Genomic DNA, 243,793 nt, shown 5'->3' with positions numbered 1-243,793 from the left:
TCAGGTGCCCATTAGCGTTCGTACCAGAGATGGGCACACCATCCCGAGAGTCGACTCTATCAAAATACTAGGGCTTTCAATAAACTCAAAGGGATGCAACGCTAAGACTATAGCCCAACTCGCCACGAAAACTGAAAACATTATTAGATTAATTATGAGAGTGTCCAACAAGAAAGGTGGCATAGGCGAGGATATACTCCTTAGGGCTCACCATGCTTTCCTCATCAGCCATGTCATTTACATAGTCGCGGCCCTCAATTGGACGAAAACAGAAATGGATAAATTAGACACGCTTATGCGCAAAAGTATCAAAAGGGTGATCGGCGTGCCAATCACGGCTAGCACAGAGAAACTCATGACATTGGGAGTACACAACGCAACTTCGGAATTAATAGAAGCACAAAGATCAGCACAAATTATTAGATTATCAAACTCCAAAGCAGGCAGAAGACTTCTGGATGCGGCAGGCCTCCGTCCTAGCTTCAATCAGGGAAATATCACGCAACTTGATATTCAGACAAGGAACTCCTTTATTGTAGACCCTTTTCCAAGAAATGTCCACCCCCAACACAATAAAGGTCGAAGGTTAGCGAGGGCTAGAGCTTTCCTAAAGAACATATCCGGAACGGAGACCTTTGTTGACGCGGCGCGACACGCCAGTTCCAACAGGTTCTCCGTAGCCGTAGTCGATGACAGGGGAGAACTCCTCTCGGCAGCCTCGCTGAAAACCTCCTCGGTCGATGTTGCAGAACAGGCTGCTATAGCTCTCGGATTACTGGACTCAAAACGCACTACGGTGTACACGGACTCCCGAGCAGCTGTTAGAGCGTTCGCATCGGGATTGATAGCCAAAGAAGCAGCCAGGATTCTAAACGGCAAACACCCCTCCGACATCGTTCACCACATAGTCTGGTTCCCAGCTCACATGGGACCAGATGTATTACCGGGTCACCTGAACCCCAATGAGATAGCCCACGACCGTGCGCGAGGTTTTGTATGCCGCGACGGGATGGTGTCTCGGGAGAGTTCGGGAGAGCTCGTCCACAGTGATCCACTGGTTACTTTTCATGAAATCACCTCTCATTACAGAGGGAATAGGCAGAGTTTTCCTTTCCCCCATCATAAACTCAACAGGCCACAAGCTAGCACGCTTCGCATGCTCCAGACAGGGTCCTACCCCTCTAGGGGCTTTTTGAACATCCTCCACCCGGACATCAATCCACTCTGCTCAGATTGTGGCACTGAATTTAGCTCATTAAATCACATGCTCTGGCAGTGCCCTGTGTTACAGGATTTTAATACAGAAGAAGACTGGACGAAGGCCATCACAGACCCGAGGCAGGACGTCCAGCTCCTGGCTGTCCAGAGGGCCCGTGAACGAGCGGAGAGGCATGGCCTCTCTGTTCCGACATGGGGCTAGCCAACGGCTGGGTAGGGACCTGCAGGCCCCCGCTTAGCTCCTCAGGACCCCAATAAAGTCGTTTGCTGCTGCTGCTGCTGCATACAGAAGTAAATATTTTCGAATACGAGCTATTTCTATGAAGTGATAGCAAGCTCATCGGTATGAGGCCTGAACTTTGTCTTAACCAAGATTCTTTCTCAGCAGCTGGAAAGTCAACCTTAACTGTCCTGACATACTCTCAGCCCGTGCACATCATCTCAGTGCTGGGTTTCACTGCTTTAAAAAGTTATTTTTTGTCCCACCTGACCACAGCAACATCCGGTAGAGCACGGTCCAGATAACACAACGCAACAAAACACGGAGACCAACGCAAACCTGCCCGCACGGCGCCTTTGACACGGTACGAAACCTACGGAGCAACACGTGTGAGCGCACAGAACCATAACAAAGCCGCAATTTAGCCCGAAAGGCGTGGCCGCTACATCAAAGAAATAAAAGAACAGCAAGAAAGGAGAACCTTCTACGTCATTTCCTCCACACTTTTCTGCTAGCGCGCGGAGGGAGTAGGGACTCTCCTCAGTTTCCTTCCTTCATGTGGCTTATTAACGCCATTTTAGTACTGCAGCCAGGGCACTATACATTGAGTATGTGGTGGTGCCGTGAAGCCGTGCAAATTATTGGGCACGTCTGAAAAATCGGGAGTGTGGAAAATCGGTCGTTTACTCTGGCAATACTTCCTGCCGATGACACTGCGTCAGTGACGATTCGTTGCGATTCCTCTATTACGGAGCCAGCATTAACAAGACTTTCGTTCCCTTTCAATAAAATTACAGCTAATCTTCCCTGATAGAAGCACAAAGTCCCCGAGTTTTCTCGGAGTATTTCCAGACTATTCAAATTCCCCGAGAATCCCCGGTTGGTAAGACACCCTGAAAAAAAAAAATGGTATTCGACCAAAGCGGCACCCTTCTAGCAAGGACAATTTAAGTGCCTTTAAACGTAATATTTCGGTCTCAAAGACTTGTGCGCGGCTAGTGCTAAAATTATGGGGTTTTACGTGCCAAAACCACTTTCCGATTATGAGGCACGCCGTAGTGAAGGACTCCGGAAATTTCGACCACCTGGGGTTCTTTAACGTGCACCTATATCTAAGCACACGGGTGTTTTCGCATTTCGCCCCAACCGAAATGCGGCCGCCGTGCGGCTAGTGTTCTTCGCAAGCGACGCGCGAAGCCAATCGGATTTACATTTGACGCGTACACTCAGTCGTGCCGCCGAAAGCGATGAAACCGCACACAAATAAAATGAACACATTGAATGAGTATTAAGTTACCATATGTGTAAAGTAGTTCAAGGAAACTAACGAGTCTCCCGACGCTCTGCGTTTTGGAGCATTTTAGGAGCAATGCGAGGCGTTCTTTGAGGCGTTCTTTTGCGCAGCAAGGTGCAAATGTACAGCAATTTGGCGCAAGTGACGCAGCTGTACCAGCCGTTATAGCTTTTATATCGAATTTCATAAAAAATAATGCAGCCACCATTGTCCTGTTTAAAGATGTGTAAAAATGTCGCACAGGAAATGGAGAGCCCCTCATAAAAATATTAGGTAGGGCTCTGGCCCCCCTCTGCCTCCCCGGTTCCAGCGATGCAAATACTAATAACACAGATTATGAAAAGGTTTTTGTGGCCCCAAACTACAGGGAAAATGCGTCAATACGCATTCTTCACTGCAGCCATTGCATATGGGCACTCATTAGCTTAATTCGCGCAGCTGGTCGCACCACAAATTGTGGCGAAAAATATCTGCAATGGCGACCCAGCGCACCGCCAAGTTATATCAACGAAACAGCCCTTCCGGCGACGCTCCTCTCGGGATACTCCTTGAGCCAATCAGCAAGCCGACACGCTAGCTCCCATGGACCACCACCACATATTTGCGAAATTGCAGACGCATTGCACGGGCTTCTACACGCTACCGCTCACTTTCCTTTTAAAGCGCTAAACTTGCAGTACAGCTGTCAATGACGAAAAAAAGTATTATTCGACAAAACTTGCACCGCCACGTCATCGTTCGTTATCTTGATGAAAATGCAAAACTGCATTTCGCTGAACTTCCACGTCCCGGCACAGATTTCAAAACACGTGTCCTCTCGACATCCAATCAGTCAACATGGCGAATAATGGCACCTGTGCAGCCGACATGCGTGTCGAGAATACAGCCCAGGAGTACTGCTTGGGATACCACGCCTCGAACGTCAGCCAGTCGCACCACGCTTCTTTAAAAACCCCAGCGCAGACAGAAGGCACCTGAAAACATTTTTTTTGCAAACTTCATACAGCTCCTGGTGAAAATGGGAAAAGCTGGTGAAAGACTTTTCTCGCAAAAAGTATTTAGCAAAATGGTGTTTCGTGGTCTACTGAAGCGCCTAAAAATTTTGAATGAAAAAAATAGCGGATGGTTACTGCACCAAGGTTGAGACAGTCGGCTGGAATGACCAAAAGACACTGGTATGGATCGAATTAAGTTATATAGCAATTATTTTTAACTGCTTCACGACCATTTTCGCTTCACATAACATGTGCCATGCTAAGAGGTTGCATGTCCACAGCTGTGCAATTGGTCCAGCAGAAACGACTGTGAGCGATGCCTTTCCCCTGGAAGTGAACAACAAACAGCTCCCGGATTCTTTAGGTGGCTGCATTGTGCTCACAATGCCTTCACTCATGCAATGAAAAGGCACAAACCAAACAATGCATGCAGAAACAATCTTGGACTGACTGCCAATCGCGCATGCAAAAATGAAACCATGCCATAACATGGCGGCAGTGACAAGCATATGGCTCCTGCACTGGCTTCCGGCACTTGCAGTACACAAAAACAACTTTTGAGATTGATTTCTGTTATATCGAAGGAGCCGTCGCTGGGAACACCACCTGGACAACACACAGAACAGACTTCCTTTCGTCACCTGTTACTATGGCAGACTCCTGTACAGTTTACCTGCAATACAAAAAAATGTTCAGAAATTTCTTGCAACAGCACCAAGTGCACTCGAATTTTGCCAGCTTAACATGCAATGTATAATTCAAACTTGTGAAAATTTGTTATCATGCCCCTTAAATAATCCAGAACAATTCCAGGACTTTTCAGGTGTTCAGAAATCCCAAGCATCTTTTGGTTGCTACACACCCTGCTGGAATGGACAGGTGTATTTTGTGGTCGAGGCATGGCATATCAGTAATAGTGAGCGCAAGTCAGCCCACTGTTACCTTGCAAAAAGGGTGTTCACATATAAACTTACCATTCAGGATAGTTATTGTTGCAATTTGTCGTCAAAATTGCTGAACAGGACACTGTCACCTACAAACCAAAGCTTGACGATTCACCGTTGATGCTCCACTCCTAATTCTTGAATGTTTCTTCCAAGCATGCAGTGAATAGCATTGGAGAGGTTGTGTCTCCTTGCCTGAACACTTTTCTGATATGCATTTTCCCACTTGTGGAGAATTAAGGTAGCTGCGGAGTACCTGTAGATATGCCATGGGATGCGGTGGCACACTGTGGTCACAATAACCAATCTCTCACCCAAATAAAGGTATGCATGCTTCCACTGTTCTACAATAAGTTAGTGCACTACAGATGCACAACTTGGATGGCCATCGTGGAAAAAAAACTTTTTTTTTTATTTCGCTCGGAGATGGGGGAAAAGAGGGGAAAGCAGGCATCATAAAAAAGGGGGACGACGCCCAGCCGGGGCTTGCAAAAAAGAGGCCACTTGATGGGCCAAGGTGAGCGGCTGGCGGCGCCACCGATCGCGACGTTCAAGCTGTCCGTCACGCGAGGAAAGAGGAGCAGTTCGGCGAGTCCGTCTCTCTCACGCACACACACGCACACACAACAAGCACGCACGGGACGACGGACCGCAAATGCCGGAAGTCCCGTCAGAGGAAGACGGCCGCGAATAGGGTCCCCGTGGAATGTCAACGACCGCGCTGTTGTTGCATAGGGGGCCACTTGTTCCACTGCTGCTGCTGCTGCCAACACCCGCGGCCGTGAGAGGTCATGAAGAAAACGAGGGGGCGGGTGGTAGAAAAGGGGGGAGGAAAAGAAAAAGGGCAAGGGAAGGAAAGTGGGTGAGCGGAATGTGTGACGAGAGTAGGGGAAGCCTCCTTCAAAATGGGTTCCAAAAACTGCTTTTGAAAAAGTGCACTGCAATGTTCTCTCTATTTTCCAAAACAGTACATCATGTAATATTTAAAAGAAAAGGAAAGAAAGCGAGCCCTGGCGGCGTCCTTTATAAGTAGACGTGCAACTAACGTGTGGAAGGCACTGCGACAACGGTGTGTCCGCTCCAGGTGCGCCACACTGCGACGGCGGCAAGGAGAGAAACAAAACACCCCTCGGCGGGGGCGACTCTAACATCGTCGCACGAGAGAAGGCGGGCGGTCGCCATCCCCTGAGAAGCGCCTTACTGTAGTCTCCTCCGCGCCCAGCACCCATTGGCGCAGGCACTTCGTTGTGTGCGCTGCTGCTTTCCAAAGTGTGTGTGTGTTCCACCTGCTTTTTGGCACAGCGTTGTGTGTAACAGTCAATACTCATCACGGGGCGCCTTCGAAGGAAAGGGTGCCTTGTACAAAAACCTTAGAAAAATATGCCCTCTTTGGTTTTGCACCTTCGCGAGGACCAAATGGAATGAGAGCAAAGAAACGCCGCCAGGGTGGGAGTAAGAGCACCGGCGAAGGGCCATCTCGCGACCACCCCGCTTCCCTCTCTGCTACTGCTGCCAGCGGGTGTGTGTGTGTGTGTGTGTGTATGTCTGTGTGTGTGTGTATCAAAAAGGAGAGGGGTTTGGTAAGGGAGCCTCTCTCTCTCGCGCACGCACACTATGTACAGCCCCGACTGCTGCTGCACTATGTGCAACACCTAGGCAGACGGGGAAGAAAAAAAAGAAGCTACCGAGCACACTACGCATCGCCATCACATCGGGGCCCCCTCCATCTCGCCACATCAGCGCACTGCTAGGAGGAAAGGGGGAGTCATCGGTTGCTGAAGAATGAGGATAAAAAACGGGACAGGAAAGGGAAAGAAAGGGTGCGAGTCCTGCATTTGTTTCATTTTTTTGATTGGCCAAGGGCGAAAAAGAAAAAAAAAATTGGCGTTCTCCTCCCCAGATAGGCGCCCGCCGCGGGTAACTGGCCGCACAACGCACCACCACCCCCTCTGCAGGCTGGGACACACTTCAGTCAGATCTCTGCAGAGTGAGAGAGAGAGGGGAGAGAGGTGAGCCACTGGTATGTGCATCAACACAGAATGCTCACCTGCCTGTCACACACCGCGCTCACTTAGGGTATCCCTGATAGGGGGCCGCATCCTCTCCATTGCCCAGGCCCCCATTTGACGGGTCCTGCGCAAAGCCAGTCACTTGAAGTGTTTCACAATCGTGTCTTCATCAAGTGCACAAAAGCTCAGTAGCAATTACACCGCTGGTGCCAAAATATACAAGAGGTGACCTAAACTACACACTGCAAAATAATAGAACAGCTATGTACACGAAGAACAATTTCACTGTTCAAGGCACTGAAACCGGGTGAAAAACTGAAAAGACTAACATGTGCACACAACCCAGTTACCTCCTCAAGCCCCTGCAAATGCCGCTTCACTCTGCTGCACAGCTTCGATGGAACACCAAAGAATACAAAACATACCCATTACAACGGATCTGCATGCAACATACTTTCAGATATACAGTTAAACCTCAATATACAGTTGGCAAAACCGGCAATTTGATTCATTATATTTTAATTCGACCTTTCATGAAAATGAGTACAGTTGCTGATCGACTTTTCTAACAAGGGGCCGCAGAATTTTCTGAAATATCGGGCAATCGAAAAAGCCAGCTTCAATGGGAAAACAATTCATTTTGATGAATTTGAGTGTCGGCGACGAATGATACGGTTTCATGCCAAGTCGACGATATCTTCCCATCGGCAGTATGAACAAAGCGAATAACACTTCCGCGTGCACTCCGTCCCCGCAGCTGATAGTATCGCCCGTACTGGGACTACGCTATCAATGGGGGAGCGGGGAGCTGATTATTCATCTGCCTCTCGCTCCAACGGGTCCCCAAAACTCGAGATTACGCAACCTTCAATACTAAATGCGTGGGAAGACAGCTTACATGATGCCATGCCCTCTCAGCATGCCACTTATTGCACATGCGGCGGATTACCTCTAAAGTAGGGTGCGCAGCTACGTATGCGCTCAGCCGTGCTTACAGCCATGTGCAGAAACAGTCAAGAGGCGCGCCCAACTTACCCCTGCCTCACCCTTCGCGCAGGCTTGATCGCGTTATCGGTAGCAAGCTCGATCCTTTCCCCTCTTGCCCTTTACATGCATGGGGAGGCGGCACTTGTGCATGAAGCCACTATACTTTATCACCCTTGCACACTTTCACTCACACCTAAAGCACAAAGTGTACAGAGCGCAATAGGATCTTAACGCACTTGGATTTTACACAGAACATGATGCGGCTCCACTTCAACGGTCGCTCCTGTTGCGCCCCATGCGATTGCAGAGGTGCGTTTGCAAGCAGCCGCTTGTAATTAAATCATTTGACCATCTGCATCCACGGAAGCTGCAATTTATTGTCTTGGCATTCTTTTGCAGTGGCAGTGAAATTTCGTTATACTGAAATCGCATACACACTTTGTTATATTGAAGTTCTAAATATAGTCTGCCCTCGTTACAACACACCCACGTACAACAGACTCTTGGATATAATGGATATTTCAGCTGTAGTTTGCTCTATTTATTTATAATGCAATGAAGCTCGCTTTTAATGGACCACGCTACAACGGACTATCGCCTACAGAGCACAAAATTTGCAGCAATTTTTTTTGAAATTGGGCATATAAAATGGACTTATGGCGTGTCGACACAGGTTGACAACTGTCTCGCATGAGTCAGCGACGAATATTGCCTGTGCAAAGAAGGAAGGCAGGGTGGAAATGCGCCGTCTTCTTTCGCACGTGAGGCATGGGTTGGGGGGGAGGGGGAGAGGGGGTCTACTTCAGCTGCGGCTGCTTATGGAGCAGCCGCGGTATCTTGAAAGCCATCTGTGATGTGGACAAAGTGTGCCCAATGCCAGTAGCTTTGTATGCGCTGTGCTTTCGACATTCACACTGAAGCGAGAGACAGCACAAAGGTCAATTCGTTCACTGCAGATGCCGTGCTTATCTTGCGCAATTTGCTATAGCAATCGATACTTCGCCTTTGGGGCAAAACTGCGACTTTCTTTTTGTTTTGTGTTTTGGACATTCGTCACTCACCCTTGGCAATAAAGTTGTTAGACATCGCGACGAAAGTGTTGGAAATTAGGCATTTCGGATCTTACGGACTTTGGACAACACGGATGTTTTTTGTCGGATTATCAAGGTCCGTTGTAACGAGAGTCGACTGTACGTGGTGCTCTATGGACCAAATTTTATGAAAAATAAAATACTTCGTTATATTGAAGTTATTTATATCGAGGTTGAACTGTAACAGACCATTCTTCTCAGTTTAGTCTGCCTATATTATCGATACAGCAAGTTTTGCTTTTACAGGACCCAGCCATAACAGACTATTGCATACGAAGGACAAGCTTTTGGCCAAATTTTGTTTAGATGGTGCAAATACAATATACTTTGCCATGGTGATTAGTGTGTGCGGCAGTGCACCAGCATGCAACTATTTCCGGGCACTTGCAGATTGTATGAAAAGGCATTTTTTATTAAATACAGTGAAAGCTCGTTAATTCGACTTCCGTTAATTCGGAAAATCCGATAATTCTACCTTCGAGCCTGGTTCCTACAATTATATATAGGAGTCTATGGGACGAAACTCTCGTTAATTCGGACGGATTCCAGCCCACCTCGTATAATTCGGACGATTTCGGGCAGCCACCGAGGCTCAAAAACGAAAATACGGCAAACGCAGCACAAAAGTAATACCCAAACCAACGCCTCGTTGCCCAAACGCAGCATCGCCATTGACATCAAGTGGCTGAAACTTGGCCAACCCAATCCAATTGGCTCGACTTGTGGCTGGATGGGTGCTTTTCCTTGTTTTTGCATGTGTCGGCGTTATCGACGGGGCCATTTTGTCGCTTTGTTGCTGTTGGTGCGCTACATCCTTGCACGCTGTTTTGCCGAGGACCGCTGGATTTAGCGCAGCTCAGTTATTGAACTTTTGTGGTGCTTTTCAGTTATGCGCCCGTGTCACTGCATTCTCCGCTGATGGCAACGCCGGCGGAGCGGCCAAAATACGAGGCGAAGGACTCGGCTACCAAGGTGGAAATTTTGCGGGCCCTGAAGGACGGACAAGAAGCCAAGAAGAAGTACGACGTGAAAAGAAGTACCTTGAGCACGTATGTGAAAAATGAAGAACAGATTCTTCAGGCGTTCGAAAGCGAGAAGTTTCGAGCGTCATGAAAGCGTCTGCGAACAGCAGCTCATCTAGAGTTGGAAGAGGCTTTGCTTCGGTGGGTGGTCGACTCGCGCAATGCGAATCTGCCATTGAGTGGACCCCTCATCATGGCGCAAGCCGAGAGGTTTGCACTGACGTATATCGATGCATTCAAGGCACCGGAAGAGTGGTGTGCATGCTTCAGAGAGCGACATGGCCTCGTTTTAAAGACTGTGCGGCGAAAGAGGCGCTGTCAATGAAGACGTTGCCAACAACTGGAAGAACGCTCAGCTGCTCGAGCACATCGCCGCCCACGATCCAAATGACATATTTAATGCTGATGAAACAGCACTTTTCTTTAAGGCTTTGCCAGACAAGACTGTGACCATGAAAGGAGATCTGTGCATTGGTGGCAAAAGATCCAAGGAACGCGTCACCATTCTTTTAGCCGCCAACATGACAGGAACAGAGCGCTTGCCGCTTGTCGTCATTGGAAAGGCACAACATCCACGGTGCTTTAAGAACATGCCTGCTCTTCAGGTGGAATACCGAGCGAATAAAAAGGCCTGGATGACGTTGGAAATTTTTCGTGGCTGGATGCAGAAGTTAGACCGACAGTTTTCCGCAAAGTGTTAATGGTGCTGGACAATTGTAGTGTGCATAACAGTGTCACCGGACTGGACAACATAGAAGTTGTTTTCTTGCCGCCGAACACAACATCGGCCCTCCAACCGATGGACCAAGGCATAATTCAGTATGTCAAGACCAAATATCGCAGGCGCGTGCTGGAACGGATGGTCCTGTGCCACGAAGTCGGCAAGCAGTACGACGTGAATCTTTTGAGCGCGGTCAACATTCTTGCCTATGTTTGGCACAACACGCCCGCGCACGTCGTCAACTGTTTTAGACACAGTGGCTTCGTTGTGCGTGAGCCTGGCGATGATGCAGTGGCCGAAGTGTCGCTAGATGACAATGGAGATGACTGCGAGGATTTTAGAGGAGTTCTGCCAGATGCGGTGACACTCGCTGATTACGTCAGCATTGATGACGGCGTTGTTACAGCCGGCTCGCTTACCGAAGAAGAAATTGTCAGGGACGTGCTGCACGGCGAAGATTCTGAGGAGGAAGAGGAGCCGCGAGAGGAGCAGCCTCGGCCCCCTCGCACTGTGAAGGAAGCCGCGGAGGCTCTCGCTGTGCTGGAAGAATTTTGTTGGGACACTCCGGACAGCATGCGAGCTTCTAAGCACCTGGAAGGACTTCGCAAAATAGTATCCGCGCGGGTTTCTGCTCGAAAGCAGACGAGCATCCTCGATTACTTTGCGCAGTAAAGGTTTGTTGATGAAAGTCGTGCATTTATTGTTTTTGTTGTCCGCTCGATAATTCGGACATTCGGTTAATTGGGACATAATTTAAGGTCCCTAGAAGTCCGAATTAACGAGCTTTTACTGTACAAACACACTAGCGACAGGCTTCCCCCAACGGTGTGCCACGCTGGCTAACGAAGAGTTTCCGTGTCGACCACACAAGTGGCCCAATGTTGCACCCAAGTGCCGAAGGTGCCGCCAGGCCTAATTTGCTTCCCTTCATGTAGCAAACAATAGTTCGGAAACAAGTGCTGTTGATCACAAGATAAATAGTTTTGAGAATGCTTTAATTCTCATTGCATCATTTCACACACAAAAAAATGGATATGCTGCTATTCGCAGTGTCGTGACTGTGAAGTGCGTGATGTGGTAAAGCTGTCTTGGCATGCATGCAGTGGCAGTCGGACGTGGGCTACGAGATCAACTTGCCTTGTATTGTAGCTTTTGTTAGTGCTACAGGGGTCATCGTTTGTTGCAAAATATAATATTAACGCATCATTTTATTCTACCAACTGCTGGTTTGTGCGAAAAACGAACTGTAGTCCATGCTTGTGCCATTGGAGGCATTGATGTGCTTGGGCTGGGTGGCTGGCCAGCACCTTGCCGTTGTGCTGGCTGCTAAGCTATTTGCTACTGACCGGCGCTAAGCCAGCCAGGCCAGAAGAGGCCAAAGTGCACGTGGCCAGCACTGCACCAGCCACCTTTAGAGCAGGCCTATTGGCAAGCTTTTCATAGATGGCAGCATACTGCAGGCCATTTTCTAATTGTTTTGGGGGTTTCGCACACTAGATGAGTATACTTTCCACACTTAAGCAGAAGTTGATAGGAAAACAAGTGGGTCTGGAAGAGTGGGCATAGAAGAACAACAACGATGCAGGCCCCTGACAAGCCTTCCCACTTTTTGGTGAAGATACTGATTATCACTGCCGCATAGAATGAATCATCCGGTGCTGCCTCTGTAGAGCTGTTCCAGTCCGCACCGATGGAGACCGCCAGCACTAGTTGCCAGCGTTGCAACTTCATTTCCACACATCACATTGTTTCGTGGAGCACCACTTCGCGCTCACTTGGACATGGCCACTGGCAACGACAGATGCCTCCCCGGCGTGCTTGATAAGCAGCTGGCAGTGTTCGCGCCCATGCAGTGGGCGTGGAAAAACAGCAACGATGCAGTTCCCTGGCACGTCCTTTCGCTTTTTGGTGCAGGTACCGATTATCATTGCTACATGAAATGAATCATCTGGTGCTGCTTCTGTACAGCTGTTCTAGTCCGCACCGACAAGTTGCCAGGCGTCACTAATGGATGCCCAACTTCAGTTCCATGCATCACATTGTTTCTTAGAGCACCACCTCGAGCTCACTTGGACATGGCCATCAGCATCGCAAGATGCATCCCCAGCGTGCTTTATAAGCACCTGGCAGTATTCGTGCCTGTTTAGTGGGCATGGAAGAACAGCAACGATGCAGGTCCCTGGCACGTCCTTTTGCTTTTTGGTGCAGGTACCGATTATCATTGCTACATGGAATGAATCATCTGGTGCTGCCTCTGTACAGCTGTTCTAGTCCGCACCGACAAGTTGCCAGGCGTCACTACTGGATGCCCAACCTCAGTTCCATGCATCACATTGTTTCCTGGAGCACCACCTCGAGCTCACTTGGACATGGCCATCAGCATCGCAAGATGCATCCCCAGCATGCTTTATAAGCACCTGGCAGTATTCGTGCCCGTTTAGTGGGCATGGAAGAACAGCAACGATGCAGGCCCCTGACACGCCTTTTTGCTTTTTGGTGCAGATGGGTTCAGCTACTCAGTTTTTCCTGTAAAAAAAAAAATTAATAATGCTTTTTTGCTGTCATTTCCATGCCCACAAGTGTTATTTTGCCTTGCTTGCGAATGTATTCGTGTGTCTAAAATGTTGCTACTATCTGGTGATGTAGAGCTCAATCCCAGCCCTAATCCCACCAAGGACGACAATGGGAGACAATATAACTAGCTGTTATTGCTGCTAGGACTGCATGCCAAGATTGATGCGAAACATGAGGAAGTCACACGACTTCTCTTAATGAGGTCAGGGATGCCCAAACTGCGCTCGAGCAACAGATTGCTGAACTTGACAATAAAAAGAAATTATGGGGTTTTACATGCCAAAACCACGTTCTGATTATGAGGCACGCCGTAGTGGAGGACTCCGGAAATTTCGACCACCTGGGGATCTTTAATGTGCACCTAAATCTAAGTACACGGATGTTTTCGCATTTCAGTGGAAGCGAAATGCGAACTTGACAATAGGCTATTCGCAATTGAAAGCACTATCAGGCCATCTGAAGGCAAAATATACGATAGCCTCATCCCTCAGGTTACCAATCTGAACCACCGTCTCGACGATATTGAAGACCAATCACGCAGAAAAAACCTAATCTTTTCCAGTATTGCTGACAGACCTTCAGAAATATGGGCGCAATCTGAGCAGAAGATATGCACAGCCCTTAAAGGGGTTGGGACACCAAATTTTCAGGATATAGAAAGCATGTTGTAGGCTGCTTCCGTATGCAAGGACACCAAGAACGAGGTATTGGACGCTGCAAACATTTCAAAATAATTTTAATTCAGCTCCAAAAAGTCATTAAAAACTCCTTCTCGTAGTCGAGACCCATCGCTAGCACGGCAGTTACTACATCACAGAGGAGGAACGAAAATATTGACGTCATAGCACACTAGCACAAAAACGTGACGTTTGATGAGTAGCGATGAAATGCCGATTACGGAGCCTGCTGAGGTGAGCGACCGAGCATAGCCTCCACTATGACCGAGCTACAGGCATATAGAAATCCTTTCTTGATGCAAAAAGGCGTGCAGACACGGACACAAGAGGAGAGAAGTGGACAACAGGAACGCTGCACAGTGGCCCGCGAAAGGCAAACTGCGTGCGGCAAGTCGCTGTGCGGACGGGCCTTTGCACGTTGAGTGTAACACTCGCCGCACGCCGTTTGCGGGCCTCTGGGCGACGGCGGTTTTGCTCGCAAACGGAGAGATTTCCTTGCTGTAGAGAGGACGGGCCTGGGAACCATTTGTGCGGCAGCCTTACGGCGAAGCGGCCAATCAGCGACCGAGGAGTGGTCACTCTGGCACCGACGGCAGCTTAACCGCCTCTGATCGTTCGGTGCCGCCGATATCGTCACTAGGCCTTTTCCGGTTCACTTCAAAGCTAAAGCTTACGGCGCTTCGGAATGAATCACCGACTCTCACAAGCCGCAATATTTTCTTACCGTTGTTGTTGCTCTTCGCAATAATTATAATAATCGCGACATGCACTTCGAATCGCCAGTTGTTGACCTCTGCTGGCAGAGCACGCGTATGCGCGAGCAGACGACGCGGCATAGTTTTACGTCACTATTTTTTGTGGCCCACGTGACCAAGCCATGTTGCGTTTCCTCCTCTGTGACGTCATAGCATCCCCCGGAGCCCAGAAACCGAAACCGAAATCGCTCGGTATAATAATGCTATTAAATTATTTATCGGATATATATGAATCCCGCTGTGTGTATCGGGCTCCCTGAAGCATGATGCAACGTTTGAATCAACAAACACATGAACGAAAATTTTGATGTCCCCACCCCTTTAATAATGCACTAAACCTAAATCTGAACAGTAGTGATGACCGCATATCTCGTGCGCATCGATTGGGAAAATCTGTTCCTGGAAAATGTCGGCCAGTTATTGTGAAGTTTCTATCTTCCGAATTAGAGATAGTATACTTTCATCACGCAGCAATCTGAAAGCTTCTATAATATTCATGAATGAAGAGTTCTACCGGACAACCAGAAACCTGGGCAAAAAGCTTTCTGATTAAGGTAAAGTCGGTGGTCAGCAGCTCTTCGTACGATACAATAAACTGTACATAAGAAATGCTACGTTTACTCTCCACCTGCTGACAGTGTCTGTGAACTATGTCAAAACCATGACCTAAGTATAGATGAGAGCGCGTCAAGCTTTTCGTTTGCCGGTAGTGGCACATTGGTATCCTAGTAAACAATGTGCAGTACAATACACCTTACACAGGTTTGCCTTTGTTATTCACTAACATTAGGAGTGTGCTAAGAAAACGTGATGCTTTATTTTCTGTTGTTGACACACGGTTGGCTGGCGTTGTTCTGCTCATGGAAACCTGGCTGTCCGCAAAAATTAGGGATGATGAACTGTTTAACTGTGACAAAAGATATGCCATATACTGCTATAATCGAGGTGTCAGATCTGGTGGCAGGGTTCTGACTGTTGTGGGGGACAATCTAGTTTCCAGTTTGGTTGTGCTCAATACACCACCGGAGTTTATTTGTGTCAGCATCTGGGTGAGCCATCAGAATATGACACTTCGTGCTTGTTACCGCCGCCCAAGTGCAATTTCAGGTTTTTGCGAACAGCTGCACAACAGACTAAACAACCTACTATTTCGTTTTCCCCACACTTCCTTACTACCGTATTTACTCGCATAATAGGCGCACTATTTTTTCAGAAAATCCGGCGCGAAGTTCGGGGTGCGCCTATTACGCGGGGTAAAATTTACGAAATTTTTTCAACTCTCATTCCCGCGCTTTTAATTTTAACATATGTCAGGAATATGGCTACTCTCACATAATTCACCAATAAATCCAGCATAAAAGGGAAAATAAAAGCTACCTACTTACCTTTTAATGAACAGGCGAGAGACGTTGACTGAACACACACGTAAAATTTATTAAGACTATTCAGAGTCCGAGTCCGAGAGAACATCCTCATCACCGCCGGGTGGAGACTCGTCTTCCTTGTCTGAGCTCCACAGCATGTCGTCTTCGCTTGCATCCAGTGCATTGGAGATCCCAGTCTTCTTGAAACTTTTCCTGACGACGTCATCCGAGATCTCCCGCCAAGCTTCCACGATCCATTCGCACAGCATTTCCATAGGCGGCCTCTTAATTTTGCCACCGGGGGTTAGTTGACGCTGTCCTCCAGCCATCCAATTGGTGTAAAGCCTTCGAATGTTGTCCTTAAAAGGCTTATTTAGGGAAACGTCCAAAGGTTGCAGCACGGAAGTGAGGCCTCCCGGAATCACGGCAATATCCGTACGCACCTCTGACAACTTCTCTCGGACACGTTCCACAAGGTGCCCGCGAAAACTGTCTAAAACGAGCATGGCCGGATACAACAGGCCGCCCGGCCGCCGGCCCCAGACGGTCTTGACCCAGTCCACCATCAATTCCGCGGACATCCAACCTTTCTCTTGGACCCTCACGTGTATGTCTCGAGGGAAATTTCCCTTTGGGAGCGTCTTTCTTTTAAAAATAACATAAGGCGGCAGTTTGCGTCCATCCGCAGTCACTGCCAACATGACAGTACACCTTTGTTTTTCAGCGCCAGATGTTCGAATAAGCACACTCCGTGCACCTTTTTCCTCTACTGTTGTATTTCTTGGCATGTCGAAACAGAGAGGAGTCTGATCTGCATTACCTATTTGTGACAAAATGAAGTTTTTTTGCTGCCGGAGCCGTATGACGAAACGGTGGAAATCGAGTACCTTGTCCTCGTATGCTGAGGGCAAGCGCTGGCACAACGTTGTGCGCCTCCTCAAGGTAAGTCCGTGGCGTCGCATGAAGCGCGTTGTCCATCCGGAGCTTGCTTTGAAGTCTTTCGCTTCGATGCCCTGCGCTCGGGCAATTCTGCGTGCCTCCGTCTGCACTATGTCGAGAGACACTGCACAACCGTCCTGTCGAAGGCCCCGTATGTGTTGAACTAGTTGATCTTCCACTTGCGGATACTTCCCCGACTTTGCACCGCGGAAGGCCCGTCGCGACTTCTTTGTGGCCTGAAGTTTTTCTTGCTGACCTCGCCAGTAGCGAATGCTTGTCTCTCCGACACTGAAATGCCTGCTTGCAGCACGGTTCCCATGCTCGAGTGCATACTGCACAGCTTTCAGTTTGAATGCAGCCGTGTAGCTGCCGTACTTGCCCATAGCGGAACACGCGACCACACGAACAGCACGCCGTTTGCAAAATGGCGAGATGCGGCGATTGGTCTTTTCTTTGCCTGTGTTGGCATGTGTAGAGCATTGATGGCGATGGCACTGTCGCTTGTGTCGAGTCGCCCGGCCTCCGAGAGTCGCCCAGCTTTCCGAGCTGCCTAAGCGAAGGTAGCGAAAAGCTTATGTCCGCGCGGCGGTTTGGAGAGGAGGGGGATGTTATCGATAGTTGATGGAAGAATTATTTTTCGCTCGTTGATGCGTTTTTTTTTTCTTTTTTTCTTTTTACGGACGCGTTAAGTCCTCGTGCTCGCTGGCTACGCGGCGGTTCGGGGAGGGGGGTGTCGGTAGTTAATGGAAGAGCTAGTTTTCGCGATGTTCCATGTGCTGTGGGCCCTCAGCAGCTGCGACGGCAGCAACACTAATGAGACTAGTAGTCCAGCAAATGCGTTGATAAGCTTGGGTTGTGAAATGTGCTTGCGTTTCTTTTTTTCACCCGAGATGGAGGGGGCAGGAGGGCGTCGGCTTGCAATAGTGTAAATGCGGTACTGACCACAGTGCCAAGTTCGGGGTGCGCCTATTATGCGCGGAAATAAAAAAATCAAATTTTCCGCGACCAAACTGGGGGTGCGCCTATTATGCGAGTGCGCCTATTATGCGAGTAAATACGGTACTCTTAGGCGATTCCAACTTCCCTAAAATAAATTGGTCGAACTCTTGCCCTGTTGTAACTGAATCACCATCCAAAAGCGCAGCCTTCTTAAGATTATGCCTAGATTGTAATTTCACACAGCTCGTTTCACAACCAACTAGAATCGGCCCGACATCAGCTAACACACCTGATTTAGTTCTTACAACTGTCCCAGATATTGTTGAGTCACTCAGTCTGTTTCCTGGTCTAAGCGACCACTCTTTTATTCATTTTTTTATAACAGCCCATCACACAGAAAGAAAAGCGCCCCTAAAACAATACGCGACTACACGAAAGCAGATTATACCTCATTATAGAGGACATGAACTGTTTTTGGACGATTGCATGCCTAGTTTTTTTTTTTATCGTACTATTGAACATAACTGGAAGCTCTTCAAGAACAAATTAGTATAAATGATTAATAAATATGTACCAACACGTATAACTTCCGAAATACAGCGCTCACTTTGGTTTACTACAACATTAAAAAGACTGCTAAACAAGAAGAAAAGACAGTTTAGTTTAGCAAAACACGCAAACAGCCCTGCATGTTGGTGCGCCTATAGTAATAGCCTTAAAACTTATCGCGCTGCTATCAGAAAAGCCAGACAGGTTTTCTTTAATGACACACTCCCCTCCCTCTTGAACACCAACCCATCAAGGTTTTGGAATAGCGTTAAACCGAGAAAAAAGAATGTGATATATATTACAAATTTCAATGATGAAGCCATACACAAAGTAGACTGTTGCCATGTATTAAATGAAGTGTTCGCGAAATCATTTTCAGAGTGCCCTGCTGCTGTACCACCACCACTTGACGATAGCGAATTTGTTCCCATGGATCCTGTATCACTGATTTTTCAGGTATTGCCAATTCATAGATTTAAATTGTCATCCGGCTGTAGTGTTGATAACACCAATTCAAAGATTTAAAAAAATAGTGAAGCACACTCCTTCCTGTATCTTTCTGTTGCAGCTTTTCACACAGTATCTACAGTACCCTGAATTCCAGACGATTGGAAAGTGGGGAAGGTGGTTCCCGTTTTTAAATGTGGTAACCCCCAGTCACCTCTCATTTACAGACCTATTTTTTAACAAGCATCCCTTGTAAGCTTCTCAAACACTTCATATATTCCTGTTCTACGTCATTTTTAGAAAACAACTCTTTTTTTTAAGGAATCTCAGCACTGCTTTCGCGAGTACTATTCTTGCGATACGCAGCTTTTATCATTTACCAATTGCATAGCATCAGTTTTACACAAAGGCTCAGTTGTTGACAGTGTTTTTCTAGACTTTGCCAAAGCGTTTGATAAAGTAACCCACCACTTACTTCTTTACAAATTGAGCATTCTAAATACTGATCGTAATTCTTAAAATGGGTTGACAGTTTTTTTACTAATCGCTCAAAATATGTAACCACCAACGACTGTGACTTGAATTTTTGCAAAGTAAGTTCAGGCGTTCCGCAAGGGTCCGTTTTGGGGCCTCTGCTTTTCCTAATACAGTCGAACCTCGATATAATGAACCTCAATTTAACGAAATTCTCGAAATAACGCACTTTTTTGTTTTTCCCAATCACTGCCCCATTGAAAACCATGTATTTTTTTTTGCGATTTAACTGTACTTCCGATTTAACGAAGTCCTCGCGCATCGCACGCACGTACCAGGAGCCTCCTTCATAGGCAGACGAAAACTTTAGCCGGGCATACAGCGATTTGCATGTGCCCTTTAATGCTCAAATTTTCCCGGCGCGCTTCAATACGTGGAGCAGAACGTGCCGCTGCGCCATCTATTTTGTACGTATGAAACCCGCAGCGGACGCACTCCTGTAGTGCTAGCCGGAGTGCTTCAGAAGTTCCGGAACGCGTCACGCTATGACGTCACCGGCCTGTTGGAACGGGAAAGCGCCAACCGGAAGTAAGTTTACGAAGAGCGCTCGTTGGGCACGTTTTCTAAGCTGGTTACCGTGTTTACACGATTGTAAGTCGACCACTTATGTTAAATCTGAAAGTCTGAAGTTGGGGGGGGGGGGTCGACTTACAATCGAAACCAAAACGCCAAAAAAGCGAGACCAACGGGAGCTACAACGTAGTTACAATTTTATGTTTGCTCTATGGCCCTACCCGTATCTTTTCGCTATCCCGCATGTTTGTTCGCTTTTCGGAAGGGTTTTTCAACATTTTTGAGAGTTTTACAGTGCATGCAACACTCACGGGGGGGGAGTGTCGAAAGTTGATGGGAGCGCCGCTGTTCCCATTTGCGGCAGCACCCTCAGAACGGCGGCGCTTGCGGGGAGTATCAGTAGTAAATGGAAGAGCAGATACCGCTCGCGGGTTTCTCTTTCTCTGTTGAAAGGCATTGGCATTGGTTTGACGCGTTCCACTTGACTGCCGGATAAGTGCTACTTCTATGTTTCCCCAGTCGTCATGAGTGCTCCAGGCCCACTAACCGTTCGGCACTTGTTCACAGCAGCGTTCAAGAGCGCTGCCATCCTTTACGCCAAAGAAACAAATCACAAACGGGTGGTGCGAGAGTGGCAACTGCAGCGAAGCGAAATTTTCATTTGTGACGGCAAGTGAGAAATTATCCACGTGCCGAAGTCTGGACGCTTTCCGGAGCTCTAGGCTAAGCTTGCGGCGTACGTCGCTGAAATGCGTGATCGGTCCCTGCCAGTGAAGTGCGACATGGTCATGAAACAAGCCCGGACGTTCGCCTTAATTTTAAGGCCCTGCTCCGCCATAAGTACAATGACGGTAAAGAAAGTATGGCATGCACAACAGATGTCGTTGACTCGTGGCAGCTGCTCTGTGATCAGGGAGGTGCTCCAAGCGACGCGACACTCGAGGACTTTTTCTTCAGCGATGCTTGCACTGTGACAACTGAAGAGCTGGACGATGACACAATAATCCAGAGCGTCACAGATACAGAAATGCAGGACGACGACTCGGACAAAGAACTCCAGGCGGCAAGCAGCATAGCTACACCGAAGCAAGTCATGGATGCACTGGATCTCTTACGCACATATGCGGACACGCACTCGCAAGAGCAAGCCTTAGCAGCCCTGTCAACCTACGAGCGCCTTATAACCCCGACGCTTATTAAAACGCGGCAGATGAAGCTGACGGAGATCTTCGCTTCCACCCGAGTTGCATAAATTGCTGTGCGGGAAGTTAAATAAAATATTCCAGTGTACATGAATCAACGTCGTCATTGCTTTACTGAGCGCGGTATCATCCGATGGCTGCGAGCGTTAAGCGCGCTAATGGTGAGTGGTGGCCTCGTGGATCCACCAATACTACTTCCAATTTTCTTCAAAAGAATATTCAAGTTGATAGCTCTGGCATGTGCATAATTTTTTGCCACGGGTTGCCATGTCTTCGTGAACGGATTTTTTCTATTTTTTTTTAGTGATGACAAATCATGATGATGATGGCACTGATGGCCACATCTAGTGGCAGCTACGAGCACTAGGTGCGGCGCTTGCTGCAGACCTGCTCTTCACCATACGCGTAATGGAGAAAAATGCGTTCGTACCTGCTGGCTATCGGGCATCACACTCTTGGTTGTGTTATTAGTTCCGGGGTTCATTGGTTATCTTTGTAATTTTGCTATCTACAAGGTGCCATATGCCAGGAGTGTTCCAAGAACCTGCATCTTTATTTGGACTGCTGAAACATGCAAACCTCGACTTAAGGGGGGACGTGGGTCCTAAAAATGTTTTCTTATTTTTGGGTGAATCTTTAATAAGCTCCACTGTCTGGGGTAATTTTTCGTGCTGATTTCAGATCTGTAATTAGATTTTTGATAGCTGTAGCAGTTCAAAAAATATTGAGGTCTGAAGTCAAATTAATTTCAAACTCGTTACGGAGCTTTTTGATGATTCCGTCCTGCTAAACCAAAAACTAAATGCATGGCACCATTGCTAAAGACCTACTGTAGGGGGTGATGCTAATTTTATTCATTTGGAAGCATTTTGCGGACAAGAAAACAATCTTGCATTTATTATGAACCTTCTTTTCTAATTAGCAGCGATTACTATACCTGAATGTAATTTTCATGACGGTACAAGAGTAATAAAAATAGCATCACCCCCATGATCATTTCAATACGAATAAAATGATACCACCCTTGTCATTTTTGGCCAAAGACAACCCAGGAAAAACACCCGTAAGGCGGAGTACAGTGTGCAAAAACATCGAACTGAAATAAATGCATTTGAACTTTCAAACAAATGTAGCTTTTGCTGAAGTGAATCTACAGCAATACAAATGGCACCATTTTGAAGCGCTATGTTTTGTAAGAATGGCCATACTAAATGTGTGACTGCACACTCTCAAAATAATAGCACACTGGCCACTGAACTAGCACAAGAAACTTTATTAGGCACCATGCTCTACAAAGAGCATGGTGCCTGGGTTTCAAACCGAAGTGTAGAACTCTGTGTGGGCATGAATATAGTTCCAGTGTTGTACATGCAGGCTGCCTGATTGATAGCAGTCTCCATTACAATCAGTGAGGCATTTTTTTTTTCATTTGGTAGAATTCACCATGTTACTGAATGAAGGCTCTGAGTGTAAGTAGCCTTCCCAAGTCATCTTCACCTGACAGTGGCTGTGGAACTTAGGATCAGAGAGCCAGTGATAGATATGCAGCTGCTAGGTGCTTTCCAGAATTTTACTTTTGTATGATGCCTCGATCACTTCTGCAGCCAGGTGTGTGCCAGCCCAAGGAGCCTAGTGAACAGAGCTCATGATGCGGTTCTCCTTATGAAGGGGTGGTATGATAGATATTGTTACGAGCTATCGTGACAATATGATAATAGAGTGAACGCGCAATGTGCTTGGTTGCGAGTCCAAAGTGCCGATGTGGGAAATGCATAGCTGCAGATACAAGGAGCCGACGCGCGATGTGCTTATATATAGTCACGCAGTTCAAGGTGCCGACGCGCGAAATGCCTAGTCGCGGGCTCGAGGAGTCGACCCTCGATGCGCGTATTCGTGCAGTTTGAGGTGCCGACGCGCGAAATTCCTAGCCGCGGGCTCAACGAGTCGACACTCGATGCGCTTGTTCGTGCAGTCGGAGGCGCCGATGCACAAAATGATTAGGTGACGGTCCGAGAAGTCCGCGCGCTATGTGCATGATCACCGAGTCGGAGACTCCCAATGCGCGAAATGTTTAGCCGCGTTTCCGAGGATTGCATGCGCGATACGAATTTATCACGAATTCGAAACACAGAGTTAATTAAAAATTAAATTATGGGGTTTTACGTGCCAAAACCACTTTCTGATTATGAGGCACGCCGTAGTGGAGAACTCTGGAAATTTCGACCACCTGGGGTTCTTTAACGTGCACCTAAATCTAAGTACACGGATGTTTTCGCATTTCGCCCCCATCGAAATGCGGCCGCCGTGGCCGGGATTCGATCCCGCGACCTCGTGCTCAGCAGCCCAACACCATAGCCACTGAGCAACCACGGCGGGTGAAACACAGAGTTCTGAAAGGCTTAGCCGCATGTCCGAGGATTCCGCACGTGAATCTTGGTTGCGAAGTCCGCGTCGCCGATGCTCGGAATGCTTATCCGCGAGTCTGAACGTCCACAAGCGTAGGGATCGGCCACGCTACTGTGGTGTCCGTGTAGCGCCCGTTTTGACACTACGAGATTACGGCGAGTGGAGACATCAAACTCGCGAGGTGCAAAGAGCCGAGCCAATGCCTCGCCGAGTAGACGACGCGAGCGCCGGACTGTTGGCCGGACCAATGGCGAACCGCGCTGGAGTCACGTGGCGGGCGCGGCCAATCGCAGACTCCGGCACGACCTTCAATCATTTGCTTTTTGTGCGCTTGTTTCTGTATGGAGGAGATCGGTGAAGCGGCAAACTTGAAGACGGAGAAATGCGCTTTCCAGCGAGACCAAGATGGCAGCGCTCGGTCGCGCCGTTCCGGAGATATTGTGGCGTGAAAAACGCTGTTCTTTCTTGATTTCCGCGAGATTTTTCGCCACCTTGGCTAATAAAACGAATTTTTTTAGAGCACTTCTAGGTGGTTTACAGGGATGATATTTGTGTATCATATAGAAAAAGGGTTATAGAAACTGAAAATGTGATTTTCAAAAAATCGATTTTTTGGCCATTTTTCGCTATGTAAGACCCGCGTCCCCCCTTAACGAAACTCTCGATTTAACGAAATTTTCGGCTGCAAGTTGGACTTCATTATATCGAGGTTTGACTGTATGTATAAATAACCTTCCCACCACTGTTACTTCCAATATAAAGTTGTTTGCTGACGACTGTGTTGTTTTCGTGAAATAACTAACAAATCTAACTACTCTGTCCAACAGTGTGACTTAGACAATATTTCTAACAGGTGTAGCAAATGGTTCATGACTCAAGACTAATAAATGCAAGAGTATGACCTTCTCTTGCCGTTTGACCAACTGAATTCCTTGCTCATAAAATTGACGGCACATTACTAGAGTACGTAACCTCCTATAAGTATCTTGGTGTGCACATAACAAATGACCTCTCATGGCATACTCAGGTTAACTATATCATTAACAATGCTAATTGTGCACTCGAATACCTACACCACAATTTTTCTGAAGCCCCAAGCCATTTAAAATTATTACTATATCAAACACAGATTAGATCCGAATTCGAGTATGTGTCTGCTGTCTGGGATCCGGGCTTACATTGCAGATACAAGAGAATCTGTTCATAATCGTTCAGCTCACTTTATTTTATCAAACTATTCTCGCACTGCCAGTGTTTCACTGATGAAATCTAATGTTGGCCTTCCTAACTCACTCTTAAGAAGAAAAATGTCACGTCTTTGTCTCTTTCATGAAATGTTTTTTCTTGAACCAGTCACTGAAACGCGAATCGAATACGCTTGCCAGGTATGGGACCCTCAAAGCTCTAAACTTATAGAAAAGCTTCAACCCGTCAAAAACCACAATGCAAGATTTGTTTCTAGTAATTGTAACTTCCGTAGCAGTATTACATTAGTTAACCCTTTCGCTGTCACGGACGTACCGGTACGTCATCGCGCTTCCCCCCCACGGTGTCACTGACGTACCGGTACGTTCTCTATCGTGCGTTCAAAATTTCGCGCCTGAGCGCAACGCTGGCGCTCCTGAATTGGCCACGCCATCTGTTGACTCTTTCTGCAAGTTCGTATATTCTCCCCGACCTGTGTTAACCCATGTATTGAAGAGTACGGTGCGACTGCCACTCCCCACTTTCTCTTTGCTGAGTGGCGCCACCGTCGCGCGCGTGTGGTTATGGGTTCAAGGGTTGTTCGGCTATCTCCGCTGGTTTGAAGGTTTTTATTTTTCTTCTGTTGGTGTGTCTGCTACGCCGCGTCAAGTTCAGGCGCACATGCCGTTGCCTCTCCGAAAAGAGTGACTCGATTGCTGCTTTCGCTCTCTCGCCGAACCCTCGCTTCCGACTTGCAGCAGTAAACGTAAAGCCCTTCGAACTTAAGTTTAGCCTTTTTCCATCTCCCTCTCTCTTCTTGATCACGCAACGTCCCATTTCTCTCCGTTGGGCGACTGAAAGCGCATCCTCCCAGCGCGCGGTTACTTTCGGATGGCTGAGCGCGCGGGACCTTCGTCTGCTCATTGGGGCGGTGGCTCAATTCCGATTTAGAATACGAGCCGAGCTCGGATTCGGTCTCGGACAGAGTCGCATGCGAGGAAGAGGGTTCCGCATCGTCAGATTCGGATGTTGAACGGATTTTATAGTCAGGCTGATAATGATGTTTACTAACAGCAACTGCAGAACACTGAAATGTGCATATAGCATTGACTACGTTATTTGTATACCAATCATAATCAAAAATAAATTGGTGTGTTCATTCCCTGTTATGCTCGTTCCCTGAAACCAAGCCGACACTGGGGGTGCGTCACGGCCAGAAAGGTCCAACAGCGAAAGGGTTAAAGAGGACCTTGCTTGGAAAACACTAGCTCACCGCCGACTAACTGCAAAATTCGAACTTTGTTTTCCGAATTTACTCTGATCTCACCGGAATAAATAATAACTTGTACATTTTCCCTCCCCACTTCATCTCTAAACGATGTGATCACGAGCTGAAAGTTCTTGAAATGCGCTGTCGTACTGATGTCTACCGTAATTCATTTTTTCCGCATGCTTCCACACACTGGAATAGCCTTCCCAAGAGCATTGGTGAATGTAAAACATGTCCAGAGTTTCTGTTTTTATTGTCACGCAGTCTGCCGTAGTATAATATCATCCCGTTTACCTTGTATCATTTACTGGAATTGCGCTTCATGCGATAGTGTACCCATTCCATTTCTGTATTGCAATTTTGTACCGCAGTTCATTGAAGACCGTTTTGCCATTGAGGTGACTCATCGATGTTACATATTTTGTTGCTTTTACCACCTGTGCTTAGCTGTCTTAAGTTTTTGTCACATGTTCATTTTCCTCCAATTGTCCCCCCCTGCAATAATGCCCTTGTGGTGCGGCAGGTCTTGTATAAATAAATGTATAAATAAAATACTAAGACTCCCCCGTATCACACAAGCACCAATGGAGCAGCCGAGCGTCTAGTGCAGACGACAAAGAAGGCTTTTAAAGGAATGTTGTGTCTTGCCGAACATGGAAAGCAACAACCCTTGCAGGAAGGATTAGACAGTTTTTTTATGTCTTACAGGCATACGTCTCATCCTGTGACTGGGAAGAGCCCAGCCGAGCTGTGTCTGAGATGCCAGCCGTGAGTTAAGTTGTCATTTCTCAAACAGAGTTTCGTGCAAGACATGTGATAAACAACGATGCATAAAGCAGCAAAGAGACAAGGACAGGGGCTGTAAATGTGTGTTCGCCGTAGGTGAAAGTGTTTGTGAAATGCGTGCGTGGTGAGGGCACCACTTGGGAAGATGGCATAGTAGTGCGAATTGTGAGCCCAGCGACCTATCTCGTGCGCGTGTCGGATCAAGTTCAATTTGTGCACGCCAATCACCTCCGCCCCTCTTTTGCACGACCAGCCTCGCTTTCGCAGCTTGCATCTCCGTCAAGTGAGCAGTCTCGAGAGACACCGGCAGGGCGAGAAATGGAGACCGTATGCCAAGAACAGACATCTGCCGGCACAAATGCACTGGTTTCGCCACCTCCTTCGACAGCCGATGCGACTGTGCCACTCGATGCTTCAGAAGATTCGCGGGAGTCCTTACTGCCAGTCGACGACGACACTGTGGTGCCTCCCCGCCGTAGCCAGCGTACACGTTGGCAACCCGATTGGTTCAGACCATCAGACTTCAAGAAATGACTGCATAATGTTGTCTAAAGGTGGATGAGACGTGATAGCGCGAGCGCCTAGCGAGTCGCTGTTGTGATAGTCATTCTGCACTCCTGATAAGCTGCACAAGGCACGCCAGCAGTGGGCTATAAGAACACGATGCTCTGTGAAATAAACAGCTCATTTTCTGCTGGACCTTCGTTGTTGCTCGTTGCAGTTATCACACTATCAAGAATTGCACTTTTGCATGATGCCTCAATCACTTCTGCAGCCAGGTGTCTGTGCCAGCCCAAGGGGCCTGGTGAACAGAGCTCATGATGAGGTTCTCTGCATGAAGGGGTGGTATGATAGACATCGTTATAAGCTATTGTACCAATATGATAATAGAGTAAATGCGCAATATGCTTGGTTGCAGGTCCGAGGTGCCGACGCGTGAAATGCCTAGACACGAGCTCGAGGAGTCGACACTTGATGCGCATAGCGGCGCAGTCCGAGGTGTAGACGCGTGAAGTACCTAGCCGCATAGTCCAAGGTGCTGATGTGCGAAATGCCTAGTCGCGGGCTCGAGGAGTCAACACTTGATGTGCTTAGTAGTGCAGTACAAGGTGTCGAAGCACGAAGTGCCTAGCCGCGCTGTCCAAGGTGCTGATGTGTGAAATGCCTAGTCGTGGGCTCGAGGAGTCAACACTTGATGTGCTTAGTAGCACAGTCCAAGGTGTAGACGCCTGAAGTACCTAGCCGCGCAGTCGAAGGTGCTGACGTGCGAAATGCCTAGTCGCGGGCTCGAGGAGTCAACACTTGATGTGCATAGTCGCGCCGTCCAAGGTGCTGATGTGCGAAATGCCTAGTCGCGGGCTCGAGGAGTCAACACTTGATGTGCATAGCCGCGCAGTCCGAGGTGTAGACGCGTGAAGTACCTAGCCGCGCAGTCCAAGGTGCTGATGTGCGAAATGCCTAGTCGCGGGCTCGAGGAGTCAATACTTGATGTGCATAGCCGCGCAGTCTGAGGTGTAGGCGCGTGAAGTACCTAGCTGCACAGTCCAATGTGCTGATGTGTGAAATGCCTAGTCGTGGGCTCGAGGAGTCAACACTTGATGCGCTTAGTAGCACAGTCCAAGGTGTAGACGCGTGAAGTACCTAGCCGCGCAGTCGAAGGTGCTGACGTGCGAAATGCCTAGTCGCGGGCTCGAGGAGTCAACACTTGATGTGCATAGTCGCGCAGTCCGAGCTGCCGAAGCACGAAGCACCTAGCCGTGCCGTCCAAGGTGCTGATGCGCGAAATGCCTAGTCGCGGGCTCGAGGAGTCGACACTCCAATACGCTTAGTCGCACAGTCCGAGGTGCCGACGTGCGTAATGCCTAGACGCTGCACACCACTGCATAACATGTTATCCAGTGGTATCCAGAAACCTGCATCAAGTGACTCGGGAGATTATCAAGGCATTCGAAATGATTAGAAGCAATCACTTATATCATCAAAAAAAAATAATTGTTCCTATCTCGGCAGCAGCCTGTGGTGGATGATTATGCGAAACGTAATCAATGCTGCGACGGTGGCTTTCTGTTCCTGTTGTACGATGGTGTATCATCATCATCATCATCATCATCAGCCTGGTTACGCCCACTGCAGGGCAAAGGCCTCTCCCATACTTCTCCAACTACCCTGGTCATGTACTATTTGTGGCCATGTTGTCCCTGCAAACTTCTTAATCTCATCCACCCACCTAACTTTCTGCCGCCCCCTGCTACATTTCCCTTCCCTTGGAATCCAGTCCGTAACCCTTAAGGACCATCGATTATCTTCCCTCCTCATTACGTGTCCTGCCCATGCCCATTTCTTTTTCTTGATTTCAACTAAGATGTCATTAACTCGCGTTTGTTCCCTCACCCAATCTGCTCTTTTCTTATCCCTTAACATTACATCTATCATTCTTCTTTCCATAGCACGTTGCGTCGTCCTCATTTTAAGTAGAACCCTTTTCGTAAGCCTTCAGGTTTCTGCCCCGTAGGTGAGTACTGGTAAGACACAGCTGTTATACACTTTTCTCTAGAGGGATAATGGCAACCTTCTGTTCATGATCTGAGAATGCATGCCAAACGCACCCCAGCCCATTCTTATCCTTCTGATTATTTCAGTCTCATTATCCGGATCCGTGGTCACTACCTGTCCTAAGTAAATGTAGTCCCTTACCACTTCCAGTGCCTCGCTACTTATCGTAAACTGCTGTTCTTTTCCGAGACTGTTAAACATTACTTTAGTTTTCTGCAGATTGATTTTTAGACCCACCCTTCTGCTTTGCCTCTCCTGGTCAGTGAGCATGCATTGCAGTTGGTCCCCTGAGTTACTAAGCAAGGCAATATCATCAGCGAATCGCAAGTTACTAAGGTATTCTCCATTAACTCTCATCCCCAATTCTTCCCAATTCAGGTCTCGAATACCTCCTGTAAACATGCTGTGAATAGCATTGGAGAGATCGTATCTCCCTGCCTGACACCTTTCTTTATTGGGATTTTGTTGCTTTCTTTATGGAGGACTACGGTGGCTGTGGAGCCGCTATAGATATCTTTCAGTATTTTTACATACAGCTCGTCTACACCCTGATTCCGTATGCCTGCATCACTGCTGAGGTTTCGACTGAATCAAACGCTTTCTCGTAATCGATGAAAGCTATACATAAGGGTTGGTTATATTCCGCACATTTTTCTATCACTTGATTGATAGTGTGAATATGGTCTATTGTTGAGTGGCCTTTACGGAATCCTGCCTGGTCCTTTGGTTGACAGAAGTCTAAGGTGTTGTTGATTCTATTTGCGATTACCTTAGTAAATACTTTGTAGGCAACTGACAGTAAGCTGATCGGTCTATAATTTTTCAAGTCCTTGGCGTCCCCTTTCTTATGGATTAGGATTATGTTGGCGTTCTTCCAAGATTCCGGTACGCTCGAGGTCATGAGGCATTGCGTATAAAGGGTGGCCAGTTTTTCTAGAACAATCTGCCCACCATCCTTCAACAAATCTGCTGTTACCTGATCCTCCCCACCTGCCTTCCCCCTTTGCATAGCTCCCAAGGCTTTCTTTACTTCTTCCGGCGTTACTTGTGGGATTTCGAATTCCTCTAGACCATTCTGTTTTCCATTATCGTCGTGGGTGCCACTGGTACTGTGTAAATCTCTATAGAACTCCTCAGCCACTTGAACTATCTCATCCATATTAGAAATGATATTGCCAGCTTTGTCTCTTAACGCATACATCTGATTCTTGCCTATTTCTAGTTTCTTCTTCACTGCTTTTAGGCTTCCTCCGTTCCTGAGAGCATGTTCAATGCTTTCCATATTATACGTCCTTATGTCAGCTGTCTTACGCTTGTTGATTAACTTCGAAAGTTCTGCCAGTTCTATTCTAGCTGTAGGGTTAGAGGCTTTCATACATTGGCGTTTCTTGATCAGATCTTTCTTCTTTCTTCTCCTGCGATAGCTTACTGGAATAGCAACGATGGTGTGTGTGTGTGTATGTATATATATGTATATATATATACCGTATTTACTCGCATAATGATCGCACCTTTTTGTCGGAAGAATTGACGCAAAATCAGGGGTGTGATCATTACACAGGTTAAATTTCTCGCGAAAAGAAAACAATAATGGCGGCCGGCAGAGCAAGCCGAACGCTCCAAACGCAATATTTTTTCTTCTCGTGAGTACATTACGTGCATTGAAACAGTTTCTTCCGTATCAGTAATGAATAAGATCGTTAATATTGGCAAGTTTGCGGCAATAACGTAACCATGTCCACTTTGAGGAGACAGAAACAGATGGCCGTGCTTAGCTGCCAGTGACAAAGAAACACACGGCCGGCATGCTGCGGAAACTGCGGCCTCTGTCTTCACTACTATCCTAATACGGCACGTTTCCGCTAAAGGGGGCAATACACTCCGACGTAACGCGTGTGCGTTCGTCATGGCGACGTTACGTTGGGGAAAACACGACCCTCTACAGTCTGGCGGCATCTGGCGCCGACGCGACCGGCGGCATTGAGCGCGCTCGGACGTCGTCCGGCGCCAAATGCAACCGACTGCATTTTGCGCCGACCAAGTTAGCGCCTAGCGCCCTCTCTCGTCGAGGTAGAGACTCACTACTCGGCAGGCTGAGCCAGAACGAGATGGCCTCTTCGCAAGAAAGCGTGCCCAACCTGTGTGGCCCCGAAATCGAAAAGTTTCTGGACGCCGTCCAGCAACACCCTTGTGTCTACAACACCAAAAGAATGGACTACTGGGATGCGGAGCAGGAAAACAATGCATGGGAGCAGATACGCATGTACTCCGGCCTTTCAACAGGAGCGTCAATGCTACGCACGTGTGTGTATACTTCTCCGGACATGCTATGCACTCAGCGACTGTTTGTTTGTCTTGTTTTCCCTGTTTCAGTCGAAGAGTGCCTGCAACTATGGAAGCGGCTGAGGAACCGCTATACTCGTGAACTGAAAGCTATTGAAGCGACGAAAAGGAGCGGCAGCGGCTACGTGTCTGTGTTATGTAGAGAGACCTGGGAGACACAAGGTCCGATTCGGTGTCCGATCCTGCGTCCGACGCGCCGGAACGGCAGCCGGAATCGAGGTGTTTTGCCGTGCCGAAGCACCGGATCGGACGCCCGGTGCGGCAAGCCGGGCAGATTTTCATCATCCGACACGTCCGGCAACCGCACCATCGTCTGGCCGCAGCCAACGACAGCGCGGCTGGCATGTGAGGTTCTCCGACGTTTCCTCCACGGAGGCGGCGCTGGCTGGCCGGTTTCTCGCAGTGTTATTTTTTTTTTCTTTGCCTGCTGCAGTTCGTTTCCGACAAGAAATAGTTACCAGTTCAGTAAAATTATCTCGAACATGTGCCTGTTATGCAAAGCAGCGCCTAGAACACTAGCACTAAGCTACTGGCGAGATCGGGAGCCCCGATGCGTGAGCATTTCGCGGGCAGACATCCCACACCGACCGTCTGAGCGAGGCTGCTCGCTTCGCTTTCACGTTTGCCCTTTGCAGCAACTGCGTCGAGTAAACCAATTGTATTTATTTACGGGCAACCTAAGTGTGCAGTGTTAATTGTTTTGGCAAACATAAGCGCTCTTCGACGAGCTCGGGTAGGATCGTAAGCACCGTCTGCCTAGCTAGGCCTACCGGCCCTATCGCTGGCTGTTAGCGGAGTCGTCAGTGGACAACGGGTCGTCGTGAAGTGTTCTGTCACTTGCAGGGGCATGATTTTATTCACAGTGTTCGTGTAAAGCGAAGCAGTGTTGTGCGGATTTGTTTATACAGTCAAACCCGGCTATATCGAACTCGCAAAAAACGCCTATCAGTTCGATACAGAGCATAATTCGACACAAGCCTGCTAAATAATTGGATGTCATAAAAGCACATACCATTTATAAAATCACTTTATTGAAGAAACTAGCTTAGTTTGGCATAAATTAGTCCTGCATTTTCTTCTGCTTGGGCAATTTCGCTGCCTGCGACGCACGCACTTCCCCACGTTGTCTAAGGAGTCGGAGCAGCTGAGGCCGCAACCTTCCGCATTCGCGCAGAAGCACCGGACTAATGCGAGTGCACCAATCACTTCGGAGGATGTGGGCAAAGGACCGTCGTTGCTTTCCTCAATGTGCCTACTTTCATTTGTGCCCGGTACGATGTCGGCGATGTAGTCTTCGTTTCCGGGCTCTCCCGTGGTCGCGACACCATTATCTGCACTCACAAACTCGTCCACCAATTCGAATGTCCCGGAAATTTTGACAGCTCGCTCCAAACTTCGGCAACACCGCCAACGGCTTCGTCGCATTCATTAAAATTTACAGTCATCACCGAGCACGCGGAAACCGGAACGTATGAAGAACCCCTCGTACGCGGCCGTGCGTACGCGTCGGGCGCCATGGGCACCGGGTTGCGAGTCTGGCCTCTTTAGCCCTAATCGTGCCGAGAGTGCTCCTCGGAATCTTGCAGGCTGCGGGGACATCCAACTTCTCATCGCGTTCGACGCAATTTATAATTTCGAGCTTCACGACGAAAGGCAAATTCTGCCACTTCATCACGGCAACACTGCGGGAGACGGCCCACAAGGTGCAAACACGATAAACCAGAAAAGCAGCCAGACAACTCGCACTTTCACCATCTTGCACGAAGAGGGCACAAGAACCTCTGATTGGCTGTTTGAGCAAGCGCTGTAGGCAGGCCAGGATAATTTTTTGCTGGGGAGTGTCGATAGATAGTGATCTAAAAAAAGGAAGGACGCTTGATTCTGCTACCCGTGAGGGAGCACGGCAAAGAGTCGTCAGAGGAGAGGGAATGGGAAGTGAAAGATGATAGAGAAAGAGGGAGGCTGTAGCCTAATATACTCCACTATGCGCGACAGGGGGAGTGTCGACGGCTCGCCTGAACAGCCCGAGGCAGCACGGTCACGGTAGGGAGAGCGGTTGGATGGAGCCGCGCCGCCGGGTTTCCCCGCTACCGCGTGGGAAAGCCAACTTCTGGGGGCACTTTTCCGCCGCTTGACGTTCGATATATCGGGAGTCACTGCAATATTTGTTCGATGTAACCGTAATTTTTGCTATATATACTCATTGTAACCATACCGTGACCAGAAATTGTTCAATATATAGAATAATTCGATGTAAACGGGTTCGATATAGTCGGGTTCGACTGTATTGCGTTTCTCGACGTGGCTATGAAGTCAAGCTGGGGGGCTGGATCTGGGCGGAGCTTACGCACCGCTCAATCTTTCGGATGCACGCACCGTGTGCCCCGAATCGTCGTATGCCGCATGCCGGAGCATGCGGTGCCGAACGTCGGATCGGACGCCGAATCGTACCTTGTGTCTCGTGCTTAATGTTTCGTCTTGCGGAATGTGTCTGCGTCCGTGCCATCGCCGAGCAACAGACTGGTCTGCGATCTGTTGCTCGGCGACAGAGAAAGCGCGCGAAAAGATTTGTTTCGATGTTCCACGACAGGCGGCATGGAGCGGCGCGGTGTTCTGCGCATGCGCTACTCCAGCTGCGGCAGGTGCGCGGCGTTGTACTGTAGGGGGACGGATTTACGCCTGACACGGCGTAGCCGACCTGGCGTGATGTAGCGCAACCACCGCGCGCGCACACGCGCCAGGTCACGTCGAAGTGTATTGGCGCCTTAAGGGTGGGTGAATATCTTAGCTGTGTTACAAGCGTCGGCGTATGAATAGGGTACACTTTTAACGTATCAGTGTAAACGTGGCTACTATCGTTGCTGCTTGCAATTTGTTGCGCGCCCACGAGTGCAGATGAGAAGAATCGAAAGGCGCCTTTTTTTGTTGTTGACGACAACCATTATAAAGCCTACACATAATAAAGGAAAGTTTGGTTGCAGCTTTTTTTAGTCATGGAAGTGCGGAAAGTGAGGAACGTAATGAAATGAGGCATCTACTTAAGGATGTTTGGTGCGTGGAGACCGCTTGGTTTGTCTTGAAGAGTCATTCGCGTAGCACTCGACAGATGGTAAGCTCGATCAATATTAGCTAGGCTTGGCACACGGTATACCGCTGCGGCAAGTTCGGGGTGCGATCATTACACGGGAAATAATCATTACGCAAGTGCGATCATTATGCGATTAAATATGGTATATACACATATACAGTCAACGACCGATTTTTCGGACCCTCTAGGGGCAAGTAAAAATGTCCGAAAATTCAGGCAGTCCGAAAAAAAAATGAATGCATGCAAAAAACGCACTTCTTTTTCTTTTTTTTTCTCGGATATAGAGGTAAAGGGTGAAGTATCAGGTTTCCGAAACCCTGGTAAAGCATCAGTGAAGTGGCTATAAAAAAATCATTCAAAAACTCTGTATGAAGCCGACTGCTGGTTTATTATGTACATGTGCATCATCGGGCAGCCGGTTTTATTGCTGCAGTGGCTTGAAGAACTTGGTGGTTCTTGTTTGGACGGCTTTCCCGTTGCATGCGATCATATTCACCTCGATCTGAGCAAGGGTCATGTCAGCACTGTACACCGATGAAAGAGTCCACAGTGCTCGCGTCAACTCGGTGCTTGTAGGCGGCGCAGGCATTGGCTCCTCATTTTCAACATCGGAGTCTTCTGAATCCCCCACAACCTGACTCCTTGCTCCATGCCGAACTCCTTGCTCACGTCAGCCTGCGATGGGCCGCTCACGACTTGCTTAATAATGGCGGCTTTCTTCTCCATCGTTAACCGACGGTACTGCCTTCCGCGCTTCGATGCCATCGGCGAGGACGACGAAGACGGAGTGGGGGCCATCGAAGGGAAGCGAAATCCTCAAGTTTGCGAACTCCACTGTTCGCAGACAAGCGTCGAAGCACCTAGGCCTAGCGTAGCAGGCACACTTGACACAACAGCACAACCACACACCACGCTAGCCAAAACGGCCTACGCAAACCATAGAATAAAGAACGCAAACAAATGAAATGGCGCCGCTCCGGAAACGCGGAAACTCCGCCGGAGGCGGAAGCGGAAGTGTGGCTGGCGATCAAGAGAGCCAGCCGCAGAGCCAGCGTGGCCAGACCAAATCGGCGTGCGACGGCTAGATTTGGCTAGTTGTGGTTCAAAGCGGTGATATGCTTCGGCTGCAAGTTGATTTCCTGCGTAAGGGCGCTGCGCGAGGAGCCAAAGGACCTTCCGTCGCGTCAAAAAGTCCGGAAAATTGGAGGGTTCGAGCGTCCGAAACTTCAGATGTCCTTATACATTGATTCTATGGGGCTCGTGGCGGTGCCGCGAAGACGTCCGAAATAACAGGCATGTCCGAAAATTTGGGCGTCCGAAAATTCAGTCGTTGACTGTATATGTGTGTGTGTGATAACCATGTGCAATAAAAATTCAGTCAGCAGTGCTGTGCCTTCGTCCCCTTCTGTTGCCCTACATGTTCTCTTGCACTTAAGGGGGGACATGGGTTGTGGAGATTATTACCTGCATCTTATGGCCAAATCTGATGAAAATATACAAGCTTACTTAGTTTTTCGTGCTGATTTCAAATATGCAATAATCTTTCTTGTAGGTTCATTAGTTCAGGAGATTGACGGTGCTGCCACTCTATTGTTTCCGGAGACAATGGAAAAAAAACTGCTGAGCAGAAATTGAATATTATTGCATAGCTAGATACTATAATGTGCAATAACTGCAATGCTGCAAAAAAGTTTTCAAATGAAATTTTAATTAGCCATTCTGCAGGTGATCAAAATTCTTTCCTTGACCTAAGGCTACCACACCAAAAGAAAATTCATAAAATGGAAATATACATACGCACAAATTTGAAATTCTGCTCTCAGCACTTTGTAATATGTAGATTAGGCTTTCTGCTAAAGAAAGAATTAGTGCTCTAGCTGTTCTAGATCATGAGATATCACTTCGACAGTCTAGTGAAGTGACCCAAAAACATGTTTTGAGAAAAGTGAGAAAACGTGCAAAACCCTACTTTATTTACAAATTTACAGCTGTAACAGCTCAGTAGGCACCAGGCATGTAGTCCTGCTGACTCCCAGCTCCGGTGTGCCGCTTTTTGAGGGACTGGCGCAATTCAAATATGCAATAATCTTTCTTGTAGGTTCATTAGTTCAGGAGATTGACGGTGCTGCCACTCTATTGTTTCCGGAGACAATGGAAACAAAACTGCTGAGCAGAAATTGAATATTATTGCATAGCTAGATACTATAATGTGCAATAACTGCAATGCTGCAAAAAGTTTTCAAATGAAATTTTAATTAGCCATTCTGCAGGTGATCAAAATTCTTTCCTTGACCTAAGGCTACCACACCAAAAGAAAATTCATAAAATGGAAATATACATACGCACAAATTTGAAATTCTGCTCTCAGCACTTTGTAATATGTAGATTAGGCTTTCTGCTAAAGAAAGAATTAGTGCTCTAGCTGTTCTAGATCATGAGATACAGTCGAACCCGACTATATCGAACCCGTTTACATCGAATTATTCTATATATCGAACAATTTCTGGTCACGGTACAGTTACAATGAGTATATATAGCAAAAATTACGCTTACATCGAACAAATATTGCAGTGAATCCCGATATATCGAACGTCAAGCGGCGGAAAAGTGCCCCCAGAAGTTGGCTTTTCCTAGCGGTAGCGGGGAAACCCGGCGGCGCGGCTCCATCCAACCGCTCTCCCTACCGTGACCGCGCTGCCTCGGGCTGTTCGGGCGAGCCGTCGACACTCCCCCCTGTCGCGCATAGTGAAGTCTATTATCCTCCCTCTTTATCATCTTTCACTTCCCACTCCCTCTCCCCTGACGACGCTTCGCCGTGCTCCCTCACGGGTTGCAGAATCAAGCGTCCTTCCTTTCTTTAGATCACTAACTATCGACACTCCCCAGCAAAAAATGATCCTGGCCCGCCTACAGCGCTTGCTCAGACAGCCAATCAGAGGCTCTTGTGCGCTCTTCGTGCAAGATGGCGAAAGTGCGAGTTGTCTGGCTGCTTCTCTGGTTCATCGTGTTTGCGCTTTGTGGGCCTTCTCCAGCAGTGTTGCCGTGATGAAGCGGCAGAATTCGCCTTTCGTCGTGAAGATCGAAATCATAAATCGCGTCGAACGCGATGTCCCCGCAGCGTGCAAGATTCCGAGGAGCACTCTCGGCACGATTAGGGCTAAAGTGGCCAGACTCGTAACCCGGTGCCCATGGCGCCCGACGCGTACGCACGGCCGTGTACGAGGCGTTCTTCATACGTGCCGGTTTCCGCGTGCTCGGTGATGACTGCAAATTCTGATGAATGTGATGAAGCCGTTGCCGGTGTTGCCGAAGTTTGGAGCGAGCTGTCAAAATTTCCGGGACATTCGAATCAACGGCGGACGAGTTTGTGAGTGCAGATGATGGTGTCGCAACGACGGTAGATCCCGAAACGAAGACTACATCGCCGACATCGTACTACCGAGCACAAATGAAAGTGGGCACGTTGAGGAAAGCAACTACGGTCCTTTGCCCACATCCTCCGAAGTGATTGGTGCACTCGCGTTAGTCCGGTGCTTCTGCGCGAATGCAGAAGGTTGCGGCCTCAGCTGCTCGGACTCTAGACAACGTGGGGAAGTGCGTGCGTCGCAGGCAGCGAAATTGCCCAAGCAGAAGAAAATGCAGGACTAATTTATGCGAAACTAAGCTAGTTTCGCCAATAAAGTGATTTTATAAATGGTATGTGCTTTTATGACATCCAATTATTTAGCAGGCTTATATCGAATTATGCTCTATATCGAACTGATAGGCGTTTTTTTGCGAGTTCGATATAGCCGGGTTTGACTGTATCACTTCGACAGTCTAGTGAAGTGACCCAAAAACATGTTTTGAGAAAAGTGAGAAAACGTGCAAAACCCTACTTTATTTACAAATTTACAGCTGTAACAGCTCAGTAGGCACCAGGCATGTAGTCCTGCTGACTCCCAGCTCCGGTGTGCCGCTTTTTGAGGGACTGGCGCAAATTTTGTGATGCTTTGCATTTCTTGGCTGATGCTGTCATTTGACGCCTATATTTCTCGGCCATGAGGGTGCGACTTTGCTCGCTCGGATTTAGACATAGTTCTTTCATTATGTCCTTTGAGGCCCTTGCCCTTGCACACAGCGATGTTCCCAGTATGACCCACGTTCAGTTCGGCGTAAAGTTCGCGAACCGACCGCGCGCAGTCGCTCGTCAGATTACGCGACGCGCGATCGGCCGCTGGCGTCAACTTCGTCTTCACGTAGCTCTGGCACGTTTTCGTGTGAAGAGCCCGACGGCTGATGCCCATCAACGAGACAAACGTCATTGAGCGCGGTCTGTCGGTTCTCCGCTGCCTGCATGGCACGCGTAGCCAAAACGTTCACAGCAAAGGGTTTCATTCGTTCAGCACTGTGAACGCGCGGCGAGCTCCACACCGACGCAATCTCTCCACAATTTGCGCACATAAAACGCAGCTTCACAGCGAGTCCATATTCCCGCTCGTCTCGGACGATTTATAAGGCACCACTGCAGATGTTGCAGTTCGCAAATGTTAATAATGTGTTCACGGCACTCAAATCCACAATCGTAAACGTAGTCCCATCAGGCGGGCGAAGTGCATCGTCGGTGCTGTCACCCACACTCGCGTTTCCTCTCCGTCGCTGGAGCGGAAGACAACTCCGATAGCTTTGCTTTGGCTTTCGCTTCCTCCTCCTCCCGCTTGGAGGGTTGCCGGTAGATCGTATCTTGCCGTACGCGAGCGCTGGGTCGAAGGGTCAACGGCTGGCGGACTTGTCACAGTATCCGCAGCAGCCGATGCGGTCGTTAGGCCTGCCGTTGCTGCATCGACGATTTCGGCATCGGTCGCTGAGGTTGTGGCGTCCTGAGCGTTTTGCAGTGTTGAGCAGCGTTTTTTGAAGTTTTCGATGAGTGTCCGTCCCACTTTTTGCGCACCAAACTTGTGCCGCGTTCGAAATTTGCGTTCCGTTGCAGATATCGCGTTGACACTGGGGCAAGATGGCGCATCTCAGTGCGCGGCTCCAAGCGCGGAGCAGACGATGGCCATGCAGTTCCGCCAATCGGGAGGCAAGCTCAAGTCACGTGCACCGAGTGACGAATAGGAGGGCGTTCTAGTACCTTTCTTTGCCGCGCATTTTATAAGTGGCCAATGGCTGAATGGGGCCCGTTCTGGCGGGAATTTGAAGGGAAAAGTCGGCTCTTTCAAATGAGACCAAGATGTCCGCGCTAGCACACGTGGAAGAGCAGGCGCGCGTTTCGGAAAATATGCCGTTTCAGCGCAAGTTCCGCCTGAAATTCAGCTAGTACATGTCGTATAAGGCGTCACTGCGGCTAAAATACTGATGTTATCGGTATGAAATTAACAATATAGATGCAATAATAGCTGTACATTCCAAAAATGCAAGAAAAAAAATCGAGTTTTTTTCGCGATTTTTGGTCGCCACAACCCGTGTCCCCCCTTAAGGGGGGACGCGGGGATCAGATCGCGAAAATCGCAAAAAAGATAGATTTTTGGCAACGACGCGTTTCAGTATCTGCAATGCCTAATCTACATTGTATCAATATGGTTTGACTGAAAACGCACTAAAAGTGCCCGAAAAAAATTAATTTATCAGTGCGTAGGGCGAGAAAACAGCTTTAAATCGCGTAAAATCACCGCAGTTCGGGGAGCCCTAACTCGTCTTTCCCGCCACCGAACGCCGCCACCTTGGTATCGTTCGAACGCTCGAAGTTTCGCCATTCCGTTTCTGAATTCTTCGGTCATCGCCATCTTGTAACAAACGCACAAACACAAAAGAAGCGCGGGTCTGCTAAAGGCGGTCACACGGGCCCTGCGATGAAAGCGGGCCTCCGATTGGTTGCCGTACTGAAAGGCGTCTCGCCATTGGTTGCTGCTGCAGCAGCGGGCAAGCTGGCAACCACAGCGGACGGCAGTTGTCTGCTTTGAAAACCACGCCGGCGTCGTTCTTCGCTTGACACTCGCAGAATTCGGATTTATGAAAGCTCCCAGGTCAGTGATGGATCGTCGCTCGTTCGAAAAGAACTTTTAAATGAAGCATGCCTTCGGAAAACGGAAGCGCAAGCCTCCTATGGTGAGAAAAAGACGGCGGCCAGCGGGAGAAGCGGAGAGCCCGACTGAACACGCGGATAACGTGCCGTGTTATCTTGCACTGTGCTATTCGAGCAGCGAAGCCGACAATCGCCCTGTGACATCGATACTGATAACTAAGCCACCGGAAGACGTGCCAATGGAGGCTCTCGCACCTGTGCGTACGGCCGCGCGAGTCAGCAACCGAGATCGCGTTGTTGGAGGCGACGCGGGTCGAAGGTCTCCATCGCCGGCAGAGACGGTGTGCGTTTCCGATGCATCGTGCGACAGGGACACGCAGCCTGCGAGTGAGCCCCAACCGTCGACGAGCTACATACTGTATGGTGACTCAAAGCTCACCAGACGAATCGTCGCACGATTCAGACGCACCTCGAGCCGCGTTTTGTGTCAGCGGTGACTGCAGAAGCGCAGGCATGCAGCGTTCGCGGCTCCCTTCGAGCAGTGTCAGCGACTGAGCGGAAGCAGCAATGCCAAGAACAAATTTAGGCCCCTTGTGACTGCGAGTTCATTATTATGCCTGTTTCCGCGATGAACTCTTTGATCGCTAAAGCTCTGTGCCCAAGATGCCAACAGCGTTCTGTGGGTGTACACTGCGATACCAGGCTCGGCCTGGCAGTGAAAATGGTGGTCATGCACTACTCCAAACGGCGCAAGAAAAGGATAAAGAACGCCTGAAGAAGGCATCCAAAGCCCACCAAATAAAGAGGCAAAGGTGTAAGAAGATGCCTGACAGCAATGATTAAAAATATTACAGCCCTGGTGCTTTTTAATAAATTTGCAGTGCTTTTAAAACTTTGCAAACTTTGCAGCCAGTTTTCTCAATTGCATTTTTTTTGTCAATCACCTCGCTCGTGGAAAGCGTAGCACAACAATGGCTTGACTGATTTTGGTCCAGTTTGTTTTGCTGTGATCCACAAGCTGTGCTGTACTTAAAGACAGTCTTGAAATGTTTCTTTATCTTTCCATTATTTAATTATTTCACAATTACTACATGGCTCCATGCAGTGAAGGACAGTCATGTGCATGTTATGTTGAGCAAAAAATTATTAGCGCACTAAAAAAAAAAATCAAACACTGTCTTGATGTAGATTAGACATCTGGGCAAACATGCAAAGTATTTCCAGCTCCCTATCATGTTTCGTTACTGTGCCAGGCTTTCCACAAGCAAGGAACTTATAAATTCTTATAAAACAAAAACTAATTAAGATATCCTAATGAAATTTTAGAATTGTCTCTTTATTGCAATGTGCAGTGTGTGTGCCAAATTTCAGCCCTTTCTGTCAAGAAACAAAAAAGTTAATTCTGATCCCCTCCTCCCCCCTTAACCTTTAGTGAAAGCATCAAGTTGTTGCAAGTGTGAACCGAGTGGTGTCGAGAAGCGAGTGGTGTCGAGAAGCAGATCGGCACAGCGTCCACCTGTGAGCAAATGACGAGCTGCTCGCAAGTCAAAACATAAGTCTCACCTCAGAGAGGGGAATCTGTTGCACAAGCTGCGGTGCCTGCTGGTACAAGGTGGGCGCTGGGCTTCCATACGGATGTGCACCCGCCGCTGCTGCCGCTGCCATGTACTGCACAAGAGGGCACACTTCACCAAACACGACACTTCGGAATTTCTAGCAAATGAGGCGTAAATGAAAGACTTTCAGTCTCACTCATTCCCACTCGCAAAGGTGGAAATTTCAGGGGCATACAGTTCAAAGCAATGCACCGCCTAATATCAGGCTCTACATTCTAGCCGTTTTATACTGAATGTCTGGCAATGTCTGACGGCACGCTTTTAACAGCTATGCCAGTGAGGAGTTACTGTATTTACACAATTGTAAGTCGTCATATTTTTTTTTTCATTTGAAAACCTGAAGTGGGGGGTGGGGTCGACTTACAATGAAAACCAAAACCTGGCGCCGCCAAAAAGGCGAGACCAACGGGAGCTACAACGTAGTTACAAATTTATGTTTGCTCTATGGGCCTACCTGTAGCTTTTCGCTATCCCGCGTGTTTGTTTGCTTTTCAGAAGGGTGTTTCAACATTTTTGAGAGTTTTACAGCGCACACACCACTCATTGTAGGGGGTCGATAGTTGATGGAAGTGCCGCTGTTCCATTCACGGCGGCACCCTCAGAACAGTGGCGCTTGCAGGAAGTATCGGTAGTTCATGGAAGAGCAGACTCCGCTCGCGGGTTTCTCTTTCCCTGTCGTGCTTAGCTTTCTCTATAGTTAGACGAAAGGCATTGGTTTGACGCATTCCACTTGACTGCCGGCTATGTGCTACTTCCATGCTTGCTCAGTTGTCATGAGTGTTCCACGCCCACTAATCATTCGGCACTCGTTCACAGCAGCGTTCAAGAGGGCTGCCATTCTTTACGCCGAAGAAACAAATCACTGCGCAGCGGGCTGCAAGTTCGATGTTTCTGAACAGGTGGTGCGAGAGTGGCGACTGTGGCGAAGTGAAATTAATTTCCCACGTGGCGAAGTCTGGACGCTTTTCGGAGCTGTAGGCCAAGGTGGCGGCATACGTCACTGAAATGCGCGATCGGTCCCTGCCAGTGAAGTGCGATATGGTCATGAAACAAGCCCGGATCTTCGCCTTTTAAGGACCTCTTCTGCTGCGAGTACGGTTGGCTGGCGGCAGAAGACCGCGAACTTACGCCAACCGGACCTGTCAAAACAGCCTCCCTGACGGCTGCATGTGGGTGGGTGCATTCGGTGTGGGCGGCTGTTCCACAATATGTCGTGGTGCGGTCGTTTGCCAAATGTGGAATTTCGTTGGACGACGACGCGCTGTGGGACCATTGCAGCGATGACGATGGCAGCACTAGTGAAGACCAGTAGTCCAGTGACCATGTCAGCTACCAACAAATTTTCATTATCGAATGCGCCCTCCGGTATGCTCTTCTTATTTTCCTGTCACGCAATATGGGGGGGGGGGGGGGGTCGACTTACATTCGAGTCTACTTACAATCGTGTAAATACGGTAGTCTAGCAATCACGCAACACTGGCACGAGCATGTGCAACCACTGAAGCAATAAGACACTATGGAAGCATTAGCAAGGCCTGTGCCAATATTACTTAAACCCAAGTTTCACTCGGTTCACCTTGAAAGGCGAGTTTGCAACTCGTGTGGACTGCAGTCAGTCTAGGTACCTAGGTGGAAAGTGATGGCAGGTTGCTATGCGATAGCATTGATTGTGTTTCTTAGGGAGGACACGACCTCTGAAAGCCAAAAAATCACAAGAAACTATTTGTAGAAAACTGCATATTTGGGCTGCACACATCATAAACTGTGATTATCGACACCTAATTCACCATAACGCTGCTTCAAATCAAATCTAAAACGAGGTGTATCAGTGGCGAGCAAGCGCTGGAACAACCCGAACTTCGAGTGAGTGCAGTTCTTGCGCTGTCTAACCTACCGGTGCCACTCTGTCGCTTCGATTGTGAATTCCAGTGTTTTTTTGGTGCCCTTGGCAACAGCGACAGCAGCGGCATCAAAGAATGATTCACTTGTGATTTGGGGCTTTCGCATTTCCCACGTCTCGGAGGCAAATGGACAAAGAGCACGCTTCTTCAGCAAGCGAATGGGGGGGGGGACGGGGGGGTGTGAGCGACTGCTGCGTGCAATGGCGCGATGGTCTCCTCCGACGGTGCATCATCTGTCACGGATGTTTACTTGCTATGTTGCTACCTGTCTTTGTGTGCTCTGCTCCACATCTCACTGTCTTTGCGATCGCTCGCCACACTTTCTCCCCACAGGGGGAGGGAGGGGGTTCTACTCCGGCGACTGCTGCGTATGGCACAGCTACACGGACCTATCTTGAAAGTGATCTGCAATGGGGAAAGAGGTCATACGCCGAGTGCTTAGAACTAGTTCACGTTGAAGCGAGAGGCAGCATGAAAGTTGATTCGACCGCTGCTGCTGCCCGCACTTCCTTACTCCAGCGTTTTGACAGCTAGTGTGCGTGAAGGTCGAGTGAGATGTGTTTACGTTTGCTTATGTGCACGTGACACCACGCTTGTTTAGTTAGTAAGCGAATGATTACAAGTTTATTCAACCGACAAACCTACTATCCTTACTTTGTCTACTACAACTAAGCATGTTCACTTGCAAGCGCTCTCAGCCTACTTTGCACCTCAGCTAGGAAGCCCCGCGCTGCTCTTCCCGCTCAACCACACTACAGTGAAACCTCGTTAAACCGTAGTCGGCCGGAGCTCGGAAAAAGTACGTACTAAACGGTAGTACTGTTTAACCGAAAGAGCATGAGATCGCCCACTTACCTGTAGAAAACGGAACTCAGAGAGAGTGCGATGAAAGGGGAAAAAACATGCAGTATTTATTCACTTCGCGCGACATAAAGTGTTATTTTCGTTTGATGCCGCGGCGGCCTAGCACGACGACAGCAGCCTCAAACTTACTCAAGCTGCGTGCCAGCTTCTCAGCCAGCCCCCCTCCTCTCGGCAAACACTCGCAAGGCAGATTCCTCGTTGGCGTTACGTATTCTCCGTGCACGCGCGCACTAGTGCTGCATAAGTTCCGGGGCGCCTTTTTCATTGCCGGGTGCCGGAGTTCGGAAAACTTTTCGTTTGGAATAGTTACGTTATCGCGCCCCTGTTCTCGTTGCGACGATTGCATTCACGAGGCTGACGTAACGCGCAGCTTCTGCCACTGTCGGGCCTGAATCGCCCGTGCTGTCGCTTTCCGTGTCGTCCTCATCACTGTCGCTAGTCGACACTTCGGCAACAACAGAGGCAACGATGGCGAAAAGTCGAACCTCGTAGCCGACATCTCTTTGCGGTCGCAGCAGCGCTGCCGAGCAACTTCGCATTCCAAATGCCACACACTGTAGTCAACAGCAGATCCATGTCGCGGGCCAGCGCCGACTTCTTCATGTCACGTTCGATAGCACGGACGGTGTCTAATTTTTCTTCTATGCTGAGCACCCGGCGTCTTTTTTATCCGAGCTTCGGCATGACGCGAGTCCTCGCTTGCACGACGCCATGACGCTCTCTCGCTCTCTGGAACGGCGTCGAAATGATGTTGATGTTGATGCGGCTTCACGTGCAAACGCACAGGGCGCTTGGAGGCCGTTGTACCGATCTCTGAGGCTTGTTGTTCTGCCGGACCGCCCGGTGGAGACGACACACCGCCGTGTTTGTGCGATGAAAAGTGGAAACGCTACGTTTTAACCGATGCGTACGCAATAAGCTGGTACGGTTTATGCGGATACTAAATACATTATGTTCAATGGCCGCTGAGTCGGGGAATTGACTTTACTACTTTTAAACCGAAACTACTGTTTAAGCGGGTACGGTTTAACGAGGTTTTACTGTATTACACAGCCACCTTGGCCCCTGCCGGAGCACACATGCCAAAGCCGTTCTGGTGCAGCATGGCGCAATTTCGGTCAATCTTCTGGGTTTGGCGCAGTTTGGCACAGGAATTTGCGTTTCTATTGAAATGATGCAACTGGCGCAGGAGTCCCACCACTGGGAATGTTGGGTATTAGTCTGGGCATGATGTGCCCCTTAAGACGTTCATGGCAATGTCTACCGGGCTTGGCACTGGCCGAGCAGGCACCCTGTGGAATGGACCTGATCTACAATTTCAGCTTTGCCCACTTGGGTGTAACAAACTCGACACCCACCATGAGACAAAAAATAAATAAAGAAAAACCTACAAGGAGAACGATGGACAAGAAGAACTCACCGAGGCCCCAGGGATGGAGAGCTGATTCATCTGCGCTGTCAGCTGAGGCAACATGGGGCTGTAGGCATGTGCCAAGGGCTCCAGTGATGACTGAAGCATCTGGGCAAGACACACAAAACAATTACTTCATGATAGTTCACAAAACGGCAATTTTGGTACTGGTGGAGAAATTCTCAAGGAAAGAGGGTCATCGCTTGAGGTTATGGGCATCCCAATGCTGTGCAGTCACCAATCAATAAACTAGTAAACAATAATTCGGCCACGCGCATTTACTGTACTTACACGACTCTAATGTGCCCCTTGTGTTTTCCAAGAAAATGAGACAGAATTGCCTACATGTTACAAGTGGACACAAAACAGCAACAGCGTTTGTGATGTGGCGACAGCCTACCATAACCCTCTGCATCGTCACCATTGTTATCACAAAATGGTGACAGTGCAAGTTTGTCATAGAGCTTCCTGCAAGGAACTCTGGCGCTGCGATCACTCAGTGACCATAGTGAGCAGTACGTAGATTTGTCCAAGCTTCGTGCTTGTGATTCGAGACTATCTTTGTTTACTAGGCTGTACCTGCCTTCATTGGCCTAAATTTCAAAGCAGTTTATGCTTTTCTAAATGCAGAAGGCAATAAGATTCTGAGAATATGCATAATATGCATATGCATAATCATAATAATATGCATAATGGATTCCACCTGTTGAGGTGGCCAAATTGAAATGCAGCAAGCGTCCCAATGCACTGGCTTGCCCGTAGGACATTGTTCAAGGAGCCTTGCGACCATTAAACTTAAACTTAAAGATACAGATGGCTGACCCGGACAATGTTATGTGCTTCAAAAGCATACTTGGAGGTAGCGGTATTATCAATATTGGCGATTCTTCGAACAATTTTTTTTTTTGCAGTACGAGAACCTTATTTATGTTTGTTTTGGTCCTTGTGGCCCATACTAAATTGCAGTAGTTAAGGTGAGAAAAAAAAAATTGTGCGCAATAAACTTGTAATTTACATTTCAAAGGTAAAGTTTCACGACATCGCGACAGAACCCCTTAGACGGAAGAAAGTTTTGTGCAGACAAGGACAGTATGGGCATCCCAGTTTAAATAACAGGAAAAATATGCTCCAAGTATATTGTGCACTTCAACTATTTCTATTTGGTGATCTTCAAAGTGAAGCATGCAATGCGGTATTATCGGTTTATTTTTTGCGCGAAATATTATAGCCTTGGACTTTGTAGAATTAATTCTTAACTTATTCATCTTTGAAAACCCAGACAATTTAATTAGTAAATAAATTCCGGGGTCTTACGTGCCAAAACCACTTTCTGATTATGAGGCACATAGGGCACGTACGGCATTATGGCATGTACGTTTCGAGTGGAAAGAGCTTGGAATAGAAACGAAGGAAACGGTGAAGAAGAAAGGTCGTATGCATCATTGACATCAGTTATCTGCAGCACACAGGACCAGTCGAAGTTCCTAATGCCGTGCTTAAAGGCTTCCAACGAGGCATCAGTTATGCGCTGCACAGTAATAGACTCACACTGTTTCGCTTGGCATGCTCATGCCCAAAGACGACAAACACCGGACAGCGATCACTCACATCAGAAGTGATTGTACCAGAAGGGAGCACACTCGTTTCAATGTTCGTAATTATTAGATCTAGTGCCGACGCAGTAGAGCATGTGACACGTGTTGCTGTTTCTATTAAGTTGACAAAACCACAGAAGAGAATCTTCATGTTGAAATCATGTACAGTAGCGTCATGGTCTAGAATATTATTATTAAAATCACAGCTACACAAAAACGAACATTTGTTTAGTGACGCATATTTTAGAATGTGGTCGAAATAATCCGTAAAATTTTTCATGTTACCATTTGGGAGGCGGTATACCACTGAAATAATTTGATTTCGACATTGTAATGTTAGAATTTCATAATCATCGGTAACGTCACTAAGATTAGGCAGAATGTGGCACCTTTTGCACGCTAGAGTATAGATAGCGACACCGCCACCGCGTTTGTTAGATCTATTAAGGAAAAACATTTCGTAACCAGGCAGCTGTAGCATCTTGCTATCAGATTGATACCACGTTTCAGTGAGCATAAAAACCGTAAATTCGAAAGAGAATTGTTTTAAAAGCAGAACGATTTCGTCTTGCTTGTTACCTACAGAGCGGGCATTAAGGTGCAAAGCGGTTTCACAGTTTGGGTCTATTAGCTTCACCTGTTGGGGTAGGGGTAATTCGGGATAGGTCATTTTTGTTTAGTTTTGTGATCACAGAGCAAAATGACAGATTTCAATTGCCAGGTGAGCTATGATTATCGCCTATTACTGGCTCTGCACGACTGCTTTCCAGCCAGAATAGCCTAATAAGGTCTCTCTCGCTAGTTATCGGCACAGCCGCCAAGCCATCGGATTGCCTCATGAAAATCTTGCTATTCTGTGACCACACAGACCTCCAGTGATGCTCATACTTTTTTTTCAACAGCGAAAGCAAGCAGTTTCTTTTGTGCCGGGCAGAGGTGCTCATTGACATCTACAGGATCAGAATTTTCCAGTCCAATGTCAGCGTTTTTCAGCCTCATCTTCTTGGCTTTCTGCAGGACAGTATCACGTTTGGCTCGAGACCGGAACTGAACTATACTATTTGACTTATCTGCCTTCCGTGTTGGTACCCGATGACAGGATTCAATGTCACATTCTTGAATTGACTCACTGATTGCATTTCCTATCTTCGAGACTATGTCAACCACAGAGTCGCTGTCACTTTTGACGACTCCTTGTATTACTAGGTTGGCCCTTTTTGAGTATTGTTCGGACAGAACAAGTCGCTTGCCCAAATCGAGCACCTTTCTTTCCAGACTGGTGTGCATTGATCGAAGCATCTCATTTTCAGCAGCAAGGTTATTGCTATTAACGATTTCCGCATTTAGTTTTCCCTCAAGCTCTTCAATAGAGTCATGTGCAAACTCGTGGCTTTTAACTAAGCCCTTGCTCTTCATTGTTTAGTTCTCGAATTTCATCCCGCTCTATCATCTCACGAAATAGCTTGATTTCAGCTTTGTTTTCTTCTCTCAACTTTGCGACATCAGCTTTCAGATCCTCTTTCATTTTTGCCACTTCCTTGCCAGTCATTTTTAGACTTGTGTCCCCTCCCCCTTCAGCCAAAGAACACACTCAATAGGTTAGCAAACAAAACAGGTGGACAAGGATATGCCAAAAATTGCCCGAAGAATATGAAAAGAAATTGCACAGTTTTCAGTGTTACGTTTCGAAGTTGCACCATACAAACGGCTACCACTTCAGACAGATTGGAAGTGCCGATCAGATGCCGATCTATCTTATCTTCAGACGGAAGATGCTCCCGAAAGGAATTGTGTTTCCGACTGGTGTGGTTGTGCGCGCAAATGAAAAAGGTTTAAATCACCACGGACTTGGTCGCTGACTGGATGATAATATTTGGCGCAAGAGACCCGGCGGCAGTTTGGGCCTGCGTGGGATGCTTGTGCTCGATGCGTTGAGGTGCCACCTTGACTAGCGCATCAAGGACAAGCTGGCTGCATGCAACACCGACCTTGTCGTGATACCCGGCGGCATGACATCGCAGCTTTAGCCTCTCGATGTTTGTTTGAACAAACCTGTGAAAGAATTCGAGCGGTCTACACCGAATGGCTTGTCAGTGGCTGCCACGAATTCACACCCACCAATAAAATGAAGCATGCCTCGTGGCATGACTTTGCTGGATGGGTGAAAGATGCATGGTGCACGATTCCGTCTCCTATGGTCAACAAGGCCTTTAAAAAGTGCGGGATTTTTAATGCCATGGACGGCACCGAGGATGAAATGCTTTGGTCTGTTGATAGCGATAAAGAGTTGTCTGATAGCGACGACGAGTGATATCTATTGCCGCATGCGACCTGTACCAGCACAGTGAAAAATCTTGGTGGAAAGGTACTCTGCTTCCACTTGTGTTTTTTATTCATCGCAACTTTAGTGTATTGGGAATAAATCTATTTTTTTTTCCAAATGAGAGAAAATAGTATTTCTATATGAAAGCACAAGGCGCACGGTACTGCACCATATTTACACGAATGTAAGTTGACTCGAATGTAAGTCAACCCCCCCATACCGCATGTGACAGGAAAAAAAAAGAAAAAGAAATAGAGAGCATACCCGAGGGCGCATTCGATAACGAAAATGTATTAGTTGCTGACATGGTCACTGGACTACTCGTCTTCACTAGTGCTGCCATCGTCATCGCTGCAACGGTCCCACAGCGCGTCGTCGTCCAGCAAAATTCCACATTTGGCAAACGACCGCACCACAACATCGTGTGGAACAGCAGCCCACACCGAATGCACCCACCCACATGCAGCCGTCAGGGAGGCTGGTTTGACAGGTCCGGTTGGCGTAAGTTCGCGGTCTTCTGCCGCCAACCATCCGTACTCGCAGCAGAAGCGGTCCTTAAAAGGCGAAGATCCGGGCTTGTTTCATGACCATGTCGCACTTCGCTGGCAGGGACCGATCGCGCATTTCAGTGACGTATGCCGCCACCTTGGCCTACAGCTCCGGAAAGCGTCCAGACTTCAGCACATGGGAAATTCCTCACTTGCTGTCACAGGTGAAAATTTCACTTTGCCGAAATCGCCACTCTCGCACCACCTGTTCAGAAACATCGAACTTGCGGCCTGCTGCGCAGTGATTTGTTTCTTCGGCATAAAGGATGGCAGCCCTCTTGAACGCTGCTGTGAACGAGTGCCGAATGATTAGTGGGCCTGGAACACTCATGACAACTGAGCAAGCATGGAAGTAGCACATAGCCGGCAGTCAAGTGGAATGCGTCAAACCAATGCCTTTCGTCTAACTATAGAGAAAGCTAAGCGTGACAGGGAAAGAGAAACCCGCGAGCGGAGTCTGCTCTTCCATGAACTACCGATACTTCCTGCAAGCGCCGCTGTTCTGAGGGTGCCGCCGCGAATGGAATGGTGGCACTTCCATCAACTATCGACCCCCCCCAATGAGTGGTGTGTGCACTGTAAAACTCTCAAAAATGTTGAAACACCTTTCTGAAAAGCGACCAAACACGTGGCATAGCGAAAAGCTACGGGTAGGGCCATAGAGCAAACATAAAATTGTAACTACGTTGTAGCTCCCGTTGGTCTCGCTTTTTTGCTGGCGACAGGTTTTGGTTTCGATATTAAGTTGAGCCCCCCCCCCCCCCCTCCCACTTCAAATTTTCATATGAAAAAAAAAAAAATAATAAGGTCGACTTACAATCATGTAAATAAGGCACCGTTTTATTTTTTCAATTTTTTGGTCACGGGAAACGGGTGCGTTAGAATCGAGTAACTATGGCATTTCGCCCTATAGAGACGAGGCTAGCAGCAATGATGACGTAGAGTGAGCTCGTCATGTTCATATTGAATAAATGCCGTTTTCATTTTGTGAACACGGTCCTCACTTCTTTCTTCGGCCTACATTCAAGGTAAATTTTGAAAAAAATCTTCTGCCTTCGGACATTTGGGGGTCAGCTTAGAATCGGGGCCGGCCTAGATTCGAATAAGTACGGTAACAACATTTAGATACAGTGAAACCTCGTTAAGCCGTAGTTGGCCGGAGCTCGGAAAAAGTATGTACTAAACAGTAGTACTGCTTAACCGAAATAGCATGAGATCGCTCACTAACCTATCAAAAACAGAACTCGGAGAGAGTGCGATGAAAGGGGAGAAGGACATCAGTATTTATTCACTTTGCAAGACAGAGGTGTTATTTTCGTTTGATGCTGCGGTGGCCTAGCAGCAACAACAGCGGCCTCAAACTTGCTGAAACTATGAGCCACCTTTTCAGCCAGCCCCCTCTTCTCGGCTAACACTCGCATGGCAGATTTCTCGTTGGCATTGCATGTTCTCCGTACACGCGGGTGGTAGCACTCCAGAAGTCGCGGGGCGCCTTTTTCATTGGGAGATGCTGTTCTCGTCACGACGATTGCATTCATGAGGTTGACTTGACGCACAGCTTCTGCCACTGTCGGGCCTGAATCGCCCATGCTGTCGCTTTCGTGTCATGCTCATCACTGTCGCTAGTCGACACTTCGGCAACAACAGAGGCAACGATGGTGAAAAGTCGAACCTCGTAGCCAATATCTCTTCGCGATCGCAGAAGCACTGCCGAGCAACTTCTTCGCATTCCAAATGTCACACATCGTAGTCAACAGTAGATCCCTGTCGCGTGCCAGCGCCGACTTCATGTCACATCGATAGCACGAACGATGTCTAATTTTCTTCTACGCTGAGCACCCGCCGTCTTTTTTATCCGAGCTTCGGCATGACGCAAGTCCTTGTTTGCACGACGTCACAACGCTCTCTGGCATGGTGGCAAAATATGTTGATGTGTATGTGGCTTCACGTGAAAACGCACAGGGCTGTTCTGATCGCTGAGGCTTGTTGTTCTGCCGGGCTGCCCGATGGAGACGACGCACCGCTGTGTTTGCGCAACAAAAAGTGGAAAGACTACGTGTTAACCGATACGTAGGCAAGAAGCTGGTACGGTTTATGCGGATACCAAACACATTATATTCAATGGCCGCTGAGTCGGGGATTTGACTTAAGGGGGGATGCTGCATCAAAATACAACTCGCCTATTCCTTTATGAAACTTGGTGAAACTTGGCAAACTTGTTCAGTTTCTTTTGCAGATTCCAAAAATGCAATTACATTCCTTCTAGCTTGCTTAGTTCGTCAGATAATTAAAAATCAGTTGGCATTATGCGTGAAAGTAAATAAAAAATAATCACTCATTAAAAATTTTCTATATACGTGTTTGTGGACTCGGTAAACCATAAGGGACACACTAATGCAAGCAGATTTTAGTTTGTGAAATTATGTCCCATATTAAAGCCCATTGAATACGAGTGTCTCATAACAAATAATTACCCACTGAGAAAATGCACCACATAAAATATTTGTCAAAAGGAAATTAAAAAAAGGGTTTGCATCAATGTCTGCTCCATTCATTCAGCTATGCACTTCAAAAAGAATTATTACGATATCTGCAACTGGAGCTGAGATATCGCATTTATGGATGCACTGAGAGGCCAAAATTTGCATTTTGAGTAAAGTGAGAAAAACGAACAAAAAAAGCTTTATTTAGACAAAATGGAGAAATGTAAACACATTTGCACTCGCAAGGCACTAATATGCTCCCGGGGCATAATCACTTTGATCACTGCCACCTTTATGGCGCTTCTTCAGTGTTTGTTGCACAGTGTCTGCAGATGCACGTTTGTGTGCAGATGAGACTGATCGCTGCCGATCCTTTTCTCTCATGCGTTTAGTGCTTCGCTGGCCAGGATTCATGCTAAGCTCATGTAAAATTCCAGCTGAGGTTCTTTCACGGCCTGCATTGAAGTTCATTACAGCTTCTGCCACAGCTGCTTCAATGGCGAATAAAGATGCATGCTTCTCTTTTGGGGCGAGTGCCCATATTAGTGAGTGCAGGCTCTCATTACTATTCTGAGTTTTGCCACGCACACACCGCTCAAGAAGCTTCTGATCAGATAGCCACTCGTAGATAGGCAGCAGAGCTTTGGCCACATGATCGGGAAGGCTATAACGATGTTTTGGTGCTGGCTCTTCTTTAGCTTTCGCAGCATTTTGCTGGCACCAAGAATTGGGACCAGTGGGACAAAGGCTGTGATTGGCGAGACGATCATTTGATGTTACGTGGTGATATGTCGCCATCACAGCCTTTTGCATAGCATCAATGTCATCACTGTGCGACTTGATTGCCCAGCCATAGTACGAGCTGAGTTTGTTCACAAGGTCACCAGTCAACCTCCCTTTTCCACCTAGTGGTTTCGAGCCCTTGTGTTTTGCCAGCAGATTGCGGAGGGCTGTCCCCATGCGCTTCTGCACATGGTTTACACATTCCTCTTTTTGGATATCTATATACCCATAGACTTCAGCCTCCTTTAGGGCAAGGAATGTCCTGCTATCCCCATCTGACAAAACAGTCGTATATCTGAGCTGGTGCTTCTCCCAAGACCTCTTGAATAGAATAAGGCCAGCCTCAACCTCCATTTCGCCAGATTTCTTGTCCGTATATTTTTGGCATACGTCACTGGCCTTCCATTCTTCATAGAGAGGGTCATGAGCTTGTGGTCCGCGTTCGCAACCAGCACAAAAGTTGCTTAGTACGACGTGGTCCAAGACGAGCCCCGAAAAAAGTTCAATAACCGCGCCAACTCCGATGTGGGACGAATGCCCGCAGGTCATCCAAGACCCGTCGTAGGATACGGCGATGTTCCCGGGATTGTCCAGCCTAAGCTCGCTGTACAATTTCCGTACGGCTTCTGCGCTCTCCTTTTCTTGTCGCTCGGCTGCACGAGCCGCGGCGGGCGTCAACTTTGTCTTTTGGTAGGCTTGCCACGTTTTCGTGTGCAGTCCGCGGTGAGAAATGTTCATGATGGCGAAAATATCGTTGAGGGCCGTTTGTCTGTTGCCAGTAGCTTGCATGGCACGCGCAGCCAGAATGTTTATTGTAAACGGATTCACTTTTTTATCACCGTTCACGAGCGGCGAGCTCCAAACCGTAGCTTTGTCACCGCAGTTGGCGCAAACAAGTGACAGTTTCACGGCGAGGCCGTATTCTCGCTCCTCTTGGCATATTTTCGCGTTTCCGCCACATATCTTGCACTGTAGGTGTTCAAGAAGCGTGTTCACCAATTCCAAACACACCACGGTGAAACTGGTCTCGTCAGGTGGGCAGCCACCGGAATCGCTCGCGGCCAACAAGTCCGATTTTCTTTGCGTTGCTGCAGTCGATGCAAGCTCTCGAACTTTGGCATTGGCTCTTTTCCTACCTTCATCAATATCTGAAGGCGTCCGGATCGCTGTATCACGACGAACGCGGCCGACGTCAGGGTCACTCGTTGACGGGACCGCTAAGCCTAATCCTGGTGTACGCAGCACGGCGGCTCCGTCGCTCGATGCCTGCAGTCGCTCATCTTCGATTTGCAGTTCGCCCTCGGTGCCTCTCGATCTTTCAGCCACTCTTCTGATGTTCTGAATCAGTGACGACCTACTTTTCTTGCCGTACTTATGTCGGCACACAAACTTTCTCGTTGACATCGCGGCAAGTTGCTTTCGCGTCCGACGACAGGACAAAATGGCGTCCGTGTAAGCGATCGAGACGAGCTGCAGACAATGCTCTCAGCCAATCGCGTAGCCGCTTTTCATCACGTGCCCTGAGCAGCCAATAGCGACTGGCATTTCATCATTTTTTCGCGGCGTTTCTCTACTGTTACCGGTGGTTGAAGAGAAGCGCTGGCGCGCCAAAATTGAAGACGCAATACTGCTTTTTCAAATGATACCAACATGGCCGCGAGCGGAGCTATAGCGCGGAAGCTGCGCGTCGTTGAAATTGCACAGTTTTCGGTTCTACAGCTACACAAATTGAGCTACCTTTAACGCAAAAAAATGATATTGCGGTTGAAATAGATCTGTTTCAGATATGAAACTTTGCAGATTAGTAGAATAATGAACGTAGATTCCGAATATAACATTTTCCAAAATTCGATTTTTTCACGATTTTTCAGTGCCAAAGACCCGTGTCCCCCCTTAACTACTTTTAAAACAAAACTACTGTTTAAGCGGGTACGGTTTCACGAGGTTTTACTGTATAATGAAGTAATTTGCTGATCTTAGCGACTTCATTATTTGTATTTATTTCCCACTAAAATGTATGGAGATTGTACCAATTCTGACGAGAAGGCAAGAAAAAAAGCTGCATGGCCCCCTTCCCCTCGCACTCGGCAGCACAGTTTGTGCGTACAAATGGTGTACATGCCAACATTGACTATGTCTGGTGTTGCCAACGCATATTTATCAAGGTTTGACTGTAATACCAAAGGTTTCAGATGGGGGAAAATGCAGCACACAAATTCAGAGCATTGTTAAAGCAACAAAACAAATCACAGTGTACAATGAAATTTGCCAGACACTTGAGTCCAACGACAGTGCTGCCCTGCACACACTTCCCTGGGACAAATTGGGCAGGTCACTACTTGGCAAGCGGCTGCTCTGCAATCTATCACATTTTTATGAAACAGCCTGTTCTGCATTTTCACAGCCTGGCTAGGATTAACATGACAACTGTAGCTTACTGATCTGGATAGAGTATTCCCCCTCAAGGAGGTCTGGCACTCGAGATCACCCTCTCACCTGGATACAAGGAGCTCCTCCGTGCCACTGCCGGATTCATGTGGTAAAACAAAAAGCTCAGGCTGGCAGAAAATAGAACATGCGACTCAAGTGTCAGGACACATTGTTTCAGTTTAGTGCCGTCTTCTGTTTCATTTCATTCCTGTTTTGCAGAAGCTGCCTGCCATACTCTTTTACTATTTTGCTAGGCTACACTTGACAGCATCCAAGGTTTCTCAGATTGTTCAGGACCAGCCTTTACATGGCACATTTTCTCACTAAAAGTAGGGGCTTTAGAATAAGGGGCGTCGACCCTTGAACCTTCGCAGAAGCCGGAACACACAGACTCGCCATGCATACCCCAGTAGACCCACAACCAGCAGTGCTGCCCGACCCAGGGTCGGCAGGATCAGCTCACCTGTGGGGTGGTGGCTAGGTGGGGTGCCTGCATTATGTACTGGGCCGGCTGCATCCATGCACCTCCATGCAGGGCGTAGGCAGTGGGTGTCGCGGCTGTCGAGTAGCCTCGCTGCTGCGCTGGCTGGTAGCCACCGAGTGCCGCTGCAGCCGCAGCTGGCACCAACTGCTGGCCCACCCTGCACGTGTTGCCACACGGACACAGCCCACATGCTTGAACCGCGCAGCACATGCCTGAACGGTGCCTCCAGCCCACATTACCGTAATGACCCGACTGTATCGCGTCCCGTTTTCATTCTGTGTAACTTATTTCACCTTAAGGGCCCGAACGCATTATGTAATTACGTAACGGGGAGGGGTTCAGGGGTTAAAATCAACTGTTTCCACAACGCTAAAAGTATATATATATATATATATATATATATATATATATATATATATATATATATATATATATATATATATATATATATATATATATATTGCAACTTCGCAATTTTTGCAATCATGAAAACAAAAATCCCAGAATTTATCCCTTCTCTAAATGGTAAGTTATGCAACTTGTGTGGTCCAAATGTGGTCCCGCCAAAGTTATATATATTCCAATGGGAAAAAACACCTGGGTAATTCGAACATGCAAGCATTAGCAATGATTAATTTGACCATACTGCACCCTGATAGTGCTCTCAGCAGCACGCCATATCACACGGCGCTGCCTCTGACCAACAGATCTGCTGGCAGCCATGGCAACACTGCAGCAATGGCAACACCTAGCTACTTTGACGTTCGTTACCAAACTTCTTGCTGTTCGTTGCCATGTTTCTTTTTTTTTTTCATTAGAACAATTAGCCACTGTTACTAATTGCAGCAACTCCTTCTTTGTAATCCTCGCCAAAGGCTTCTAAGCGTGGAGAGCATGACATGTTATATAACGCGTTTCCCGAGAGTCAGCTTCGCCTCAATACAGTAGCTTTAAGAGGTGAAGCATACTAAAAGTTAGAAGGGGCAATTGTCAACGGTCATGGTATGTTTTCTTTAATTATATGCATGTGCACCCGCAGTCTCCTATCATAGTAAGAGCACCAATACGGCTAATAAGTGTGCTGGCAGGCCTTTAGAGCTATTTCGGATGTGCCTGTGGCAATTTTAGCCCTTGGGAGCAGTAAAAGGCATGCGTTCATTTTTTCGGACCGCCTGATTTTTGAAACATTTTTGTGGCCTTAGGGAGTCTGAAAAATCAGACATTCACTACAATTCGTAAATACGTGTGAATAAATCTTGTGGAACTTCCAACTCATGTGTCAGATCAGTGCACATACACCACTGCAGGTAAGTCCTTCATTTAATTAGCTTCCTTTAATTTGAACTTGTTTTAAGCCGAAGAAATCTTTTGGGCCCCTTCAAGTTTGAATTATAGAGATTCGACTGAATTTTTTGTGACCCCATGCACATCCGGAAAAACCAGCTGGCAACTTTATTTCCATGGGAAAACTGAAGAGCTGAAGAACAACATTACGCGCACATTCGATGCGGAGCGCGAGCCACTGACAAGCAGCTAGAGACCTAGGCCACATCTGCACGCACAGCTGCCGCCATGGCTTCTCTCTTTTTTTTTCTCTGTTCCTTGCTCATTTTCTCGTTCACTCCACGTCTCCTCAATTCTCCTCCATATTGCTCTAGTTGTTCTTTCCTCAGCCAGGGCAAATCGTTGAGGATTGTGCTTGTTACCAGCCTGCCTGAAGGATTTCCTGGCAGCCACATCATAACCAGTACAGTCGACTCTCATTACAACGAACCCTGATAATCTGCCAAAAGATGCCAGTTTTATCTGAAGTCTGTAATACCTTAAACACCTCACTTCCGAAACTTTGGTCACAACGTAACAACGTTACTGCAAAGAGTGACGAACGTGCAAAATAAAAAAAACAAAGAAGTCGCAGTTTCTTTGGAAAGGCAAAGCATCGCTTGCAATAGCAAATTAGTAGACAGCTATGTGAAGTACGGATAGCAGTTTTATTACGCTCGATGACTGCGGAAAGTCTATCAAAACGTTGGAGCGAGGAAGCGGGCCAGCAGCTGTGAGTAATTTGACCTTCGTGCTCTCTCGCTTCAACACGGACTAAACGAAAGCAGAGTGCATACGAAGCTACCGGCACTGGGCAGTACACTTTGTCCACATTGCAGATTGCTTTCAAGATGCGCCGGCCGCGCCATAAGCAGCAGCCCCCCCTCTCCCTTGCCTCCCCCGGTGGTTTTCACGTGAAAGAAGACGCCCCACCTTCATCTCTTGTGCACACGATATTGCGCCGCGATTGTCGGCTGACTCTCGGAAGTCAGTTGTCGGCCTGTGTCGACACAGCAAAAGCACATTTTATGCAGCCGATTTTTAAAAAAAATTCCTACTAATTTCGTCCACTGTAGCCGATGGCCCATTGTAGCGCGGTCCGTGAAAAGTGAACTTTACTTTATTGCATTAATAAAACAGGTTGAACAAACTAAGGTTGAAATATGGCCCATTATATCCGAGTCTGTTGTACGCGGGTCCGTTGTAATGAGCGTAGACTGCATTTCGCCTTGCACAGTTGCAGTATAAGTGGTATGCATATACAGTCGAACCCGACCATACCGAACCCGTATACATAGAATTATTCTGTATATCGAACAATTTCTGAACACGGTATAGTTACAACAAGTATACATAGCGAAAATTACACTTACATCAAACAAAAATAGCAGCGACTCCCGATATGTCGAACGACGAGCAGCGCAAAAGTGCTCCTAGAAGTTTGCTTTCTCTCATCACGGCAAGGAAACCCAGCGGCGGGGCTCCATCCAACCGCTCTCCCTACTGTGACCGTGCTGCGTCAGGCGAACCGTCAACACCCCCCCTGCAAAAATGATCCTGGACCGCCCGCCGCCCTTGCTCAGACAGCCAATCTAGCATGACGATGGCTCTTGGGCCATCCGTGTACAAGTGGTTCATCCGAAATTGCTTCACACGTGCCAGCTTCCGTGTGCCCGGTGATGACTAAATTCTGGTGAGTGCGACGAAGCCAATACCGGTGTTGCCGAAGTTTTGAGCGAGCTGTCGGAATTTCCAGAAGCCGTTGACGAGTCAACGGTCGACGAGTTTGTGAGTGCAGATGATGGTGTGCGACCACAGAAGATCCCGAAAACGAAGACTACATTGCCGACATCGTACAGAGCACAAGTGAAAGTGGGCACAATTAGGAAAGCAACGGTGGTCCTTTGCCTACATCCTCCGAGGTAATTGGTGCACTCGCACTAGTTCGGTGCTTCTGCACGAATGTGGAAGGTTGCGGCCACAGCTGCTCCGACTCCCTAGACAATGTGGAGAAGTGTGTGCGTCGCAGGCAGCGAAATTGCCCAAACAGAAGTACATACAGGACTATTTCATGCAAAACTAAGCTAGTTTCATCAATACAGTGATTTTATAAATGGTATGTGCTTCTATGATGTCCAATTCTTTAGCAGGCTTATATCGAATTATCGCCTATATCAAACTGATGGGAGCTTTTCTTTTTTGCAAGTATGATATACAGTTGAACCTCGCTACAACGAAACTGACGGGGCGCGCGAAAAATTTCGTTAAAGCGAAATTTCGTTGAGGCGAAAACAGCCCAAAAACACTGTCAGGTTGGACCACATAGTCCCAAAACATCATTTATTTCCAAAGAAGTCGGTCAGCTTCTTCTGCTTCTTTTTTTTTGCCACGAGTGCAGTGGCGCGGCTTTCGCACTCGGTGAACAGTTGCATCGCGACGTCGTCATCGTGAGCACCGAAAAATCTGCGGATCACATCAAAAGCATCCATCACTTTTATTGCAGGTGGTGGCGCTAAGTCCTCCGCGTCGCTGTCATCATCCGATGATGCGTCGTTGTGGCGAACGCCCTCAATTATAGCTTCGTCACTCAGCTCCTCGTGAGCTAGCACTTCACTGTCAACAGCGATGTAGTCGCCGATGTGAACATCGGCCGGCACATCTCCGGAGTCCTGAAGGGCTGCCCATGCCGCATTGGCCTCTGTGGAGGGTGGAGCAATTGTACTGCAGCCTTCCTCGTCCGACGTGGAGTTCGCTGCCAGTTGAGCATCGGAGTGAAAGCCGGCGTGCACAAAACAGTTGTAGATGATACTGCGACTGGTTGCCGTCCACGCTGCTGAGACCATCTGTACAGCCATGTACAAATCCACTTCGATTGCCCGACCGGTGTCGATGTTTAACACCAGCCGCTGAATCAGTCGCTGTCGATAAGCGCTTTTAACGCTATTGATGATACCTTGATCCAGCGGCTGGATTAAAGCCGTGCAATTCGGCGGGAAGAATCTTACTTCCACGCTTTGAAGCTGAACGTCTTCAACGTTATGCGCTGAGCAATTGTCGATGAGCAAACAAACCTTACGTTTCTTTGCCGTCATGTCACGGTCGAAAGCGGTTAGCCACTCTTTGAAAACGGCCCGTGTCATCCAAGACTTCTTATTGGCAACATATTTGACGGGCAGGCTCTTGCCACCTTTGAAGCACCGCGGCTTCGCACTTTTGCCTATCACCAGTGGGCAGCGCTTGTCAGACCCGTCCATGTTGCAGCACAGGAGCACAGTCACACGCTTTTTGCTATGCTTCCCTCCGCTGCATGGCTGGCCCTTCATGTGAAGCGTCTTGGAGGGGAGGAGCTCGAAGAAAAGTCCCGTTTCATCGGCATTGTATATGTCTGATGTGGCATATTTCTCCATTAATTCCGGCACAGTAGCTGATGCCCAAGCAGATGCAGCGTCGGCGTCTGATGAGGCCGACTCCCCACACAGCACTTTAGCGACGATTTCATGCCTGGCCTTAAAACGGGTCAGCCACCCTGAGCTGGCTTTGAAATCATTGATGCCCAGCATACAGGCATAGCCAAGTGCCTTTTGCTGCAACATGTTTCCGCTGACCGGCATCTTCTTTGCGCGCACGTCGAGGAACCACGTGTACAGAGCCTTCTCAAGGTCCTCATGAGCCGCTTGCGTCAGCTTTTTCCGCTTCGCGGATGTCCCCGAAGAAAGAGCTTGCGCTATCGCGTCTTTCGACTTCAAGATCGTTGACAGCGTGCTCTGTGAGATGCCGAAGTCCGCTGCAACATCTCCCTTTTTCCTGCCACTGGATGCCGCGCTGATAATCCGTGCCTTCTCTTCAAGCGAGAGGAACTTCCGCTTTCTAGATGAAGTCGCCATGCTCGCATTCATTACAGCGCACTAGCAGCACAAGCACGAGTGAAAAAAACTAGGGCAAACGCGCTGCTGTTGCCAGGCTGCTGCGTCCTTTGGCAACGGATTGGTTGCGGCTCTGAATTGGATTGGAAGAAAACGGGAGCTTGCCCCCGCGCCTTGTCGCAAGGCAGCCAGCCCGATAGTCATCAACACCAAGCTATGGCGGTGATCATGTGCGTTTCAGTGAGTGGATTAGTTTGGTCCAGCGAATGTTTAGCGAAACAAAGCAGCGTGGGCCTATGGAAGTACATAGATGGGCGGCGATATGCTTGTTTTATTGTAAGATATATTTTTAAATCGAGCTTCGCATAGCAAAAATTTCGTTGAAGCGGAAACGCGCCCCAAAAATGGTTCGTTGTGATGAGAAATTTGTTCCATTACTTTGTATAGCGAGCTGACGGGGAATTGGAAATATTTCGTTGAAGCGAAAATTTCGTTGAAGCGACGTTCGTTGTAGCGGGGTTCGACTGTACTGTACACCAAGTTCCATGGGAAGGTAAATGAGGGGAAGAAAAGACTGTTATATCCAGTCCTGTTTTATAAGCAGTTAGGTTATAAAGGGTCTGCACTGTACTGAGCCAACCGAAACACGTGAATGTGTACTGAAGCATATGAAAGTGCAAATAGTAAATAATATGCACTCCCCAGTACTTACTGTATACAGTCAAACCTCGATATATCGAACATGGATATATAGAATCATTGCATATATCGTACACTTTCTATATCACCTGGAAAATCCCATGCATTTCTAATTTTTCATTTCGAACGGGGTCACACGTAATATGGATATATCACAACTCCGCCAGGCCACGTGTGCTCTGTTGACAGACGGTGAGCTTTCCCGCAACACCCTTGAAGATAACGGTGACGCGATGGCGTTCCCGACTGCTGCACACTATAGCTGCACACATCGATCACGCCAAGGGTGCCATTTGAACGTAGTGGCGTACACATGTGGCGACTTGGCTAGTTCAACAACGTCAACGACGCATTGCATTTGCCGCACTGACTCCTCCTCGGTGCCGCGCTCTGCGTCTGCCATGCCTTGCGAGAACTGGTGGTTTGCATCCGCAAAAACGAGCAACAGCGCGTGCTCACTGGGCTCATTCACAGAGGCCTTGGAAGACGCCACCCAATACCTTGTTATTGACAGTGTTTAAAAATGCTTGAACTGACAGACATGGAGATCGCAGCAAAAGAAGCGGCCAAATGAAAACGCTGCCGAGGTTGGTCCTGCAAATGCTGATGTTGCCCTACTCCCGACTTCAACTGAGGCTGTAGCTGCTTTGTACCTTCTACATTGGCACCGGCCTATCAGTTGTGGACCGTATAGACTATGTTGTGGACTCCTTGTTTAAGGGGGGACGCGGGTCTTTGGGATCGAGAAATCGCGAAAAAAAATTTTTTTTTTCTTTTTTCAATTTCATCATATTCATAATTATCAGGGTCCCTTCCACCCATAGTCGAAGTTTTGGGCCTTTGAGATGCGTAGCTTTAAAGAAATTATCAAATAAACGAGCAAACTCGCATGGTTTTTCGCAAAAACCTAGCAAAAAACGCCAACATTTGGCGGCGATGCATCTCCTAGCCGTCTGCCATTATGTAGCTATCTTTGCCTCGTTTGAAAGAGCGATCCTTCAGCTCTTTTTCCTGCCGTAGATGAGCCTCATGCGTCGCGTCATTGCAGACAAAAGCACAAAAAAAGTAAAAAACGAATGCAAGCCCGTCATTGGCTGCTTGTGATCATGTGACGATCATGTGGCTTCTCATTGCTTCTCAGTGGCCCATGCGGCGCATGCGAAGTTAGTAAGGCATTCCTGCCTGTCTATGAACGACTTGCTGACAAAAAACTCTTGCAGAGCTGTTGCAGAGGGAAGACACAAAATGCAAACGAATCACTGCATTCTGTGATCTGGTCCCTCATGACAAAAACCAAACATGCCTCCCTATTTGCAGTAGAAACTGTGGTTGCAGAAGCAGTAATAAGGTACAATGCAGGGATGAAAGAAGCCTCGTCTCGCATTCTATGAGAAATGAAAGTACAACAATGCAACAAGGGCATTCAAAGAGCAGAAGAGAAAGATGGTCACCGTCTCAATAGTGCAGAGCGAAAGCGGGCAGCTTCAGCCGCCTTCCTTCACACAGCAAAGCAGCGACACCATGAAAAACCATGCACCAATTATTCACCTGGGGCATATTAATGTGTTAGCTGTTAAATATAGCTATTTTATTGGCTGCAGAACTCTTGAAAACAATGCGTAGCGTTTTTTGAGATTTTCTCAGTTTCTATTTTTCAGCCTGTGCACAATCTTCAGATAAGTTTTCTCAGCTTCCACAAGCACAATTTTAAACATTCTTCTTTCATTTGAAACCTTAGGGCCCAGTAAGTGCCGCAGAACTACCAAATAATGCAAGGTAAAGCTATAAATTAAAATAAGTGACAATGTTGATCTAAGCAATTATGCCTGTACTGCTAACATGAAGTTCAAATGCTTACAACTTTTGTTCTGGAGAAGCTAGAATGACAAAACTTGTCTTACAGCACTCCTTGATTAGTGTAGCTTGTAATGGTAAAGAGTACAACAAAAGATATGCAGTACATTTTTTTAGAAACATGACAAACATTTTTAACAAAATGTGTCTTAAGAAAGAATGGTATGAAATACATTAAAATAAGCTTTATATTTAAGACCTGTACATGAAACTACATAAACCTAGAAATTTTCATCATTCTAGCTCAAATATTAAACTAGATAATTAAAAACCCCGCATATCCCTTTAAGAACGTAGCTGCCAATAAGAAGCAGACTACACTGCTGCAGTACTGAAACTTTAAGTGAGTATTTACTTCGCCACGATTGGGGGACGATCGGGGATGGTTGTTCGGAGTGTGCATTCGGTTGCGCCACATGCGATTGGCCTAGGCCATGCCGACTTCAAGCAGCCAACGAAGTCGATGCAGCCTACGCTAATTGTGTGCAAAGCCAACTCAGTCTAGGCCAGCTGAGCCAGCCTAGACTGCGCCGGCTTCGCGCAGCCTAGGCAGCGCAACCAAACGTGCACAACAAACAATGATCCCCGATCGCGCCCTTGGTTCATTGATTGATTTCTTATGTGATTTTGTGTATTGAATTCTGGTTACATGGAACTATTTCGCGATCACTGCACTGTTCAATATACTGAGGTTCGACTGTATTCTCGTGTTGGGGCCACAATATTTTTTGTTTCTAATTTACAGAAGAATTCCTGGTTGTGTTAGGGACATAAAGGAAAACAAACAAAAATAAGTTTGCCTGTGCTTTGAGAAACTGATCGAGCACGCCAATGTATGCGACAAACTGCAAAGGTCTTATTTTAGGTTCATCGGCTTCCCCATTCATCAAAGCTGACATTTAACCACAGAGCTGGTGGAATCTGGTCCACTGTAAGTGCACTCTGTTGCAAGACAATGTCTTCAGACACCAAACCTCATGTAAGGTTGTGCAATGAAGAAATTACTGTGGTTTTTATACAAACATGAATGGAGTGTTAAAAAGCACCTGCTTAGATTTCAGGTGGTACGGTAGTGACAAAGGTTGACTGCATAAACGTACACGCTCGCAAATTAGCGCTACATTTAGGTGCAGCATATATCAAAGTTATGTGCTTTAGGTCTCCCAATGGATGCAGTTTACAGAATTGTAACATTTGTCTTCATTGCTGAACTACATAGTTGTCAATGTGATGTTTCTTTTTTTTGTGTGTGTCTGTATTTCCAACTTTTCTTTTTATGGCCAGAATAAAAAATCTACTGACAGTGCATAATTTTACTTTTTCTTTTAACTGCAACAAGGCTCCTCCTAACAGGTTCAGTGCGTACCAAGAAAAATGAGTCCTCTGTTCCTACATGTTTAGATGGGTGCTCCGATGGCTAACGCAACACAAATCAAGTTAAAGTTATACACAAGCCTGCCACCAGCCACTGCATGAGGTGGCTGGAACACGAGGGGCCCACTTGGAAACATCAAAGAGATAAACCAGCACCACTACTCACCCATTCTGCGAGAGCGTCCCTTGCTCGTACGGAAGTCCCTGCACGAAGAAAAAGCACTCTGCAAACACATGTGTCTGGGACACTCTGGCATCATGGTTGCCTCCTCAGGCAGTGCTAGTGCTGGCCCTGCCCTGCTCATAGCCCTGCCTGTAACCAACCACCCAGCTAGCCAACCAACCAAGTTCTATATTGACATCAGCACACTGCCCTCCATGCAGCATCAGAACCTTTTGGACACTGCAAGGAAAGCTTCACTTTCAATCGCATAGAAGCAAGGCGACAATTACAAGCAGCAGCATTTTATCACCAGTGGCACTCCGCATGTTTTTGTTTTTTTCCCGTGAGACCCTGCTTTGACATGGCCACAGCTCCTATGAGGTCAGATTCCTTTAGGATGTCTCCCACTCCATATGTTCACAAGTACCTGTGTGTCACAGGTATTAGTCTTCTGCTAAATGTTTCCAGTCATTCGTTACACATGCAACATTTTTTCGTTCACACTCCACTTACACTCTTCCCCGTGCCTCACACATTTCACCAGTAGCGTGTCCTCACCCTAAGCATATTCATCCCACAAGTATACGACGTTACATCACTCATGTGTACCACATATGTGCACACTTCGGCTCATCCCTGTACAACATTTTGTTATCTAATGGTCAAAAAACAACGGGTTCCTCAACAACTCAGAGGTATCCAATAACAGCCACTGCTTCCAGCACAAAACAAGCGCTCACCTCTCCGTCACGCCACATGCGATGTTCATGGTTCTTGTACAGTGTGCGCTTTTTGTTCCCACCATCTGCGAATTTCACCAGTAGCGGCTCCTTGGACCCTGCACAGAACACAGACACAATACTAGTCAGCTGTGCCTAAACCAAACATCCAGTGGAAAGTAAGGTCAAATGAGTTTCACAAGTGTATTGAGCAGTACTTCTCAAGAGAGCTTTTTTTCAAGATTTAGTGCAAAAAGAAGAAACAGACAGGAAACCTGCCCATGGATCTGCTCTAAAATGCGCCAGCAACCAGTGGTGTACGGCAGCAACAATGTTGGTAGCAACATCTTGAGACGTGAAGTTTAACCGGAAAGCACACAAAGCTGACACTGCAGTGACCTACCATATTCTACTGATGTGCTGGTACTAAGGGGGGATGCGGGGTCAATTCACTCATTAGAAAGTTTGTTTTTTACACTTTTTAGTAATGAGAGGTATTCAAAAACATCCAAGAAATAAAAAGAAAACAAAGGCACACCTTTGGCCCCGGTGAGTCTAGATGGCCTGTGAAATCAAAACTCAAGTTTGGATTGGTGGAGACATAAATTGTGACATTCAATTTTTTCTAGCCCGTGGGGTTTCTGTGCCCAGCCTTGTTTTCGTTATGGTCGAAGCTGGTCAGCTCCAGATTTCTGTGCTAGCTAGTTCACTGTGATAGGGCAGATGGTGGTGGTCTATAAGTCTCTTGACACGACATAACTTTGAGATGCAAAAGAAAAAGCACCGCAAAATAGAAAATATAGGCAATATGCAAAACCTGCAGGTTTGCTTCTCCACACATCTTCTTTGATGCAACCAAGACAGCACACCTTGGGCTCAAATCGTAGTTGAAGTATCAACATGTGGGTCAGTGACATCCCTCTTGCCATCGTCCACTCCTCACACCATCCCAAGGTTTCAAAACATGTCTCAGCTTTAACAGCACCGCTAGCAGGAACGAGGCCATCTTGATTAGGGAAAGTTAGCCCTGTGGGCAAGCCTGCTTACAGACTTTCACATATTGTCTATTGCCACTCAGCAACATGGAGTTGAAGGAGAGAGCCTAAACTATGCAGCAGGGGCATTCGTTTGAGCACCGTTGCCCAAAGATTAAAATGGCATGTTTTGAAATCTTTTGAATTGATTTTTTTTTTAAGTTTGCCCTTTTCAATTAATTCGCCCTTTCTGGAAAACTATAGCTTCAAAACTGCAATGATGAAAACTGTTTGCAAGATTGTTATTAGCTTGAAAATTTGTGAGGGACAAGACAAATGGACATCTTGAATTTCTAAACTGATTCTATCAAGAAAAAAATATATAGGTCTGTGGATCACAGTAACAACAAAATAAAGTTTTTAAGTGATGGGGTTTCTATGAAAATAGGTATAAAATTGCAAGCGGCTGCCGCCATCCTGTAATGTGCACAAGATTTTTATTCAGGCAAATTTTGTCTATATAATATGTCCAATCATAGTTTTCTTAAGGTGGCACACTGAAGAGCTCGATGGAACATTCATAACTTTTTCTATTTGTGCTAGAGCAATGAAGTTTCCTACATGTTCTAATGACAACAAAGCAAAGCATCCTGCCAAATTTTCGTTAAATGACTGCATTCTTGCACCCCCCCCCCCTAATGCCCCTCACCAGGTCCTACTGCAAATTTTATAAAAATTGTTTTATTATTGGAGGAGATGAAGGGAACTGAACTGCCTGTTATAACACCAACACGAGGCGAGCACGACTGCCCACAGAGATGCCCTTGTCCCTCTGCCTACGTAAGCGACATTCCTTCCTCGCCCGCTCTTTTGCTGGAGCCGAGGGACTGCACTAGGTCTACATGGCGAGCACCGCCTCCTTTTTGCTTTGCTCTCTTCCTTTTTTTGCTGTGTGGTGCATTTTCAGTGGTGGCACGGCGCTTGCTGCATTAGACAATTCAACAAAGTAATGTGTCATGGTGGGTGGGGTCGCTAGGACTGCATTTTATGTCACGGCGTTTCTATGTGTTACTTCAACTCTGGCTGGGAGCAGCATATTGCAGTGATGCTACTGGCCCATGCTATTTCAGGGCAGCTTTTGGAGCAGCGAAAAATGCATTTCAGAGCAGTAAAATGGCCTTTCGGAGCAGGTTTATTAAAGTGAGTGCAAGCTATTGTATGCAGCACTTTTACAGTGGGCAATGCATGTGAAAGCAGTGACTAGCTACTGGTTCATAAATTCAATCTAAACACTGAATATAACCACCATCACCATCACCCCCCCCCCCCTATCACAGTCCTTACTTTTGACTGCAGTGAAGCGGTGGTGTCCCAAAATATGCTTAAAATGCACATCACTGGCTTAAAAAGGCACGGAAACACTAGGACATGCCACATGTAGAATTCGGAATCATTCTGAAAACCTTCAGTGTGATCCTGCACCTATAAATGTATCGTTTAAGATGAGCATTCTTTTAAAAAAGGTACCACCAGCAGTATGAAAAATTTACTCAATGTCCTAGTGCTGTGATTCACTGATAACTATCTACATGATATACAACGATCGTCGACACTGCCGGAGCAGTTCGGTAGCGCTCCTCGCACAGCTCGTCGTGAGCGTCGCACACCATTGCGAAGTGCAGATACACGTGCGTTACCTTTGACTGTGCAAATGTAACCCTGTCAGACCAGGCTGTGATCAGCAAATTTAGTTTCGACCTTTCTGCCTACACGTTAGCTTTCGCCATTCCGTCCAGTAAGAGCAAAAACAAACTTTGTGAAAGCATTTGCGGTAGTTTCCGGCATGTCACTTGCGGATTCAATTTCGACTTCCGGCCACCAGTCTAGCCCGTGATCTCATGCCCAATCACTGAGGCGGTTTACTGGTCTGAACATACTGGAGGCCATCTTGCCGCGATGACCTGCCCACAACCACCGTGCCAGCTGGCAGTGAATTTTTATCACGGTTGTACGACACAGCAAGGCTTAACGAGCAGCACTTAGTATTTAATGATGAAAGCTGTTTCGTGCCGAGTGGACCAATATTTTCATAGTGACTGTACACCATTCTTACACCATGAAATCGCCCCGACAACAAAAGTGGGGGATAGGCAACAAATTGAATAGTGGAAAAATTGTTCACGGCCACCATTTCTGCACCAATGTGCGCATTCTGATTGAAAAATAGAGCAAGACGCCATACCGTGTCCAAAACATTGGTCACCATTCTACATTGGTCATACAGGAGAGGAGCGCAGGGTCTGATGAGGTGCTAGCGCAATCGCTCGCTGCTGCCTCAAAAGCGAGGTGGTCCTGTCGCCTAAGCAACCCGCATGCGTCAGCGTGGAAGGTATGGAATACAGACAGCAACCCATGAATAAAAACAGCAGCACGATTTAGGCTTAGTTGGAGAGGCTTGATTATGTCCACAGTGGAGCTAATGCAGCTGCTGGTCCAGGCCACGCCACTTCAAACTGTGCAGTAACACGACACTTGAGGGCTTAGTTACATTTTTGAAAGCTCGAGTAACCCTTATGGTGTAGAGTCGCCACACATTTCTCATATTTTGCCAAAATGTAGCAGGAAGTAGAACAGTTTGCCTCTCGGCAGAGTTCGGTGCAAATGGTGCAGCAGTAGCATCACTTGCTTCAAGAGGGGAGGACACACAATGCTTGATTTGAAATTTCAGCTGTTATCCCGGTACGCAGCGCAGTACTAATTTGCAGGTACAGTCGTCAGCACGTGAAGCATGCGCTGCACTTGTCGGCTCAAACTGGCCGAACCTGGTGAGGGGCCCTTGAAAGGGACACCGAGGGCAAACATTGAGTCAAGCCGTGAAGTGATAGATTAACCGTTTAATACTTGAAAACGTCTGAGGCGTAAATATTATCAAGTGCTGAACTTTAGCAAGCAAGATATTGAGGAAATGTAGGACATTATTTGAGACTCTATTGGAACATTAAAAGTACTACTAGCGTTATATTGACACGTGTACTTATCTTTATCGGGCGACCATGTTTCGCCGCCTAACAAATGGTATCGCACAGCGCGGGACGCGCCTGCATGTATCCGAAGTTTCTGGAAAGTTATCGATGCTTCTACTCGCTGTCTGTTGTCGCCGAACCTTATGTTATCTGATTTCATCGCCTGATGCGAATGGTGTAGAACTTTGTGGAAGGCACGCGGGTCCCAACGATTAGTCTGGAACATTCGACGATTGATGTATAAAAGCCAACGCGCTTGACCCATTGATCAGATTTCGCCGATCGCCGACAGTGTTCGCCGCTATCGTTGTGCTATAAGTGTAGCCTGTTTTGTGGGCACAGGTTTGTCGTTCACAGTATTGCTACTGTGTTCTTCAACGTCACCACCACGTGACAATATGTTTAACTCCTCATTATAAATGTGTTTCTAGTACTTGACCAGTATATGTATTTAACCGTATCTAACTAGTCAATCTAGTTTTAATATGCCATCACTGCCAGTAAAGATGCTGTAGTGCCATCTCATAGCTAGAAGTCAAAACACATTCGCGACCTCCGAGATGGTGTGTGTGGGCCCAAAATCTGTGTCTTTCTACTGCTTTATGCTTAGTGTTAAATCAGACAAAGCGAAGGCTCGTTACAGCATTTATTTCTTGCTGTCGCAGAGCAGAGCAAGCAGCAAATTCAAACTGAAACGAGAAGCGAGCACACAATGGTGGCTGTCCCGTTCTTTTGCAATTACATGTTAACAGGCAGGCGACTGCATATACTTTCAGGTCAGATGCGAGATTTCTGCAAGTAGCAGAAAATGTAACCTCCATGGGATGCTGTCCGCTGCGTCTTCACATGGTCTCTGGCTATGCCGCCACATTTTATGCAAAACAACAGTAGCGCCAGCTGCCAGGTGCCATTTTACTTAGCGAAAGCAGTAAAGGGCAGTGATGGCATACCTTCTCGTTCGTGGTGGGCAATTTGAATAGCACTGGAAGAATGTTTACCCTTCAGACGCAATATTCACTTAGTGTTTTTTTGTCACAATACATGCACTGCAGGGTTTCTGGAATGATGCTTAAAGATTCCCTACATTCACATACTATTTGCCTTTACTATCCCTTTAAATGTTGATATTAGTGACATAATTGTTAACATGCAGCTCTTTTATGATTTTCCCTCGACAAGAACATTCGCACAATAGAAAACTTTTTCAAACACATTGTGGTTCGACAAAACATCAGAAGGCGATGCTACCAGCTTTTCTATTTCCATCCATGGCTTCTGGTAAACTGGTAAACAGCCAACGATAACAAGTTTGCGGATAAGCTACAACTCTCCAACGACAACTGCACTGTTTGTAAATGGCGCGAGAGAACACGAAAAACAAAATGTAGACACCGAGAGCCTTGTGATACCTTGCCTCCTCTTTGTCCTTTGGCATCACTTGGAAGACAAGACAGACCAACTAGACCAACAAAGTTTTTGTCAACAGCATATGCACATGTCAGCGCCTTTGATGCCACAAAGTATCGGCCAAGTTTTTAGCCGTTTTTCATTATTACATGCTTCCCAAGACCATGTTATTCATCAGGTCCGGTATAGGAGTATTCGAAAAAAAAAAAAATTATGTTGCTGGAACAGTGAATGAAATTTGAAATGTAACAAAGTTCTTCACTGCACATACAACTTTGCTAAGTGGAGGCTTGACTATACTAGTGTGTACTATCTGTTTTTCATTATTTTTCACTTCGTATCACGAGGGAGCCCCTGCGGATGGGCTAGATGCCAGCCAGAAGAGCTATACCCAAAATTAAAAGAAAGATAAATGTAGTTCTTGGTTACAAAAATTAAAGTGTTTTATGGACTTCAGAGGCCCTGACAAGGCATTTTCAAGGACTAAACGTAACACTGTTTGAGAGTTTAAAACAACACTGCCCTCCACAATACGAAAGTTTTTCGTTACTGCACACAAATAAAAAAGGCTTAGCAACCAGATGACCACCAACGCCTACAATATACTAAGCAGATTGAACTTGCTTTGACTTGTGAACTGCACAAAATTTGTGACCAAATGTCTAAAAAATTCAATGATATCAGCCATTAATTACAATAGTATTTCTAAGCATTGCATGAAATTTGAGTTTTCAAATCTTTGAAAGTGGTGTTTCTCTTTTCAAGAACCTACGGTAGCTCAACAGGCCTTTGAAGCCACAACTAAATATGGGATGTACACCACGGCTAAGCTCGGTCTGGTACACAGGGGCCACATTTGCAATCTTTAAGGGACCACTGAGGAGAAGCACCAAATACATCTAGACTGCTAAGTATTTATTGAAAACTTTATCTTTGTTAATTTTTCAATAGGTTGGTTATTGAAACAGAAAACAAAAGTCAAAGTTACATTCCTCCCCCCCCCCTTTCTTTTTCTAATTTCGTGCAAAAACCCCAATGTCGGCATATCAGTGCGACATCAAATTTCAATATATTTGGTATTAGCGGCTCGCTAGCTTAGTACAAGTTATCAAAACTAGCCATGTTGAGCCGGTGGCTCCTTTAGAACACACCACAGTATATTTTTACTGATAAATATTACGCAGGCATTACCTAGTCACCCTACATCTGTTGTTGTGTGCTTGTTTCATTCACCTTCTGCATGATCTACCCTCGCCTAGCCAGTTCTCTCACAATTGCTCACCTACACTCAAAATAAATATCCTACTGTATGTAGCACAAAACTGTCCAAGCATCTTGGTTAAGTATTATTTATTTATTTGTTTATTTACTAGTTAGGTTCAACAACACAAATCAACACAGGTGCTGTGAGGAACACTTCAGTGGAAGGATTAAAGGCAGACGCTCTTCTGGTAATCACTTTCATTATTGATAAGGCTAACTGGCCGAAATTTATACTGAATATAGAATTTAATCCCATATTTATCCCCTATTTTCTTATATGTTCTAACTTTCTCAATATGTGGCAAATTGGGTGTGTTCATACACAACTGAAAAGGCAAAAAATAAAAGGACACGGACGGAGCACTCAGCAGCCTTGTCACCTCCATCCCTGTGTTTTTCTCGCCGCTAACTTTTCTCAATATCTTGTGTGCATATTTTTTTGTGCTCCCCGAAAGGGGAAACAGTAGGGTCTCTTGTGCATGGCATACTCTTCATACCAGGCCTAGCAGTTATGAAAAGCCAATATTGCTACTTACAGACAATAAAATGCAAATAAAGTCAAGAAATTATTTCATTTTAACTTTCCTTATTTATGTAAAAGAATTATTCTTAGCTATTATTATCAAGAGCTATGATAACAGTGGTATTCGGCAGTGCACATGACCAAAATTGTTGCAAATCAAAACATGATCTAGATAATTGCATCTTACAGATACTTGCGCATGCAAAACTTTGGCTCAGATTTAGTCACATTGGGCATAAAAATGTCTTTGCTGGAGCAGTAAAAACAGCCCAGAATTGAATAAAAGATAAAAAACGAAACAGAAAGTGACCACATGACCAATTTCCACTAACTTTGGCAAGAATCCACAGCAGTCTTCCCTGAAGAGGTATAAGGCTTTCCTGCTGCACAAGTGGCGCCACCCTCGGAACCCTTGCAGGCTTTCTTTGCTGCACTGTGGCCACAGGGTTCAGCTCGAGCTGTCTGGTAGAGCTCAGTGCGGTCAACTTTGAAGTTGCAGGCATGCCCCGTAAACCTTCTTAGAGCGATTGTGGCCTTTGTCGAGTTAAATTTTGCTGTTCAGAGACTCAGCCATGTTTTGGCGTTTGCCCCACATATAGCCAGACGGCTTTTTGTCTGTCAGCCTCTTATACACTATAGGAAGCATGGCCTTTGCCAATGCACTAGTGAAAATTGGCAAATGCACTCAAATGAGCTCAGCAAGGGCTAAAGATTGCTTGCACTTACACCTGAAAAACTCACCATCAGTAAAAGTTGCAATTGCAAACTTCATCAGCAGAGCGAGAATGAAAAAGTGAAGCCCCTACAGCTAGAGTGCAGTCCACTTATAAAACTATCAAAAAGAGCGAAACATCCAATCGTTATGACAGGTCATCAATAACCGTTGTGAAGTTGGAGGCCTGAGGTTCCACGGCTAGGGACGTGTCAGTCCAGAACAACGTCCGAGCAATGAGAAAATCAAGCTTGATGTTCAAATACACATTTTGAGGTTCACAAGGAGGGCTCCATGACAGTTGGAGCACCCTAACTATGTGTCGGAGTCTCTACATGTATGACACCCTCACACAACCCTCAAGCTCCCCTTTTGAAGAAGTTCATTTCCCTCTTTCGCTCAACGAGAAATTCAATGTCCTTCTCTCACTCAGCCAATTGGAACTGTCGCACAGTCCACAAGATCCCACCCACGGGCACAGCTCCGCTGTACTCTGCCTCTGGTGTCCAACCTTCGACCCGCCCTCGATGCAATAAAGAGGTAATTGCATGTGAAACAGGGGTCGACAATGTTGCCACAGAAGTCATCGGTGTTGGCTCTTTGCAGCAATTAGTAGGCTCTCCGTAATCGCCAGCTTGTAGCGACTTCAGGATTCTACAGTCGCTACTACTTCCAAAGAATGTGATGGAAGGTTCTTTTTCTGTCCATCAATAGTCGGTGCCGGGCCGTCATTGTGCGCACAGGCGCTGGTGCTTTGCAAGAACAAAAAAATATGTATATACAAATATCCATGCAATTTAGATACGCACATGGCCAATCTGGCCACATGGCTGCGGTTACTGGCACAACTCTGGCTGAATATTTCACTGCATACTTTGTGAATACTGGCGTACCTAATTGTGACAGAAAGCTTTGTAACGAATCACATACGCCATTCTTGGAACATAGCATTAGTGCCAGCTTGTTTTTAGCGGCAACAGATGAAGCGGAAATCTTCAGAACCTTCATGATGCATTGTGTACAATGGGCTAAAATTCGGATGTTCCGAACACTTCTCCGCATCTCGCCGGGTGATACGAACTTCGGTACCGCGACCGTTGAGCCGCCACCAGCGCAGCGTGCACCACTGCCGGTTTGGGATTCCGCAGCAGCAGGGGGGCTGACGAGGCAAGCGAAGCTTTTTCTCTCTCTCTTTCTAGTTTTTGGGGGCAGCCTCCTTGCCTTTTTCTTTTTACTTTGTTGTTGCCCGAGGCTAGCGCCACTGCTTATTGGTCCGTTCGTCCTGCGAACCAGCCAACCCAACCAGTCGGGCGCGATTTGTATGCTCCACATTTCTCGCGGCCCTGCACACCCGTTCCGCTGGTCTTTCCGCTACAGCCAGCGCGCAGCCGAAACTATGCATGCTCTCAATATTCTGCGGTGTGCTGCGACATGAGACTGTGCGTGAGAACGCTACAGCCAGGTTCTTCAGCTTCGAAAATTTTCTGCTGGCCGACCTCGCGGAAAACAAGACTCAGAAGGACATACGCAACTTCTTTCCAAGTAAATAAATTTTTTTTTTTTTTCTGCGTGTCTCATGGTTTCAGGACGGATTTCACTCGTTTTTTGGTGATACGAAATTTCGGGCGATACGAATATTTTCGCCTCCCCTTGAGATTCGTATCACCTAGATTCTATTGTACATCCATTACTTTTGTGCTAAAGTATATATTCAATCTTGCGCTAGAAACTGCCCTTTTCATGAAGAAATGAAAGCAAAGATTTCTATAATAAATAAAGGGGTGACAAGCAGATCATGAAAAACTGCAGACCTATTTCTGTTTTCCCGGTTTCTTCAAAAGGCGTAGAAAAAATAATTTGCACTTGTATAACAAGTTTTTTTTTTTTATAGCAAGCATATCTTGTCAGATGCGCAATTCGGCTTCCGAAAAAGAAAATCGACAGAAACAGTTTAACTTTGAAAGAAAACATAGCACATAATATAGATAACAAACTTTACACGCTAGGCCTTTTCTTTGACTTCTCAAAGGAGTTTCGACTCCCTCATACCAGTGTCCCACGGGCACTCATGAAACACGGATAAGGAAGCACGAGACTTCCTAAGGGAGTTCAACCTCAAGGAAGTTGTGGTCGTGTCATACGACCAATAAGGACTTTTTAAAAGTAGCCGCCAGAGGCACACTCAGCAGTGTTTGAGTTTTGTACAAGTACAAGAATGTTACTTCTAATTACGCTCATAGCTATTATAACAGCGCTTTTCATAAAAATCTTATTCAATATACAGTATAACCCCGCTGTTACGTTCCTCACTGCTGCGTTTTCCCGGCTGCTACGTCGTTTTCATCCGGTCCCGGCATAGCTTCCATAGGATCCAATGTATAAGGAACCCCGCTGTTACATAGTAGCTGTGAAAACGTTCCCACATGATGCGTCGCAACCCATGACATTCTTGCAGATAAATTGTTTGTGTACACTGTTCACAGGAATCCTTTAGATTTGCTGAAATCTTAATTTACACAACCGCCAGCAGTACGTATGTTTGCAAGGTTCGCAATCATCATTTCTTCCTGTTTAAAGAGGTGTACCCCAAGGGAGCATTCTGGGTCCCCTTCTATTTAATGTATATATAAATGATCTCGTAAATATTGATAAAACAGCGAAATTTATTACATATGCCGACGACAGAGTTGTACTATCTTCTGGCCCAGACATCAATGATTTGGCATTTAAATGTAATAACGCACTTTCAGCTTCAATGAAATAAGTACTAATCCTCTAAAAACAAAAGTAATTGTATTCCATGCAAGAAATAGAGCACCCGAACTGCTAAAACTTATTTTATAAGGCCAGAGCATCACTGCAGTAAGTGAAGACAAGATACTCAATATTACATTTTCCACTCACCTAATTGGAATTCACATGTAGAACAGCTGTGCAAAAAATTTTTGGTCCCTACTGCAGCATTATCACAAGGTAAACACTTGCTCCTCTCGAAGATAAAACTCCAGGTGTATTACGCGCTATTTGCATTGCATTTTAATCACTGTAGCCTAGTATGGACTACAACTAAACAGAACCTGATTTTGCTTTTGCAAAAGGAGGTTGTGGGGATGCGTGACTCTCACGCGCCCCCTGATATGTTGTTTTTCCCGCATAGCTCCCGTCTCCTGCAAATCGGCTTCGCCGCGGGGCCTGGGGCCTGCAGCGGTCGGTGGGGTTGAAGCGCAGTACGAGAGATGGCATGAGTGTTGTGCTGCTAACGCCGCCTACCGGCAGGGTTACTTGGGCGTGAAAAGGAGGAAGCTCTTCCTCTTTGGTTCGAGGTCGTCAAGCGGCGCGGTCGTTCCGCGCACGCGCTAATCCATGGTCTGCGAGACCGTCTCGTGAGGCCTCATTCGAATGCGCCACCGTTAGCGTGACCGTACGCGTGAACGACCAGGCGTTGGGATCCAGCATAAGGGCAAACATATTCGCTCACTATCCGGTCGCGGTGAGTCGGACTTCCTAGATTTGTCGCGCGCCCATCTGCATGTTTTGGGGATAGCAACTCGGCTAGCAGGCATTTATCTATGAAAGGTGCAATAAATGCCCTTGTGATTGTTTGCACTACCAGGGTGTCTACCAAGTTGACATTTCTAAATTCCCAGAGTTTTCCAGGTTTTTCCTAAGTGCCTTTGCAAAATTCCCTGAGTGATGCAGAACTATGTTTTATGTCAAGACGGGCTGAAACCATATCGCCCGATGCTGTCACTCTCTAGTAAACATATAAAAAAATTTAAGAAAGAAATAATTTAATCCAATTTGAATACTAAGGAGAAGTGTTTATGTTATTCAAAAAGAGAATAGAAGGGAGAGGTTAGTAAAATGCTCAGCAAATAAAAGGTCTTAGAAAAAAATTGCAAATCAAGTCGGACATTCTCAAATACGAATGAAAAGGAGAGTTATACAGAAGCTAATATTTTCGAATATGAGCCATTTCTATCAACTGATAGAGAGCTCAGTAGTATGAGGCCCGAACTTTGTCACAATTGAGATTCTCTCTGAACAGCTCGTAAGCCAACCTCAACTGCCCTGACATACTTTCAGCCCGTGCATGATGCCTCAGTGTTGTCTTTCACTGCTTTAAAGAGTATGTTAGTTGTGATGAGTGCCACCTGCATCTCGGCATCAGCCAACATTGTTTTTTGAGCTCCAGCTCCTTCAAAACGGCGGCAGCATGCTTCCTTTCCCGTTCATTCCTCAATGCGTAGGTCCTTTCTGTTCTTGTCCTCCACTCGCCACTCGTTCACCCCACGGACAATTTGAAGCATCTTGTTGGTCAGTTGCATAGCCTACGTCCGATTTTTCTAACTCCCTAGGGGTTGCAAAAATGTCCGAAAAATCGGCCAGTTGGAAAAAATAAATGCATGTCATTTACTGCCCTTAAGGGCTCAAACCACCACAGGCACATTCGAAAACGCTTTGAAGGCCTGTCGGTACATGTGTTCGGAATATCGGTGCTCGTACTGTGAAAGGAAATACTGGATGAACGCATGTACATTTCAGGAATACATACTGTGTCCCGTGGCAATAGCCCCTTCCTACGCTTGTTATGCTTCACTGCAATACTTTTCCGTATACTTTACCGAGTATCATTTATGTACAGAGGCGAAGCTGACTTTCGGGAACCGGTAGTATGCAACGCACCGTGCCTTGTAAGCTTCTAAGCCAATCGCGAAGACCACAAGGGCGGAGTCTGTGCCATTGCTGACAGCAGCGAATTCTTCCAATAAAAAACACGGCAACCAACGGCAAGAAGCTTCGTAGCGAACGGTGAAGAAGCTAGGCCTAGCGTTGCCGCAGTGGTGGCTACGGCTGCCAGCGGATCTGCGTGCCAGAGCACCGGTTCGAGGCGGCGAGGTAATCAAAATGGCAGCGGTGGTGGCTTCGATTAATGCCGTTTCGGACCTGCGGTCACGGCAAAACGTCCGGAAAATCGGACGGTGAAGAGTTCTTGCGTTTACATTTACATGACTCACCGGTGAAAGATCTTACATTTTAGACATTCTAATACACTGACTCTATGGGGTACGTGGTGGTGCCGCGAAGCTGTCCAAATTATCAGGAATCCAGAAAGTCGGCCGTTGACTGTACTCTGGCAACTCCTCCAGCCGATGACAGGGCGACAACGATGATTCATTACGATTCCTGTCTGTTACTCGAGGCAGCATTACTGCGACTTTCGACCCTTTCAATAAAATAACAACTAATTTTCCCTGATAGAGGCACAAATTCCCCGAGTTTTCCCTGAGTTTTTCCAGACTACTCAAAATCCCTGAGAATTCCCGGTTTTCCCAGTTGGTAGACACCCTGGAGATGCATACAGAAGTAAATATTTTCGAATATGAGCTATTTCTATCAATTGATAGCAAGCTCATCGGTATGAGGCCTGAACTTTGTCACAACTAAGATTCTCTCTCAGCAGCTGGGAAGTCAACCTCAACTGTCCTGACATACTCTTAGCCCATACACATTATCTGTGTTGAGTTTCACTGCTTTAAAGAGTTTATTTTGGTTTGAATGAGGGACACCTGCATCTCGGCGTCACCAACACTTTGTTTCTTTTTGAGCTCAAGCTCCTTCAAAGAGGCGGCAGCACGCTTCTTGTTAATTCCTCAGTGCGTCGGTCCTTTCTGTTCTCATCCTCCTTCCGCCACACGTTCACCCCATGGATCATTTGAAATATCTTCTTGGTCAGTTGTACAGTCAACGTCCGATTTTTCGGACTCCCTAGGGGCCGCAAGAACATCCGAAAAATCTAGCAGTAAAAAAAATGAATGCATGACTTTACCTGCCCTTAAGGACTCAAATTGCCACAGGCACGTCCGAAAAAGCTCTTAAAGCCTGCCAGTACACTTATTAAGCATATCGGTGCTCCTACTGTGACACGAGATGGGGGTGCACGCGTGTATAATTAAGGAATACATAATGTGCCCCTTCCCATGCTTGTGCTTCACTGCGTGCCACTGCTGTGCCGAGGCGAAGCTAACTTTCAGAGACTGGCATTGCGCAACGCGTTGTGCTTTGCGAGTTTCGAAGCCAACCACGAGGAATACAAAGACGAAGTCGGTGCCATTGTTTACAGTGGCGAATTCTTTCAATGAAAAAAGCGGCACAGCACGGCATGAAGCTAGCGAATGTAGAAGCAGCTAGGCCTAACATTGCGTGGTGGTGGCTACGGCTGCCAGAGGATTTGCGTGCGAGAGCACCAGTTCAATGCAGCGAGATAATCAAAATGGCGGCACTGGTGGCTTACTAATGCCATTTCAGAACTGCAGTCAAGGCAATATACATTGACTCTATGGAGTACGTGGTGGTGCCGTGAAGCCGTGCAAATTATTGGGCATGTCTGAAAAATTGGGTGTGGAAAATCGGTCGTTAACTACTCTGGCAATACCTTGTGCCGATGACACGGCGTCAATAATGATTAGTTGCGATTCCTCTATTATGAAGCTTAGTAATAGAGAAACGAGAAATGCAGGATTAGAGACCCCCCAGGGACATTCAAGTACTTGCCCAATGACGAAGGCACTACTCATTTAAATTCTGTGAATAGTACTCAACCATTCGTTATAAAAACATCATTGTATCACACTAAAAAACGAAAGAAAATGCTACTTGTCTACTTCTATTATATTTTTAGAAGAAACTCATTGATTACCCTTGATGACGACGCGGGCGGTCGAAAGGTTTCGTTTTCGCTCAACTCTGCCACCCGAGCTTACGAGTTTCTGTAGCTTCATTATCACGTAGTGTTGCGCTAGTTTAGCTGGCTCACAAAACTCACACAAACTGCAAGTAGCAGAGAATTCCACTCCCTTGCGATATCGCCGCATGCCCACATTGTCCACACAGCTTGACCAAAAGCAGCTGCAGCGACCAATCCACCACTCTGTCACGGCTCAGTTTTTCCACAGCTGCACGTTCACATTTTATGCAAAAAACCATACTGCCATCTGTCGGGTGCCCTTATACTCACTGACGGCAGCAAAGGGCAACAATGGCGTATGCAATGCCATTACTCCCCTGTTGGGTGGCGAGAGATTTGAATTGCGATAAACTTACTCAGACCCTTCAGATGCAATTTTCTCGTAAACTAAGTCTTTGCATGAAACAAGCGTTCCGAAACTTCTGGAATGGTATTTAAACAGTCCACCTTGACTTAGTATTTGCCTTTAGTGTCCCTTTAATGTGCACTGAAAACAATTGCTTTTAAATTCCACCCCAGCGTCAGAATGCAGCCAGTGTGTGTGCAGACATTCAGAGGTGACTTGCCCCAATCGACACCAGGGCTTTATGCACATTCCATGCCAAAGCAACACCAACAGAGCCAAAGAGAACCTTTCAATAAGTGCCTGAAAAGAAACGAAGTTAGATCCGTGTTGAACCACTCTGTCTGCTACATGATGCAAGGCAAGACATGAGAGTAGCAGATGTGTTATCTGCTCATGTGTGCTTCACTTTTACCCGGAAGACCGATTTCATTAGCAGTTTCACAATTCTACCACTGCTGCAAAGAATGCCAGTAATGGTAGCCCTTAGTGGGCTGAAGAGCAACTATGGTAAGTGTGTTGTGTTTGTACCATGACAGCACCCCTTCAGATCAATAGGCAGGGAGCAAAGAATAAAGAGATTCTACAAAAGAAGAGGGGTTGAGGAGACACACCCACTACTGCCCCCTAAAATTCACTGGCAAGGTCCACAATGGTAATGATTCCCCAGAAAGCACCAAGTACCACCATCATCATGGGGCTGATGGGGCAGCTGTGCTCCAATCATTGCGATATTGTTGAACTGAATTCCAACAGTCATTACCAATTGTAGAAGGATGGTGAAGCAAGCGAGTTGCAAGCTATTCATCGTAAGCAGCATGCAAACAAACAATGGCTTAGGAGAATATAAGACGAGCACTGAAAGATTATTCAGAAAAGCATGCCACATAAAAAAAAGATCCTGCCTTGGAACAAAGGCAAATGCATCAGGCAGGCTTAGATAATGAAAAGCAAAAATCTCTACGGCTTTTGATCTTTTTTGTTCATGTGACTTAAAAGGGGGGACATGGGTTGTGGAGATTATTACCTGCATCTTATGGCCAAATCTGATAAAAATATACAAGCTTACTTAGTTTTTCGTGCTGATTTCAAATATGCAATAATCTTTCTTGTAGGTTCATTAGTTCAGGAGATTGACGGTGCTGCCACTCTATTGTTTCCGGAGACAATGGAAAAAAAACTGCTGAGCAGAAATTGAATATTATTGCATAGCTAGATACTATAATGTGCAATAACTGCAATGCTGCAAAAAAGTTTTCAAATGAAATTTTAATTAGCCATTCTGCAGGTGATCAAAATTCTTTCCTTGACCTAAGGCTACCACACCAAAAGAAAATTCATAAAATGGAAATATACATACGCACAAATTTGAAATTCTGCTCTCAGCACTTTGTAATATGTAGATTAGGCTTTCTGCTAAAGAAAGAATTAGTGGCTCTAGCTGTTCTAGATCATGAGATATCACTTCGACAGTCTAGTGAAGTGACCCAAAAACATGTTTTGAGAAAAGTGAGAAAACGTGCAAAACCCTACTTTATTTACAAATTTACAGCTGTAACAGCTCAGTAGGCACCAGGCATGTAGTCCTGCTGACTCCCAGCTCCGGTGTGCCGCTTTTTGAGGGACTGGCGCAATTCAAATATGCAATAATCTTTCTTGTAGGTTCATTAGTTCAGGAGATTGACGGTGCTGCCACTCTATTGTTTCCGGAGACAATGGAAACAAAACTGCTGAGCAGAAATTGAATATTATTGCATAGCTAGATACTATAATGTGCAATAACTGCAATGCTGCAAAAAGTTTTCAAATGAAATTTTAATTAGCCATTCTGCAGGTGATCAAAATTCTTTCCTTGACCTAAGGCTACCACACCAAAAGAAAATTCATAAAATGGAAATATACATACGCACAAATTTGAAATTCTGCTCTCAGCACTTTGTAATACGTAGATTAGGCTTTCTGCTAAAGAAAGAATTAGTGCTCTAGCTGTTCTAGATCATGAGATATCACTTCGACAGTCTAGTGAAGTGACCCAAAAACATGTTTTGAGAAAAGTGAGAAAACGTGCAAAACCCTACTTTATTTACAAATTTACAGCTGTAACAGCTCAGTAGGCACCAGGCATGTAGTCCTGCTGACTCCCAGCTCCGGTGTGCCGCTTTTTGAGGGACTGGCGCAAATTTTGTGATGCTTTGCATTTCTTGGCTGATGCTGTCATTTGACGCCTATATTTCTCGGCCATGAGGGTGCGACTTTGCTCGCTCGGATTTAGACATAGTTCTTTCATTATGTCCTTTGAGGCCCTTGCCCTTGCACACAGCGATGTTCCCAGTATGACCCACGTTCAGTTCGGCGTAAAGTTCGCGAACCGACCGCGCGCAGTCGCTCGTCAGATTACGCGACGCGCGATCGGCCGCTGGCGTCAACTTCGTCTTCACGTAGCTCTGGCACGTTTTCGTGTGAAGAGCCCGACGGCTGATGCCCATCAACGAGACAAACGTCATTGAGCGCGGTCTGTCGGTTCTCCGCTGCCTGCATGGCACGCGTAGCCAAAACGTTCACAGCAAAGGGTTTCATTCGTTCAGCACTGTGAACGCGCGGCGAGCTCCACACCGACGCAATCTCTCCACAATTTGCGCACATAAAACGCAGCTTCACAGCGAGTCCATATTCCCGCTCGTCTCGGACGATTTATAAGGCACCACTGCAGATGTTGCAGTTCGCAAATGTTAATAATGTGTTCACGGCACTCAAATCCACAATCGTAAACGTAGTCCCATCAGGCGGGCGAAGTGCATCGTCGGTGCTGTCACCCACACTCGCGTTTCCTCTCCGTCGCTGGAGCGGAAGACAACTCCGATAGCTTTGCTTTGGCTTTCGCTTCCTCCTCCTCCCGCTTGGAGGGTTGCCGGTAGATCGTATCTTGCCGTACGCGAGCGCTGGGTCGAAGGGTCAACGGCTGGCGGACTTGTCACAGTATCCGCAGCAGCCGATGCGGTCGTTAGGCCTGCCGTTGCTGCATCGACGATTTCGGCATCGGTCGCTGAGGTTGTGGCGTCCTGAGCGTTTTGCAGTGTTGAGCAGCGTTTTTTGAAGTTTTCGATGAGTGTCCGTCCCACTTTTTGCGCACCAAACTTGTGCCGCGTTCGAAATTTGCGTTCCGTTGCAGATATCGCGTTGACACTGGGGCAAGATGGCGCATCTCAGTGCGCGGCTCCAAGCGCGGAGCAGACGATGGCCATGCAGTTCCGCCAATCGGGAGGCAAGCTCAAGTCACGTGCACCGAGTGACGAATAGGAGGGCGTTCTAGTACCTTTCTTTGCCGCGCATTTTATAAGTGGCCAATGGCTGAATGGGGCCCGTTCTGGCGGGAATTTGAAGGGAAAAGTCGGCTCTTTCAAATGAGACCAAGATGTCCGCGCTAGCACACGTGGAAGAGCAGGCGCGCGTTTCGGAAAATATGCCGTTTCAGCGCAAGTTCCGCCTGAAATTCAGCTAGTACATGTCGTATAAGGCGTCACTGCGGCTAAAATACTGATGTTATCGGTATGAAATTAACAATATAGATGCAATAATAGCGGTACATTCCAAAAATGCAAGAAAAAAAATCGAGTTTTTTTCGCGATTTTTGGTCGCCACAACCCGTGTCCCCCCTTAAGGGGTTCGTTTTAAGTTCCAAGTTTGTTGTTTGCCTACAACACATATGTTGGTCCAGCTCTTGCATATTACGGAGTGGGTTCAATATATGTCAGATACTAAAAACTTCGTATTAAGTGGTGCTAACTGCGTTTGGAATTGGTAGCCAAGACCCATTAGTAAGAGTTTTAGTCAGTAACGTTACTAACTCTACTGTCACCAACTGCAGCTATACTAAGGTACCATATTTACTCAATTGTAACACAAGCTTTTTTTCATTTTAGCTGCTTGGACTCTACCCTCGTGTCACATTGGAATAAAGGCAAAATTTACAATTTTAGAACAAACATTCTAAATTCCGCAGTTTTTAACATTGTGTTGGCAACCTGGGGCCCTATAACGTAAAACTATTCCACTCTGTCTTTATTCCAATTTTCTGAGGTCAAATTTATGAAACCACCGATACAAGCATTGGACGGTAACCCGCAGCATTGTTGGAAAAGCCCAAACGTACTCTTCGTTTATAGGAGGCGACTTTTTTTCTTTCAAAGCGAATAGCGTTGCCTACATAGAGTAGATTTTCTTATAGAATTGGCTGAAAAGAGGCGAGGAGCATGCTCAAGTGGAAAGGGGTTTAATAGCGCCGAGCCAGTACAGCGAGAGTAGATAACCGGATGAAGAAGGTGGTGCCGGCATCTACGATTGATCTGCTTCCCCATAGCTTGTGTTGGCTTGTTGAAAATTAAGGCAACGGGTAGTTTACTTCTCACCTTGTGCTATGATGAGAGGTCCGCTCAAAGGCAGATGTGCATTACGACAGTCAGTAACCCACTGGAGCAAAGCTTCTTCGAGCTGGCGATGAGCCGCGCTTCGCAACCGCTTCCTTGATGCATAAAACTTCACGGTTTTGAAGGCTTGAAGAATCTTTTCATTTTTCATGTATATTCCCAAGATGCTCCGCTTCACGTTGTGCTTGGTCATAACGTGCTGTCGTGATTCGCCGTTTTTCAAAGCCTGCAATATTTCCACCTTAGTCGCCAAGTTCTTGGCTTTGTGCTTCTGCCACTTTGCCGGCGTTTCCATCACTGTAGCGCACGATGGTAATGGCATGCAAAACATGGTCACAACAAAAAAAGAAAACTCTGCAAGAAGAGATGATGCCGACTCAACAACAAAAGGGAAAATGGCGTCGAAGGCGCAGTGGAGCGAAGCAAGAAGACACCGACGTTCGGTGATGCTACTATCGCCCCCACTAATTGATGACGATGTTTTCTCTGTCAGTTTTCTCTGCCAAGACTGGCAAGTCTACTAGGAAGTGTCCTTCTGCCATGGTCGTCATACATCGCATACTGTCTGACCGTTTGGGTTTCGTTGGAAGTGTACTACACACATTTATTAGGCAATAGCCCAAATGTACTACCTTTCCCTGCTGCAGGCAGCGCAAAGTGAGCATCAGGTCTTGCTAAGGTGGGATCGTATTCAGTTGTCACCCACCAGCTCAATTTTGTTTCGGTCTACCATCGCCATCCTAAAATGCAACACAATAGGAAAACAAAGAATGTCTCGCGTCCCTCGGGCCCTACTTTTCTCATTGTGCATCGATGTCTCTACCACGACGATTCTTACAAAATGGGCATGTCAAAACTTCAGCCAGAAGGCTCTACCCCAAGAAGTTGCCGACCTCGACTGAATTAGAGGAGTGCAAACGTAACCTTGCCAAAGTTGCGAAAACGACAATGCACGTTTTGGGGTGGCACGGCGCCCCACTAGCTTGATGTGCCTGTGCAATATTTTGCCATGGCGTAGATGTCAACTACAGTAGAGTCTGTTGAATGGGTCATACATTTTCCCTGTTAGTACAGATCTTTTTTTCTCTTCCCCTTCCGCCCAATACATATGAATGAGATTCTACTGTACTACCGTACTTACTTGAATGTTACCGTAACTGCGATTGTAATGTGCGGGCCAACTTTTCAGTTTATGAAATTAAAAAAAAGAAAAATTAAACTGATAATGTAACATAAGATTAACGAAAAGAGAAATAGTATGTTTATTTAAAGAATCAGTTCGGAAATGGGTTCTCTTCACTTATCATTGTTGTCTTAATGTTGGCGGTATTCTCGGGTGATCACTTGGGCAGATTGTTTCACTTTCGCAAAATTGCATGGGACTCTGCACTGAAAGGGTCCCCGACAAATGTTTCTGGTGCTGTGCCAAGCTTGTGGTTAAAAATGCCACTAGAACGGATCCTTAGCAAAGAAGAGTTGGCAAAGTGATGTTGTATACATGCGGAAAGGGCTCAATAACATTATACTGACACGGAAATTTTTTTTTTATTATATGGAAATAAATCCATGCTCCCCGGCTGCTCCAAGTAGTTAGTGCCAGAGCAATCGGTGGGCAGCCATCGTCTATTCCTTTTGGAACGGGGCAGTCTCCAGCTATTTAGAAAAAAAATTCAAGTTAGTTCGGCATATTAATGCGTATTTAACGCGTAGACATCCCTTTGACGCTGTGAGTTTTTGCGGTTTTGTGGCATCGCGTGACAGACAGGGGAAGTGGGCGCAGCTTGAAAACTTTCAATCAATGACATGAGAATGAGAAGTAAACTGCAATGATGAACATTGAATCGTTCAGAGCTTCAGAAGGATGGTTCGCGAGGTTTCGGGAGAGACACGAACTCGTCTTCAGAAGTGTGTGCAGCGAAAAAGCCAGCATTGACAGAAGCGTGACCACCCAGTGAAAAAATGTGAAGCTGCTTGAGCACATCGTGGCATATGAACCAAGTGATGTGTTCATATGCAGACGAAACTGCTCTATTTTTCAGAGCTCTGCCCCACAAGACGGTGACTTTCAAAGGGGATACGTGCATTGGTGGCAAGAAGCGCAAGCAAAGGATAACTGTGCTTCTTGCCGCAAATATGACTGGCACGGAGCGCTTGTCACTTGTTGTCATCAGGAAGGCGCATAGGCCACGTTGTTTTAAAAACATCAAAAGCCTTCCTGTCGAGTACAGAGCGAACAGGAAGGCTTGGATGACCTCGGACATTTTTCGAGGCTGGCTGCAGCAGTTATACCGGCACTTCACGTCTAAGGACCGCAAGATAATTACAGTTGTTGACAACTGCAGTGCACATAACTGTACAATCGAACTGAAGAGTGTCAAGGTAGTTTTTTGCCACCCAACACTACATGTGCCCTTCAGCCGATGGACCAGGGAATCATTGACTACGTGAAGCCGAAGTACCGAAAGCACCTGCTACAGCGAATGAGCTCATGCTCAGAAGTTGGAAAGCTGTAGGAAGTGGACTTACTCGACGTAGTGCACATCATTGCCCACGCGTGGAAATATACATCTCCGCAGTTATCGCCAACTGTTTTCGGCACATCGGTTTAGTGAGGCCCAAGTAGGCGGCAGTAGCCGACGAAGTGTCCGTGGAGTCCACCGATGATGACAGCCCGGCCTTCGATACTGTCCTTCCCACAGATGTGACCCTTCAGGACTACATCGCGATTGATGATTGTGCTGCCACGACTGGTCTCCTGACTAATGAAAAATTATTAATGATGTCACGGGTGCCCGGGAAGACCACGATTCAGATGAAGAGTCATGCGAGGAGGTGCACCCCTGACCTCATCACACCTCACGAGAAGTCACGGAGGCGCTTTTGATATTGGAGGTCGTTTGCCTGAGCATTTCTGACAGTTTGCGGGCTGTTGGCCACTTGGAAGAGTTGGGAATCTGCACGAAAAAGTAGACGACTATAGCAAAATACTTCATTAAATAAAGATATGCTTCTTCAAGTTGATTTTAATGATGGTTTTCCTGTTCATTTTTTAATTCGGCATTCGGATAATTCGGACATTTTTCCCGGTCCCGTGAGATCCAAATTAACGAGCTTTTACTGTAGTGAAAGATTGTTTTCTGGGACCATATTAAAGGGAAATTAAAGGGAAATACTAAGTCAAACTAAAGTGATAGATAAGTGCTCGAGAATCTCTAAGGCTATTATATATTATCGCTATATTATCGCAAAACAGGGCCTTAATAATCATGAAATCTAGTTAAATGCAGGACGTGATTGGACTCCCCCAGGACACTCAAGCACTTGCCCGATGACAAAAGCACTCCTCAGTTAAATTTTGTCGCCAGTACCGAACTACTTGTTGCAAAAAACATCCTCGTATTGTATTATAATATGAAATAAAATGCTACTTGTCCAGTTCCATTTCATGTTTAGAAGAAAAGTACTCATTAAAATTACCATTGACAACGACGCGGCCGGTCGAAAGGTTTTGTTTTTGCTCGACTCTGTGCCACCCACGCTTTCGCGTTTGTGTACTTTCCTGATCACGTAGTGCTGCGCTGGTTTTGCTGGCTCGCAAAACTCAGACAAACTGCAAGTAGCACAGAAATCAACTTCCATGTGATGTCACGGGATGCCCGAATGGTCTACGGCACTTGACCAAAAAGAAGCTGCAGCGGCGAATCCACCACTCTGTTTGGTGGTGATGGCATACATGTCACCACTCCACCAGTTGGATGGCGGGAGATATGAATTTTGAAAAAGGTGTTCAGACCCTTCAGATGCAATTTTCTCGTAAGCTTAGTCTTTTCTTAGCATGAAACAAGCGTTGCAAGGTTTTTGGAATGGTATTTAAACAGTCCACAGCAACTTAGTATTTGCCTTTAGTGTACCTTTAAGGGGGAATGCGGCTCTTGCTTTCAATATCCCATTTTCAGTTTCTATCTCTTTTTCTATCCGATTCTGAAACATACCTAAAAACGTAGAAGTGCTCTAAAAGAAATGTAATTGCTAAAGAAGAGAGTTTTTCAAGTCACAATATCTCCAGAACAGCACAACCTAAAGCCCCTCTATGTTTCAAAAGTAGCAAAAGGGTTTGATCAAGCCACCACGCCCTGTGATAGGCCAGTTGGTGACACGTGACCTTTTTGCATTCACACCCCGCCCAAAGGGCCCAGCAGTGGTCGCAGTGCCTGCGGAATGTACGGATGTCTGTGTTTCTGAGCATATAGTTCGATGATTTCGGTAAACAGAAAGCACTTCACGTGCCTCTGTTGCATTGTTATTGTACAGTAGCAGTGCCTATGTACCTGATGCTTGAGCAGACACAGTAATTATGTGCTTGAATTAAACGTTTGCAGCATGACATGCTAGTATGCTGAGCTGCTGAGCCTTCGGTTGCCGTAACCACACTGAGAATGGGAGAAAAAAAAAATTTTTTTCTTTGCATTCCTCGCGGTGACAATAATATCAGCAGAAGGAAGAAGGTATGGGACCAATGAATCGGGCGCAAGGAGTTTGTGCCCACTGAAAACACCCCATGATGCGAAGTCGGTGATTTTGTAATATTCACACAATGTAAACACCGTCACCGTCACCAACTTCAGGCAGCCTTTCATCTGGCCGGCGTGCTTTTGTTTGTGCACATGCTGTTGCATGAGCATTATCTCAGTAACGCTATTATCGTATGGGGATTCTTTACGCTGTAGATTTGTATGTACAAGTCATTGTCGTTTCACGACCTGCATTCCTCACAAATAGCTCGGGATTCCAATACAAATGGGTTTGTTTATCTCACTGTCACACGAGGTTCGTCAGTGATAAAATAGCTGGCATGTTGGCTGAGCATCGAATAATTAGAAAATCAGGAGACCTAGAGCAATGTTACAGAGTGCCCCTTGCCATGATCAGTCAGTTTAAAACAGCTATACAAGTGAATCATTTATTTCGTGCGCAACGCTTCAGGGTGTGCTACACAATGCAATTTTCAGGTGTCTGCACCCTTTTATAAAGTTCAAATGCGATAGTGCCTATAGGTGAATTTCCTGAAGTTATGTTGCACATGCAATCTATCCCAGATCATGTGTGATTGTGTCAAATGTGCCAGAAACTTATTTTATGCATTAAAGGCATTCATGGTACTACAGTCCATCCCGGATATATCGAACTCGAAGGGGATTGCGAAATAGTTCGATACAGTGCAGTCCACTTATAACGATACCACATATAACGATATATCGGTTATAACGATGGGTCGACATGACAGCGTCATTTTATGCATTAGGTCTATGGGGAAAAAAAACATTTATAACGATAGGTTATTCCCCGCATATCGGATATAACGATCAAAATTTTGCAGTCTGGACGGCGTTTTCCGTGCCTAATAATCGTAACATTTGCGTTGCTTAGTTCCCTGAAACGAACGATGACGAGGCGATGTTTACCTCCGTAAGTTCGTATCTGCCGCCATTACCGCGCAGCGCGTCTCGCCCCGCCCGCGCACGAGTAGGCGCAGCCAACGTTGGCGCCGCGCGCCACAAGATGGCGCCAGCTGCTTCATGCGCGTCGGCCACAGTCGCTCCGAAAGAGAGAGAAAGAAAAAAAGAAGCGACAAGCAAAGCGGCGCGGTGGCGCCCGTCCCGCGTCTCTCTCGCGATAGCATAGGCTGACGCCACCGAAGCAGCGTGCAACCAACGGTTCAACTCAGTTCGAAGATGGCGCCGACAAAGCGCAAAGCTGTGTCGCTTGACACGAAGATGGATATTTTGCAGGACTCTCGATGCGGCTTCAAGGTGAGCGCCCTCGTGAAGAAGTATGAGCTCGTCCAGTTAACGATATCAACCATCTTGAAAACCGGGAGCACCGCGATTGTGAAGGCAGGAGCTATCGGCGGCCATTCCGATCAGCGGAAAAGGGGTTATAGAGACCCTTTGAACGCCGATGTTGAAGAGGCGCTTTACCAGTGGTTCATCACCAATTGCTTCAAGAAGGCGGGCTTTGTGCGTAAGGACGAACTTCCCCAACCTGCTGAGACCGACCCGGTGGAAGTCGCTGACATAACCGAGCTCTGGGAGCTCGTTCCTACTGGTGACACAGGTGGTGTGTCGAAGGAGGAGTTTTTGACTGCAGACAGTGCTGCCTCGTTCTGCGATGAGGTCACCGACGAGGCGATCGCCGAAGATGTGCTGTCTCGACAGACGCGAAGTTGTGCGACGGTGGCGACGGCATCAGCGACAGTGACAACGAGATCGACAGTGGCTCCTTGACCCCGATGTCCACGCAAAGTGCACTATCGTCGATCGACTCCTTAATTGATTTTATGCATGCTAAAGGATTGCCGCCAGTGTTCGCGCAGCAGCTGGAATCCATGCACACCGCGGTTGTGAAGCTGAAGCTGCCGCAAAAGCAAGTGCAGATTTCGGACTATTTCGGCGCGCCTAATCCTTGACACGGTCATTGGCGCTAGAAATAAAGTTTGTTTTTCACGGCCTACTGTCTACAACATCTATTCTTTAGAGCAAGTAGCGAATTCGAGTTCAGAGCTGCAAAGGTAAAGAGCGCAAACGCGTTTATTTATTATTTTTTTTTTGATAACTGCAGTCCAGATATAGCGATCATCGGTTATAACGATCATATTTTTCGTCTTTCTCGATATCGTTATAAGTGGACTGCACTGTATATCGATAATTCGAAATATAAAATATGCATGTCAAAAGCTTCTCTAACAACTGCACACATCTCAAGGCAGTTCCCCGATGTCGTGACTAACGGGAACTTACCAATCTGTGCCTCCAACGCGAAAAAAAAAAAAATAATAATAATAATAATAATAATAACACAGCGTGATGACCAGAGCACTTTATTTCGGAAGAAAAAGATATGTCACCATTGCTTGCTTTTTCTTCTGCACCATCAAGTTCATTAAGCTGTCCTCAAGCTTGTTGACAGTGTCCAAATGACAAAGGCTAGCTCCTTCCATTGTGCCACAACAGCGGCGAATGACGCTGAAAGCTGACGCAAGTTCAGCTGCAGTGCATGGTGCTTGGTACTCTTCGTCGGAACCTTTGCCGCTGCTTGAGTCTGCGTCCTCGTCACCCATAATGTCAGCCCCAATCTCCGCATCAGCGCGATCTGCTACAGCTTGCACGCCATCGTCAGCGCTGACGAAATCACGTGCTGTAACGCCGCATGGGAATGCCAAGAGCTAGCGAAATTCACTGTCCAGGCATCCAGCGTCATCGTCTTCACTGTCAAGACATCCATCGTCTGCAGCTACCACAAAGCCTGCTTTGCAGAAGCAGTTCATAATTGCACTTTTCTTCCAACGTTCCAAGCACCAGCCAGCATTTGAATGGCTCCGAGGAGGTCCACCTTAAGTTTGATTCCTAATCGAAGATTGATTAGGAGCCTCTGCACCAGTCGTCGTCTGTACCCTATTTTAAGGGGGGACGTGGCTTTCGCATCGCAAAAAATTGCCAAAAAAATAGATTTTTTGAAAATCGCATTTTCAGTTTCTATAACCCTTTTTCTATCTGATAACCATATTTCATCACTGTAAACCACTTGGAAGAGCTCTAAAAAATTCGTATTATCAGCCAAGGTTGCGAAAAATATCGCGGAAATCAAGAAAGAACAGAGTTTTTCAAGCCACAATATCTCCAGAACGGCGCGACCGAGCGCCGCCATCTTGGTGTCGCTGGAAAGCGCATTTCTCCGTCTTCAAATTTGCCACTTCAGCGATCTCCTCCATACAGAAACAAGCGCACAAAAAGCAAATCATTGAAGGTTGTGCCGGAGTCTGCGATTGGCCGCGCCCGCCACGTGACTCCAGCGCGGTTCGCCATTGGTCCGGCGCTCGCGTCGTCTGCTCGGCTCTTTGCACCTCGCGAGTTTGGTGTCTCCACTCGCCGTAATCTCGACGTGTCAAAACGGGCGCTACGCGGACATCGCAGTAGCGTGGCCGATCCCTACGCTTGTGGACGTTTCAGACTCGCGGCTAAGCATTCTGAGCGTCGGCGACGCGGACTTCGCGACCAAGATTCACGCGCGGAATCCTCGGACATGCGGCTAAGCCTTTCAGCACTCGGTGTTTCAGCACATCGCGTGCGGACTTCTCGGACCGTCACCTAATCATTTTGTGCATCGGCGCCTCCGACTGCGCGAACCAGCGCATCGAGTGTCGACTCCTCGAGCCCGCGGCTAGGAATTTCACGCGTCGGCACATAGGACTGCGCGAATGAGCGCGTCGAGTGTCGACTCCTCGAGCCCGCGACTAGGCATTTCGCGCGTCGGCAATTCGGACTGCGCGAATAAGCGCATCGAGGGTCGAGTCCTCGAGCCTGCGACTAGGTATTATTTCGCGCGTCGGCACCTTGAACTGCGCGACTATATATAAGCACATCGCGCGTCGGCTCCTTGTATCTGCAGCTATGCATTTCGCACATCGGCACTTCGGACTCGCAACCAAGCACATTGCGCGTTCACTCTATTATCATATTGTCACGATAGCTCGTAACAATACCTATCATACCACCCCTTCATAAAGAGAACCTCATCATGAGCTCTGTTCACTAGGCCCCTTGGGCTGGTACACACCTGGCTGCAGAAGTGATCGAGGCATCATACAAAAGTAAAATTCTGGAAAGCACCTAGCAGCTGCATATCTATCACTGACTCTCTCATCCTAAGTTCCACTGCCACTGTCAGGTGAAGATGACTTGGAAGGCTACTTACACTCGGAGCCTTCATTCAGTAACATGGTCAATTCTACCGAATGAAAAAAGAAAAATGCCTCACTGATTGTAATGGAGACTGCTATCAATCAGGCAGCCTGCATGTACAACACTGGAACTATATTCATGCCCACACAGAGTTCTACACTTCGGTTTGAAACCCAGGCACCATGCTCTTTGTAGAGCATGGTGCCTAATAAAGTTTCTTGTGCTAGTTCAGTGGCCAGTGTGCTATTATTTTGAGAGTGTGCAGTCACATATTTAGTATGGCCATTCTTACAAAACACAGCTTCAAAATGGTGCCATTTGTATTGCTGTAGATTCACTTCAGCAAAAGCTACATTTGTTTGAAACTTCAAAGGCGTTTATTTCAGTTGGATGTTTTTGCACACTGTACTCTGCCTTACGGGTGTTTTTTCTGGGTTGTTTTTGGCCAAAAATGACAAGGGTGGTATCATTTTATTCGTATTGAAATGATCTGGGGGGTGATGCTATTTTTATTACTCTTGCGCCGTCATGAAAATTACATTCAGGTATAGTAATCGCTGCTAATTAGAAAAAAATTTTCATAATAATTGCAAGATTGTTTTCTTGTCCGCAAAATGCTTCCAAATGAATAAAAATAGCATCACCCCCTACAGTAGGTCTTTAGCAATGGTGTCATCCATTTAGTTTTTGGTTTAGCAAGATGGAATCATCAAAAAGCCCCGTAACGAGTTTGAAATTAATTTGACTCCAGACCTCAATATTTTTTGAACTGCTACAGCTATCAGAAATCTAATTACAGATCTGAAATCAGCACGAAAAATTACCCCAGACAGTGGTGTTTATTAAAGATTCACCCAAAAATAAGAAAAAAATTTTTAGGACCCACCTCCCCCCTTAAATAAATGCTGCTGTCATTTTGTGAACACTGTCCTCACTTTTCTTGTTCGGCCTACATTCGAGGTATGTTTTTTACATTTTTTCTGGTTTCGGACATTCAGGGGTCGGCTTAGAATCGGAGCCGGCCTAGATTCGAGTAAATATGGTATTTTAATGCATTTGCATTGTTACCTCTGTCCATTTTTGGAATGCTGAAATTTGTGACAATGAAACACATGACAGTGGTGTATCACTACTAGACAGATTTGCAGGACCTAAAGCAAAACAAATGTGGCTTACCAGCAAGTACCTTTCCATTGAAGGTAGCAATAATTTGTTCACATTTTTCCTTAGACTCCATCCTGCACAAAGAAAGACAAAGCAGCATTATACATCACATCCTTTACATGAGCTCTTGTGCATGTAATCACTCCTGCCTAGGCTGAGAAAAGGCACTACCAAATAAGCAAAAGTACGTAATTAGAAAGGTCAGCGATTTCTTACGGTGAAGAGCAACTGCAGTATGAGATGCCAGCTCATAAGTCGCATTCACACCAGGGATCAACAAAGTTAGCACGACAAAACACAAGCAATCGTTCGTAGTGGCAAGCACATGACCTGGCTATCGTCACACTGAAATGCCTGAGAAGTGGAGTTTACATCTGCTCGCACTGCCATTGCCGCATAAAGTAGTGTCCGCATGCACCACTCTCCTGAGTCACTGACCGGTCCTGCAGCTGTGCGAGTACTCCCTTTGAAGAGCTGAAAAGTGGCCACAGGCTGTTGCTTTTCGACTGAGGCCACCATCTGTGGCCAACTTAAGCTCTGCGACACACCCAGGGGTGCCAGAATGCCACCACAGAGAATGCACAATGCGGCAGTGGCAGGCATGGTTGTGACCTTGCGTGGTACATCTCCGGTACCAGGCTAGTACAATGCAGCGGCAACACAAAGCAACATCCGCCAGGCACTATATGCCTGTCAAGACTGACTTGAATCAAAATGGCGCTAAAGGCACGGGCACCACGAAAGCACAACTGGAGGGTCCTCAACAGTTCGCCAACACCATGCGCCCTTAAAGTGAGCCAAGACAGTGTTTGACTTGCTTTATTGAGCATCAAAGCTAAGCCAACAGCAACAGTTATTTATTTTATTTTGTTTCTTTACCTACATAGCCACAAGGAATAGCGTAGGGTAGGAAGTGGCCCATATCATAACACAAATAACATAACATGGTTATACAAGAAAAAGATCTTTAAAAAAACATTATATATGTGAACATTATGCAAAATACCATATTTACATAATTGTATATTGACCTATTTTTTTTTGAAATTTGAATATCTAAAGTTTAACTTATAATTAACTTATAATCAAAATCAAAACATGGCACCACCAAAAAAGCGATACCAACGAGATATCAGGGGAGCTTCAATGTAGTTACCATTTTATGTTTGCTCTACAGCCCTACCCGTAGCTTTTCGCTATCCTGCGTGTTTGTTCGCTTCCCGGAAGGGTTTTTCAAGATTTTTGAGAGTTTTACAGTGCACACAACACTCATGGGGGGGGCTCTATAGTTGATGGAAGAGCCGCTGCTCCATTCTCAGCGGCACCCTCACAACGGCGGTGCTTGCGGGGAGCATAGATAGTTCATGGAAGAGCAGACACCGCTCACATTTTCCTCTTTCCCTGTAGCTCTTAGTTTGACGTGTTCAACTGACTGCCGGCTACGTGCTACTTCCATGCTTCCTCAATCGTCATGAGTGCTCCAGGCCCACTAAACATTCAGTGCTTCTTCACAACAGCGCTCAAGAGGGCTGCCATCCTTTACGTAGAAGAAACAAATGACTCCGCAGCGGGCCGCAAGTTCGATGTTTCTGAACGGGTGGTGCGAGTGGAGACTGCAGCGAAACAAAATTTTCACCTGTGACGGCAAGCGAAAATTTCCCACGGGCCGATGTCAGGACGCTTTCCGGAGCTGTAGACCAAGCTTGTGGGGTACGTCGCTGAAATGTGCGATCGGTCCCTGCCAGCAAAGTGTGACATGGTCATGAAACAAGCCCAGATCTTCGCCTTTTAAGGACCGCTTCTGCTGCGAGTACGGATGGTTGGCGGCAGAAGACCGCGAACTTACGCCAACCGGACCTGTCAAAACAGCCTCCCTGACGGCTGCATGTGGGTGGGTGCATTCGGTGCGGGCGGCTGTTCCACAAGATGTTGTGGTGCGGTCGTTTGCCAAATGTGGAATTTTGCTGGACGACGACGCGCTGTGGGACCGTTGCAGCGATGACGATGGCAGCACTAGTGAAGACGAGTAGTCCAGTGACCATGTAAGCTACCAGTAAATTTTCGTTATTGAATGCGCCCGCGGGTATGCTTTTCTTTTTTTTTTTTCCGTCACACGCAATATGGGGGGAGGGGGTGTCGACTTACGTTCGACTTACATTCGTGTAAACACGGTATACAGTAAAACCTTGTTAATTAAGATTTCACTGGATAGAAAAAAGAATGTCCGAATTAACTGAACATGAATTATCTAGGGTATCAAAAAGAACCAACAAAGGCAGCCTACATCAACACGCTTTTATTTATTGAATGAATCAACAAATCCTATTTCTATTTTGCACAATAGCAGTGTAGAAGATGCGATTCTTGTCATCTTGTGACTGATTAGTGCTTGCAGGCAGCGAAGGCCTCACAACTTCCTTTGCAGAGCGGCCACGGCACGTGCCTTCATTAGAAACACGCTTTTCGCTACCGCATGCATATTTTTTTTTGCCGTGGTTGGCAGCACTTTTCGTCCTTGACAGCTTCCGCCATGTTTGTGACATTGTTCGAGCATCCATTGCGCCCGAGTCAAAAGCAAACTACTGTTTGCTATAGCCACTGTGGACGAAACAGCGGTTGCAATTGACGCAATCGCGGGTGGCAACTACAGTCATGAAGGCACACAGTCTATGTGGTGTAAACATAAACGAAAGACTGTTTCTGTAGTTCTCATCGCTTAGTTCGCGTTGATGCGAGAGGTCGCGCAAAGGTCAATTCCCTCGCTCCTGCTACCACACTTCCTAACTCCAGCGTTATGATAAAGAGTTTCCGCGGTCACTGAGTGAGACACGTTTATGTTTGCTTGTGCACGCATGACCCCGTGTTTGTTAATTGAGTTAGTAAGCGAATGTTTACAAGCTTATACGGCCGATGAAACTACTATCCTTACTTTTTGTATAGCTGTCCACTAATTTGCTATCGCAATTGATGCTTTGCCTTTTGGGCGAAACTGCCAGTTTTTTTATATATCGCAACTTTAGTGCATTGGGAGTAAGTCTGTTTTTTCCAAATGAGAGAAGGTTGTATTTCTGTATGAAAGAATGAGGTGCGTGGTACTGTAAAGGAATTTTCTTTCTTTAGGCTGCGGCAAATGGGTGCATGTTACAATCGAGGGCGCGTTGGAATCAAGTAAATATGGTGCACACCAAGCTACTTGAAGTCCAACTAGTTGTGAATCATTGTATTGTTGATCCTGTAACTTGTTTCTAATCTATGGACACGGTTGGTGAATGCAATGCAGCAGCATTTTCGGATATTTAGGGTCATCTTACATTTTTTGGCACTACCGCACAAATGCCTCTGCAACATTTCAGTATCTCTCCCATGATTTTATTTTCCTATACACTATGCAGTCACCTGCAAACAATTTAATGGAAGACGTGACATTTTGAACAATATTATTATTATAATTTCAGAACAGCAGCTACCCAAACACTTTCCCTTGTGGCACACCAGAGCTCACAGTTATTGGTGATAGTCAGCCAATAGGAACTACATTTTGTTGGCAACCAGTTAAATAACTTATCCAACAAACTAGAGCCAAACCCTGTTAACTAAAAAAATGTAAAAACAAGGAAACGTTCCTAAATAAACAGTTTTGAGACAGGCGAATTCACGAAAATGTGAGTGCATGGCTGCGCATAGACTACACAGAGCCTTTTGACACTGGTACCAGTAGCCACTAACTTTCTTATGAGAACTCAATGTACCACGAGTGGTATATTCGCTATATATCACTTTTGCAATATGTTGTGCGACTTGGCAACCAACACGTTGGGCATCTATGGACCACAGTGTCTGTTCAGCGCCTGTTCCGAGCAACCAAAAGCACTGCCAAACGCTGGTGGACTACTTGCCGCCGTAACACATGTGCAGCAGCCCCGCGCCTGGAGCTTCATGCCACAGAAAGTTGTCTGCGAGTATAGTCACGTGAAATATTGCGAAAGCGCCAGCATCCCAAAAAGTAATCAACTGGGAATACCACCCCAGTTCCCGCAAATTTGTAGCCATGCCTTCCGATAGATTGAATACCACTCCTTTTCTACCGTTCTTGGCTGGCTTGTCTCACTGATAACGAGAGTGAAGCGTCACTGCGAACACTGATGAAGTGTGGTAAGAAACCGCATAGTTTTTGAAAAAGCACTGCTACAATACTGCAGCCCTGTGTTTGTTACTTAAGGGGGGACACGGCTCTTTGCGGCGAAAACGTGAAAAAACCATTTTTTGAAAACCAAATTTTCGATATCTACAGCTAATATTCCTTTTATTCACCAAGTTTCGAATCTCAGGGAAGAGTATTTCGTCCGCAATATCAATTTATAACATCACTGTGAGCTGAATTCCGCGCGAAAACAGCCCTTTTTATCGCGGCGCGTAGCTCTCTTTCTATGCGCGCGATCGCAGCCATCTTGGCCTCGTTGGAAAGAGGAGCTTTCCTCCTTGAATTTCCCGCCAAAAGTGACTCCCTCGGTGCGCCAGTGACGTTGAAATCCGGGGAAGAAAAAAAGCCCGAACGCGCGATTCGATTCGTTGACTAGCGCACGTGACCAAAAGCGCATGCTGTGGTTGGCTGCGCGAGGTTCCCATCGTCTGCTACACTCCGCAGGCGACGCGACGGCGCGTCTCGTAGGTTTGTTGGCACATGCCGAACGATGTCCGATCTACCGGGGAAGTTCGCCACGAGGCACAAGTTCGGCAAAACGAAGAAGCGATCAGCTTATAACTTTCAAAAGCGCTCCATTCCTTCTGAAAGCATCGAGAGTAGCTCGCCGCGAACCGCAAATGATACCGAAGCTGCGGACGATGCCGAAGTAGGCCTAGCCAGCTCACAAATGAGTGAAATCGTTACGGACAGCGGCCGCGTTCCGCGTGACACTGCAATGTTGCAGCTTGCGGATTTGTTGCAGAGGGAGATGAATGCTCAAAAAAACTTCAAGTTCTTGCGTCAACGCCAGCAACAAAGCGGGTGTTGGATTTGCTCACTCGCGCCGACGGCGTTGCAGCCGCGCCAGTCGACGCCGAGGCAGGCTTCGCTTTCCTCAGTAGGACTCAGTGAAGGCACTGTCGTTTGTCAAGTGCAAGGTGTACGGCGGCAGTGTCGCAGGAGGCAAAAGCGATCGGTAATCTGGCGTTGCCATAAAGATCGTTATCACGTGCGCGTGTTACGGCGATATCGCGTCAGCGTGAAGCTCGACCAGCGTGAACGACAAGCTTGCCGCGCGCGCGGTGCAAGCCACCGGGAATCGGCGAAAGGTGCTAAACGATGTTTTTGCCGCATTTGGGTGGCCGTGGTCAGAGCGACTACATTCCTGGTGGCTTTTAGCCACTCTCACTGCAATATAATGCAAAATTATTTCTGTACTTTTGATTAAAAGTGAATGTATTCCTTTTTTCTCGTTTTCTCAAAACACCGACTTTTGACTTGTTGCTGATTTGCAGCGGCGATATCTCTGCCTTCAAAGCAGATAGAGCCATAATTTTTGTTGTGGCTTGTAGCTGAGTGTGCAAAGTACACAGTGGTAGGGTCAGATTTTCGAATTTATGCTTTAAAAATTTTCAATTCTGCTTTAGATCAGACAGTAGGGTAGCCACAATTCGAACAGTAAAGATTGAATTGCTATAAAATTAGTAATATTTGATGTATCAAAATAGTATTCCTACGATTGCGTTCCTTGTGTTTTCTAGTACCCAGGCATGTGCCAATATGAATTTCGTAGTGCGTTTTTTCCTCCTATTGTTTCTGCAAATTATGAACAATGAATTTCATTCATCTTCAGAACTAAATGGCCTATTGTAAAAATAATTACATATTTGAAATCAGCACAAAAGTCTTGACAAGAATGGACGGTTTCATGAATATTGATGGAAAACATCATGCACATTATTTGAAAAAGTGTCCCCCCTTAAGGGGGGATGCGGCATCAGAATACAACTTGCTTATTTCTTTATTAAACTTAGTGAAACTTGGCGAACTTGTTCAGTTTCTTTTGCAGATTCCAAAAATGCAATTAAATTCATTCTAGCTTGCTTAGTTCGTCAGATAATTAAATATCACTTGACATTATGCGTAAAAGTAATTAAAATATAATCGTTCGTTAAAAAATTTCTATATACGTATTTGTGGACTCAGTAAACCATAAGGGACACAATAATGCAAGCAGATAATGCAAGCAGATTTAGACAAAATGGAGAAATGTAAAATGTTTGCACTCGCAAGGCACTAATATGCTCCCGGGGCATAATCACTTTGATCACTGCCACCTCTATGGCGCTTCTTCAGTGTTTGTTGCACAGTGTCTGCAGATGCACGTTTTTGTGCAGATGAGACTGATCGCTGCCGATCCTTTTCTCTCATGCGTTTGGTGCTTCGCTGGCCAGGATTCATGCTAAGCTCATGTAAAATTACAGCTGAGGTTCTTTCACGGCATGCATTAAAGTTCCTTACAGCTTCTGCCACAGCTGCTTCAATGGCGAATAAAGATGCAGGCTTCTCTTTTGGGGCGAGTGCCCATATCAGTGAGTGCAGGCTCTCATTACTATTCTGAGTTTTGCCACGCACACACCGCTCAAGAAGCTTCTGATCAGATAGCCACTCGTAGATAGGCAGCAGAGCTTTGGCCACATGATCGGGAAGGCTATAACGATGTTTTGGTGCTGGCTCTTCTTTAGCTTTCGCAGCATTTTGCTGGCACCAAGAATTGGGACCAGTGGGAAAGAGCTGTGATTGGAGAGACTATCATTTGATGTTACATGGTGACATGTCGCCATCAAAGCCTTTTGCATAACCTCAATGTCATCACTGTGCGATTTGGTTGCCTAGCCATAGTACGAGCTGAGTTTGTTCACAAGGTCACCAGTCAACCTCCTTTTTCCACCTCACGGCGTGCAACGGCGGCGTAGGTCATCGCTTCTGGCTGGGGCTGTGGTAATTGAGGTTGCACCTCAGGAGCTCCCAGCGATCGCTGAACCTCATCTTTCATGATGTCAGTGATCGAGGCTACTTGAGGCTGCGACGAAGGCACGACATTGCGCAGTTCTTCGTGCACAATGGCCCTTATGGTCTCTTGGAGATCAACGGAGCCCAGCGCTTGGATGGCGCACTGAGGCATGAGCACTTGGCGGCTATATCGCCTAGTGCGCATTTCTAACGTTTTCTCAATCGTCATAGCCTCTGTCTGAAACTCAGCTATGGTCTTCGGTGGGTTTCAGATTAGTCCAACGAAAAGTTCTTGCTTTACGCATCACATCAAGAAACGAACTTTTTTCTCTTCGGACATTTCCGGGTCGGCGTGCCGGAAGAGACGGGTCATCTCTTCTGTGAAGATGGCAATGGTCTCATTGGGTAGTTGGCCTTGGGTTTCCAGCAGAACTTCGGCCTTTTCTTTTCGGACAACGCTAGTGAACGTCCCCAGGAAGTTACTGCGGAACAGGTCCCATGTTGCTAGGGTGGACTCCCGGTTCTCGAACGAAGTCCTCGCGGCATCTTCCAAGGAGAAGTACACGTGTCGTAGCTTATCCTCAGAGGTCCAGTTATTGAAGGTCGAGATCCTTTCGAAGGTTTCGAGCCAGGTTTCAGGATCCTCCGACGTAGCTCCACAGAAGGTAGGGTGCTCTCTGGGTTGTTGAAGTATGATGCCCGACACTGGGGCAGCCATTGTGGTTGTCTTGGTCACAATCTTCTTGGTCTTCTCAGGTAGAAGTCCGTGCTCCGGGGGCAGCTGTTGTAGACGACTGCTTGCTCGATCGTCCGTGACTACGTTGGTGCTCTCTTTACGGTCTGGGCTTGGATCACGGCTTGTCGGGGGCGTCCAGTACACGGACGAAAAGCACCTCCACCAGATGTCACGTGGTGGTGACGTTGAAGAACACAGTAGCAATATTGCAAAAGACAAAACTAACTTTTATTGGGTGAACCTGTGCCCACAAAAACAGGCTACACTTATAGCTCAACGATAGCAGCGAACACAGTCGGCGATCGTCGAAAATCTGACCAGCGGGTCAAGCGCATAGGCTTTTATACATCAGTCGTCGAATGGTCCAGAGTAATCGCTGGAACCCGCGTGCCTTCCACAAAGTTCTACATTATTCGCGTCGCGCACACATGCGATCAGATTACACAAGGTTTGGTCAGAGACAGCGGATAGAAGCATTGATAACATCCCAGAAACTTCCGATACATGCAGGCGCGTCCTGCGCTGTGCGATAACATTTGTTAGGCGGTAAAAGTTGTCGCACGATTAAGACAAACAAGTACACGTGTCAATATTTTCGCGTTTCCGCCACATATCTTACACTGTAGGTGTTCAAGAAGCGTGTTCACCAATTCCAAACACACCACGGTGAAACTGGTCTCGTCAGGCGGGCAGTCACCAGAACCGCTCGGGGCCAACAAGTCCGATTTTCGCTGCGTTGCTGCAGTCGATGCAAGCTCTCGAACTTTGGCATCGGCTCTTTTCCTACCTTCATCAATATCTGAAGGCGTCCGGATCATTGTATCACGATGAACGCGGCCGACGTCAGGGTCACTCGTGGACGAGACTGCTAAGCCTAATCCTGGTGTATGCAGCTCGGCAGCTCCGTCGCTCGATGCTTGCAGTCGCTCAGCTTCGATTTGCAGTTCGCCCTTGGTGCCTCTCGATCTTTCAGCCACTCTTCTGATGTTTAGAATCAGTGACGACCTTCTTTTCTTGCCGTACTTATGTCGGCACACAAACTTTCTCGTTGACATCGCGGCAAGTTGCTTTCGCGTCCGACAACAGGACAAAATGGCATCCGCGTAAGCGGCCGAGACGCGCTGCAGACGATGCTCTCAACCAATCGTGTAGCCACTTTTCATCACGTGCCCTGAGCAGCCAATAGTGACTGGCATTTCATCATTTTCTCGCGGCGTTTCTCTACTGTTACCGGTGACTGGAGAGAAGCGCTGGCGCGCGATAATTGAAGACTAAAAACTGCTCTTTCAAATGATACCAACATGGCCACGAGCGGAGCTATAGCGCGGAAGCTGCGCGTCGTTGAAATTGCACCGTTTTCGGTTCTACATTTACACAAATTGTGCTACCTTTAATGCAATAAAATGATATTGTGGTTGAAATAGATATATTTCAGATATGAAACTTTGCAGATTAGTAGAATAATGAACGTAGATTCCGAATATAGCATTTTCCAAAATTCGATTTTTTCACGATTTTTTTAGTGGCAAAGACCCGTGTGTACCCCCTTAACAGAACATGTGTTTTAACCAGCCAAATCCGGTTGTGGTCAGTCAGAAACACTGGCCAAGAAGTCCAACTCGGAATCATCATCACAGCCGCTGTCACTGGCCTCCCAAAGTGCATTGTGCTCGGTTTTGTCGATCAGATTCGACAGCCCCATTTTCTTGAAGCTGCTCTCGACAGTGTTGGCCATGTTCCACACGGCCACTTGTTCTGTTTGTTCTCCCAGTGGGAGTGGGCCCATGCTCTCCAACTGGCCAACCATTTGACGTACATCTTGCGCACATAGGGGGGACACTGGTTTTAAAAACTGAAAAATTTCGATGAGATCGAGATTTTGGACGTGTTATTTTTGAAATCTACAGCTATTTTTCTGCCTATCTGCCAAGTTTCTTGTTTCTAGAATCAGTATTTTCGCCAAAATAATCATTTGCACAATAAGTTCCTGCTGAAGTCGATCTAAAGGTAACTCCAAAACGGCCTTTTCTTCCCATCGTGCAACTGCCGTTTCACTCTGCGTATTGCCAGCCTCTTGGTCTCGTTTGAAAGAGCCACCTTCTTGTTTAAGTTTCCTGCCACTGCCTCTCAGTTTCGACCATTGGATGTCGCAAAAAAAAATCAATAAAGAAGAGCACAATATTTGTTTCCTATTGGCTGAACGAACACACGTGAAAAGACCACGCCACCCGATTGGCGGAGCTGGCTGGTGACGTCTGGCAGGCGAGCCGGCCCGCGTGCGATGGCGGTGCTGAGGCGACATTTTGAAAAACCGAATGCGGAGACTGATAAGCACGCAACAATTCCCAGGTCAGCGCGGGAGTTTCATACGTGGAACAAATTCAGCAAAAGGCTAAAGAAATCTATCATTGATAATTTTAAAGGTCGTTGCGCTTCATCAGGATGCAGTGCGGGAGATCAAGAGACTCCATAGAGTGAACAAGTCATTGAAGTTGGCGACAGCGGCATGGGTCCAGCGGGTGTGCCAACTCTCGAAGCTGACAGCTGCCACGCCCGCCGTGACACGGTGATGCTGCAGCCTTCCGATGTGGAGAACATGATCCGAACCTAGGAAAAACTCTAGGAACTCCCGTCAACGGCAGCGACGAAGCGAAAATCGTATTGTTTTCATCGCAACAGCAGCATGGTCAACAGTGCACTTGACGAGACGGCCTTCACAATCGTCAATTTGAATTTGCAAAACTATATCTTGAAGTCTGTAAAGTGCACAGCATGTGGCAGCGGCTACATTGTGACGTCATGAAACGTGAGCAAGAATACAGCCTCGGTGTGAAACAAACTCTCATATTTCAATTGCGGAGACACCGTGTCCACGTGGAGCTCACCACGGATAAGCGGTGATCAGACTGTGACCCGTTCATTGTAAATATTTTGGCAGCGCGAACCATGCAGAGAGCATTGGGAACCAGAAGACAGCACTTGATGAAATTTTTTCGGCGTTGAACATTTCCAACCGCAGTCTCCACAACAAGACATGGCACAACTACAACAAGAAAAAAAAGACCCCTGCAGCAATTCGCGCGGCCAAGAAGTGATGAACAAAAAAGCACAGTTGGTTCGGGAACTATACAGCGTACTGAACTTGGGAAACATTAAGATCACTTATCTTTTAAGGGGGGGACGCGGCTTTCGCATTGCGAGATACTGCCAAAAAAATCTACTTTTTTAAAATCACATTTTCAGTTTCTATAACCCTTTTTCTATCTGATACCGAAATATCATCACTGTAAACAACCTAGAAGTGCTCTAAAAAATTCGTTTTGCCAGCCAAGGCGGCAAAAAATATTGCGGAAATCAAGAAAGAACTGTTTTTCAAGCCACAATATCTCCGGAACGACGCGACTGAGCGCCTCCATCTTGGTCTCGTTGGAAAGCGCGTTTCTCCGTCTTCAAATCTACAAATCTTCAGCTATCTCCTCCATAAAGAAACAAGCGCACAAAAAGCAAATGATTAAAGGTCGTGCCGGAGTCTGCAATTGGCCGTGCCCGTGACGTGACTCCAACGCAGTTCGCCATTGGTCCAGCACTCGCGTCGTCTGCTCGGCTCTTTGCACCTCGCGAGTCTGGACGTCTCCACTCGCTGTAATCTCGACGTGTCAAAACGGGCGCTATGCGGACATCGCAGTAGCGTGGCCGATCCCTATGCTTGTGGACGTTTCAGACTCGTGGCTAAGCATTCCGAGCATCGGCGATGCGGACTTCGCGACCAAGATTTACGCGCGGAATCCTTGGACATGCGGCTAAGCCTTTCAGCACTCGGTGTTTTGGAATTCGTGACGAACAACATCGCACACGCGATCCTCAGACACGCGGCTAAGCATTTCGCGCCTAGAGAGTCTCCGACTCGGCGATGAAGCACATCACGCGTGAACTTCTCGGACCCTCGCCTAAGCATTTTGTGCATCGGCACCTCGGACTTGCGAGTAAGCGCGTCGAGTGTCGACTCCCCGAGCCCACCGCTAGGAATTTCGCGCGTCAGCACCGCGGACTGTGTGAATAAGCGCATTGAGTGTCGACTCCTCGAGCCCACCGCTAGGTACTTCGCGCGTTGGCACCTTGAACTGCGCGACTAAGCACAGCGCGCGTTGGCTCCTTGTATCTGTGGCTAGGCATTTCTTACATCGGCACCTCGAACCCGCGACTAGGCATACTGCGCATTCGCTCTGTTATAATATTTTCATGATAGCTCGTAACAATATCTATCATACCACCCCTTCATAAAGAGAACCTCATCATGACCTCTGTACACTAGGCCCCTTTGGCTGGAACAGACACCTGGCTGCAGAAGTGATTGAGGCATCATACAAAAGTACAATTCTGGAAAGCACCTAGCAGCTGCAAATCTATCACTGGCTCTCTGATCCTAAGTTCTATAGTCATTGTCAAGTAAAGATGATTGTTGTGTTCATATAGGAGGTTGTGGCCAAGTACTGCACCAGGGTGGCCAATCCTGCTCTGGTGAGGGAGTGCGTTACCGGTTCTGGTCACCGGGATCAGGCCACACTCCAGGCCTGTTTATGCAATTTTATCAACACACAGATTTTTTTTTTTTTTAATCCGGTGGAAAACTGAGCGGCACCGGGATTCGAATCACGATCCTCTTGCATGCGAGGTGGATGTTAGCCTGGTTACGCCCACTGCAGGGCAAAGGCCTCTCCCATACTTCTCCAACTACCCTGGTCATGTACTAATTGTGGCCATGTTGTCCCTACAAACTTCTTAATCTCAACCGCCCACCTAACTATCTGCCGCCCCCTGCTACGCTTCTCTTCCCTTGGAATCCAGTCCGTAACCCCTAATGACTATCGGTTATATTCCCTCCTCATTACGTGTCCTGCCCATGCCCATTTCATTTTCTTGATTTCAACCAAGATGTCATTAACTCGCGTTTCTTCCTTCACCCAATCTGCTCTTTTCTTATCCCTTAACGTTACACCTATCATTCTTCTTTCCATAGCTCGTTGCATCGCCCTCAATTTAAGTAGAACCTTTTCGTAAGCCTTCAGGTTTCTGCCCCGTAGGTGAGTACTGGTAAGACACAGCTGTTATACACTTTTCTCTTGAGGGATAATGGCAACCTGCTGTTCATGATCTGAGAATGCCTGCCAAACGCACCCCAGCCCATTCTTATTCTTCTGATTATTTCAGTCTCATGATCCAGATCCGCGGTCACTACCTGCCCTAAGTAGATGTATTCCCTTACCACTTCCAGTGCCTCGCTACCTATCGTAAACTGCTGTTCTCTTCTGAGACTTAAACATTACTTTAGTTTTCTGTAGATTAATTTTTAGACCCACCCTTCTGCTTTGTCTCTCCAGGCGAGTGAGCATGCATTGCAATTGGTCCCTTGAGTTTATACTAAGCAAGTCAATACCATCAACGAATCGCGAGTTACTAAGGTATTCTCCATTAATTCTTATCCCCAATTCTTCCCAATCCAAGTCTCTGAATACCTCCAGTAAACACGCTGTGAATAGCATTGAAGAGATCGTATCTCCCTACCTGACGCCTTTCTTTATTTGGATTTTGTTGCTCTCTTTATGTAGGACTACGGTTGCTGTGGAGCCACTATAGATATCTTTCAGTATTTTTACATACAGCTCGTCTACACCCCGATTCCGTAATGCCTCCATAACTTCTGAGGTTTCGACTGAATCAAACGCCTTCTCGTAATCAGTATAGTAAAAACTCGTTATTATCAATTTCACGGCTCCCCCAAAATGTCCGAACTACCTGAATGCTGAATAATTGAGGGAATCAAGAAAGCAATAAACCAATGCTTACTAAGTCAACATGCTTTAGTTAACTTAATGAATCGGCGAACCCATTCCTATTTTGTACAAAAGCCGTACGGGAGCTGCAGTTCTCATCTCATGAATGATTAAGCTCGCTGCGGCATGTGTCCATCTGAGGTGCTCTTGACTGCCGCATGCACATCCCGATTATTTTTTTGCCCGTGAGGTGGAGCAGATCGTCCGTGCAATGTGATGTAGCTGGCATTCTCAATTTTTTCATGGCTTTGTACAGAGTCATAACGATACTGTTTGCCGCAACCACGGCTGCCAGTGATTTGATCATGGACAGTGACCTTGCGGTTTTGAAGGCATGCGGCTGGTGCACGCAAGACGAAATGGCCATTTGCTGCAATAACTGTGGACAAAACTGCATTTGCTATATGATAGCTATATGGGCACTATTGACACATCATGGATGGTGACTACGTTGTTTTGAAGGCACGGGGCCGACATGGTGTTATGTGTGGCAGTAAATGCAGGAATAAGGGCTTTAAAGGCACAAATACAGTAAACCCTCGTTAACACGAACTCGCATATCTTGAAATATCGGTTAAGTCGAAAGTTTTCCACGCCACACCTTCCCCACCCATAGGTGTTATGTATTCGCACCCGTTTATCTCGAAGCATTTTGCGGGCGTAATACGCATATCTCGAAATTTCGACCGGACGGCTGAAGGCAAAGGCCGTTACCAAAAGGTGATACAGGTTCCGAGCGAGCGCTTGGTTCCTACTAAAGTGCCGAACGCGGTCATGATCTAAGGGCGAATACAAAATTCCCGCGGATGCAGCCGTTTTCCGCCAACCACGCCAAGTAACCTTGGAAGCAGTCACGTGGCGTGTGCTGCTTGCGCGCGGAGGCTCATGGGTTTTATCGGGTAGTCGCGCCAGCGCATTTCGCATGTGCGAACGTTATTGTGCGTGTGCGATTCTGTTAGTTCTTTGTTTCGTCGCACTGTGCGCACAACGCGTTGACTGCGATTTTTTTTTTTTGTTGTGTGTGTGGTGTGTGGTCAACGGACGACGACGACGTCCCGCCCCAAGCAGTGAAAGTCTCTGACGCTGGAGAAAAAAGTCGCGTTAAGGGGGGAGGTGGGTCTTAAAAATTTTTTTCTTATTTTTGGGTGAATCTTTAATAAACTCCACTGTCTGGGGTAATTTTTCATGCTGATTTCAGATCTGTAATTAGATTTCTGATAGCTGTAGCAGTTCAAAAAATATTGAGGTCTGAAGTCAAATTAATTTCAAACTCGTTACGGAGCTTTTTGATGATTCCGTCTTGCTAAACCAAAAACTAAATGCATGACACCATTGCTAAAGACCTACTGTAGGGGGTGATGCTATTTTTATTCATTTGGAAGCATTTTGCGGACAAGAAAACAATGTTGCATTTATTATGAAAATTTTTTTCTAATTAGCAGCGATTACTATACCTGAATGTAATTTTCATGACGGCGCAAGAGTAATAAAAATAGCATCACCCCCCAGATTATTTCAATACGAATAAAATGATACCACCCTTGTCATTTTTGGCCAAGAACAACCCAGAAAAAACCCCCGTAAGGCGGAGTACAGTGTGCAAAAACATCGAACTGAAATAAATGCATTTGAAGTTTCAAACAAATGTAGCTTTTGCTGAAGTGAATCTACAGCAATACAAATGGCACCATTTTGAAGCTGTGTTTTGTAAGAATGGCCATACTAAATGTGTGACTGCACACTCTCAAAACAATAGCACACTGGCCACTGAACTAGCACAAGAAACTTTATTAGGCACCACGCTCTACAAAGAGCATGGTGCCTGGGTTTCAAACCGAAGTGTAGAACTCTGTGTGGGCATGAATATAGTTCCAGTGTTGTACATGCAGGCTGCCTGATTGATAGCAGTCTCCATTACAATCAGTGAGGCACTTTTTTTTCATTTGGTAGAATTAACCATGTTACTGAATGAAGGCTCCGAGTGTAAGTAGCCTTCCAAGTCATCTTCACCTGACAGTGGCTGTGGAACTTAGGATCAGAGAGTCAGTGATAGATATGCAGCTGCTAGGTGCTTTCCAGAATTTTACTTTTGTATGATGCCTCGATCACTTCTGCAGCCAGGTGTGTACCAGCCCAAGGGGCCTAGTGAACAGAGCTCATGATGAGGTTCTCTTTATGAAGGGGTGGTATGATAGATATTGTTACGAGCTATCGTGACAATATGATAATAGAGTGAACGCGCAATGTGCTTGGTTGCGAGTCCGAAGTGCCGATGTGCGAAATGCATAGCTGCAGATACAAGGAGCCGACGCGCGATGTGCTTAGTTGCGCAGTTCAAGGTGCCGACGCGCGAAATGCCTAGTCGCGGGCTCGAGGACTCGACCCTCGATGCGCTTATTCGCGCAGTCCGAATTGCCGACGCGCGAAATGCCTAGTCGCGGGCTCGAGGAGTCGACACTCGACGCGCTCATTCGCGCAGTCCTACGTGCCGACGCGCGAAATTCCTAGCCGCGGGCTCGAGGAGTCGACACTCGATGCGCTGGTTCGCGCAGTCGGAGGCGCCGATGCACAAAATGATTAGGTGACGGTCCGAGAAGTCCGCGCGCGATGTGCATGATCGCCGAGTCGGAGGCTCCCTATGCGCGAAATGTTTAGCCGCGTTTCCGAGGATTGCGCGCGCGATCACGAATTTGTCACGAATTCGGAACACCGAGTGCTGAAAGGCTTAGCCGCATGTCCGAGGATTCCGCGCGTGAATCTTGGTCGCGAAGTCCGCGTCGCCGACGCTCGGAATGCTTAGCCGCGAGTCTGAAACGTCCACAAGCGTAGGGATCGGCCACGCTACTGCGATGTCCGCGTAGCGCCCGTTTTGACACGTCGAGATTACGGCGAGTGGAGACACCAAACTCGCGAGGTGCAAAGAGCCGAGCAGACGACGCGAGCGCCGGACCAATGGCGAACCGCGCTGGAGTCACGTGGCGGGCGCGGCCAATCGCAGACTCCGGCACGACCTTCAATCATTTGCTTTTTGTGCGCTTGTTTCTGTATGGAGGAGATCGCTGAAGCGGCAAATTTGAAGACGGAGAAATGCGCTTTCCAACGAGACCAAGATGGCGGCGCTCGGTCGCGCCGTTCCGGAGATATTGTGGCGTGAAAAACGCTGTTCTTTCTTGATTTCCGCGAGATTTTTCGCCACCTTCGCTAATGAAACGAATTTTTTAGAGTACTTCTAGGTGGTTTACAGGGATGATATTTGGGTATCACACAGAAAAAGGGTTATAGAAACTGAAAATGTGATTTTCAAAAAATCGGTTTTCTGGCCATTGTTCGCGATCTAAAACCCGCGTCCCCCCTTAATCAAGGAAGTGGAGAAAGCAGGAAGATACAAAACAAGCATCGCCAAAGAATTCGGCATCCCCTTGCCGACGCTTTCGACAGTTTTAAAAAGTCGGCAGGAGGTCTTCGATGGCTTCGAGCAAAGTTTTTCCAGCGAGCGGAAGCGGATTCGGGCCTTGAAATTCCCGGACATTGAAGCAGCACTCATGCTGTGGCTCCGGAATGTCAGGGCAGTCAACCTTCCCGTGACAACCCAAATGATGATGGAGAAGGCAGACGCTCTGGCGTTGCAGATGGGCCACACAGATTTCAATTGCAGCAATGGCTGGTTTGAACGATTAAACAAATGAAATAGCGTGGCCTCGAAGCCTATCCACGGCGAAAGCGGCACTGTTGATGAAGGGGCTGCAGACACCTGGCGCAGCCACCGCCTCGCTGAGCTGCAAAAGGCTTATGCGGACAAAGACATTTTCAACCTCGACGAAGCAGCACTGTTCTATAAGATGCTGCCTAGCCGTACATACACGCCGAAGGGAGAAGCGTGCTCAGGTGCTAAGCAGTGCAAAGACCTAGTGACGATACTTTTCGGAGCCAACTCCACCGGCGATGAAAAACTGCCGCTGCTTGTTATCGGTAAGTCGCTCAATCCAAGGTGCTTCCGAAATGCACGGCTCCCGAGAGATGCGACTTACCGCGCCAATAAAACGGCCTGGATGACTGCAGCGCTCTTTGAAGAGTATGTACGTGCTCTTGACCGCAAAATGGCAAGGGACGGCCGGAAAGTGTTGTTCGTTGTGGAAAACTGCCCCGGCCACGGAAAAATCAACTTGGAGGCAGTCACGCTGGAGTTCCTGCCTGCTAATATGACGTCCGTGCTCCAGCCGATGCACCAAGGAGTCATTGAGGTTGCTCGCAGGTTCTATAGGAAGAGTCTCCTGCACCGCATTTTGTGCTCTTACGACAGTGGTAAGAAGTACGAAATAGATTTGCTGGGTGCAGTCCACCTGATCGCCGAAGCCTGGCGACAAGTACGTCCATTGACGATTGCCAATTGTTTCGCGCACGCGGGATTTTCGCGCGCAGAGAAATCGCTCGAGCCAGACACTGACGAGTTCAGTGATTGCGATGAACTTCGCGACGAAGTCCGCAAAGCTGCCGGCTGCGCCAGCGATGCCGAAGACGGCGACATCACTTTTGAGGAGTACACGCTCTACGAGTCGGACGTGCCCATTACCGGAATGTTGTCCGACGCCGACATTGTTGAAATGGCAGTGAACGACAGTGATCACGCTGACGAAGAACCACCTAGAGAAGTGCCGACAACTGCAGAAACAAGGAACTTGCTACATTTGCTCCGCAACAAAGTTGAATGCAGCATCGGCGAACAACGGCTCATGCGGTGCGTTCAGCAGCTCGAGGACGCTTTTCTCGCGCCGAATGCCAACGCGAAGCAGGTAAGCATCACCCAGTTCTTTCCAAAACAATAAAATTCAGTTTTTCCTGGGAATTCTGCATTTATTGCAAAAGCTCCCCTCGTGCTGTGGAGCGTTTGTTAGCAGTGCTGGTTGTCACTGGCTCTTTCAGTGACCCGGTCACTGAAATTTTCTGCATTTTGCTCAACTCGAAACTCTGCTTATCTCGAAATTTTTCCCAGATTTTACAACTTCAAGTTAACGAGGGTTTACTGTAGGCACAAAGCGTTCCGCCAATGCCGTCATTCACGTCGAATTCCACTGATGACTATGGCGTTGCAGACTGCGTCGCTTCATTTTACAGTAAACTCTCAGTTGTATGAACGTTGGAACACAAACGCAAAAGAAGCGCCGGTCTGCTAGAGGTGGTCACAGGGCCCTGCGATTTGTAATGATGAAAGCGGGCCTCCGATTGGTTGCCGTGCTGAAAGGCGTCTCGCCATTGGTTGCTGCTGCAGCAGCAGGCAAGCTGGAAACCACAGCGGACCGCAGTTGTCTGCTTTGAAAACCACGCCGGCGTTTTCTTCGTTTGACACTCGCAGAATTTGGATTTATGAAAGCTCCCAGGCCAGTGATGGATCGTCGCTCGTTCGAGAAGAAATTTTAAACGAAGCATGCCTTCGGAAAACGGAAGCGCAAGCCTCCTACGGCGAGAAAAAGACGGTGGCCAGCGGGAGAAGCGGAGCACCCGACTGAACACGCGGATAATGTGCCGCGTTATCTTGCACCGTGCGATTCCAACAGCGAAGCCGATATCGCCCTGTGACATAGACACTGATAACCAAGTCACCGGAAGACGTGCAACGGAGGCTCTTGCACCTGTGTGTACGGCCACGCGATTCAGCAACCGAGATCGCGTTGTTGGAAGCGACGCGGGTCGAAGGTCACCATCGACGCGGGTCGAAGGTCACCATCGCCAGCAGAGACGGTGTACTATTTCCGACACATCGTGCGACAGGGACACGCAGCCTGCGAGTGAGCCCAACCGTCGACGAGCTACATACAGTATGGTGACTCAAGGCTCACCAGACGAATCGTCGCACAATTCAGATGCGCCTTGAGCTGCGTTTTGTGTCAGCGGTGACTGCAGAAGCTCAGGCATGCAGCGTTCGCGACTCCCTTCGTGCAGTGTCCACAACTGAGCAGAAATTAAATTTGATGGACCAGCAAGGCCAAGAACAAATTTCAGCCCCTTGTGACTGTGAGTTCATTATTGTGCAGGTTTCTGCGATGAACTCTTTGATCGCTAAGCCTCTGTGCCCAAGATGCCAACAGCGTTCTGTGGGTGTACACTGCGCTCGGTCTGGCAGTGAAAATGGCGGTCATGCATTACTCCAGAGGGCTCAAGAAAAGGATAAAGAACGCCTGAAGAAGGCATCCAAAGCCCACCAAACAGAGAGGCAAAGGTGTAAGAAGATGCCTGACAGCAATGATTCAAGATATTACAGCCCTGGCGCATTTTAATAAATTTGCAGTGCTTTTAAAACTTTCCAGCCAGTTTTCTCAATTGCATTTTTTTTGTCAATCACCTCGCTCGTGGGAAGCGTAGCACAATAATGGCTGGACCAATTGTGGCCCAGTTTGTTTTGGTGCGATCCACAAGCTGTGCTGTACTTAAAGACAGTCTTGAAATGTTTCTTTATCTTTCCATTATTTATTTCACAATAACTAGATGGCTCCATGCAGTGAAGCACAGTCATGTGCATGTTATGCTGAGCAAAAAATTATTAGCGCATAAAAAAAAAGATCGAACACTTCTTCGTGTAGATTAGACATTTGGGCAAACATGGAAAGTATTCCCAGCTCCCTACAGTGTTTCGTTACTGTGCCAGCTTTTCCACAGGCAAGTAACTTATAAATTCTTATAGAACAAAAAGTAATTAAGATATCCTAATGAAATTTTAGATTTATCTCTTTATTGCAATGTGCAGTGTGTGTGCCAAATTTCAGCCTTTCTGTCAAGAAACAGAAAAGTTGTTTCTGGTCCCCTCCTCCTCCCTTAAGGGGGGACACCCCACTTAAATTTTTTTTTTTATTTGTGGCCACAATTTGATAAAACCCATCACTTATGTATTTTGACATGCTGATTTCAAATATGCAATTGGTTTTCCCATGCAACAAGTACTTTTCAAAATATAAGCAATTCATGTTTTTTTGTATGGACTAATTTGGAGGCAAGTTCTCTCTACAATGCTGGCTGTTAATGAAGGAGACTGGCACATCAAAATGATGTTGAATGATCAGAGGTTGCAGTGCTACAAGAATGAATGTTCTAAACTGATTTATGCCGAAGTTACAGCATGTCAAACTTTTGTAAGCAGAAGGCATTAGTGAAACACTGGAGAAATTATTACTTTTTCAAAATTTCTGTAATAATATTTGTTCACGTTTTAGGCCTACTGCACTCCCAATTTGTCCACCTTTCTGACGAAAAAAGAATTATTGCAATAAGATGAGTAGAACCAGAGATATCGTCACTCCAAAACTACACTACCATCGAAAATGTCGTTTTGAGAAAACGAGAAAAAACATATCAGGACATGTTCGGGGTGATTACGGCAAATGCTTGAATACTAAATTGATCAAGGATGATACAGGGGTCCAACCAGGCAAGAATAAATGTTTTTCACAAATTTGGACCAAAATTAGAGCATGTCAAAATTTTCAAAGTAAAAGCTAATGCAGCTGCCAGGAAAAATTCTTTTTAGAAATTTTCTGTAATGATATTTATTCATATTTTAGACCTACTTCACTGACCAATTCACTACCTTTCTGGCAAAAAAATAATTACTGCTGTAGGATAAGCACAACTGAATATATTGTTGCTCCAAGACAATGACACCATCAGAAATGCTGCTTTGAGAAAACGGGCCAAAATATTTTCATTTATTCACAGAACCCCCCCACCGATATATCTCAAAATGAACCAGGGGAGTAGTCAGGATGCATGCTGTCATGGTGCTTTTTTTTTACTGCCTTAGCAAGGCCAAGTGATGCTGCCCTTTTTTGGGTAGAACTTGTACTCTGCCGCAAGTCCTTTTCTTTTGTCCTGCTGGACCCAGTGGGTGTTATATTCATGTCCAGCTCTGCTAGCCCTGCTGCAGCTGCATACTCATTGCCGGCATTAAAACGCAGCACAGCTTCTGCAACAGCTGCCTGTACTGCAACAAGAGACCAGTGCTGCTCTTCTGCTAGCAAGCTCCAGATTACAGAGTGCAGGCACCTCTGCAGCAGGCTCTTCTCTGACAAGCGCTGGTACACTGGCAAAAGAGCTGCAGCGACATCACCAGGCAAATTGTATTTGTGCCTAGGCTCTGGCTCCCCTTTGGCCTTTGCTGCATTGTGGGGGCACCAAGACTGCTCACCAGCCGGGCACAGGAAATGATTTGGGCAAATGTCAGTGGAAGTCACATGATAAAAAGTTGCCATCACTGCGCGGCTCATGGCTTCCACATCACCAACATGTGATTTTAGGGCTCGCCCATAGTAGACAGCCAACCTGTCGACCAGCTCAGCTGTCAATCTCCCCTTGCCACTGAGGCTTCGTTTGCCTTCACCCTTGTGTTTCTGCAATAAGTTGCGGAGTGCGGTGCCCATGCGTTTCCTCGCATGGTTAATGCAATCCTCGTTTTCTACTTCAATGTATCCGTAAACTTTCACTTCTTTAATTGCATTGTATGTGCGGCTGTCACCGTCACACAACATGGTGGTATAGCGAAGGTTATGTCGTTGAAGCGACCTCTCAAACAAGATTTTGCCTGCATCTACTTCTAGCTGGCCAGACTTGCAGCTTGTGTTTTTTTGGCACTGGTGGCTCAACTTTCAAAGGTCATAGCCCTCACTGTCTGGCTTAGGGCCATTCTCACAGCCCAAACAAAAGTTAGACATCGCATGGTAATCGAGCACATATCCAGTGAAGAGTTCAACAACAGTTCCAACACCAATATGTGAGGAATGTCCCCTTGTCAACCAAGTTCCATCGTAGCACACGGCAATGTTCTTTTTGTGTCCAAAACTAATGTCCTCATACAGTTCAGTGACTTCTTTCGCACACCGAGTCATAACGGTCGCGGCAGCTCGGGTGGCAGCAGGCTCTAGCGTCTTCTTTAGGTGCCGCTGAAACGTTTTATTGTGGAGTCCCCGGCGCGAAAGCCCCATCGACGCGAAGATGTCGTTCATGGCTGTTTGGCCATTTCCACTGCTGATCATTGCACGTGTGGCTAACATGTTAGTCTCAAACGGATTACATGTCTTTTCACCATCAACTCTGCGCGAGTTCCATTGCGCCGCAACTTCACCACAATTCTTGCACAACACGACCAGTTTCTTGGCGAGGCCGTAGTCCCGGTCGCCCGTGACTGCTTTCGCACACCCTCCACATACCTTGCACCTCAAGGCAGCAAGCAGCACATTGACAAGGTTCAGGTCAACAATCGCGTATAAAGCTGCAATGTCCAAGGCTGAAGCTGATGACGCGTCGCTTGCATCAGTGAAAACAGCAGTCTTTCGCGCTGTTGCCGGCGTCGACTCGAGTCTATCAAGCGTGACTTGATCACGGGCACTCACTTGAGCTATTTCGCTGCTCGTGACAGTTCTAGCCTCAACTCTCACACTGCCGGAGTCGGCGCGAAGGATGCCGTCGTTCCGCAGTACGCTATCACCTGCATCGCCGCGAGCCGCAACTATCACACGGCCGGAGTCGGCGCGAAGGATGCCGTCGGTCTGCAGATCACTATCACCAGCATCGCTGCGAATAGCTTGCTGACCCGTTGTAGAGTCGCGCGATACATCGCCGTTGTCGGATGCACCAGCACCGAAAGTCACTTGCTCATCGGTTCCAGGGCCGCGCGATGTTGGACTGCTATCACCCCCATCGCCATTGTTGGGTGCCTTAGCGACGAAAGTCGCTTGCTCATCCGTTGCAGTGTCCCGCGATGTTGTGCCCTTAGCACGTTTCTTATTTTTTGCTAGCTTTCGGCCGAACTGATACACAGTGTGGAACTTTTTCGGTCCTCCAGGCATTTTGTCGTGGCGCGGTTGCAACCAAAGACAAAATGGCGCCTCTACCAGCCAAATTTTTCTATCCAGTGCCCTAAGCCAATAACATGACGCCATCGTAGCCACGTGATCCTAACTGGCCAATGATGACTTTCTATGCACGCTTTTTTTTTCTCGTTTTATTTGTGAAGACGGCGAGCGCAGGGTTGCTTACTGAGTGATAAAAAGAAGCCAAACGCGCAAGCTTTTCAACGATACCAAAATGGCCGCGGTTGAGCGAGCCGTTCACGAGTTATAGGCAGCCGAAATAAGCGCAATTTGTCCACAATTTAAAGGGCTGTGGGTGTGGCAACGAATCTTTGAATCGCTGTTACGCCATCAATACGAGGTATTTTTAAATAAAAAGTTGCAGACAGGTGTGGGATGGTAGTAGGAACACGAAAATGACATTTCTGAAAACTCTATTTTCTGGCAAGTTTTCGGCTCCTAAGAGCCGTGTTTGCCCTTAAATAAACAAGTACCCTTCGTTTGTACTATGATACTTGATTTTGTTTTTAATGTATATTCCGCATTACGACTACTTGCACATTATTTCTGATGGGCTTGTGAAATCTCCGCGTAATTTGTGCACCCCCCTTTTTGAAGCCCTAAATTCGACAAAAGAAGTGTGCAAGTTACGCGAGTAAATACGGTAATTTTTCACCCGCATGCTGTGCAATCTACGACAGATGATTGCAGGTCCGAAACGGCTGTAATCAAAGCCACCACCGCCACTATTTTGATTATCTCACTGCCTCGAACCAGCGTTTGCACACAGATCCGCTGGCAGCTGTAGCCACCAGCGCGGCAACGCTAGGCCTACTGCTTTGACGTTTGCTGCCAAGCATCTTGCTTTTCGATGCACTGTTTTTTGTTGAAGCGATTCGCCACTGTTGGCAATGGCACCAACTCTGCCTTTCTAATCCTCGCCAATGGCTTCGAAGCTCGGAAAGCACGACGCATTACACGTCGAATCCTGAAACTCATTCGCCTCAATACAGCAGTGTTGCACAGTGAAGCATATGACACGTATGGCGGTGAAGTATACCAAGAGTAGAAAGGGACAATTGTCACGGGAAACTGTACGTCTTCCTTAAATTAACCCTTTGAAGGTTTTCGCCGTACATGTACGGCGGCGGTTTTCTGTCCCGCAAGGTCCTTGCCGTACGGGTACGGTTCCGACCCTCCGTTTGAAATTTCGCGCCATAATGACGATGAGCGCTCATCGGGAGGTGCTGCCACCTCTTAGCACTTACAAGATGCGTTTGAAATTGGTGCTGCCTTCTTGGGGAGATAAACAGAGCTGATTGCTAGCTTCAGCGCGTCGCTCAGACTGCGGCAACGCCCCTTTGGCGGTTTCGGTTTCGCCGCGTGATCGCAACGGAGGCGCGCGAAACGTCATTTTTTTCTTTGTCGGCACTCTCTTGCAGGGCGGTGGAAGTTGATTTCTATCTTGATTGGCGCTGCTCTTAGCTTGCTTATAGCGGCGTTCGCAAGGTATTCCCGCTCTCAGTGGCAACGCGCTTTCGCGGTTTCGGTTCCGCCGCGTGATCGCAACGGAGGCGCGCAAAACGTTGTTTTTCTCTTTGTCGGCACGCTCTCGCAGGGGCGGTGGAAGTTGATTTCTATCTTGATTGGCACTTCTCTTAGCTTGGTTATCACCACTTGCTTATCAGCGCCGTTCGCGAGGTATTCTCGCTCTCCGCGAAACGCGCTTACGCAAGAGGGTGCCTCAGACCTCTGCCCAAGGCAGCCGCACGCAGAGATGGCATGTGTGCGCCAACACAACTCCTCGCTTCAAGAGAACAGACACGCATTTTAGGTGTGCAGACTGCGATAAGGCGCTGTGCGTAGACCCGTGTTACAACGAGTACCACGCTCGGAAATACTATTGAACATTTTGCAATTCTGAGTGATGCCGACACCAAAATACTGTTCCTAATTATTCTTGACTATTGATTCCCGACTTAATACATTTTGGACATTCAAGATCCGCAAAAAAATAATTTGACCACCTGGGAAAGTTTTTTTCAAAATAATTCGACCCTCAAAGGGTTAATTACACATGCGTGTACCCACTGTCTCCTGTCACAGCACGAGCACCGATACGCTTGACAAGTGTACAGGCAGGCCTTCAGAGCTATTTCACATGTGCATGTGGCGACTTGAGCCCTTGGGGACAGCAAAAGGCATGCATTCATTTTTTTAGACTGCCCGATCTTTCGGACGTTTTTGCAGCCCCTAGGGAGTACGCAAAATCAGACGTTGGCTGTTGTTGTAATTTACGAAGTAGTTATTCCATAGAAATTGTCGCAGGCCAAAAACAACTGCACTCACTCTCTCAGAGCGAGATTCGCGTAGGTTGTCCATCATTACATGCCAGCTATGAAACCGAGTAGTAAATGCATCGCATTGGTTTAGAAGATTGCATACCTGGCAAAGCCGACACCCCGTGACTGCGCACTGTTGTCGCGGAGGATGCGGGTGGAGATGACGGCGCCGTGCGCCTGCAGCAGCTGCTCGAGGTCCTGCTCGGCCATGTAGAGGGGCAGGTTGGCCATGTACAGGTTGGTGGGGTCCTGCTCCTGCTGCTTGGCCATCTGCGCCTGGACCCCCTGCGCCTGCAGGGCCTTCACCGCCTTCTCGGCCGCTAGAGGCGACTCAAAGTCCACAAACCCGTAGCCCTTGCATTTGTTGGTGTCCTTGTCCAGAATGGCCTTGGTGGAGATGATGTTGCCATACCTGCACCAGAGGACGGCTCCCTTGGCATCAGCTGACGAGAACACACAAAAGGGGCACTCCACGACTTAAAAAGCAAACTCAACCAGTCAGCCCCCTCCCTCATTGCTCGACAGATTTGACTCCTGTTGACTTCACTCCCTTCCCAACTCGAAGGTAACCATTTCGAGCAAACTACTGAAATCAAGCATTAAGTGCAAAAAGTTATCAGCTCACTTCGGAAAGAAGGCTTTTAGGTCGCAAACGGCAGGAACGCTGGGAGCACTTTATTACTGTGTAAGGGGACTGTCTGTAGCTGTAGATGAATAAATTTCTTGAAAACAATTACTCAGAACTTTTTGTCATCAACTTGTACAATGAAGAACTATGACAAGATCAAGAAAAGCCAAATATTCCACATCCTGGCATTCCCGTGATGTCACAGCGCCTCTTAAGGGGGGAGGCTACACTTGAAATACTACCTTTTTATTTGTGGACAGATCTGAACGAAATTTTCACACTTTGTGTATTTTAATATGCAGATTCTAAAAATATAATGAATTTTGCCATAGGATAAGTAGTTAGGATAAGTAGGATAGGATAAGCTGGGATCTTTGTTTGGAGGAAAATTACCATCTAAACAGAAAACCCTAATACAGTAACTTGAGTATAAATACTATCTAGAATGTTCAGGGAGTGCCATAAAGTATTAATCAATGTTCTAGGCTAATCTCAGCAAGAGTCAATCGGCGGCACGGACGCATCCTCCAGAAATGACGCGATAGCGTCGGTTTCCCTTCACCAACGCCATTTTGAACTGGCGCAATATGCGCACAAAGAAAACAGCTTCAAAACAAGCGCAAGATGGCGGCCATAGGCCACCGCGTTCGCAAATGGTGACGGCGCTAAGTTTGAACATTTTTGACCAAATTTTGCTGATTTCGCATTCACCCAGGCCCCTTTAAGCGAGATTTTTTATTATTTTCCAATTAGATTTAGCTTCTAGATATCGCGGAGGGATTCTTGAATGTAGAAACGTAGCGAAAATGCACTTTTCCGAAAATCGACTTTTTTTGTGATTTTTTGCCGTTTCAAGACCCGCGTCCCCCCTTAAGTGGGGATGATACACATCAAATAATTTGTAAGATTTGAAACTTTCAGCTCATATTCAGTTTAGTGAGCGGATTGCAAATATGTAATCATTTTTTTCTATGTTTAATGAAAAAAATAGCTATGCAATTTTAGTATTTAAATATGGGAGGAGACTTGCAATAAATTTATTGTACTGAGTGACCTAAAATTAACTAAGTATATTTTTGAATGTTCGAAGAGTGCACATATAATGTTTCGTATTTCTATCTACATATTAGCCAAAGTTGTCAAAATTTGAATTAGCAACGTCGGAACACAATCTTTTGTTGTTAATTCTTGCCAGATTTGAAAAACTTTCATTGCTCTAGCATACTGTATTATAGTTTTCTTGCACTCTCCGACTGTTTAGCATTCAGAAAAAAAAAAAGAATCGTGCAAATCGAAGAACAGAGACATAGTGCACGTCCAAAATCTTCGGGTGTGCGAAAATCATTATCTGAGTAAAACGCAAAAAACATTTAGCAATGTGAAAAATACCTTTTATCTGACAAAATCATGGAATCCCCCACTACAATGAACCAGAAACCTCCTGGAGAATAGTACGAAGCAGGCTTTTCTCTGCGTCTCTTCCTGATGGCTTCCTGGAATGCTGCCTATGATGCGTGCTTTCTGTGTGCGTTGACCACACATCGGCTGTCTTTCTCGGCTGCTCGCCTACTGCCTGTGCAAGATTGTTGCACGTGCAGCTCACTGAGTATGTGCGAGCTAGACTGGTGGCTTCCGAGGTTGAACCGCATAACACCTTCTGCCACGGCAGCCTCAACAGCAAGCAATGATGCATTCTTTTCTTTTGGAGCCAGACTTCATATGATCCAATGCAGCGATTCATTGGCATTTTGCATTTTCACTCTATGGCACCTCTGCAAGAACTTCTTATCAGAAAGACGCTCATACATTGGCTGCAGTGCATTGCTTACAGCATCTGGCAGATTTTATCTGCTTCTTTTTTTCTGGGGGGGGAGGGCATTTTTTGCAATGGCTGCATTATATTTGCACCATGAATAAGGGCCGTAGGGACAAAAGCTATGGTTGGGCTGCTCATCAGTTGAGGTTACGTGGCAATATGTAGGCCATACTGCCGTGTGCATCTCATCCACATTTCCCAAACGTGATTTGAGCACCCAACCATAGTAGCTTGTCAGCTTATTTATCAGGTCTTCTGTCAGGCGGCTTTTACCACTGATGTGCTCACCATTTTCCCCTTTCTGCTTCTGCACAAGATTGCGCAGCACCGTTCCCATGCGTTTCTGCACAGTCTTCATTTTCCACGAAGCCATAGACTTTTGCTTCATCAATGTCACTGTATGATCTGCTGTCACCATCGGAGAGCATGGTTGTGTACCTCAGGCCATGAAGGGAAAGCGAGCGCTGAAATAAAATTAGTGCTGCCTCCACCTCCATTTGGCCTGCCTTGGAAGATGTGTTCTTTTGGCATAAATGCTGCAACTTCCAGTCAGCATAATCTGGGGTTTCAGGTTTAAGGCCAAGCTCACAGCCAAGGCAGAAATTCGAAAGGACAACATAGTCCAACACATAACCTGAAAAAAGCTCTATCACTGTGGCCACTCCAATGTGAGATGAATAGCCCAGAGTGTGCCAAGTGCCATCAAAAGAAACTGCAATATTACCTGCATTTCCAAAATTCAGGCTTCGGTATACATTCTTCCCTGAAGTGAGACACTTCGCCATATTCTCAGTGCAGGCAGTTGTTGCAGCTGGATTTAGCTTTTTTTAGATAGTGCTGATAGGTCTTCTTGTGAAGGCCTCTGTGCAAAACTCCGATAGTGGCAAAAATATTAAGCATTGTCAGCCTGTTTCCCGTGCTCTGTACGGCACGCGCCGCAAGAACATTAATCTCGAAAGGATTGCACGTGGCAGTGCCTCCAACTCGTTGCGAGCTCCATTTCGTGTCAATTTCGCCGCAGTTGATGCACAGAACTCTCAGCTTCACGGCAATGCCGCACTCCCGCGAGTGCCATTCCATGGTCACCACTCCGTGGCACGCTCGGCAACCAGCAACTTTCAATAAACAGTTTACCATGTCGAGGTTGACAATGGTGGACATTGTTGTCGATGCACTTTCCAGACGGGGATCACTTGTTAGGCACTTCACCTTGCGCTACGTCGCCGAAACTGAAGAGAGTTCCGCTGTTTTTTCCTGTGCTTGTTGCTCGATCTGACCTCGGTCCGCCGCCGTGAGATATGCTGTGTCTATCCTCGCGTGGTCCGGCCGAGTGCGCATCTCCGTAGTACATGCGCCCGTGACAATCGCCACCCCGCAGTCGTGTTACCGGTGTCCGCTGCATGGTCACAGCCCGCCGTCGACATCGCAAGCAGCACCGACGTTTTCCGTCACTCAGGCCAAACACCAACGCCGTCAGCCGCTTTTGGTAACGCTGCGGTGAAAGCTGTCCCGATCGCCTCTTCCCATTGTGTTGCACCCAACTCCTTGGTTGCACCACTGTTCCGCGGCGTCTGCAAGTCCACCGGTCTGACAAGGTCATCAGACATTGTCACTTGTAGTTCAGATGCATCTTTTCGCTGCACTGCGCGCTTTCTTTGACACTTCCTGAATTTATGCACTATATGAAATTTCCGTGCACGGCTTGGCATCTCGACTGATTACGACGATTCTGAGCGATGGTTTAGGCAAAACAGAGTTGCCAACGCGGGGCATTCTCGCGCTCCAATGAGAAAGCGTTATTTCACCACGTGATGGTCGCAGACCAACAGGATGGTGGGATTGCCTCTTGTTCTTGCCTGGTTGCTCCCTCCTCAAGCAACCTTGAAGGCTCGTTTTTGGCGGGAAAGGGAGCGGGAAGGACACGCTTTCGAACGAGACCCAAATGGCGGCGCTCCGTTGATCGGTTTCGAGACTGTCAGTGGCGCAAGATGGGGCATTTTCGGTGCATTTTGCAGAAGAAAATGAGCGTATCGCTTGACAAATACAGCGTTTTTTTATTAAAGACACGTGATTTCGCGTTAGTTTTTTGTCGACAAGCGCGTGATGACGTCTAGATTGCGAAAATAACAAAGCTGAGAAATCTACTTTTTAGCTATTTTTTCGTCTCCAACACCCGTGTACCCCCTTAATGTACTCTTGCAACTGATTCCAAAAAATTCTATTTTTTTTTCCTAGAATAAATATTTTTCATGACATCCAAAGCAGAATGTTTTTTGTTTAAAGACTAATTAGCTAATCAACAGCGACTTACATGGTAAAGTAAAGCACATGGAATCGATTCTGAATGTTCATAGCGTATCGTAAGGTATAAGCCGTTGCTTTACGCCATTTGGAAGCAAAGTTGCCAAATTTAGTCATAACAGATGCCAGCCTTGATACTAAAACAAAAGTTAATTTTGAATATTTCATCGAAAAAGTATAATAAAATATTTACTTCTCGACATACAACTATTTATCTCCCTAGGAAAAAAAAAGTTATAATGATAGCCCAAGTTAAACAAAAGATATCAGGCCAAACAGGAAGGGCACGAAAATTGTTTTGAGAAATCAAGGAAAAATGTTCCAGCACATCTTTACTGCAGAAAAACAACTATAATTCATCAAAATGCACCAGAAGCGTAGTCTAGGTGCATCCTGGTTGCATATTTCAAATTGCTAGTAGGTACAGTGGCGGCGTGGCACTTGCGGAGATGATGGGACGTTTGCATGCATGCGTGAGTTAGAGCGGGTACGAGAGAGGAAATGTGGGGACTTTTGTTCCTTCAATATACGACTCTGCCTAGGCACTACGGAGGAGTTTCTTAGCGTGTGTTGTATGCGCGTGTCCCTAGGCATGCCGGCAGAAGTCGTGGGGCGCGGTAGTGCTGAACGTCGCATCGCAAGTTGGCGGCTCGACGCAATGATATTCATTCAATCGTGTTTTTTTTACTAATTGAAACAACGTGTCATTATTTTACATTATTAGCGGCGCCTCCAGGACACCAAAGCGGCAACGGGGTCATCAAAGCTAGAACCTGGACTGGTAAGTAGGTTGGGGCACGCTTCGGCCTCCGCGGCCCCAACCCAGGGGCCGGCCGCCCTGCTTCCAGCTTTGATCCCCCCTCTACCGCTTGGGTGCCCCAAAGATCCTGCGCCGCCTGCTTTAATATAACCTCAGGTGCTCTCCTGAAGCCTCCGTTTGCCAGTCACATGTGCCCTCCTGGAGCAGTGCTTGTAAAAAATGCAATCTTTCGTCGCAACGAAAAAAGCGACCCACAACTTATACAACACCAGTCAGAACCTTGCCCCTTCAGACACAGCGATCACCAAATGGGGCGTCCGTGGCCACTGCCTCACCACGCAGGCAGCCAGCAGCGGAACTGCTGGAGTGCAGACCGCGCTCCGCAATGCTGGCATGCCTAGGGGACAAACGCATACTACACGCGTTAAGAGACCTCCTCCATTGTGCCTAGGCAGACGCACATATTCAAGGAGCAAAGGCACCCAGATTTTTTCTCTCGCACCCGCTCTTACTCGCACCTGCTTCTCCTACAACTGTTTCCGCTACAAAGAGTGATGCATGTTTCACTTTTGAGGGCAAACTCCAAATTACTGATTGCAAGCTCTCATTGGAATTGGGCGTTTTGCCTCGTTGGCATCATTCAAGCAAAGCCTTTTCCCACAAGCCGGTATAAACAGGCAGCAGTGCTTCCGCGACATCTTTTGGTAGGTTGCACACATGTCTCGAGTCGGGCTCTACCTTTAGTTTTCCAATGTTATGCCGACACCATGAACTTTTCACAGCTGGGCACGTGGTCCGTGCATTCACTGTGGTCCGTGCACTCAGCCGTAAATGCGACGTGGCGGTACGTGGCCATCACAGCTCTTTGCATACTTCCCACATCACCTTCATATGAGCCATAGTATGTGTACAGCCTGGTGATCAGTTCACCTGTCAGCCTGCCTCTTCCACCGAGGCCCGGTTTATTCTTGCATCTGTGCTTCTGAACCAGGTTTCGCAAGGTTGTCTGTGATATTCTGTTTCGGTTTCATAATGGTTGTGAATACTAGCACCACTCCATGCCCAACGTGGTAGGTGTACCCTGCACCGCATTTCCCTTTCTTCTTTGCTGGAATAAAATCAGTCTTTGCTTGTTCCTCGTTGACGCAAGGCTCCTTCCCTCTTTTCTGCGGCGCTCCGTGTTCCCACCGTTATGCCCACCCCGTAAGCCTGCTCCTTGGCCGGCCTCGTACCGATGCCACTGCACTACATCGTCCCCATCCGTTTTTGCATATGGTTTGCACAATCCTCTTTCTTAACCTCAATATACCCATAGACTTTTGCCTCTCAGATGGGAGAAAATGTTTTGCTGTCGTCATCACACATCATAGTTGTGTAGCGTAGGCCATGGCATTCGTATGATCTCTGAAAAAGAATCAGAGCGGCCTCCACTTCCATTTAGCCAGCTTTGCAACAGTGCAGTCCGGTTATAACGACATCAAGAACGAAAAATCGAATCGTTATAACCGACCATCACGGTTGATCATCATCAACCGATTTTATCCGCCGTAGCCGCTGGTCCGTTAAAAGCGAACTTCGTTGCATTTATAATATGGGTAGAACAAACTAAGGTTAAAATATGGCCCGTTAAATCCGAAATACTGCTGCACCCGGGTCCGTTGTAACGAGCGCAGACTGTAATACAGTAGAACTTTGTTCTACATTTTGGGAAAGAAATTTGAGAAAGTTACTAACCGGGGAAATGTACGATCCGAACTAAATTGACAGGCAACTATTGTTGACTTCTACGTAATGCGAAGCACTGTGCGGATTGTTGTGAGGCACCGACGTGCGCCAAGCTAGTGGTGCTCTGGTGACCGAAGGGTTTTGTTTTCGTATTGCGTGGTGTTTTAAGAGGGTGACGGGGAAACCGAAGCGAAATTGAGCTGGTGGGCAATGCCGGCGAAGCGATAGGTGATGCCCACATCGTATTGCCTGCAGCAGGGAATGGCGGCGCGTTTGGATTATTGCCTACTAAAAGCGTGCAGTACACCACCACTGGCACTATGCGCCATGCGCTGTAAAACAGATAGGTGAACATGCTTACTGCAATAGGTTTGGCGATGATAGCTGTGAATGCAGCGTGCGATGATGCGGGCCATGATTTGCTGGTGCCGGAATAAGAAACTGTGCGCACCATCATTTTCACGTGAGATGAGCGGCTATATACTGTTCTCGATCTCGCGAGGCCTCGCGGCTTTTGTTGTTCACATGGTATCTAGTGGCCGGAAATCACAGTCTGCAGCAGGTAAGAGTTTCAGTTATCGCCTATTGAAAGCGTGTGCTACGCTTCTGACGGCACCACATGCTGTGAAACAGACAGGCGAAGATGCTTATCGCAAATATGAATGATGGTGACAGCGGTGAATGCCGCGTGTGACGACCCTGGTGAAGATTTGCTGGTACCGAAATGAGAAATTGAGTACGCGCAGGCATTTTCACATGGACGGGTGGGAGACTATTGCGGTGAAGCTACCGTAGCGGGCAGCTATTATACAGTAGAACCCCGCTGTTACGTTCCTCACTGCTGCGTTTTCCCGGCTGCTACGTCGCTTTCATCCGGTCCCGGCATAGCTTCCATAGGATCCAATGTATAAGGAACCCCGCTGTTATGTAGTAGCTGTGAAAACGTTCCCGCATGATGCGTCGCAACCCGAACCCGCCTGGGCTAAAGTAGGCAACACACTCCAACCGCCATTTTGGCTTTTGACGAGTTTTGACCGGGCTTGGCTATGGAAATGGCTGCAAAAAGCCGCACGCCAGTTCGAGAGGCCACCACTAGGTGGCCATTCATGAAAAATGCTCTATTATCACTGTGATTACGGTCACCGCATGGTTTGTTGAACGGCTCGACTCACGGAGGAAGGAAACTTGGGAGAGGCCCTGACATCACTCTTTGCGAAGCTGTAGCTAAAGGAAAGCCGGAAGTTGGCGTTGCTCATGGCGTTGCTCCGCCTATCGGGCCAGCTCTCCTCTGTTGTTTACATTTCTCGCGAAACCACGCCGCGTTGTGCGCAACCGGGCTGCTCGGACGCGCGCGCTCCGCAGCAATACTAAACAATCGTTAGCACGTTAGCATGATTACGCCAAAGAGGGCAACATTTCCCGCGGATATTCCTTCGTCCGTTGCCATTGCCGTGGCACGGTGATGACGAGGAGCATGAGCCGCATGATGCCGGGGAGTTGCCAAATCCTAGCTTTGGAGAAGCCATCGCGGCTCTGGACCTCCTCCGCAGGTACGTCGCACCTCACAGCGACGCTGACAGCAATGCGGCCTTCCAGGCTATTGAGAAACGTGTGGTGATATCTAGCGAGCGAAAGAAACGGCAAGCCACCATTCTAGATTTCTTTTCAAGTTTTAAGCGCACTCTGTGGAAATAAAGTGTCTATAGTTGAAGCTGCACTTTTTTCATTCATTTTCGGAGCTTTCCTCACTGTTGCATTTTCCCGGCTGTTACGTATTTTTTCCTCGGTCCGGTGAAAAACGTATGAACAAGGTTCCACTGTATACTGTTCTCATTGACAAGCACATCGCGCATTTTCTTGTTTACATGGTATCTAGCAGCTGGAAAACACATACAATCGCAGTTTGATGACGTACTGAAAGTTGGTGCCGCAAAATCGTGTTTTTCGGGAATGTATGATCCAGTAAAAAATTAGCGTAACCCTATTCGGTCATTTGCTATGTTCCCGATTGCAAGCATTGGCGCCGGGAAAACGTGTCAATGAGGTTATACTGTACACCACTCTTCTTGACATCACAGTGACAACAACAAAAAAATTACGGTAGATCCCAATGTTCTTGTTGCAATCTGAATTTTGCAACCTTTCTTGAAATATCTCAATTAAATGCTGAGCAGACACAAGGTGTGTGCAATTTTATTTCCAACTAAGTGTAATGAACTGTTCACATTCTTCTTCCATAGCAGAAGTTTTATGTCGTTTGGCTCACGTGAGCATTCATGCTCTGCACTACGTATTGCAGCATAGTGAATGCATGCCTGCCATGCAGTAAGATGTGAAGACCGAGGATTACACTGAGGTCGGCCTGGTTTACTCAGTGAGAAACTGACCAAGAAGCCATGCCGAAGAATGGAAAGTTTGGCATTATAGTTTTGTGGAAACCCGCAAGGTGGAGAGCAGTAACTAATTAATTAAGGAAAAATCAGACATCCACCCGTTCGTAGCAATTGCTACAAAGGAAATCTATATGGCTTCCTTGAAAAAAGCCTCGCAGTTGAAAAATTCGTCCTAGTCCAGCACAAATCTTGGTTTTTGGTTGTAGCAATTGCTACGAACAGGTGGATGTCTGATTTCCCCTTAATTAAAGAATGGGAAGATAGGCAAAGGAAGATTAGCTTCATTAAAACAGTCAAACACGCTAATGACAATCCCAGATATAGCAACCCATCAGTTATAATGACCACATTTCATTGCATTTACGATTTTCCAACCGTGCCTATCGAAACTGCTTCCAAATATAACAATGTTTGAATCACTGTACTGTTATTACAACCAACACTTCTAACCTGGTCACGGTAAAAAGAGGGTGCACGTGAATGACCGAAGCAGGGAGGCGTGACCAAACTGGGCGCACGGCAGGGTGTGCCTCGCTTCAGTTCAACTGCCATGATAATGTGCCCTTCGAGATGAACAAGCAACAGTTGTGCACGGATTTCAGAAAGTGCAAAAAAGGTCACTCGCAATCTCCTCTCAGGAGGCATGCCTCCAGAGAGGAGGAGGCGTACAGCATGGTGCGGGGCATGCACTAGCATGTGCACTGGTGTGATATCTGATGCCACTACGGCAGCACCCGCATTTTTGCGCAATAGTTCTTGCAGCAGTGCATGCATTATGCCTATTTCAACGATTTGGAACGACCATCAATGTCCTTCTACTGTGGGAATAATGGCCACTCAAGCGTTTCCATTGTTACATGTTGATATACATGGTGACCGAGTTGGCGAGAACATTGCCCCACGTGCTACCACCACACAATGTTGCAAAGGACCGGCGATTACTACGCAGTTATCAGATCATCGTTTGGCAACGCTTTGTTTACACGCTGCCGATTGCCAATAACGGTTCTTGATAACGTTCTGTCCTTCAAACATAGGATTATTTTTTGCTCAAGGGACATACATAACGCAATTTTATGGCTCCTGTATAGCTGACACGCTCTCATAATGCCAAGACAACAATATCAGAGATCTTCAAACGATAGCGCCATGCTGCAGCAGTTTCCTAAGTTTATGTTCCTGGCTAACTAGAACGTTTCGCTCTTTTTTGTGCAAAATGCAGTCATGTCCCACAGGTAGTAAAATGTATGACAGGCTCTCGAGTAAAAAATGTCGGCTGCGGTTCCAGTTTCAAATTGAGAGGTGATCGGAACCGGGTGGCATTTTCAAAGAGCTATATGATGCCACATTTCGTTGTTTTGATTGACGTTTTTAACGTAAATTTGCAGCTAGGTGCGGGAACACACCGGGAACAAAAATGACTGGCAATCTGGTTTCTGGACCAAAGCGATCCAAAATTGTAACTGCTGATGCCTGCTTCAGTGCAGTTAATGTTGCAGTGTTTTAAAGGAGAGTCCATATATAACGAACTACTGATAACTACAACTACTAAAACTACTATAACGAACACTTTTCACGGAACTATCAAATCCATCATAAATGGGCTCACCTGTAATTGTGCACGCTTGAGGGCCCATAATTCTTTTGTTGCAGCGAGAATATTTTTGTACCATTTTGTTGCTTTATTGCGAAATTCTGCAGAGAACATAACTGGTCACTAGCAGATTATAGGGTCATACAGATCCAATTCAATATTAACTTTTCTGGTGCAGACTAGAAACATACTCTAGGGCTAAAACCTGCAGTGTGCAGCTTGACTTCTTCCATGAGGTGTTGTACTCAGCAGTTGGTGACAGCAACAAGAAAAATAGATGTTAAAATTAACATATAGAATCGAATACGGAAGAAGCAGTCTCTGTTGCAAAGCAAACTGATACGAGCAGTCGAGATGAGAAAAAATTCAAGTTAGTTATCCCTACGTGGATGAATGCGAAAGCAAGCATTGTGACTATGTTACTTGAGCAGCCATGTCAGCAGAAGCGCAGCGACGTCAAGGGACCAATGGTGTTCGTCACAAGGTTCACACACACAAGGTCGTGGGTTCGACCGCCTTAATTCTACCCTAATTAACTGTACCTTCGTTAACACCAAAGGTTGAGGGTTCGACTCCCACCAAAGGTCAAAGGTTTTAAGAGTTTGGTTATGCCAACGCCCGATTTTCCATCTCTTGAGCCATACACTGCTTTCACAAAAGAAAAGAAAAAGATAAAAAAAAAAGATGATGGCTATATACACCAATTCGTCTGCCTTGAAAACACTTCCTCTAAGCTAAACGGATTGTATTTCTGATTAACACATTTTATTTTAGCTGGATTAACAATTTTGAGTATGTTTCTAGCTTGCTATAGGCAACAATGCTCTGAAACAAGTTGTGCTGTCATTTTGCAGCTCTCTGGTGCAGTCAATAAACATGCCAGATAGGTACTTGTAGAGATGCCCAAAGCAGTGCTGCATTTTGGAAAAGGTATGACTGAAAAGCTCTCACGCCAGATCCTCAGTAGATCAATTTTGAGGATATTCCTTTCAGAGTGAATTCATTGGACAAGCTAGCAGAGAGGTTGTTTCAATGAGGCATCATGCGCTGAACATCACCCGAAAATGAAAGCATCCCCGAATCTGACTGAAGACAGGCGTGTGGCCGTGATATAAATGACTCGAGAGTGTCTACGTACGGTGCACAAAGGTTGAGCAGGTCCTTGTCAGTGGTGGTGTGGGTGAGGCCCTTGATGTACAGGTTGGTCTTGCTGAGCTGGTCGCCCTGCGAGCCACTGCTGCTGCTGCCACCAGCCGAGCCCCCCGAGTTGATGCTAGACGCAGGCGGAGAGCCCAGTCGGGCCGGGAAGGCGCCCTGTTGTTGCTGCACAAACAAAGAAGCCACAAAAAGGCTTTCAAAAAAAAAAAAAAAAATAGCTGGAACAGTACGTTCATAATTACAATGAAAGTAGTCTTCCAATCACAATAAGCATGCTGGGAAAGCCCATTTCATGCCTGAAACATCTGTTGCTTGTGTACAATCGTCACAAGAAAGAGCATGAATAAATGTGGGAGTGAAAAGAAACAAGCCACCAGACAGAAGAACTTGTCCTGTCGCTTCTTTCTTTTCTTCCTAATCTCCTCCGTACACAGTGTTTTTTGAAATGGTCATGCATGAACTTTACGTGCCTGTCATTTTGCTTTCTTCGTGGGTTACTAACTGAAAATGCTTTGACTGGCAGCTACAGTACAGCACAGTGTGTTATGGAACTCCAAAACACAGCAGCAGCAGCAGCAGCAGTAGTCTTATTTCCCCTAAAAACCATTCTTTCCCTTTTGTGAGGAGGAGCTCCAGCTATTGGCCACACGTGTTGGCACATTGTGTGCACATTCTTTAAAAAATTGAAGCCAGGGGAAGCACAGGAAAACTTTTTTGGCTGCACAATTATGTATTATCTATCTTATCTATAGTTTATTAATTCATTAGCATTATAAGTGTCAAAGTGGAAAAGAGTACACACTCGTGCATGTTCAAGCAAATATTGGTGCAACTACATCTCCAGCTTACAAACGCGTCCAACCAGACAAAAGCATTCACAAATGCTTACTGAATACCCTTTCCATACCTACTGTTTCAAGAACTCATTTTTTCCAGTAACGATAAGAGAATGGAACAAACTTCTTGTACACATTATTGCGTCACTTACCCAGTTTTTATCTGCCATTGAAACCGAAATGCTAAGCCTATGAGATTGTATTTTTACCTTATACCCGATTGATTTATGGAACTATGTTCGCCGATTTTTCATTTTTTTGTTTCTACGCTCACAAATTTGAAGTGTCATAGTACAGATCTTTCTTTCTTTTCATCGTCTAGCATTTTCTTATGTTGGTTTTCTTTTCCCTGCTGAAATTAATGCTTGAATTATTTTTTTTTTCTGTACCTGTCTGTCTATATTACTCATAGATGTAGTTGTCATTCATTGTTGTGATGTGTGGTGCGCGACATGGTGCGGTGATCGGGACGGTGAGGAGCAGACGACAAGGAGTGCACGCGCCGAGGCAAATTCCATGCTGGAAGGAGAAAACGACAACGCCGAAGAGCGTCCGGCACGTGAACGCGTGGCGCAAGAAAAACAACTAAAAGAAGAAAAGCAAACCAATTAGGAAAGACCACGGGGCGTCAGGCAGCCAATCGGGGAATGCCTAATCGGCCAGAGAGAAGAAAAAGCGTGGTGCGTGGCAGAAGGAGGAGAAGCAGGGGGAGACGCCGGGAGAGTTCCAGGAAGTGACGCCAGGAGGAGGTCAACCACCGGACCAGGAGCTAAAGACGTCGGGTTCCGGACCCGAGCCACCAGGACTTCACCCGACCGGGGCCTCCTGCCAGCCCGTTCCTGTGCGTCGCCCGTCTACCCGAGCGTGCCGTCAGCTCCTCAAGGCCGGTGAGCTTCTGCGCCCGTGGGCAGGACGAGAACAGTCGGGCTACGGGCCCGAGTTCTACGCCAGCTGCCCAGCCAGAACGCCGCCCCCGTCTGTCGTGCCACCTGCTGCCCGAGGCCGGCGTTCGAGCTTCTGTGCCCGTGGGCAGGACGAGACCAGTCGGGCTACGGGCCCGAGTTCTACGCCAGCTGCCCGGCCAGGCCGCCGCCGCCGTCTGCTCGTGCCACCAAGCCGCCTGCTTTACCTCTCCAAGCCAGAGCTGGCGCGCTCCGGTCGCCCGGTCAGTCAACTTACACCACGACCTTTGGTGAGACCGGCGCAACTCCTTTCGCCAACTTGTCACCGCGTCTCCGCGTCGAGACAGTTATGCGTCCCTACCGTCGTGGCAAGCCCGGGCTCGCGCACTAGTTAGCTTCATACTAGCCCCAAATGTGTCTTACCGCCGTGATGTCTATTTGAGTGTTTATTTTATTCTTTCTATTTCTTTCTATCATTTATTTTAAGCCTTTTTTAGTTCCATTAAAAGTTTGTGTGTGTGTTCGAAACCAACGGCTTTTTCCTCAATAGGGTTCGCGGGGGCTCCGCCTAAGAAAACCGTTTACACCTTTGAGTACACGAACCGTTGTCCCCATATTTGGGCATCACTATTGTACTTTCATTGCAATGATATATTTATTGTATCTGAATAGTACTGTATTACAATTTGTGTTATTCTTAATTACATTCACCCACATTATATGCCCACCTGCTATGCTTGGGATTGGCAGCATACTAAAATAATTCAAATAAATAAATGTACACACAGTGCCACTGATGATGGTCCGGAACAGACCACCGTTAATTGCACGTAGCTCCAGGCACGATGTGTGGAGTGAGCTCCTAAAGGCACTTTGCAATGCGGTGAACAGTGTTTAAATTCTGGATTCCGGACCCCAATGAGGTCCGATGTAATGCTAATGCATTTCTCCTGCATTTAATGCTAACTCAGAACAAATTTTAATTTGCAGTTTTCATTCAGTTAACAACACATAACTGTCACGATGCTGGAGACAAAACATGATATCAATAGCAACTAGGCTATGCCTTTAGCACCAAAAGATTCATTTACTGCGTACAACAGCGTTGGAAGAAATAGCGCTTGATGCCTGAGAATTGACAAACACATTCATTATTAAGCCTTGATACAATTAAAAAGGTTCATTTTCCCCATGGTTTACTTGCCTTCATTGTTTAGTAATAAATTTAATAAATCAAGCTCCATGGATCCCTTTCCTTTCAATCAAAATACAACAGCAATACTTTGCAAATACTTGTGCATAGATATAAAATTCCTTGAGTAACAACAGCAGCTATGTGTTGCCATGTCAAATAAAAAATAAAGGTATTCAGCTTATAAAACTGTGTAGAGAAAACATGGCAGACTTGCACAACATTGTAGAATCGCAATGCAAATTCTAGTGAAGCTGCTTAAGCCATGTTCATGACAGCATTACCAATTCCACCACCTCAACACAGTTCGGCTGCAGTTAACATAACATGGTGTCCCGCAACATCTATAATTAACCTATGTGTTTCACTTTGACCACATATCCCCAGTGACGTGCACAATATACCCTACAAATTTTGTTGCGTTTGCGTGAATGATTTGCTAAAAATCCAAGTATGTCAATGTTTTGAACACAGAATTTTCATCAACACTTCCCGCGAATGCTCAGCACAGATATTCCATGAGCATCCTTTTTCCAAGATTTAGTTGCACTAATAGCTTGCTGTAAAAATTAAGAACTAAATCAAAAGCCAATGCTTTCTCTTGCCACAGTGTCTCCAGACAATGTACACTGTGCTAAGATTAGAGGGCCTGCAGTTAACAAGGAATCAAGAAAAGATTACCTATTGTAGATACTGCTCTTGAAGTGAGCAGAAGTGGAGTGAAGAATAGTACTGACACTTACTGACAAAGCCCCGCAACAGAACCCTGTTAGCTCAATTGATATGACCTTGAAAGGGTGCAGTCACACTGCAAAGCACATCACACTGACTGCTTAAAATTGCAGCTTGGGCAATGCATTAAAAAAAAAAAAAGCGGTCTTGTCACATTGTTGCACATAGGTGTGCTGCTGAGACAAGCCTCACAGGCACCACCACAGCCAAGATGGTGACCAGATCTTATGCACTACCCCTTCAGGCACTGACACTGAAAACTAGCCGGGTTGCAGCGCCAAGAATTTAGTCAAACGAAGTGAACAATGTCAGCCTGTGGGCAAGCCACAGTGATGGCCGGAGCAATCTCACAGGCAACTAGCAAAAGATGCAGTGAGCTAGGAGCCTTGTGGACTCTGCAGAACAAAGACCACAAGAAAAATCAAGAGTAATCTGTCTCACTGTACTTGATGCACAGACATTTCCTGCTGTACTAAAGCTGTAACTCACCGCAGGCAGCAATAAGTGACAGCGAGTGCTATTCAACATGAAAATAGCTGGGTATGAAAGTTTCCACATCACACTTGCAAACTTGGCAAAGTTGAAATACTGGGGACGTATTCTCTGTTGCTCACCTTCGGGGATATGATTATTTTTCAAAGATTTCATGCGACTAGCACCAGATATCTCATTGCTCCAGGCAACAGCATTCCTTGTACAAAGCCAAGCATTCTGTCTTAGCACAGTGTCAGGATCACTGCCGCTTGTGTATGCCAACATGACCGATCCTGGTCACTCTGAGATGGCATTTTAGCACATATATGCTGCATGCCTGGCCCCGGTTACAACCTAGCTGATGTACATACACATATATACAAATATGTTTGTGATGAAAAACATTAGCCAAATTGTGTCTGGGATCAAACCAGGCATTAAAGGTACCAGCATTATAGCCCCAATGTTACAACAGTGTCAATATGGAATGAAGGACATTGCAGTCATTTATTTTTTCGTGCCCCAACAATATACTAGGTACCTTCAAAATGTGAGGAAAGTGATGCACTCAATTACTTGATTTGAGTAACTCATTATCCTATTACTGACCACTAGCCACTGCTATTTTGTCTGGGTCAAAAAAACTGCAATTCTAAAAAGTGAGTTAAATCTGCTTGTACAAATGGTAATGTAGATAGAATGAGACGTTATGCAGGAAAATTTTCCACAGAAGGTATTTTATACATTCACGTCAAGAATCAAATTGTTCAACTGCACAATTGAAGTTTCTATTACTCATTGGTAACAGAAATACTGGATAACAGATTCACTCCTACGGTCTATTGCAAGGAAGGAAATTCTTCACAAGAACGTAACATTAACATTTCAACCCTACAGCAAACTAAAAGACCGCTTTTGGAAGCATCTAATATTCTAGGTATGCAAAACACGATTGTGAGAAGAACCTTCAACCAACTAAAAAACTGCTTTTGTAAGTATCTAATATTCTAGGTATGCAAAACACAATTATTAGAAAAAAATATTGGAGAACAGTAACTGGAGACGTTAAAATGTTAATATCAGCGAATCTGATTCTGTCATCAGAAAAGTCATCCAAAACAACAAGATAAGCACTTGCCAGGCAGGAGATATAGCTAATGCATCCAGTGAACAATTTGCCCCCCCCCCCCCCCCTTCCGCTAACTTGTTTACTTTCTTTGCATTACCCGATCTGCCACCATTATGGCCCTGCCTTGCCGCAAGAAATTTATTTTATTTCCTCACTCAAAAATACTGGACCTGGCCTAGATTCCGATCAGCCCCTGCAAATCATTTATTTTCGCTAATATTTCATTCTTGCAAGTTTGATGTTTAATGGTGCAATGGCCAGGTATGGCCAAAGAGCGCCATGCCCGTGGTAATGAGTTCTATGAAGTTGATGTAATGCGGATGTAAAGGGGCCTTAAAAACGGTTGCTCTAAAGTGCGTAAAATCTATGTGTAATAAGGTTATGGCGATGAGAAATGACGTGTACTATGAGCATTAGGATACGTTACTCGTAGCAACTCGCCTTAGGCCCTTGCAGGAGTAGTGATCACCGTCACACATACTGGCACCATGAAATGACCTCAGCAGGTGGCGGCCCGGACGAGCGCAGCCCTCCCCATCTCACTCCACTCTGGCCTCCTCCTAGGAAGCGCAGATGAGATGCCGGATGCCGTGGCAGCCGGCAACTCCGCATTCGCTTTCATCTTTCGCCTATGCAAGTTCGCTCGGTTACGAGGTATAACACCACTGAGGCATGCCGACACTCAACGCAGGAATGTGCGTTTAAAGAGCTATGCTCTAAGAAAGGTCTCATTGATCCTACCCTTGCCGACGACGGGCGGCAGAAAGGTTTTGTTTTCTCCACAGTGAGCCACCTGCACTATCAAGTTTCAGTAGTTTCGTTATCACGTAGTGCTGCGCTGGTTTTGCTGGCTCAAGAAACTCCCACGAACTGCAATTAGCAGAGAATGCCCCGTCCATGTGATGTCGCGGGATTCCCAAATGGTCCAAGCCACTTGACTAAGAGCAGCTGCAGCGGCGAAGCCAACTCTTCGCTTAGTTTCTCCATGACCGCATGTTTGCGTCTTGCGCAGAAAGCCATAGTGCCGTTTGTCGGGCACTCTTTTACTCACGAACGGCAGTAAACAGTAATGGCGTATGGAATGTCACCGCTCCCCCAATTGGGTGGCAGGAGATTTTAATTGCAATAAAGGTATTCAGACCCTTCAGACGCAATTTTCTCGTAAACTAGTCTTTCTTTGGCATGAAACAGGGGCTGTGAGGCCAGAAATTTGAGGTATTTTACCAGTCCACGTCAACTTAGTATTTGCCTTTAGTGGCCCTTTAACCTTAATAAAGATATGCGTTTATATATCAGTACATGTGCACTCTGGCCTTCCACCCTTACTAAGATGCAGCCACCAGGGTTGGGAATCGGACATTCACCTTTATACTCAGCAACACAGTTTAAAAGTTTATAGCAATAAGGTGACAACACCCACCATTAAACTGTCTAACCGGAGCCTGCAATGGCAACCTGCCTTCGAACACCTATGTTCCGAAGTGCCTAAAGCTGAGGAGGGGGGGTGAAGTGGTCAGTTGCTCCCCCTTCATACAGCTTTTCATGATGCATGATAAGCACTTGATCCTCTGAATGCTTTTTCTGTATACATCTGTGAGAGTCTCTTCACAACAGCATTATAATGCAGCTCATTTTGTGACCCCATTGTCATCAGAAATCCGTAGCAGAAAAATGATTCAGAAATTATGTCATTTTCATCTAACAAATAAAGACCAAAAGAAAAGTGACCACGGTGAGGATTCGATCCTCTGCAGTTGGTAGGCGGTGTTAGCCAGCGCCATCCATGGCCAGGGTGGGCAGATGTGGAACCTTGGCTCCGAGTGTCGCTGGCGTAATCTCCCTAGGGCTAGACCTAGCAAAGCATGAATACCCAAGTAAGTGGACGAATTGATAGCCGTCACCGTAGCGCAATTGGTAGTGCAATGCACGCATAATGCGGAGGTTGCGGGTTCAGCTCCCACCAGTGACAAGCTATCTTTTTGTCCATTTTCATTTCCCTTCATTTTTTTTTACATTCCAGTTTAAACCACAGTTAATTTCCCTTATGCTTTCCTTGGCTTTATTGTCTGTTGGCTTTATGTGGTCATGATTAACTGGAAATTTAGGCAAAGTGCCTATTTTTTTTCCTTGCACTGCTATCACACCTGCTTGATATATAAGCACAAATCAGGCTGGTTTATTTGTGCCTATAACTGCATATATTAGCTTTTGCGCCAAATTTGGTATACAAGGGCCTAACAATGCCTTTTTCAAAGCAGTTGCTTTCTTTCCGTCTTATTTACTTTGGTTCCTCTTGCCAATCTTCATCCACTGCTGCACAAAATGTACAAAAGATGCCAAAAACAGACACTCAGGAGTGTGCCACTCTGGCAATTGACCCGTGCGTGTGGACCCGTAAGCATGGTCCTTCCGTGGACCGAAAGGACAGTGTTCTATCGGCTACGCTGAAAGCCAGTGAGAAACCACTGCAATGCTCAGTGCATTGAAAATGAGCAGTGTAGTTAAATCACAAGCTTTCTAAATGTGTGTGTGTGTTTGTGTATGTGTGTGTGCGTTGACAATTTCGATGTTGTCAGAACGATGATGATGAATGTGTTGTTTAGTGGCGCAAGGGCCAGATATGGTCAAAGAGCGCCAAGACAGTGTCATTGATTTCGCGGTGGAATGATGAGTTCTGTGAAATTGATATGACGTGGCTGTAGAGGGGCCTAAAAATAGTCGCTGTAAAGTGCGTAAAATCAACGTGCGATAAGATTATGGCGATGACTAATGATGAGTACTATGAGCCTTACACTACATTGCGGAAGAATGATATGGTATGCGGAACATGTAAGATGTAAGAAGTAGCTACAGCACAACTACCTCACCAGAGCCCTTGAAACACAAGGGCCCAGAGGCATGTGCTATACAGTACAACTATCCCAACGGCATCCTCTAAAGAGAGGAAGCGCTACGAATGTATGGGACTACTAACATGTAGGACTACATCTCTGAGGAAACCTAGGATTATGTCTATTAAAAAGCGGTTCTGGACCGAGAAACACTGCAGGATGAAGAGGAATGTGCTGCGGGTATGCTAAGGAAAAGTGTCTCTCTCAGATTCGGCTTCCCGACACTCCAGGAGGACGTGGAGTATGGTCAGCCTCTCCCCGCATCTACCAGAGGTTAGAGGCTCACTTCCGGTGAATAGAAAATTATGGGTGCCGAATGTGTGTTCTATTCTGAGACGACAGAATAGGACATCTGTACGGCGTGATTTTGTTACAGAGGGCCAGAATCCTAACTGTGGTTTTATCAGGTGGAGCTTATTATCCATTTCCGCATCCCACATGCGTTGCCAATGGTCTCGCTGCCTCCTTTGCAAGAAAGGCCTCAGATCTGTGACAGGCACCTGAGCAGTAGGGTTAACAGCTTGCGATGCAATTGACGTGGCCATCTCGTCCGCCAAAACATTACCCTCGATGCTCCTATGGCCAGGTACCCAGCATATAATGATATGCTGGTTAGATTTGTACGCTTTACACAAGACTGAATATAGTTCATTAAGTACTGGATTTTTTTGTGTATAGAGTGACATCAGCGCCTTCACGACACTTAGGGAGTCTGTATATATCGCTGACTTTTGAAGTTTTGATTTTCTTATATGCTTCACAGCAGACAGTAATGCGTAGGCCTCGGCCGTAAATATACTTGTTTCTGGATGTAGTACATCGGATACTGAGAAGGATGGGCCGACGGCAGCATAGGACACCCCGGCATTAGACTTCGATGCGTCTGTGTAGAACTCTGCGCAGGAGTGCTTGTGGAGTTCTAGGAAATGAGTTCGTATTTCGATCTCTGGTGAGTGTTTTGTTACTTCAAAAAGGATATGTCACATTCTATGACCTGCCACTCCCAAGGCAGTAACAACTTGGTTGGACGCATTAGGCGAAGCTCGAGGAGTGGGACATGTATTTCATCACTAAGCTCCCTCAGACAAAGAGAGAAAGGCTTTCTTAAGAAAGACGATTATGGAAAAGTGTAGTACAGGTCATATGTTAACAGTATTAAAACATGGATGTTGATGATTGGAGTGTATTTTCAGGAAATATGTAAGGCTGATGTAAGTTCTCTGTAGACGGAGAGACCATTCATTTGATTCCGCGTATAAGCTTTCAATCGGGCTTGTTCTGAAAGCGCCAGTGGCTAAGCGGATACCTAGATGGTGGACAGGATCTAGGATCTTTAGTGCGCTCTGAGCGGCAGAGTTATATACGACGGCACCATAGTCCAATCGTGATCGAATTAGGCTCTTATAAACATTTATCAGACACTTCCTTGCGCTACCCCATGTTGAGTGGGATAGAATTTTAAGCAAGTTCATTGTCCTTAGACATTTTTCTTTAAGATATTTAATGTGCTGTATAAAAGTAAGCTCGGAGTCAAGTATAATGCCTAAAAATTTGTGTTCTTTGTTGATAGGCATTTGATGTCCACACAGTTGAACACAAGGATCTGCAACCAGGCCTCTCTTTCTAGTAAAAAGAACACAGGAACTTTTGTGGGGGTTAATTTTAAACCAGTTTTCGTCTGCCCACTTAGATATCTTGTTCAATCCCTGCTGTACTTGTGTTTCGCACACTGCAAGGTTACAGGATTTAAAACCTATTTGTATGTCATCTACGTAGACGGAATAAAATATAGCTGGTGGTAATGAAGCACGGAGTGTGTTCATCTTAACTATAAAGAGAGTGCAGCTGAGCACACCTCCTGGAGGTACACCAGTTTCCTGTATAAATGGACGTGAAAGTACACTCCCGACTTTCACCCGGAATGTACGGTTGGACAAATAGCTTTCTATTAGGGCGAGCATATTGCCACAGATACCCATTCCCGACAAGTCTCTCAAGATTTCGTAGCGCCACGTTGTGTCGTACGCCTTCTCCATATCGAGGAATACGGATAGGAAATATTGTTTATGTAGAAAGGTGTCGCGAATGTTTCCCTCAATGCGCACAAGGTGATCGATTGTGGACCGCCCTTCTCTGAAGCCACACTGAAAGGGATCAAGCATTTGGTTTAATTCCAGGAAATGTATGAGTCGCCGATTAATCATTTTCACAAACAGCTTACAAATGCAACTTGTGAGGGCTATCAGGCGGTAACTTGATGCCAACGAAGGATCTTTACCTTGCTTGAGAATGGGGATCACAATCGCTTCGCTCCATGCAAGTGGAAGATATCCAGCAGCCCAAATAGTGTTGAAAAGTGCAAGTAAAGTCAGTTGTGTATCAGTGTGTACGTTCTTAATTATGTCGTACATAATTCTATAAGGTCCTAGTGCAGAGCTCTTGCATGTGATCAAGGCAGCTCTCAGCTCGGCAATACTAAAGGGACGGTTGTAAGGCTCATTCTCTCGACTTTTTCTTGTGAATAGCTTACGTTCTTCTATTTGTTTATATTTGAGAAATGATTGTGAATAATTCGTTGAACTTGACACGCCCTCAAAATGCTCCCCAAGTGAATCTGCCTGGTCTTGCAGGGTACCGCCTTATGTGTTTACCAAAGGGAGGGAGCATGTTAGTCGCCCTCTTATCCTATTAACCCTGTTCCAGACTTTGGCCTCATCTGTATACGAATTGATACCTGATAAAAACTTCTGCCAACTCTCTCTTCTGGCCTGTCAGCGGGTTCGCCTGCCTTGGGATTTTACTTTTTTAAAATTGCTAAGATTCTCCGCAGTGGGGGAGGCGCGTAGCAACCCCCACGCTTTGTTTTGTTTCTTACGAGCGATCCTACAATCATCGTTCCACCACGGGACACGCCGTTTACATGCCAAGCCATTTACTTGTGATATGCATTTATATGCGGCATCTATTATGAAGGCTGTAAAAAACTCCACTGCAGCATCAATTCCTAACGAAGACATGTCAGCCCATGAGATACTAGTAAGAGATCGAAATTTCTCCCAATCAGCTGTCTCAATCTTCCACCTAGGAGCGTGTGGTAGATATTCGTTTTCTTTAGGTGATCTTAGCAGTATAGGGAAGTGGTCGCTGCCGTAAGGGTTGTCGGTAACTTCCCATTCAAGTTCAGGCAGTACAGACGGGGAGACTGCTAAGATCTATTGAAGAATAGGTTCTGTTTGCAAGAGAGTAATATGTGTGTTCCTTCTTATTCAACAGGCACGCACCAGAAGAAAAAAGGAACTGTTCAACAAGACGTCCTCGCGCATCTATACGAGGGTCGCCCCACAGGTAGTAATAACAATAATTATGGGGTTTTTACGTGCCAAAACCACTTTCTGATTATGAGGCACGCCGTAGTGGAGGACTCCGGAAATTTTGACCACCTGGGGTTCTTTAACGTGCACCTAAATCTAAGTACACGGGTGTTTTCGCATTTCGCCCACATCGCCCCACAGGTAGTTATGTGCATTGAAATCACCAGGAACAACATACGGTTTTGGCAATTCATCTATAAAGGACTGAAATTCATGTTTGCTTAGTTTGTAATGTGGGGGTATATAAAGCGAGCAAATAGTGATAAGTTTGTTTAGCAGAACAACTCGAACCGCCACTGCCTCAAGGGCCGTTCGTAGCTGTAAACGTTGACGCGCTATGCTTTTGAATTACAATTGCAACACCGCCCGATGATGCGACAACATCATCGCGATCTTTGCGAAAAGTAACATACTGTCGAAGAAAGTTTGTGTATTTTGATTTTAAGTGTGTTTGGAGCACTTTTGGATTGTGTTTATGGATGAGTTCTTGCACATCATCAAGATTCCTAAGAAGACCTCTGATATTCCATTGAATGATTTGTGTATCCATATTTAAAGTAAATTGGTGCTGTGTTTACGGAAACGGAAGTGATGCCTTAGATTACAGAGCCCTTTCGAGGCACTGTAATAGGGGTTTTGCCCTTTCTGAAGCGTTCGAGCGAGTCTCGGCGCTCCTTAGGCATTTGGTGCGCCTTGAGGACACGTGTAGTGTCCATTGCCTCCTGTGAGACGCCGGACAAGCGCTCATGCGAGCTAGGTTTTCCAAGAGTCCTGCCCGGAGGGCAAGACTCCTGCGCCCACCAGCCCGGAGGTCGATGGGGCTCCCTGAGGGATTTGGCTGCGCTGGCCGTTGCCAGCGCTGGAAGGGGCCTCGGAGGTTGGGGCAGCCTCGGCTGCGCCCACCTTCGGGGTCGATGGCCCTGTCTGCTGGGTTGGCGGAGCAGCGCTAGCTGCAACCGCCGCGGGGGCAGATGGCGTAGCTGCCGACTCACTGCTTGTGGGTCGGACAGCCACCGGAGGCCGTTGTGACGCTGCCCCCTGACGCGCCACATCGGCAAAGGTTTTCTTGGGCAGGTACGATACCCGCCTGCGTGCCTCCTTGAAACTTATATTTTCCTTTACCTTAACTATTACAATTTCCTTTTCTTTTTTCCAGGATGGGCATGACCGCAAGTACGCGGCGTGCTCCCCATCACAGTTTACACAGTGGAGAGCATTTTCACAAGCTTCAGGTCTGTGTTCGTGGGCACTACATTTCGCACATGTTTGGCGGCCTCGGCAGCTCTGTGAACTATGGCCGAAGCGCTGGCATTTGAAACATCGGAGTGGATTGGGCACGTACGGCCTGACAAGGAGCTTGATGTACCCGGCCTCGATTGACTCGGGCAGGACACTTGAACCAAAGGTGATTATTAGGTGCTTGGTTTGGATCTCTTTACCATCTCGCCTCATCTTTATTCTTCTGACATTGATAACATTTTGCTCACTGAAGCCCTCCAGGAGTTCTGCTTCAGTCAGCTCAAGCAAATCATCATCCGACACAACACCACGGGTGGTGTTCATTGTACGGTGCAGCGTTACTGTTATGTGGGTCTCCCCAAATGACATTAGTTTCTGTAGGTTCTCATATTGTTTCAGATCGCGGAGCTCCAAGAGGAGGTCACCGCTTGCCATCCTCGACACCTTGTAACCTGGACCAAAAACATCAGTCAAGGACTTTGAGACAAGGAATGGTGAAATGGTTCAAACTGCTTTGTTTGGCTTTTCAGAGTGAATAACGTGGAAGCGGGGGAAATTCTGGATTTGGTGTCCAAAAAACTTGAAGACATCTTCGGTGCGCCCTCGTTTCTGAGGGCGATCAACAAGGGAGGGGAAAGAAGTTTTCATTAAAATATGTATACATTCGGCAACAGCGCCGACCGCCCACCATGGAGCCCAACGAGGGGACGCAGCAAAGCTTGCATACAAGTCCGCACGACGCCAGTCGTACGCCATTACTATGACCGAATATGGTGCACCCAAGGTTGTATAGCCACACAGGGTTAACCCTTGCCGCCAAGGAGAAAGGAAGTAAATAGAAGAGAGAAGGAGACAGGAAAGGACTAAATGTGGGAGGGAAAGACGAAGGTTTGAGGAGAGAGAGACAGGAAAAGGCGACTGCCGATTTCCCCCAGGTGGGTCAGTCCGGCGGTGCCGTCTATGCGAAGCAGGGGCGAAAGGGGTGTGTTGCCTCCGCCGGGGGGGCCTTAAAGGTCCAAACACCCAGCATTGGCTCAACCCCTAGGATCCCCCTTTCCCCAGACACGGCTAAGCCGCGCACGGCTACACGCGGGAGGGTCCAACCCTCGTGTGCTCGGGTAAGTGGTGTCGCAACACACCAAACGCCTGCTTGCGCAGACGCCCCTGCGGGGAATGTTCTCAGAAGTTCTCAATGCCTAACATTCTGTGATACCAAAGGATGTGAAACCGCTTAACATTCCGTTGTACAGCTTGCATCTCTGGATGTTGAGCAATCATTCTCTGCATATAAGCAGATATTGAGAGACGGAACGAACAAATTTAGGCCACAATACCTTGAGATGATGCTCGTTGGCCGCAGCATCTATAATTTTTTTTTTGTCAGTTTGCCAGTTATGCCAAAAGAAAGGTCACAAGGCAGACGAATGCAGAACTAGGTCCATGGATAAGACGGCATGTATCATGAGGTCAAGAGAGGATGTACAGATAGAGCAGGACATGCCTGTAGTGGAAGGTGAGGTACAAGGACGCAAGGCTACGGTCTTGAGAGACACGGGAGCCAATACAATTTTAGTAAGGAGGAGTCTAGTACCACCAGAAAGCATGACCGGGTACTTTCAACCAGTAATCTTGGTAGATAAGTTCGTTAAATATCTGCCAGAGGCCAGATTCTGCCAGATTCAAATATTGACACCCTTTGTTACAGGACTAGTCACAGCTAGATGTATGGAGGACCCCCTTTATGATTTGATTGTGAGAAATGTACCTGGGGTAAGGAGAGCAGACGACCCAGACCCAAGTTGGAAGAGGAAAGGGAACGACGTGGAAGAGAAAGAACGCTCAGAAGCGCAAAAAGGGGGGATGCAAGAGACAGACGTAATGGCTGCAGTACAAACGCGAGCAAGCAGTAGTGGTACCAAACCCCTGACAGCGTTGAAAGTCTCAGCCATTAAAGGATTAAATGTAACCGCTGCAGAATTTAAAGAACTACAGAGCAAGGACGAATTAATATGAAAGTGTGAACTAAAGATAGGGGAACTGATGCGTAGGAAAAGGAGTAGAACAGTAGTGGAATTTGTAAAGAAGACTAGCCTACTACACCGGAAGTGTGTGTTTAGTTCAGGTAGGGAAGTACTACAGTTGATGCTCCCGAAGGAGCTGAGGGACACAGTACTGAAGATAGGGCACGGTAGTGTAACCACAGGACACAAAGGAGTAAAGGATACATTAGAAAGGATCACAAAAGAGTTCCTTTGGATCAGGGTGCACAGTGATGTGAAACAGTATGTGAAGGCATGTGATGTATACCAAAAGACAGTGGCTAAGGGACGTGTAAGAAAGTATGAAGAGAGAAAGGCAATAGAAACGGGGAAGAACGAAGAGAGGAGTAGAGTTTTCATGGAGATTGCCGAAGAGAAGGACCACAAGGAGGTGCACTCTTATATCGATAGGGAGACCATGGGGGTAGAGCGTGTTAGGCTGAACCAAGCCCTAGCGGCAATACAAGTAGAGAAGTTAAGGGATTTGATTCATAAGTTTGAGGAAGTGTTTTCGGACCTCCCAAGGTGGACAGAAGTAGTGCGGTGTGAGCTATAGTAGTAGTAGGGCATTGGAGTGATGAAATGTCAAGAGTGTAACGCGGATGATTAAGTGCACGTGTAAAGTGGTGAGAACAATGATCTCGCAAATGTTGTGAACTGTGCATGTGGTGAAATGTGCGTGACAGTGTGGTGATGTGTTGTGAGCTACGACGATGCAAGGAAAAGCACCCAAGTCACAGCGGGAGAGTCAAACTCGCCACCATGAATACCGACAGAAGGGAGTTTTTTTGGAAAGAAGCTCCTGAGAAGGGGGCCCACGTCATATGTAAGAAGCATGGGGCACAAAAAGAAAAAAAGAGGACAATGTGCGCCGATCGGTCAGAACGGCACGAGCCCTCGAGGCACGTGACTCAAGGTGTGATCGGGAGAGAAGCGGCGCTGAGCTGTGATTATCGACGTGGCTCTGGGCCAAGAAGGTTGGAGCGTCAGCTTTGCACTGGCAATAGGAGCCACGGAGGTTCGGCCAAGCCCGTGACACTGGCGATCCAGGGTGTGGCCGTCGACCTCAGCAACGTTCGAGTGAGGCTCCTTGGACCTGCTGCAGCAGCTCACGGTGGTGCCGGACACTCCAGGAATTGTATCCCCCTTCAGATGCAGACCAGCACGGACGATAGCCCCCGGGGCATCTCGTCGGCATTCGGTGAAGTAGCAGCAGAGCCCGACGTTAGGCCTAACCAAGGAGGCCAGAGTGCAAAGTCACCGACATAGTTCGGGACACCGACATCCGAGACGGAGGAGCTGGCCGGTCGATACCAAGGCAACAAAGCTTGCGGAGCACGGACTGGGACCAAGAGATGATGCGCATCGGACTTGGAGAAAGGTGCGATGACAGAACTCTGTAAGAGTGTTCCTTTTTGTTAGCGCGCAGCCATAGGCCAGGGTTGCCAGACTTTCATGCGGAATGCGCTAAGGACTGAAGTGGCCGGCAATTAGGACATAGTCACCATTAAGTGGGCGACAAAGGTGCCGATTGCTCTTTATGGCATTGCATTTCTTAGGAGTGTTGGGTGGAGTTAACTTAGTGTTGAGTGTGTTTTATCTTGGGTTTGTCCTTAGTAAAATCTGTTTACTGTGCTCACCTGCGTCTCCCAACATCCGCACGGCCCCGAGATCAGTGACGTACCCGCGTCCCTGTGCCTACGTACTCAGATCCACAGTGTGACGTCGCTCGTGGTGACAAGTGATTTCGAGAATTATTTGTGTGATCTGTTGCTTCAATTGACGAATGGAACTTTAGAGAAAGAATAAAACACAAATGGAATGTCGCTGTGATTTTTGTTTTACTTCGCACCGAAGCAAGAGAGATGGTACTTTCACTTCGTCTGCTTATTCGCATGGTCGTGCAGTCATGTGCGCAGGTGCCGAAACTATGCCAGTTTCTACTGTGTTCCAGTGCGTGATCATGCTCTGAAATCCGCTTGTTCTGCCTCAGTATTCGTGTAGCACTGAATTATACTGCTAGTCATGTGTACTTGTGCATAGCATGCAAAATCGTGCACTGCGGGAACGAGACAACAGCTTGCGCAAAACCAGACAATCACAACAGCTCGTGCACAGCACCGGGGAAAAAAAGCGAGGAGAAAAAAAAATGAAGGTGGGGCCAGTGATGTATGCGTCACGCGATCCTTGAAGTCCAGTATGAGAGAACGCAGGGAAGGAATTTCGCTTGCGGAGGCGAGATGGGGCGAGTAGAGAGTCTCGCTATGCCGTGGAGCTCGCCTCCTGAAATCATGGGTTCCCGGCACTGAAATATTTCTATCTCTGCTATTAATGAGCTGATTTGAAAAAACTTAGCGGCAGAACGCTCCCTAGAGGGCACGTAACAACTTTCAGCGTATAACAAAAATTTGCTATGGGGCCTGGTGAGGGGCCCTTTAATTACCCAGGTATGGAGTGGTCGATGTCGTCCTTGAAGGCAAATAGCAACAGATCTGGATGTCTTCATTCTACAAACCTTACACTTTCATCATTTAATTCAAGTCGTGCGCAAACCAACTCGGGGTGACCACGTACTAGACATTCTTTTAACCCTTTGAGGGTCAATGATGTAAATACACGGCGCCGTGATAAAGTCCAAAATGGTCGATGCCGTATATTTACGGTGCCGTCTGTACATTTAAAACGTGCTACCATTTCCTAACTTTCTCTTTTCTGGCAGGTGCTGCCACCATGTGGGATACAGGAAATTTTTTTCTCGCGCCTCCCTTTCTCGGTTTTCATTGCACGGTTTGTTTTAGAGCTTGTTTGCTCTGGCATGTCTATACACTACCGCTCGTGCATTCGCGTGCGCGCAGGCGGTTTCGGCTTCCTTGTTTCCACTTGTTTCCACCACTTGTTTCTCGCTTGTTTAGTGCTCACAGAAGTGCACATAGGAAGGATGCTGCCATGCATGCGTTTTCTTTTTTCTTTTTGGAGACTCGCGAAAACTAATTGCCTCTGTTTGGCGATAAGATAGATTAGCGGAAGTTTGTCACACGTTTTGCTTTTTCGATGGGCACACAACCAGAGTTTTCTTGAGTGCGCGCTAACCTACGCGGTTCGATTACACTATGGACGTAAATATTACTGTAGGAGCAGGAACATTTGACACTTGCGAAATATTCTCGTGTGCGCATTTTCTAAGCCTTATGTGTGTAACAATGCATCAAATTTTTAATCCTTATAAGCTTATTTCCTTTTTTATACTTATTCATGAATAAGCAGTACATATATACCAATGCAAAATATTTTCTCACTTTACGGTCACCTTAGAAAAGTTACGGTAAATTTTTTTGAAAATAGGTCCTTGAGAAGAATTGGAATCTGCAATAAAAAACAATGACCCTGGCATTGCCTATGGCGAAAAAAATCGACCCTCAGAGAGTTACAAATCATCGAGACCTTGCTGCGACACATGTACTAGAACCATTAAGTGACCACTGAGTGGTGCTGTGTTCCTTTGCATTGAAACCTGCCAAGCAAAATAAAGGGAAAAAATGCATTTTCAACTTCGCATGTGCCGACAATGGCAGAGTGATTGGTATGTTAGCCTCATTTACATCCAACATTGCAAACAATTTTCCAAACAGAATGGTAAACAACTGGAGCTTGTTTCACGGTAAACTCAAAGTTGAAACTATGTGTATACCAAAAATGACCATCACCACAAGACAGAACAATCAATGGTTTAACCGTGAAGTGAAGAAATGCATAAAGAAGAAAGAAAGAGCGTTCAGAAAAGCTGCCCGAACAAATGCTGCAGAAGACTGGCAAACTGCAACACCATAGCGCGCCATACAGAAACTACAATTCTCAAAGCTATAGACAAGTTTTTTCATTGCACCCTTCCCAAATGATAAAAACTGATGCGAAAGAGTTTTGGCAAGTAGTTAACCCAAAACCAAATCACACTGCTCCCTTACTAATTTCCGAAAGTGAAGCAGTGCTTAACACAAAAGATAGCACAGAGTTATTTAGCAAATGCTTTTCTGCAGTTTTCACTAACGAACTGCCACTTAACACTCACATACATGAACAACCATCTATTGAATTCACTTTTTTATCCATCATAATATCAGAACATGGTGTCTCTCATGCAATTGACAGGCTTCCTCATAAAACCAGCCAGGTCCTCATGGTATAAGTGCTAAACTTCTAAAATTAACCTTGTGCTACTCTTCTGCTTTGTTATCTCTAATATTAATTTCAGCAATCCCTCGATACCGGATGCCTACTGGAAGATTGGAAATCAGCATTAGTAATACCAATATCTAAATCTGGTAACACAGCAGACCCTAACAATTACAGGCCTATATAACTGACATCTATTTGTTGCAAATTACTGGAACACATCCTGTACTCTCACCTTATAGCTTATCTTAACAATAATAGCCTACTCCTCAATAACCAACATGGCTTTCATCAAAATCGCTCGTGTCAGATGCAACTATATGAACCTGTAACAGATATTCATATTTCTTTGCACAAATTGATTTGTACAGACACCATTTTTATTTATTTTTCAAAAGCTTTCGACCGGGTACTTCATAATCAACTAAAAGTGAACGTTAGGAACCTACAGCTTGACTACAACACGAAGTGATGAATTGAGTTTCCAACAAAGAGATTTCAAGAAATCATTTTAAACAACTGCTTTTCTAACCACACTCACATAAGTTTGGGACTTCCTCAAGGGTCAGTCCTTGGTCCACAGCTATTTTTAATATACATCAATGACATCGCAACCAACATTACTTCACATATACGTCTCTTTGCCGATGACTACGTCTTGTATAATGAAATAAGCTGCCCTGCCGACATCTCTGTGCTGCAGTCTGATTTAACAAAACTAATTGAGAGGTGTGACACATGGCAGATGGAAATTAACATAGCCAAAACTAAACACGTTAAATTTGCTTCGATTACTCGACTTACCTCTGACCAGTATATAATATGCGGTATTACTGTTGACTCACAAACTTCAATAAAGTACTTGGGTGTTCTGTTTACCTCCAATTTAAGCTGGAATGCTCACATTGAACACATTACCACAAATGTATATAAAGAACTTGGTTACCTGAAATGGCGCTTGCACCTTGCAAACACAGATACCAAACTTCGCACATGCAGTTCTCGTATCAGGCCCTCGTTAGAATATGTGTCCATAATTTGCCACCTCCATCCCTCTAATCTCACGAATCTACTCGTATCAGTTCAAAATAAAGCTGTGCGGTTTATCTTCCTTTCATACTCTCTATATCAAAGTATGCCCGCGTTAAAGAAATCACTGAATCTCCTTTCTCATGACATGCGCAGGAGTCGTTCTTCCATAGTTTTACCATTGCAACATTGCATTCGCTCGAACTCATGGTCTTCCCGCTCCGCACATTTCGACCCGCGCAGACCATGTTCATAAAGAAAAACCTATATTTTCCAGGACTGACGCTTATCAAAATTCACCTATAGTTTTATCTATAGCCAACTGGAACTCGCTACCTTCAAACATTGTCTCGCTTATGGAATCATCATCATTTCATGCAGCACTGCTGACCTTTTTAGAGTATATCAACCTGTGTGAACCCACATATGCTTGAATATTTACTTAAACAGTGTTTTCATGTGCTTGGTATTATATAACAGTCATTCTGTTTCATCTGATATGTATTTCTGTAGGTTGTTTACCTAAATCATCATTCAATTGTATCTTAAAGTTTTTGTTCTGATGGGTAGTGTTCGTCTCCATCGCATTTTAAGTTCTTATGCATTTTTCACGCTACCAGATATTGTATAAACTTCATTGCTCTTTTCTTTCTTTTCTTTTTTCCGTTTCTGTTCCACGTTTAGATAAATTTTTTTATTGCTCCTAATGTCTTCCCATATTATTTGCATTGTACACATGCATTTACGCTTGACCTTTTTCATCCCCCCCTATGTAATGCCCTAACGAGCCCTTAGGGTACTCAAATAAATAAAATAAATAAATAAATAGGAGATGCACATTAAAGGTAGCACAAGCCCATGCTCCAACGTCCAGCCATGACGATGAGGGAATAGAACAGCTCTATGAGGACATCGATTAGCAATGAGAAAGGCGCAAACTCGGTATACTGTAGTTATGGTCAACTTCAATGCAAAAGCCGGGAGAAAACAAGCTGGAGACAAGCAACTGGCAACAATGTCATTGACTCTAGGGATAGTAGGGGAAGGATGTTGGCAGAATTTGAGAAAGGAAACGAATGTGAACAATGAATGATTTCTTCTAGAATCACAATAACAGGAAGTGGACATGGAAAAGCCCTAACAGAGAAACAGAAGTGCAATTTATTTCATTTTCTGTGTTGACCCCAGTAATGTACAAAATGAAGAAGCGTTAAGTATGGTCATGGGTAGTGATCACAAGTTAGTGATGTCCCAGACTGTCCTGAACTTTAAGAGAGAAAGGAAGATAACTATAAATAGGCCAACCTATTAACAGTCAAAAGCAGAGGCTCATGAACAAAATGATGTCAAAGAATCGGAGAATGGCGATAGCATAAATGCAATGAATTAGACCTTAATACAAGCAATTACAGAGGCACCTAGAGAAGTTGGATGCAAAGCACCAAGATAGCAAACAGGCAAGTTCTCCCAAGTAACAAAGGTGATAATAAGGAAACGAAAATAGAATAAAGTGTCTGACCCCAGAGATAAGGTTGAATTGGTTAACTGTCAGCAAGAGGAAAATAAGCAACATACAATATAACACTGGAGTGATTGAGGGAGCACTAAGGAATGGGGGAAGCATGAAGCCATAAAGAAAACTTTGAATTGGAAGAAACAAGATTTATGCAGTTAAAGATAAGCAGTGCAATGTCATCAACTTTGACTTTGTAACAAAGGCAGCAGAGGAATTCTATGCTAAGCTGTACAGCGCCCAGAACAGCCATGAGCCACGATCAAAGCAGACTCAAAAAAAAAAAAAAAAGGAAGCAGAAGTTTCACACGTAATTAGAGATGAGGTTAGAAGGACATTGCAAGATACTGCATTTGCTTGTCTAAGGCCTGTTCCCCCACTTTGGAGCATGAAAATTTGGGGGGCAAGTTTCACAAGGCATCCCACGCACACTCCGGTGATGTTTCATTTCCAGAAACCACTACTTCATGGCACTAGTTACTGTCCTACCAATGACAGCATCTTCCCTATCATCGTATCCGACCACATCACTCAGCATGGATCCAGCAGGCTTCAGCTGTATTGGCCTACCTGCAGCTCATTTAAGGGCCATCACTGCAAAATGTGTGCAGGCGGATTTTGAACCGTAAAGATTTATTAATTTCAAAATACTGCAACCTGCCGGCGCTATCGCAGGAGTGGGGTGGTAAAAAAATGAAGTAAACACTAAACCATGTGCACCTTATACACAAACCACAAGGTGAAAAAAAGAAGAAAAGGAAATGCTAACTTACAAAATGCCTACATATCACAAATGAAATGTTATTCACTGCACTTAAAGAAATCCTGTACAGGAGGTGATTGCATGTTACTAGACAAACAGTTCCTGAATTCAACAGTTCAGAGTCAGAGGGAAAGGCTATACTTGAATAAGTTGGTGCGAGAGCGAAATATGAAGTCATTAAGTTCACAGCTGTTTCTTGTTAATATTAAATAGCTGTTTCTTGTTAACAGTAAATTATGGGGTTTTATGTGCCAAAACAACGATCCAATTATGAGGCATGCCGCAGTGGGGGACAATTCGGACCAATTGGGGTTCTTTAACGTGCACTTAAATCTAAGTACAAAGGTGTTCTTGCATTTCGCCCCCATCGAAATGCAGCTGCCGCGGCCGAGATTTGATCCCGCAACCTCATGTTTAGCAGCACAACACCAGAGCGACTAAGTAACCATGGCCGGTGTGTTTCTTGTTGATAACATCGTAGCAGAGAATAGCTAGTTGTTTGGGGAAGCATAGTGGTTTGAGTGGCATGAGGTTGAACGAAAGTTTTAACCTTCCTACTCGGTGCTGCTCGGAAAGTGGGGGAGGCTACTGATAAGGCTAGGTCGAAAGAGGGCAAGAGGCTCCAGTCATAATGGTGAACAGCTTTTTTTTAACTGACTCGACTCTACCGATGCCGGACTGTGTGGATTCCATACCGCAGAGCCATCAACACTGGTCTAATGACTGTTTTATCTGTTAAAGCTTTGTTCGCTGTGGAGCTACATGACAAGTGCATCGTGAGTAACCTAGTTTCATTACGTACTAGAACGATAATCCTAGTGTGCCACGAGTTTTACACAGTCCCTGTGCTTACACCAGAAGAGATCAACATTGAGAAGACCAAGGCACTCTTACAGAAGAGTTTAAAGGACACAAGGCAGTATCATTTAGACAAGTAGATAGATGTGCTTCTACTGTTCAATATGGTTTGACATGTGCACAGATTTACATTAGCTTACATTTTGCTTTATAAGCTATGTTGTTATTGGCACTTTTCCTTTTTCCACGGCATTCCTTGGTCAATTATTGGTGTTTACCAAAATTGGAAGGACCTGGCATACAAGTCATCAGCAGATAAATTAACTGACTGCAGTGTGATGCAGTTGGCACACAGACGAAACTCCGAGTGAACTGTTGGACTCTCAATGTGAAAAATGACATTGTTACCAGTCCAGTTCAATTAGTAATCGAAGACCATGATGTCACCTGCGAGGCGAAAAAGTTATGACGCGAAATTCAAGCTGCGTGCTGTTGCATTTGCGCAAGAACATGGAAACCGGGCCGCAGGAAGGCAGTTTGAGGTTAGTGAGAAAATTATACGCGACTGGCACAAAGCCACCAGCATGCTCCAGACAATGAAATTGACTAAGGAGGCCAACCACGGCAAGAAGGCAAGCTGACCGGAGCTAGAGGATCGTCTGCGCGTGTGGGTGCTCGGAGCCGAAGGCAGGGGCTGTCTACAGTCTCAAGGTCGAGACCCTTGGAACAGATTAATACTGTTGGATTTATGGGCAGTTCGTCATGGTGTTTTCGCTTTATGCGGCGTAATAAGTTGGTGATGCGAGTGCGGACGGCGATGTGCCAGAAGCTCCCCGACGATTTTCAGAAACAACTGGAGAACTTCAGTGCGTTTGTCAAAGAGCTTGTGACCAAGGACATCTATGCGAGCCGCATCGTAAACATGGACGAAATCCTGCTTACGTTTGATGTTCCCCTTAGGAGGAGTGTCGCCGAGAAAGGAGAAAAAACTGTAACAGTGAGGTCAACTGGACATGAAAAATCGCACTTCACCGTTGTTCTCGCCTGCTGCACGGATGGTACAAAGCAGCCTCTCATATTAATTTTCAAGTAGGAGACGCTACCAAAACACTCCTTTCCTCCCGCTGTGGTGGTATAGGCCAATGCCAAAGGATGGATGGATGAAGATATGACGACTCTATGGTTCGACCAATGTTTTTCGCGTCGACCTGACGGATTTTTTCACGTTAAGAAGGGAATGCTTGTGATGGACAGTATGCGGGCACACTTCACGGATTCCATAAAGAAGAAGATTAGTGCGAAGAACGACGTCCCAGTGGTGATACCAGGCAGCATGACGAAGTTGCTGCAGCCACAAGACATTTCTGTGAACCACAGTTTCAAAGCAAAGCTGGGACGCTTCTGGGAGTCGTGCATGTCCAAGAGTGACCACAGTTTTACGAATACAGGACACGAGACGCGCAACGTTTGGAGAGGTGGCCAAATGGGTCTCCAACGCTTGGGACTCCATTTCTGCAAAAACAGCTGTAGCTGGATTCTCAAATGCCGGACTGATCCCATTTGCGAGTGGTGACAATGTTGGCGAAGACATCAGTGAGTCTGAGGACGACAGTGATGCGCCGGTAGAACTCCCACTTGAAGTTGCTGGATTATTTGTTAGCGACTCGGAGGAAGAGGGGTTCGATGGTTTTGCCTAAATGCCGTCTGTAAGTACATGCCATCGATGTGCATCAAAAACCATTTTTGAAAAATTAGTTCTGTCTAGACACCGGTGCGCCTTACATATGTTTTTCTTTTTTTCTGAAAAACTGCTGTCTTTAGGGGGGTGCGACTTATAGGCTGCAAAGTACGGTATGCAAGTGCTTTTGCACTTTCTGCCCATCAAAATTTCATGACCAGAAATATTTGAATACATCTTATTCCTACCCTTACCTCTCCTAGACAGCAGTCACGATTTCGTAATCTGTTCTGATCCCTGAAATCAGAACAGTGTGCTTGAGCAGGAGAAAGTGGGAACCTCACAGGGCTCAACATGCTGGTGCGAATCTCTGACATGAACACTTTGCAAACACTTTGCACACAAGGTTTCCAACAGGAGTGAGCACTCACACACAGCTTCACACAGTGAGGTGCACAAACTATCTCCACCAGCTGTTACACAGGCTGCCATGAGATGAGTCACAGCTGACCTTCCAAGTTGAAAGACACACAGTGACAAGACATGTGAATATAAGCTTTCACACAATGTACTTGGCGACAACCTGAGAATTAATTACAAGCTTTGCCTACAAAACTGCACTGCATTTGCCATGTGTGACTCCATGAACCATGGCATCACATAAATGAGAGAATGCAATGGACTGGTGCATCTACACAAATCATCCTTTTATTTGGACACTGCGCTATTGGCATGTGACGGACTACAGACACCTGTTCCAGCTTCAAAAACAAGCTCACAAATTTTACTCTGGAGGCAGCAGACAGAGGGAAGCCAATTTAGGAAGCTCTAATTTTACATACATTTATGAGCAATTGTTCTGCTCAAGCAATAATGGAGGCAGAGATTCACCAGTAACGTTACAGTTAGCCAAAACAGTCCAGAATTAGCGTATGTGACATCATGCTGCTGGCCACATGACCTTCAAATCGCCAAATCTGCACTTTCTATTCAGCAATGACCAACACATATGCTCCAACCTGAGTTAACATGGGCCCTAGGATGCCTTCCAGTCACCCACACCTGCAGTCACAGTGTTATATTGCATAAGATTCAAAAACAAAAAAAGACAATAAATGTATACCGACAACAAGGTTTATCGAGCATCAAAGCACGTACTGAACTTGCTGCACATGATCCCGCATGTGCTACTGATACCAACCACCAATGACATTGTGCAATTAATATCACACGGTCACTGCTATCAGCAACAAAGCTGCAAGTGTACATTTTGGGCATTCACTGCACGTGCACCAAAGTGGAAGACAGCTTTCCTGGAATGCACTTTAGAATGACTTTCCTTTTGGGTCAGCAACGTCACCAAAACTGTGGGCTACAGTGCTCACACGAAACTTGGCGGCAGTGCCGCAGGGTGTTGTTCCCCGCATCCCTTTTTCATAAACTGACACCTCTCTGCCTTCCTCCAACAAGTTCTTTCTTGCCGGTCACATCGAGCGATGCAGAGTGATGCAAATTCAAGCAATTTCGCCTATCATACAGATCTGTCATACATGAAAAATACTATAGCAAGCGACTGTATTCTGTGTCGGCGACAAGTGAGTGACAATGCTTAGCGTTTTAGAGCCATACCAACTACGTTGACGCATTCCCGTAATAAGCCTTCACAAAGGAAATACAGCGAAACAAAGCGACTGCGTGCAAACTCGCACCTTTTCAGCACGACCAATCGCACGCAGTTTTGTGTGCGCTTCTTTTTTTTTTCAGCTATTCTGTACAGTTTAATAGGGCTTAATCGCTTTCTACAGCTAGAATACACGGGTTCCACTGAGTGCTGCGCAAGCAATGTCAGATTGACGTTTTCACATCAACAGTCGCATTTCCCATGATTCATTCAAAGTATGACTTTACGAGCCGAAAACCAAGCCGAGACGCCAACGCTAATCGCTCCGGACTCGCGCAACACACGGCGATCGCCGCAGATACCGAAGCTACCCGAAGCGCAAAACGCCTTTAAGCGCAGTGTTGCCAGAACCAAGTATACAGGCTATTCATTTCACATTGCTTCAGACGAGCACTCGAAGCGGAAAGTGAATTCCACACGGCGATACTAAGCCTTACGTAGTCCTGGAACTTAACTGCACACAGGTAAAAACGGCATTTCAACAAGTGAACACACCAAAGCTGTAATACAGCAAACGCAAAACAAATACAAAACAATGCCCGTTTTAGTCGGCGAGTTTTCGACGACGACGGTCGGCCGTAGCGCTGCCCGCGCGGGCTACCCGCCTTATAGAGGCGCTCGGTCGCAGCGTCTACGAGCTAACTCGTACTAACGAGTAAGTTCGTGCGACGCGCAGCCAAGACATTTTATCCTGCGTTATTTATTGGGGATTGAAATGCACATCGCTCCGACGGCGGATTATTGGCGGCGAGTGTTGCGTGTAATCGGCAGAACGGCCTTCGACAGCTCTGACAAGCGACCGAAAAGGTCCCTCACGGTGCCCGGCAGCAAACAGTGCAAGCGAGATCTCTACGCTGACAAGTTGGTCACATGTCGTGCGGCCAAGGGGATTTTTCGAGTCCGACGAGGAAGACTTGTCTCCGTCATGGTATGGGGAGAGGAAGGGGCGCCATCGCACCTACCGACGGCGCTTGACTCGGAAACGATCGTGTCAACAGCCCTGCCCGGGTTTGCCCGTTTTTTTTTTTTTTTTTTTTTTTTGAGTCCCCCCCCCCCCCCCCCCCCCCCGCTGCGACTGCCCGATCACCCCCGGCCCCCATCCCGCCCGGCGGAGTCGATGCGCGTTTGCTGATCGGTCACTGAAAGAAAATAAATTCGCTAAGAAGCTAATTTCCGCCCGCACCGTGGACATTCTCGGGTGCCACTTGAAAGCTTTGTGTCAAAGCCTCACGCAATCTTTCCTCCGTGGAGGTGGGGAAGGAGGCGGCACGGAGTAGGGAAAAAAAAATTCGAGAGTGGCGGTGAGGCCGAACTCAGGAGTTCACTGGCCAGCGGCGCCGGAAAGCGATAAAGAGCGGCCGTCGGCGCCCGATGGCCGCGCGCGCACGGCGATCGCGCCGCGAGCAAGCGCCGCTGACAGGGGAGCCCGTGACAGGCAGCCCCTCCCCGGACCCCGGGTCACCTTTCGCGGGTTGGCGGCGTAGACGGGCCTCCGTCCGGCAGGGTCCCGGTAGGCAGCCGCCTGTTTGCCGGCCTGGAAAGACGGCTGCATCCTCCGCGGGCGCTCGGGTCCTTTTCAACGCCGTAATCCACAGCAGGCCATGGCACGCGCGCACTCCCCACCACGTCCACAACCGCTTCCTTCTCTCGCGGCTGCTGCTGCTGCTGCTGCGGGGACGGTTTAGCCGCGGCGCTAGGTATAAGGGCGCGGCGCAAAGGATACGGCCCGCTTGAGACGCCAGGGGATGCTAGCGGAAAAGCTGCTGCCGGCCGCCCAGACGTCACGTGGCCCCACTCATCTTTCCCCCACCTCCCTTCGAGGAATGCCGCCGCAGGAGCAGAATGTGCGAGGGTAGCGCCATCTAATGAATGCCGCGCAAAATATGGATCCTCCGAGACTTGAAGCCGCTGCCGCTGCAAGTGGCGCTGGTGGCCCCGATAGTTTTGGCACCAAACTCGGGATACACCATGGCAGTTTACTTCATTAATTAATTTGCCCATAGTTTCATTATGTGCACTCTCTCACATGTCACTCATATGTGAGCAAAATTTGGGTTACGAAGTTGAGCCAGTGGTTCTACGGAAGATTTATATCATAATAAATTTTATAACTACACTCGACTGATCATACCAAACTACAAAGATATCTTGTTCGAGAACTTAAATTATAACCATTCTATCATTAATGCCTTTTCTTTTTGAATCAATCAATTTATTATTTGAAAATACATTTGTTAAAGACAGCATTCAACTAATTCTAAGCACATTACGAATGTCGTCCAAGATGGAAAATGTAAATATTGTTACTATTGTCATATATTAATATTGTTACGGAAGAATGAACGAAGAAAGGAAGTAGAAGATCGCGAGACGCTGGCTGCTGCGGGTTGTTGGTGGTCAGCCATCTTAACTACTCAGACTCATTTTGTATATATACATATTGTAAATATAATCTTCTATAGTCCCAACATCCCCGTAACATATTGGTGAGAGGTGCATGGTACCACCAATGGTACCACGGCTGGAAAGAGAGCTCCGCAGTGGACGTCGCATCACCGTCCGCACCATGAATGATGGTGAGCACTCGGGATCAACGTCGTTGCCGCCTCCTACGTCACCGTATGCTACGTCGCTGTCACCTTCCGTTGTCGTTGTGCAACCCAAGGATCCTGAAACTTTCTGCGGGACCGATGGCGGCGGCGTTGAACAGCGGGTGGCCATGTACGAACGTGTGAGTGGAATCAACAGAGGGGACCCTACGCTTATGCTAGTTAACCTGTTGTTCTACCTAAGAGGCACGGCAAATGTATGGTACGAAAACCACGAAGAGGAGCCAACCAGCTGGGACCAATGCAAAGAGAAGTTGACAGGGTTGTTTGGCAAACCAGCCGGCCGTAAAATTGCCGCAAAGTAGGAACTGGCCTCCCGTGCTCAATCCCCCACGCAGACCTGTCTCGTACATCCAGGACGTGCTGGCACTTTGTCGTAAGGCCGATCACGACATGACAGAAGCTGAGAAGGTAGGGCACGTGCTTAAGGGCATTGCTGACGACGCGTTTAATCTGCTCATGTGCAAAAGCTGCTCTACAGTTGATGCTATCATTAAAGAGTGCCGACAATTCGAGCAGGCCAAAAGCCGACGCGTCTTGCAACCATTCGCCAGACTTGCCAATACTGGCGCAACGTCGACGTGTGATCAACCCGCACAGCAGCATGCGTCGACGTCAGAGGATGTGATGCGAATCGTTAGACGTGAACTGGATCCGATGGCGCCCGCAGCTTTCGGTTCGCGTAGCCCTGATGCTACGACATTTTCAGTTCCTCTCGTACAAGCCATCGTTCGCCAGGAACTTGAGAACATTGGTTTACGCTCTGTGTGTGCTGTCGCCCATCCCAGAGCTAACGAACGCCCTTCTACTATTTTCGCTCCACCCCGACGCTTCTCTCCGCGTTATGGCAAGCCGATTGAGTGGAGAACCGCGGACGACCAGCCGATATGTTTCACCTGTCGCCGCATTGGTCATGTCGCCAGATACCAGCTGTCGAAACTCGTGGTCCTCAACACCTGGCACGCCGACTAACCTGAGCCGTTTTAATGAAAATGCCCGCAATGTTTCGCCCACCGCCGAGTCTAATAGCGACAACTCAACTAGAAACACGTGGTACGTACACTCCCTCACCATCGCCGCGCGGACACCAGTCTCGTCATCGCAAACACGTCGCCCATCTTTCCGTTCGCCGCAGCCACGTCGCCTTTCGTCCCCTGTGGCTTTTGGCCGCACCCTTTCGGAAAACTAAGAAATGCAGCCATCGGAGGTTGTGCTGCATTGCCTACTACCGCAGCAAATCCTCTGTCTGTGCCCACAAGGAGAAGCGTAATTGACGTTAAAATAGACGGCTTACCTGTCCAAGCACTCGTCGACACTGGAGCTCACGTATTTGTGATGAATACTAGCCTTCGTAGACTAAAGAAGGTCATCACCCCAGCAGCTGCCCGAGTGCTTCGTGTGGCCGACGGCGGCGTGCTGGTTATTCTTGGAATGTGTACTGCGCGTTTAATTATTGCCGGCCGTCCTATTTCTGTTCTCTTTGCTGTGATCGACAACTGCCCTCACGACGTTATCCTTGGATTGGACTTTTTATCCACTTATTCTGCTCTCATCGACTGAGTGACCGGCGTTCTTCAGTTGGAACTGCTGCAACTCGCCGATGCTCCGAGCACCGCCCCACTGCACTTGTGCTCGCTTCACGATGTGCGTCTGTCACCCGAGGCAGTTACTTACGTCACTTTGACCGCCCAGCCACAGGTTCCTGATGGTGAATATGTGCTTCGCCCCATCATCGACGTGCTTTTGAACCGGAACGTTGCTGTTCCGCATACGTTGGTCACGGTTACTAACAACGACGTTGTTCTACCGCTTCCGAATTTCAGCCTGTGCCCTAAAGTGATTCCGGCCGGCATCTTCTTGGCCAGCGTTTCTAGCGGTTCGGAATTTGACATTCAGAGTCTGAATGTCGAGAGTGGTGTTACGTTTCGCCTACAACGCGCGGTACAGCCGGCGCGGATGCAACGGACGCCGGGGCTTCGTTCAAAGCGGCGGACATTTTGGCCCGTTCAGCGCCGCCGATACGCCTCCCCGCCAAGCGCGTCCAGGCATGTTTCAATGCCACGTGTCTTCAAGTGTGCGTGTGTGTGTGTGTGCATGTTGGTGCCCACGCTTGTCAAAGCGCGGCAGCCGGGGAGAGGAGCTCCCCAAGTGTGAAGCGAGGAGGTCTGACCGGCGCCGGCCCGGCGGATGCGTCACTACACTCGTCCCAACGTGTCTCTCAGCCTGTCCGTGCCGCGCATCACGTGCGCCTCTGTCGAGGCGTTCCTTCTTCCCCTCGGCTCCGAGAGTATAAGAGCAGCTGCTCGCGGACGCCGAGAGAGGCTCCGATTTCTTCTGTCGAGTAACGTGCTCTCCCGTCTCTCCACTTCGGTCGACCTGACCGCCCGCTCTTTTGCGATGCTAGAATGAACAAGTTGTTCTGTTACCAGTCGACTCATGCTTTGCCAGGACCTTCGGATGCTTCCAGTTGTGCCCCAGGCCGCGAGGCCAACGCTACCCTTGGGGCTTGCGACCCAGATGCAACAACTCGTGCCAGCGGTGCGATTGCAACAACTGGTGGCAGCGGTGGGATTGCAACAACGGGTGTCAGCGCTGAGATTGCAACAACTGGCTGGTAGCGGTGAGATCGCGACAACGGAGGCCAGCAGCGAAGATATGCGGTTGACTGTATGCTGAGCAGCACAACGACCATCCGGGAGCAGTGCAACGAGCCCTGTGTGATGACTGGTTGCCTGCAGCGGAACGACTGCGCTGAATTCTTGGCTGCGAGGTTTGGTGAGTGCGGGACTTTCGTCTTCTGAGTTTTGCCAGGCTTTTGTTAGTGTCAGAAACAGAGCTGGTAATTGTGGTTGTCGTTGCTGCCGGGTTAGTTTGCGGCAAGACAATAGAAGGCAGTAGAGAAAGCAGCATTCAGAGCAGCCATGGATTTGAAGTCGTTGCGCAAACCGAAATTGCTGGAGCTTGCAAGAGAGTTGGGTCTGGATGTCTCAGACAAACTCAGAAAACCAGAACTGCTAAGGGCTATTCTTGAGTTAGAAGCTGAGGATGACGAGCTGTCGGAATGCCTTGAGACCATTGAGGTGAGGGAGACGGCAAAAAGACAAGAACTTAAAGAACAGAAAGAGCGAGAGCAACAAGAAAAAGAGCGCGACCGTCAACACGCTTTGGAAATGAAGCGTCTCGAGGTAGAGATGGAACGCGCTCGTAATGGAAGTCAGGCACACGGTGCAGGAGGACGAGTATCGTTCAAAATGACTGACCTGATGCGGCCGTTTAATCTTGGAGAGGACATTGGTTTGTTCCTGGTTAACTTTGAGCGAACGTGCGAGAAGCAGGGGTTCTCTCGGGAAACGTGGCCACAGCGCTTGCTCACTTTGTTACCCGGTGAGGCGGCCGACGTAGTCGCTCGCTTAAAGAGAGAGGAGGCAGAGGATTTCGATAAAGTGAAATCGAGTCTGCTAAAAAAGTACAGGCTGTCAGCGGAGGCGTTCCGTCGGAAGTTTCGGGAAAATGAGAAAGGCAAAAGTGAGTCATATACAGAGTTTGCCTACAGGCTTATGTCAAACATGCAGGAGTGGCTCAAAGAAGAGAAAGCGTTTGGTGACCACGAGAAAGTTCTGCAGTGTTTCGGGCTGGAACAGTTTTATAGTCGGTTACCTGAGAACGTGCGGTACTGGGTCTTGGATAGGCCAGACGTTAGTACGGTGGCTAAAGCCGCCGAGCTATACGAGGAGTTTGTGACGCGTCGGGCTCGCGGAGCTAAGGACGGTCAAAAGGGTGAATTTGGCTCCAAGTTTGAGAGGCCGAAGTTCACGCCCATGAGAAAGCGGTTCGAGACGAGGCAAGCGCGCGTGTGTTATACGTGCCAGAAGCCGGGTCACTTTTCGGCGCAGTGTCCGACCGAACCTAAGGAGACGGCGGCAGCCGAAGCCGAACGCAGAAAACGGTTCGAGACGAGGCAAGCGCGCGTGTGTTATACGTGCCAGAAGCCGGGTCACTTTTCGGCGCAGTGTCCAGAAACAAAAACAAAAGTCGTGTTTTTGTCATTATGCAGCACTGACGAGAACATGAAGCTTCTCGAGCCTTACATGCGAGACCTCCTTGTGAACGGGAAAGAGTGCCGAGCGCTTCGCGATTCCGCAGCTACGATGGATGTAGTTCACCCCTCTTACGTAGAACCCGATATGTTCACGGGCGAGTGCGCATGGATCAAGCAAGCCGTGGAAGCTCATAGCGTGTGTCTGCCCGTAGCAAAAGTGCTTATTGAAGGACCTTTCGGAGCACTTGAGACGGAAGCCGCAGTGTCATCTATGCTGTCCCCCCAGTACCCGTACCTATTTTCGAACAGGTCCGATCACCTCCTGCGCGAGAAGGGGCTTTTGTTTGGTGAGGCTAGCGTTCAGGCCTTAACCAGATCGAAGGTTCGGGAGCTCGCTGCAAAGGCGGTAGTTGCGGGGCCGACGTTGTCGAACAATGAGAAAGGGTCAGAGGCGCAGCAAGCTGATATTCTGAGCACGTCCGAACTGAATACAATTGAGCCTGTAGCGTTGAAGGCACCAGATACTGGAGAGGAAATGCCCGACACGGGAAAGTTAGAAGAGCTATCTGCAGATTTGCTCATCGCGCCTACGTCAGACGGACTTAATAGGTTGCTAAAAGTCAGCCGGTCGGCTTTGATAGCCGAGCAAAAAAAGGATGGCAGCCTAGAAAACATACGCTGCAATGTCAAGGAAGGTATCGCCAAGAAAAATGCTCGTTTTGTGGAAAGAGGTGGGGTCCTGTACCGGAAGTATCAAGACCGCAGGGGAGTGGAGTTCGATCAGCTGATCGTGCCTCAGTGCTACCGTCAGGATCTGTTGCGATTGTCGCATGGGGGTTCGTGGTCCGGACACCTAGGAGTTAAGAAAACGAAGGACCGTCTCTTGCAAGAGTACTATTGGCCAGGGTGTTTTCGGGACGCAGACCACTTTGTGAGGACATGTGACACCTGTCAGCGGGTGGGCAAACCAGGGGACAAATCGAGGGCACCGTTGAAGTTGGTACCTATCATTACGGAGCCTTTTAGAAGGCTCGTAATTGATACAGTGGGACCTCTGCCGGTAACAACCACGGGGCACAGACACATTTTGACTGTGATCTGCCCAGCGACAAAGTTCCCTGAAGCAGTGCCGCTTAAAGAACTCAGCTCAGTTGAGATAGTCGATGCACTACTGTCGATATTTGCGCGAGTTGGTTTTCCTGCGGAAATCCAATCAGATCAGGACACAGTGTTTGCTAGCCCTTTGACGACAGCCTTTCTCGAAAGGTGTGGGGTAAAGCTGTTAGACAGCTCAGTGTACCACACAATGTCGAATTCCGTTGAGAAGCTCCACTCCGTCATGAAGCGCGTGTTGAGAGCATTGTGTTTTAAACAACAAACTGACTGGGAGCTGTGTCTGCCTGGGGTGACGTTGGCATTAAAGACCGCGCCGCATGCGGCTACGGGGTTTTCGCCAGCTGAGCTAGTGTACGGTCGCTCGCTGCGTTCTCCGCTTCGCATGCTTCGAGACGGATCACTGCCCTCTCCAATGGCTGCAGACCATCTCTTCCACAAATGGCCGCCTCCTGCGCTGGAGCCTCGCTTTACAACAATATTCCTTTGAGGTGCGTTACAAAAAGGGGAGTCTCAACGGTAACGCCGATGGCTTAAGTCGAAGCCCCTAACGTAGGAATCAGCCTCAGAGTTGTTTGTTACTGATGTTTTTCTTCCTGAGGCAGGATTTTTAACATATTGCTTTTGTTTAGTGTTTCAAAGTGATGACGTGCTTTCTAGTGCAATTTTCCAATTTGTGGACGCGTTCTGAGTGCTGCTAGACTACTGTAAGGAACTAGGCAGTGGTATAAAAGGGGAAAGAGCCTGGCAGGACTTGGTGAGGGTTGTTTCGTGATTGCTGACTGAGCGGTTGAGTTTTGGCGTAGTTCTAACGCTTGCCGGGAACGACAACAAAAATGTCAACTCTCCCGAAGTCACTTTGCAGTGTCCTGTGTGAACCTGAACGAGAGAACGAGGCCTTCTCTGTGCGCTGCGCTCAAGAAACGCCGAAGGACGCCCGACTTCGGTTATGAGCATCATCGAGCGACATCCCTCCGGACAGCGGATGCAGTCCCCTGACCATCGGGATCTCCTTCCCCCGGCTGGGCAGTCTGTTACGTTTCGCCTACAACGCGCGGTACAGCCGGCGCGGATGCAACGGACGCCGGGGCTTCGTTCAAAGCGGCGGACATTTTGGCCCGTTCAGCGCCACCGATACGCCTCCCCGCCAAGCGCGTCCAGGCATGTTTCAATGCCACGTGTCTTCAAGTGTGCGTGTGTGTGTGTGTGTGTGTGCATGTTGGTGCCCATGCTTGTCAAAGCGCGGCAGCCGGGGAGAGGAGCTCCCCAAGTGTGAAGCGAGGAGGTCTGACCGGCGCCGGCCCGGCGGATGCGTCACTACACTCGTCCCAACGTGTCTCTCAGCCTGTCCGTGCCGCGCATCACGTGCGCCTCTGTCGAGGCGTTCCTTCTTCCCCTTGGCTCCGAGAGTATAAGAGCAGCTGCTCCCGGACGCTGAGAGAGGCTCCGATTTCTTCTGTCGAGTAACGTGCTCTCCCGTCTCTCCACTTCGGTCGACCTGACCGCCCGCTCTTTTGCGATGCTAGAATGAACAAGTTGTTCTGTTACCAGTCGACTCATGCTTTGCCAGGACCTTCGGATGCTTCCAGTTGTGCCCCAGGCCGCCAGGCCAACGCTACCCTTGGGGCTTGCGACCCAGATGCAACAACTCGTGCCAGCGGTGCGATTGCAACAGTGGCTTATTGGCGCCAATTGCCGCTCACACCTCTGGTTCTTTAACGGCTGACTTCGCGAAAATGATTACACCTGACCTCACCTCTGCACAGGCCACGGACATGCGTCACCTGCTTGAATCGTACAGTGACATCTTTGATTTGGGCGACAGGCTTTTAGGCCAAACATCTGTCGTTGACCACCGTATAAACACTGGAGACACGAATCCTATTCGTCGGCGTGTCTATCGGATATCGAATGCTGAACGTCGAGTCATCATATCAGAAGTGGACAAAATGCTCCGCAAAGGGGTCATCGAGCCATCAGCCAGCACTTGGGCTTCGCCTGTCGTACTTGTGAACAAGAAAGATGGTACCTGGCGTTTTTGCGTCGATTATCGCCACTTCAACAAAATCACGCGCAAGACGTCTACCCACTACCACGCATCGATGACGCATTGGACTGCTTGCACGGAGCTAAATACTTCTCGTCCATCGATCTTCGATCCGGCTACTGGCAGATTTCAATTGATGAAATGGACCACGAGAAGATGGCATTCATCACGCCAGATGGGTTACGTCAGTACAAAGTCATGCCCTTTGGCCTATGCAATGCTCCTGCGACAGTTGAACGTACGATGGACTCTCTTCTGCGAGGCTTCAAATGGACCACCTGTCTCTGTTACCTTGACGACGTTATTGTTTTTTCTCCCACGCTCGGCAGCCACCTTATCCGACTCGCTGAAATTCTTGCGGTCTTCCGAAAAGCCGGCCTACAACTGAACTCCGCGAAGTGTCAATTCGGGCGCCGTCAGATTAAAGTGTTGGGACACCTCGTTGACGCATCCGGTGTCCAACCAGATCCGGAAAATGTTCGTGCCGTACGCAGTTTCTCTGTGCCACGTTCTGCTTCTGACGTGCGCTGCTTCGTCGGCCTGTGTTCTTTCGCCGTTTCGTCAAAAACTTCGCCGACGTTGCTCGGCCTTTGACAGATCTTCTAAAGAAGAACACGTCATTCTCATGCGGCCCGGAGCAGGCTCACGCGTTCGCCCCTCTCATCGGGTTTCTGACCACCCCTCCCATACTTGCCCACTTTGATCCATATGCACCGACCGAAGTCCACACTGACGCAAGCGGCCACGGCATTGGCGCTGTTCTCGCCCAACAGGTGAACGGTACCGAGTGCGTGATAGCTTACGCCAGCCGTCTGCTGTCACCTGCCGAAATAAATTACTCCTTCACCGAGCGGGAGTGCTTGGCTTTAGTTTGGGCTGTCGCAAAGTTCCGGCCATATTCCGGTCGCAAAGTTCCGGCCATATCACGGTGACGGAGGTCGTAGCGTTGCTTCTGCTTATGTTGAGACACTTGTAGACGAGCGCGCGCAAGTTGGCGAGCGTGGTCAGCATGGGCGATTGCATCACGGGCATAATCGCTAGTTGAAGCTGTGGCGGACGGAAGCACAGTGTCCAGTGGTAGCGTTGGTTCGCGGCCATCATCATCATCATCATCAGCCTGATTACGCCCACTGCAGGGCAAAGGCCTCTCCCATACTTCTCCAACTACCCCGGTCATGTACTAATTGTGGCCATGTTGACCCTCCAAACTTCCTTATCTCATCTGCCCACCTAACTTTCTGTCGCCCCCTGCTACGCTTCCCTTCCCTCGGAATCCAGTCCGTAACCCTTAATGACCATCGGTTATCTTCCCTCCTCATTACATGTCCTGCCCATGCCCATTTCTTTTTCTTGATTTCAACTAAGATGTCATTAACGCGCGTTTGTTCCCTCACCCAATCTGCTCTTTTCTTATCCCTTAACGTTACACCTATCATTCTTCTTTCCATAGCTCGTTGCGTCGTCCTCAATTTAAGTAGAACCCTTTTCGTAAGCCTCCAGGTTTCTGCCCCGTACGTGAGTACTGGTAAGACACAGCTGTTATACACTTTTCTCTTGAGGGATAATGGCAACCTGCTGTTCATGATCTGCGAATGCCTGCCAAACGCACCCCAGCCCATTCTTATTCTTCTGATTATTTCACTCTCATGATCTGGATCAGCAGTCACTACCTGTCCTAAGTAGATGTATTCTCTTACCACTTCCAGTGCCTCGCTACCTATCGTAAACTGCTGTTCCCTTCCGAGACTGTTAAACATTACTTTAGTTTTCTGCAGATTCATTTTTAGTCCCACCCTTCTGCTCTGCCTCTCCAGATCAGTGAGCATGCATTGCAGTTGGTCCCCTGAGTTACTAAGCAAGGCAATATCATCAGCGAAGCGCAAGTTACTAAGGTATTCTCCATTTACTCTTATCCCCAATTCTTCCCAATCCAGGTCTCTGAATACCTCCTGTAAACACGCTGTGAATAGCATTGGAGAGATCGTATCTCCCTGCCTGACGCCTTTCTTTATTGGGATTTTGTTGCTTTCTTTATGGAGGAGTACAGTGGCTGTGGAGCCGCTATAGATATCTTTCAGTATTTTTACATACGGCTCGTCTACACCCTGATTCCGCAATGCCTCCATGACTGCTGAGGTTTCGACTGAATCAAACGCTTTCTCGTAATCAATGAAAGCTATATATAATGGTTGGTTATATTCCGCACATTTCTCTATCACCTGATTGATAGTGTGAATATGATCTATTGTTGAGTAGCCTTTACGGAATCCTGCCTGGTCCTTTGGTTGACGGAACTCTAAGGTGTTCCGGATTCTATTTGCAATTACCTTAGTAAATACTTTGTAGGCAACGGACAGTAAGCTGATCGGTCTATAATTTTTCAAGTCTTTGGCGTCGCCTTTCTTATGAATTAGGATTATGTTAGCGTTCTTCCAAGATTCCGGTACGCTCGAGGTCTTGAGGCATTGTGTATACAGGGTGGCCAGTTTTTCTAGAACAATCTGCCCACCATCCTTCAGCAAATCTGCTGTTACCTGATCCTTCCCAGCTGCCTTCCCCCTTTGTATAGCTCCCAAGGCTTTCTTTACTTCTTCCGGCGTTACTTCTGGGATATCAAATTCCTCTAGATTATTATCTCTTCCATTATCATCGTGGGTGCCACTCGTACTGTATAAATCTCTATAGAACTCCTCAGCCACTTGAACTATCTCATCCATATTAGTAATGATATTGCCGGCTTTGTCTCTTAGCGCATACATCTGATTCTTGCCAATTCCTAGTTTCTTCTTCACTGCTTTTAGGCTTCCTCCGTTCCTGAGAGCTTGTTCAATTCTATCCATGTTATACTTCCTTATGTCAGCTGTCTTACGCTTGTTGATTAACTTCGAAAGTTCTGCCAGTTCTATTCTAGCTGTAGGGTTAGAGGCTTTCATACATTGGCGTTTCTTGATCAGATCTTTCGTCTCCTGCGATAGCTTACTGGTATCCTGTCTAACGGAGTTACCACCGACTTCTATTGCACACTCCTTAATGATGCCCACAAGATTGTCGTTCATTGCTTCAACACTAAGGTCCTCTTCGTGACTTAAAGCCGAATACCTGTTCTGTAGCTTGATCTGGAATTCCTCTATTTTCCCTCTTAGCGCTAACTCATTGATCGGCTTCTTATGTACCAGTTTCCTCCGTTCCCTCCTCAGGTCTAGGCTAATTCGAGTTCTTACCATCCTGTGGTCACTGCAGCGCACCTTACCGAGCACGTCCACATCTTGTATGATGCCAGGGTTAGCGCAGAGTATGAAATCTATTTCATTTCTAGTCTCGCCGTTCGGGCTCCTCCACGTCCATTTTCGGCTGTCCCGCTTGCGGAAGAACGTATTCATTATCCGCATATTATTCTGTTCTGCAAACTCTACTAATAACTCTCCTCTGCTATTCCTAGAGCCTATGCCATATTCCCCCACTGACTTGTCTCCAGCATGCTTCTTGCCTACCTTGGCATTGAAATCGCCCATCAGTATGGTGTATTTTGTTTTCACTCTACCCATCGCCGATTCCACGTCTTCGTAGAAGCTTTCGACTTCCTGGTCATCATGACTGGATGTAGGGGCGTAGACCTGTACAACCTTCATTTTGTACCTCTTATTAAGTTTCACAACAAGACATGCCACCCTCTCGTTAATGCTATAGAATTCCTGTATGTTACCAGCTATATTCTTATTAATCAGGAATCCGACTCCTAGTTCTCGTCTCTCCGCTAAGCCCCGGTAGCACAGGACGTGCCCGCTCCTTAAGACTGTATATGCTTCTTTTGGCCTCCTAACTTCACTGAGCCCTATTATATCCCATTTACTGCCCTCTAATTCTTCCAATAGCACTGCTAGACTCGCCTCACTAGATAATGTTCTTGCGTTAAACGTTGCCAGGTTCATATTCCAATGGCGGCCATACAAGAGGTAAAACGGGGAAAAGCCGGGAGGAGACGGGAGGAGTTGTATGCAAAGGTAATGTAAGGTAGAGCCAGGTCCCAGTCACGGTGGTCGTCGGAAACGTATTTGGATATCATGTCTGTAAGGGTGCGGTTCAAGCGCTCAGTGAGGCCGTTCGTTTGGGGATGGTAGGAGGTGGTAAATTTATGCCGTATAGCAGGCACGCATGATGTCGTCGATGGCTTTGGCCAAAAACATACGGCCACGGTCTGTTAGCAATTGACGCAGAGCACCATGCATCAAAATAATATCATGTAGGAGGAAGCCCGCAACATCAGTTGCGCAACTGATCGGAAGAGTACGGGTTACGGCGTAGCGGGTCGCGTAGTTCACCGCGACTGCAACCCACTTGTTCCCTGATGTAGATTTCGGAAATGGGCCGAGAAGGTCTAAGCCGACACGATGAAAGGGCTCGGCAGGAATGTGGAGCGGCTGCAGGTAACCAGCGGGGAGCTGGGAAGGCATCTTGCGTCGTTGGCAAACTTCACAAGCGGCGACGTAACGTCGTACGGAACAGGCAAGACCCGGCCAGAAAAAACGGCGACGTACGCGGTCATAGGTTCGAGATACGCCGAGATGTCCTGCCGTTGGTGCGTCGTGGAGCTCTTCTATAACGGTGGAGCGGAGGTGTTTAGATATTACAAGGAGGAACTCAGAGCCGTCCGGATGAAGGTTACGACGGTACAGAGCACCGTCGCGGAGGACGAAGAGGCGTAGAGTAGCATCGGCCGGAGAGTGCTCAAAACGCTCGATGAGTTCTCTGATGTAGGCGTCAAGGCATTGCTCGTCGGCGAAATGAAGCAGCTGTGATAGAGGATACGCAAGAAGCACTGGCAATATTAGAGGAGTCAGATTCGTCAACAGGGTTACGCGACAAGCTGTCAGCGTCTTGGTGCAGGCGGCCAGACTTGTACACCACGGAATATGAAAATTCTTGTAGCCTCAAAGCCCATCGACCAAGCCGGCCTGTAGGATCATTTAGCGAAGAAAGCCAGCAGAGAGCATGATGGTCAGTGACTACGGAAAAAGGGCGACCGTAAAGGTAAGGACGGAACTTCGCAACCGCCCAGACTACAGCAAGGCATTCTCGTCCCGTAATGGAATAGTTGCGCTCCGATGGTGTGAGGAGGCGACTCGCATAAGCAATAACGCGATCCTGGCCACGCTGACACTGGGCTAGTACGGCACCTACGCCATGACCGCTGGCATCTGTACGCAATTCTGTAGGGGCATCAGGGTCGAAGTGGGCGAGACGTCGAGGATGTAGGAGACGTACGGCTCCGTAGATGACTGAACACGGGACGAAGAGCCTTTCTCGAGGCAGCCTTGCGCCCAATTGGGTCGCCGAACAGTTCCCGTAGCTTCTCTTTGAAATTGTTCCAACTGGTTATCTCGTCGTCATGCGTTTGGTGCCACACGCGTGGGGTGCCGCCGAGATAAAAGATGACATTGGCGAGCATAATCGTTGTGTTCCATCTGTTATTAGCACTGGCGTGTTCATAGAGTTTGATCCATTCGTCAACATCGTGGCCCTCCAGGCCAGAGAACACACCTGGGTCGCGATGTGGGGCGACCGTGACGATTGGAGCAGTGGGACAAGCCGAAGCCGTTGCAGAGGTGGGCGCGTCACCGGGAGGCATGGTGACAAGCTCGGTGTGCCGACCACTTCTGAGTTCCGTGGTGAGGACGGAGATCGCTGACCTCCACCAGAATGTTGCGTGTGGAAAGACACAGACAGAAGAGGCTATTTGCAGGCTATTTGCACTGGAGCGAGGCAGCCAGGCCGACCGACACTCGCTCGCGCCAAGCGCACCGACCAACTTCATCGTCGTTCTCGCGGCGGCTCGTTTCTTGAGCATCGCTCGATGATATCGTAATAATAGATTGTAAATATAATCTTCTGTACTCCCAACATCCCCGTAACAACGTAATTAGAATATGCCGACGTCGCGGCAATTGATAACCGTGACGTACGTTGTTAAAGCCGCAGGTGTAGATGCAGACAAGCTGTCCTAGACTTTGCGGCCGCTACGAAGCAGCTCCGTGGCGAGCACGGGGAGCGCCAATGGTCGACGGCCGAGGTTGATAAGGCCACCTCCTCCAAGGGTTCGTCACTCAACCAAAACGGTACGCGAACGATGGATTGGATACTAAAGACTATATAGAAAGTATACATTCGCAAAAACAACTGCAGCGCTGGCCAGTTGTTGCCTCACAACATGGCTCATACCCGCGAGGGGAATTGGCCACACTGCCAGCTCGAGACTCAGAAGCAGTTCGTCTTCTTTGTGGGGGTGCCCACGCGCATCTTCCAATTACAGAAACACTCAATATGCATGTAGCATCTTGTATAACAAAGCTTGAACCAACGGTTAACTATCACATCACATGTACGTACAATCTACACATTATATTTACAAATTTAAAACAACCGCCTGAAAAAAAATATAAAAACTAAATGACATGCCAGGTGTATTTACGACCCCTTACAAGTACCAAATTTATACATAGAGAAACCAATTACATGTTACTGAAAAGAAAAAAATTTCAAAAGTGCATATGATGTCAAAGTATTATTGCAGTACACGAAAGGACTCTAGCTTATGCTACATTATACTATGTTGTCCCTTACAGCCACACACCATTTTCTCATTTTTATACATTTTTCTTTCGGATACAACTCCAAGCAGATCATTGTCCGTTTCACATGCATTACGATCGCCCAGAGACTTCCCATTGAGACCAGGCTATTGCGACAAACTGGCATTTAGTTCCGGTTCCAAGGCAAATATGCATGACCTTATAGTCTGCTACTGCAACTTACAATAAGGCCAGAAAGCTGTGTCGTAATTGACTGCGAGCTTGGTACATATTTCTATTAGTCTATCAGGTAAGCAGTACCAATGCACCACTAGAAATTACCTACAAACTAATGCGTATCCAATGCGAATTCCCCATTATAAACTGCTATGGGAGCCATAAATATATTGTACTACAAATACAAGATAAGCTAATGCCAATGTGATTCAATAAGACTGGTTGTTGAGCGAGTTGGTTCATACTGCGAGGACTGCGCGGAATTCAAGATAAGGACGCAGTAAGGGATGTCCCTTACTGTATGCGTCCTTGTCTTCATCTCAATACCAATACATGTCGGAATTTCCGTGAGAGGATCGTCATCTATCAGGCTTTGTCTGCGGTCGTTGTGAGCGCAATCTGGAGCTCCTACATACGCACGCTGTTGGCCAGTCAGGAAGTTCTTTGGTCAATGAAGTCTGACGCAGCAAAAATAAAATTCCTCCTTCAGCTATGCCGCGGAACATAGCTACGATTTTAATCATCCTAAGCCTGCTAATACAACTTTGTCGTGCTGTTATTTAACCGCTATCATCATCAGCCTCTTTTGATGTCCACTGCAGGACGAAAGCGGCCTTCAGTTACCCCCGTCTTGCGCTAGCTGACTGCAACTTTCGCCTGCAAATTTCGTAATTTCATCACTCCGCCTAATTTCCTGCCGTCCTCGTCTGCGCTTCCCTTCCTTTGGTACCCATCCTGTAACTCTAATAGTCCGCCGGTTATATACCCTACGCATTACATCCCATTGGACTACGAATATCCTTTGGACATGTCGATTAAATCCGAACGTTCCGGCTAGGACGTCCAGTGGATAACAAGATGACATTAATTTCGGGACGTCCTGTTTAACACATCCTTCGGACATCCACAGGATTGAATTTTTGGGATGTAAACAAATTCCAAACTTTAATCCTATGGATGCCCGAAGGAGGTTTTCAGCGGGATGTCTCATACCGGACATATTTGGGACCAACACACACAATCCAACACGTGCTACGTGACCCTATCGTGGAATGACCATATCGCAGAAGTTTCTTCCACGGCTGCCTTCAGGGCACGCTCTTCCAAAAAGACATGTCAGCCAGTACAATGAAGCTGCCACACTCAGGATCAAGCTTCCAATGAAGACGATAAGTGGAGAAGTTGCAATGAACGACCGAAACTGCACAAGCACAACGGGAGGAAACGTCGCACAGCGGTAGGCAGAGCACCGGCTCAGCTGGGCATTACCACCTACCGCAAGGCGTAACCAAATAAATCGCTCAAGCGTGTCCTGCGCTCTTAGAACGTGTCGAGAAAGCCTAGTACCATAGAATAAAGAACAAACTTAGAGAAGGGAAACTGTACCTTCCACCGTGGTTCGAAAATAAGCAGCGGCAGCGCATGGAACTTACTTTGGGGGACGCCAGATGACGTTGCTCACTCCGGAAGCGGAAGTGCACATTTTTTTTTAGAGCAAAATTCAATATGGCCGTTTTTTGCCGGTCGCGTACGCTGGTTCGCGCCGTGCTTGCCCTGCAGGCTATGCGGCATGCCTCAATGTCTTCGCTGCCGCGTAGCTGGTGCGTTCTAATTGCCAAGAGCCTCTACTGACGCCCATACAAACAAGCCACAAGTGAGTGAACAGAACGCGCGACTTTATTGGCAGAAGACAAGCAGTGTACATTCTCGTGCAATAGCAGAAATAAAATTTGCATGTCGAGATACGCTGGAATCATTGACGCGAGCTCGTAAACGGCTCACCGTCGTCGTCGCACGTGGTGGTCAGGTTAACGAGCAACAACCAGCAGCGGAAACATATTGGACAGAGTGTGCCACTTGTTTGCAGCGACAGTCGCCGTTAAAAATGCCCAAATTGCATTGCGAAGCAATCGGGAGACGCAGGCATCTGCTGCCGCAGCCTACACAGCGACATGGGCTACCCCAGATTTTAGCCGTTCACTCCTTTCCAACCTGCACGTTTCTTTTCTTTCGGGGGCCGCTAATGTGTGGCTCACACTTGGTGTCTCACATTGTCTCACCATGCACAAGTCGCTTTCGTGGGCATCGCCTCCATCAGCTACTTTTGCGGGCCTTTCCAACCATCTGGCTATCAACTTCATACGCATCGGACTATGTAAGCACGTATGCTGGTCTCCGTTCATGCCTAATCGCGGCCGAGAAAGGCCAGAGGCACAATATGCCCATTGCTGCAGCAGGAAAGCGCGAACGGGGAGCACGAATCACGGTGCATGAAAATTGGGAGTCTATGTCGCTGTGCAGGCTGCAGGAGCGAATGCTTACTTCGAGAGACTGCTTCCCAGTGCAACCGACCAGGCCGCAATATTCGAAAAACATAACACTGCGACCATAACCAAGTGACATAACAGCAAAATTAAACAGCAATCAGTCACCGCATGAGGTTCAGACAATACATTATACATTGGCGACGAACCATATGGCAACAGTGAGCATTCACATACACGGGTCTCTTAGGGTACATTGAGCTGCCTACCTACAGGCGTAGTGCCTGCCTTCGTCGCACGTGGTGGTCTACTAACGAGCAACAACCAGCAGCAGAAACAGATTGGACAGAGTGTCCCACCTGTTTGCGGCGACAGTCGCTGTTAAAGATAAGCAACTTGTAGTGCAAAGCAATCGGGTGACGCAGGCATCTGCTGCCGCAGCCTACACAGCGACATGGACTACCCATCATTTTAGCATTGACTCCTTTCCAGCCTGCATGTTTCTTTTCTTTTGGAGGCCGCTAATGTGTGGCTCACACTTGGTGTCCCACATTGTCTCAATATGGACAAGTCGCTTTCGTGGGCATCACCTTGATCAGCCACTTTTGCGGGCCTTTCCACCCAACTTCATACACGTCCGACCATGTAAGCACTTATGCTGGTCTCCGTTCATGCCTAATCGCGGCCGAGAAAGGCCAGAGGCACAATTTGCCCATGGCTGCAGCAGGAAAGGGTGAACGGGGAGCACGAATCACGGTGTGCGTAAATTGGGAGTCTATGTCGCTGTGCAGACTGCAGGATCAAATGCTTACTACGAGAGGCTGCTTCCCAGTGCAACCGACCAGGCCGCAATATTCGAAAAACATAAAACTGCGACTGTAACCAAGTGACATAACAGCAAAATTAAACAGAAATCAGTCACCGCATGAGGTTCAGACAATACATTATACATTGGCTACGAACCATCTTATAGGCATAATGCTTGCCTTTGTCACATGTGCTGGTCTGGTAACGAGCGACAACCTGCGGTACAAACAGATTGGACAGAGCCTCGCACCTATTTGAACCAACAGTTGCCGTTGAAGATGAGCAACTTCCATTGCGAAGCAATCAGGTGACGCAGGCATCTGCTGCCGCAACCAACACAGCGACATGGACTACCCGGCATTTTAGCGTTAACTCCTTTCCAACCTGCACATTTATTTTCTTTCGGGGGCCGCTATGTGTGGCTCACACTTTGTGTCCCACTTTGTCGCAATGTGGACAAGTCGCTTTTGTGGGCATCACCTTCGGCAGCCATTCTTGCGGGCCTTTCCACCCATACGGCTATCAACTTCATACACTTCGAACCATGTAAGCACATATGCTGGTCTCCGTCTTGAGCAAATCATGGCCGAGGTAGGCCACAAGCACAATTTGCCCATGGCTGCAGCAGGCCAGAACGAACGGGGCACACCAGTTACGGTGTGTGTATACTGGGAGTCTATGTCGCTTTGCGGACTGCAGGAGCAAATGCTTACCTCGAGAAACTGCTTACCAATGCAACTGACCAGGCCCCCACATCTGAGAAACGTAACACAGTTACCACAACCAAGTGTGGCAGCAAAACCAGATTCTGCAATCAATCACTTCACTGTAGCTTGCACAAAGACCCAGGCTATCAAGGAAGAGGAGCAATCATCAACGAGACCAGGAATATGGAAAATGAGAAAGCTTGCATTCAAGAGAGAAGCCACTCTACTCTGCAAGCATTGAAGGCTAAAAACATCCAAGAAAAGTAAAATGGTGCATAGCACATGTGCATAGGTTAATGCAAGACGCATGCCGATGCTGCATCAGCTATTTCAGGAGAGGAATTGCGCATGACAACATACACTAGAAGATACTGCTACAGATATGTTAGGCTGCTAGACAGTGACTGGTATTAAGTATCAGCGAAGAATCGGTTGACCTTTATATTTGGATGAGGATGAATGACCTCTAACAAAAATGGGCAATGAGAAAGCTTGCATTTATAGAAGAAAAATTACACTTGGCACAAACAGAATTAACATGGCTAGGAAGCTGATTAAGGGCAAACTGATGGAACTCAATCTTTTGGCCAGCGTCGTCCGTGCTTGGTCAGATGTAGCAGGTGCAGCTGAAGACGAAGAATTTCTAGAAAGTCCTTTTTGAGTTACCTGGATGACTCAGCCAAATGTCCGTGCTGGTGGAATGGTGGCTGAAGCTCTTTTCAGTCTTGACACAGTCCTCTGCAGACTTGATATCTCATTCATATTCTTCTGCATGTGCTTCTTTGTTCTTGGTGTAAAAGCCTTGCAAATTCGGCTCCAGCCCCTTCCTGTTGGCGCAGATAGGAGCTCCTGTGATGACCAAGATGTGCTTGGCATAGACTCTGTTGGGGCAAAACGGTGACACATGAGATACAGCACAGATTAGCCAAATTTATGTGTGTTTTATATGTTCGAACCAATTATACTGAACCATAAATATGAACAAACATTCATATCTGCTGCAAACAGCAAGCCAATACAGCATATATCAAACATATTTATTTCTGAACCATGTGTTGTTTACCTTGTAGTAGTAGCCAATGTCCACACAATGACCTTGTTGTAGCAGGCAGCAGCTTCTGTTTAGTGCGTGGAGTGTGTTGCTTTATACTGGTGCCGTCCTCATTACTGCATGTCTGGAACAGAAATTTTGACTGAATCAGAAATTGAAAAAGCAAAGTTTTGCAAGATGAAATGCAAAAAGGTGTGACATATATGTTGTAATGATTTGCGACTACAGAACACATGCAAATGTACACTGTCTGTTCTAGGGTGCTTAAGCAGCATGTTAAATAAATATTGCTATTGCCCATAAAATTGATGTCTGCCTAGCTACAATGCATGTCAACAGCGCAAGTACTATTAAGATCACAAATGAGAACATTTGTGGGTTCATTTATGCACTAGAAGTGATCACACTGCTAGTTCCACAAGCAAATGCATGAAAGTCATGAAGCTATTAGAACTGATGCATTATTTTTCTGCACGAACGTGATGCACCGCTTCACTACTGCAAAAATAAATGCCCTACGGTAAACCAATCTGAACAGCAAGAACATTTGAAACCAACAAGTACGAAATATGGGTGAATTATCATGCTTGCAACTGTTTAATACATTAAATTCTGTACTTTCACTTCATTTTACCAAAGGATTATTCGGTTTTGTGGACGAAAGACGTTGCCGGCCGACTCGAAAAAAAAGTTTAATATGTATATTGATAAGGCTACTCAGTCACCTACAACCACGGCTACAATAACATGAAAAATGAGACGCGCGTTCCGATATCGCTCTTTCTTTCCTGGTTGTGTGTGTAAACCAAACGACAGCCTCGCAAGTAAAGGTTTATTTAGGAAACAGCAACTGAGATCCTCACTGCCCATATGTAATGCAGGATCTAGTTCGTTAACTTGTGCCCGCCTGGAAGGTAATGAGACGGATATTATATAACGATTCAAGCAGCGGTGTTAAACGACTCACCGTTATTGCCGTTGTCAGCCGCAGCAAAATCCAGCTCCCGTTTCGATGCAGACCTGTTCCGAATGGCTCACGACCGAAACCCAACTGCCGGGCTTACATGTCCGCTTGCAAACACGTAACTTCACCCCAAGTTAAATAACGCGAGACATCGAAGCGCAAGAAACTAGTTTTAGAAACAAAGAAGCAACCAGTCTTGAGTGTACGAACGAATGAATCCGTGCCGCCGTGCACTCGGAAATACCGGTAAAAATTTTAAATCCAGGCCAGAGGTCACGTGAAAGATCGATGATGCTGAACGCTATTTGCGTTTATAATGGCGAAGAAACAATAAACTTACTAACAAAGAGTACAATATCTAATTAGCAATGCTAATTTTGCCCTGTTTTTATGTAAAAGAAAATGCTTCGGTAATTGTAAGAGAAAGTTTGTAAGATAAAATTGCGCTTATTACGACGCCTCTACTGGGAAATGTTGGAACTAACGAACGCATCCCGAAGTGATGCTACTACGTCGGCTTTGTTAGCAGCGGCGCGCGGTCGATTTTTTCGCCCTCTGTGGCCATTTGTTGAACTTGAGAGTGTGCTACCCCTGCTAGTACTGCGACTCCTTCCCTAGAAGAGAGCAGCGACTGCCTACACCCAGTCGAATTGCCACTTTCTGTTGCACATGTCTTGCGCTGATTTGCGCGTAGTCGGTCACATGACTTAACGCCGCCGTTTTATTGGACCTCTTCGCCCTTCTTGTGGTCATTTGTCATGTTTGGTGCGCCTCGTACTCAGACTGCGCGTTTTCTTTGGACGTGGTGGTCATGTCATGTGCCCATGAGTTCCAGCGTGAACGTTTGTCTGTTCCGGAAAACGTTTTCCTTGTGCGCTTTGGAGCTCCGTTTCTGCGGTACCTGTACGTCTTACGCCTATCAAGAGGCAAGTGTCAGTTCCTGGAGTCGGTGTTTTTATATTAGCAGCCCAGCAACCTTTTAGACTAATGTATCGTCGTGTCTGCGCGTAATCGAATGCCAGGCGTAGTACGTCCCCATGGTTTGCGGCCACGGTAACATCATTCGGCGATTGACCATCCATTGTGATGCGTTTGGTCACATTGTACTACTTTTCTGGAAGCTTCCGAGCTTACTCTGTACTATAATTTTTTCTGTGCAGTGCTAAGATCCGCCGAAAAAATAAAATTCTGAATACGAAACTTTAGAACCGCTAACTACCATACAGTCCACAGAATGGGCCCGCGAGAGTTACCGCTGTGTCTTTCGTGAACAGTGGCGAATAATAATAAAATAATAATTCCCGACACGTACTTTCCGGTATAGCATCGCTTAAGTTTCGTTTGTGTTTTGTTTGTGTAACCGCGATTGCGATAGCAATTGCGCAACTGCGTAAGGTTGGAATAACTGAACTTTATATGCATTTGTATTACGGTAGGAGCACATGCTACGTATTATGGCCTGCCGCGCTGCTGAATTTTACCGCATCTCTTTTTAGGGCTGGTATATTGCTCCTGCCAAACAGGGCCGTACACGATTCTTGCAATATCGAAACTCTTGGGATACTTGTTAGACTTCTGCTTACTTACATGTGAACGGATGCTGGTGGTGACATCAAGTGAAGTTTACTCCTCAGGTGCACGTGAAGACCGAAACGTTGGCGCTGACTTCATTGCTCGTTCGCACGTGGTCGTATTTTTTTAGTACGTACCAGTGATTGTTTTTCTCGAAGTTGAATGTTTCTCTCACGGGCTCGTAATGGTAGCCGTGTCGCATAAACTTCGTATCGGTGCTGTTGGCGTTTTTGTTAGGGCAACCACGATTACGAAGGTAATCGTAAAACTGTGTACATTTGCAACAACATAACTTTTGATGGCATTTATATCGTGATCGGAGACCTTGCTGCACGTGATGGCCGGTTGCGCTGCTGAATTTTACCAGGCGTGTCTTAAGGGCTTGTATTTGTTTTTGTCAACCAGTGTCGTGCACGTTGTCGGAATAACGAAAACTTTGCGTGACTTTAGTTAGACTTCTGCTTATTTACAGGCGAACGAGTGCATGCTAGCACGAAGTTAAGGTCAACTCCACGCCTGAGCTCTGTAACGCCTGCGTTGATTAGCACGTGGTAGCATGTTTTAATATGAAAGTTTGTTTGAGTTGCCACTTTCTGTCACGCGCTCGTAGTGAGTAACCAAGTCGTTTGAGCTTCGTCTGCCAGTGGCGTTTTTTTGGCCTAACGGTCGCGATGGCAATCGTAAAACTGCGTGAGGAGGGATTAAGTGAACTTGTTTTAAATAAATAATTAATTTATTTATTTCAATACTCTGAATACCACGTAGGGCGTTACGCAGAAGAATGGGATTCTTATAAAACGTGGAAATCGTGGTTTTGGAGATGATCGAACAGCTATAACGATCGGAGCACTTGATGCACGTGATGGTTAATTGGCCGGCCGCGCTATTGAATCTTACGACACTTGTCCTTACGGCTGCTATATCCGTGTCAAAAATTGCCGTGCGAGTTTCTCGGGATAACGAATCTTGGAGTGGTTTGCACGTGGTCGGATGAATGTTATTATGATGGTAAGATCTAGCTTACGTCTAAGCTTCCTGTAATGATCGAAACTTTCACGCTACTTACACTATTGCTCGTTCGCACGTGATCGTATTTTTTTAGTAATGGGGAACGTTTGTCTCCGTTGACCATAGGTCGGTAGTGTGGGAGAATACTCACTCACACTCACTCACCATAATTGTTCCAGGCCCCGCACTCACGTTCACGCTCACCTCCATTCACATTCACAAGCGCTCACTTCGCACTCACTCGCACTCACCTCCACTCACAATACCACTGGCACTCACTCGCACTCTCCTCCACTCGCACTCACTGGCGCTCGCACTCATCTCCACTCACACTCAGTGGCCCTCACTCGCATTAGCACTAACCTCCGCTCACACTCACTGGCACTCACTCGCACTCACAATCACTGGCACTCGCATCCACTTCCACTCACACTCACCTCCACTCACACTCACTGGCACTCACTTCCACTCACAATCACTGGCACTCACTCGCACTCACCTGCGCTCTCACTCTCTGTCACTCACTCGCACTCGCCTCCACTCACACTCACTGGCACTCACAAACACGCACTCGCTGACACTCCCTCACACTGACACTCGCACTCACCTCCGCTCACACTCACTGGCATTCGCACTAGCACTCACCTGCACTCACAATCATTGGCACTCACTCGTACTCACCTCCACTCACACTCACCTCCACTCACACTCACTGGCACTCTCACTCACTTCCACTCACTCGCACTCGCCTCCACTCACTCACTGGCCCTCACTGGCACTCGCACTCACCTCCGCTCACACTCAATGGCACTCACCTCCACTCACAATCACTGGCACTCACTCGCACTCACCTCCACCCACACTCACTGGCACCCGCATTCACTGGCACTCACTCACACTGACACTCGCACTCACGTCCATTCACACTCACTGGCACTCACTCGCAGTCACCTCCGCTTACTCACTCGCACTGGCCTCCACTCACAATCACTGGCACTCATTCGCACTAGCCTCCACTCACACTCACTGGCACTCGCAGTAGCACTCACGATCACTTGCACTCACTCACACTCGTTTAGTGTTCGCGTAGACCAGAATGCGGTCTGATTGATTACATTGGAATGACACGGTGATACGCACTCATTGCTCAAGCTCCCATACTCATAGAGTTTCTCACTACATTACCTAGAGGGAAACCTGGCGCTGCTGCGCTGTGGTATGCATGGGAATGCCGGTATATTGTGACTTCGGATTGGCATCGTTCTCTTGGACCAGGACACCTTGAAGACGCGCTTGGCAAGTACCGTTCCGTCTGTCACACTGATTCATACACTGATTCATTTTCTACTAGAACAGCACGTGAAAAGCTCTTTCAGCTTTATTATTATGCGAAAACATGTTTTGTTTAACTATAAGAACTTGTTATTGTGTGTACGACTACATGTTACGTAAAAAGTATCAGCGGGCCGCTAAAGTTGGAGGACAGACGACAAGGTTCGAGCTCGCTTTGAAACAGTTGGTCGTCTGTTCTTGCTTTTCTTCGCTTGGTCATGCATTGTGGGTGAGTAAAGATGTAATATGCGTGAATGGAAACATCTTATGAAGATTTTACTTTGAAAACGCGTTATTTGCGTAGCCATATCCACGTTTTAGACGAAGCCCCTTACAACACCAGCCAACACGAGCCTCGCAGACACATATACGCCTCGTGCACCGCCTATAGAGGCGCCACTGAAAGCCACCTAGCGGACGCTTCCAACAGTACACGCGGGAGCAGTAGCAGACGACAACCCTTTGCAGCAAGGATGGCTGAAGTTCGCGGCTGCGATTTCTCCTTTGTTCGGGTGCCAGGCTGCTTCTTCTGCGGTGACAGCTGCACGGAAGATGCTGACCTCTGTGCGAGCGGGTATGAACACGATATTACCGGTGTTTGGGACAACATGGTCCACATACGTGCAAGGTGTGTCCCGCAGACAAACGCCATGAACCCTATTTACATGACGTGGAGCTCATGTTCACTAGCCGTTAATTTTGTTGAGTGATGCGATCTCTCTATGGTTTTTTTTATTCTACCCTTGCGGCAATGCTGCTTCTGTACCTGACTAGTAAGCACCCGTCGTTAGTGCAGACTTATATCAAACAAATCCGCACGGTGCAATCTCTGCATATGCCGTTGTGATTTTTCTACCGATGAATACATGTGACATCGCCGAATAAGTGCAGTCGAAGTCGCCTCAAGAAGAGTAATTGCCAATGTATTGATGGAAACGCGTAACATACGAACGAAGTCACCAAACACACATGTAGGTTAATAAAAGCGCGCGTTAGTGCTGTACCGCCGATGCAATTCTGCTGCATACGCCGATGGACTACCGTTCCCGCTGCAGTTTGTGCAATTTTAAATTCCCCAAGGGAGCTGCTTCGAAACGTACAAAGCTAAAGACTGACTAACTTTTCAGTGCTTTTTTATATTACTAGAGAGAGGTGCCACATGATATATTTAAAGGCCAGTCAAAGTAGATGAGCGCTGGCGGCAAGGCCCGGTTTAGTCGTCTGCAGCGTAAGTGTAAGAAAGAATTCAGTTTAGTACAAAACTCGCATGCAAGAAAGGACTACGTTGTGAAACAAAGAAATCACAAATCACTGGGCGTGTTAAGTTTGCACAGGCAGCATCGAGGTGTGATGACTTCCCATTCCGAAACGGGACGCGAACTTTTCAGCGAGAAATAGAACAAAAATACCATATGCAGCAGCTATTAGAAATTCTCGCCCTGAACTACCTATTTTCTAAACACATTTCCCAAAACGCAAACAATATCTAAGATGCCCTCGGGCGAAAAGAATAAAGCTGTTAAAGAAGCACTTCCTTGGAATCATTCCGATAAGACAAAGCGTGATTTATACCCTTTACAAACAAGGCAGGGTGAAAACTTCGCAGCTCAAAAGAATCGACAAGAGTTATGCATGGAGCAACTAGCAACAGTTAAACATGTGCGAAGCCACGCATAAAATAGATGGAAAAACATGAAGTGCGCGACAGCTGGTGCGAAGATTTACCGCGCCACATGAAACCAACAATTTCAGTTCTTGCAAACTTCGGTAGCTTTAACATACAACGCAATGCGCTCGTGCAGTCGTGCTACCTAGCTAGCGCAACGCGGCAAAGAAGCGGAAAACAATATAAGCGGCAAACAGCATTCCGAACTTTAGCGAAATGCCTTTAAACCTCATGCTGCACTGCAGACAAACTTCGTTGCTCACGCGTCTAACTATGATCGAGTGGGAAAAAACACCGACGAGACAAAGGAAAGGATGAGAACAAGAAATTTCCCTTCGAAGCGACGATCCACTTTTGCTACCGTTGCTCCCGCTGATGAGGCTTTGCCGGGAATGATTAGAACCTTATCGCCGGCACGCCTTCAGCGGTATTTGAGCCCCCCACCCTGCAACAATTCTTCGACATTCCGTGAAGCTTTGGCCACCCTACACGTGCGAATGGTGTTGCCTATCTTGCTCTGAAAACGTGAATAAGACAGAGAAGCACGATGAACGACACAACAAACTACGGCGCGCGCCAGGCTCCTCTCCCGCGTGTTCTGCGCAAGGCCGCCACCAGTGGCGCGTCCGTTGGCGTGCACGGCGCCTATACCGTCATTCCCATGACGGCACGATGCCCCCTTAAGAAACTCCCATAGACGGTGGCGCCAGATTACCCTCTAGGTGTTATAGCGAGAAACTCTATGCCCATACTTTATTCCAGGTTGCCAACCGAGTACTCACATTTGGCTAAATGCTGATAATAGACGCTACATTACCATCCTTGGGGAAAGTGAAATGAATGCGGACACAATGTAATTAGGGAAGTCATAAACGGAAAACTTCACTGTTGAAAAGTCGTGAATGTCTCCTACGAACGAACAGTCACAATGTCAGGTTGCGAAATCAGAAAGATGGCGTGGAGGCTTTCTGTTTCTCTTTGGGTAGCGCTCTCTTGGAGAACTCTGGTGCAATGCAGATGGTGCAGGATCTGGCACTAAGGTGGGTAGAGGATATATGATGTCATCACAGTCAGATTATGTTTTGGCTGGTGCTTGTTTAAGGCCAGAGGCATGTCTGAAAAAAACTTGAGTGGCGCGTTTTTACTCTAATCCCTCTCGATGCCTTGATTTCTGATTCATGAACGCTGACAATGGTATGAGGGCCTGGATCATAGTACGAAAGTGAACTTGTGCACAGTTGTTTTCAACTTTGTTACGACTTCCGTTTCCGAAGCAGCTTAAACAAAGCAAGGCAGAATATTTCTCATCGGTCTGCCAAACAGCAGTTCACACGGTGATCTTCCTGTAGTCAAGTGTTTTGAGGACCTGCATGACATCAGGAAAGTGTCGAGCTCTACTTTCCAATTTGTGTTCTCAAGCTGACTAGTGTGAACATCCTTTTTCAATGTTCTCATGAACCGCTCAGCTTCGCAATCAGCTTGAGGCCACAAAGGTGTGATCCGATGATGCCGAAATCCTAATTCTTTGGAAATGCAGCAAGCAAACTCTTTGCCTTGGAATGGTGGCCCATTGTCACTTTTTACCTGTGCAGGGATTCCAAACTGGCGAACACTTGTCGCAGGGAGGGAAGCACATTGTTTGCACTTGTGGAATGTATGGCTTGTACCACTGGGTATCGTGAGAAGTCATCTAACACCACCATAGCGTACTTTCCATCTGGGAAGGGACCAAAAAAGTCGACTGATACTTCTTCCCAGGGACCACTGGGTAGTTCCGTCATGGCAAGTGGTTCTTGCTTTTTTGGGGAACAGCTGCTTGACATGGTAGACAGCTTTTAATCAAAGTGTGCACGAGCTTATCCATGTCTGGGAACCACACCTTTTCTCTTAACATTTGTTTTGTTTTCACAATCCCTTGATGGTCCTTGTGGGCAAGCAGCACTGCTTGTTTCTGCAAGGTAGGGGGAAGAACTAGGCGTGTTCCTCGAAGGACGATGCCTTCGGGCGTTGTTGTTAGTTCTGTTTTTATAGATGCAAATGGCTTCAGTTCAACTGAGACCCAGCTGGTGAGTGTGGGGTGCCGGATAGCACTGATAAGCGAGTGTAGCTACTGGTCTGCTTTCGTTGCATCAGCGACTTCTTGCACCGAAAAGGCATTTGGGATGTTGTGGCGCTGGATAAAGTTGAAATACTCATTAGGTACTTTGTCGATGCGGGCACACATTTTCGTTTCAGGAACTGGATGCCTGGAAAGGTAATCGGAAGAGTTACTACTTCCTGCAGTGTGTTGTACAACAAACTTGTACTGTTGAATGCGTAGAGCAAGGCGCTCAATGCGGGCAGATGGTGATGATCTTGGGTTTCCCAGTATGCTCACTAAAGGCTTGTGATCAGTCAGCAAAAGGAAGTTGACTCCACAAAGGTAAAGACGGAAGTGCTCCATGGCCCATACAGCTGCGAGCATCTTACGTTCAATTTGGGAGTAGCGACTTTCAACTGGTGTAAGCGCTCTACTTGCATAAGCTATCACTACAATGTCTTCATTGTCACGCTGTGTGAAGATAGCACCCAGTCCGTGTGGACTTGCATCTACCACCAATTCTGTCGGTTTGGATGGGCCAAAGTAAGCAAGGGTGGAGGCATCGGACATGGCTTGCTTTAGGCTCTCAAGAGCATTTTGCTGTCGTTCCGTCCACTCCCATACAATATCTTTCAGTGTCAGTTCACGTAAAGGCTGTGTGAGGTCAGCAAGATTTCTCAGAAATCTGCCTGAATAGTTGATCATTCCTAGCAGGCTCTTCACTTCTTGTGGTGATCCCGGTGTTTTAATTTGTAGGAAGGCTGCTATCTTCTTAGGATCAGGACGAACGCCATCAGCTGAAAAATTAAGTCCAAAGAAGTTCAGTTCACGTTGATGAAAGTGAAACTTCTTTTCATTCAGTGTCAATCCAGCTTCTTGGAGTAGCTGCAGAACGGCTTCCAAGGACATGTCGTGCTCCTGTTTTGTTTGCCCAAAAACAAGAATATCATCACTAACGTTCAGGACATTGGGGATGCCGTTGAGCACTTGGCGTATGGTGTTCTGAAAGATTTCAGCTGCACTACTGATGCCGAAGTTCAGTCGTTTGTAGCGAAACAAGCCAACATGCGTTGAGAACGTGTTGAGTTGCCTTGAGGAAGGGTCAAGTTCCAACTGATCATATCCATTCCTAAAGTCAAGATTGGAGAACATTGTTGCTCCATTTAAGGCAACAATGATGTCATCCACTGTTGGGCACAAATGTCGTTCACGTTGAATGGCAGTGTTCACAACACGCATGTCAATGCAGATTCGAATTTCATCAGGCTGATGCGGTTTAGGCACAATAACCACAGGGGACACCCACGGCGTAGGTCCTATGGCTGGCTCAATGATGTCTTCTGACAGGAGGCGTTCAAGTTCTTTCTCTGTGGCGTCACGTAAGGCAAACGGAATACGCCTGTGTGGTTGTGCAACAGGTGGGACAGTGTCGTTCACAAAAAGATGAATGTGCTGGTTTTTGAGTTTTCCAACTCCACTAAACAACTTGGAAAATGCTTCCACGATTGACTTGTCACCTTGATGCTCATTAACTTGGTATGTGATCTAGACAAGCCCCAGGTTGGATGCTGCTATGAAGCTTAAGAGTTGTGCACAGTTTCCGCTAATGACAAAGATGTCTTCTTCAATGCAGTTATCTTTGTATCTCATTGTGACAGAGACGTTGCCTAGAAGTTCAAGTGGAGATGTTGCTTTGTATGGGAACACTCTGATGGATGTTTCCTGGAGTTTCACCTTTAGGCGATAGCTCTTAAAGTCATTTTTGCCAACAATTGACCCTGTTGCACCTGTGTCGATTATGAAAGTGACCGGCACATTGTTGACAGTGACAATAACTTTTGGAGATGGGCCTGTCTGAGGTGAGGTCATGGCAACGTAAACATACTCGTCACTGCTTGAACTGGTGTCACGGGTGGCAGCACATTCTTTCGTACTAGAACTCTTCTTACTGCAGACTGTCTGTGAATTCCTACTTGGACCATTGTCACAGTCCACTGCTTGTACCATTTGTCTCGTTGAACGACCGAATCGTGCAAAGTGACCAACCTTGTTACATGTCTTGACCCATGCAGCACAACTTGATCGTCTGCCTTGGTGAGGCCACTTGCCACCGAAGTTGCGACAATCTGCTGATGAGACACGAGGTCGTTGCGGTGCATAGGTCTGTCGTGGCATCTGTCGGCTGTTTCTTTGGTGTTGGCCATGGTGCTGTCCTTCCTTGTGCACTGCGAGCACCGCCGCATTGCTATCGACGTTCTTTTCGATTTCGGATACATCCCGTTCGACATCCTCGAGCATTCTTCCCTGTTTAAGTAAGTCTAGTAAAGTGAGGGATGAAGCATTGCATATTTGCGAAGACGAGACGATATCAGCATCGACGTTCTCGAAGTTACAGTAGCGAGAGAGCTGCCGGAGGCGTGCGTAGAATGCGTCCAGTGGCTCACCAACGTTTTGCTGGGCTTGGCGAAATTTGTAGATTGCAAAGGTGGAGTTCACTCGCGGGGCAAAGTATGCACTCAGTTTCGCTCGTGCGGCATCGTATTCTGGCGTCCATGGGCTCTGCGTGGTCTGGGTCGTGCTTGTAGCTGTTGCAGCTTGTGTAGGGCTGTCGGGTAGGGAGCGAAATATGTCGTAGACTTCTTCGCCGACGTAGTGCAGGAGGAGCGCTTTCTTGCGTGCATCTGCCGTGATATCACACGCTAAAAGAAAGTTCTCGAACCTTTCTATCCACTTGGTCCATTCGTGACCAGTATTGTTGGCGTCTGTGGCGCGAAGGTCGAAACTTGGGAAGGGAGGCAGCGCGTGTGCCATGGCTGCGATTGCCGGTTGCCGCTTGCTGCCGAGAGATGATACGACGAAATGACTGTTGGTTAGGCACTCACATTAAACCAAGTAACACTTCTGACACCATTTTAGTGTTCGCGTAGACCGGGATGCGGTCTGATTGATTAGATTGGAGTGACACGGTGATACGTACTCATTGCTCAAGCTCCCATACTTTATTCCAGGTTGCCAACCGAGTACTCACATTTGGCTAAATGCTGTTAATAGACACTACAGCTCGTACTCACCTCCGCTCACACTCACTGGCACTCACCCGCACTCGCCTCCACTCACACTCACTGCCCCACCCTTGCACTCACCTCCGCTCAAACTCACTCGCACTCACGTCCACTCACACACTCGCACTCATGCCTTTGAAACGAGTGCAAGTGAATGTGAGTGCACTCATGAGTGAGTGTGCTTCCGTGTGCCGTTCACAATTTGTGTATATTCATAACGAAGCTTCCAATTTAGCGCCCATTACATCTGGAGTGCGACAAGGCAGTGTCTTGGGCCCCGTTTTATAGTTAATATGCATAAACGATTTACCTTCCCGATTACATGGTAACATGTCCGTTCATTTCCTGACGATTGTTTTTCGTACCGAGAAATTAATTGCAATGATGGTCACCATGTGCAAAATTCTACCTTTTCTTGTTGTCAGGAGTGGTAGGTGACTCTAAATGCCCAAACATCAGTAATGCGAACAGTAAGCAGAAAGGAATAGATATTTGATTTTTCTTACATTATTAATGACACACCTCTTACTTGTGTATTCCAGGGTAAATATTTAGGTGTCACTTTAACATGCGCTCTTTGATGGGAAAACCATGTTAACCTAACCTCAAGTGGAAATCAATGTATATGCTGAGCGCCAAAGCGACTCATCTTTCATAGAAGACGCCTTCTTCTTGCGCCAGCAGATACAAATCTGCTGGCCTACAAAATGCTTCTTCGACCATTGCTGGAGTACACCAGTATTGTTTAATTTACGTACACAAAAGAACTCGTAAGAGGGGGTGCAGAGGAAGTCAATAAGGTTCATTTCTAACAAATGCAAGTTAACGGATTCTACTGAATTATTATAAAAGAGCTGGTTTATTAACACTGCAAAGTAGGGTAAAACTAGCACTACTAAAGTTTTTGTTTCAAATTTATTCATGGTGACAAAACCATTCACACACCCGTACGAAGTTCTTTGAACCGTTCTAGGTCGACATGCCACACGCACTCTAGAACACCTAATGAATACACCTTTAACTCAAATTGCTTTAAGTATTCGTATTTTTTTACAACAATTAGGGAATGGAATGAAGTTAGTCTTTCCATTACTAACGCTTTATATTTAAATAACTCCATGACTTCGAGTGGCCGCCAACTTCGACAGCGTTCGCGCGGAGCTTTCCCGTTGATCATCGAGGAAGGAATGGCAGGTAGACGAGACGACATAAAACAAACTGGTTGAATACATCGCTACGGGCGAGCGAACATCGAGCAACATAGCACCGTAGTGTATGCCAGCAACTACGAAAGTTGGGAGAGTTCTTGTCTACAGAGCAGCGCTCTCTCTCTTTATAGCCCGTACGGGGTTCTATCTTCACAGCACTGCAGTCTGGAACAAACGATTCCAATGCTTTTTTATGCTCTCAAGGACGCATTAGCGTTATGTACTCGCGCGTGGCTTGCCTTCCATTCCCACGAAACACGGGGGCAGCCATTTGATGTCTAAAAGATGTATTGAACGGCTAATTCAAAAGTCAAGTAGCTGTCTTGATCAAGACATTTTGTAGTCATGGACGTCTAGAAGTACTTCAGTAAGCCCTGCTAACGTTACGCTAAAAGTTGGCCAATGGACAGCTTGACAAGAACAACTGAAGACTTCTATTAGACATTCCCTGAAATTCTTGCGGCAGCTGTTACAGTAACACGAGGTTTCCCCATAGTTACAATTTATTTTAAACGAGGCACGGACATCACAAAAAAGAAGTTTATATTGTCGAATAGAGTGATGCATACGTAGTTTTTCCATATGTGAACCATGGGAATAGTGTAGGGCAGCCTCATTGGTCAATTAGTGCTTTTTACTTAGACTAATCGATTGAATGCCACCTGTCAGAATTATTTTGGAAATAAAACAACATCTGTATTGTATGCTGATATCATGACAATGTTCGCCCATTGACAAACAAGAATGCCTCTGCATGAAACACATCATTATTGACAAAACTTCACCCTGCTGGGTCTCCATCGAATTGAAATGGTTTTAGCAGGGAAACATTTTGTCGGTGATGCTGCAGTTCAGGCAAAAATTACATCCTGGTTTCAGCTACAGGGGGCAGGATAGCCTGACAGCAGTAGACGAAAGAGAACGCTGTGCTGCAAGGAATTGTTAAGAAATAAAGGATAGTTCGCATCTGGGAAAACGCAGCGTGGACCACTCTAACTGGCAATATAAATATATTTTTTTCTGATGTCCATGCCTCATTTGAAAGTAAATTGTAACTTACTTTGTGGGTGTCCGTTGTAAGGTAACGCCACATGCTTGCACAGCATCACGCAGAAATAATGACCAGTTCTTCGGCATACCCCCGTTAGTGAATTCCTTGCACGCTGCATCTTACCGGAACTGAAAGATAAATCATAGTATGCCGTTATTTTTTTAATACACGAAACATGATTGCAAGCGAAAGTGCAGCAAGATATCTGCTTCACACCATGTCACATTGTCATACTTCATTACCTAATAAATTAGAAAAGATGCGGTACGTGTAATTAACAAGAGTAACAAATAGCAGCAAAGGTGATCGTGCATTAATCTCGAAGATGATTGCCGCCGCTGCCAGAGCAGGCCAGCCTTCGTAGGAGAGCATTGGCTGCCCACAAAAGCTTGCTGGCACAGGCCACGCGTGAAGGTTCTTGTAGACATAGGCAACGCAATACCTACACAGAAGAGGGAAAAAAGGCGAGGGAAGAAATGGGAATGCTGAAATTGGAACTTCAATTAGCAATATGTGCGAAGTAAGAAGTTTGGCTCACATTAAAAATAAATTTAAGCACTCCTCTTAAATTACGGGTATGTTAAGGTATGTATGTGATGATGTTTAAAATGACTAGTATATTTCCTGGCATATAGTTCTTAAATTGCAGAGCAGAGTCAACATCAGCCTTGAAACTAATATATAGTGTTTCGTGGCTAAAAAGCCACTTATCAACTTGCCAAACAAGTCTGAAAAGCTTCCTGCCAAATATAATCAGTTTAAACCAGTAATCTCCTCAGCAGGTAAATGATGTACTAACTTAATTAAAAAGTTAAATAACGTTTTATATTGTTAAACCAAAAGCACGTTTGGCATTTTGCACTGTCTAGCTGTTGCCTTTTTTCAAACTTAAACATGACACAATACAGTGTAAGCAGGTAGCATGTAAAGGAGGACTGGTGATAAAGTAGTGTCCTAAAGCAACACTTCTAGGCTGGATCAATCATTCTTGTTGACATATTTTCATGTGACCCTAATTGGCTTAGGGCAATACTTCACACCAATGACGCATCACCTTGAATGATATGTCATAAATATTGTATCTCATGATGTGATCAAACGATAACATTGACCACTGTCTTGGAAGTGTTAACATGCTTGTTGCGCAAGAAAGTGCTAAGTCATTTGTGTAGGTAGCATATTCATAAGTGCATCTATAGACCCAGGTAATTCTGAGCATCTACGTTGACTCGCAATTGAGAAGCCACTGCACACAAAAATATGTATTCAAGTAATGGTCCATGTTGAATAATTGTCCACCTATTGAAAGGTCAAATCTGGCAGCCTACTGTGCCAGGCCAAATGAATTGCCAAATTTTGATAACACCTCCAATGATATTATTGAAATAGATGACAAAAAACAGCACAGGTAAAGTTAGATTGACAAAATTTTAAAAGCACCTCTGCAAACTGCATGCTGGAACCCTCAGCATCATGCCTGTTCTACATGCACATATGTTGCAGCACAATCTCTGTCTCAGACGCAGGCGCCTCCACATATTGTGCGATTTCCTCACAATGACGTTAAAAAACAGTCTGCACAAGCTACCTGATGTGATTCGTTTGGCAAGCGCCAGCCAAGTGCTGACGGTGGTAGAGCCAAATTGAATTTCGGTCTTGTATGGAAGCCTCAGACCATGTTTATCAATTGTAGCGGCTAAGCATACCTTTTGCAGCACACACATAAATCTTAAATTAGACTGCTTGCTGGTGCTGTACAATAAATTCCTGTAAAGACACAGAAAATGACACATAAAACATTTAGAATACAGAACTAATCACATACTGGCTTGAACACATTTGTGCATTAAGGACGCAAGGTGTAATGTACACTGCTGTAGCAAATTCTTACTTATCCATGGAATACTGGTAATTGACGACAGAACAGAGTTAATTTGCGAGTTCTTACATAGCAGTGACAACCTACAGTTAAATTTTGTAAGGCTTAGAGAAACTAATTAATAGTATAACTGTGTATGTATACTGGCACTGAGAAATTGGTTATAATAGTGGCAGCTTATAAGGGACCAGTGCAAAAAAATGCCCGTTTGTGAGACACCAACTAGCTATTTTACCACGAAGCGCTCCCTGGCCTTAACCCATGCACAAAGCACTGGGAGGACCAGAGAGGGTACAGTACATTGGCTTACAGTGATCATGATGAAGTCCCTCATCCAGCTAGCGCCAAGGGACAAGAAGGATGCACAGCCGTCTATAGAGTGAAAAGAACAAATTAAGAGAGCATCAAGTCAGTTGAAAGGCAGATTTGCAATTACAAATGAGGTGACCCACAGTCATTCATTAATAAATGCCAAGCAGTCGTGATTGCAATCCCAGATGAAGCACCTACTAGGCTAGTAGTTTTGCTGGTCACTTTGAACAAGGCACCAGTATTTCTTTTACATCAGCAGCCGATAGTATTTGGAATTGTATACACGAAGTAAACATTGCAGTTATATTTTTGTTTTGCTGTAAAGTGGGAACGCTACAAGCTGCATAGTCACTGACACGCGCTCGCGCACGCAACGCTGTAACCCATGCAAGAACAAAAGGACACAAAGTAGAGCGAGTTCAGTCTGGTTCAGGATTACAGCCAGCGCGTCCTCATCAAATGCACTTCCTTCGGTTGATTCGTGCTGCGTTAACCACAAAGACTAACAAGCAGAACCCTCGTATAAAATAAAGATGACGAAAACTCGCTGGGCAGAAGAGCCCATCCATCAAGTGTTGTCGCGGGTAACACCTAAAAATATTCACATTATTGATGAAAAACGAAGTGCAAAGTATTTCACTTACCGGAAAAAGTGTTATCCGAACGTGCGGCGTACAAAGACGCACCAACAACAATGAAGGCGGCGAACGCAGATCCCGCCATTGTGGTAGTAAGCCGTCGGCGAAAACACAATACAGCCGATGTCACGCAGCACTGATGGAAAACACACGGCAAAAAGCGTCAGCACACCTGAGGCTGTGCGGAACAAACGTAGGAAGTTATTGCAGTTTTCTAAAACACTAAGGAAGGAAGGTGATCGTGTGCGTCTTATTTTTGACAGGCTGTGCCTAAATAACGCCACTTACATTTGGGACGCAATTAAGCTCTAATTGCGCGGTGTGTGCACCACGCACCGACGCCCGCTCAGCAATCGCCCCACCGACGCGACGTGCCCCTTCTAAGCGTCAAGCACATGTGACCACCCCATCTCGTTCAGACGAAAAGGTATCTTTCTTCTACACTAATATCACAAGTGTTCTTTCTAGAAGTGTTGAACTATCTTCAATTATCGACTCAAGTTCGCCTTCCATCATCGCACTAACAGAAACGTGGCTGAACGATACTGTTTCGATAGTAATATTCTTCTCAGTCAAGTAGGTTTTAACTTTTTTCGCTGCGATAGAAAGGATCGAAGAGGCGGGGGTGTGCTTATTGGAATTTCTAAAGATTTCTTTGCTATGCGTATCCTTGTTAACTCATTTCTCGAAAGCGTATTTGTGTCCCTGAAGCTTGGTTCCACTGACCTCATTGTTGGTGCTTCTTATCGCCCCCCGGACATGAATGCGACCTTCGAAAGTGAATTTCATCGCGTTGTTGTTGAAATATGCGGGAGGTTTCCAAATGCGGTTCTTATAATCTTCGGAGACTTCAAATATCCTAATATTCAATGGTCTACATTATCTGTTTCAGCCAACGATACTCAGGCACAGGAATTTCTTGATTCTTGCCTTGATTTTTCGTTGTGCCAGCTTATCGAAAAACCTACACGTTGCTCGGCACATGCGCAAACATTCTTGACCTAATTATAGCTTATCGACCTGACCTGTTTACTGACATAGCCCATCTCGATGGTCTTTCTGATCATGACATAATTACTGGAAGCTTAACTTGTTCACTTAGCAAAAAGAGAGTTGCTGGAAAGTGTGTAAGGTGTTATAAGCGAGCCAATTTTGATGCAATATGTATCGAATTATCCCATTTCATGGAACATTTTATAGATGCCCACTTGTCACGTTCCATAGAAGATAACTGGAACCTTTTTAAAAATCCTCTTTCAAACTTAATTGACAAATACATTCCAGTTATGACCATCAAAACAAGCAACATTTTTCCATGGTTCAATCGGCAATTACGTCGACTTAATAATAAAAAGAAACGACTTTTCAGAATGGCAGACAAAAACAGATTGTCGGCTTCGTGGTGTCGCTATAAATAGTGTGACAAGGAATATCAACAGCTTTTAAAAACTACTCGTCGTCGCTTTTTCAGTCATGATTTGTCATCTTTGCTAATAAATAGCTCTCGGCGCTTTTGGCGCACAATAAATCCCAGCAACCACCCCGATGTAACTCCTGCTAATACTAATGGTTCTCCTGTTACTGAATCCGAATGTGCTAAGTTATTAAATGATTCATTTTCAACAGTTTTTACTCTTGAGGATATTACTACATGCCCTAACATTGATGTTGTTTCCGGTATTAATATGACTGAAATAATAATTGACGAAGCTGGTATTTTATCTCTAGTTGGAAAATTAAAAACTTCATCTGCATCTGATCATAATGGCTTCAACAACAAAATACTTAAACATATTTCTTCTGGTATCTATCATTGCTTGGCAGCCATTTTCTCTCTATCAATATCGTCAGGCACCATTCCTCAGGACTGGCTAATAGCAAAAGTAGTGCCCATATTTAAATCAGGGGATCGCTCGTCCCCACTTAACTACAGACCTATATCTTTAACTAGTACCGTCTGTAAACTCTTGGAACACGTTATACACTCACAAGTAAATACATATTTAGAGGAACACAATATCATCTTCAAATACCAGCACGGTTTTCACAAGGGCTTCTCATGCGAAACACAACTTGCAGGATTTACTCAGGATTTACACTCATCATTGGACGCCGGCATCCAAATTGACGCCATATTCCTTGACTTCCCAAGAGCTTTCGATCGAGTTCCTCACCACCGGCTCTTACTGAAACTTAGACAACTTAATATTCACCCACTTGTTCTGGCATGGATGCAAGCCTTCCTCTCTAAAAGACAACAGTTCACGTCGGTCAATAACTTTGACTCTCCTTTCGTCCCAGTCTCATCCGGTGTTCCTCAAGGAAGTGTGCTCAGTCCATTGCTTTTCCTAATTTATATAAATGACTTACCCTCCTCCGTCAAATCTAGAGTTAGACTATTCGCTGACGATTATTTTATTTACCGCAACATCTGTTCTGAAGCTGACCGCCAATCTCTGCAATCTGACCTTGACTCCTTAACTTCGTGGTGCACAACGTGGCTATAATGACACTAAATCCTTCAAAAAGTAAGTTGATGTCTTTCACTGAAAAAGCTTCTCGCATTCCAACGTCTTACTTGCTAAATAATACTTCAGTGGAACTTACGACCACGTACAAATATCTTGGAGTTAACTTTCAGACTGACCTGTTCTGGCATTACCATATTAACGTCACCCTTGCTTCAGCAAACCGCTCACTTGGGTTTCTTCAACGTAACTTGAAACACACCCCATCGCACTTACGTAAACTGGCTTATATCACTTTAATCCGCCCTAAAATAGAATATGCCTCAGCCATTTGGGATCCCGATCAAGACTACACTATTAAAAACATCGAAGCCCTGCAGAAGCATGCTGTGCGGTTTATTTTTTCGGATTAATCACGTCACACCAGCGTCACTTCATTGAAGAATCGTACTGAACTGCATGTGTTATCATATCGCCGTAAAATCGCTCGCTTATCACTTCTTCATAAGCTCTACCATCATGCATCACTTCGCGAGGACTTCTTTAGGCTACCCTCTGCCATCTTTTCCGCCGTGATCACCCTTTTAAAATCGAACGCTTCACGTGTCGCGCACTAACTCATGCCAGATCGTTCATACCGCGCACCATAACCGAGTGGAATAGCTTGCCATCACACATCGCAACCGTCATCGACATAAATGAATTCCAGAAACTTCTAATCATTAATGAAAGTGCGTAACCCTTTCTTGTGTCATGTCCCCGCCCATATTTTTTCCACTACGAATGATGTTAAAAGACGTTCTTGTCCACTATGTAACATGCATATTTTTATGGTTATTGTTCCTATTTTTATTGCGGTGTTTTGCCTTTTCCTTTTAAGTTCACGTGTTGTATTGTTTTCTGATTTGTTATACATTAATGGTCTGAGTGCTTTCCATGACCCGGATTACCCTCCATTTCTCGTGTCGGTGATTCGTATGCTCTGTTTGTACACTTCTGATTATTATTACTACTACAATAATCTTAAAGGAATACTGACACAAAAATTTGAAGTCGAGATAACTTGCGAGATCGATTTAGTTGGGCAAACACACATCGTCTATAAAATATCAGCGGCGAATATCGCTTAGAACATATTTAAAATCAATCTTAAAGTGCGTGCGCGCAGCCAACCGCAAAACAGAGCAGCTTGCGACATTGACATCAAGCGGGATTGTAAATAGCCAAGAAAACGCTACGTCATATGGCTACGTCACGAATTATCGTTGGCTGCCATGCGGCTTACACGTGCTCTTCTCCTCTGTTGTTGCTTGTTCTAGCTGTTGTACTTGCAGTGGGACGCTCTCCGTGTCGCTGCAACTGCAGTTTTTGTCGTGTCCATCGGGATATTTTCCACATTATCAGCTTGACTGCGCTGCCACAACGCTCAACGCCGATTTTTTGTGTCTTACCATTGATCGTGGCCGATGCGAGGGTTTTGTTGAGGTTCGTCCTCGCCATCGCCGGCTGCAATACCTGAGTCGCTAAGTGATTAGCCACGTCTAAAGCGCGAGACACATGGTGCGATTTTCCGTGCGATCTGTAGGACGGCGCGTCGTGTGCCACTTGCCGCATGCGGCGATTCGGGACACATGGTACGAATGAGCGAGCGGCGGGTAGCTCCGCCCAGAACCGGCGCCCCTGCGTGGAAGTTCGGAATGCTGCGTAACTTCGAACAGAAAGTGAAAGCAACCGTATTTGCACAGCTATCCTGTTTGAAACAAACGATGACAATATAAACACGTCTATGCGAGCACTGTAGACGTGTTTCCGTAAGGCCGCGTTAGCAGTATCAGATCCGTTGACAGCCGCCGATGGCCAGGAGCCGGCAGGCATAGCGCGCGCTGTGCCATCGAATCCAACACCGGTTGCGCTTGTGACACGATCGCTTGCAGCTCGTATAACGAAGCGCCTATGTTAGTCGGCACAACGTGTACACAGTTATGTCACGCTTAAATTGCAGCACATTTGATTTCATTGGCGCCGACAGAAGCGAACGAGCATGCCAGGCGAGCTTGCGATTGCTGGGATATAATGTAGGCATAGCTCGCCGGCCTTCAATCTGGGGCCGAGGGTCCTTGCGATGCGTCCGCAGCTCGTAATAAAGCGCCTAAGTTCGTCAGCACGATCAATGCCTGAACATTTATGTTTCTCTTAAGTGAAAATACGGTTAGTTTTCCCGGTGCCGTTAGTAGCGATGAGTAAACACGCCAGTCAGGCGAGCCGCTTCGTATACAGACGATTGCTGGCGCGTTTGCGCTTAGCGTGTCCGAGTAGAAATCACGCCAACGATTTACTATTTCGCGCAATGTTTTATAACTGGCACTCTTTCGAGGTTACTTTATTCTAGAAGTTATTTCGTGTCAGAAACAAATTGTAGCCGATTTATGTGCCGCCGTCAGCGGCGAAATAGGCCCGCGTTTCGACCAGGGAGAGAAAAAAAAACAGACATGCACAACCAAAGGAGCCGCCATTGCCGTCTCTGTTTCGTCTAGGTGCCGGCTCGTCAGCTGGCGCGAGACTAGCCTGCAGCCACGGTTGCCCTAGCAACCCTTGACATCATGCTCGCCACCGCCCGCGACCCTCGAGCGAATCAGTTCTCCGCGGTTCCTCTCGTAGCAGGGAACCGGTTCCTTTCCAAATGATTGACAACCTGTGTGACGTCAACAAAATTTGTCGTCCCACCCACCAGGGATGACGACAACGAAGCGCCGACCAATGGCAATAGCCAGACCGAACCGGTTCCAAAAGGTCTCCTCGATTTGGCTATAGTGAACTAGAATGATTTGGCTGCACTTTCTGCACTAGTTCAGGGGGTGCAGCACTCTAGCACTCGGTTTGCCAGTGCAGCTAGCGCCACCTGCACTTCGGCACTCGATTTGACGTCGTGCTGCACGAGTTCATGTACACTTCGGCACTAGACTCTCCGCAAGTTCTTTTCTCGTGCACTACGCAAGGCTTTTGATAGCAGACGACACATGCGGCTCCGTGGCCATGCGGGTGTTGGTAGACGGCATCGACGGCGCCTGCTATTAGTAACGCAGCACGTACGCCAGTTTTCTTCAGGATGTGTACGCAGCATCTTGTTAAGGGCGCTTTCCGGGTTCAACTGCTGCTAAATGCACTGAAGGCCGGGATTTTCCCTCAGGTCACAGTCGTTTGTATTAATTTTCACGAGCTTACCGCTACCTCGACGTTAAGTTTGCGCGAAACCACGTCGGTCAGTCGTTTGAAACGTTGTGCCATATATGATTCAGAAAGGTGTGGAAACCAGGCTTGGTCATGCTTTCTGAATAATGACACACCAACAAAATAACACACCAACAAAAGAAAAGCCACAGCCACCCAGTCGCAGCAGACGAAGGCCTGTACGTTTCTGCACTTTAGTCCTCGATTTGACCGCTGCACCGAAAGCGCTAGCGTCGCGCTACACTCACACTTCAAGAACTAGCGCTGCACTGGCACGACACTTTTCTGAACTAGTGCAAAAGGTGCAGCCAAATCGAGGAGACCTAAAGCGAACCACTACAGAATACGGCCCCATGATCAGAGCGGCGAGACGCCCGCCCGCCCCGCCCCGCCGGGTCTACCACGTGGCCATGACGTTCACGCTACCAGCGCTGTCATTGGCTGCGGTCGTCCGACCGATGCGGCAGTCGCACGACAATATTCAGTAAGTTGGTCGCGCACGCTGGCTGCGCGTCAGAGCATTTGTCATGGTTTTTTGCGAACATGTGACCACTTTGTTTACATTCCCGTTTCTCCCTTCTCGTTGCTCTCTGGAACCGAAACTTCGACTGGTTGCTACAAAAAAGACTGCAAATAATTACCTGTCGCGCTCTGAAGTAAATGAGGTTTCGTGCCGTGATTACTGGGTCATTAACTACTTATTAAAGCAGAAAAAAACACGTGGATTTTTTTGGGTCAGTATTCCTTTAATGGTCTTGTATAATTATCTTTTGTGATTATTGTTTATCAGTTCCTGTTTTGTAGTTTTTTTCAACTTATTACTCACTTATTACATCTGTATGCGTTACTGCACCCCCCCCCCCTATGTGATACCCTCCTGCGAGAGGGCCTTTATGGGTATTCTGAATAAATAAAAATAAATAAATGACTCCAGTTAATATCCAGTATAAATGTACAGAACGGCTTAAAATGACGCACAACTGGCATAACGAATCCACGACCGAGACATGGGGGGCGGCAGTGGCCGTTTTTCAAACTTCCTGCTTTCCAGTGTTTCTAGCCCGGAATGAGATGTCTCACAAATGTGGAGCCTGTCTACCTGACTGCCGTCGAAGTGATCGCAGCGCTGTGGCTCTGTGACACCGCTGTGGTCACTGAGACACCGGCGTTTCGCTCCTGCTGCTGTCAGTACCTACTGCGCGAGCATAAAAGAATGGTTTCCAGGCGTCGTGTGCGCGCCCCTATGGAAAACAATAACACGCCCTTGATTGTTGAAGTTCTGGTGTGAAATTATTTAACATTAAATCCAACTTGTTATCTTCCTTCCTACAAGTTCGATTTGGCTGTGGCGCCTTTTATTCGTTAACGCCGACGGCCTACGGTAACCGCACTTTTAACACGCCGTTTGGCATTTTATGCACTTTTAGGCAAAAAGGTCTGGAAAAGTTCTTCAATTAGACATTCTGAATGTGTTTACCAAAATAGACTCTGGGGGCACCAGTAGTGGGTTTTACCGCAGATAGAATATGTACTAGCACATTCCAGGTGCTGAGGTTATGTTTAAAAGAAATTCTATTTTCAGTCTTATCATAGATCAAGACGTCTATAGCCGTTTGTAGCCGTGTCAAGAGGTTTTTACGAGATTCTGTGTTTCGTGGGCTCGGTGTGTATTTGAATGAAAAAAAAGGGCTGCCGGCAAAAAAAAAAACAGAAACTTAGCATGCGACAATTGGGGGGGGGGGGGAGGGGATGAAGCGGGTAGCTAACCGGACAAGTCGGTATAATAATTTTAAAAAGCTGCTTTGGAGAGGAGGTGCCGCGCGGCTGCTGTTCCTCTTGCCATGACGGCGTAAACAACCATGTGCTCCGCCACTTTTCTGATTGGATTGGATTGGAGAAACTTTATTTATGCCTGCAGTTGGGCGCTCGCGCGCCCCGACGAGGGCCTACGTCATCCTCGAAGTTGCCGTTACTCGGCGCGGGTCTCCGCTCGCCGTTGCCGGCTCGCTGGGTCCGTGCCTTTCGAGCGCCTCGAGGACCTGCTGGACGGCCCAGAGCTGATCGTCTCGGTCGTAGCTCTTTGCGGCTGCCTCGAGCCGCGGTGGGAGTGTTCTTGATTTAGCGTCTTCTGGATATTTAATGCAGTCCCACAAGATGTGCGTGTAGTCTGCGGTCTCCCTCCGGCAGACTCTGCACATATCTGTCGGATATGTCTCGGGGTACATGCGATTCATCAGTTTCGGGCTCGGTAGCGATCCGGTCTGGAGCTGTCTCAGCACTACCGCCTCCGCTCGACTCAGTCTCGGGTGCGGGGGTGGAAGAGTCCTGCGAGCCAAGCGGTAGGCCTTCGCGATTTCATTGTAATCCGTCATGCGGTACTTAGTTCCGAACCACGTCGAACGGTCTGTCGCCGGGGCGCGGTTGGTTAGCGCTCGCGCCGCGGCGTGTGCCGTCTCATTATGGTTCTCATTGCGTTCCGACGCGTCGCCCGCGTGCGCCGGGAACCACTTGAGTCGTACTTTTCGTTCGTCTAGTTTTACCGCTCGCAGTACGCGCTCAGCCTCCCTGCAGATTTGCCCTTTGGCGAAGTTACGCACCGCCTGTCTTGAGTCACTCAGCACCGTGTGGCATTCTGCGTCGGCGATGGCCAGGGCGATGGCTACCTCCTCCGCTTGCTCCGCTTCGGTGCTTCTCACGCTCGCTGCCGTCCTCGTGGCGCCGGTTGACGCCTCTATGACGACCGCTGCGAAGGCGTTCCGTTGGTATTCGGCCGCGTCCACGTACCGCGCGTGTTCGTCGTTGGCATGCTGGTCGATGAGAGCCTTGGCCCTCGCCGCTCTTCTTCCCTTGTTGAACTCGGGATTCATGTTCTTCGGTATGGGGTCGATTCTGGTCTGGCGTCGGACCTCTTCGGGGACGGGGAGCTTCATCTCCACCTCGTTCGAGCGTCTTATTCCCAGATCGTCCAGTATCTTCCTCCCGGCTTTGGTCATGGACAGCCGCTCCAGTAGAGAGGTCCGTTGCGCTTCGGCTATTTCTTCGAGCGTATTGTGGAGCCCGAGTTGTAACAAGCGGGTCGTGCTTGTGGACTCGAACAGGCCCAGCGCCGTCTTGTCTGAAGTATCGCCCGCCCGCATGGGCCATAATTGAAGGGCGTCGAAAAGAGCGGCTGCATTACCTCGACCAATGAGAGCCATACGGAGATTCACACGGCAGGCTGGAATCCTCCATGCCTAGAGCGATGCCGCCTACATCGCTCGAGCGTAGCAGACGACCTTTCGCAGAGTGAATGTACGCATGGCAAGGCGTGTGCTTTAAGCGTTCGCGTTGGCTTTCTAGCTCCCAGTAACTTCGTGTGCAGCATAGAATTTCTAAACGGACGGTTATACTAATTTAGTGATGGCAGCTTTTTGTTTTCTGTTTTGATAGCTATTCTTTAAAGAAGTACCTGAACGAGCGCTGACGCTGTGCCATGACGACTCCGAATGTATCGCGTGCGCTACAATTAGGTACGCAGTATTTGTCAAGTGCGTATCGCAAGACCTCGTTGCGAATGGTTGTAAATCGCACATGTACGATCGAATGCCAACATCCTGACCTCCACCAAGCCCTCAGAAGCCTAAATAATCCGCGCCGTCCTTACCATGTGAATTCGTGGAGCTTATCAGCTATGACCTACAAAGTGTACGATGTAGGGTGCTGACAGACGCAAGCTGCGTCTGCGCAAGTCATTCGGAACCGAATTCACCGAACGAATTCCCACATTTTTATTGGACAACACCATATATATAGAACGCATGGTGCGTAGCGCCCTCTACATTTCTCCCCCGAGATATGCACATAAGAACACCAAACACTTCACAAGTCAAGTCTTCTCGGAGTCTTGACGCTCAAACCTGGTGACTCTCGCTCCACAATCATCGGAGACTTGTGGTGATGCTGTTGCCGTGGCGTCTATTACCGTGGTCTTCTCTTCGTGCTCCTCGCGGTTTTCACTCCGAGCTGGCTCGTTGAACTGGCCCATCGTTGGGTCCGAATAGGGCACTAGATGCATCCTATTACGCACAAGCACCGCGTTGGGTGTTTCCACCACGTACGAGCGGGGCTTCGAGGCTGGGCTGAGGACACGCGCCGTATCCTTGATGTCTCGAACCCACACCGTATCTCCCGGCTGCAGCGGAGGAAGGGCGGTCGCGGCACGATGGTGATCGAAGTCTTTTTCTGCCACCTTCTCACCTCTTCGTCTTGGCACTTGACATCGTCTGGTGCAGGCTACTTTGGTTTCAGGCGGTCCACTGTCTTGTGAAGCCTGGTCGCAAGCTGCGACCCAACAATAGCTGCGCTGGGCTGAACCCTGTGATGCTTGCAGTGTCTCTGTACTAAAGAAGAGCCAGAAAAGGATCGTCTGCTTTCGCAAACAATTCTTTGATAGTATTCACCATCCTTTTAACTTCCCCGTTTGACTGAGGATAGTTTGGACTTGAGGTGATGTGTTGCAAGCCATAGCGCTTCGCAAAAGTTGCAAAGGCATGCGAAGCATATTGCGGTCCATTATCCCTTCGTACTACTGCGGGAATGCCAAAACGAGAAAAAATGCTTTTGACTGCATTGATGAGTGCCTTAGAGTTCGTGCTTCGCATGTAGATGCCTTCAGGGTAGCGAGAACGATAACCAACTACAAGTAGGTAATTGTGTTCCTTGTAACTAAACAAGTCCATTCCTAAGCTTCTTGCCACGGTTGTTCTAGAGTCTTGGTTACCACCAATGGCTCATTTATTTGCGCTCGTGTGACTGCACACTGTCTGCAGCGAGTTACTGTCCCGTGTTTGCTGCGAAAGTCCGTACCACCACACGGAATTCTGGGCCCTTAGGCGGAATCAGCCCTGGTAGCCTTCATGGATAAGTTCGAGTTTATCCTTTTGCAGCAAAGCCGGGATGACAAAGCGATTACCTTTTAGCAGGACGCCGTTGCACAAAGAGAGATCACATCGATGGTTCTAGTACTTCTTGTGCTCCGGAAGCCTGTCTCGACGAGTCCAGCCTTGATGTAGTATTTGACGAGCTGGTTGCATTCCCAGTCCAGTTCTTGGTGCCTGCGAGCATCTACAGTAACCAGCGTCGTGCTTGTGACCATAGCAACTTGAAATTCTACAAACTTCTCTACCACATCCACCGGACTGATCCTAACATCCACCGGCTTCTCATCCGGAGCCCTTGAAAAAGTATCCGCAATGGCTAGCTGTTTGCCAGGAACGTAGATCACGCTAAATTGGTAACGCGTAAGTTTGATGCGAAACCTTTGAATACGTGGGGGCATCGTGTCCAAGTCAGCGTTTCCAAGTAGTGTTACCTGTGGCTGGTGATCGGTTTATACCGTGAAGTTTAGGCCACGCGCGTATTGGTCAAAACGGTACACTGTCCATGCTATTGTCAGTACCTCTTTCTCTGTTCCGCTTCAGTAAAGGCCGATCCATACGACGGACCAAGACCGCGGGCCGCTCGGTCACGTGATGCGACGTTACTGCCCGCCGCGGTCCGGTCCGGCGCAGAGCATATCCACACGGCGAACCGCCATAGCAGACGGCAGAGCAGACCAACCAGCTACACTCTCGGCCAGAGTGTTATCATTGTTATCATTCCGGCTCGAGTCCCACAAAGCCGGAAACTGCTCAACGAGGTAAACAAAATGAAAAAACCTCTTCGTCACTCAAAGAGGACACGGTGTTGAAAAAATATATCTGCTGCACGCACGCGTAGGCGGAACGGCGGACATGAAACGACTGGCTTGACTGGCTTTTGCTGAGCCGAAAACTAGATTGGATTTGGCTGAAGACACTCTGTTGCCGGAGAACATTCGTTGGCTAAGCCAAAATCGCTGCGGTTTGCATGCGGTCCGCCGCCAAAACGGAAGCGGGAAAAGCCTCGGCGACTTGTTGGACCGCGAAGGCCGCGGTCTTGCGCGGGCCAACGGCGGTACGCACGAACTGGTGACGTCCTATCACATGATGCGCGGACCGCGGTCCAAAAGAGCAATTTGGTCCGTCGTGTGGATCGGCCTTTAGTGACCTGGATGCGAAAGCTACCGCGCGTCGCTCGCCCGATGGTTGTTCCTGCATAAGAACCGTCCCCAATCCAAATGAGCTCGCGTCGCATGAGACAATGGTATGACGACCGGGATGATACTTAGCGACGCACAGGTTCCAGGTGAGCATCGCTTTTACCTGGTTACTTTTAAACGGTGAAAAGACTGTGACAAAGCGTACGCGTTGTTTTTATCCTTCTTTCAGAGCGCTTACAGAAAGTCATTTATACGCAAAACAATAAAAGCCAGAAAAGCAAGGAAACCTTGGATTACTGACAGTACGTTGAAGTTGATCAAACAAAAAGATGCTCTTTTCAAGCAATTCCTAGGCACAAGGGATGCAACAGATTTAGCAAAGTTCAAAAAATTTCGGAATAAAGTTAATGGTACTCTAAGGGTAGCAAAAGCGCAATATTTCGAAAAATTAATTAATGAATAAACGATAATGGGAATCGATATCACCTGGAAAAAACTAAACAGTTTACTTCGTGTAAACAATCAGCTAGAGAATGCAGCAGAGTGAGAAATAAATAATCAGCCGACATCAGTCACGGCATTGGCTGACGCTTTTAACAATCATTTTGTATCGCTAGTGAATAGTTCCTACGATCCTCGTTGCACAGAATACGTAAAATCAAAAGTCGTCGAAAGTGCATTCCTAAGCCCCACTAACACTCATGAAATCTACGGCATGTTTTTTCGCCTTCGAAATAGCGAAAGTTGCGATATCGATGATTTGCAGATTCGCCCAGCTAAGCATGTTCTAGACCTAATCTGTCCTATCTTAGAGCACGTGTACAATCTTTCACTGGCGAATGGCATATTTCCTCGGCGCACGCAAATAGCGAAGGTAACACCACTTTTCAAATCTGGTGACAGAAACGAGCTCTCAAATTATAGGCCAATATCGATCCTGCCTATTTTTTCTACATGTCTCGAGAAGTTGATTAATGCAAGAGTAACCTCTTTTTGTAAAAAGCACAATGTAATTAGAGACTACCAGTATGGGTTTAGAAAAGGTCGTTCAACAGAACTAGCTTTACTGATGCAAAAAGATAATTTTGCGAGGCGTTGAAGACAATTTAGTTACTCTCGGCGCCTTTATTGATTTTCGGAGGCTTTTGACACCCTTAATCCCAATACTCTACTAACAAAACTTGACATTTATGGCTTTAGGGGAAGTTTCCTGAACTTAATTAGAAGTTATTTGCAGTACAGGTATCAGACTGTTGTCGTAGGCAACAACTGTTCAAAAAATTTTCCTATATTCGCTGGAGTTCCTCAAGGAAGCATACTAGGACCACTATTGTTTAACCTGTATATGAGATACATAAGTAATATCAATACCGGCACACAATTTGTTATCTATGCCGACGGCACTAGTTGGTTCATAACTTCTAAGGACGTGAAAGAATTGCTATGTGTTGCTAATGATACACAAGTGGATCTTATTCAACTCATTAACTATTAATACTACCAAAACAAAAGGCGTGCTTTTTCAGCCAAAAAACAAAAAGCTTAGCATTGACGGACATCTAAGAATAGGTACTTCTTTCATAGAGATAGTACCATCGGTTAAAAGCTTAGGTGTCATATTCCAAGAGAATATGCTGTGGAATGACCATGTTAACATTATTGCTAATAAACTTGCACGAGTTGTTTGAATACTAACAAGATTACGCTTCCGTTTACCATTAAAAGTGAAGCTCCTACCTTATAATTCTCTTTTTTTTATCTCACGTTAACTATTGTCAACTCGTATCGGGCAACACGGCTAGCAATAACATCAACATTTTATATTTATTGCAAAAGAAAGCCATCCGCGCAATTTCACACTCTTCATTCAATGCGCACACTGATTCTCTTTTTTGTCAATTAGATATAGCGCCGATAAAATCAGTCTACAATACAATTTTGCTAAAACGCTTTTTAACAGAAAGAAAAAAGTAGCACTAATTTCCTCGAGTATTTGTCAAGGCGGACATTATATACAAGCAGTTTCAGTACACGTCACAGAGAAACTTGGCATATTCCGCACTCAAGATATAACTACGGGAATCAAATCCAGCGCCATGAACTACCATCTCTACTTTACTCTCTTCATTAATTTCCATACTTATTATCATTTCAATTAGGTGCCCAAACTTGCCACTCATATTGTCATTCATGTGAATGCTTAGTTCTTTTCTTTGTGTTTTGTTCTGATGCACACGCATTCTAAGCTGTAATTGCACAGTGACTTTTTGCATTTCTGTGAATGTTACCCGTAAGTGAAAAGTGATTTATGTTGTCTGCATTTTGTGGTTTTCCTGTTCCTGTTTTTCGTAACTTGTATGACAATTGAGTTTCTGCATTCATGTAAATTTTTCGCCGCTGTGCGAAAGTAACTTTGTATAAATAGTCCCATTTATCCACACATGATACATATTTATATTGTTTTTCCAATACACGTGTTCATCTTGTATTTATGCACGCATTGCTACGTGTTGCCATAGAAACCAATAAGGGACACAAACCTAGTCAAGCCGATTTTATGGCTTTTTGTCTGTGCCCCTGCCATCTGTACGTTGTATAGATACAAAATAAAGTGCAAGTTCAAAAGCGGTCTCTTGAAGCAGTCCCCATTGCCACGCATTTTGCTCGCCTAGCAAGGCGCGTTGTCTGCGAAAGGTTGGGCAGGAAGCGACCAATATGATTAGCCATGCCGAGGAATCGCCTAACGCCAGCAACGTTCTTGGGCGGCTCCAAGTTGCGCAGTGCTTCGAGTTTGCTGGGACTTGGCGAGATACCGTTGGCGTCGATCACCACACCCAGAAACTCTGCTTTGTCTTGACCGAAGAAGCATTTTGACTTGTTGAGTTTAACACCGTCTGGCTTCAGACGTTCAAGAACCTCCACAAGTCGGCTGTCGTGCTCTTCTCGATCTTTGCCAAAAACCAGGATGTCGTCTGTCATGTTGACGACGTTCGATTGCCCCTCCAGAATTAGAGGCCATTTCTTTCTGAAAATATTGCGGTGCTGAAGTCAAGCCAAAAGGTAGACGACAGTAGCAGTAGCGTCAAAATGGTGTCTGGAATGTGATATACTCTTGGCATTCTTGGGACAATCGCACTTGGTAAAATCCTGCTGTAGCGTCCAGCTTCGAGAACACTTTGGCGTCGTCCAGTTGCGCGAGCACCCATTCGACCATTGAGAGCACATGCTTTTCACGGAGAACTTGTTTGTTGAGCTTCGTTAAGTCCACACATATTAGGATGCCGCCTGATGCCTTCGGTAATGCGGCCAGACCGGTACGCCATGGCGGAGGCTTCGTAATGCGCCTGATGAAACCTTATTTTTCCATCTGCTCCAGCTCCTGCTTTACCTGGTTGTACAGAGGAACGGGAATTCTGCGAGGTACACTGAGAGCAAATGGTCTGGCATTTGGCTTGAGTCGAATAGTGTACTTCTCCCCTACGGTACCAAGCCCTTCAGATGTCCTGGCCAGGGGTTGCGTCGCTTGCAGAGCTAGCTTGCTTTTTAAGCCGCTGTGCGGCGTCGATGAATTCCACGACTCCCAATGCGAGGATAGCAGGGTAGCCTAGTAGAGGTGTAGACTGCGAAGGCATGACGTATACTGACTGTACACAGATATTTCTCTTCCACTCCAACGTAGCTGTGAATTGGTCTGTTACCTTCAAAGGACAACTTCCTGGACCGGTGAAATGACCCTCAGGTTTTTCGAGTCGCGAAGGTACTCCCTGAAAAAGTGCTTGGAACGATGGTAACTTCCGCTCCTGAGCCGACCTTGAACTTGAGTCTGACTCCATTCACCTGGACCCACACAAACTTAGCCTCATGACTGCTCTTGACAGCATGCATCTCGATGGCATGTGACTGTCGGCTTTGCGAGCGTTGTTTATAAATTGGCTAAGCGAACTGCTTCGAAGTGTCCTTTTTTGCACAATTTGCAAACAGCTTTGTTGGCAGGACAAAATTTACGCCGATGCTCTTCTCGTACGCAGAAGTAACACGATCTGTGCTTGCGCGCCGGCGAGGAGCGTTTCTCTTGATTCCGACGCCTGATTACAGACTGCCTTCTCGTTGGCCAGTGTTTCGCTACATCAACGGTGACTGGCCCAGATAACTGGCTTTCTCGTTCACGTTTTTCTCGTTCGGCGTCTTCGTGCAGCCGTGCATGCAGAAGCGCTTTATCAAGCGTCAAGATGGAAGTGCGGCAGAGCTGTTCCGACAAGCTGCTGTCCAACAACCCAACGATAAATCGGACTCGAACGAGACTCTCCTCGATGGACGCTGAGCCGTAGTTGCACCTTTTTACCATGTTTCGCAACGCGCTATAGAAAGCATCGACGCTTTCGCCTCCTTGCTGCGTCCGCTTGTGAAAACGATAACTCTCCTGAATTTCGTTTAGCGGTTGCACAAAATACCAGGTGAACTTGCTTTTAACAACGCTATACGACTGAACTTCTTCGGCCGACAAGGTGAAAGACGCCAGCACGCGTCGAGCTTGAGCCCCCGCGCAATAACGAAGCGTTCGTATACCCGAACCTCGTCGGTAGCTTGGTGCAATCCTGTAGCGCAGGCATAGTCCTCGAACTTGGGTCGGTGACAGATACCCCGGCCAAAAAATGTGCGGCCTGCCGGGTGCATAGAAAGCGTTGTCATCCGCCGCGGCGCTGCCAGTCAGCGACTGTTGTCTCGGATCGGCATAGAAAGTGCGTGAGGAACGCACTTCGAACGCCGTCACCCGTTGAAACCGACGCGTCCCGTCCCCGAGAGCTATCGCCGTTCGGCCCACCCAAGCGGCCGAGAATGCAACTACGGCTGCCACGTTCGCTCCCATAGCAGCCCGCCTGTACGAACGCCGTCGCCCGTGGAAACCGACGCGTCCCGTCCCCGAGAGCTAGCGCCGTTCGGTCCAGCCAATAGGCCGAGAATGTAACTACGGCTGTCACGTTCGCTCCCATAGCAGCCCGCCTGTTCGAGCGCCGTCGCCACTGGAAACCCACGCGTCCCGTCTGCGAGAGATAGCGCCGTTCGGTCCAGCCAATCGGCCGACAATGGAACTACGGCTGTCACGTTCACTCCCATAGCAGCCCGCCTGTTCGAACGCCGTCACCCGTGGAAACCGATGCGTCGTCCCCGAGAGCTAGCACCATTCGGTCCAGCCAAGCGGTCAAGAAAGTAACTATGGCTGTCACGTTCGCTCCCATAGCAGCCCGCCTGTACGAACGCCGTCGCCCGTGGAAACCGACGCGTACCGTCCCCGAGAGCTAGCGCCGTTCGGTCCAGCCAATCGGCCGAGAATGGAACTACGGCTGCCACGTTCACTCGCATAGCAGGCCGCCTGTTCGAACGCCGTAACCCGTGGAAACCGATGCGTCGTCCCCGAGAGCTAGCGCCGTTCGGTCCAGCCAAGCGGTCAAGAATGTAACTATGGCTGTCACGTTCGCTCCCATAGCAGCCCGGATGTTCGAACGCCATCACCCGTGGAAACCGACGCGTCCCGTCCCCGAGAACTATCGCCGTTCGGTCCAGCCAATTGGCCGAGAATGCAACTACGGCTGTCACGCTCGCTCTCATAGCAGCCCGCATGTTCGAAAGCCGTCACCCGTGGAAACAGATGCGTCGTCCCCGAGAGCTAGCGACGTTCGGTCCAGCCAAGCGGTCAAGAATGTAACTACGGCTGGAACGTTCGCTCCCATAACAGCCCGCCTGTTCGAACGCCGTCGCCAGAGGAAGCCGATGCGTCCCGTCTCCGAGAAACAGCGCCGTTCGGCGCAGCCAAGCGGCCGAGAATGCAACTACGGCTGTCACGCTCGCTCCCATAGGAGCCCGCCAGTTCGAACGCCGTCGCCCGTGGAAACCGACGCGTCCTGTCCCCGAGAACTCCGCCGTTCGGTCCAGCCAATCGGCCGAGAATGGAAATACGGCTGTCACGTTCGCTCCCATAGCAGCCCGACTGTTCGAACGCCGTCGCCAGTGGAAACCGACGCGTCCTCCCCGAGAGATAGCGCCGTTCGGCCCAGCCAATGGGCCGAGAATGTAACTACGGCTGACACGTTCGCTCCCATAGCAGCCCGCCTGTTCGAACGCCGTCGCCACTGGAAACCCACGCGTCCCGTCTCTGAGAGATAGCGCCGTTCGGTCCAGCCAATCGGCCGACAATGGAACTACGGCTGTCACGTTCACTCCCATGGCAGCCCGCCTGTTCGAACGCTGTCACCCGTGGAAACCGATGCGTCGTCCCCGAGAGCTAGCACCGTTCGGTCCAGCCAAGCAGTCAAAAATGTCACTATGGCTGGCACGTTCGCTCCCATAGCAGCCCGCCTGTTCGAACGCCGTCGCCACTGGAAACCCACGCGTCCCGTCTCCGAGAGATAGCGCCCTTCGGTCCAGCCAATCGGCCGACAATGGAACTACGGCTGTCACGCTCGCTCTCATAGCAGCCCGCCTGTTCGAAAGCCCGTGGAAACCGATGCGTCGTCCCCGAGCGCTAGCGCCCTTCGGTCCAGCCAAGTGGTCAAGAATGTAACTACGGCTGTCAGGTTCGCTCCCATAGCAGCCCGCCTGTTCGATGGCCGTCGCCAGAGGAAACCGACGCGTCCCGTCTCCGAGAGATAGCGCCGTTCGGCCCAGCCAAGCGGCCGAGATTGCAACTACGCCTGTCACGCTCGCTCCCACGGGAGCCCGCCAGTTAGAACGCCGTCGCCCGTGGAAACCGACGCGTCCCGTCCCCGAGAGCTCCGCCGTTCGGTCCAGCCAATCGGCCGAGAATGGAAATACGGCTGTCACGCTCGCTCCCATAGCAGCCAGCCTGTTCGAACGCCGTCGCCAGTGGAAACCGACGCGTCCCGTCTCCGAGAGCTAGCGCCGTTCGGACCAGCCAAGCGGTCAAGAATGTAACTACGGCTGTCACGTTCGCTCCCATAGCAGCACGCCTGTTCGAACGCCGTCACCCGTGGAAACCGACGCGTCGTCCCCGAGAGCTACCGCCGTTCGGTCCAACCAAGCGGCCGAAAATGCAACTACGGCTGCCACGTTCGCTCCCATAGCAGCCCACCTGTTCGAACGCCGTCGCCCGTGGAAACCGACGCGTCGTTCTCGAGAGCTAGCGCCGTTCGGTCCATCCAATCGGCCGAGAATGCAACTACGGCTGGCACGCTCGCTCCCATAGCAGTCCGCCTGTTCGAACGCCGTCGCCAGTGGAAACCGACGCGTCCCGTCTCAGAGAGCTAGCGCCGTTCGGTCCAGCCAAGTGGTCAAGAATGTAACTAACGCTGTCACGCTCGCTCCCATAGCAGCCCGCCCGTTCGAACGCCGTCGCCAGTGGAAACCGACGCGTCCCGGCTCCGAGAGCTAGCGCCGTTCAGCCCAGCCAAGCAGTCAAGAATGTCACTACAGCTGTCACGTTCACTCCCATCGCAGCGCGCCTGTTCGAACACCGTCACCCGTGGAAACCGACGCGTCGTCCCCGAGAGCTAGCGCCGTTCGGTCCAGCCAAGTGGTCAAGAATGTAACTAACGCTGTCACGCTCGCTCCCATAGCAGCCCGCCTGTTCGAACGCCGTCGCCAGTGGAAACCGACGCGTCCCGGCTCCGAGAGCTAGCGCCGTTCAGCCCAGCCAAGCAGTCAAGAATGTAACTACAGCTGTCACGTTCACTCCCATCGCAGCGCGCCTGTTCGAACACCGTCACCCGTGGAAACCGACGCGTCGTCCCCGAGAGCTAGCGCCGTTCGGTCCAGCCAAGCGGTCAAGAATGTAACTGGCTGTCACGTTTGTTCCCATAGCAGCCCGCCTGTTCGAATGCCGTCGCCAGTTGAAACCGACGCGTCGTCCCCGAGAGCTACCGCCGTTCGGTCAAGCCAAGCCGCCGAGAATGCAACTACGGCTGACACGCTCGCTCCCATAGGAGCCCGCCTGTTCGAATGCCGTCGCCAGTTGAAACCGACGCGTCGTCGCCGAGACCTACCGCCGTTCGGTCCAGCCAAGCCGCCGAGAATGCAACTACGGCTGACACGCTCGCTCCCATAGGAGCCCGCCAGTTCGAACGCCGTCGCCCGTGGAAACCGACGCGTCCTGTCCCCGAGAGCTCCGCCGTTCGGTGCAGCCAATCGGCCGAGAATGGAAATACGGCTGTTACGTTTGCTCCCATAGCAGCCCGCCTGTTCGAACGCCGTCGCCAGTGGAAACCGACGCGTCCCGTCTCCGAGAGCTAGCGCCGTTCGGCCCAGCCAAGCGGTCAATAATGTAACTATGGCTGTCACGTTCGCTCCCATAGCAGCCCGCCTGTTCGAACGCCGTCACCCGTGGAAACCGATGCGTCGTCCCCGAGAGCTAGCACCGTTCGGTCCAGCCAAGCGGTCAAGAATGTAACTATGGCTGTCACGTTCCTTCCCATAGCAGCCCGCCTGTTCGAACGCCGTCGCTAGTTGAAGCCGACGAGTCGTCCCCGAGAGCTACCGCCGTTCGGTCCAGCCAATCGGCCCAGAATGCAACTACGGCTGTCACGCCTGCTCTCATAGCAGCCCGCCTGTTCGAAAGCCGTCTCCCGTGGAAACCGATGCGTCGTCCCCGAGCGCCAGCGCCCTTCGGTCCAGCCAAGTGGTCAAGAATGTAACTACGGCTGTCAGGTTCGCTCCCATAGCAGCCCGCCTGCTCGAACGCCGTCGCCAGCGGAAACCGACGCGTCCCGTCTCCGAGAGATGGCACCGTTCAGCCCAGCCAAGCGGCCGAGAATGCAACTACGGCTGTCACGCTCGCTCCCACAGGAGCCCGCCAGTTCGAACGCCGTCGCCCGTGGAAACCGACGCGTCCTGTCCCCGAGAACTCCGCCGTTCGGTCCAGACAATCGGCCGAGAATGGAAATACGGCTGTCACGTTCGCTCCCATAGCAGCCCGACTGTTCGAACGCCGTCGCCAGTGGAAACCGACGCGTCCTCCCCGAGAGATAGCGCCGTTCGGCCCAGCCAATGGGCCGAGAATGTAACTACGGCTGACACGTTCGCTCCCATAGCAGCCCGCCTGTTCGAACGCCGTCGCCACTGGAAACCCACGCGTCCCGTCTCTGAGAGATAGCGCCGTTCGGTCCAGCCAATCGGCCGACAATGGAACTACGGCTGTCACGTTCACTCCCATGGCAGCCCGCCTGTTCGAACGCTGTCACCCGTGGAAACCGATGCGTCGTCCCCGAGAGCTAGCACCGTTCGGTCCAGCCAAGCGGTCAAAAATGTAACTATGGCTGGCACGTTCGCTCCCATAGCAGCCCGCCTGTTCGAACGCCGTCGCCAGTGGAAACCGACGCGTCCCGTCTCAGAGAGCTAGCGCCGTTCGGTCCAGCCAAGTGGTCAAGAATGTAACTAACGCTGTCACGCTCGCTCCCATAGCAGCGCGCCTGTTCGAACGCCGTCGCCCGTCTAAACCGACGCGTCCCGTCCCCGAGAGCTAGCGCCGTTCGGTCCAGCCAATAGGCCGAGAATGGAAGTACGGCTGTCACGTTCACTCCAATAGCAGCCCGCCTGCTCGAACGCCATCACCTGTGGAAACCGATGCGTGGTCCCCGAGAGCTAGCGCCGTTCGGTCCAGCCAAGCGGTCAAGAATATAACTACGGCTGTCACGCTCGCTCCCATAGCAGCCCGCCTGTTCGAACGCCGTAGCCAGTGGAAACCGACGCGTCCCGTCTCCGAGAGCTAGCGCCGTTAAGCCCAGCCAAGCGGTCAAGAATGTAACTACGGCTGCCACGTTCACTCCCATAGAAGCCAGCCTGTTCGAACACCGTCGCCCGTAGAAACCGAAACGTCGTCCCCGAGAGCTAGCACCATTCGGCCCAGCCAAGCGGTCAATAATGTAACTACGGCTGTCACGTTCGCTCCCATAGCAGCCCGCCTGTTCGAACGCCGTCGCCACTGCAAACCCACGCGTCCCGCCTCCGAGAGATAGCGCCGTTCGGTCCAGCCAATCGGCCGACAATGGAACTACGGCTGTCACGCTCGCTCTCATAGCAGCCCGCCTGTTCGAAAGCCCGTGGAAACCGATGCGTCGTCCCCGAGCGCTAGCGCCCTTCGGTCCAGCCAAGTGGTCAAGAATGTAACTACGGCTGTCAGGTTCGCTCCCATAGCAGCCCGCCTGTTCGATGGCCGTCGCCAGAGGAAACCGACGCGTCCCGTCTCCGAGAGATAGCGCCGTTCGGCCCAGCCAAGCGGCCGAGATTGCAACTACGCCTGTCACGCTCGCTCCCACGGGAGCCCGCCAGTTAGAACGCCGTCGCCCGTGGAAACCGACGCGTCCCGTCCCCGAGAGCTCCGCCGTTCGGTCCAGCCAATCGGCCGAGAATGGAAATACGGCTGTCACGCTCGCTCCCATAGCAGCCAGCCTGTTCGAACGCCGTCGCCAGTGGAAACCGACGCGTCCCGTCTCCGAGAGCTAGCGCCGTTCGGACCAGCCAAGCGGTCAAGAATGTAACTACGGCTGTCACGTTCGCTCCCATAGCAGCACGCCTGTTCGAACGCCGTCACCCGTGGAAACCGACGCGTCGTCCCCGAGAGCTACCGCCGTTCGGTCCAACCAAGCGGCCGAAAATGCAACTACGGCTGCCACGTTCGCTCCCATAGCAGCCCACCTGTTCGAACGCCGTCGCCCGTGGAAACCGACGCGTCGTTCCCGAGAGCTAGCGCCGTTCGGTCCATCCAATCGGCCGAGAATGCAACTACGGCTGGCACGCTCGCTCCCATAGCAGTCCGCCTGTTCGAACGCCGTCGCCAGTGGAAACCGACGCGTCCCGTCTCAGAGAGCTAGCGCCGTTCGGTCCAGCCAAGTGGTCAAGAATGTAACTAACGCTGTCACGCTCGCTCCCATAGCAGCCCGCCCGTTCGAACGCCGTCGCCAGTGGAAACCGACGCGTCCCGGCTCCGAGAGCTAGCGCCGTTCAGCCCAGCCAAGCAGTCAAGAATGTCACTACAGCTGTCACGTTCACTCCCATCGCAGCGCGCCTGTTCGAACACCGTCACCCGTGGAAACCGACGCGTCGTCCCCGAGAGCTAGCGCCGTTCGGTCCAGCCAAGTGGTCAAGAATGTAACTAACGCTGTCACGCTCGCTCCCATAGCAGCCCGCCTGTTCGAACGCCGTCGCCAGTGGAAACCGACGCGTCCCGGCTCCGAGAGCTAGCGCCGTTCAGCCCAGCCAAGCAGTCAAGAATGTAACTACAGCTGTCACGTTCACTCCCATCGCAGCGCGCCTGTTCGAACACCGTCACCCGTGGAAACCGACGCGTCGTCCCCGAGAGCTAGCGCCGTTCGGTCCAGCCAAGCGGTCAAGAATGTAACTGGCTGTCACGTTTGTTCCCATAGCAGCCCGCCTGTTCGAATGCCGTCGCCAGTTGAAACCGACGCGTCGTCCCCGAGAGCTACCGCCGTTCGGTCAAGCCAAGCCGCCGAGAATGCAACTACGGCTGACACGCTCGCTCCCATAGGAGCCCGCCTGTTCGAATGCCGTCGCCAGTTGAAACCGACGCGTCGTCGCCGAGACCTACCGCCGTTCGGTCCAGCCAAGCCGCCGAGAATGCAACTACGGCTGACACGCTCGCTCCCATAGGAGCCCGCCAGTTCGAACGCCGTCGCCCGTGGAAACCGACGCGTCCTGTCCCCGAGAGCTCCGCCGTTCGGTGCAGCCAATCGGCCGAGAATGGAAATACGGCTGTTACGTTTGCTCCCATAGCAGCCCGCCTGTTCGAACGCCGTCGCCAGTGGAAACCGACGCGTCCCGTCTCCGAGAGCTAGCGCCGTTCGGCCCAGCCAAGCGGTCAATAATGTAACTATGGCTGTCACGTTCGCTCCCATAGCAGCCCGCCTGTTCGAACGCCGTCACCCGTGGAAACCGATGCGTCGTCCCCGAGAGCTAGCACCGTTCGGTCCAGCCAAGCGGTCAAGAATGTAACTATGGCTGTCACGTTCGTTCCCATAGCAGCCCGCCTGTTCGAACGCCGTCGCTAGTTGAAGCCGACGAGTCGTCCCCGAGAGCTACCGCCGTTCGGTCCAGCCAATCGGCCCAGAATGCAACTACGGCTGTCACGCCTGCTCTCATAGCAGCCCGCCTGTTCGAAAGCCGTCTCCCGTGGAAACCGATGCGTCGTCCCCGAGCGCCAGCGCCCTTCGGTCCAGCCAAGTGGTCAAGAATGTAACTACGGCTGTCAGGTTCGCTCCCATAGCAGCCCGCCTGCTCGAACGCCGTCGCCAGCGGAAACCGACGCGTCCCGTCTCCGAGAGATGGCACCGTTCAGCCCAGCCAAGCGGCCGAGAATGCAACTACGGCTGTCACGCTCGCTCCCACAGGAGCCCGCCAGTTCGAACGCCGTCGCCCGTGGAAACCGACGCGTCCTGTCCCCGAGAACTCCGCCGTTCGGTCCAGACAATCGGCCGAGAATGGAAATACGGCTGTCACGTTCGCTCCCATAGCAGCCCGACTGTTCGAACGCCGTCGCCAGTGGAAACCGACGCGTCCTCCCCGAGAGATAGCGCCGTTCGGCCCAGCCAATGGGCCGAGAATGTAACTACGGCTGACACGTTCGCTCCCATAGCAGCCCGCCTGTTCGAACGCCGTCGCCACTGGAAACCCACGCGTCCCGTCTCTGAGAGATAGCGCCGTTCGGTCCAGCCAATCGGCCGACAATGGAACTACGGCTGTCACGTTCACTCCCATGGCAGCCCGCCTGTTCGAACGCTGTCACCCGTGGAAACCGATGCGTCGTCCCCGAGAGCTAGCACCGTTCGGTCCAGCCAAGCGGTCAAAAATGTAACTATGGCTGGCACGTTCGCTCCCATAGCAGCCCGCCTGTTCGAACGCCGTAGCCAGTGGAAACCGACGCGTCCCGTCTCCGAGAGCTAGCGCCGTTAAGCCCAGCCAAGCGGTCAAGAATGTAACTACGGCTGCCACGTTCACTCCCATAGAAGCCAGCCTGTTCGAACACCGTCGCCCGTGGAAACCGAAACGTCGTCCCCGAGAGCTAGCACCATTCGGCCCAGCCAAGCGGTCAATAATGTAACTACGGCTGTCACGTTCGCTCCCATAGCAGCCCGCCTGTTCGAACGCCGTCGCCACTGCAAACCCACGCGTCCCGCCTCCGAGAGATAGCGCCGTTCGGTCCAGCCAATCGGCCGACAATGGAACTACGGCTGTCACGCTCGCTCTCATAGCAGCCCGCCTGTTCGAAAGCCCGTGGAAACCGATGCGTCGTCCCCGAGCGCTAGCGCCCTTCGGTCCAGCCAAGTGGTCAAGAATGTAACTACGGCTGTCAGGTTCGCTCCCATAGCAGCCCGCCTGTTCGATGGCCGTCGCCAGAGGAAACCGACGCGTCCCGTCTCCGAGAGATAGCGCCGTTCGGCCCAGCCAAGCGGCCGAGATTGCAACTACGCCTGTCACGCTCGCTCCCACGGGAGCCCGCCAGTTAGAACGCCGTCGCCCGTGGAAACCGACGCGTCCCGTCCCCGAGAGCTCCGCCGTTCGGTCCAGCCAATCGGCCGAGAATGGAAATACGGCTGTCACGCTCGCTCCCATAGCAGCCAGCCTGTTCGAACGCCGTCGCCAGTGGAAACCGACGCGTCCCGTCTCCGAGAGCTAGCGCCGTTCGGACCAGCCAAGCGGTCAAGAATGTAACTACGGCTGTCACGTTCGCTCCCATAGCAGCACGCCTGTTCGAACGCCGTCACCCGTGGAAACCGACGCGTCGTCCCCGAGAGCTACCGCCGTTCGGTCCAACCAAGCGGCCGAAAATGCAACTACGGCTGCCACGTTCGCTCCCATAGCAGCCCACCTGTTCGAACGCCGTCGCCCGTGGAAACCGACGCGTCGTTCCCGAGAGCTAGCGCCGTTCGGTCCATCCAATCGGCCGAGAATGCAACTACGGCTGGCACGCTCGCTCCCATAGCAGTCCGCCTGTTCGAACGCCGTCGCCAGTGGAAACCGACGCGTCCCGTCTCAGAGAGCTAGCGCCGTTCGGTCCAGCCAAGTGGTCAAGAATGTAACTAACGCTGTCACGCTCGCTCCCATAGCAGCCCGCCCGTTCGAACGCCGTCGCCAGTGGAAACCGACGCGTCCCGGCTCCGAGAGCTAGCGCCGTTCAGCCCAGCCAAGCAGTCAAGAATGTCACTACAGCTGTCACGTTCACTCCCATCGCAGCGCGCCTGTTCGAACACCGTCACCCGTGGAAACCGACGCGTCGTCCCCGAGAGCTAGCGCCGTTCGGTCCAGCCAAGTGGTCAAGAATGTAACTAACGCTGTCACGCTCGCTCCCATAGCAGCCCGCCTGTTCGAACGCCGTCGCCAGTGGAAACCGACGCGTCCCGGCTCCGAGAGCTAGCGCCGTTCAGCCCAGCCAAGCAGTCAAGAATGTAACTACAGCTGTCACGTTCACTCCCATCGCAGCGCGCCTGTTCGAACACCGTCACCCGTGGAAACCGACGCGTCGTCCCCGAGAGCTAGCGCCGTTCGGTCCAGCCAAGCGGTCAAGAATGTAACTGGCTGTCACGTTTGTTCCCATAGCAGCCCGCCTGTTCGAATGCCGTCGCCAGTTGAAACCGACGCGTCGTCCCCGAGAGCTACCGCCGTTCGGTCAAGCCAAGCCGCCGAGAATGCAACTACGGCTGACACGCTCGCTCCCATAGGAGCCCGCCTGTTCGAATGCCGTCGCCAGTTGAAACCGACGCGTCGTCGCCGAGACCTACCGCCGTTCGGTCCAGCCAAGCCGCCGAGAATGCAACTACGGCTGACACGCTCGCTCCCATAGGAGCCCGCCAGTTCGAACGCCGTCGCCCGTGGAAACCGACGCGTCCTGTCCCCGAGAGCTCCGCCGTTCGGTGCAGCCAATCGGCCGAGAATGGAAATACGGCTGTTACGTTTGCTCCCATAGCAGCCCGCCTGTTCGAACGCCGTCGCCAGTGGAAACCGACGCGTCCCGTCTCCGAGAGCTAGCGCCGTTCGGCCCAGCCAAGCGGTCAATAATGTAACTATGGCTGTCACGTTCGCTCCCATAGCAGCCCGCCTGTTCGAACGCCGTCACCCGTGGAAACCGATGCGTCGTCCCCGAGAGCTAGCACCGTTCGGTCCAGCCAAGCGGTCAAGAATGTAACTATGGCTGTCACGTTCGTTCCCATAGCAGCCCGCCTGTTCGAACGCCGTCGCTAGTTGAAGCCGACGAGTCGTCCCCGAGAGCTACCGCCGTTCGGTCCAGCCAATCGGCCCAGAATGCAACTACGGCTGTCACGCCTGCTCTCATAGCAGCCCGCCTGTTCGAAAGCCGTCTCCCGTGGAAACCGATGCGTCGTCCCCGAGCGCCAGCGCCCTTCGGTCCAGCCAAGTGGTCAAGAATGTAACTACGGCTGTCAGGTTCGCTCCCATAGCAGCCCGCCTGCTCGAACGCCGTCGCCAGCGGAAACCGACGCGTCCCGTCTCCGAGAGATGGCACCGTTCAGCCCAGCCAAGCGGCCGAGAATGCAACTACGGCTGTCACGCTCGCTCCCACAGGAGCCCGCCAGTTCGAACGCCGTCGCCCGTGGAAACCGACGCGTCCTGTCCCCGAGAACTCCGCCGTTCGGTCCAGACAATCGGCCGAGAATGGAAATACGGCTGTCACGTTCGCTCCCATAGCAGCCCGACTGTTCGAACGCCGTCGCCAGTGGAAACCGACGCGTCCTCCCCGAGAGATAGCGCCGTTCGGCCCAGCCAATGGGCCGAGAATGTAACTACGGCTGACACGTTCGCTCCCATAGCAGCCCGCCTGTTCGAACGCCGTCGCCACTGGAAACCCACGCGTCCCGTCTCTGAGAGATAGCGCCGTTCGGTCCAGCCAATCGGCCGACAATGGAACTACGGCTGTCACGTTCACTCCCATGGCAGCCCGCCTGTTCGAACGCTGTCACCCGTGGAAACCGATGCGTCGTCCCCGAGAGCTAGCACCGTTCGGTCCAGCCAAGCGGTCAAAAATGTAACTATGGCTGGCACGTTCGCTCCCATAGCAGCCCGCCTGTTCGAACGCCGTCGCCAGTGGAAACCGACGCGTCCCGTCTCAGAGAGCTAGCGCCGTTCGGTCCAGCCAAGTGGTCAAGAATGTAACTAACGCTGTCACGCTCGCTCCCATAGCAGCGCGCCTGTTCGAACGCCGTCGCCAGTGGAAACCGACGCGTCCCGGCTCCGAGAGCTAGCGCCGTTCAGCCCAGCCAAGCAGTCAAGAATGTAACTACAGCTGTCACGTTCACTCCCATCGCAGCGCGCCTGTTCGAACACCGTCACCCGTGGAAACCGACGCGTCGTCCCCGAGAGCTAGCGCCGTTCGGTCCAGCCAAGTGGTCAAGAATGTAACTAACGCTGTCACGCTCGCTCCCATAGCAGCCCGCCTGTTCGAACGCCGTCGCCAGTGGAAACCGACGCGTCCCGGCTCCGAGAGCTAGCGCCGTTCAGCCCAGCCAAGCAGTCAAGAATGTAACTACAGCTGTCACGTTCACTCCCATCGCAGCGCGCCTGTTCGAACACCGTCACCCGTGGAAACCGACGCGTCGTCCCCGAGAGCTAGCGCCGTTCGGTCCAGCCAAGCGGTCAAGAATGTAACTGGCTGTCACGTTTGTTCCCATAGCAGCCCGCCTGTTCGAATGCCGTCGCCAGTTGAAACCGACGCGTCGTCCCCGAGAGCTACCGCCGTTCGGTCAAGCCAAGCCGCCGAGAATGCAACTACGGCTGACACGCTCGCTCCCATAGGAGCCCGCCTGTTCGAATGCCGTCGCCAGTTGAAACCGACGCGTCGTCGCCGAGAGCTACCGCCGTTCGGTCCAGCCAAGCCGCCGAGAATGCAACTACGGCTGACACGCTCGCTCCCATAGGAGCCCGCCAGTTCGAACGCCGTCGCCCGTGGAAACCGACGCGTCCTGTCCCAGAGAGCTCCGCCGTTCGGTGCAGCCAATCGGCCGAGAATGGAAATACGGCTGTTACGTTTGCTCCCATAGCAGCCCGCCTGTTCGAACGCCGTCGCCAGTGGAAACCGACGCGTCCCGTCTCCGAGAGCTAGCGCCGTTCTGCCCAGCCAAGCGGTCAATAATGTAACTATGGCTGTCACGTTCGCTCCCATAGCAGCCCGCCTGTTCGAACGCCGTCACCCGTGGAAACCGATGCGTCGTCCCCGAGAGCTAGCACCGTTCGGTCCAGCCAAGCGGTCAAGAATGTAACTATGGCTGTCACGTTCGTTCCCATAGCAGCCCGCCTGATCGAACGTCGTCGCTAGTTGAAGCCGACGAGTCGTCCCCGAGAGCTACCGCCGTTCGGTCCAGCCAATCGGCCCAGAATGCAACTACGGCTGTCACGCTTGCTCTCATAGCAGCCCGCCTGTTCGAAAGCCGTCTCCCGTGGAAACCGATGCGTCGTCCCCGAGCGCCAGCGCCCTTCGGTCCAGCCAAGTGATCAAGAATGTAACTACGTCTGTCAGGTTCGCTCCCATAGCAGCCCGCCTGCTCGAACGCCGTCGCCAGCGGAAACCGACGCGTCCCGTCTCCGAGTGATGGCACCGTTCAGCCCAGCCAAGCGGCCGAGAATGCAACTACGGCTGTCACGCTCGCTCCCACAGGAGCCCGCCAGTTCGAACGCCGTCGCCCGTGGAAACCGACGCGTCCTGTCCCCGAGAACTCCGCCGTTCGGTCCAGACAATCGGCCGAGAATGGAAATACGGCTGTCACGTTCGCTCCCATAGCAGCCCGACTGTTCGAACGCCGTCGCCAGTGGAAACCGACGCGTCCTCCCCGAGAGATAGCGCCGTTCGGCCCAGCCAATGGGCCGAGAATGTAACTACGGCTGACACGTTCGCTCCCATAGCAGCCCGCCTGTTCGAACGCCGTCGCCACTGGAAACCCACGCGTCCCGTCTCTGAGAGATAGCGCCGTTCGGTCCAGCCAATCGGCCGACAATGGAACTACGGCTGTCACGTTCACTCCCATGGCAGCCCGCCTGTTCGAACGCTGTCACCCGTGGAAACCGATGCGTCGTCCCCGAGAGCTAGCACCGTTCGGTCCAGCCAAGCGGTCAAAAATGTAACTATGGCTGGCACGTTCGCTCCCATAGCAGCCCGCCTGTTCGAACGCCGTCGCCACTGGAAACCCACGCGTCCCGTCTCCGAGAGATAGCGCCGTTCGGTCCAGCCAATCGGCCGACAATGGAACTACGGCTGTCACGTTCACTCCCATAGCAGCCCGCCTGTTCGAACGCCGTCACCCGTCGAAACCGACGCGTCCCGTCCCCGAGAGCTAGCGCCGTCGGTCCAGCCAATAGGCCGAGAATGGAACTACGGCTGTCACGTTCACTCCAATAGCAGCCCGCCTGCTCGAACGCCATCACCTGTGGAAACCGATGCGTGGTCCCCGAGAGCTAGCGCCGTTCGGTCCAGCCAAGCGGTCAAGAATATAACTACGGCTGTCACGCTCGCTCCCATAGCAGCCCGCCTGTTCGAACGCCGTCGCCAGTGGAAACCGACGCGTCCCGTCTCCGAGAGCTAGCGCCGTTCAGCCCAGCCAAGCGGTCAATAATGTAACTACGGCTGCCACGTTCACTCCCATAGAAGCCAGCCTGTTCGAACACCGTCGCCCGTGGAAACCGACACGTCGTCCCCGAGAGCTAGCACCATTCGGCCCAGCCAAGCGGTCAATAATGTAACTACGGCTGTCACGTTCGCTCCCATAGCAGCCCGCCTGTTCGAACGCCGTCGCCACTGCAAACCCGCGCGTCCCGCCTCCGAGAGATAGCGCCGTTCGGTCCAGCCAATCGGCCGACAATGGAACTACGGCTGTCACGCTCGCTCTCATAGCAGCCCGCCTGTTCGAAAGCCGTCACCCGTGGAAACCGATGCGTCGTCCCCGAGCGCTAGCGCCCTTCGGTCCAGCCAAGTGGTCAAGAATGTAACTACGGCTGTCAGGTTCGCTCCCATAGCAGCCCGCCTGTTCGATGGCCGTCGCCAGAGGAAACCGACGCGTCCCGTCTCCGAGAGATAGCGCCGTTCGGCCCAGCCAAGCGGCCGAGATTGCAACTACGCCTGTCACGCTCGCTCCCACGGGAGCCCGCCAGTTAGAACGCCGTCGCCCGTGGAAACCGACGCGTCCCGTCCCCGAGAGCTCCGCCGTTCGGTCCAGCCAATCGGCCGAGAATGGAAATACGGCTGTCACGCTCGCTACCATAGCAGCCAGCCTGTTCGAACGCTGTCGCCAGTGGAAACCGACGCGTCCCGTCTCCGAGAGCTAGCGCCGTTCGGACCAGCCAAGCGGTCAAGAATGTAACTACGGCAGTCACGTTCGCTCCCATAGCAGCACGCCTCTTCGAACGCCGTCACCCGTGGAAACCGACGCGTCGTCCCCGAGAGCTACCGCCGTTCGGTCCAACCAAGCGGCCGAAAATGCAACTACGGCTGCCACGTTCGCTCCCATAGCAGCCCATCTGTTCGAACGCCGTCGCCAGTGGAAACCGACGCGTCGTTCCCGAGAGCTAGCGCCGTTCGGTCCATCCAATCGGCCGAGAATGCAACTACGGCTGGCACGCTCGCTCCCATAGCAGTCCGCCTGTTCGAACGCCGTCGCCAGTGGAAACCGACGCGTCCCGTCTCAGAGAGCTAGCGCCGTTCGGTCCAGCCAAGTGGTCAAGAATGTAACTAACGCTGTCACGCTCGCTCCCATAGCAGCCCGCCTGTTCGAACGCCGTCGCCAGTGGAAACCGACGCGTCCCGGCTCCGAGAGCTAGCGCCGTTCAGCCCAGCCAAGCAGTCAAGAATGTAACTACAGCTGTCACGTTCACTCCCATCGCAGCGCGCCTGTTCGAACACCGTCACCCGTGGAAACCGACGCGTCGTCCCCGAGAGCTAGCGCCGTTCGGTCCAGCCAAGTGGTCAAGAATGTAACTAACGCTGTCACGCTCGCTCCCATAGCAGCCCGCCTGTTCGAACGCCGTCGCCAGTGGAAACCGACGCGTCCCGGCTCCGAGAGCTAGCGCCGTTCAGCCCAGCCAAGCAGTCAAGAATGTAACTACAGCTGTCACGTTCACTCCCATCGCAGCGCGCCTGTTCGAACACCGTCACCCGTGGAAACCGACGTGTCGTCCCCGAGAGCTAGCGCCGTTCGGTCCAGCCAAGCGGTCAAGAATGTAACTGGCTGTCACGTTTGTTCCCCTAGCAGCCCGCCTGTTCGAATGCCGTCGCCAGTTGAAACCGACGCGTCGTCCCCGAGAGCTACCGCCGTTCGGTCAAGCCAAGCCGCCGAGAATGCAACTACGGCTGACATGCTCGCTCCCATAGGAGCCCGCCTGTTCGAATGCCGTCGCCAGTTGAAACCGACGGGTCGTCCCCGAGAGCTACCGCCGTTCGGTCCAGCCAAGCCGCCGAGAATGCAACTACGGCTGACACGCTCGCTCCCATAGGAGCCCGCCAGTTCTAACGCCGTCGCCCGTGGAAACCGACGCGTCCTGTCCCCGAGAGCTCCGCCGTTCGGTGCAGCCAATCGGCCGAGAATGGAAATACGGCTGTTACGTTTGCTCCCATAGCAGCCCGCCTGTTCGAACGCCGTCGCCAGTGGAAACCGACGCGTCCCGTCTCCGAGAGCTAGCGCCGTTCGGCCCAGCCAAGCGGTCAATAATGTAACTATGGCTGTCACGTTCGCTCCCATAGCAGCCCGCCTGTTCGAACGCCGTCACCCGTGGAAACCGATGCGTCGTCCCCGAGAGCTAGCACCGCTCGGTCCAGCCAAGCGGTCAAGAATGTAACTATGGCTGTCACGTTCGTTCCCATAGCAGCCCGCCTGTTCGAACGCCGTCGCTAGTTGAAGCCGACGAGTCGTCCCCGAGAGCTACCGCCGTTCGGTCCAGCCAATCGGCCCAGAATGCAACTACGGCTGTCACGCTTGCTCTCATAGCAGCCCGCCTGTTCGAAAGCCGTCTCCCGTGGAAACCGATGCGTCGTCCCCGAGCGCCAGCGCCCTTCGGTCCAGCCAAGTGGTCAAGAATGTAACTACGTCTGTCAGGTTCGCTCCCATAGCAGCCCGCCTGCTCGAACGCCGTCGCCAGCGGAAACCGACGCGTCCCGTCTCCGAGAGATGGCACCGTTCAGCCCAGCCAAGCGGCCGAGAATGCAACTACGGCTGTCACGCTCGCTCCCACAGGAGCCCGCCAGTTCGAACGCCGTCGCCCGTGGAAACCGACGCGTCCTGTCCCCGAGAACTCCGCCGTTCGGTCCAGACAATCGGCCGAGAATGGAAATACGGCTGTCACGTTCGCTCCCATAGCAGCCCGACTGTTCGAACGCCGTCGCCAGTGGAAACCGACGCGTCCTCCCTGAGAGATAGCGCCGTTCGGCCCAGCCAATGGGCCGAGAATGTAACTACGGCTGACACGTTCGCTCCCATAGCAGCCCGCCTGTTCGAACGCCGTCGCCACTGGAAACCCACGCGTCCCGTCTCTGAGAGATAGCGCCGTTCGGTCCAGCCAATCGGCCGACAATGGAACTACGGCTGTCACGTTCACTCCCATGGCAGCCCGCCTGTTCGAACGCTGTCACCCGTGGAAACCGACGCGTCCCGTCCCCGAGAGCTAGCGCCGTCGGTCCAGCCAATAGTCCGAGAATGGAACTACGGCTGTCACGTTCACTCCAATAGCAGCCCGCCTGCTCGAACGCCATCACCTGTGGAAACCGATGCGTGGTCCCCGAGAGCTAGCGCCGTTCGGTCCAGCCAAGCGGTCAAGAATATAACTACGGCTGTCACGCTCGCTCCCATAGCAGCCCGCCTGTTCGAACGCCGTCGCCAGTGGAAACCGACGCGTCCCGTCTCCGAGAGCTAGCGCCGTTCAGCCCAGCCAAGCGGTCAAGAATGTAACTACGGCTGCCACGTTCACTCCCATAGAAGCCAGCCTGTTCGAACACCGTCGCCCGTGGAAACCGACACGTCGTCCCCGAGAGCTAGCACCATTCGGCCCAGCCAAGCGGTCAATAATGTAACTACGGCTGTCACGTTCGCTCCCATAGCAGCCCGCCTGTTCGAACGCCGTCGCCACTGCAAACCCACGCGTCCCGCCTCCGAGAGACAGCGCCGTTCGGTCCAGCCAATCGGCCGACAATGGAACTACGGCTGTCACGCTCGCTCTCATAGCAGCCCGCCTGTTCGAAAGCCGTCACCCGTGGAAACCGATGCGTCGTCCCCGAGCGCTAGCGCCCTTCGGTCCAGCCAAGTGGTCAAGAATGTAACTACGGCTGTCAGGTTCGCTCCCATAGCAGCCCGCCTGTTCGATGGCCGTCGCCAGAGGAAACCGACGCGTCCCGTCTCCGAGAGATAGCGCCGTTCGGCCCAGCCAAGCGGCCGAGATTGCAACTACGCCTGTCACGCTCGCTCCCACGGGAGCCCGCCAGTTAGAACGCCGTCGCCCGTGGAAACCGACGCGTCCCGTCCCCGAGAGCTCCGCCGTTCGGTCCAGCCAATCGGCCGAGAATGGAAATACGGCTGTCACGCTCGCTCCCATAGCAGCCAGCCTGTTCGAACGCTGTCGCCAGTGGAAACCGACGCGTCCCGTCTCCGAGAGCTAGCGCCGTTCGGACCAGCCAAGCGGTCAAGAATGTAACTACGGCTGTCACGTTCGCTCCCATAGCAGCACGCCTCTTCGAACGCCGTCACCCGTGGAAACCGACGCGTCGTCCCCGAGAGCTACCGCCGTTCGGTCCAACCAAGCGGCCGAAAATGCAACTACGGCTGCCACGTTCGCTCCCATAGCAGCCCATCTGTTCGAACGCCGTCGCCAGTGGAAACCGCCGCGTCGTTCCCGAGAGCTAGCGCCGTTCGGTCCATCCAATCGGCCGAGAATGCAACTACGGCTGGCACGCTCGCTCCCATAGCAGTCCGCCTGTTCGAACGCCGTCGCCAGTGGAAACCGACGCGTCCCGTCTCAGAGAGCTAGCGCCGTTCGGTCCAGCCAAGTGGTCAAGAATGTAACTAACGCTGTCACGCTCGCTCCCATAGCAGCCCGCCTGTTCGAACGCCGTCGCCAGTGGAAACCGACGCGTCCCGGCTCCGAGAGCTAGCGCCGTTCAGCCCAGCCAAGCAGTCAAGAATGTAACTACAGCTGTCACGTTCACTCCCATCGCAGCGCGCCTGTTCGAACACCGTCACCCGTGGAAACCGACGTGTCGTCCCCGAGAGCTAGCGCCGTTCGGTCCAGCCAAGCGGTCAAGAATGTAACTGGCTGTCACGTTTGTTCCCATAGCAGCCCGCCTGTTCGAATGCCGTCGCCAGTTGAAACCGACGCGTCGTCCCCGAGAGCTACCGCCGTTCGGTCAAGCCAAGCCGCCGAGAATGCAACTACGGCTGACATGCTCGCTCCCATAGGAGCCCGCCTGTTCGAATGCCGTCGCCAGTTGAAACCGACGGGTCGTCCCCGAGAGCTACCGCCGTTCGGTCCAGCCAAGCCGCCGAGAATGCAACTACGGCTGACACGCTCGCTCCCATAGGAGCCCGCCAGTTCTAACGCCGTCGCCCGTGGAAACCGACGCGTCCTGTCCCCGAGAGCTCCGCCGTTCGGTGCAGCCAATCGGCCGAGAATGGAAATACGGCTGTTACGTTTGCTCCCATAGCAGCCCGCCTGTTCGAACGCCGTCGCCAGTGGAAACCGACGCGTCCCGTCTCCGAGAGCTAGCGCCGTTCGGCCCAGCCAAGCGGTCAATAATGTAACTATGGCTGTCACGTTCGCTCCCATAGCAGCCCGCCTGTTCGAACGCCGTCACCCGTGGAAACCGATGCGTCCCGTCTCCGAGAGGTAGCGCCGTTCGGCCCAGCCAAGCGGTCAAGAATGTAACTGGGAGCGGCGGTACGGCATTGAACATGTCGTTCAAACATGCATGGATTATCTTGCAGATTGTGCCGCTTATGACTGCCTTGCAAGGAACGAGCTACAGAATTCCTGCCTTGCCTGAATCATCCTTCATCGTTCACTGTGACGTCACCGAGGAAAGCCTTCGGATACACCCCGGCAGGGGCACGTCACCTGACACCGGGCGTATAAAAGCGCCCCTACATCGACCCGTCTTCAGTGGGAGCGGCGGTACGACGTTGAACATGTCGTTCAAACATGCATGGATTATCTTGCAGATTGTGCCGCTTATGACTGCCTTGCAAGGAACGAGCTACAGACTTCCTGCCTTGCCTGAATCATCCTTCATCGTTCACTGTGACGTCACCGAGGAAAGCCTTCGGATACACCCCGGCAGGGGCACGTCACCTGACACCGGGCGTATAAAAGCGCCCCTACATCGACCCGTCTTCAGTGGGAGCGGCGGTACGGCGTTGAACATGTCGTTCAAACATGCATGGATTATCTTGCAGGTTGGATATTACACTTCTGTATCACATTTTCGCTCAAATGATCCTTTTCTTTTAGTACTGCCGCTCCCAGTGAACATTTCTGAAATGCTCAGTGTGTTATGGTCACGTCTTTCACTTATGCTATCCGGGGACGTTGAAACCAATCCGGGTCCAACAACACAGGCGTTATTGCAGCAAATCCTGGACAAGCAGACACAGATGGAAGCTAGACTAGCTGGCATAGAACTAAAACTAGAATCTTTCTCCGAGCTGAGCGGTAAGTTAACTACCCTTGAAAGTACTGCATCGCATCGCACAGTCGACCAACACCAACAAAGACTGATTGAATTGGAAGAGAGAGCGCGAAGAAATAATCTGATTGTTTTCGGTGTTCCGGAGAGCATTAACGAGACAAGACAGGATATCGAAGACAAAGTGTTGAAGGGAATTTTTTCCGATACTCTTGGCGTCACTATTTCATCGGTGGCGCACATTCACAGGATTGGTCACAGGAAAAAAGAGGGACATAGACCAGTTATTATGAAGTTATATGACTATAATGAAAAAGCAGCCATATTCAAACAATGCAGCAAACTGAAAGGGAGCAATTACAGTGTCTCCGACGACTACTCTCGGGAAACGGCGCAAAAAAGGACATTGCTTTGGCGATCAGCGCAAGAAGAAAAGCGCAACGGGGCAAAGATTAAGCTGGTCCGCGATAAACTTTTTATCGATCGTGCCGTTTATACGTGGGACTCGCAGTCTAACACGCGTGTGAGGCTTGCGAACAACCAAGATGGTGAATCGCCCCACCGGTACTGACGTGACCACTGTGAGACCAGATTACTGAACGAAAATGCTCGAAGTAAAATACCTTGCCTCACGCTTTTAAATGTGAATTCTCGCAGTTTACTCAACAAAATTGTTAATTTTAACTGGCTCATAGAAACTCGCCACCCTTCTATAATTTGTGTGACCGAGACTTGGCTCAATAACTCAATCTTAGATAAAGAATTTGTACCACCTGGTTATTGCGTCTTGAGAAAAGATAGATCGTCTGGTCGTGGTGGCGGTGTGGCCTTATTTATTAAAGACGGCATCGACTTTTCATTGCTACCCGAGCTTCCAGAAACTGAGTCAGTTTGGTGCAAAGTTAATATTTCCTTGTCAACGTTAGTTATAGGTGTTATATATCGTCCTCCAAATTCCGATTACAATGTGTTTCCTGCTCTGAATGATTACATCGCAGCGCATAGATTAGATAACTACAAAATGGTCTTGTGTGGGGACTTCAATTTGCCTTGCATAGATTGGGCTTCACTTGTATCGACTGGCCGCGACAAGGTACAGTGTGACTTGCTTATTGACGTAGTAATTTCTTTCGATTTTTCACAAGTTGTCCAGTCTCCTACGCGTGGTGATTCTTTGCTCGATCTTGTGCTTTTGAATGAGCAGTTGGTTAAATGTGGTTTCGAATGTGAAGTCGGTGATGGTCTGTCTGATCACAAAGCAGTCGTTCTTAAATTAAATATTGCACCTGAACGCAAAAGACCAGAATACAGGATGATTACTGACTTCACTCGTGCTGATGATGTCATGATACTCGGTGCTCTAGCGTCACATTTTGATGATTTTTATTTAGTAGTGAACACTGTAATATTGACATGTTGGTCGAGCGATTTTATAAAGTTGTGCATGACTGTCTGTGTAAATTTGTGCCCAAGAAGTGTCTTAAAAGAAATCCCAAACATATCTGGTACAGCAGGGAAATTATCCAACTTATCCGGCGCATAAAGAGACTTCGCAAGCGATGTAAGTCACAGCATACAAGTGATGGTGCGCTTCTAGTTTCCTTGAAAACGGCTCTACGAACCAAAATGCATGACGCTAGGAAATTTTATTATGAGAACACACTAACAACATTCATGATAACCAACCCACACAAATTCTGGAAAACAATTACTCCGTCTGGTCGCTGTTCTTCATCTTTTGTTGTTAATGGTAAATCTTGTTCTAACCCTCCTGTTATCTCTGAAGCTTTTAATAAATATTTTAAATCGGTATTTCACAGTGACAACGACACTAGACCGATGTTTAGTCTAGCTGCTGAATTGCCAGCCTTCCCGAAGTTAGATATAAGTTATAACGGAGTTCTGAATCTTTTGTTGCAAATTGACACGACCAAAAGTGCTGGAGCCGATAATGTACCTAACATGTTCCTAAAAAAGTATTCTGAGTGGTGCACCCGATACTTGACTGTTATTTTCCAAAAATCCCTCCAAACTGAAACCGTTCCACAAACCTGGAAAATAGCTATGTAGTACCAGTATTTAAGTCTGGTAACGAACAAAGCCTCTCCAATTATAGACCAATTTCGTTACTATGCACTTGTTCCAAGTTATTGGAACACATTATTCATAAACATATTGTCTTGTACTTGTCTAACAATAATCTTCTGTCTAATAATCAGCATGGTTTTCGGGCTGGGTTTTCTACTCTCACGCAGGTTATTGAATTCACACACGACATTGCATCATGCCTAAATCATCGCGGTCAGATGGACGCAATTTTTATCGACTATTCAAAAGCATTCGATTTGGTTTGTCATAGTAAGCTCATTACTAAACTTGGCGCCTTCTTCAAGGGAACTCACGGTGTCCGACTACTAGGCTGGATTAAGGACTACATGCGATTACGATCACAGTTTGTCACGTTTAATCACTCTCAATCAACGTCTGTCTATATAACATCTGGCGTCCCGCAGGGATCAGTTCTAGGACCACTTTTATTTCTCATTTACATTAATGACGTCGTCCAGATAACTAATAACACATCAGTTAAAATCCGTTTATATGCAGATGACTGCGTTCTGTATTCAAATATAAATAATGCATGCGACCAGCTTATTCTAAACAATGTGTTTTCTTCTTTCTGTGATTGGAGCAACACATGGCAGATGAGGTTAAATTTTAGCAAAACTGTATCGATGACATTCACTAACAAGAAAAATCCTTTTCGTTTTTCATACACTAACAACGCACATCAACTAACGCACGTGAACGAGTTTAAGTACCAAGGTGTAACGTTCTGTTCAAACTTGAATTGGTCTAAGCATGTAGATTTAACTTGCTCCAAAGCACTTAGGAAACTCGGGTTCTTAAAACGTACATTAAAAGATGCAACCAAAAACTGTAAGCTGACGGCGTACAAATCTTTAGTAAGGCCTGTACTTGAACACGCATCGGCGGTCTGGTCTCCACACTCCGCCAAAGACATCATTAAACTTGAAAACGAGCAGAAAAAAGCAATAAGATTTATATATAAGCGTTACGACCGTCACTTCTCTCCCACAGTTCACGCCCGCACGTTATCGCTTGACACACTTGAACACAGACGAATATGTCATAGCATTATCCTACTTCACAAGATTATCAACAAGCGTATTTATGTTGACGCCCCCTTTTCTTTCGCCAGTTCTTCAGCACGTGTCACGCGCCGTTCCAACCTGCTTAACATCGTGCCGTTTATGCCGTTTTTAGACAGCTACAAATTTTCATTTTTTCCTTTCACAGTTTAATTGTGGAACGATTTAGGTGTCACATTACGAGAAATGTCTGTTGATCATTTTGTGCGAGAATTGCCAAATCATGTATTTTCTTCATGATACTGTACTGTTTTCTCTGTAAATCTTTGCACTCACATTTGTAATCATGCACTTTCCTAATATTGTTTATGTATAAATCTTCTGTACCACTCCTGCAATGTCCCAATCCACGGGATAGCAGTATTTGTAAAAAAAAAAAAAAATACGGCTGTCACGTCGCTCCCATAGCAGCACGCCTGTTCGAACGCCGTCGCCAGGGGAAACCGACGCGTCCCATCTCCGAGAGATGGCACCGTTCAGCCCAGCCAAGCGGCCGAGAATGCAACTACGACTGTCACGCTCGCTCCCACAGGAGCCCGCCAGTTAGAACGCCGTCGCCCGTGGAAACCGACGCGTCCCGTCCCCGAGAGCTCCGCCGTTCGGTCCAGCCAATCGGCCGAGAATGGAAATACGGCTGTCACGTTCGCTCCCATAGCAGCCCGCCTGTTCGAACGCCGTCGCCAGTGGAAACCGACGCGTCCCGTCTCCGAGAGCTAGCGCCGTTCGGCCCAGTCAAGCGGTAAAGAATGTAACTACGGCTGTCACATCGCTCCCATAGCAGCACGCCTGTTCGAACGCCGTCGCCCGTGGAAACCGACGCGTCGTCCCCGAGAGCTAGCGCCGTTCGGTCCAGCCAATCGGCCGAGAATGCAGCTACGGCTGGCACGCTCGCTCCCATAGCAGTCCGCCTGTTCGAACGCCGTCGCCAGTGGAAACCGACGAGTCCCGTCTCCGAGAGCTAGCGCCGTTCGGTCCAGCCAATGGGCCGAGAATGTAACTACGGCTATCACGTTCGCTCCCATTGCAGCCCGCCTGTTCGAACGCCGTGGCCCGTGGAAACCGACGCGTCCCGTCCGCGAGAGCTAGCGCCGTTCGGCCCAGCCAAGCGGTCAAGAATGTAACTACGGCTGTCAGGCTCGCTCCCATAGCAGCCCGCCTGATAGAACGCCGTCGCCCGTGGAAATCGACGCGTCGTCCCCGAGAGCTACCGCGGTTCGTTCCAGCCAAGCGGCCGAAAATGCAACTACGGCTGCCACGTTCGCTCCCATTGCAGCCCACATGTTCGAACGCCTTCGCCCTTGGAAACCGACGCGTCGTCCCCGAGAGCTAGCGCCGTTCGGTCCAGCCAATCGGCCGAGAATGCAACTACGGCTGGCACGCTCGCTCCCATAACAGTCCGCCTGTTCGAACGCCGTCGCCAGTGGAAACCGACGCGTCCCGTCTCCGAGAGCTAGCGCCGTTCGGTCCAGCCAATGGGCCGAGAATGTAACTACGGCTATCACGTTCGCTCCCATAGCAGCCCGCCTGTTCGAACGCCGTGGCCCGTGGAAACCGACGCGTCCCGTCCGCGAGAGCGAGCGCCGTTCGACCCAGCCAAGTGGTCAAGAATGTAACTACGGTGTCACGCTCGCTCCCATAGCAGCCCGCCTGTTCGAACGCCGTCTCCAGTGGAAACCGACGCGTCCTGGCTCCGAGAGCTAGCGCCGTTCGGTCGAGCCAATCGGCCGAGCATGCAACTACGGCTGGCACGCTCGCTCCCATAGCAGTCCGCCTGTTCGAACGCCGTCGCCAGTGGAAACCGACGCGTCCCGTCTCCGAGAGCTAGCGCCCTTCGGCCCAGCCAAGCGGTCAAGAATGTAACTACGGCTGTCACGTTCACTCCCATAGCAGCCCGCCTGTTCGAACGCCATCGCCAATTAAAACCGACGCGTCCCGTCTCCGAGAGTTGCGCCGTTCGGTCCAGCCAATCGGCCGACAATGGAACTACGGCTGTCAGGTTCACTCCCATAGCAGCCCGCCTGTTCGAACGCCGTCACCCGTGGAAACCGATGCGTCATCCCCGCGAGCTAGCGCCGTTCGGTCCAGCCAAAGGGTCAAGAATGTAACTACGGCTGTCAGGTTCACTCCCATAGCAGCCCGCCTGTTCGAACGCCATCGCCAGTGGAAACCGACGCGTCGTCCCCGAGAGCTACCGCCGTTCGTTCCAGCCAAGCGGCCGAAAATGCAACTACGGCTGCCACGTTCGCTCCCATAGCAGCCCACCTGTTCGAACGCCTTCGCCCGTGGAAACCGACGCGTCGTCCCCGAGAGCTAGCGCCGTTCGGTCCAGCCAATCGGCCGAGAATGTAACTACGGCTGTCACGTTCACTCCCATAGCAGTCCGCCTGTTCGAACGCCATCGCCAGTGGAAACCGACGCGTCCCGTCTAGGAGAGATAGCGCCGTTCGGTCCGGCCAATCGGCCGACAATGCAACTACGGCTGTCACGTTCACTCCCATAGCAGCCCGCCTGTTCGAACGCCATCGCCAGTGGAAACCGACGCGTCGTCCCCGAGAGCTACCGCCGTTCGTTCCAGGCAAGCGGCCGAAAATGCAACTACGGCTGCCACGTTCGCTCCCATAGCAGCCCACCTGTTCGAACGCCGTCACCCGTAGAAACCGATGCGTCTTCCCCGAAAGCTAGTGCCGTTCGGTCCAGCCAAGCGGTCAAGAATGTAACTATGGCTGTCACGATCGCTCCCATAGCAGCCCGCCTGTTCGAACGCCGTCACCCGTAGAAACCGATGCGTCTTCCCCGAAAGCTAGTGCCGTTCGGTCCAGCCAAGCGGTCAAGAATGTAACTATGGCTGTCACGATCGCTCCCATAGCAGCCCGCCTGTTCGAACGCCGTCGCCCGTGGAAATCGACGCGTCCCGTCCCCGAGAACTAGCGCCGTTCGGTCCAGCCAATCGGCCGAGAATGCAGCTACGGCTGTCACGCTCGCTCTCATAGCAACCCGCCTGTTCGAACGCCTTCGCCCGTGGAAATCGACGCGTCGTCCCCGAGAGCTACCGCCGTTCGTTCCAGCCAAGCGGCCGAAAATGCAACTACGGCTCCCACGTTCGCTCCCATAGCAGCCCACCTGTTCGAACGCCTTCGCCCGTGGAAACCGACGCGTCGTCCCCGAGAGCTAGCGCCGTTCGGTCCAGCCAATCGGCCGAGAATGTAACTACGGCTGTCACGTTCACTCCCATAGCAGTCCGCCTGTTCGAACGCCATCGCCAGTGGAAACCGACGCGTCCCGTCTAGGAGAGATAGCGCCGTTCGGTCCGGCCAATCGGCCGACAATGCAACTACGGCTGTCACGTTCACTCCCATAGCAGCGCGCCTGTTCGAACGCCGTCACCCGTGGAAACCGATGCCTCATCCCCGCGAGCTAGCGCCGTTCCGTCCAGCCAATCGGCCGAGAATGGAACTACGGCTGTCACGTTCACTCCCATAGCAGACAGCCTATTCGAACGCCGTCGCCCGTGGAAACCGACGCGTCCCGTCCCCGAGAACTAGCGCCGTTAGGTCCAGCCAATCGGCCCAGAATGCAACTACGGCTGTCACGCTCGCTCTCATAGCAGCCCGCCTTTTCGAAAGCCGTCACCCGTGGAAACCGATGCGTCGTCCACGAGAGCTAGCGCCGTTCGGTCCAGCCAAGCGGTCAAGAATGTAACTACGGCTGTCATGTTCGCTCCCATAGCAGCCCGCCTGTTCGACCGCCATAGCCAGAGGAAACCGACGCGTCCCGTCTCCAAGAGATAGCGCCGTTCGGCCCAGCCAAGCGGCCGAGAATGCAACTACGGCTGTCACGCTCGCTCCCACAGGAGCCCGCCAGTTAGAACGCCATCGCCAGTGGAAACCGATGCGTCCCGTCCCCGAGAACTATCGCCGTTCGGTCCAGCCAATAGGCCGAGAATGCAACTACGGCTTTCACGCTCGCTCTCATAGCAGCCCGCCTGTTCGAAAGCCGTCACCCGTGGAAACCGATGTGTCGTCCCCGAGAGCTGGAGACATTCGGTCCAGCCAAGCGGTCAAGAATGTAACTACGGCTGGAACGTTCGCTCCCATAACAGCCCGCCTGTTCGAACGCCGTCGCCAGAGGAAGCCGACGCGTCCCGTCTCCGAGAAACAGCGCCGTTCGGCCCAGCCAAGCGGCCGAGAATGCAACTACGGCTGTCAGGTTCGCTCCCATAACAGCCCGCCTGTTCGAACGCCTTCGCCCGTGGAAACCGACGTGTCGTCCCCGAGAGCTAGCGCCGTTCGGTCCAGCCAATGGGCCGAGAATGTAACTACGGCTATCACGTTGGCTCCCATAGCAGCCCGCCTGTTCGAACGCCGTGGCCCGTGGAAACCGACGCGTCCCGTCCGCGAGAGCTAGCGCCGTTCGGCCCAGCCAAGTGGTCAAGAATGTAACTACGGCTGTCACGCTCGCTCCCATAGCAGCCCGCCTGTTCGAACGCAATCGCGAGAGGATACCGCCGTGTCCCGTCTCCGAGAGTTAGCGCCGTTCGGCCCAGTCAAGCGGCCGAGAATGCAACTACGGCTGTCACGCTCGCTCCCACAGGAGCCAGCCTGTTCGAACGCCGTCGCCAGTGGAAACCGACGCGTCCCGTCTCCGAGAGCTAGCGCCGTTCGGCCCAGCCAAGGGGTCAAGAATGTAACTACGGCTGTCAGGTTTGCTCCCATAGCAGCCCGCCTGTTCGAACGCCTTCGCCCGTGGAAATCGACGCGTCGTCCCCGAGAGCTACCGCTGTTCGTTTCAGCCAAGCGGCCGAAAATTCAACTACGGCTGCCACGTTCCCTCCCATAGCAGCCCACCTGTTCGAACGCCTTCGCCCGTGGAAATCGACGCGTTGTCCCCGAGAACTAGCGCCGTTCGGTACAGCCAATCGGCCGAGAATGGAACTACGGCTGTCACGCTCGCTCCCATAGCAGGCCGCCTGTTCGCACGCCGTCACCCGTGGAAACCGATGCGTCGTCCCCGAAAGCTAGTGCCGTTCGGTCCAGCCAAGCGGTCAAGAATGTAACTATGGCTGTCACGATCGCTCCCATAGCAGCCCGCCTGTTCGAACGCCGTCGCCCGTGGAAATCGACG

The 243,793-nt window shown here is 48.5% G+C and overlaps 1 protein-coding gene, 1 long non-coding RNA gene and 1 pseudogene across 4 annotated transcripts; all 3 read right to left on the bottom strand.

Moving 5' to 3' along the window:
* Nucleotides 1-5,062: 5,062 nt before the first annotated feature.
* shep (RNA binding motif single stranded interacting protein alan shepard) lies at nucleotides 5,063-162,621 on the bottom strand. Of its 3 annotated transcripts, none has more exons than XM_050186813.3 (11): nucleotides 162,374-162,617; nucleotides 134,455-134,639; nucleotides 122,203-122,511; nucleotides 96,394-96,455; nucleotides 67,084-67,181; nucleotides 66,347-66,384; nucleotides 57,047-57,224; nucleotides 46,431-46,529; nucleotides 42,193-42,297; nucleotides 6,719-6,804; nucleotides 5,063-6,651 (listed from the first exon to the last, which is right to left on the bottom strand). In XM_050186813.3, the coding sequence occupies exons 1-10, from the start codon at nucleotides 162,461-162,463 to the stop codon at nucleotides 6,739-6,741; spliced, it is 1,230 nt and encodes a 409-aa protein (XP_050042770.1). In that variant the 5' UTR covers nucleotides 162,464-162,617; the 3' UTR covers nucleotides 5,063-6,651; nucleotides 6,719-6,738. The 3 variants fall into 3 exon arrangements, with proteins under 3 accessions (XP_050042770.1, XP_050042771.1, XP_054931739.2); XM_050186814.3 differs by having other exon boundaries at nucleotides 6,723-6,804; XM_055075764.2 differs by lacking the exons at nucleotides 5,063-6,651; nucleotides 6,719-6,804 and adding an exon at nucleotides 20,496-20,777 and having other exon boundaries at nucleotides 162,374-162,621.
* Nucleotides 162,622-179,181: 16,560 nt separating this feature from the next.
* On the bottom strand, nucleotides 179,182-183,891 carry LOC140216017 (uncharacterized). The gene is made up of 2 exons (XR_011892662.1): nucleotides 183,319-183,891; nucleotides 179,182-182,475 (listed from the first exon to the last, which is right to left on the bottom strand). It is a non-coding gene; the product is annotated as an uncharacterized lncRNA (long non-coding RNA).
* Nucleotides 183,892-193,023: 9,132 nt separating this feature from the next.
* On the bottom strand, nucleotides 193,024-193,784 carry LOC126539991 (uncharacterized; annotated as a pseudogene).
* Between the last annotated feature and the right edge of the window lie 50,009 nt (nucleotides 193,785-243,793).

This window comes from Dermacentor andersoni, chromosome 2 (genome assembly GCF_023375885.2).
Source record: "Dermacentor andersoni chromosome 2, qqDerAnde1_hic_scaffold, whole genome shotgun sequence".
Lineage (NCBI taxonomy): Eukaryota > Metazoa > Arthropoda > Arachnida > Ixodida > Ixodidae > Dermacentor > Dermacentor andersoni.
This window is presented reverse-complemented; position numbering and strand designations above follow the sequence as displayed.

Coding starts and splice junctions, on each gene's coding strand:
- shep (XM_055075764.2), bottom strand. CDS start 162,463: ATGCAGCCGTCTTTCCAGGCCGGCAAACAGGCGGCTGCCTACCGGGAC. Junction 96,456..122,202: donor CGGGGTGTCGGCTTTGCCAG/GTATGCAATCTT, acceptor TTCTTTGTGCAG/GATGGAGTCTAAGGAAAAAT. Junction 46,530..57,046: donor ACCTAGCCACCACCCCACAG/GTGAGCTGATCC, acceptor TGTCTTGCCCAG/ATGCTTCAGTCATCACTGGA.